At 38.4% G+C, this 222,246-nt stretch overlaps 13 protein-coding genes and 2 long non-coding RNA genes across 26 annotated transcripts; 7 read left to right on the top strand and 8 right to left on the bottom strand.

Annotated features, from left to right (window-relative positions):
* The first annotated feature begins 3,413 nt into the window (after positions 1-3,413).
* LOC144082821 (heterogeneous nuclear ribonucleoprotein U-like protein 2) lies at positions 3,414-10,964 on the top strand. Its single transcript, XM_077610251.1, has 12 exons — positions 3,414-3,700; positions 3,956-4,232; positions 4,344-4,420; positions 4,501-4,743; positions 4,832-4,944; positions 5,198-5,464; positions 6,312-6,434; positions 6,509-6,610; positions 7,191-7,359; positions 7,430-7,660; positions 8,398-8,429; positions 8,509-10,964. The coding sequence occupies exons 1-12, from the start codon at positions 3,520-3,522 to the stop codon at positions 8,563-8,565; spliced, it is 1,872 nt and encodes a 623-aa protein (XP_077466377.1). The 5' UTR covers positions 3,414-3,519; the 3' UTR covers positions 8,566-10,964.
* On the bottom strand, positions 8,686-12,947 carry LOC144082820 (uridine diphosphate glucose pyrophosphatase NUDT22-like). Its single transcript, XM_077610250.1, has 7 exons — positions 12,838-12,947; positions 11,842-11,956; positions 11,321-11,753; positions 10,446-10,559; positions 10,208-10,305; positions 8,970-9,063; positions 8,686-8,897 (listed from the first exon to the last, which is right to left on the bottom strand). The coding sequence occupies exons 2-7, from the start codon at positions 11,925-11,927 to the stop codon at positions 8,790-8,792; spliced, it is 933 nt and encodes a 310-aa protein (XP_077466376.1). The 5' UTR covers positions 11,928-11,956; positions 12,838-12,947; the 3' UTR covers positions 8,686-8,789.
* Positions 12,948-13,230: 283 nt separating this feature from the next.
* LOC144082499 (dnaJ homolog subfamily C member 4-like) lies at positions 13,231-20,347 on the top strand. Its single transcript, XM_077609714.1, has 9 exons — positions 13,231-13,437; positions 13,718-13,782; positions 14,021-14,148; positions 14,673-14,763; positions 15,078-15,265; positions 15,369-15,539; positions 16,082-16,168; positions 16,449-16,556; positions 19,308-20,347. Exons 3-8 carry the CDS (start codon positions 14,057-14,059, stop codon positions 16,540-16,542), a joined length of 723 nt encoding a protein of 240 aa, XP_077465840.1. The 5' UTR covers positions 13,231-13,437; positions 13,718-13,782; positions 14,021-14,056; the 3' UTR covers positions 16,543-16,556; positions 19,308-20,347.
* LOC144082498 (protein Wnt-8a-like) lies at positions 18,995-21,762 on the bottom strand. The gene is made up of 6 exons (XM_077609713.1): positions 21,677-21,762; positions 21,530-21,563; positions 21,324-21,453; positions 21,127-21,252; positions 20,458-20,600; positions 18,995-19,691 (listed from the first exon to the last, which is right to left on the bottom strand). The coding sequence occupies exons 1-6, from the start codon at positions 21,736-21,738 to the stop codon at positions 19,134-19,136; spliced, it is 1,053 nt and encodes a 350-aa protein (XP_077465839.1). The 5' UTR covers positions 21,739-21,762; the 3' UTR covers positions 18,995-19,133.
* Positions 21,763-22,143: 381 nt separating this feature from the next.
* LOC144082497 (protein Wnt-8a-like) lies at positions 22,144-23,903 on the bottom strand. Its single transcript, XM_077609712.1, has 6 exons — positions 23,813-23,903; positions 23,705-23,738; positions 23,479-23,617; positions 23,083-23,208; positions 22,838-22,980; positions 22,144-22,747 (listed from the first exon to the last, which is right to left on the bottom strand). The coding sequence occupies exons 1-6, from the start codon at positions 23,881-23,883 to the stop codon at positions 22,181-22,183; spliced, it is 1,080 nt and encodes a 359-aa protein (XP_077465838.1). The 5' UTR covers positions 23,884-23,903; the 3' UTR covers positions 22,144-22,180.
* A 2,252-nt stretch (positions 23,904-26,155) lies between these two features.
* LOC144082403 (thymosin beta-like) lies at positions 26,156-27,822 on the bottom strand. The gene is made up of 3 exons (XM_077609558.1): positions 27,706-27,822; positions 26,747-26,851; positions 26,156-26,591 (listed from the first exon to the last, which is right to left on the bottom strand). Exons 2-3 carry the CDS (start codon positions 26,844-26,846, stop codon positions 26,554-26,556), a joined length of 138 nt encoding a protein of 45 aa, XP_077465684.1. The 5' UTR covers positions 26,847-26,851; positions 27,706-27,822; the 3' UTR covers positions 26,156-26,553.
* A 3,837-nt stretch (positions 27,823-31,659) lies between these two features.
* On the top strand, positions 31,660-64,206 carry LOC144082955 (uncharacterized). Its single transcript, XR_013303413.1, has 3 exons — positions 31,660-31,896; positions 55,851-55,930; positions 63,783-64,206. It is a non-coding gene; the product is annotated as an uncharacterized LOC144082955 (long non-coding RNA).
* A 10,805-nt stretch (positions 64,207-75,011) lies between these two features.
* LOC144082816 (uncharacterized) lies at positions 75,012-77,005 on the bottom strand. The gene is made up of 3 exons (XR_013303358.1): positions 76,905-77,005; positions 76,620-76,720; positions 75,012-75,265 (listed from the first exon to the last, which is right to left on the bottom strand). It is a non-coding gene; the product is annotated as an uncharacterized LOC144082816 (long non-coding RNA).
* Positions 77,006-98,476: 21,471 nt separating this feature from the next.
* Positions 98,477-147,388, top strand: LOC144082086 (glutamate receptor 1-like). Of its 5 annotated transcripts, XM_077608921.1 has the most exons (17): positions 98,477-98,536; positions 98,656-98,888; positions 99,014-99,148; positions 113,912-114,151; positions 117,946-118,130; positions 120,869-120,922; positions 122,806-122,964; positions 123,400-123,567; positions 124,403-124,507; positions 125,006-125,116; positions 127,642-127,848; positions 128,142-128,587; positions 135,886-136,084; positions 136,255-136,502; positions 139,034-139,148; positions 141,914-142,048; positions 144,321-147,388. In XM_077608921.1, the coding sequence occupies exons 2-17, from the start codon at positions 98,801-98,803 to the stop codon at positions 144,486-144,488; spliced, it is 2,763 nt and encodes a 920-aa protein (XP_077465047.1). In that variant the 5' UTR covers positions 98,477-98,536; positions 98,656-98,800; the 3' UTR covers positions 144,489-147,388. The 5 variants fall into 5 exon arrangements, with proteins under 5 accessions (XP_077465047.1, XP_077465048.1, XP_077465050.1 ...); XM_077608922.1 differs by lacking the exon at positions 139,034-139,148 and adding an exon at positions 139,692-139,806 and having other exon boundaries at positions 98,519-98,888; XM_077608924.1 differs by lacking the exon at positions 139,034-139,148 and adding an exon at positions 139,692-139,806 and having other exon boundaries at positions 98,520-98,888; positions 141,914-142,203; positions 144,321-144,467.
* An 8,786-nt stretch (positions 147,389-156,174) lies between these two features.
* On the bottom strand, positions 156,175-163,763 carry LOC144082943 (LON peptidase N-terminal domain and RING finger protein 1-like). Its single transcript, XM_077610449.1, has 12 exons — positions 163,015-163,763; positions 161,646-161,764; positions 160,866-160,988; positions 160,455-160,655; positions 160,274-160,388; positions 159,671-159,734; positions 159,462-159,576; positions 159,214-159,335; positions 158,952-159,110; positions 158,697-158,859; positions 158,477-158,626; positions 156,175-157,950 (listed from the first exon to the last, which is right to left on the bottom strand). The coding sequence occupies exons 1-12, from the start codon at positions 163,373-163,375 to the stop codon at positions 157,801-157,803; spliced, it is 1,842 nt and encodes a 613-aa protein (XP_077466575.1). The 5' UTR covers positions 163,376-163,763; the 3' UTR covers positions 156,175-157,800.
* Positions 163,764-164,685: 922 nt separating this feature from the next.
* Positions 164,686-166,732, bottom strand: LOC144082411 (mediator of RNA polymerase II transcription subunit 7-like). Of its 4 annotated transcripts, XM_077609569.1 has the most exons (3): positions 166,548-166,620; positions 166,229-166,324; positions 164,686-165,717 (listed from the first exon to the last, which is right to left on the bottom strand). In XM_077609569.1, the coding sequence occupies exon 3, from the start codon at positions 165,706-165,708 to the stop codon at positions 164,947-164,949; it is 762 nt and encodes a 253-aa protein (XP_077465695.1). In that variant the 5' UTR covers positions 165,709-165,717; positions 166,229-166,324; positions 166,548-166,620; the 3' UTR covers positions 164,686-164,946. The 4 variants fall into 4 exon arrangements, with proteins under 4 accessions (XP_077465695.1, XP_077465696.1, XP_077465693.1 ...); XM_077609570.1 differs by lacking the exons at positions 166,229-166,324; positions 166,548-166,620 and adding an exon at positions 166,634-166,732; XM_077609567.1 differs by lacking the exon at positions 166,229-166,324 and having other exon boundaries at positions 166,548-166,651.
* Positions 166,733-167,573: 841 nt separating this feature from the next.
* Positions 167,574-172,490, top strand: LOC144082326 (tyrosine-protein kinase ITK/TSK-like). Of its 3 annotated transcripts, none has more exons than XM_077609396.1 (17): positions 167,574-167,754; positions 167,860-167,964; positions 168,059-168,140; positions 168,209-168,334; positions 168,610-168,647; positions 169,077-169,231; positions 169,304-169,369; positions 169,555-169,609; positions 170,068-170,147; positions 170,249-170,394; positions 170,533-170,607; positions 171,090-171,258; positions 171,331-171,547; positions 171,635-171,699; positions 171,777-171,895; positions 172,145-172,302; positions 172,378-172,490. In XM_077609396.1, the coding sequence occupies exons 1-17, from the start codon at positions 167,599-167,601 to the stop codon at positions 172,441-172,443; spliced, it is 1,878 nt and encodes a 625-aa protein (XP_077465522.1). In that variant the 5' UTR covers positions 167,574-167,598; the 3' UTR covers positions 172,444-172,490. The 3 variants fall into 3 exon arrangements, with proteins under 3 accessions (XP_077465522.1, XP_077465523.1, XP_077465524.1); XM_077609397.1 differs by having other exon boundaries at positions 170,252-170,394; XM_077609398.1 differs by lacking the exon at positions 168,209-168,334.
* Positions 172,491-173,455: 965 nt separating this feature from the next.
* Positions 173,456-187,068, top strand: LOC144082569 (cytoplasmic FMR1-interacting protein 2-like). Of its 2 annotated transcripts, XM_077609813.1 has the most exons (30): positions 173,456-173,610; positions 177,203-177,352; positions 177,441-177,530; positions 178,179-178,256; positions 178,327-178,428; positions 178,580-178,761; positions 179,343-179,439; positions 179,556-179,684; positions 179,765-179,869; positions 179,949-180,037; positions 180,132-180,369; positions 180,563-180,715; positions 180,887-181,026; positions 181,086-181,233; positions 181,658-181,811; positions 182,060-182,216; positions 182,294-182,390; positions 182,480-182,556; positions 182,636-182,744; positions 182,812-182,931; positions 183,018-183,217; positions 183,293-183,380; positions 183,486-183,629; positions 183,727-183,817; positions 184,642-184,772; positions 185,698-185,770; positions 185,868-185,962; positions 186,054-186,292; positions 186,629-186,776; positions 186,876-187,068. In XM_077609813.1, the coding sequence occupies exons 2-30, from the start codon at positions 177,236-177,238 to the stop codon at positions 187,041-187,043; spliced, it is 3,759 nt and encodes a 1,252-aa protein (XP_077465939.1). In that variant the 5' UTR covers positions 173,456-173,610; positions 177,203-177,235; the 3' UTR covers positions 187,044-187,068. The 2 variants fall into 2 exon arrangements, with proteins under 2 accessions (XP_077465939.1, XP_077465940.1); XM_077609814.1 differs by lacking the exons at positions 185,868-185,962; positions 186,054-186,292; positions 186,629-186,776; positions 186,876-187,068 and having other exon boundaries at positions 185,001-185,764.
* Positions 187,069-188,886: 1,818 nt separating this feature from the next.
* On the top strand, positions 188,887-198,550 carry LOC144082812 (uncharacterized). Its single transcript, XM_077610238.1, has 20 exons — positions 188,887-189,022; positions 189,537-189,635; positions 189,726-189,808; positions 190,178-190,255; positions 190,413-190,601; positions 190,705-190,791; positions 191,128-191,239; positions 191,335-191,400; positions 191,814-191,887; positions 191,964-192,034; positions 192,122-192,489; positions 192,569-192,717; positions 192,857-193,071; positions 194,930-195,046; positions 195,116-195,259; positions 195,338-196,051; positions 196,134-196,206; positions 196,432-196,608; positions 197,621-197,774; positions 197,869-198,550. Exons 1-20 carry the CDS (start codon positions 188,977-188,979, stop codon positions 197,895-197,897), a joined length of 3,045 nt encoding a protein of 1,014 aa, XP_077466364.1. The 5' UTR covers positions 188,887-188,976; the 3' UTR covers positions 197,898-198,550.
* On the bottom strand, positions 198,529-202,514 carry LOC144082813 (insulin-like). 2 transcript variants are annotated; one of them, XM_077610239.1, is made up of 4 exons: positions 202,298-202,514; positions 202,178-202,209; positions 199,611-199,811; positions 198,529-198,953 (listed from the first exon to the last, which is right to left on the bottom strand). In XM_077610239.1, the coding sequence occupies exons 1-4, from the start codon at positions 202,354-202,356 to the stop codon at positions 198,808-198,810; spliced, it is 438 nt and encodes a 145-aa protein (XP_077466365.1). In that variant the 5' UTR covers positions 202,357-202,514; the 3' UTR covers positions 198,529-198,807. The 2 variants fall into 2 exon arrangements, with proteins under 2 accessions (XP_077466365.1, XP_077466366.1); XM_077610240.1 differs by having other exon boundaries at positions 202,178-202,239; positions 202,424-202,489.
* Between the last annotated feature and the right edge of the window lie 19,732 nt (positions 202,515-222,246).

A 222,246-nucleotide genomic window follows, 5' to 3' on the forward strand; every position in this document is an offset into this window, starting at 1 on the left:
GCCTCCCTCGTTTGGGGGATGGACTTATGGCACATTCTCAATGGTCTTCCAACTGTGACCTGAGCAAGACATAGAGGAGGGGATGCGGGGGCTGTGTTTAAAAGAGGGAGGCAATACATTCACTTCTCACTGGCATGATTCCCAAAAAAAAAACGTTTGGCAAGCAATGTCACGCTGGGTGAAATCGTTTACTTGGTTAAGTTTTATTCAAAAGGCTGCATCAGGTCCATCCCCTCTTCATGATTGTTTGTCTCTCAACTGGATGTACCTGGTGATTGTGTGATAATCCATCTATGGGATTTTGTCCAGCCTTGAAGAGTGGGTTTATGCTCAAAACCACATTATCCAAGACCGTGACACGCTGAGACCAAAGACAAAGTTGTTACGTTTGTAGTGATTCACAGGGTTGGTGGTATTTAGTAACACTCACATTGAATGTCTTTTTCTTAAAACCACATTAATGAGGTGTAACCACTGGCCTTAACAAAAAAAAATCCTGCATCAACCTTATTGGCCACTCCGAGACTATCAGAACAAGACTTTTGAGGTCCAGACCAAGACAAGAATAAGACCCCCCTAAATGTTTCTCACCAAAAATAGATGAATAAAAACAAAAATGTAAATTAATCTTAGAATTTTGCACAATACCATATTGTTGGTGACTGCGGAGAATTATATGAACAACCCCTCATAATTCTTATCTGTGCTAAGCATTGCTGAGCAAATGGAAGTTCCTGAATTTGGACACAGTTTTAAAAGTGGATTGTTTTCACTTTTCATTCGTACAGTCAGCGACACAAAAGACTCTGTAGTTCCTGTAATTGTTTTCCTGAGAGATAACCCAGAAAGGAAGTAATTGTGTGAATCTGCAAGATTGTAGAAAACAAAACAAAATCTCAAACACAAGTTTTTCGAACAAAAAAAAAGAAAAAAAAAGAAAATCCCCTTCCTGGGATGGTTTAACAACCTTCATATAACCATGGCGGAATAAATAGCTTCTCTCTTCTTGTTACTTCAATGACCAAGACACCAGGCAATTGTGCCTGAATGCGGTCCCACGCTGTCTCCTTACTCAGTGGAATTTTTGTTTGACTCAAGAGGACAGGCAAAAGCATAGTACACACTAAAACGTTTTAATCTCCCAAGATCAAAAGGATGTTACCCCATGCTGCACTGTTCAGTGGCTCCTTATTGGATCAGAGCAGACTGAGCAGGACAGATTTGAAGGACCTTAAATGAAACCGGTGGTGACCCACTCACTCTTGCAAATTTGGGTAGAAAAACAAATCCAGAAAAATAAGGATATAAACGTCTAAATTATGCAACTACATGAATTATTGCTGTATTTTCCTTGCCCATTACATGAGCATCGTGCTGATTAGCTTTGTTTTATTGCACCCCCTGGCAAAGATAGGGAATGTAGTGGTCATCTGGCGACAGTTACACCTTTTCCTTCCAATTCTTTCCCGGTTCCTTTCACAATCCTTGCAGTCCTGCCCATTTCCGACTTGGCAGTCTATGCAAAGATAGCGAACAACTAGACACTTAATTTGCCCTGATATGTCATGGGGTCAAATGTTAAGTTCACAGCTCTAATAATCCTTCTGAATTTTCTAACAGCATTTAAAGGAATTCTCCAAACAGACTCAAATATATAAGTCCCACTTTCCGCTGTATTTCTGTGAATGAATGAATTACATAAACAGGATACCTGGAAAGGGAAAGAACTGGGTGGGAAACGATATGATTTGAAGTGTTGAATAAATAACTTTACAAAAGGAATAAGTTCATTATGTTCCCAGAGGTACTCTTTGATAATAAATGGACTTTGTTATGTCACAACATAGTTATAAAACAGAAAAAGTCGAAAAACAGCTCTGGGTCACTTACCATGAAACGGAACTTCTCAAAAAAGGCCTAATCCTTTATTGTGACACAGTCCGCCATTATGTAACTTAAGCCTCCATCAAAATGTTCTCACACAGTATGAAGACCGTATAAGTAATCACTTATGGCATGATCACTGTCAATCTGTTTAACGAATGGTCGCCATTAGTGCAATTCAAACACAGCCAGTTCCTTGCAGGTGGCAAGGGATTTTGGGACGATAGAGTGGCGTATCGTACTGAAAGCCCAATAAGAGGCTGATTTCGACTCTCGGGTGGTGACCTTCTTTCCGGACAAAAAATGTCCCTCACCATGACTGACTCATAAGGTAGGGCCTATTACGCAACCTGTGAGAAGAGAGGGGCAAGTGGGGGGAGTCTGGTCAGTGACGGATGATCTATTTTTCTGGATAAAAGGTTTTACAAAGTTGGTTTTCCCCCCCTCGCACAACACTCGTCCTATTTGCTCAGGGCCGGACACGGTTCAATGATTTTATGCTGTAACTGTCACTGATGAGGAAGGCCAACCATGATTGGCAGAAGGCGAGGCCTGCAAAGTGAAAGATTTTTCTATATCATTGCAATAACTTGTGTTGCATTGATACCCAACTGTGTGGTATCAATACTGTAAAAATATTTTTTTTATATGAAAAATATACTATTTACAGACGCTCCCCTACTTACGAACGAGTTAGGTTCCGAGCGATTGTTCATAAGTTGAATTTGTTTGTTTATTTACCGTTGTTCGTAAGTTGAATGTTCGTAAGTAGGGGAGCGTCTGTATTTTGTTTTAATATTATATGTGTGGTACATGTAAATTAAACTTGACAGTGCCACTTCCAAATTCCTATGGATTGGGCGTCTAAGAGTGATGAACCTATTGGTGGGATGGTGCGTCTTGGCCAGAGGAAGAACTTTTTTTTAGCACACTGGTTGCCATTGACACTGCTAGACGTCCAATTCATTGTAAATGTAAATACAATATTTCTAAGTAATATCTTTTTTTGCAATAGTCTCGGGATTACGGGTATAATTGACATTTGAGCAATGGAGGACCATCCTAAATAATCAAATTTAAATGATGAACATTAATAATTTTTCTTCACTGTTAAACGCCAAGAAAATTCAATTCTGTTGAGAGAATTTCAATGCATTAAACAAGAATATTCTCTTACACATGTTTTCCCTGCTTTCTTGAAGAGACAATATATCCCACTTTTTGTTGTAGGTTGGGTGACATCTTGTGGTCATTATTTAAAAGGCAGTTATTTGTTGACATCATGATTTTAAGGAAGTGTATTAGACTACATTCACACTACAGGTCAAAACCGATTTATTTGAACATAAGAGACATGTCTCTATTTTTTCATGCAATCCATTTCCCCCCACATTCTATGTCCATATAAATTGACGCCTTGATGTAGTTACTTATTTCGTCACAAGACGGCAGCATACGTGTAAACAGTGTTTGAATCTGGCAAGACGAGGAAGTAGAAGCTGCCTTCGCCAGCCAATCGGCAGCCGGGGCTCAATATTGAACCTTTGTTTTGGTGTGTTGGCTGCAACCACACACAAATACAGTTTGTTTTATGAAATTTAGTTTTAATAATTAATTTATTCATATATTTTTTATATGTTTACAATGAAGCTATCAGAAATTAAGAAGTTAAAAGTGGCCGAGCTTCGGTCGAGGCTTGACGAAGCCGGTTTGGACAGTCGGGGGCTGAAGGGAGACCTTGTGGAGCGCTTGTGGTCATTTCTGGATGACGGCTACCAGGGAAAGAACACACGAAAACGAGACACTAAGCGACAAGGTAGGAATGATGTGATGGCCTAACCACTGAGACTTACTGATTAGATTTTGGTATAAAGACCTGCGATTGCCTGGCCACCAACTCAGGCCATTCTTCTCTCACATTCCCAGGGGGTCTTTGACTGTTAATAAGATTTGGAAGGATGTCAAATCCAAGCCAGGATGTTAGGCTTCCCTGTAATAAATGATTAGTCTAAGATGTTCATAAAAGAGTGAAAAAACTAACACCGTTACTCCCCAAATGATAACATTACAGCAGATCCAATTCCACCCTCTTCCCCGCTGGTGCCAACAAATAACACCCAGACCCTGGAAGTGGAGGTGACGCCCCCTTCCTCCCTATCTCCATGCTCCCCCCTTGAGGAAGTATCCAGTGTGACACCACCGAGTGGACCGACGGACCGGGGCCAAGATTTCCACGACTCGGCCACTCAGACCGAGGCTGAAATCGTCCCTGATAAGAACGAGGTGGAGGTCGAGGAGGAGCGAGGTCGCGCCTTCTACGAGTTTAAAGAGGAAATTCGATATAAAAGGTAATATGACTGTGTTGTAGTTCTTTGATTTGGGGTTTGATTCAACAAAAAGGATTTTGAAAATATCTTTTTTCCAACACCAATTCCAACAAAAATGTTATTGTCCACCAGAGCTAAACCACCACAAGCTCCGCCAAAGAAAGAGGAGACGGAAGCAGATTATGAAGATGGAGTCAAACTGCATTCAGGTGAGTGCTTGGATGCATTTTTTTAATCACCCGACTTATTTCTGACTTGACCTGCATTATTGTATTGTATTTGCACTTAGATGACAGTCACCTACACTTTGATGTGGGCTCAGACGGCGCTTGCGGCCAGCCACGATTTTGGGACAGATTTCCCCTGCTATGGTCCGGAGGCAGACTCTCCCACGGGGTCTCACAAGGCAGAGTGGGCTTCCAGGTGAGGCTGGAGAAGAGGTTGTCGATCTCCAAGCCGGAGGCTTCCCAGACCGACCAGATTTACGGGATGAGGATTGGATGGTCGGCTGCCCAAACATCCCTGCTGCTAGGTAAACGTTCATCGTCAGCCATTTTGTTAGTTTCATTTTTACTTTTTGGCATGTCGTGTGTTTTATAATTTTTTCTTTGGACCTTAAGGAGAAGAAGAATTTTCATTCGCCTATGATAGACGTGCTAGAAAAGTGACGTGCGGGAGAGAAGAAGAGTATGGGGAACCATTTTGCGAAGGCGACATCATTGGATGTTATGCTGTGAGTGAACGTCTTCTTGAAACTCCACAAGTTACATGCCAGCAAACACAGTAAATCAATTTCTCTACAAAAAGTAACATCACTCTACATGAGGTAAACTGATTAGTTGCTTTTTGTTAAGTTTTATCTGTTTTCCACTGAAGACTCAATTTTTGCTAATATATATAATATATATATTTTTCCCACTCTAAAATGTATTGCCTGTAAACTTTGATTTTGTCAATCTTTAAGTCTAACTAATGTCATCCCGCAGGCTTTCTCCACAGAAGGTGACGTTCTGCTCTCTTTCCACAAAAATGGCCGTTCTCTTGGCTTGGCCTTTTCCCTAGAGGCGTCTGAGCTCCGAGGCCGTGCTCTGTTCCCTCACGTGCTGTGTAAGAGTTGCGTGGTCCGCTTCCTCTTGGACCCCACGGATCTTCCCTGGTATCCCGTTCCTCCAGGTTTCACCCAACTGGCGGCGCTCCCCCGCGAGCTGAGATGTCGCAACACATCCGCACCGAGCTCCCCAACGCAGTGTGAGGTGAGTTTCTGGTGTTGGGTCACAGCAAAACTTCTATCCATCTCCTGAAACTTTCATCATACAGTGAACCTGTGCAAATTCACAGTTCGCCGTTCCTAAGTGTTCCAATTTACAAACTTGAGATTTGACATCTGCACTCGAAAGAAATCGGTTGTATAATTAAACCGTCAAAAAAATCTCAAGAAGTCAACGCGCACAAAATGTGACATTTTTTGCAAAACATGTATGGTTCCACCGATATGTAAGAAATAATATTGACATTTCCAATGGCCCCATTTATTTCTAGTGGGGGAAAAATGATCCAAGATCAATGGAAAGTGACCAGAAAAAGACACCAAATCAGCAGGAAATGACCTAGAAATCTCCTAACGTGAGCAGGAAATAAAAAGGTATAGGAATTGATTCAAAATCAAGAAAAAGCAAGCCATAAGTACCCTAAAATGACTCAAAATTGACTGATTGCCCTCCATTTGTAAGGATAGACTTCCAAATCATTTAAACTGGGAGGACTAGGTGTGAATTCTCCTCTTTCGGTGCCATTGACCGTGCAAGACCAGTCAAAATAGATAGTCTAGAACAGGGGTGCCACTTACGTAGACCGCCAAGGAACTATTGGTAGATTGCCAAGGTACTATTGGTAGAGTGCACGACAATAACATTTTAATCCCTCCCCTCTGTCGATTTGCTTAGCTAACACAAGTTAACAAGGAAGTGACCTGAAAATGCCCCCAAATGAATCGGAAGTGCTGAAAAAAATATATAGAGAAGTAACATTGAGAGAGACAGAAAAACACCCCCATGCAATTTCACATTTTGTAGTTGAATGTGTTACTGTTTGTGTCCCTAGATGATATTAATGGTGGGCCTGCCCGGTTCCGGAAAGAGCCACTGGGCCAGAGCTCACATGCGGCAGCGTCCAGAGAAAAACTACAAGCTGCTGGGCACAGAAGTGCTACTCGCGTGCATGATGGTCAGTCACAAAGCATCCCATAGCAAATCCACCCACCCACTGGTCGTGTCATCCACATGACTCAACCCTTTCAGGGTGGGGGCACGAAGGAGCAGCGGCTCCAGCAAGCCGCCCAGTGTCTGACTGAACTCATCAAAATAGCCGCTCACACGCCAGGCAACTACATCCTGGACCAGGTAACTCTGGGAAATGACTACACTCAATATGTAATATCACAATGTGCTGAATTTTGTATTATAATAATAATAATAATAATAATCGGACATAGGCTTTGTCATCATCATTGACTCGACAAAAGCCTAATTGTCATCATACCCAGATAACTGCGTATGACGAAATTGGTAGTGCTTCTCCACAAGGTGCGCTTTCCCGGCAAAAGACCCAAATAATCGATAATTTCAGACTCGTTGGCATTCTGCCGTGATGGATACATCGCATCACCCCTCGAGCGCAACCAAATCTCGGCGACTGCAGAAAAAATTTGCCTCGCAGGTGCCAACAAAGAAAAAAAACGGATCACTTACCTCTCACTGTCTCCTCACTTACCTTCAGTCAGCCAGTAGGAGGCAGATCACCGCCCAACGTCTTTCATGTTACCTCGCCCCGAAGGTATTACACAGAAGGGATTGTGTGTCGTGCTACCGCAAGTTTAGAGTCCTGATGGATGTGGGAATAAAACTGTTCTTAAGCCTATTTGTCCGTACTTTGTGAAATTTATTTTAGTCAGATCACAACCATCTTTTATTTTTTTTCCAGTGCAACACCCACTTCTCTGCACAACAATACAAGCTGCAACTGTTCTCCGGCTTCGGGAGACGCACGGCTGTGGTGCTTTTCCCTTCAGCCGACGAGTGGAAAAGACGACTGTCGGAGCGACGGAAGGACGGCGAGATCGTCCCTGAGACCGCTCTGCTCAAACTCCAAGGTGGCGACCGATTCACCATTTTTTTTTGCCTAAGTTGCTTCTAGTAAATATGATTGCTCCTGCCTTCCAGTCAGCTGCAGTCTTCCTGAGCAGCTCGCTGACGTTTTGGACGAGGTGCGTTACGTGGAGCTGGCGCAGGAAGGGGCGCAGGCGCTGCTGCAGGCGTATAAAGACGAAGCCCGCCGGCTGCTGCCGCCTCTTGCCAAACCAGAGAAACCCAAGAAATATAAACCCAAGAAGAGACCGTATCCACATTGGCATCCATCACCTCATCATCCACACTTAGGGAGCCAATTCAACGGTAGATTTCATCAGCCTATTAATCATCACTTTACATATTGCACCAATAACTTTTTTTGACTCCTGGCTGTGTGGTATTGTACCAATACCATATATATATATATATATATATATATATATATATATATATATATATATATATATATATATATATATATATATATATATATATATATACATATATAAATATACATATATATACATATATATATATATATACATACATATATATACATATATATATATACATATATATATATATATACACATATACATATATATATATATATATATATATATATATATATATATATATATATATATATATATATATATATATATATATATAATTTTACGAGTAAGTTACTGCATGTTCAAAAAATGATAACATAATATCACGTCTTGGTCAGACAGCTTACTGCCTACGCTCAATCCATTTAAAGTGGGAGAGATATTAGAATAGTTTGATAACGGTTTGAAACTAGACCTCAAAAATACATATCTTACACAGTATGGGAACGTTATTTCTTAGTACTCCTCAATAACGATGCCATCATTTAAGTGACCTATAAGTACATACAACACTCTTTACTTTGATAAACATTTAATTTTGAGAAAGGCTAATTTATTAAATGACTGTTTTTATTTTTATTATTTGATTAAGCACTATTATAGGGGAATGTATTGCTTCAAATTGTGTGCTGTTTATGATTATTTACATTTTCTCCTCCCTTTAAGCCTGGAATAACATGCAGTGTTGGAGCCAGTATGTGAGTACAAAATAATTTCCCCACAACCAGATTTAAGAGAATCCCATTAGAACTGATTAAATGTTATTTTATGTTTCAGTGGAATGTACCTTATAACGAGCAACCCACGTACTACTGCGGCGGCTATGAGAGCTAACGACGAAGACACGGACGTGAGGAGTAAGGTTTGTGTTAAACAAGAAAAAATATGCTTGGCAATCACGGCTTTCAAAGATCCACCTGATCTTTACGGAAACTCCGTAGGAAAAAACTGCCATTTTGAAAGAACATTTTTATTTTAAATATTTCAAAGAGTAGTTTTTAGTGTTTGCAGTACAGTTTGGAATCATAGTGTGAGTGTCCCTGAGAAATCTGATTCTGTTAAAGTAAGACTTGAGGCTTCACAGTCTGGAAAAGCAGCACAGCTCCCTTAGCTGAGGGACACAGCTCCGACCAAAGTGAGCTGCTTACATTCAGGTGGGACAATTCCTGTTTGGAATTTTTAACATTTTCAAAATGCACTTTTTGTGCCCATTTTTAAATTGAGTGGGAATTTCTTACCGCGCAACTGAGAAACACGATGTCCGTCGACTCGCTGGCCTCCGCTCCTCCTTTCCAGTACAACTCTCGGACTTGGTCGGATGAAAGCGAACAACTCAAGACACAAAGACAAAATTGACACTTATAAAATGAAACGCAGAATGCAAAATAATTGCAGTTCCATGAACTTTCATGTGTATTCATACAATAATATATAGCGTGTCTTAAATCCCCCAGACACGTAAAAACTCAGGTACTATCTTGCATCTCATATTTGAGAGTGACTAACTGCCAAATCATTCACTTTTCTCGCTATAGAATCAATGTTCTTATTGTCATCCCCTTACACCACCATTTTTTTGACAGAGCAAGTGGTAATTGGATTGGATAACTTTATTCATCCCGTATTCGGGAAATTTCATTGTGACAGTAGCAAGAGGGTGATTAGACAGAACAACGATGTATGAAGATTAAATTAAAGGTACACAGTAATCCCTCGAATACCGTGGTGAATATAATAATAATAATAATAATAAATGGACATAGGCCCTGTCGTCATTATCAACAACAACAAAAAAGCCTACTTGTCATCACACCCAGAAACTGGGTGTGACGAAATTGGTGGTGATTCTCCATAAACTGCGTTTACTCAGCAACTTGTTTTTGTTTACAGTGCTGAGTCCTAGCAGCAAGAGTGGCTTCCGCTTACGAGTTTCAGCGTGGATTTTCACCTTTTTATGAACTTTACAAAAATGTATACATTTTTAAAAATAATTAATAGCGGAAAACAAATCGCAAAGTAGTGAATTTGTGATAAGTGAAGACGCAATAATCGAGGGATTACTGTAATTTTACCAAGCTAGCGCTGTGATCCGTCAACTAAGTCATGTAGATGCACCGATACCAATTCCAATAGCTGGACTAGTGGTATTAATGGTAACACTACAAATACCACATTTTAAAAAACGTTATTTTTAATACTAAATTACAAAATAGTTCAACTGGATTTCTTGTCTGATAGTGACAAAGTAATTAGTGGGAGGGTGCATCTATGCCAGAGGAAGAACACATTTTATTCTTACACACATTGACGGTGCAAGACATCCCATCCCTTTGAAATGGGAGGGAGGGCAGCCAATGAAGTTGAAATGGATTGGGTGTCTGCTTATGTTAAACCCATTTAAATTCACAGATAGTATTGAATACTGGTAACAATATTGGTGCAAGACTTGTAGAATTCTCAAACATGATCACTATACCTGATGTAAAACTCAGCACTTGGTCTTCCGGCACTGGTGTGATTCAATGCCATGCCCATGAGTATTGGCTCTCCCAGGGAACAAAGAGGAATGTTGACCTAAGGACAAAAGAGCAGTAGACAGTAGTAAGAAGAACAGGAAGTGGAAAAATAGCCCAAGCTGATGTTACAGGCTGCCGCAAATAGTCAACAGAGGGTTTGGAAAATTTGCTGAATAGAATGCTGGAAGAAAGACCCACCTCGTCTCTAATCTCAGCGCAAATTGATGAGAAAAGCTCGGCGACAATGGCCTCCGGGGTCTTCCGCAGCAGGTTCAGGTCAATTTTTGTTTCACCGAGACGCTCGCACACCACCTGATGACGACCGGAATGATTTTTAGGGTCACACAAATACTATTCCAACCACAACACCGTGGGAAAAAAAGGCTCAAACCCCCCTCTAGAACGGAATAATACATAGTGCGTTCATGTTATTATATTGTCTTTAATTTTTTTTTTTAAAGAGTATATAAAGTGTACTTAGGGAAATGAGATGCCAATGTACTTTTTATCTGTTTAGTCAGTTTCAGGATGTGTTTACCATGAGATGTTTTGTGTTTAAATGTGTTTACAATGTTTTAAAAAAATGTTTTATTAAATTTAAATATGTTTGAAGCAGGTGGAATCGTATTAGAGAAACTTACTGTGATAAACAAATGTTTAGAACAATTTCAGGGTGCTTGCGTCAAGCTGTCAAAAATAAAATTAGTTTTATTTAGATATATGTATATATTTGTTATATTATGTTGTTTTTTTTCACTGCCCATCAATATAGTATGGTTCAGCAACACGAATACTACAAATGGGTGTCAAACAAGGACTGCAAGTTCGAGACCCCTATCCAATATGACTGTAATAAGTGCATTTTAAAAGAAAAAAAGGTAATTTTTCCATGAAAGAGTTTATTAACCCTTAATATTTATTCGTGAGTAAAAAGAAAATCAACTTTTGAAGGGGCCGTTCTGGTAATTGTATTATACACAAAATTACGATACAGAGAGCAATTTCATAACAGTAGATTCCTGGGATCAGCGTATTTCACATTTTTGCAACTTAATGCACTAGCTTGCCCTCACCTTGGGTTCCGGGTGCCCTCCGGGAATGTCCAGCTTCCCCCCTGCCTCGGCCACCTCCCGACTCCTCCTGATGAACACCACCTGTCCGTCACCCGTGCACACGACGGCGCCGACTCCTAAAGGCTGGGCCAACAGCGCTTGGCTATTGCCCAACTCGGCTTCCCCGCGTCTGCGCAGCTCGGCCGCCCGGGACGACCAATTGGTACCCAGGTAGTCTTTGTAAGAAGTGATTCCCACCCTTAGCGTGAGCAGCGGCCTGGTCTCCTTATCATCTGTGCTTTGACTATGCATGGAGTCCGTGTTTTCAGGTGCAGCGTGAAAAGAATGCAGACGGAATTTGGCACCGTTGAAAAGCCACGGCTCCTTGGAAACCCGCGCTGTCCAAACTTCCTCGATGTGATGTTGGAGATCTACGTCCATCTGACGGTTATACCTGTGGGGTAACATTTTTTTACAAATACAATTCAATGTCCGAAGGCATATATACACAACCCCAATAAAGTAGTAATACGTGACCTTACTTTTCAGAGATTTCAACCTGCACTTGGGACTGTCGAAGGCCCCGCCAGGCTGCACAGTGCAGCAGCAAAGAAACCTCTGGATCCATCACCCAGTTCTTCTCTCGGCTATTTTCTCCTACGGTATAGTTATTACATTTCACTTTATTGAGAAAAAATAATAATGAAAGCCTTTGATTGTTATGATGAAGGATGCAAAATAAATTATCAGTGCCAGCCCAGGTAAAAGGATAAAAATACAAATACAAATATAATCCGTAAAACAAAAAAAGAACTAAAAGTAAATGAGGAGTAATAATTATAACAAGTAATAATGTTAATAATTACATTGTATTTATTTTTATTATTTATTATTGTATTATATTTTTAAACTATGAAAAGGTGCTTTTTACAGCCAATTCTTTTGATCCCAAATAGTCAATATTAATCATAGTTACTAATAATAAGCCCCCCAAAAATAAATAAAAATGCTGCAAATATTTCTGAACAAATAAATATAATATCATACCAAATATTTCTTTGAATATTATCACCAAATCACCAATAATACATTCAGTTTTCTGTCACACAAATAAAAGTCATTCTAAGGTTGGTTAAATATTTTACCACCATATAAAATGACCGTTGCACCTAATGAACCTATAGAAACCAGAAGTATGTTGCGTAACGATGACGTCATACTAGATGTTTTAAAATTCTCTTGTTGAAGTAAAATTGAAAGCACTAATTTCATACTGCTAAGAATAGTGCGATGTGATGGTTCGTGCAATTATGTCATTTGATGAAGTGAGTTCACTCTCTTTAGACAGGTACATAATATTATTAAATATTAAAGTATACGTATACTTCATTCTTCACCGCCTACCTAAACTGTGCCAAAGGCTGATCGACTGGATTTCCTTGGTCTGCCATATATAATTATTAAAAATTGGGGCGGGAGTGATTGAAATATTTAACTTTTTGAAACAAATTGTAGAAAAAAATGTATAATAAACTCACCAAATGTCAACTCTGCGTAAAGTTCCAATAGATATTAGTGCGTTATTCGCTGTGTTGTTGTCAACTGTTACGACAGTTGTAACCTGTTTACGGTGACTGTCAAAGGTACTTTGTCAGCTCATTGGCTGAGGGAAATACACGTGGCTAAAAGGTGGATATATGTATAAAACAATGTCAGGAATGTTATCAATAAAGATGAATAAATATATACACATTTTGCCTGACACAAGGTTATTAATAGGGAAAAAGCATACATAAAGGATACGGATATATATATTTTAACGTCTCCTTTGTGCGCCAAATCACCAATAATACATTCAGTTTTCTGTCACACAAATAAAAGTCATTCTAAGGTTGGTTAAAATGGTGACACTATATGTGGTTGAGGCAGTTAAACACTAATTTGGCGGTTTTGAGTAATATTTGCAATGCGTTGCATTTATATGCATGATCGTCAGATTGAGCTCGGAGTACGTTTAAACATTTATTTTACTTTGAAATTAACACGTTTCCTGTGCTGGTTTTACAATGTATACTTGACTGTGTTGTGCAACTCCATCCAAAAGTACATTGTGTTATGAACTTCACTCAGTCAATCTGGTAAGTCAGTTTTCTGATTCGCTTTATTAAAAGGTTAAAGCAATTTCTTCTCGTTTCCCATCCTTACTTACTATAACGCCACGTGGCATGACAGTTTTGAATGTTTTTTTTTTATCATGTTATGAACGTGAAGCTAATGCTAACTGGCTAGCAGTGTTGATTAGGGGCAAACAAAATATCGTGCTAATAAGACGGTAATAAAACTTTTAAATCTGTGTGCAATCATGTCCTTGTGAGTGAAACAGGCTAAGGTAATTGTTTCTTATTTTATGTTTATCAGAAGAGGGACACTTGGATAGTTGGCGACCTGATCCTTTTTGTGACCTTCTCATGTAACCAAACAAGGTAATTGGGCGTGGGAACAGATGCATGCATACCTCATTCAATATTATGACAACAAATATATTTAACTTTTATTAAGCACCTTGTGCTTCACCATATTAAAAAAAACATGAATATGTTCTTCACTATTTAGTTTTCTAGTATATTTCATACTAGCTCCACATCTTCAATTCAGTTTTTTCAACCATGAGTCCTGATAATCCCATGCTAATTGTGTATACTCATGTTTTCCCCTGTAAAGGAACGCCGGGTGGTGCCACCACGGCCATCTTCGGCCATGCAACTGGAAGCACAGCTGCGCCTCTGCCATAGTTGCCTTTGGTGCTACAAAAGTGGATTGCGCCTCTTGTCGTTGAGCGCTGCACAAAAGTAATATATATATATATAAATAATCCCTTGTCTCACCATATGGGTCAACACACTCTTTGTTTTGCTCACACGCAACTATGTAGCTAACGTGGACAGCCACAAAGATAAAAGGTCGTGCAGGCTCACGTAATCGCTTGGTGCACACATCACAATGCACGAACCCAATACTTGCATTCTTAACAGATTCTTTTGTGTTTGGCAATGTCACAAGCTTCCATTCACACTCACTCTCTTTTCGAGGGAAATTTTTTAGTCTTAAATGAAGAAAAGACATGCTATATTTTCCAAAGACATAAAGCACATTTACACAAGAACAATGTACAAACTTTACACAGGAAAACCAAGATTCAAAGCCAAGATTTCTTAACTGAGAGGAATATATGATAATCTATAGTCTGCCCTCTTGTCCAGAAGCCAATAACCAGATCTTTACTCTGCTGTCTTACCTAGTTCAGTGAATTTCTGTATTTCTGTTCATCACTTGTTTCTCTACAGTACTGTGCTCTCTGTTCTTTTCATATCAGGAGTGGTGTCAACTACTATGACCTACTGGGAATCAAGTCTGACGCCTCCTTAGATGAAATAAAAAATGCATTTTTTGACAAATCTAAAAAGGTAAGAAAAAAATCACTTGCAAATACACAACCTTTTTATCCCTTGAAATTCATCTCCACGCTCATAAAATTACATCCTAAGAGCTACAAAAGAACTACCACATATCCGAAATTCCTATAGACAGTACCTCAAAAATATGCATTAGCGTTTTTCATATCGACTGATGTGTTGAAAGTATCACACCGCTTGATGGCAGTGTTTCGCTACTTTGGACTAATTTCGGGTGCACGAGTAAAATCCAAATACTGTACATACTGTATCTGTCCTACCCACATTTGTAGTGTGTACTGTACTGACCCGTTGTTCATGCGCAGCTGCACCCAGACAGCGACCCCTCCAACCCGATGCTTCACAGCCAGTTTGTGGAGTTGAACGAGGCCTACCACGTGCTGAGCAAGAAGGCCAGTAGGAAGGAGTACGATTTCAAAATCAAACATCCCTATAGCGCAGGAGGTGGCCAGGCCTTCAGGTCGGCGTCCGGTCACGCCAGCTATGGAACCAGGTGATGCCCTTTAACTGATTGTAATTCTTTTTCTGAGGACTACATACGTATACCATATCATTTCAAGCAACCATTTTCTCCCTTGTCTTACTCTGCTTCACAGCGGGGCAACGGTACATGACAACATGCGTTACTGGGAGCAAATGTATCAATCCCACACCCAGGAGATGTCAAAAGAGGAGAAGGAGCGGCGGCGCAAGAGAAACTTCCGCCTAGTGGGCTACTGCTTCCTTACAATGGCGGTCAGCATAGGGGCGCACTTTGTCTTCTTCAGGTAACACTCGAGTCACACAGTTTCATTCCCGGACAAATATACTAATAGACAAATGCAGATATATGTACCGATTACTTAACCAGGACAGGTAGACATGTATAAGAAAGTTTAAAAATGCATAAATAATTATACCCATTTTGAATGTAAAAAAAAAAGGGGGGGGGGGGGGGGCTAAAACAGCAAATGCTGAACTTTTTATAGTCAGGGGCCAACACTTAATTGCTTAGCACTGCCTCCTACATTTAAGATAACAGAAATTGGGAGATGTATGTAAAGGATCAAGAGCTCCAAAATAGTCTCTTTGAGTGAAAATGAAGAAAACAGAATCATGCATTGCTTTCTACTAATTTACATTCACTATTTGACCCATTGACAATTAACCCCTATTTGAGCTGAGGAAACTCAAACTTTAAATGTTCTATCTAAATGTTGATGATGAAAAATTATCACAAGGTTTTCATTTCATCAAACCCCTTTGCTTTTGCTTTTCACTGTTTGACAAGTAAAACAGCTCAAATTCACTTTTTTTTTCATTATTGCAGGAAGCTAGAAGAGGTCCACAACAACTTCATGGACGAGAAAGATCGCGTCATTACAGAAATCTACAACGACTCCAAAGAGAAGGCCAGGTGGGTGACCCATCCATTTTATACTATGAATAATGCTGAAAATGTTGGCTGCGGTGATTATGTTGTGACTCGGGTAAAATTAGATGTGACTGGGTGTTGTCTTTGATTATGGATGTGTCAGATTGCCTTTTTTTAGCTGGAGAATGTCTGTTTCTTCCCTAAAAGCACTTAAAAAAAATAATAACACGCTACTGCTTGCTAAATGTTACATTTCACATGAACAAAATATTCATTATTGGTTCGAATTCATTTTTGTGTCATTGTGGCTGTTTATTTCCAGGGTCAACGGTTTCAAGAAACAGACGGAAATCCTACGGCAGAAACACGCTGAGTTTTTGGACAAGTACAAAATACGCAACGGTGATGATAAGTAGGAGACGTTACTCAGGTGGGAGTTAGTTTCAGACTTTTACTCAAGCTTGTTCTTTACTCAAAAGGCGTTTATCCTTGTAACGAGGAATGAGACAGAGACTTGAATCACCATCTTCTGTAATATTGATCACAAATGATGTCGCTAATTCGGAAATTTTCTGATGCCACTGAGATAACAGGAATATTTAAACAAGAATCAGGAGATTCAAGGGCACAATAGTAATATGAAAATAATAATAATAAAATAAAATATTGTAAGAACCTCTTAAGTGAGTCATTAAACCGGTTGCGTCCAGTTCAATGTGCGTCATGGGGCTTCTGGTAGCGACAAAGTGTGCCTTTAAAATCTACTTTTCTCGTGTGCGGTGTCATGTCAGGGGGGACCACTGATGGTCCCAGTTTTTGGCCTCAGAAGAGAGGCACTTTTGTGGCTGTGTATCTTCAGGAACCCCAGAGTTAAGGATCAATATCACACTAACACAAGGACCCCACATACGCCAATGTGACGGCAAGTTCCCAAATTCAAACATGTTGAAGTGCAAGTGCAAAAAAATCACAAGTTTATTGCGAAAAATGAACGTATTGATTGATGTTGCTGCGATCGGCTGGCTACCAATTCAGGGTGTCCCTCGCCTCTGGCACAAAGTCAGCTGGGATGGGCTTCAGCCTTCCCCGTGACCTTTTGTGAGGTTAAGCGGTTCAAAAAATGAATGAATGATTGGTTTTGAAAAACTAGACAAATATCAATATAATATTTTCAACAAAAGTAAGTTAATTTTCAACATGACAAACAACCCATTTGAACTGCGAAGATAGTAACAAATGAAACAATTATAGAGCTACTTAACGTCGTCTCCTGTAGTCTATAATCTCTTTGTAGGATTATATCTTTTTTATTTATTTATATATATATATATATATATATATATATAACTTTTTGACACAAAGTTTATAAAATTGGATGTCTACTACCACTCCGCGTGAAGAAAATCAGGAGAGGGTTATTATTAAACAATTAGGTTACAGTGTAGATGACATTATTTATTAAATAATATTACATTTAAGCAGTTATCCATTCTAGTGTTATCCATTCTAGTGTGAGATTAGCCTAAAGCTAAGACTTGTTTCCCGCCACGGCGAGACTTGTGTCTTCGTATCTCGCACCTGGGTGATAGAGGTGGGCAGCAAGCAGGGGGAATGATCAATCACGGTGTGATCCACCCCCAAGACCCTCAGGTCTGTCTGGGTGAATACATGAGTGCTCCTGGGGGGCCTTTGTGTTGGTCTTTCCTCCCCTTTACTGTTTTACTCCACTGTTCTGATATTGAAACGTACTCCTGGTGAAAGACAGGATCTTGTCACTGTAGAGTCAACATGCTGTATGATAATAGAGTAAGCGCTTTAATTAGGAAATGTCTAAGAAAAAGTAAGCGATACTGACTTAACCTTTTCAAGTGTATTATCACTCACTTGAATTGAAAAAAAGAAAGTGAGGAACAACAGGAGAAAAAAAAAAGTGTTTAGGTCAGAAGTTCTCCTTTCAGGGCCAATATGGAAGTAATCATGTATAGCCAGTGAAGATAAGAGATAAGAGGTGAATTGGTGGGGACCACCAGTGGGGTAAAGCCTTCATTAGTACACAGCAGGACAGCATGGGAAATAGAGGACATCCCTGGAAGCAAATGGGAATCATTCTGCCCCCAAAAGTCAATTTTTTGTTTGTACATTTTCTTTTTCTTAACATTCGTCATTATGTCTATTTAGCTATTACCTGAACGAGAAGCCTACTTTTTCGGTTTTATTAATTGTGAGGGTGCAGTTGGATTTGCTCCTTTCCTAGCCCAAATAGATCCCCCCGCCTCTATGATGGACCCCCCGATGAAGGGAATAGCCTTTCCATCTTTTATTTAACTGAGACAGTGGCAGATTTATGACATATCCAGCTGAGTGGAAGATTTTCAATCGATACAGTGGGTAAAAATGAATAAAAAGGATGCTCGTGACTCTTTACAGACATAAAATACAGAATTTAGAAACAAAGCCATTCATTTTTCATTATGGAAGAGGGAGGACAAGAATCACTTGGAGAAAGGCTTTCAACTTCAATGTATTGTAACTTCATTAGCATACCTTGACTGTGCAATGTGACAAATAGACTGAGTTTGACATCCTCTCAGTTTATTAAGACAAATGTCTGTGTTGGTGGAAATACTTCACTAATTTGTCTTTCAAAGCGCGGAAATCAATTCAATCCGCATCGGCATCAAAGTCCTGGTGGATCAACACCTTTATAGGTGTCATCTCCACCATGTTACCCATGTAATCCTCTATTTAGTGTATTCACACCTTTCTAATTCTAATGTCCACAACTTCCCTTACAGACTGTAATAAAATGCCCTTATTCCCAACTCTAAAATATGCTTTATTCATTTACCATGGAGAAACGACAACATGTTCTGAATCAGAAAGTAGTTTATTATAATGGCACAGGTTAATATCAATAAACACAAGACACACATCCTAAAAGTGCAAACATTAATGAAAATTCCCATTTTTTTAAATTTTATTTTGAAGATTATGGCAAAACTATATTTTATCTTGGTCCACGATATTTGCGTCTTAGGGGTTGACCTTCAGCCGCTTCCTTCCTCGCACAGACGTGTTTCACCTTGACTTGCGAACAGTCGTCACAGTTTACCTTGCAGCACCATTGGAACTTACAATTGCAACTGGTCACCACCTCTTTTTGCCTCTCCTCCACCCTCAGGCCGCACTCATGGCAGAGTCTTCGGCAACTCCTCCTCTCCCACTGTGTCAGTCCCTCGCCATGCTGCACGCACTCCCGGCCTTCTGTGCCATATAGACCGAGACTGATGTTTTTCCTGCAGTAGTCAGGCGAATCCTCCAGATAGATGAGTTCAGTTTGGGCGAGGCGGCCGAAGGAATCCACAAGGCCTCCCCGGCTCTCCGCGCTGTTACCTGCCCTTTTGCGCTTCTTGTCGATGTCCAATTTTCGGGCTTGATTGTACTTGGCCTTTAAATAATCACCTATTTCTCTGAAGTCCGACAACTGAGCCCAACACGTTTGGACAGTGCAACTTTCAGACATGCCATGACATCTGCAGATGCGCTTCATGGTGGCTTTCACGGCCTGTGGGAACATTTTGGAATTGTTTTTACTGCCCTGCCAAGTATACTGTGTATCAATGTTTCCCAACCAAATACCTGCCAAGAAGTCATACATTTTAATATTCCAAGAGAAACATTTTAATATAATGAGATAAGAATTGAAACATGAAGAGCAACAATTCTATATTGTAATGTTACAAGATTCAAATGGTCAGATTACAAGATTACAGTCATTTTGATGCTTATTTTTAACGTAATGTGAACTGGACATTGGTGGATTTCACAGGCATCAACTTTAGGTGATGTACTGTCTGTGTGACCACAAAATTGCTTTTAGCATAATATTAAGGGAGTTAAGTAATCTTAGGAGAAAAGGTTATTTTAATTACAAGAATAAAATTGCTACATCACTTACTTTTACATCACATCAACCGAAAGTTGTTCGGGGTCTACGGACTTCAACTTTTGGGAACGTAAGATCGGTGTGCAAATTAGACATTTAAATACTTTTTGTGTTTCTTTGTTTCCTGTTGATGGAACTATAGGCGACAGGGTTTTAGAAGATTTTCAGCTGGTCATGTGCCTTGAGATCTTTGCAATACAAAGTATGCCACAGCTCAAAATTGGTTGCACTTTAACTACTGTACATTCAAAACAATAAATATACTTTCAGTTTTACCCCCCAAATTTGATTTCATTATGCAGAATGATTGTTGTACAGTGCTAGGTGAGCAATCAAATCTACCTCGTTATTCAACCAGCCATCATGTGAAATTACATATACTTACAAGACGCCCAACTTCATTGTTGTGCAGGTTGACAGCAGCTCTAGAGTCCTGACCAGTCTCCTGTGCGTCCACATACTGTTTGGAAATATTCTCTCCAAATTCCACATTATCACTGCAGCCACCCCACAACCAGCCTTGGCCACCTAAGACAAAAAAAAACAGCTGAAGTGTAGTCGATTTTTGTAAAGAAAAATACAATAATTGTACAGCTAGATGGCAACATGCAAAAATATACCCAAACATTTCACTCCACTGGAATGATCTCATCTCATTTTCTGAACCGCTTTATCCTCATTCAGGTCGCGGGGGGTGCTGGAGCCTATCCCAGGTGACCCCGGGCCAGAGGCGGGGAACACCCTGAATCGGTGGCCACAAGGAGACGGACAACCATGCACACTCACCCATATCTAGGGGCAATTTAGAGTGTCCAATCAGCCTACCATGCATGTTTTTGGAATGTGGGAGGAAACCGGAGTACCCGGAGGAAACCCACGCAGGCGAGAACGTGCAAACTCCACACAGGTGACCTGGATTTGAACCCAGGACCCCAGAGCTGTGAGGCCGACACGTTAACCACTCGCTCCACCGGGCCGCTCCCATTGGAATTATAAACAAACAAAAAAAATGCACTGCTGAAGTAAAAGGTTTCATTTTGGAATCAAACCTTACCAATTTTGCCATTTTTGGAGACATCACAGCCACAGTTGTCAAGGTCTCCCATACTACAGTTCCTGGTCAGGATGTACATGACTCCTGCAGCACTGATGGCATGGACAAATGAGGTCTCTCTGGTGGCTGCAGACGCATCATATGGTTTGTTTTCATGTGAATGCATGTGCCCTCGATACAGTATGTGTTTTACCAACCATGTCTCAGTCCTTTGAGCTGGATGGCACTTTCCGGGCAGTTCCATCTGTCCCATGTGAACTGATGTTTGCACTCGTCAATGCCAATTTGCGTGCCAACCTGAACGCTCCTAGCGTAGGTAAGATAACCCTGGAGAAAAATCAAAGGCAGTCATTTATTATGTCCCCTAAATTATACTAAAACACCCATGTTGCAACTCGTTTACCTTAGATCCCGTCATCAAAAAGTTACCAGCAATCCTATGTAGAAAATAATATTAGATCTAGAGCGACACTTGTGAGAATAAGCGGTACGGAAAATGAATGAATGAGTCTAGTACTTTAACAACACACAGTAAAAGAGCTTTGCTTACCAAGCATGTCCTGGACAAAATGCGCACAGGAAAGACAGGAGAAGCCTCAGAAGGTGAACCATTTTGCCTGATTGTCGACCAGCAAAGTCATTATGAGGCAGTGGTGGAGAGTTAAAGCTTTTTATTTCAAGGAGGGACAAACGGAACCCCGTGCCGTATCCCCCAAGCGGGCAAAAAGCTGATTGGATAACGGATTTAGGAAACGCCTATATGCGCATTTCAAAAGCTGGTATTAATGTGATTGAGTTTGTTTTCCTTCCAAATCTGCATGCCAACACTACTATTCGCATTAGAAATCAGAGATATTCCTTTTATATAATAAAAAAATATATGTTTAATGATGTTTATTTAATAGATATCACATTTTGGAGTAGGGCAAACACCTGTTTTGCATGAACATTTGTTGTTGAATATATTTCTATTTGATTCTAGAAAAATAAACGGGTGTTACATGACGAAGTGCAGTTTTAAAGCATGCGAAATTGGGCTGCAAATGCATAATGATCAATGTGCACGCGCACGATGCTTTTGTTGTGATTTGTTGTGCGTTTTTTTGCCACCGCCTCTGCGCGCACAGTAATATTTCGTTACCACATTTGTGCATTTGTCACATTGAACCGTGCAGCACCAGTGGAACTTGCAATTGCAGCTGCTGACAACTTCCATATGCTTCTCCACTACTCGGAGGCCGCATTCATAGCAGAGCCTGCGGCAGCTCCTCCTCTCCCATCGCGACGTGCTCTTGTCCCCCTTCAGACACTCCCGTCCCTCGGTGCCCTTGTATCCAAGGCTCTGGTTCTGAATGCAGTAGTCCGGCGAGTCCTCGAAGAAAATCAGCTCCGTCCGGGGAATGTTGCGGAAAGCGTGCGTAATGGGGGCTCGGTTGTCTGCGCTGTTGCCGGCTCGGATCGACCTCTTGTCCACTTCCAGTTTCCTGGCTTGGAAATGTTTTCTTTTCAGATAGGTGCCCACCTCTCTGAAGTCGGCCAGCTGCATCCAACATGTTTGGATGCTGCAGCTTCCTGATACGCCGTGGCATTTGCAAGCTCTCCTCATGGTGGCTTTAATTGCCTTGAAACAAGGGGGAGGAAAAATTGAGGAAATTTGATTGAAAATATAAGTTGGGATATTTTTAGTGTTTTTTAAATATTTTATTCTTACTAGTCGTCCAGCCTCGTTATTATGCAGGTTAACAGCAGCACGCGCATCATGTCCATCTTCCAACGCATCCACAAATTGTTTGGAGATCTTTTCTCCAAACGCTACATTATCACTACAGCCTCCCCAAATCCATCCTTTCCCACCTGGAGATTAAACACAAAAGTTATTTTGTAACATCATTAAGAAAAAAAAACCTCCTAGTGAAATTGACTGGGTGATTAATCATTAAAAAGATGCCACTATACCTGTTTGCCCAATTCTGGAGTCGTCACACCCGCATTTGTCGAAGTCTCCCATGCTGCAGTTTTTAGTCAGAGTGTACATCACTCCTGCAGCACTGATGGCATGGACAAAAGATGTCTCTTTTGTAGCTAAAAAAAGAAAAAGAAAAAGAAAAAGTCACTTATACATCATTATATTGTCCCGCATATGCACCATTATAACAAAACGTGCATAAATACAATAAAATCTGGCGAAAGTGCCAAAATAAAATAAATAGTGCATTTTTACGCAACAATAGTTATGATTTTTTTATATTATTACACTAATGACTGCTTAGAAATAATTTAATGTGACTTTTTTTTGCGCACCCTGCTTGATGCGCAATTTGATTTTGCTTTCCATAAAGCATAATTTCTTACCAATACGATGTCCGTTATGCGTGGACAATGGAAGAGGATTGTGTGGACAGTTCCATCTGTCCCAAGCAAACTGGTGTTTGCACTCGTGAATCCCACTTTGCGCACCCACTTGCACGCTACTCGCATAAGTAAGAAAAGCCTGCGGGGTGGCAACATTATTCCATATGCGCAGCCATATGCAAGAACATTATTCATTTCCTAGTAAACTTAAACTCCTACTGCGCACCTTTGGTCCAGTCATGAGGAAATTATTCACCGTCCTGCGAAAAAAAACATTTAATCCAAAATCCAGCCAAGCACAATATTTAAATATAATCCATGCAAAAGGACTGACCAAGTGGATGAAGAATTTAAAATACAACTAGTGTAGAGGACCATCACAGTAAACTGTATTCTAGAGCCCATAATGCAGAGTTGCGGGCAAAATATGCCCAAATCGACTCCCAGATGTGAGTAGCAAATAAGAAAAGCGCACTAGTGAATGCTGATGATATATATGGTGCTTGCCCTTTGATTGACAGATTTGTCAAACAGCTAACGTTCCACTGTGAAAAAAGACGACATTGGTCGCCCCGACCTGGAGACAAATAGGAGCCGTCCGCGCATACGTGCACTTCAAAGAGAAAGAGAGAAAGAGGGTAACACTTCTATAGCCCCTAATTCATTCACCTGCATCGCACAGACCCTCGGACCCCATTCCCACCAAGTGACAACATGTAATGAATTTATAATCCCAGATTCAAACTGCATCCTGCCAAGGAATGCATCCTATTCTACATGTTTTGTGCACAATCTGATTGTTAATTTATTTTAAATAATGCATGACATCGCCTGCCTAAGTATGGATTTCTTTTTTAATTTTTTTTTAATGCTTGGGAAATGGCACCAGTGTCCCACAGGGCACACGGTGACGACAAAGCCATAAAAGTTTGCGGGAGTTGAGCCTATATAGTCATGCAAATACTACTTCACACATCGCCGACATTGGCATCGTGGTGATAATAGGATAATAGATGTTTCCTTCAGAAACAAACTGGTGTGAAAGCAGTCTGGAATTTACAAGGATATAAATCTATTGACGCGTTGATTTGGGTAGAAGCCTGCGTCAGTGACTTTATACAGTATTTTTACGGCTCTAAAATTATTTTAGATTTGGAATTGTCGGTCATTTAATCACTTTTACTTGCAGGATTATTTTGCTGATTTTTGCCTATATCATCACAGCCCTCATCAACATTAATTTCGTCAATTTCAGTCATTCCTCATCGTCATTCAGGCAACTCGTGAGTATTAAGTGATGAACGTTAGTTTGATACAAAGATCACCATGTTCGCAAAATCCCTCAAATAAACCACTCAAAATCCTGTAGAATCACAAATTCACTCAGTATTTAGAACAATGGACGGCCAAATGAGCGAGAATTTTAACAAGAGGGGAAAACGAGGTGAGGATAATCCTTATAATTAGACATGGTCCGCCATCGTGTAATATGACTGAAACCTTTATGTATAGCCAATCTGAATAATCCCTGCTAATTCGAATCCACCCTTCATGCGCCCCGTCTTTAAAAAGGGCTGGTGCTCTTTACAATTTTTAATGGGGTGTTAACGTGTAAACAGAGCTCTAAATACATGGGCGTGATACTGGGTGCCATCGAAACTATTACAGCCAAATCACGTGGGAAAATGTATATAATAATAATAATTTATATAAAAAATAATATATATATATATATATATATATATATATATATTATCTATGTATATATAAATATATATACTATGTATAGTATTTTTTTAAATAAATTATTATTTTTATATACATTTTCTCACGTGATTTGGCTGTATAAATATATATACTATATATATTTATATCTACATATATAGTATATATATACTATATATGTATGTGTATATATACATATATATGTATATACTATGTATAGTATTTATTTAAATAAATTATTATTTTTATATACATTTTCTCATGTGATTTGGCTGTATAAATATATATACTATATATATTTATATATTTATATATATAGTATATATATACTATATATATGTATTCGTATATATACATATATATGTATATACATATTATATATGTATGTATATATATACATATATATGTATATACACATATATATATATATATATATATATATATATATATATATATATATATATATATATATATATATACACACACCAGTCTTAGCAATATTGGTATACTGTTGTTGCTGAGTTGTAATTATATACAGTTTGTATAAGTAGTAGTTGGGATGCAAATGGATCCGAACAGTTAGATATTTTTTGTCATTATTTGTGTATTTTATTTTTGATTATTTTTTATTTCGAAAATAGCCACCGGATGGTGTAGTGGTTCTTTCGCCTGAATTCAAGTGCAGGCAGTGTGGGATCAGTTTAGTGGCTGTGTGATTGTGAGTGCAAATGATTGTCTTTATCTTTGTGTGGCCCACAGATGACTGGTGACCAGTCTAGGGTGTGGTCCACCTTTCGCTCAAAGTCAGCTGGGATCGGCTCCAGCACCCCGTGATCCTGACAAGGATAAGTGGTGTTGAAAATGATCCCCCCACATGCAGTCGTGTCCCAGTGCGAAAATGTTTTTTTCCCTCCCCATTTTCATTTAGAGGGGACCCCAAAAATGAGCATCATTAGGTTCCACATCTTGATATTTATTTCAAAATGAAAAGTAAAAAATTATTTAAGAAAACATCATCGATGGTTTGGCTTAAATGGCTTTCCTTTTTTTAAGGAAACCATCCTATTCAGCATTCCATAGTGTGGTTGCCTGCCTCCTGGTGTTACATCACAACACCACTGCCCAGTTTGGGAATATCAGCGAGCGGTTAGCTACACACTAACAGAGTGAGTCAGGCAACCAAGCTAATTATTTTTTCTGAAGTGGGAGAGAGACCCCCCCAAAACCCCATGGGAGCTCAAAATCACCCTTTGTCGAACAACAACAGTAGGATAGCAGAATAGTGTGATGATTAAAAGAAAGTGCATTTTGCTGTGGCATCCCATCTTCTTTTCTTCATGTGCTTATTAGTCAAGGTGTGGCATCCCCTTTCCTCTCTTGTTCAATAGCTGAAAAAGGGACAGAAGAAAAAGATCAGCATTGGACTATGTGATTAGACAGTTCATTCAGTTCATCATCTGTATCTGCTTTTAGCCTGGATTGGCTGCAGTGAACAGAAAGTATGTGTTTATCCCCCCATAGAATAATTGTTGGGGAAACTCACTCTCTTTGGTGGGCAGAGGATTTTTTTCTTTTGTCTCAGTCTTCTTCAGCTTTGTCTTGTCAAAACGGGAAATCTCAGTCATATCCGGCTTGTCAGACATTTTGACTGCAAAGAGAAATTAACATTTTAAAAAGCATTCCATTTTCATTTTTTTGTGTAAAAGTGTCCTTCAAATATTGAAATTATGTTTTATCTTCCAAACTACGATATTGGTTTTTGAAGGCTGTCACAAGAATGGTCAAATTGACAGGTAGTAAGTACTTAAGAATGATTTTCACCTGCCATGATTGCATGATAAGGGAGTGGCTTTGTGCAGCCAACGCATATCCACATGTTAGCCTGCGTAGAAGCCGCTTCCATCATGATGCTAATCTTTCCCAAGTCCTGCAAAATCTACTTTTTCTCATCTTTTTTTGTTTGTTCTGTTTTTAATCACAAAAGGAAAGACTGAAGTCTTTGTTCTGTCCCTCTGCATCCACCCTGCAGCCCTGTATTGCTGGACTGCAGTCATTTCCGTGACCTAGCCTCTGGTGAAACAACATATTCTAAGGCCCAGTCACGTTTCTTTTAACCCACTACCCTATGAAAATGCTCACTAAGGCTTTCATGCATTTCCACAATTTAGAAAGAGGGTTTAATAACAATATATCAGAAGTTTTAACCTTTACTGTCAAAACCAACTGGATCATGGCACTATTAATACCTACTCCTCTGCCAAGCCCCGACTAGAGCACATTTCCTAGTTCAATTAACTAATTACTTAAATACTAATCCCCATTGTTACTTCATCACTATGCTCACGGCCATTCTCTTGCACATCATCTGGCTGATATCAGCCGGCTTCCTCCGGTACTCCAGCCACACCCCACTCCTTTGTCTGACTCCCAGTGATAAGCAGTCAAAAAGATTCACACGGGCACACAAGCATGAGACATATGTCGGAAAATGAACGTTCTTACCGATGTTCCACACGAATGGCGGGCCAAATCCACAGGCAGAAAGGAAGGAGGAGTATCGTTACAGAGTGGGAGGCAGGAGCTTGAGTGTATCTGCTGGTGTGTGCACGCTTGCCTGTATCCAGGGTGTGGGTATAAAAGGGAGGGGGCTAAGTTACAGAGAAGGGAGAGAGAGAATGACTAAGAGCTTAGTCAGTCTTCGTCTTTGTCATCAATATTTATGGCATGCTTGGATATAGAGAAGCCGCATCGTGTGATGTTAAGGCCATATATGTATATGCCTTTATGCGATATATTTTGGACAATATAAAATGAGTTTTTCTTTCTTTACAATTGCTATTTCTGGTGTGTACAGTTTGTTTCTTTTCAGAAATAATGTGAATTGAACATGACGATTGTCCAAAAAATACTGTACATTCAAATTTATTAGATTTTTTTAAATGATCTACTAATAGTAATTGCTCCCCACTAATAATTTAAGAATCCCTTTATATACAAAAAAGTTCTTTATTGATCTGTATATTTTCGGCAGGGCATCTTTTGACATTTAGGGCAATGAACAAAGTAATGTTTTTTTTCCTGATGCAATCATAAAATCAATCATTCTCAGTATTTCTGACATTGGTAGTATAATATTGTTGAACCTGATCATGGAGGCTTACTTAGGAAACTCAAGCCACATCCTTGGTTTAGTGTCGATACATGTACTGAGGTATTGATATCATCGTACGTTAATAGAACCATGATTTTTAAAGCCTTGAATGTTTCTTCAGCTGACCTCATAGAATGTGGGACTTTCTCTTTTAATCTGGCTGGGGGGTCGATTACTTCCTCTAGCTGGAAGTTAGTGAGGGCACCTGCTGTGAATAGCAGTCTCATCTTACAATACTATAGGAGTGATGATGAGTCAACATGACTCTCAGCTTCTGAGGCAGTCCAGCATGTGCACTGCTATTCTGGCACCCACAACCCCTTGGCATTTTCTCTACAACAGCGCCTCGCTCTGGTCATATAAACTATGATTGATCCCTAACGAGTCTGCCTTGCCACCTCCTGGTCAAAGTGTGAAACTGACCCGTGTCCTTGCCCTTGCATTGAAGACTATAATGCTATTTTCACTTATAAATGGAACATCAACCCCAATTTACATGTGAACCAATCTCCACAACAACAAAAAAGCCCTCTAATATAGATGTAACATCACATATCAAGCAGCCAACAGTTTGAGTTGACAAATTAAGAACTGTTTTTTTTAAATCTTTAATTCTATTCAGAATTCTACAAGGGGAAACTCAACTCAAACTTTCCTGTATATTTTTTGATAAGCAACGCAGTGATAACATCCATGTAAATGATGTTGTGAATGCATCCTGTATCCATATCTATTGATTTAGGGGTGCAGTCTTCCATTCACCTGAGGTCAACTGGGATAGGCTCCAGCTCCCATAAATCAGAGGAGAATATGTAGTGTAATAGATTGATCAATATAAATATCCTTTTATGACCAAGCATATCGTATTTCTTATCCTTCTATTCTGGCTAATGGATGTGCTCAAGTGTATACCAGTTTACTTTTTCCAACTGGTAACATGCACGATGCATGTATTGGTCACTGGTTCATCACAGGAAATATATACCTATTGTTGACAAAATTTATTTGAATTCACATTTAAGTCGTATGAATAATTTAGAATCTTTTTGTCACACCTATAATGTATGCATATTTTGGAAAGTTCGAAGAATCCAGAGAAACTACAAACAAAAAAAGACACTGAAATTATGAAAGGCCAATAAAACTTCACACAAAGGTTTAAATTGAGATTTGAAGGCCGAACATAGATTAAAAACTCTAATGATCCATGCAGCCCGAGATGAGATTTCACGGCATTTCATACATAATCAAAAATAACATACAATAAAAATAAAATAGAGCCAATAGACAGTGGCTAATGTAAAGCCAAAAAGCATGTGAGGAAAACACAGTTCCGCCTTGTCTATCCCATCTCACCCCCAATGTCAGTTTGGATAGACTGTAACTCACCCACGACCTCAATTAGAACAATTGGTGTAAAAAATCAAAGGATAATTTGTTTTGATGACATTCAAGGCATCCAAAATGTAGTTCTGTTAGTTTCAAATCATAGAATATTGGCAAAATCCATGACCTTCTGAATGGATCCAACCTTTGTATTGACCTTTATATTTGAAATGCTAACATATGTGATATTTCCTGACAGATAAAGGTCAAAAAATGATCTGGCTTGTTGGTCTGACAGTTGTGAGTATCAAGTCTGTCTTGAAGCTGCCATTTTAAAATGTCAAGATGACTGTTGCATAGAAGTTGTGTACAAATTTCCAGAAGATGGCAGCATCATTCCTTTTGTAATATATAGCGTTTCAAACTCATCCAGTTCTCAGATGTAGACCAATTATACTGAAATACCTATATTTTGCAGTGATTCCCAACCTCTATTGGTCATTTAAAAAAAAAAAATCATATAACATATTTCTATTAACATTATAATGGTTTTTATCTCAATTCACTCACAAGCATGTTCATTTTATCAAGCACAACACAGTACTCACATGTGTTTGTGGCTTGTTTTGATGTAGGAATTGCACTTCCGATGATCTTTCATCGCACATTAGGTGTGCCAAAGTATGCCTATTATGCAATGTTGGTTTTATACAATTTGTTTGCTTTTGCCAAAAGCTATGAAATTATATATTAACATTTTCTGGTGTTGGAGCATTTTTTTAATAGTGTGAATCTCAATTCAGGCCTATTATTGTGAATTTCGGATGTTGACCCCCTTCTTTTCTTTTCTGGCTACCTCCCACTTTTCATAATTTTCATGTTATATTCAATGAAGACTTTAAATTTTCCATTTTGTAAGTGAAATTGATATTTGATTATAAATGCGCCCTGAAAATAGCTATTGGTCTTTGATGGGGTACCACAGTTCCCAGCCAATGTCACCTTGAATCAGCTCCTGCTCATCATAATGAGGCCAAGGACCAAAAAAAAGAAGTAGAGTCCAAATGAAGTCAACAAAATGTCAATATCATTAACATAAAGTTTCAAAACCCCTCATTTTATATTCTATATATTAAGTATTTGATATATTTTATATATCAAGTAAATGTATAATGTATTAAGTAAATGTATAATTTATAGCAGTGCTAACGTGACTAATTACACGTGCATCAATTTATAGCAGTGGTAACGTGACTAATTACACGTGCATCAAAAGCAGTCCACAACAGTTCACCGCTAACACAAATCAGATATGTCTTTGCACAGGTAAACATGAACAGAAGGCATCTCAGGGCAGCTGGCAGGCTGTGCAGGATGAGTTAGGGTAGCACTGCCTAAGTGTGAACAGATAAGAGCTCTGTCTCGCCTCATGAACTCTTGGACTAATGATGGCGCGTTTGATTCGTGGCCTGTGTTCCATCAGCTGGGCCTCCGAACAGAGTGTCTTGGTGTAGAGTTATCTCACCTAGCCAGCTGGAGCACCATGGCAGAGATCGAAAATGATGAGGGGCGACATTGAACAGGGACAAGAGCTGAGGGATGCTATGGACAAAACACATTTGTATTATAACTTATCAGTTTACAGAGTCACGACACTTTATTGCCCATACTTGCTGATGTGGAAAACATTGTTCTGGAAATGTAATGGCTTAAATATCCTCTACACTCTTATTTTTGAACATGTGAATTCAGGACATTCCACCAAGTAGTAATGCTATTTTTCCAACATAACATTGTTTTGATTATGGTAATAATAATTTAAGCTTAAATTAAAATGGTCACATTCTGTTGGGTTTTTGTGAGGAGGTGTGCCCGTGTTTTCCCCTTCTCTTGTAGCCAGCTGTGTCAGGTTTATTTGATTACACTTTTTTGGGGGGTATACAAGGAAAGTATTTGGTGTTGTCTTGCATGGGATTACTGTTACCATTACCTTGTGTGTCCCGTCCAGTAAATTATCATCTTTTAAAATTTATTTTATTAGTTTTTTTGTCTTTTGTCGGTTTGCATTTCTTGCTCTGTTTATTTTGTCACTTGGATATAGAGTTTTGGTCATTAAAAGCCAAAGTTTTGCACCAGCAATTTTCACCGCCTTATTTTTTTCCCTTCCATCCTGGGTTCAACTTCGCCGCAGTCGACCTGAAACATGACAAAAATAGGTAAGACCACATGCTGTTTGGACATGTTTTCTTAATGCGTATATGCTGGTGGGCACACATGCTGTGTTTGGATAGAATCATTCCATTCTTCCACATATGAATTATTTTTCTTATTATTCCTACTTTGGGAGTCCTATTATAGCAGTTTTTCATTATAATTCATCTAACCTTTTGGGTGACCTTTAGAGGATAGCCTTTTGTTTTGTTTTGTTTTGTAAATGTTGATATTCCTTGTTGTTTCCCTAATGCACTGGAGGCAATGTAAAAATACAAAGTTCTTCAGGTATTGTATTAGCTTTAATGTTGTTCTTGGCCTTGTATTTCAAATCATGAAATAAAGCCTTTGCTATCAAACATTTAACTAATCTTTCTCATCCAAAATATGGCTTTCTGTCTATTTTCAAGGACAGGTAGAAGCTTGGTGCTTCCGTTTTGCATCCTCACTGATTGGGGAAAAGTCCTAATGGTGACAAAATTCAAAATCACTGGCCCAGGCTGTCAAATTGGAAAAAACAAACAAGAAAAGCACTGTCAATTGTCTCTAATGGCAATTCTGGAACTAATCAGGTCCCCCAAAGTCTGATTTATCCGTCCCTCTCCACCCATTCACTTGGCAGCCAATGAGTCTATTAAGAGTTTAATCTCTAATTTGGCACTCTCTTGCACTTAGTGATAGATGAAAAATTGTGGTTCTGGGAAATACTTGATCATTTTCGTACAGTCAGCTTTGAGTTTGACTGAGCCAGGAAACACTCATGTAACTTGTCTATATTCAGCTGCAGTGAGCAAAAAATCACCACCATTATTTTTTTTGTTTTGATTTTGCAAGAGTGAAAAAAAAGCTAACATAGAAAACACTTTAATTTTTCATAACAAAGTTTGGGCTTTTAAAGCAGTGAGGAAAATGTTGTGGTCAGGAACACTTGTTCATTGACTTTTTGGGGGGGGGTTTGTGGATAGACAACCAAGTTAAAAACCACATCAAATTTTGATACATGCCCGAATGTTGGCTATTTTATCAAGGACAAGGGTGTTATAATTTAAATTTCAAGCACACATGAAAAGGTGGCCCGATAGTAATACTACTTAGAACAAATCAGTACTTGTTAATGTAGGATTAATATGAATTCATTTGAATTTCTATACATTAGTTTTATTCTTGTATGTTTTTCAGTTCTTCATTACTCTGAGCAATGTTGAAAATGGATGGATGGAAGTACAATAATACAAAGAGCTTTTTAATCATTAATAATGTAATTAACTACATCAAGGGTAAAACAGATTGAGGGTTTTTGTATTCATTTTAAAAATGGAAAAGGTGATTTTAGAATGATAATATTTTGAAGCAGTAGTGGACATAGAAAGTCAAAAAATAAACAAACCTCAAGACAAGATTTTATGTTACTGTACATGCGCCATAAGAGGTTTCTGTCTTTCTATGATAGTCAGCTAAAGATAAGATAGAAGTGAACCAAAATATTTAATTAATTCCATCTCTACATCTTTGAATTTGTAAATTGAGATGGCAAATGCCTTTGAAGCACTCCTTAACAGGGTCAATATCTTTGCAGAATATTTTGAAGCATAACTGGTTGAGTCAGGATAAAGTGAAGGAGGATTCCATCCTTGCGTTTCTTAGCATTTGAAAGAAGAGATAAATAAAGCGGTTGACGTGAGGTGCCGAGGTCAGCATTTAGATTGGCTGCAATAGTGAAAGAGCCTACCAGACTTCAGCAGAAGCGAGACCAAATCACATTTCCATTAGGAAATAAGACAGATGTCTCACAGCAAGACATGGGGCCACGGTTGTGCGCACACATGCATGAGTACACATACACATGCACACACAAATAGTCACATGCTGTGTATGGTTCTCCGAATCAGTTCGACAGGAACTGTGGACCACTGATGTGATGTCCTTGCTACTTGTCAGTATTTTAATGAAATGCTCTTTATTGTATATACTAAGGGTGTCAGGTTCGTGGGCCGCATTAACGTCAACTCAATTTCATGTGGGCCGGAGAATTTTAGATATAATATTTAGATATTTTTTTATAAATGGATGAAAAGAACTGGATTAAAAGCCCTGAATATTCCGTTTTTCATAGATCTAAAACAATGTTTATTTGAGCTTTTTTAAAATATATTTTTCGATTTTACAAAATGATTTTTGAACTAAAAACACAGAAAAAATGATTTAAAAAGTACAATTATTGATTTAAAAGGGGGTAAATCAGGAAATTTAATATACATCTATACTCTTCATTTTAATTTGATCCTAAAACAGAAAGTCGGCACTCATGATTTACCATCCCGGGCCACACAAAATGATGCGGCGGGCCAGATTTGGCCCCCGGGCCGCCACTTTGACGCATGTGGTATATACTATAGAAGGCTCAAGTGGACAATTGTCTCCATAGCTGCATTTCCATGACAGTTTTCAGGCAAGCAAAGTGAATGATATTTAAAAATATTGGTCATGTATAATTGTGACTTGAGCGTGTTTTCAATTAAACTATATATTTTAATATTGGCAGATGTTAAAAAAACTCCTCATGAAAGCTTATGCTTTTTTTCAATATTGGAGTCATGCCACCCCCTGTAAAATTCAGACCGTTCCATTGTCAGATTTTCAGAGCAAATTTTCAAATGTGTGAATTACTAGATATAATGCAAACAGTGAATTACTACAGATAATGAAAACACAGCTTTTGGCACTCTTGGACTACAAGACTTCCCATTCATATGAACTGGCAATGATTAATACTTTTTCAATAACATTGACCCAATAAGACATCTAAATATTAGTTTTTCAAGGGACTGGGGTTCTATTGCTGTAAAAATCATTTAATTAGTTAAATATTAAATAATGAATAAGATAATATATTTTATAAAATTGTGCAGGATTGTAAAGCCCTATCTATACCATCCTATTTGGGTGGCATGTGAACAATACCAGTGTGGTAGTTCCTGTTGCTACAATATGAGTAGACATCTATAGTACAATAAACCCCCATTAAAGGCTTTCTGAAATTGGGAGATTAACATGCTGCATGCTTTAAAATAACACGCATCTAACACTGTGTGTACATGTGTATGCACTTTTGACGGTGCATCATTCACATGATGTGGAAAAAAGTTATCTCCACACAGCCACCTGTTTATGCAAACAACAAATGCTCTATGAATTCCAATAAGCCTCACCCTCAGAGTACACTCTCTTACTGTTCTGTGCCATAATCTAAATCCCTCATTTCAAAAACGGTGTGCGTGTGTGTATGTAAAAGACACGAGAGGTGTGTGTGTGTGTCAACCAAGGAGATTAAAACTGTCATTTTTAAGTGGTCTTTAGGCTGACGTGCCAAGTGTGCGTTTGTCGAGAGTGACTTTTTGTATCAACACAGCATTGATCAAAGACTTCATTAGTGAGAGACTCTCTTATCAGGGCATATACAAAGTGAATATGAGCGACATCCATTCAAATTCAGCTGTTCCAAAACTTTAAATAGTTAAAAATTCACCTCGTCATTTTTGGCAAAGAAACAAAACTTCTAAAACGGGAAGTGTTTGGAATTAAAGCTGCTAATCCAGAGGATTAATACAATTGAGTTTGCTGGATTCCGGCAACAGCCTGTTTCCTAAGATTTACCCATTAGGCACCTGCTGCTGTCACAGTCCGCTTGCTCGACAGGAAATTGCCTGGTTTTAGAGGGCACGCCTGAAAGCAGAGAGCAACTTTCATGCTTGACGCACATACAACACACTTAGTAGACGATGTCGGGAAGGGAGATTGTGCACTTGTTTTTTTTTTTTTTAGCTTCATGGGTCCAATTAAGTAGCTCAGTGTGTTTTTTGTATTTTTTTAATTCCTTTTTCCGTGTGCAAATGGAATGCACTATTGCAAGCAGGTAGATCAGCAAAATCCTGACAGTCAGATTTCATGCACCAAAGACCGCGCTGGATGATTGGCCTAAGGCTTTTATCAGGACGCTTTCAGAAAGAGGATGATTTTGAAGCACCAATTCAAAGTCTGTTAGTGGCCTGTGATTGCCTCTATTACTTCCAACAAAGCTTCAAAGATTCAAGACAGCCCTTCTGATTAGGATTAACTGGGTTTTTTGGGGAAACCACAATGAAGGAATTATGTTTTGCTATTGCCATTGTTGCAATTATAATTTTGAAGTAATTTTTATGTAAAACTTGACAAGAATTGCATGGTTTTTTTAATGGAAAAAAAATTAAAACATTTTTTGGATTGCATAAAGTACAACATGCATTTCCTTCCACTTTAGAGATTCATTATCTTTCTGTGCTTTATGGAAAATGTAACACATTTCAATATTCCAAATTTTGAGTTAGTCATCATCCACACTAATGACTGTAATACAACAGTGCCAAATAATAAGCATTGCCCTCCACTGTCCGCTCTGTTTGATTTTTCAGTTTAATCAATCGAATGCACACGGGAAGTCTAGAAATTAAGCATTAATGTGCCAAATAAAAAGCTGGCAAGCGGATGGACAGAGAAATCTTCCTGTGGCATCTGCCACTTTCTCCTTTCAAGTCTGATACAACCCCCCACATCTTCATGTCCTTTCACACTTGCTCTTTGCTCATTTCTTTACAATTCAACGCTGCATATATAGGCCAGCGCATGCTGTTATGAATTGTATGTTTCTTTCACGAGTCCCATTTTGCTTTGCCATCAGAAATGACCCATCTCCTAATTCTATCACAGGGTAACCCCCAGTCGTGTGCGGTCAATTGGTCGCCGGTCTTTTGGTCGCGGTCTTTTGGTCGCCCCGACCGCGACAACGTGCGACCAAAAGACAGGCGACCAAAAGACCGGCGACCAAAAGACCGGCGACAAAACAAGGTAAAACAAGACGGTCTACGCATCAATAAAAGCCAACATTGGCCATGAGCAGTTTCACTGAGCCGACGTGTGTGTATGAGTTTGTATGTACATGCGTTGTCCCTTTAAGAAGCTACGTCAGTCAGGGTCTTAACAAGTTCTCCAACAAAAAACAATAAAAGTCTGAGAAATTTGGAGCTTTTCTTTAGCCTAATAATTACTAGGGCATTAAGTATGACTTAATAGTAATTTGCAATTTGTATTTAGGGAATTTGAGCAAAGATTTAAATGGTAATTATCACTTACCTTCCGGGCGACCAAAAGACCGGCGACCAAAAGATCGGCGACCAAAAGACCGGCGACCAATCGACCGTGTACCACCCCCAGTGATCCCATTTTCATTTATCCGCTTCCCGTGCTCAACACTATCCCCCCGTGCCTTTGGGAAGGAAAAGTACTAATTAGTATGCTGATGCATGAGTCTGTTGTGCTGCCATATCCAGTTAACCAGCTTTTTTTCACCACTTTGTGTAGAGTAGTACCTTGACCATTGTTGTGTATTAGTGTGTGATTGAAGAAACACAAGAGTAAGTCTTGTTCTTGTCACGGTAAAGGTATAACGACAGATGGTCTTACTATGCCGTGTAGCACTGAGTCACACCGTCTATCTGTCTGTCTTTCTGTCTTTTGATAAGTGCGTGGGGTTCTGTTGTTGCATAACGTTCCTCACACTGATTCCTGCTGGATGTGCGCTGTGTCAAGCGAGGGAGTGTTACCATGACAATGGTATTAGAAACCAATCCTACTTCAAACAATGCATGTATACTTATGTCTTTTCGTTACGCTTCTCATCTTTGTCCGTGCGGCTTCTGCACTTGATACGGTTTGCATTCAATCCGTAGCCGAAATATGGGCATCTATGGAAAATAAGCAGAAGGGCGCTTGATGATTAGATGGAGAATAGGTTATAGATTTGTCGATGGAGAGATGCAAGTTGAGGGAAGAGGCAGACGAGGTTAATTAAGGAGACGGCAGCACTTTTAGATCCAGATGTTTCCAAATAATCCAATGATAACATCCCTCCACCCCTTCCCACTGCATGCTCAATCTGTTACCTTGTCAGCACTCTTAGAAGGCTTAATACCATTTTGCCAAAGCTATGACCAAGATGTGTGTGGGATGGCAACCCGTAATTGCGCTTGCTTCTGAGTGTGACCATACTGTTGACCTGACCTATTCTGATCTCATTAGGCATGTTTTCTTCAACAAATGCTACAGGGGGTGAGGCCCATCTGACCCGCAGGAAAGGTCATTTCTGTTTGCCTTCCTTGTTTGTGCTCTCTGCCACAGTTACTCAGAAATCTGTCATCAAAATGATCTTGTCATGTATGAACTACATTTTGTTGGTATGAAACTAGTCAAGTGCATGCCACCTGTGACATCAAAACCTTTTATACAAAAAGCTAAGCCTGTTCATTATGCAATTCACTGTACAATGATGCCCCAACCTGGTGTCAGTTGAACATCATTCCTTCACCTTATATTATGACAGGGGTCGGGAACCTTTTTGAAAGAGAGAGCCATAAACAATTACTATTTTCAAATGTTATTCCCTGAGAGCCATACTCACAATTTAAAAGTCAAAATACGTGAAAATGTGCCACTTTTTTAGTCATTTTACCACTTTTAAAGTACAAAAAGTCTTTGAATTCTTTTGACAACATTGTTACGCTGTTGCTAATCAATGAATATCAATGATTATCAATGAGAGAATAGATGCAGAAGACTCTAATGAAAAAAAAAGTCAATGCCACAATCCTTCTCTTTTGTGACGTTCCTATTGTTGCATTTGGGACTCTGCTCTCTCACCACCGGTTTCCATATTTTAGCTCAGAGCCATATGCAACCATCAGAAGAGCCACATGTGGCTCCCGAGCCATAGGTTCCCTACCCCTGTATTATAGGAAAGATACATTTCCAAAACTACTAAGGTAAAGAACAATCATATGCTACAAAATAAAGGTTAGCACCTCCACTGGCACAAAAGGTGATAATAATAGCTGAATAATTTGCTTCTCAGAGTCAGAAGTGAATTTGGGGTCACATAGAAGCAATGTAAATTTACCAGATTCACATGACTGCATGCACAAATTAACCTGAATCCATCAGTGTAAATGTCAGGAAATTCTTATTCTACACACAGTATGTGAGGGGATGCCTATGTATAAATACTTTCTATCACAAGCGCAGAGGGAGAGAGATTTAGCGCATTAATGATTTATCCAGCCCATGTGGCCATTTTTCATTGCTAAGCTTTGTTACTCTTGCATCACTTTGCACTTAAGACGCATGTATCACTCCTCGAGGCTGTGTCATAGCAGCAAACACCCTCTCTTCGATGTCAAGTATAGGGCTAATGTTGATTCCCCATGATGACGAAAACTATCACTGCAAAGGAAGAGAAGCAAATTCATTTGGTATTTTAATTTTCTAACATAGAAACTGTTTTAGCATGCCTGCTTCCTGACAACCAGATGAAAACATAAAATGGATTGACAAGCAACTTGTAAATAGATTTGATGGAAACCATTTTGTGAATAGTTTAAAAAAAAGATACATCCATTTCTACACAGCAAATCATCTTTCATTCATGAGTGAGCTGAAGCACATCCCAGATTACTTTGGCCAAGGTTACACTTGCACTAGTCACTAATTAATCACAGTGCGCACGTAGACAAACAGCCATTGGACAATTTAGAGTGGTTGATTAACCTGACATGCATATTTTAGAAATGTGTGAGGAAGCCAGAGTCAACCCATTAATGCCTAACAGAAGTATGAAAATACTAAATTAAGCCAAGTCCTGAGGCATGATTCCAATGCACAACCCCATGATGCTTCAATTCATCACTGCCCCCTAAAAACTCACTTTTAAAGATCAAGTTTAATAGGAATCAGTAAAGAAAATTATATCTATTGCATAAATTTAACTACAAGTGAAGTTGTCTGACTTGATTTGCTTTATTATTGATGCCTTGGGTGCTAATCCACTAATCTATTGTTCTTAGTTCTAACATTTTCTTTTTACCTTTGAGGATGGCCATTCTTTTAAATTTAAAAAAAGACACAAAAACATAAATAAAAAGATAAAAGCCTGAGCTCAACAAGCAAAACAGTGCAAGATTATTTTATTTATTTATTTAAAATCTATTGGGCAGTTTTATGAGGAGTTTTTGACTGTGAATTAGATACAAAATATGAATCTTTCTTCTAACATCCAATATATTCCAGAATCACACGTGAGTGTAAATCTGTGATATGCAGATCATGTAAAAAAATAATAATAATAAAAAATAAAAAATAAAAAATAAATAAAAAGGTTACCTCTAACACACAACCGCATTTTAGTGAGGAACAGGAGTGCTCAAAAAATAACATTTACATAGCAGCCCACTTATGAAACCCAGTGTCTACTGATGTGTTTATAGAATATGTATGGTAATACAAGGTTTTCCTTTTTTCGGCACATTTACAGCTTACTGTGAAACGAATGCAAGTGACCCAAAGAGATGAGTTAAGAGAGTTGTCGTAAGATTGTAATAAAATAGAGGAAGGAGCGCTGGGAGAGAACGGGGTACATGTGAGGTCTGACAATGCTCAAACTGTCATTCAAGCTTTAGCCGTTTATCTTCGGAAGGATGGGGGGGCACTGGGCTTAGCTCACTTTGCTGTTGGGACCACATTTATATGTATGCATCCTTGCTGAGCCTGTGACAGCAGGTATACACAAGTGGGAAGAAATATGAGGCCATGTCATTATGTGCACAATATAAAATATTAAAATACTCCCTGAAATAAACACACATAAACATGGATAGGAGCAACGGGCTGTAAATGTAGATAGAACCGAGCAGGGATGCATTTGCTCGCCTTGCTTAGTTATCTCGGCTCTGTCAATGCACCATACGATGACTTCCAGAGAGGCTTGAAATTACAATCATGCTCGTGTGAACTGACAATATTTCTGAGCAGTGCATTCGTCAGCTCAACACTCCTTTTTGTGCTGACATATGCGATGTACACACAAAATACACACACACACCTGGAGTCCATATGTTTGCAACTGCATGAGTAAATCGTTTTGACATCTGAACACAGATTTTTGAGTCCCCAGGCTGTCTGCCCTGAGACCCAAAGGTGTCAAAAATGAAATAAAATCAACAGGTGGTGGAAGTGACAGCAGAAGTTAGAGTTGTGCAAAAACGAGCGAATAGAAATTGGTCTTAACATTTTAGAGATTGAGTCCTATCTCAAGGCCCACTGTCACCTAAGGAGGTACATTCCTGAATTTGATAGATTGGACATCACTGAGGACACAACTCATAGTCCTTTAATCTGTAAGAAAAATTAAAAATCTAATTTAAAAAAGAAAATTAAAACATAGTTTTAATTACATTTCGCTGTTGGCCAGGAAGCCACAACGTTGTAGTATTCGGTATTTCTATACAATATGTATTGCATAATATATTATTATAATCCTCCTCTTTTTAGCTAAATAAAATCAGATTTTCTAGTGTGCATCTCTTGTGTGTCATATTTACAGGAAAAAAAAGCTTGAACAGCGTGAAGCCAAGGATGTTACAATGCATGCAGGGAATATGTGGGCATGATTTGCATTATATTCTATTAATATTTATGTTCACTTCTGTGTGCGCTTATTTTTAGGTGTGGCATATCATCACGTAACCGAGACAACCGCAATGATGTGTCAAAAAGGCACAGGCCAATGTTATAGAGTCACTTTTCAAAATCAAATGGCCCTCAGAATAAAAATAGAATAGAAGTTAGGAATATTACTCTATCTTTCTGTGCTTAAGCGTTTTCTTTCAAATGCTATATGTATAGCTAGTGTAATGTTCTAAAAAGAACAAATTATTCATTCATTCGTTTTCTGAACTGCTTTATCCTCAATAGCAGCGGGGGGTGCTGGAGCCTATCCCAGCTGACTTCGGGCACGAGGAGACAGACAACCATTCACGCTCACACACATACCTAGGGGCAATTTAGAGCGTCCAACCAGCACGGACAAGTAGGCTTAAGGACAGTTTTTTCCCCACATCCATCAGACATCTAAACTCGCAGTAACATAACACACATTCCCTTCTGCGGTAATATAAAAAGAGGTTTTGGGTGGTGATCTGCCTCCTACTAGCTGACTGAAGTAAGGTAAGTGGAAGACAGTGAGAGGTAAGCGAGAGGTAAGCGACCTGTATCCACAATAGCAGAATGCCAATTACAAGTCCGTACTAGATTTAGGTCTTTTGCCGAGTAAACGTAGCTTATGGAGAAGCACCATCAATTTCGTCACACGCAGTTTCTGCGTGTGATGACAAGTAGGCTTTTTTTGTGTTGTGATAACTACAACAGGGGGCCTATGTCCGATTAAGATTAAGATACCATGTATGTCTTTGGAATGTGGGAGGAAACAGGAATACCTGGAGAAAACCTACGCAGGCCACAAACTCCACACAGATGAACCGACCTGGATTTGAACCCAGAACCCCAGAACTATGAGGCTGATGCGCTAACCACTCCACAAAGAGAATCATATGGTTAAAATTTGTTGACTTGGATTGAATTTTACAGTCCTTCTGCAGTTACAAGGGAAGATAGTGTCAATTTGTATCAAATTAATCTTGAATACATTTAAGCATTTTAGCAAACACACACAAAAAGCTGTCTCATCTTTTTCTGAAAGATTAATACAGTTCAGGTCAATGGTTGTCAGTGTGATGTTTTACCTGAAGACCTTCATCCCTCAATGACATTTACTTCTTTCCAAACTAAAGCAGTGATCACACTGAAGAAGTAGTTGGTTTACACATAAGCTACCTGAACAGTATATAACACATACCATACTTCTGAACAACCTGATTTCATTGTAGTCCTTGATTGTGGTACTTGAACAGCCAAATGTTTTTTAAGAGGTACTTTTATTAAAAAATAGTTTTGAAATTTATGTTTTAAATGATGACAGACTACAGATGGCATGTATCACGCTAGATGTAGAAGTGATTCCCCCCACACCCCTTTTTATTTGAATTTTTCGGTTAAGGTCATCCTGTTCCACCATCTGCTGTCAGTTTATCCACCTGTTCATTTGCAGGCCCCTTCAGCCGAGCGTCTAACATTTCATCGTTGTAGCGATCCCTTCTGCTTTAAGTGACCATCAGCTTTTTAACAAGACGTAGGAGGACAGGGAGGCAAGCATGGTTAAATGCTCTCTGCCCCTCTTCCCCCCAACTTGAGCTCAGTGGTGGAGTCTCATGTCTGGAAGCTTTATTTCCCCTGTGGCTACACTAGCATATTGTAGGGCATTTGTAGTGCTTAGATAGCAGAGAATGTGAGCAGATCTCAGGCTAAGCCTTGCACAGAGTGCCTCGGTTCGTTAGCACAGAACCAGAAAAGATGGAGGGCTTTCTATGAATGATTAGTAGGTTTTTTTGCCTTACTGTGTGAGCTTTAGGTTGCAAGGAGGCTGGCTAAAACTGTCATCAGCGAAAACATATTCTCCTCATCATATGAAATATAACTCACCAATTGTGATTTTCCTTCTTAGCACGCCAATGGACGCAAGTAGTACCTCCGCGCAGTACAATTTGTCTTAATTTGATTGTGCGATAGTTAGATTTTGTGTATCATGATCAGGGTTCTCTTTCTAGTCAAGCTGTCAATTTATATCTACTGTGCACTGATTTTTAAAAATACATATTTTTTTATAACTAAGTCACTGCCGTTACCAGTCAATAAACATACAATTTATTGACTGATCGCTACCAGCCTTCCAGTCAGATTGGATTGGGTGGTCTCTTGCTGTCATTGGCATCCAGTGTAATAATTCATATTTTTTTCTTAAGCAGTCAACTGGCAGCAGTTTGCCTAGCTGAACGTGAACAATGAAAGACTGCTGAGAATAACTGCAATTGTCATTTCAATGACTCATGCATGAGTTAAGTTTGAATAAGTGTTTATTATTTAAAAATGGCAACCTTCAAACATTTAATTTTAGAGAACAATGTGTGCAAGTGAGTCATTAGCAGTAAGTTAGTCTCTCTTGACTCAGTCAGCAGACATAGCCATGACTGGTAATAGCAATTTATAGTTGTTTTAAATTATAATGTAAATTCAATTATGCTTCTGTACATTTTATATTCATATACTGGAAATAGGGAGAAAAAAATTAGTAGAAAAAAATAGGGCTTGTCATTGCATATATAATTTTGTACCATGATAGAATTTTTAGGAAAATAATACTCTGAAATTCAATTCAATTCAATTCAATTTATTTGGCAAGAAAAAGCACCAGGCTAAGGGCCATGTAACAAGATACAAGAAATGTGCACAAAACGCAAAACGCGCAAAATAGATTGATACTGTATTTCACAGCAATGTGCCATTCAAACACTGCTTTCTTTTGCTGTGTTTTTGCTCTACGTGGAATGTGGATAGATTATTGTCAATTTTTCACCTGCGCGTGTAGAACTATGTGATTGGCCTTGGTATGTGTTTATGTGTTATGGGATGCTTTCATTAACGTAACAGAGACACGGAAGATAGCGTGTTTTGTCTCTAAGAGGCACCTGCTTTGTGAGACACTTAGCGTCAGCCTGTCCTCTGTGATTTCAGCAGCGCTCATTACATAGCCCAGAGCTGCCTCCACACTGATTTAGGGAACAACCTAAATGGAGGATAACGAGCCCCATTGTTTTCTCTCCTACCACACAACATGCTGTAGCTCACTAAAGGCACATACACTGTGCTGCAATATCTAACAATCCACTGAAAGGGAAAGAGAATAGAAAATGTCTGGTTCAAGTGCGATTCAGGAATTCTGGTTGTTTGAATGATGCAACCTATTTGCCTGAGGAGATTAAAGATCGAAAGCTTCTTGAAAATAAAGGCAAATTTAATCTGGCATCTGAGATCATTGAAATTCAAGTTCACAGGTGACAAAAAGATTAGGGCATTAATTCAAACAGTATAGTTTCCCGAACAACAGAATGACTAAATCCTTGCTTAAAAACTTGCCAGCTGATACGGGGCATTGCCCCTTAGAAGACATTATCTACACACAATATGGAACTGTCTGCAGTGGAAATTGGAAAATAATTCACTCTAACCCCGCTCTAAAAGGTGTGTAAACCATTTGAAAAGCCCAAGGACATGAGATTATTCCATTTCTCTACAGACCTGCAGTCTGTACACCCACTGCCTTCTCATTCAGCTTTTTCTTGATTGTGCAATGATTTAGTCTGCTTTCCACTAGCTGGGGATTCTAAACGTCACTACTTTCCCCTCTTGAATACTTCACGAAAAATCCTTCTGCTCCAACATCCTTGAGGAGAAAATATTGACTGATTGAGCTAGTCTGTGCACCCATTTCCCAGAAAAGATGAAATTTAAACATTCATTTTTTCATCATCCGTACCATGCATCCTCACAAGGGTGAGTTACTGGAGCATCAGTTGACTACAGGCGAAAGCCAGACTGCACCATAGACTGGTCGCCAGTCAGCTGTAGAGCACACTGAGAGACAGACAACCATTCACACTCAAAATCATACCGCCACCGAGCAGGAATCGATCCCACGCTTGCCCGCACTGACGTCAGGCGAGTGGACCCCTACACCATCGGGTCCATCCAGAATCTGGAGATCTACACAGAGGTGTAGACTATATAATAAGTCTTAATGTGTGTAAACCTAGTAAGCAACTAAAAACAAAAAGACTGCTCTGCTTGCCAACAAGTGTTTCACCACAGCAATAAATTATGTTTTGTTCGGGGGTCAAATAATCATTTCCCTCAATAAAATACAAACATTTATTTATTTTTCAGGTCATGGAGCTTTATCAAAATATTCTGTGTTAAATTCCTCTTTAAAAAGTTCACAATAAGGATCACACAGATGCTTGAGAAGTCTTAATAGGCAGTGAATTAAATATTTTAAAATTCGACCTTAATTGGAAACGAATGTTTTAAATATAATTTTTGAAAAGTCTTAAAATATGAATGCAGAGGTACTGAGTTTTTTTTTCCCCAAACAAACACAGTTTATCATGTCCAATTGGATTTCCATTGACCTACTTAAAAAGAAAAAAAAACTACTGTTTGAATTTATGTTTTTCAGATCCAAATATGTTGTCTTCTATTATTATTAGCTTCGGGAGAAGTGCAACAACAGAGGAATATCTCTAACCATTAAAACGGCTTTGAGGTTGGTATGCATTATCATTTAATAGACAAAATTGCTGAATGAGATTCAGCATAAAAAGATCTCAGAAACTGATGTGGACTGCAGTGTTGTGTGCACAGTAAAGAGTCAATTAGTTGATCCATTTGAATAATGTAACATCAGTCAGTGGCAGTGTAACATCTGCACTGAGTTTGCATTTGAAATAAAATGAGAAAGGAACAAAGATTTGAGAGACACTTCAGATGAAAAGGTCTTCTAAGTTTAAGTACTAGCCCAAGTCAAGAATTAGGAAGAGGAATAGAAGTATGGGAAATATCTAGGTAGTATGTTTATGGAGTTTTTGGTGTTTATTGTCTTAATTTAAAACATTATAGCAAAAAAAGAAAGGGAGACATGGCCAACAGTAGCTCTTGTGTGTTTGCCTTACTCTCATGGAAATAATGAGATTAAAGTCAACAACAATTCAATTTGGCCCTTTGAACTCGATCTCAAGCCCCCCAAATTTAACCACCTTTTCCGTTTCATATTGCAAACAGCCTGCAAATGTAATAAAAATATATTTATTCCTTCACGAACACCAACAAAGACAAACAAACAAGGAAGCAGACACATAGGCATACACAACTGAATATATATTCTCCGCCTCCATACATTATAATAATACATTTTATTCCTGATGCACTTTGCAAATAAAATTTCAATGTGCTATAAAAAGTTTCATGTTAAGTATGTTAAGCATATTCAGAAATGTACTTTTCAAGTCTTTTGCTGAACATCAGTCACGGCAAATTTTGAATTGAATCCTGTTCAGCAGGTCTTGGTAAAATGAATATATAGTACCTCTCTCTGTGGTGGGTAATCAGGAGAATTTGAAGCCAAGTATATACATAGATACTTTATATATAATGTGCACTTACTCTCAAGCTGTTTTCCATCAGAAATATCACTTTACTTTCATTGGCAATGCACTTGAAATCTACAGAACTTTTTCCAAGTGATATTTTCCAAAGGTTTGTTCTACATTACTCAACAAACAAGCTGAATCAATAAGCTTTTAGAAGCCGTATTGTTGTTTCATACAAAATGGACAGCGCCTAAAGTAGAACAATAAACCCGAGGAAATATAAATTGCATAAATGGGTATTCGTTTAGACATAGTTTAAAGTCAAAACTTTACATTAATTCTGTGTGTCTATGTAGTTTGACTATTTTCTGGAAAAATGGAGACAGGAAAACAAACTTTGACTGACAGATTTTCAATTTGTTAATGGAAGGGTTTATGCTCCGCACACACGTGTCCAATTTAGAAGATTTAATGGGAAATGGATGTATTTTGTGTAATGTGTGTGATTCCACTGCCTAACTACAATGATGCAAATCAGCCGACAGGCAGAAAAGCGACATACCTTGTTTGTTCTTTTCTGCTTGGTGGAAATAATGAATTGTTTGGCAGTAAACGACTGAGTAGATATAATTTAGTTAGGACTTTGGGGGGGGGGGGGGGGGGGGGGGTGTTCTGCTATACATTAATATGAATATTTTGTTTCTCAATTTTAGGACTATATTCAAACTGTCTGTAGCTGCAATATTTTTCTCAATACATGCCCATCAATCAAACTGAGACAACCAAACAAGTTGGAATAAAGCGGGATTAGATTGGATAACTTTATTCATCCCGTATTGGTGAAATTTCATTGTGACAGTAGCAAGAAGGGGGGAATGCAGATACAGAAAAAAACAAGTTAGACAGTACAGTTGCAAAGGCCACAGAACAACAAAGCAAAAGCACAAAGTACAAAGCAAATTAAAGTAAATGGTATCGTTAAGAATCACCAAATCAAATCAAATCATTAAGACAGAAAAGCAGCAAAAACACAAAACGAGCAAGAGGTGACAGAGCTACCGCCACCGGCTGCCACTTTGAACGGCGCCATCTTGGTTGCAGTAGCAAAAACGGATACAGACTCAAGAAAAAGACGTTGTAAAGTTGGATAAAACTGGAACCACACACAGGAAGTCCTCCACAAGATGGGGAACTTCTGCAGACTGGGACCGAGGTAGAGAATATTCAGAGTCACTCTTCCAAGCTTATCCGCACAGTTCCTCAGTAGTCTGGAGCTGAAGACAACAGTAGCAGAGAAGAGGCCCTCGACTCCGTTTCCGGCCTGGTAAGCGCCGACAGCTCTTCCATCTTATCCCATGATGGAATGGTTGGTCAGAAGCATTGCTTCTTCTCCCGGCACTTTTGTTCAGCTCCAAATTTCCAGCGGTATTGAGGTGTTGCTCCTTCTGCTGCGTATTTTAACAGCTAGTCCCATGTGTATGACAGCGTAGGCATTTGCTGAATGGTTCCAAAAAATAAGTAGCAGAAAGCAGAAAGAAGCCAGGATAACAGAACAAAGAAAGTTGTAATGATGATCGTTGAACTGACACCAGTAGTAAATGCATTTTAAGAGCAGGACACAGAGGTCACTTGTGTCTTTTTTAATTTTTTTTGAATGTTTTAAATCAAACTAACCAAACCAGGGAATTTGCATAAGATATTAAACAGACTTTTCTCTGATCACTGGCTGACAGGTGGATACTGTCGACACCACAGCCACTGAATTTTGATCACTCTCTCTTAGATTTGACAGTGACAGAAACCACTTTGAACAGACAGCTACTTAAATCTAACATAGTTTTGTTGCTCTCATTTAGAATAAGATGAAAGCACATGCATTCACAGAAAGATTTAAAAATAAGAGGATTAGACATGGTGAGTTGAATCGTGAGTGAAAATCGTCTTCTTACATCATTATTGGAAAGACAACCAAAAGATCACCTAACTATAGATTTCACAAATGATAAAATAATTATCATGTGATTAAAAATATAAATGGTTATGTAGCAGCTTTAGTATAAACAATGAAATTAAATTCTGGCGAATAAGACACATTATTTCATTATATTAATTAGACTATGTGCAATTCAGTTGGGAGAAAATGATATGTCACTAATCTCAGAAGCAGTTACAGAAGCCTCGTCACAGTTCCGAATACTCCAAAATCGGGAGAATAAATCAGCCATTAAACGTAGAATCATGGCATGCTATTAAATCTGAAGTGTCATGGCAATAAATTAATGAAATGAGATTTTTTCTATCAGATTTTTTTTTAAAAGTGGAGAAAAAACATTGATAGGTGGCTTACAATTAGGAGTCAGAGGGAGTTTGTTCCTCCCTCTGTTGAGTAAATTCTGTTCTGATGTAAACAAAGCTAAAATTATGCAGCAATACATTAAGTTTGGGCTCTCTATTTTTCTAAGATAGCTTTTTGTCTAAACATTTTCAATATAAGAGAAACAAAGCACAACATTTTAGAGCAAATATACTTTGTATCAGTTGTTTATTTGCATTGGAAATGAAAAGGTAGCCATAAGTAAAATCATAATCAATTTAAATACTGACATAAAATCCAGTGCAGTGCTGAATTTTGCACCAGAGTCCAATTTTAAGGTCTTGTTCTTTTCAAAATTGTATGAAAGTGTCACACAGTAGATTATTTTCCAACTAATCAAACCAGAATACATTTTCCGGCCCAAAATGAAAGACATGAAAGCGGTTAGCCAATTACTTGTTAACACCTGAGAGGAGATGATGAGCAGAGTGAAGTAGAGAGAGAGAGAGAACACAATGAAGTGCAGAAAACAGGACCGAATAGTAAAAGGCACTCATTGTACTCTTTGTCTTTTCCTCCAACAAATCCCCCTAATAATAACTCCCCAAACTTAAACTTACCAACAAATAAATAAAGAATGCAGTACAGCTTTAGGCATCAAAGCGTGAAAAATCCCTCTGTGGTGGGTTGAGCCCTGCATGCTGTCCGTTTCCCTCTTTGTATTATGACAGATTTTATAAATGAGGGGACATTTTTGTTGGCAAGATTACCCCGGCTTCGTGGAGGGCAATATTCATTAACTCCTGTTGACATCTCTCTGAGTGATCATGATCCCGCAGAGTTGTGGCAAATGTAGCATATGAGCCACAATAGATTTTTTTTTTGCCAATCACAGGCAATAAGAGAAAGGCTTCCATGTACTTGTTCCCCCCAAAAAAGCCAAAGGTTAATTAATGTAAGAAAGAATGCCTTTTCACCCGGCCACTAGAAAGGCCACTTATGCACTAAATAAGATTAGCCCAAGACCATGGACCTTGAACTGTAAAAAATATCTACAAGCATTGCTTTTCTTTACTATCGTAGTTCCTATTGAAGTATGAAAGTATTTGTGTGCTTCCACAACGTGTGAAAGAAATCACGACCTCGTTGAATATAGCTAAGAAGACTCATCTTTGCATGGTGGATTAGGAAAGTCCACCATTACACATAACAGTAACAGAGCAGCACAAATTGCTAAAAGAAAAAAAAAGCCTTTGGTTTTGGAAGGATTGTCAAATAATTACATGCTAATACATGCTAATCTGAATTACATTAGAAATCTTCCAAGCACTACATGGACTAGCACTATCGTACCTTAACCCTTTCGGGTAAAATACTACTTTTGTTGATCTAAAAAAAAATAATAATAATAATTTCAGTGTGAGTGGGGAAGGACAACCACTCAGACTCGTACCTAGGGACAGTTTAGAGTGCTCAACCAGACTACCTTGCATGTTTTTGGGATGCTGGAGGAAACCGTAGAAAAGCCACACAAGCTCGGGGAGAACATGCAATCTCCACACAGGGAGACTCACCTAGGATTGAACTCTCAACCCAGAAGTGTGAGGCCAACACGCTAACCACTATGCCATATAGTATTACTGAATATTATTATGAAGTAACACAATGTTCATAAAACAAAATGGAATGAAAACGAATAATGATCAGATAATAACACTGTCGTGGCATTTCCCAAACTTTTGTGTAAATATTTCATGGGTTAACATTTTTTTTGTTCATATTCAGGGCTGACTCAGATTTGTCCTGGCTCATCTCATCGTTATGCTGCCATGAGCCTGGGAAAGTTCCTTTGATGCCTCCATCTTCCTCTTTTCAAACATTCTTTTTTTTCTTACTATCAATGGAGCCGATGCCTCTTCACTATCCACTCTGTAAAAAATAAAATAATTGTTCTTGCTAACTAAAGATTTTAAGTAGACCTAACTCAAACTATAAAGTTTTCATAATTTAGGATGAATATAACTCTATGACATGACAAAATTTGTAGATTTTTTTGTTTTGTTTTTGTTTGTGGTTCATCCTGTAATGGTTGTAAAAGTAGAGCGAATACATCAATATATATATGAGAAGAAGAAAATTAACTAAAAATCCCTCAACATGTTCATTTAGCTAAACATAAATATTCTCAATTTCATCCAAAATCTTCATTTTGATTTAAATTAAATGACAACATTAAAAAACTATAACAAATAACACAGTCACCACTTTAGCTACAAACCAAAACTTTTTCTGTAAAGTTTTAAAAGGGTCACGTCACATACAAACTAATGTAATGTCAGTACTAAACAACATGTTTAAATGAGTCCAAAATTCATCTCCCACCTCAATGATTAAGCTCATTAAAACCTTTTTAATGGCGCAATCTCCTTCTAGTGATTGATATTTGGGGAGAGGGAGCACTGCTCCTCAGGGGTTAGTCTATACGGAGGTTATAAGAAGAATTTACAAAAAATGCTTGCAGTACAAACTGCTTAGAGCAGAAAATGAGGGAAATACAATTAGTATAGTCAAATAGGAATTTAAAAACATCAAGACTAAGTTTAAGCAATTAAAACAATCAAGGAAGTTCATTACTTGGATGAAAGAAGGCTACTATGTGTGATATGTCAGGTTTGGATTATTCTGGTTCATTTTAAATTTAACGACTCAAGGTGTGGCAGATGGGGGAAAAGAATCGAAAAATAAAAAGTGGGGAAATTCAACTGTCAATGCGATTGAGACGATAGGCAGTAGCAGTGCATGTCAAAACTATACATATGTAAAAAATGTTGTGTGTACTCAATTGAATGACATATATATCTATATGATATATATCATTTAATAAGGTAGTAACGTAAAAAAAGGACAAATACAGAACTTGAAACGGGGGTCCAGGTGACCGAGTGGTTAGCACATCCGCCTCACAGTTCAGAGATCGACGATTCAATCCCAGATGGGTTCTGACCGTCCTGTGTGGCTTTTCTCTGGGTACTCTAGTTTCATCCCACGTCCCAAGCATGCATGGTAGGCTGGTTGAACACTAAATTCCCCCTAGATTTGAGTATGAATGGTTGTTTGGCTCCAGCACCCCGCACGACCCTTGTGGAGGATAAGCAGTACGGAAAATGAATGAATGGAAACTGAAAGCCAACCTAACCAAAAACAATCTGCAGCACTTATGGGGAAAAATGACAAGAGGATTGGTCAAATTTACAACTGGTGGCATTATTGGGTAAATTAATTGCTTAGTCAAATCGGGCCATTTTAATTTGTTACCTAACAATTGATATCTCCTTGTCATTAACCTCTTTAGTATGTAGTATCTGTGTGTTAGATAATTGTTTATGCTCAAGGCTAGGGATTCACTTACATTCCCCATTGCTGAGGTCCCTCGCATCTCCTTTGAATGACTTGGCTATCAGCAGCATTTTTTTCCTGGAATATGCAACCTTACCACTGTGATCATCCATCATAGATGAGCTGTGCAGATTTGATGTTGGTGCAAGATTATATGCAAATTATTTATTATAGCGATTGCTCAAAGCGCATTGATTTTTAATTAGAGATAGTGCTTCTTCGTCTCATAGCAGAAGTGACCTAAAAGTTCAAGTGAAAGTTAATTTGACATTAATATGGCCTAATCATATTCATAGAATGGGAAATCATTAAACATACCTCAATTAGTCATGTTTAAAACAGTCATTAGGTTTTGTAGAGTGATATTTTGACTTGTTCTTGATTAATAAGCCCACATTTTTTATGCAATATTTAATCAAATAGACAAATGTGAGTGAAGCGACAAACAGATTGATGCACGAATGTTTTTTTTATATCAATCCAAATGTAAGGAGAGAGTCATTCTTAAACAATACTCATCTTGATGTCTCAATTCCAGGGTTTATTGTAAATGTGTGAGCATGCACTGCTGTTTATGGACTTTATTTCATTACAAGGCCCTCTTTTTCAATTAAAAAAACAATGGGACGCTGTTTGAGGAAATTCATACCATTTATTTTTTGTCACTAGTTATTATGGTCTCATTGTTGGATACTTAAGTGCTGGCTTTTATAATATGCAACAGTAGCACAGGTCCTGCTGTTATTCATGCCTTAATAATTAATCATAAACATAGATGAATTCTTTAGAATTCGTATATGGCAAATACAGTTGTGCATAGTGAATAAGAATAATTTGACATTGGCCTGTCCTGCAGGATTTTAATTATCTGAGTCCAAAAAATGACACAATAACAAATCTCCCCAGGTTCAGATTCTATTTAATTAGCATGGACATTATCAGTACTTATTGTAGTTTCCAAAAATGAGATGGAATCACTTATAAAAGCACCAACCAAAGGAGCAAGAGGGATGGGCAATACTCATGTTGTAAAAAAGATGTAACACCAGTCTTAAGCCTTAACAGATATATCACTTTTTTTGTGTCAAGGACTATTACCAAGGCAATTTCATCTATTAGAAGTGTGTGGAGATCAACTACTGATGTACTTATGCCAATGCATTTGTTTTACCTTTAGGAGGATGCATAAAGTCCCCAAGGTATAATCAGTATTTGGTGTGGAGAAGAGAGAGAGAACCATGTCCTACTTGGATAGGTGGAATAATGGGGCCATGAAAATGATTCCTCATGATTATTTCATGACATGATACTTTAGTAAATAATCTTTCCGCCAGTATTAACCACCCCCACATTTTGGTCTAGGCTAGCTTGTTTCTGCTCACTCCAAGAATCTAACCCCCGAAACACAGCTAAAAGCATTTTCAAGGATTAGTTATTTCCTATTTCATACTTATTTATTCTTGTTTGGTTCCCGCATTGGTGTTAGTCATCAAGCTTTTCAAACTTTCTCTATAGTTATTTGTATCGATTCATTCGCTCTCTTTCCCTCCTGCCTTTTCTTTTTGTAGCAGGCCAGGCTTCCATCCTCTTGTCTATTAAATGTGAAACCCTTAAACTTAGCGTTTTCTATTGCCTCTTAGCCTGTTAAAAACATTAAGGCAGTGACATTTGCATCTCCTAATGAGATAATTAATCTGAAAGGTTGATCACCTGCTCCCTGGTGCAGCCATTTGCAGTGATCGCAAAATAATCAGAGGGCGCTTTATCTCCATCATCCCACCCTTGCCTTGCCCTCGTCTGTTTGATGCGCTCTGCATATTTTTGCATTGCGCACTGCCACCGGCACTGGCTGAAAGTGGATCCACTCACAAAAGTGCTTTGATGTAGACCATTTAGTTGGTTCCCTGCCTAAAAACTTGAGTGTGCACATCCCACCACACTCTTACTTTTAACTTCCTGCGACATCAATAGTCGTCAAGCTACATGCAAGCATGAGGTTTATGGCTTTGCTGTAAACTAATATATTTCAGTGTTTATAAGCTGGAGGCCTACTGACTCCAGCTCCAGCTGACACTCTCCCGACAGTCTACCAGCAGCCTGTTGCCATGGTTACTTCAGCTCAGTGGCAACTTCATGCAGCATTGGAGTGTATGATCTATTGTATGTTCAGCCTCCCTTCACTAAAGAGTGCTGAGCTTGAGTTGCTGTGATTGGCCATTTCTTTAGTGCCTTGTCCCCATCCCAACAATTACCTTGCTTTTAGGTCTCCTATAGTATACTAAGTATTCTTTCAAGGTGTTGACTTCAAGTCTCTTGATCACTTATTCAAGTAGAAACATGCTTGAATTCTGTTATAGCAGCAAGACGGTAATGGGCTGTCTTCAAAAGCTTGGATTGAGTGGAAGATATCTGAGACTATGCCACACAGAAGATACTTCATAGATTTGGTCACACAGGGAGAGGTTGCAATTTGCAATGCATCTCAACTAGCTAAAACGTTTTAAAAAATTGCAATAATGGCGGGCCGGCGGCTGAGTAGTTTCGACCTCGAAGCTTCGATCTCAGGTGGGTCCTCACTGTGTGCATGGATTTTCTCTGGTGCCCGGTGCTCGTAGTTAGCTGGAATAGGCTCCAGTACCCCCCGCGATCCTTGTGAGGATAACCTGTTCGGTTAAAAAATTGAATAGATGAATGAATTTTTGCAGTAGATAGTGCGGCAACTTTAGGGGTGGAGTTCAATAATATGCCCTGGTGTTGTAACTTTTCAAATAAAACCCAGAGATATATATATAGTTCAACGCTAATCAAATTCTACTATCTGCTGGATGCGATCCGAGTCGAAAAGCAGATTAACATAGAAAGTAAGCAAACCTTTGTTCTATGTTTCTGCATAAATTGGTCATTAAATGTTAGTAGATGATAAATTCTTAAGTGGAGAATGAAGATTTATGCAAATCTATGACATAAAATACCGTATTTACTAAGATAGATACAACTATAGTTCTACTAAAATGTAGGGCAAGAAGGAAGAAGCTACTAAAGTTCAAAATGCAGCTAGATGATCCAACCAAAACCTCTTTCAAATGAATAAACAAAAACAAATTCTGTGGTTGGGAAGGAATACATGCAATGTGTGGGGAAAAAGGCATGGCATACCAACATTCAAACCTCTACCAAACTGTGAAGTATGGTAGAGATGACATCATTGCTTGAGACAGTTTCTCTACCTCGGGGCCTGATTGCTATCAAAAACAGAAAGATGAATTCTAAAGTTTATCAAAACCTCTTGCAGGAGAACTCAATGACTGCCTGTCTGCTGAAGGAAACTGTCCACAGAATAGGAAAAGCTACAGGACAGTCCCTAGAAGCCAGGTAAATCAATGCTCAAGTCTTAACAAATCGTACAGAATGTGTGATAAACACTATGTTGTGCTTTCCCACATCGTATATCCATTCACAGTTCTATAGTCTTAACCTTAAGGACACTGCAATGGTTCATTGGATCCAAAACTAACTTTTCCACCCTGACCAAACATTGCGCTATCTTCCCATTACTTACTGAATTGTTTTTCAGGTGTGAGTTGACCTATAGGTAATTTTCTTCAAGTGACATTACATGTTGCCATTTCAGAACCGTAATGGCATTCTCTGTTCAATAAAATGACGAAAATCCCTATTGATTTAAGTGCTGCAATAACTGCTTATACTGTAGAAAGTATTATTGAAAAGTGGATCTGCACAACAGTTTAAAAATGGATCAAATGAAACCAAAGTGGGAGTCTATCATATTTGAAATGTCAAAGTATATCTTGAACAAATAGAAAAGCTCTTCCATTTCACCCTGCGCAGTGAAGTAAAACTTTGTGTTATGACGTGGGCACAGACCCAGTCAATCAATGATTGCACATACAACCATTAACACCTAGATTGCAAGGCTTTAGCTTAAATCTCATTTATTTTTTTATTTTCTGTTTTCAAAGGTATGACATTTGGGCCAGAGTATGTTGTTTTTTCTGTTTTTCTTAACAGCCAATGGATTTTTTATAATATCTCAGTAGTTCCCTGGAATGAATGTGAGCGAAATGCCACCATGTCTGGCATTTGTGGCGAAGCTCCACACATGGCAATCGCTAGTCTATTTTTCATTCTATTTTCATCTCTGTCTTTTAAACTACATTCAGAGGCAAGGGGGGTGCCATGAAAACAATTTTATTAATCACATCAATCATCAGTAATACCATGGCAACTGTTGAGGGCTGTAATCTCTTTTCAGCAAGCTCACTATTTCTTTCTTTAGAGGCTCATGAAAATGGGTTTGTGTGTGTTTATTTATGTACCTACACTCTAAGTACTTCCCTCTGGAGGTGCCATTGCTCAAGCTTCCTCAATATTTTCTTTACAGGATTTTTTTTAAATTTTCAATCTTAACACCTTAAACTACTAGTACTAGGTAGTATAATTTGATGTCAAAGTCCTTTGCCCTCCACTGGGGGAAATTTATAACTTGCAAATTTCAGGTAAATTTTTAACTAGAAACTTAGTAGCGCGTTCAAAATATCAATGGGCAATTGGACTTTTGAGATTTGAGAGCGGGATTCTAATCATAAAGTCGATTACTGTAGACATTTGTCTTTTTCTCTTTTGAAGGTTGAATGAATTTGCATCTGCATGGTGGAAGGATAGTTACATAAGAATTTAATTTATTGTGCTCCTTTTTATAACCAAATGTAATAAAGTTTAACAATAGTAGATCGAGCAGCTCGGTACAGCACGTCCATCTTACAGTTCTGAGATTGTAATTTTATCACTTTCTTGTTTGACGTTTGCATGTTTCCCGTGTGGCTATGTGGGTTTTATCCAGGTTGAACACAGTAAATTTCCCTAAGGTGCGAGTTTGTACGTGAATGGTTGGCATTCTCCTCGTACCCTGCCATTGGCTGGCAACCAATTCAGGGCTGTCTCAGCAGTTCAAGACAAAACCAAAACTGTTGGCACTTGAGAACGAGACGAGACAAAGACTCTTAATATTTCATCTTGAGTGTGGAGAACAAGACCAATCTTGAATGTCACAACACTGGGTGAAACCACAAGGATAATGAGAATGGAGTCCCACCTTAAAATTACCCATGCAAAAAGTTCAAAGACCATAACTACCCAATTTTTTTGTTTTTCATAACTCGAGTGCAAATATTTTGGCTTCATAGCAAGTTGGTAAATGTAACCTTTGTGTTTATGCAGCTCTACGGCTCACATTTCACAGACGAAAGCAACATTTGCATATTACAGTTTTCGTTTGGATTGGTGTAATACCTTGGCAAGCACACAATGCCTCATTAATATGGGATAAAAAGAAAGGCATCCCTCTTGCCATGTTCAGACTCAGCAGGGCAGATGGTTCATGATTCGTTGATGGAGCCAAACACTTGGTATGGGATCAGCAGTCGCACAGAAGTAGAATTCGAGGTTGTTCTGGGACACTGCAACAAACATTGCACCATAGTTCCAAATGCATCTGTTTTTGACAAGGCTACAAAATTTGCAAGGTCTATGTGGCTTCACATTAGACTTCCATGCAAAGTTGAGAGTATTAGCTTCCAGTAAAAAATTACAAAAAAAACGCATTGTTGAGATTGACTCCAAAGGATGAAAGCTCAGTTAGATGAGATAAGTGGGAAAGGAACGAAAAGTTGTTAAAATTGCTTCAAGACACTTCTTTGTTTCTCTGCTCTGGGTGTTTTGCCTGCTGTCATACTGAGGACAAGCCAATTCAGAGACGCTATCAGATATTGTACTGGCTGTGCTCCTGGGGAAGCCTCAGCATGGATCAATTTGACTCATTTAAACATGCCTTACATTCTTAAAGACATTGTACATTTATTTCAATTATTTGTTTCTAAAACATTAGGTAGTTTTTAGGGTGCATGCTGAAAAACAGTGCAAGAAACATACAATTTTATTTTTTGTTGATTTGATTAGGACGTTGCACATTAATCAATGTGTCAGCCCAAAGCATCATTGTAAATATGCTGGAATTAAAATTCTTCATCATTCAGCTGGATCCTAACAAAAACTGCATGTTGTTCCATTTGCAGCTCTCAATACAGCCACTTAAAAATGATATCAACTGCACGCATGAAATAATCCCTTCTTATCAAACTGAGGGCAGCGAATAGAGACAAAACATCCAGTGGCAGGTAACGACGTGGTGTGGCAAACTGTGTTCACGTAGCTAACGATGACCCCCCGCATGCAGGAACGATGCCTTTATTGTCATAGCACATGTAAAAAGTATAGAACAACGAAATGTCATTTCCATTAAAACTCACAAGGAAGAATAGTAATAACCGACACGTACACAGGGAAAGGGCAGAGAGCCTGCTGCGTCAGCTATTGATGTGCCCCCATTTCTTGGAAGAAAACATGGGAAAACAAGACGGTGTAGGTTTAATACTGATGTAGTTTTTTGTTTGTTTGGTTGAACTGGAAATATTTATGCGGACAGCCAAAAATAAATAAATAAAGTCACCTAATGGTGTGGGGCACATGTGTCAAAGTGGCGGCCCGGGGGCCAAATCTGGCCCGCCGCATCATTTTGTGCGGCCCGGGAAAGTAAATTATGAGTGCCGACTTTCAGTTTTAGGATCAAGTTAAAATGAAGAGTATAGATGTATATTAAATTTCCTGATTTTCCCCCTTTTAAATCAATAATTGTAATTTTTTAATCATTTTTTTTGTGTTTTTAGTTCAAAAATCATTTAGTAAAATCTAAAAATATATAAAAAAAAGCTAAAATATTTTTTTCTATAAAAACTGAATATTCAGGGCTTTTAATCCAGTTCTTTTAATCCATTTATAAAAAAATCTAAATATTATATCTAAAATGGTCTGCCCCACATGAAATCGAGTTGACGTAAACGTGGCCCGTGAACCAACCCGAGTCTGACACCCTTGGTGTAGGGGTTCATTCGCTTGACTTCGATGCGGGCAAGGGCAGGATTGATTTCCATTTGGTGGTTCTCTGATTGGGCGAAGTGTTGTCTGTCTCTACGTGCCCTACGTCTAACGGGCGACCAGTCTAGGGTGTGGTAGCCTTTCGCCCCAGAACAATTTGCGAGACACGGGTACAAGATTCCTCAAAATAAGCAAATACACTTACACAATTGCAATTTAGGTATCATGACAACATAAAATATGCGTCCCAGCATTCTGTGGTTATTACTTTGCTTAACTACCTCACCCTTGTAGGTTATTATCACAGGCTTAACCTTTTTCATGCATCTCTTAACCCTGAGGGAATGGTAGATCAGAGTGGGTGTGTTTGGCTTAGTAGTGACAGCTCTCGTCCTGAGCGCTCGTCAAGGATTTTTCTAAGAGCCCCAAGCTATCAGCTTGTGAGACAAAGGCAATTTAACATGCTGTTTCTTCATCCTAAAAATGAAGAAATTCAAATATTTTCCTCTCACTACCAGAAGTGGCAAAGAAAAAAAGAAAACAAAGAAGGAAAGGAAAAACAAATCAAGTCGAGCTATGTTTCATTTGCTATTTCATGATGTTTCTTTATGGGAAAAGCAAGGGGGAAAACAGACTCATTCAAATCAATAGTGCATTACAGCCTACATAGGGCATCCCAGAACATAACACTTGACAATCACACAAGGGAACATAAAATGTGATGATCCTACAATAGTCTTTTAGAAATTAACTGCAACAATATATAAAAGATAATTACATTTTATTGCAGGGCATAATGTTGAAAACTGTGCCAGTGTTAAAGATTTTAATCAATAGTGGTATGATAGAACCTAAAATGCATACTGAACATTCATCTTCCATACCGCGCGTCCTCGTAAGGGTTGAGGCTGACTTGGGGCGAAAGGCAGAATACACCCTAGACTGGTCGCCTGTCAGCCATTCTCACTCACAATCATACTGCCGCCCGTGCCTGCCCTCCCGCCCTGAAGTCAGGCGAGTGATCCACTACAACATCAAACGGCAACACATACCAAACAGTCTCACAATAACCTTAAATGATTAAATACTCCAAAAATTCAGTGAAATTACGAAATGATGAACGGGTCATTTTTCCGCTCTTCATTGTGTATTCTTTGGCTGGTGCGACTTAAACTCAAGTGTAACTTATAGTCCGAAAAATATGGTTTTATGAACAAGTGGAATTGCTTCATGTAAGTGCACTTAAAGATGTCATGAATATATATGATGGTCATATAATATATTATGAGTAGCTGCAATGCTATAGTCTTTTAATCTCTACGTCTGAATGAAATAAAGAACATTTAAAAGACAAGTGGTGTTTATCCACACATTTTCCCCATACCTGAAATGTAGGTCCTTTTTAACCTAAGGACCATATTCATTCATTCATTCATCTTCCATACCGCCCATCCTCGAGCCGCCCATCCTCTCGAAAGGGTTGCGGAGGTTGCTGAAACCTAACCTAGCCGTCTTCGGGGAAAGGCAGACTACACCCTAGACTAGGGCACCTAAGGAACATAACATTATCAAAATATTTACACTATTGTTGATTTTCCCCAGACGTACCCACATATCAATGCACCGATTAAATTGTAGTCATTTGGGGTGATGAATGATCCCAGGATACCTCCGTTTGCGAGAGCTGTCCCAGTCGTAATACTGTAATGTCAACACTTCAATTTCGCTCTTCCTCAGCCTCAGGTCAGCTGTCTTCTTTTATTACTTGCATCACACTAGATTTCCTCGTGACAGAAAAATGTTCCACTGTTATGTAATTCACCTCAAAATTATCTCTTTAAATTCATAGCCACATCTTAAGGGGTCTTCCTCTGTATGACCAGGCATTAAACACCACTGTGTCAATTAATGGGCACTCATCAAATGAGTGTGGTCCTAAAGGTCTGTGGCCCATTAATTTTAATTAATTTTGGTGTGTTTACATGTGAGTTATGAACAGTTGATGAAAATAGAAACAAAATACACTTATTTTGTGATTTTCTTTTTTGTTTAATGCCAGCAAATGCCAGTGTTTGCTTTTTTTTTCTCCCCTTGTCTCTAATTTGGTACTCGTCCAGTGGTCGGATGTTTTAATTAGATGGGCTAACCAAATTTACTGATTCTTCAATGTGAAAGAACAATTCCCATTGCTGAACAATTGAACTCTGCTCGTCAAGCAAATTGATGATGAGGGTTTTATCACATTATTTTCAATCAATGTCTAACAATGACTATCTTTAAGCTTGCAAAAACTCCCCAACCGATTGCTTTCTTCCAGAAGCTGCATTATTAGATGACCCACATTTCCATTTTTGTTAGTGTTTCACATGGTTTTCACAGCTCCCTGAGACTACTGAAATAATGGAGTGGAAAATCAACCACTGCAAACTGAAGAAAATTGAGCTAAATACAGTATTGCTTGGCTTTGTGTTATGAAAGACCCAACAGACTACCAATGGCCCTTGACAAAGTCAATCTACCCCTTCCTTACAGTTCTGTTTTGAAGAATAGGAACTATGCCTTTCTGTTTTAACAATTCCTTTTGATTAAATCTTTAGGCACCATTTCCTTTAAAAACAACTACAAACTGCAAAGCATTTTTTTTTAGTCATACTAAAACTTTTTCTACCCAACATGCATCAGTCAAACCAATAATTGAAACGATACCCGACAAAATGTATGACCACTAATGGCTTTAGTATGGATAAGTTTCAAAAACCTTGTTAAAGAAAATGCTCTAAAATTCATTATGGAGTAATTGTGACAAAATACTTAACATCTGTTTCCCACCTCAGATGTTCTTCCTGGCATTAGCTGCTTGCACTAATTCTACTCCTTCCAACAGTCAAGAGTGTACCTGCCCACCTGCTACTGTGTAATTGACACTGACTGGATGTTTTCACCCAGCAAGGGAGCGTTAATGAACAAACTGCCATCGGGGCTGCTCTCTGCACTAAAAATACTCAGAGCTCAGAGTAGTAGGGGAAGACACTTCCATCCTTTAGCCCTTCCCGGGGTGGATGCCAGGCCTTTCATGCCTGCCTAGGCCCACTGCCAACAATAGTTAATAATTCACCACCTTCTGGATGGGGCCAGGCATAACATAGTCTTGTTTTGTGAGATAAATCAATGTCAGCATATAGCACATGTTCACTTTTTCATTTGGTTACAAAGGGAGTCATTGTATATCAAACAAAGCAGCGGAGAGGCTTCACGGTACCCTTGAGTACTTTGTTGAATTTCCCGGACGGTGCCACTAAAAGCAGATAGCAAGGATTCCTAGGAGATTGAGTGGAATGGAATTAGATTGTTTCTTTCTTTCTGATCTAAATTGAAGTTTCAAGAGCAGGTTTAGTAAAATCTTCCTCTATGATTAAATAGCCTATGACCCACTCAACACTTGCACAAAACCTATTTCCTTGATCTCTTTGTACACACTATCTTCAAAGCCTTATTATAGGTATTTATGCAGTGTGCGTTTGTGAGTGTCAGTGTGTGTTTGAGATATATTGTGAGATCACTAAGAGGGCTCTTGAAATTTCATTTTGTCTCAGAACTGAGCAGGAAGTTCAGCAATATTTTTTCATTCATTTGTTTTCTGTTCCGTTTATCCACACAAAGGTCGCAAGGGTGCAATCAGTGGTGGAATCCCTGTATCTAAAGAAGCAATAAAAAACTTTTGGTGGAAAAATGAGAAAACCTTGGGAAAGGACCACAGTAGGCAATGATCCCCCTTTCATTATGACCAGTCTGATGACTCAAATATTACATTAAATGCCAGAACAAAACAGTAAATATTACAATAAATGTCAGAGTAAGCCCGTAAACAAAGGCTCTAAAAATTGGCTTAGTTATTATACCATAAACTATGGTCAAGACAATGATACTCTGACCTATGTACAATATAAAATTTGACTACCAAATATGAAGAGGGGAAAATTACAGTAAAATCATATGCTTTAAACAGTGATGAAAATTGCATTTACATAGGAAAAAATGACAACATTCTATGTTTTTAATAATCATGTTTTTCTCTCCTACAATTTAATATGTTGTAAAAAGTCTATATTACAGATAACCAATTAAATTACCATGAGGGCCGAGGTTTGTTGAGATCTTTCCTCTCGTTTCAAAGCTTGTATTAACAGATTTGCAGATTCAGAGTGAACATAAGGTGCTGTCAGTTTACAGATATGTGACATCCTCAACCGGCTTCCTCCCAAATCTGCTGCAGGTGTACTGATTTAGTCAAGCAGAACCACGGACCGTTGCGAATGTTGCAGATGGGTTCCCTGAGGCTGAGGAAGAATAGACTTACACTTGGCTAAGTTGTCTGCAGAACAAGGACATTTATCTTAGGTATGTGATCAACATTATAAGCATGGCAAAAAGGAACCTCTTTGTGAAGAATAATGGAAGAAGAATGTAATTTCATTAGAGTTCATGCCTTAAGAAAAATGTAAACCTTGAGTATTATTTGTCACCAGTGCTTGTCTAAGAGTGAATCTAACCTTGTAGTATATTCGTATGGACTCGGGAAAAAAAGCTATGCTATTGTTTATTTTAAAAATGGTCTGAAAAGGAGAAATGTGTTTTTTGAGGACATTGGAAGGAGAATTACTAACCTTTAAAATATCTTCACTTGACAGTTCATACCAAGTTTGAAATAAAATAATCCGACAGATAGAAGTAATAATGCAAAAACGTCTGTAATTACCATTGTACTAAACCGTCTCTTTTTCGAACAAAACAAATTGACAGTTGAAATTGTCTCATTTTTAAACTATGAGTGATGAAGTGAGACAGAATATTGGCTGTGCAATCGGACAACACAATCAAACATAATCAGAAGAGTGAAATTGCTTGGTGATGGGGCCATCTTCAATCTCACTCCTTCAGCATCCTAACTTATGCGATGAATCATTTTAACACATGCCTCTAGTGTTCACTCAAGTTAAACTGGCCTCCTGCGAGGGTACTTATTGCATGGTGAAAGTGTATTAATATTCATACAAGTCCACCTTTCTGAATGGGGCCATATGTTCCAATGTGTGGGGAGAAGCACCAAGCATCTGCTGACACGCACTCGCCAGATAGGGCACTCGATGTATCCGATCATTCAGCCTTCTGCTCTGTCCAGTATACAAGTGTCTGCTCTCAAAGGTTAGAACATTACATTCATTTTATATGTTGCTTATCCTCAGGAGGGTCACAGGCGTGCTGGATCCTATCCCCGCTAACGACGGGCTGAATTGAGTGCCAGTCAATCGCAGGGCATATTGAGACAAACTCTCAATTCACGCACACAAAAACCTACAGACAATTACATATATAGTGAATTTGAATGATAAGATGTTGTTGGATTAAAAAAAAAACACACACAAAAAGTTACAAAAGTACTTGTAAAGGACTTTTTACTTTTAAGCCAGTCCTTCTCTATTTAATGTGGAGTTTGCTCGTGTGGCCATTTCAGCATTTTATTTCTTCTGTTGTAAAAAACCCTTGAGAATTTGTAACCTCTGATGTTGACAGAGGAGCGGTGCACACCACACAAAGATACATTACAGCGATGATAGTAGCAAAAGGTGGAAGAAAAAGCATCAAAATTGTGTAGATAATATAGGCTAATAGATTTATTTCAATTCCTCAGTTATCTAGTTAGTTTCCTTATCTTTTGCAGTAATTTTTGATTGAATTGTGAATTATGGGTTACTTTAACTGCAAAAAAAGGCGGTTCGCCTCCTGGCGTGGTGTCATTTTCCCTTAAATAGAAGCAACCGTGTGTACTCAAGGATTTCCAAAAATGACAAGGTAAGGTGTGGCCACTTCATGGACTTCATGGTGTAGAGCAGGGGTCCCCAAACCGGTCCTCGAGGCCCGGTGTGGGTGCAGGTTTTTGTTCCAACCGATCCAGCACAGACAGTTTGACCAATGAGATTTCAGCAATTTATTTTTCTTAAAAAACGACATGGTATAGTAAGGCTTTTTTTCCTAAAAAAACGACATAGTATAGTATGGCTTTTTCCCCCTAAAAAAACGACATAGTATAGCGTGGCTTTTTTTCTTGAAAAACGACATAGTAGAGGAAGGCTTTTTCCCTAAAAAACGACATAGTATAGTATGGCTTTTCCCCCTAAAAAACGACATAGTATAGTATGGCTTTTTTCCTTTAAAAACGACATAGTAGAGGAAGGCTTTTTCCCTAAAAAACGACATAGTATAGTATGGCTTTTTTCCTTTAAAAAACGACATAGTATAGTAAGGCTTTTTTTCCTAAAAAACGACATAGTATAGCATGGCTTTTTTTCTTGAAAAACGACATAGTAGAGGAAGCCTTTTTTTCTTAAAAAATGATATTGTATAGTAAGGCTTCTTTTCTTAAAAAACGACATAGTATAGTAAGGCTTTTTTTCTTTAAAAAATGACATAGCAAGTAAGGCTAAGAGAGTCGGAGAATAAATCTGACTTCTGATTCTTCACCTTCTAGTTGTTGCTGTGGTCCACTGGCAAAATCATTGGGTCAGAACATGAGGCGGGAATAGGGAGTGAGTTCAATTCCACTCGTTGCAATTCTCAAATTGTTTATTGAGGTAATGAAAAGGATAAATACAACTTCCAACTTTACTGTGGTGCAGTGGCAAAGACAATGGGTCAGAACTTCAGGTGGACTCAAGTTCAAATCAGAAGTGAGTTTGATTCCACTCTTTGCAATTCTCAAATTGTTTATTGAGGTAATGAAAAGGGTAAATATAACTTCCAATCACATCACATCATTTCAGAAGACACTGTGGTCCAGTGGCAAGAACAATGGGTTGAAATTGAAGTTGGACACAAGTTCAAATCTGGAGTGAGTTCAAGTCCACTCTTTGCAAATCTCAAATTGTTTATTGAGGTGATGAAAATGATAAATATAACTTCCAATCACCACATTTCAGAAGTCACTGTGGTCCAGTGGCAAGAACAATGGGTTGAAATTGAAGGTGGACACAAGTTCAAATCTGGAGTGAGTTCAAGTCCACTCTTTGCAAATCTCAAATTGTTTATTGAGGTGATGAAAATGATAAATATAACTTCCAATCTCCTCATTTCAGAAGTCACTGTGGTCCAGTGGCAAGAACAATGGGTTGAAATTGAAGTTGGACACAAGTTCAAATCTGGAGTGAGTTCAAGTCCACTCTTTGCAAATCTCAAATTGTTTATTGAGGTGATGAAAATGATAAATATAACTTCCAATCACCTCATTTCAGACGTCACTGTGGTCCAGTGGCAAGAACAATGGGTTGAAATTGAAGTTGGACACAAGTTCAAATCTGGAGTGAGTTCAGGTCTACTCTTTGCAAATCTCAAATTGTTTATTGAGGTGATGAAAATGATAAATATAACTTCCAATCACCTCATTTCAGAAGTCACTGTGGTCCAGTGGCAAGAACAATGGGTTGAAATTGAAGTTGGACACAAGTTCAAATCTGGAGTGAGTTCAAGTCCACTCTTTGCAAATCTCAAATTGTTTATTGAGGTGATGAAAATGATAAATATAACTTCCAATCACCTCATTTCAGAAGTCACTGTGGTCCAGTGGCAAAGACAATGGGTCAGACAGACCTCAAGTTAGTGGATTTGACTGCCACGTGGGAAACGGGGTTCGAATCCCGCTCTCGTTTGACTAATCACTACACTAGTAGTTCAGTAAATGGGTAATCCTTTTTTCATTCAAATAAAGACTTAGTCATTTTTTTCAGCAAAACAATATTGCCGGTCAGCCGAAGGCTGACCGGAAGACAGTTGGGAGGGGGGATACCTGGTGGTGTTCGACAGTCGGCCTTCGGCCGACTGCCGACACCATACAGTCGTTGACTGGCGACACCGGGACGTGAACCCTCGACACCCACGTCGCAGGCAGGTGACTTACCCACTACACCACGAGGCGGCCCGCCTATACATGATTGGAAGTTATATTTATCCTTTTCATTACCTAAATAAACAATTTGAGAATTGCAAAGAGTGGAATTGAACTCATTCCTGATTTGAACTTGAGTCCACCTGAAGTTCTGACCCATTGTCTTTGCCACTGGACCACAGTGACTTCTGAAATGATTTGGTTGGAAGTTATATCTATCCTTTTCATTACCTCAATAAACAATTTGAGAAATGCAAAGAGTGGAATTGAACTCATTCCTGATTTGAACTTCAGTCCACCTGAAGTTCTGACCCATTGTCTTTGCCACTGGACCACAGTGACTTCTGAAATGATGAGATTGGAAGTTATATCTATCCTTTTCATTACCTCAATAAACAATTTGAGAATTGCAAAGAGTGGAATTGAACTCACTCCTGATTTGAACTTGAGTCCACCAGAAGTTCTGACCGTTTGTCTTTGCAACTGGACCACAATGACTTCTGAAATGAAGTGATTGGAAGTTATATTTATCCTTTTCATTACCTCAATAAACAATTTGAGAATTGCAAAGAGTGGAATTGAACTCATTCCTGATTTGAACTTGAGTCCACCTGAAGTTCTGACCCATTGTCTTTGCCACTGGACCACAGTGACTTCTGAAATGATGTGATTGGAAGTTATATCTATCCTTTTCATTACCTAAATAAACAATTTGAGAATTGCGAAGAGTGGAATTGAACTCATTCCTGATTTGAACTTGAGTCCACCTGAAGTTCTGACCCATTGTCTTTGCCACTGGACCACAGTGACTTCTGAAATGATGTGGTTGGAAGTTATATCTATCCTTTTCATTACCTCAATAAACAATTTGAGAAAAGCCAAGAGTGGAATTGAACTCATTCCTGATTTGAACTTCAGTCCACCTGAAGTTCTGACCCATTGTCTTTGCCACTGGACCACAGTGACTTCTGAAAGGATGAGATTGGAAGTTATATCTATCCTTTTCATTACCTCAATAAACAATTTGAGAAATGCAAAGAGTGGAATTGAACTCACTCCTGATTTGAACTTGAGTCCACCAGAAGTTCTGACCGTTTGTCTTTGCAACTGGACCACAGTGACTTCTGAAATGAAGTGATTGGAAGTTATATCTATCCTTTTCATTACCTAAATAAACAATTTGAGAATTGCAAAGAGAGGAATTGAACTCATTCCTGATTTGAACTTGAGTCCACCTGAAGTTCTGACCCATTGTCTTTGCCACTGGACCACAGTGACTTCTGAAATGAAGTGATTGGAAGTTATATTTATCCTTTTCATTACCTCAATAAACAATTTGAGAATTACAAAGAGTGGAATTGAACTCACTCCTGATTTGAACTTGAGTCCACCAGAAGTTCTGACCGTTTGTCTTTGCAACTGGACCACAGTGACTTCTGAAATGAAGTGATTGGAAGTTATATTTATCCTTTTCATTACCTTAATAAACAATTTGTGAATTGCAAAGAGCGGAATTGAACTCACTCCTGATTCCCACCTCAAGTTCTGAACCAATATTTTTGCCACTGGACCACAGCAATAACTACGAGAAGAATCAGAAGTCAGATTTATTCTCCGACTTTCTTAGCCTTACTATACTATGTCGATTATTTAAAGAAAAAAGCCTTACTATATACAGACGCTCCCCTACTTACGAACATTCAACTTACGAACAACGGTACATACGAACATGTCTGCAAATTGCATTTAAGTCCAAAAATGTTCGCAAGTCCAATTTTGTATTTCGCGCCTTTTTCGGAGTAGTACTTCTTTCCGCCGCTAATACCGACGCCTGGCACTGTGAGAGCTTTCTCTTGCCTCCCACATGGCAGGCAGTTGACTGACCCACTACACCATGAGGCGGGCCGCCTAGACATGGTCATTTGGTGGATTTATTTAAGGAAAGACTGAATGACTTAGTCTTTTTTAATGGCAAAATGGTTCATCGTCTACCAAGACTCGAACCCACCTGCCCACATGGCAATCAAGTGAACAAACCTCTGCGCTATTGCAGTAGCCACACTTTACTTAGTGATTATTTGAAAGTCTTGACTACACATGGTTGTTTCTTTTTAAGGGAAAATGACTCACAACTGGGATTTGAACCACATCTGCCCACATGCCAGTCAAGTGAACAAACCCCTACGCCATGCAGTAGCCACACTTTACTTACTGATTATTTGAAAGTCTTGACTACACACAGTTGTTTCTTTTTAAGGGAAAGTGATTCACAACTGGGATTTGAACCACATCTGCCCACATCTGCCCACATGCCAGTCAAGTGAACAAACCCCTACGCCATGCAGTAGCCACACTTTACTTAGTGATTATTTGAAAGTCTTGACTACACACAGTTGTTTCTTTTTAAGGGAAAAATTATTCACAACTGAGATTTGAACCCCAGCTGCCCACATAGCAGTCCAGTGAACAAACCCCTACGCCATGCAGTGGCCACACTTAACACTGTCATTATTGGAAAGTCTTGACTACACATGGTTGTTTCTTTTTAAGGGAAAATGATTCACAACTGGGATTTGAACCACATCTGCCCACATGCCAGTCAAGTGAACAAACCTCTACGCCATGCAGTGGCCACACTTTACTTAGTGATTATTTGAAAGTCTTGACCACACACAGTTGTTTCTTTTTACGAGAAAAGTGATTCACAACTGAGATTTGAACCCCAGCTGCCCACATAGCAGTCCAGTGAACAAACCCCTACGCCATGCAGTGGCCACACTTAACACTGTCATTATTGGAAAGTCTTGACTACACACGGTTGTTTCTTTTTAAGGGAAAATGATTCACAACTGGGATTTGAACCACATCTGCCCACATGCCAGTCAAGTGAACAAACCCCTACGCCATGCAGTAGCCACACTTTACTTAGTGATTATTTGAAAGTCTTGACTACACACAGTTGTTTCTTTTTAAGGGAAAAATGATTCACAACTGAGATTTGAACCCCAGCTGCCCACATAGCAGTCCAGTGAACAAACCCCTACGCCATGCAGTGGCCACACTTAACACTGTCATTATTGGAAAGTCTTGACTACACATGGTTGTTTCTTTTTAAGGGAAAATGATTCACAACTGGGATTTGAACCACATCTGCCCACATGCCAGTCAAGTGAACAAACCTCTACGCCATGCAGTGGCCACACTTTACTTAGTGATTATTTGAAAGTCTTGACCACACACAGTTGTTTCTTTTTACGAGAAAAGTGATTCACAACTGAGATTTGAACCCCAGCTGCCCACATAGCAGTCCAGTGAACAAACCCCTACGCCATGCAGTGGCCACACTTAACACTGTCATTATTGGAAAGTCTTGACTACACACGGTTGTTTCTTTTTAAGGGAAAATGATTCACAACTGGGATTTGAACCACATCTGCCCACATGCCAGTCAAGTGAACAAACCCCTACGCCATGCAGTAGCCACACTTTACTTAGTGATTATTTGAAAGTCTTGACTACACACAGTTGTTTCTTTTTAAGGGAAAAATGATTCACAACTGAGATTTGAACCCCAGCTGCCCACATAGCAGTCCAGTGAACAAACCCCTATGCCATGCAGTGGCCACACTTAACACTGTCATTATTGGAAAGTCTTGACTACACACGGTTGTTTCTTTTTAAGGGAAAAATGATTCACAACTGAGATTTGAACCCCAGCTGCCCACATAGCAGTCCAGTGAACAAACCCCTACGCCATGCAGTGGCCACACTTAACACTGTCATTATTGGAAAGTCTTGACCAGTGTTCCCTCTAAGCTGCGCGCGTGCGCAATTGCGCACTACTCTCGTCTTCTCTGCGCAGCAGCAATCATATGGCGCGCAGTAAAAAAAAAAAAATCGTTTTTTTTTTTTTTTTTTTTTTTTTAATTTTTTTTTTTTTTTTTTTACCCCTTTCCCCATGATGGCGCCGTTTAAGCGGCAGCCAGTGGCAGTAGCTCTGTCCACTTATGTTTTTCGTGTTTTACAGCATGTTTTACATGAAAAATTAGAGGGAACATTGACATGCACCTGCTTGTGGCAGGTGTGATACTGGTGTGCCCATAGCGAGCAATGATGATGTCGTGACCGGATGATTTGCCTAAAGACGATTCGCCGACGGACGTTTGACAGACGGACAGGTCGCCGAATGGACGTTCCGCCGAACGTTCATTCGGCGACCTGCCCGTCTGTCAAACGTCCGTCGGCGAAACGTCTTTAGGCGAATCATCCGAGTACCGATGATGTCGCTCACACTGGTACTCGGTGCGCTCAGGAAGGTTGACCTTCTGCTCAGACCAACGAAAAATTAGAGGGAACATTGGTCTTGACTACACATGGTTGTTTCTATTTAAGGGAAAAATGATTCCTACCTCAGATTTGAACCCCACCTGCTCACATGGCACTCAAGTGAACAAACCTCTACACCATGCAGCAGCCACACTTTACTTAGTGATTATTTGAAAGTCTTGACTACACACATATGTTTCTTTTTAAGGGAAAAATTATTCCTACCTGGGATTTGAACCCCACCTGCCCACATGGCCGTCAAGTGAACAAACCTCTATGCCATGCAGTAGCCACACTTTACATAGTGATTATTGGAAAGTCTTGACTGCACACGGTTGTTTCTTTTTAAGGGAAAAATGATTCTTACCTGGGATTTGAACCCTAACCGCCAACATGGCAGTCAGGTGAAAAAACCTCTACACCATGAAGTAGCCACACTTTACCTTGGCATTATTGGAAAGTCTAGACTACACAAGGTTTTTTTCTATGTAAGGGAAAAATGATTCCCAACCGGGATTCGAACCACACCTGCCCTCCTTCCCAGTGGTCTTGGAGGAACAGGCTGGTTGATTTCTCTACTTCAGCCCTGCAAAATTGTCTCAACCAGGAGGTTGACGCCACACGTGCGGCATATGTATGTAGGCATACGTGTACGTATGTGTATGTATTGTATTTGCCCTCATGGTTTTCTCTTTTCCGCTAGGTTATTAATATCTATGGGGAATTGATTATGGACGCTTCCCAACATGAGCGAGGTAAGCCACAATATCTCCCGGACTGTAAGTTTTTATGTATGTATGTGTGTGTGCGTATACACATATATACACACCAGTGGTGGGCCGTCAGGGCCTTCAAGACCTTCTCTGCTGGCCTAAGAAATATCTGAATCACAGACTGATGTTAATTATATTTTGTCCATGAATACTTATTAAATAATTCCAAATTATCTGTTAGCTTCCTTTCATTGCTTTCCCCCCTGGTTGCACTGCTTCCAGATGTGTGTTTTCATATTGAAGCATTTAACCAATCACATTTAAGCCATTATTTTTTGCCAGGGTCAGAAAAAGGTGTAAAAGGTTGTTTTTCCATACTGTATATGTATGCCCTGCAAGTAACTGGAGACAAGGGCAGGGCTTATTCCACTCTCAACCCAAAGTCACTGAGAATGTTTATCTCCACAAAGATCTTGATAAGGATTTCCTCCAAATTCTGTCCTGCATATAGCCATTTTACTTGTATTGCATTTCAATTCAATCACATTTAAAAAAAAAACAGTTTGATGACCATAAAACTTATGTTTTGTGTTTTTATTCGATTCATTTTTCTGGTCAGTGTTATATGGTCATATATTTACATACCCGAGAGATTGCTTTCTGTTTTCGATCATTCAGTTTTTTTTTGCTGTGTGCTCCCATCATTCCTCGTCTTGGTGTCTTCTATTTTTCTCCTGTAATCAGACGCACAGATTCATCTTTGTCCCCCTCGGATGTCACCTACATCAATTTCATAGCATTTTCCCATCATTGAGAGCCAGCTTCAGCTGTGTCACCCTGCAGCTTGGGATGGTCCCCTACACAAGCTCCCACACAACTGTCTTTAGTTCACCCACAAATTCATTATAGTACCCACAAAGCACACACTTTTCCAAACATGATTCACTACATCACTGTTCGCAAATGTCTTACTTGCTTCATCTTAGAAACATCCATTCATCTTTGTCGACAGGTCCTAGCAGTCACATTTATCCATTATACTCTTATCCTCACTTCATCAGTCCATGTATTGCTGACCCCAACCTCCTATTCGATAGCTCAGTCTGTTCCGTAATGAGGTTGTTGCATAGCTGGGTAGTCATTCTACTAAAGGAGATATTTTAAGTTACCGTCTTCCTTTTTATTTTAACCTAGTATAATTAGTTGTATTAGGCCCATGAGCAGCTTTGATGGAACATGTTCTTGAAAAGCAAGATTGACCAGGCCTGTGAGCTAGAAAGCTTCTGAGGCCCCTTACTTTTCCATTCAATTTATTTCCATGTTCTTTTATACAGTTTCCATGAGTCACTGACAATTATAGTGGCGTTGACATCTTCAGAGGCAGCACAGATTCAGTTTCTACTCAGTGATGAGCATGAGTGTGGTTTCTCTGTATGTACTATGCCCTCTAATTGATCGGTGTCCATTCAAGTCGATTATTACAGGTTGAAGCTTCTCCACAATCATCCCCTGCAAAAAAATGGATAAAGAGATAAGTGTTCGTGAATAGATCCAGGATGCTATGTTAAGTCATTAAACTATTTGTTTTCTAATGGATTTAGGCGTTGATTGACCTTATTAACATAATGGTTAGGTAAGGTGTACCATGAGTGTAAATATAAATTACTAGCATGGTAGAATGCCGTTATTAAATCTATATACATGAGATTCTTGATCTCAAAGGAATTGGCCAGCCTTCAGGGAAAAAAATTAAAAAGGCAGGCTAATGAAATATGTGGTCATGCGCTTGTAGCTCATCAATCTCTTCCTGGTTCTCTGTTGTCAGTGCAAAACATACATTGAGTTGGGAGGACAAACACCTTCGTGGAGCGCGGTAAGCAAGCCACCATCTTTTCCCCATGCAATATGGCGGGACAATATGGGCGTGTTTGCACCTAATGTCGACATGTCCAGGTGATCTTCCTCGCAGATGACTCTGATCTCTGGAGAATGCTGGAAGGCTCATTTGTTTATTGTAGAATAAGTAAGTATTCATCCAAATTAAATAAAGCTTATAATCTTGTGTAACTCAATGACGTGAAATTTCACTGAACTTAAGTTGCAAGTCCCCCGCCCATATATAGGTGAAGTCCACAGTTTGGCTTGTAAAGTGAGAAGCCAGACTTTTAAGTTAAGGAGGATCTTATTTTTAAAGACTTCATTTAATATTGGCTTTTTTAAAAGATTTGAGTAGCATCTTTTGGTACAATTTTTTTCTTCAAAATATTTTAAGGTTTTTTTCTATTTTTTCTTTCTTTTGCTCTCTTTTAAAAAAAATATTTGGCCAGATTTAAGTGTGTGAGTAAATTTATAGATGTCTTGTCTTTGTCTGCAGGTGGAGAAAAGACTGGCCACACCAATCAACACTTTAATGTGATGCCAAATCCTAAGTGTGCAAGAGTTAAAATGTTTACCTGTTAATAAAAACTTTAAAATGTCATCTTACTTGCATTCTTTTGCTAGATAAATGTGAAGAATAAGACATATATACACTTGAAGAACATTTATTTTTCCACAAAAAAAGGGGTTATTGAGATATGTTCACGTAGGCCGTCCAGCATTTTAAAATGGAGTGGTACGATCATCCATCGGTAAATGGACGAAAAATTGTCTGAGGGGATGTTGGTGTTGGCTGCTGTTCTCCAACATCCCCATTTACCTGTGGCTCACTGTGTCACCCTTTTTGGGGATGTTTGTCTTGTCACCTTTCTTTATTGTTGATTTGGTAAGCTTGGGTGGACCCTGAAGAGAAAGAAGCAAGATACAAAATGAGTGGGTTTAGTACACATTACATGAAAATAGAAATTAAATAACCTGAACCACTTGGGTCCTATCTCAACCACAACTTCTGCCTTGACTTCTTTGGTCTTCTCATCGATCTTGACAGCTTTCACCTGCTTTGTGACCTCTTGTTATGATCACGCCGAGACACCGTGGCACGATCGGGGAGATTTGGACCCAGTAGCAGGGAAGCAGGATAGAACGAGACGGACTGTTCTCATGACAGTAGCTTTAATGACTCAAACGCTTTCCAAAATCACAAGGGCTTGTATATCCCAAAACTTAACAGAACCGGAGTATGGGGAATAATACCTTGTAGCGATGTATGCTGTGACATGTGTGTGTCACGCAGGAACAATCCGACAATGACTAACCATTTCCGTGGTACTTAAATACCCACATCAGGAAGTAATCAAGGATTGTTTGCAGCTGCTCTGACCTGACGGCAAGCCAGGAGGGACAAACGGGCCGCTCCTGACACCTCTTCCACCATCTCTGTGGCTGAAAAGGCTTATGTAATTGCTTGTTCAACCATTTTGATGCACAAATGACCCTCATTCATTTCCTGTTATTTCATCCTGGATGAGTTTTTCCAGTCAATCATTTCAAATACATTCATTTAAAAAAAAAATTCCAAACAGTCATCATTGCATATACACTGAGGAAAATGGTTGTTTAACCTTGAGTCAAAAATGACCCCTGCACTAGTATTGTTGAATGAATGTCTCACTTAGGTTTTGTCCAAACCACTTTTAAAACAAAAAATGAAAAGGTCTAAGCCCTGAGGTCTTCCTTTAAGAAAGTGAAGGGAAAACAACCTCAGGGTAAAAGGTATATATTCTACAAGCAGGGGGGACCAGCGCAGCATACAACAATTGTTGCGCTATTTAAAAAATAATCTATAAAAAAAAAATCTATTGAAAAATGGAGGTTTAAAAAATTAAAATCGAGTGTACACATTTGAAGGTGAAGAAATGCAATCACTTGTCTATTAGCTCCAACAGCCGTTTCTGACCACCATAATATTTCAACACTACGTTGCACAGTTTGGATTGGACAAACGTAGCGAGAGAATCTTAAAATACACACAAACATCCATAAATCTCGCTTTATAAGGATTATAGATAAGACAGGTTCTTGCTATTAAAAAGAATAAATAAATCAACACCAGACCAATTAATGTGTTTTCATTGAACATTGGAATGTATCATAAAAAAAGAAAAAAAACTAATTCAGCAAATACTTGAATGCTGTATGCTGACTTTTAGTTATTAGACAGATAGAGAAAATAGAAACTATTTAGAAAATGACTCACTTTGCTGACAAACAGCTCATTATGGCGTCGACAACCTGCTCCTTTTGGGCCGTTTTGGCCACATCCCTGATGTTTCCCAAAAGTCTGTGCTCGTTGAGGAACTGAAAAACACAATGGAATGATTTCTTTAGAAACATGAAGAGCTATAGGTAACGCAATGTAGCCAATTTGCAAACATTTTTCGGTTCCATCCACGTGCGGCTACAGCACGCGCTCAAAGCACGCTCGTCAAAAAGCACTCTTAAAATGAAAACTGGAGTTTGCAATTCCCAAATGACAACGTACCGAATGTGCTGCATTGTCCTGTAAGGGTTTTATCAGATCTTTCTTCGATAAGTCGTCACTTCTGAACTGCTCTGCAGTCCACCCACGAACTGGCTCCTGCCTCATCCGCCATTTTGAAGGTTGGCGGCGGTCATTTGAACTCTGACCTTGGTGATGTATCGCTATCATTAGCCAATCATATTTTTTAAAAAGCGATGACGTATATCTATCACTAGCCAATCATACTTTGTGAAAGCGATGACGTATCCCTACGCCTATGAGAAGGCCTTAGTGTCACTAACTCAAAATCTGAGATTATATATATATATATATATATATATATATATATATATATATATATATATACACATATATACGCATATATATATACATATATATATGTATATATATACACATATATATACACACACACATATATACACATATATATACACACATATATATAATACATAGAGAAATGTTTTTTATGTATTGCCACGCTGCTGCTTAGTGTTATCTGAAGCAAGTATGTCTGTTTTGTCTCTTGCCTCTCCAAGGTCCAAAGATAATAAATGTCTCACAAGTGATGCAATTTTATGTCAATGTTATGTTAATGCTGGATTTCTTCAGCTGCAACCCATCAGAATTCACTTCAGTTAGCTAGTGAGTCATCACTATGCTCTGACTGATATCTGACAAAAGAGCTTTTCAACTCGCACATGTCAAAAATACTCAACATGGAAATATTACAGTTGTGCATCATTCTGACAGCAGTGGCAATGTCAGAATGGACTAATGTCTTCCCAAGCACATATCTAACTTGCGAGGTAAATAAGATGTATCCCTTCTTTAGGGCGTTCCAAACATTATACATCTTCCAAAATAAATGGCAGGGGGAACACCTAACATATATTTGACCTCAGCGGAATGTCACACGTGGACTTCAAGATAGTAAAGAAACGGTTTGTCAATCAGCCTCCTTTCAGTGGATGGATACATTTTTGATTGAGTAATACCATAAATAGCTGGTAAAGATTAGAATACCCTAATAAATTGTTGCGATTTCTTCTATCACAGAGCTTTTATCAAAACAGGGCCAACTTTTTGTCTAAAAGAAAGACCTAGGTATTGCACTGAAAAACCTGCCTTATTTTTTGTAGTATTGTTTTGGAAACAAACTCTTTCTTAGTCAGGAGAAGAACAATTAAAAGTGTGTTGTTTACTGTTTGATAAGATCTATGAGTTCATACTTTTATTCAAGCAGCAGGTACTGATGATTTTATCACACAATAAGTAGATAGTTAATTATGCATCTGCTTCATTTCCTCTGGGGGATTGAACATTTCAAATAGTTGAGTCACACAATTAAAAGAAACAAACAAAAAATAAATAAAAAGATTGATTTCATGAGTTTGTCAAAAATGACTATCTTATTGACTCAGTAAAACTTTGAAAAAAAATATATCACCTGTATTTCAGCAAAAAAACAAAGGTCAGATACAAGACATTTCATGAATCCAATTTCCACGCTTCCTCTCAGCCAAAAGCAATTCATGTAAGCATTTGTGCTTGTTGTTTATAGTTGCAGGCCCCCAGGCTATTAGTGTATTTATTTTTCTGTGTACAGTGTCTGCTCTGTGGGAAGGAGTTAATCTCCATCTTTAAAATGGCAATTCTATGACAAAAACATTGCAGTTCCAACGCAGTCTGCTGAAGCCTTTCACACCATTGCATGTGCCGATACATATGATGTGCTATGAAATGTAACAAGTTGATGATAGATTTGAGCAATTCCCCACTACTACTTTTCAGTAGGACCAAACTAAATGTTTTACTCCCAGGAGAAATTTTTTAAAAAAGCAAATCAATAATAGTTTCCCTGAACACAAACTTTTTTTTCCACTCTTCAAGCTGCATAAAAGCATCCTCAGCTGATAGCAAGGACACAACAGAGTCAGCCATTCCCTTTTCCATATTACTTATAATGGTAAAGGTTGTGGCAAGCTGACTTATAGCAAAAAACAGACACTAGCCTGGATTGGATGTTGGTCAATGTGCTAGCCCTTCCTATAGCCATTAATAAAGTAATCACAAAAATGTATTCATTTCGAAATGGGACTAACAACTTTTCCAGCTCATTTCAAACTGTGAGATGACCTTGATGTAACACACTCACTATTTCCTTTCTTCAACGGCTGCGAGATCCTTAAAGTCAGAACCATTGCGTGGAATAAAAAGGTTCAGCATTTATCTTTGTTCCATGTTCCATGTTCATTATACTGCATGGCTATAGAAATTCATGGGTAATTTCACACACATAAAATTGCTAATATACAATGATAATAATGGAAATGAAGTCCCAGCATGATGAAATATCTTTCTTCTCAGCTTCCCATTCCTTAGTTGCCTAAAGCTTCAGCCTCTCCTTTTACCTACCAAGTCCCAGTCCCCTTTACCACATACAGGTCTCAGACAGCAGAGCCATGGATGAAATTGCATTTAGTTCTAGTTGAACCTTCCTAGCTCGGGCAGTACTTTAGGGCTTTCTAATACAGTCTTTTAGGTGGGATAAGTTTCAAATGTCGAGTTCACGCCATAAGGTCTGAGGGTTTGACGATGGGTTCAGTCCGACTCACTTCTGTAAGCATTCACTGGAATTAAGTAAATCAACTAGGTTATATGCAGGTTAACAGGGCTTTGTGGTAGAATACTCAACAAATGGGTCAAAAGAGCTATAAAAAAACAGCCCTCAGGGAAGTATTGACTTCCCACTACTCGCACTGGTACCTTCATTGCTTGAGACGTAACACAAGAATGGGAGCATTTCTGGTTTCGTAATCCAAATGTGTTAAGTTATTGTCATATCAGTCACAAAATCCACCCGTATAGTTGCTCATTGGTTGATTTGTCATTGTCAAAATGGCAACTCTCCAAAGACTAAGAAATGCAGTCCCTTTTTGGAGATGAACTCCAGTCACCAGTTTCGAGTTTTCTATTGTGCTCTGTTTTCTTTGGGCTCCTACTTATAGCTCAAATTTAAATTAATCTCCATCAGACTCAACATCTCAAAGTTTTACTATAGTCTTAATGTGCAAATCATCATTCAACGTTTACTTAAATCCACAAAGTCTACTAATAAAAAATAAAAAAAATATATATTGCATCTTACCCTGTGATTGGGTGGTCACCGATTCAGGGTATCCCCCGCCTGGTGCCCGTAGTTCGTAGTCTAGCACCGCCCGCCCACACGAGCCTTGTGAGGAAAAGCGGTTGTCTTTTACAGGGTTATTTTAGAATTGCAAAAGCAACAGATATATTTTGACATATGTATGATTTTTTTTTTAGCCAAATACATGATATATATGTGCATTAGTATGTTTTGCCAACACCACTTATCCGTGTCAGGGTCTTGGGGTGCTGGAGCAGACTCAGCAGACTTCAGGCAAAAGGCGGAATGCATCCTAGACAGGTCGCCTACTAGGCGAAGGGCACACATGAAGACAGACAACCATTCACACTCACAATCACCCCACCAGTGAGTTGGAATCAATCCCACATTGCTCGCACTGAAGTCAGTCAAAAGAGCCACTGCTCCATCAGGTAGCTCATGAATAACATAAATGATATATTTATAATATAGTTTGTACGTTGGGTGTGTGAGGGGGTGTGCGAGAGGGTTGTGCGCCTAGGAAACAAAATTATCCAGGACCGCCTCTGGCTATATGAACACCGTCCCTTTTTAAATTAATGGTGGAAAATTATATATTTTTTTCATTTATGATTCTATTAATCATATAATTAAACAACAGCCAGTCAGCATGATTATTAAAGGGGGAGGTAAGTAGACTCTGCACTCCAGACATTGTGTACCATAATATTAGTAAACCTAATATTCAAATTCAAAGAGAGACCCTGATAAGACAAAGCTAAGCCTTTCTCAAATGAGGGTCTACTTAAAAAGTCAATTCAGGTGAATAATCACCTATTGTCTCAGAAGATAATTGCATTTTTTGATGCAACCACAGTGTTCCTGTTGTTTTGCATGAATTTTGTTCACTTTAGTTGCAGTTGCCTTGACCTTTTGTTAGTGTGCCCGGTAGCTGTAGGTTAATGCTGCTACTTGTTGTGCCATTTAAGATGCTGTTTGTCTCTTCTGTAATTTGACCACTGCTAGAAACACTTGGATTGCAAATTACCTAATTTTTCAATTTGCAAACCAGGCATCTATGAAATAATACAAAGCTTGCTTATGAGAGTCTTGTTTATTTACAACATACACAGACTTTGGGGTTGACAAGTGGGAATCCGGATGAAGGGCAAGGAACAGTTTTGCATAATTGGCTACCGTTACAGGCAATTTAATTGCTTCAGTCAGTGAAGGTAACAAAGGCATTAAGTCTCTATTGATTCACTTTGTAAAGGTAAGTAAACCAAGGTGAACATCAACAGATACAACACTAATTTAAATTAACTCATTTCAAAATAATAACCATTACAGTGACACATACAGGTAAAGAATATATAAATGTATCATGTCTCCTATAAGAAAACGAATTAGCCTGTCACAGTCTTTATTGGTACTATATGTGTGCGCACATGTGTTTCAGTGTTTGTTTTCTTATTTATGCATGTGGGCGTCAAAGAGATGTGCAAAGTGCTGAAAGGGAGATTATAAAAAGACGTCTCCACACACACTGCCGAATTAATGCAACATAGCCTTGTGTCACAAAGCAGAACAACAGCATCATTTGGCTAAAACCAGACTTCTCAATTTCTCTTTGAAGATAAACAATGTTCCTCCATGGTTACATAGTAGATGGGTGAGCAGTGATGAATTAAGATGACATCTCTGGCAAGCCCTTTATGTAAATTAGTTCTGGAATTCCTAAAGTAAATAAAAATAATCTTCATAGCGAGCCGAGAAGCTGTTAACACAAGAGTACTAAGTAAAGGGTGCCTCATGGGAATGTTAGTAAATCCTAGTTTATGTGTTAAACATACAAATACCCACATGTGGTTCTTGGTATAATAGAACTTTATCATTCTTTGACCAATTTTGAGCAGCTTTACGTTTTTGCCAAAGACAGATAATGTACTAATCATGCAGAACATACAAAAACAAAAGGTGGCAAATAGTCTCACATATGAAAGAACAGTCCTTGTTACCTTGTAATGCACCATTGTGAGGGCTTTCCATTGCCAAATGGTTGGCAAAACTTCAAAAATACTATAGAACATCTGTTGTATCCGAAAGTTTAAAAAATATTGATAATTTAACTCTATTCAATAAATTGCTGTAAATGTACAGTGATTCATTGAAGTGAATCACATCAATAATCATCAAGGTGAAAGCTGATGGAGTAGTAAATAGAAATGTTTACCTACTCCTGCTTGAAACGCCGGTTGCCTCTGGAGGAGAGTCAAAGCTATGGTGGTAAGAAGGTGAGAAGTCTCCCATCATGACAGGAGTGTGGCCATTATCACGCAACAGCAATGGCTATTAAACTGAATTATTTCTGCCACTTCCAGCTGCCAGTTGGAGATAAGAGCTGTTTGGCTGAACCTGTGAACCCGTCAGCATCTTCTGGAAGCTGTCCTCATCTTAGTGTGAAGACACACTGTGGCAGGTCTGTACATTGGTATAATTTAAACGGACTAAAAATACAGTACTTAGTGCCAGTGCTTATGATGATAATACAGTATCATATTTTTCTTTCAGTCCGCCTACACATTGACAATTATTTTAATTTATGTGTTCAGATTTTCTTTTCTTCTCATCTCATCTCATGTTCTGAACCGCTTTATCCTCATTAGGGTCTCGGGGGGTGCTGGAGCCTATCCCAGCTTGTTTGTGTTTTTGGAATGTAGGAGGAACCCAGAGTACCCGGCGGAAACCCACGCAGGCCCAGGGAGAACATGCAAACTCCACACAGGTGGACGTGACTTGGATTTGAACCCAGGACCCCAGAGCTGTGAGGCCGATGCGCTAACCACTCGCGCCGCAGGGAAGCATTATGACTAAGTGGCTATAATGAACTATTATTTAAAGACCTTCTGCCCTGTGATTGGCTGTCAACTAATTCAGGTTGTAACCTGCCCACTGCTCGTTTCTGGCCTGGGATAGGCTCCAGCACCCATGCGACCAATGTGAGGATAAGCAGCTCAGATAATTATTGAATCAAAGGCCAACCGGTACAGCAAGTAGAGCAAACGTGGGCATTGCAAAATTCTTTAGTTTTATATTCACTTATACATTTTGAAAGTAATGAGTAAGAACTGATTTTTGGTTGTCAGAGGAATATTGTACTTAATGTTTAGGTCAACGCAGCTTTTTCACAGCAACTCAAGTGAAGGGTGCAGATTTGGTTGTGAGCATGCTTTACTCTGAAGTGAATGATTGTGGCCTGGCAATAGAGTGAAGACCTGGACATAATAGTCTAATGATCCCTCAGAGCCACAAACACAACCTACATTAAACTTACTTATGGCCTGTCATCGAATACATTTCAAGCCTTATTAAGCATCTCCAGTGAATTGTAGCCTATACACATTTCCTCATCTCTTTGGCACTTGGTTAATATGTCGATAAAATACCCCAAGTATTGCATTGCATGCCTTTAATCATGACCATCAAGCTGGCAGGCTACCTTTTGCTTAACAAATGGACCACGATCACATATTTGTCTAAGAGACTTTGACGCGGCGAGAGTGGGTTGAGTTCCCACTCGGTCTGAGTGTGAATGTTTTTCTCTGTCAAAATGTAACCTGGGACTGAACTAAGACAAGTAGAAAATATATCTCTAGTTCTTGGAAAGAAAATGGGCAGGAATCCTACCTGGCAGTGCAAACTCATTTGGGTAATTTCCCCAAGCAAAGCTGCCTTTGAGAGCAGTCTCAGTTTTGAGGAAAACATTTGTAGTACAGTTCAATTTTCTCTTCCAGCAAAGATGTCTCTAACTGTTGCTTTTACACATAAATGACTTAAGCAACAATGGTATATTTTTGTTAACCAAATGCGATACATATTTTTTAACCATAATTCTATGAAATTTAAGGGACCCAATGTGAAAATTGCATTGTCGGTGGTCTCCTGCAACATATAACCAATCATTTGACAGACAGATTTTAAGTCAAGATAAGGATAACTTAAAAGCAGAAGGGGCAGGTTTGTCTGTTCTTTTTAATTTTTTTCTTGATTAAATTGTATTGTGAACCTGAGAATTAAAATAGCTGAAATGAGAGGCAGGAATTTGATCAAATATACTAGTTTAAATTACATATTTCAAATTTCCCTGGTTCAAGCAATTCTTACATGGTTTCTATAAATATCTAAATTTGAAAACCATTATAAAACCTGTATTTTTGCGATCTTAACCATATTACCAAAATATATTTATATACATATATATATATATATATATATATATATATATATATATATATATATATATATATATATATATATATATATCGTATGGCGCATGAATGTATAAAATACCCAGATGAAATCCTTGTTTATTTATGATCTCAAGGATCTCTGTAAACAAAGCAAAGCTGTGCTCGAGTCCAATTATACAATGTATTACATCACTCACTATTCAGTGTTTATGTGAATGTAAGACAATGCACAGTTCTTACACTACTAACCAAATATCTAGCAACTGGATTACGATATGTTGCCTGTCCTCTGAGGAATAATAAAATAATGTGCATATAGTGTGTTGCATTTATCCAAAACCTCAAATGAAGCGGTGGCACCAACCCCCATGAGAAAAGGTGATGAAACAGCCCCCACTAAGCAGCTTAAAAGAAAAACGGCTGTTTCCATAGGAACTGATCTAAAAGCAATTAGGCGTGCTGTGAAAGAAGCTTGATGAGCTATCATTCAAGAATAATCCTCAAAATGCTATCTGGAATGTGCTCAAATCTTTTTGGGACTGTGTAATTATTTACCTTTCTTTCGACATTCCGTCTAACTAGCCCAACTGTCATTCCTACCACGGATGCTATAAAGTAGTTCGAGGCACACTTTCATCTTCACCTCATCTGGGGCCTACTCATCATGTAATCAGAGTATTTTTTGTGTGAATTCAACTGTACGCAAAGAAATGGAATATTCTTCCCTGGCCAAGTCTGTATTATGAGCCTGCTTTTCCCCTATTCATGTTAGGCAGCAAAAGAGGTGGAGGGTGGAGGGAGAGGTTATAGAGCAGTGGTTCTTAACCTGGGTTCGGATGATCACGTGACATTGCTTGGCCAATCAATACTACAAGGTATTTAACGCTCTCAGTTGTGATTCAATGTGTGAATGTCATCGTAGAAAGTCATGTAAACACTTTCTTCATATTTTAATCCATATTATGACAGTGTGATGGCATTCCCCAACCCCGGAATTCCCCACTCATTTAATCATCACCTATCCATTTGAGGCTTTGACTATCTCACTGTTTCTTAATAACCTCCCCTCACATTGTGTTTATCCGACACTTGGAAACAAGCGTCTCCTCTCATCCATGACTAATAAATAAGTACCTCCAGACATATAATTTGTTGGTAGAACCTAAAGCATTAGCACTTCCAACCTTGAGTCGTGTGGGTGGAGGGATACATGACAGCAACCAGAGCTGGTATCTCATCTAGGTTAATTGGGAGGCAATAGACAAGGGTGCACATACAGGGTAGCTTGACTCACCCATCTTTAATTAAAAATAATAATGTATGACTACTAATGATACTTTGCAATCATTAGCACCCACAGAGGAGTGCTCGGCGATCACGTACTTATGATTTGCAACAAGCATCAGGTTAATTAAGCTTTTCACATCAGTGAAGTAGAATTGCCGCTAGATGTCCCAACAGTTGCAAAGCAAGGGTGTGATAAACATAAGTCTGTGTAAATTAAATCCTGTAAATTAAAGAAACAGTCAATGGACTAGAAAGTAACATATTCAATAATATTATCATGCCAAATGATATTCATTCATTTTCTGAACACCTTGTCCTCACAAGGGTCACAGGGCCAAATACTAATATATATGCAGCCTGTTCCCCATCACATAACAATAATAAGAATAAAAGGAATAATATCTAGTTGAATCATTAGTCTTAGACACGCAGGTCTTTAGTGATGATTCCCATTAGCAAGGGGAGAAATGCACAATGGAAATATTTTGGTCATATTGATTGTATAGAACTCAGTAGAGAACAACAGATGATGCAATATGTCAGATGGGTGCTGACAAATGCAGGAAAACAATTGTGCTACAGCGAAAATAAAAAATAATCAATATTTGAGCACTGACCACTGGAAATCAAAGATCCCAGAGGAAGACAAATCAAAGTCTTGTCAAATAACATTTATCATCTTCTCCTCACCTCATGTACCCATCCCCCTTGTCCCCCACCCACACCTTGACTCAGAGAATAATGTCTGCTGGGGCAATAGATTTCAGTCTCAGCCTGCTTTCCACCACACACTCCTCCCTTGTTGAACCTCACTGATGTTGTCTGATCATCGCTCACACAAGCCGTTTGTTTTTACGTTTCTGCACATGTACTTGGTGCTGCTATTTAAGCTCCTGTGCAGCTCTGGTCTCTTTGCTCTCGTATCTTTCCTCACTCCTCCTCTCACTGACTCCCCAACTATCTGTGACAGCTGTTGTTGCTTTGCGGTGTTTGCAGCCTACGCATTATCTGGGCATGAATTCATTTATTGCCATTAGATGCCTCTGCGCAGACCATGCCCAGATCACACAAAGAAGGGAAACCATTTAAACAGCATAATTCATAATGCAGTACCGATGGCACGGTAATGTGCTTTAATGCTGTCAACTGTCAGTAGACAGTGCGGAAAGTGTGCATGCTCTCGTGTTATCATTTTCACAGGATGTTACGGTAAGCACTGCAGTTTTTACATCAAAAGTATTCATCCAGCAAAAATGACACATTCTATGGGATTTAGACTCCAATGTATGCTCCCGCTGCCTGCAAATGCAAATTCCTTCAGCTTTTAAACCTTTTTATCCAACTTCCCTTGATTCCCTGCCTCATGTTTGACATCAGCGTATTTCAGAAGTCAACGTACCAGCTTTCTGTTTTATTTACAGCCTCCTCCAATTTCTCCCATTTTATTCAACTCCCCACCCTATGTCCTTCCTCTTTTATTCAGTGTTAAGACCAGCAATAAATAGCCCATTGATATCTCCCAGCCAAGCCATCAGATAGTTATGTCACCTTGGTTAAGTCTTTATATGAGGTCTCACCCACATTTATACTCATACATATTAATTGGACATCAAACTGAATGGTCCTCTCACCGAGTTGTTAATTTTGGCAGAGGTTTAATGTAAAGTCATTCACCTAAGATGGATATTTTTGCAAAACATGAGAGTTGAAGAGTTAAATTAGGAACAGTTTCTAAAATGTGTTGATAATTCTGATGTGTGTGAAATGAGGAGGAAGTCAATCAGGTCAACAAAAGTACTTCCATGTAGAATGTGAAATATTTTAGTTGCACCTAGGTAGTTTATGTGTGTTTTTGTTTTGTTTTTAACAATAACATAGATATTCCTTTGCAATTCCATCCTCTCAAATTCATTTACTTGCCTAGGTTTCCCTAAAACCAAAATCCCACGCCGTTTTCCTTGAGGGAGGAATGAAAATGAAACCGTTATGACCCGTCCCTGGTTGTCATCGCTTCAAAATGCCTGGTCATTACTGCACCACAAGCAGCTTGGCTTAATGTCTTTTGACTTAACACTAATGACTAACTCTGCATCTGTCTCCGCAGGGAGACAAGCGGACCAACACACAATGAACGACAAGTCACGCAAATGCTTATTTGAAACAATTAAGGCAGCTATTCTCATTTCATCAGTTTTCCTAACGGCTTTCCACTCGGAGGTTTCCAGTTCCATATGGTCCATTTTTAAGACATCATGTCCCGTTAGATTACAAAGACTAGACAGCTCCCTATTCTTCTTCACATCCTCCCTTCTCTATTCTTCTTCTTCCGTTTCCTCCTCTACGCACAAAAATGCATCGCTCCTGCATATTTAAAATAGCTTCAAAGCTATGAACTTATTCATTAGAATTAACTGCTAATGAAAACATGCTGTGTGCTAATATCATCGCCATTCCAAGGATGTACTTTTGTATCATCAATTCCATTTTGCATGCTACTACACTTCTTCAGCATGTCCAACACCCCCACCTCCCACACCCCCGTCTTCTTATCTTTTTTTCCAGTGCACTCGGCACAATTACAGTAGAATAGCACATTTGAAACAAAAAGAAGAAACACAGGGGACACAGGTTTCTTGCACCTATTCTCACATCCATTCACGTGGCAAACATCCAAGGTACCACTTCATAGTATATCCTAGTCTCTCTTTGGTTATTGATTTATTCCTCTTTCTGCTTCTTCCAATCCCAAACCTAATGCTATAAAAGAGGTGTAAGGAGTTTTCATCGTTCATAAGAAATGTTGTTTATTTCCTCTGTGTCTCCTTCATGTTGTAATCCACTGAGCCTCCTGTTGGACACTCACAGACCAGACATGAAGTGGCCGGAAGCTTGGCAAAATGACCAGAATGCAGTGTTTTTTGGCTCAGTGTGTGAAAGAAGTGAGAAGTGGACGCCATTTCTTACAGCGATGAGAGCCAGATGGAGTGGAGCCTGTTGACTCAACACAATGTCCGAACAAAAACGATGATAGGACTTTTTCTGGCCATGCATCAAGTCTAAACTAATAAAATTGTTGGAAACTTAAAGTACAGTCATACTTCTATTTACAAATGCCTCGAGGTACGAAATTTTCAGGTTACTAATATTTTTATGCCAATGAGCGACTCAAGATACAAAAAAGATCCAATTTACGAAATTCCCCCCAAAATAAATGCATTTCCTTATCCATTATTTTATTTTAAAAATATTGTTGCGGATGCATTGATTCTCCCTCATTACCCTCTACTGGGCTCTCATTGGCTGTCTCACAGCAACCACTATCTGTGTTTCAAGATTTTCTCTTACATGGCTGTCTACCTCAGCTAAATGCTCCCCTTATTAATGATTGCAATTCCCCGACTAAAAACCGTACAAATGCAACAGGGCACATATTTTCACACACAGGCACACAGGCCACACGTAAAAGTCTAAAATGTACTACAAAGTGAACGGCTTTTGGCCCTGGTAGAACGGGATCTTGCCGCCATCTGGCGGACAAACATGAGTATTGTGTCTCCCGCGGAGAGAACAATTTCAGTGGCGCAGGGCACATTTTCACCGGGATTTTTGGCCATTATATTCATCTCGAGACATTGATAAATAATTTTCTTATAATTTTCTCTCATTTTTGCGTGTTTCTCACATCTTTCATACAAAATTGTGTAACTTTGACCAATTTTAAAGGGTTTAGTTGGCAGTCATGTGAGGACCGTGGAAGAATTCAAGAATTTACATACAAAGTACTGCTCTACTTACGAAATTTTCAAGTTACGAAAAAAGTTCTGCAACCAATAAATTTCGTAACTAGAGGTACGACTGTACTTGGTTTCTCACGCTTAAAGATTAATTGCCATCTCACAAAGATACAGTCGCCAATATGTATGACGCCTGATTGACAGTGAGCGGTAAGAAAGGGACTTGGGGTAATGGTGTAATGTTGTGAGGGAGTGGTTGAATGAGTGAGCAGACAGACACTGAAGATAGCGAGTGTTGTGTTTGGCAAAAATTGGGGTCTTTGATGAGAAAGTTAATCTGCAGAGGAGCAGATTGGCTACCCATTCCTTCAAAGTAAACCCAAAGTCAGCACTCACACACAAATGCATGCACACCCATTCATTTAAAAATCCACACTCAAAAATATAACATGTTGAATCGCCTTGCATATCTATATTAAATATAAATATGTTGGATGCACCCAACTTAATCAGCTGCTTTTCCATCTCAAAATACTTACTGTAATATTAATTCTGTTTTGCTCCTCTCTATTTTTGTCACCAACATACTTCAGATCCAAAGTCTTCAAACTGGTCCTCGAGGACCACTGTGGGTGAGATTTGTATTCCAACCGATCCAACACAAACAGGTTAACAAATGAGGTTTCTGCTGGAAAAAAGAAGCACCTGACTGCAATCAACTGATTGCACTTCTAGGATACGAGATTAGTTACAGGTTGGAGCAAAAACCACACCCACTGCAGCCCTTTCTGGAATAGTTTGAGGACCACTGCTTTAGATGATCAGAGTGTTGTCCACTTGAGATATATTTGTCAATAAGGCAGAAGGGATGATTTAACTTGAAAGGGAATTGATTTTTCAGGCAGGCTAAATGTGCTGTGACCTTCAACAAACAAGTAGACACTACTCTTGAGATTTTATGAGAATTGAGAAGTATTTGACCTGGTTGTTCCAGATAAGTACTGCTGCACACCCATCAGCATTCTACACTTATTCACTCAAAGGCCGAAAGGAAGGTTTTAGTTGGCTTTCTTGGGAAGGACTAATTGCATTTCTATGTATTCCAAGGCTCTTGGTAACGCTAACCTCAGTTTGCAAGGTTTTGATACTCGAAAAGAAGTCACAAAGCTCATTAGCCTCTTGAATCAAGGTTCTACTCTGCCATCTTATCTGCCCTAACCACCTGTCCCATTATGTGTGGTTGTACAATCGCTCTAACGTGATAGAACTACAAAAATGTAAGAATCTAACAATTTCTCTATACAGTGGTACCTCGTCATACGACCGTTCGTCATACGGAATGCTCGTCTTACGGGGGAAATTTCGATCGAATAATTCGCCCGTGATGCGGTCAAAATTTCATGATGCGACCAAGCCAGGTCGCCATGGCATTTTTTTGTTTTTGCATCTCTTTCGTGTAAAAAATATGTCTACGAGCACTGGTGGGCGGACTTTGCATTTCCACACCCGTTTTCCCCCCACTTGGTCTACATTTACATACCAGGTAAACAATACGTATTACAATGGATCGGCAAAGTTTTGCTAAGAAAAGGCGACCGTTGACAATGGACATGAAACGCGAAATAATTGAAAAACATGAGCGTGGGGTACGTGTTACCGAGCTCGCTCGGCAATACGAGAGGAATACGTCAACCATATCCTCTATCCTTAAGCAGAGGGACTATCTATCATTTCCCACCGGCGCAGTGACATTCACGACGAGATGGAGAACCTTCTTTTATTGTGGATAAAAGATAAACAATTAGCAGGAGATAGCCTGGCCGAGTCTACCATTTGTGAAAAAGCCAGCCTAATTTACATAGATTTGATATCAACGAAAGGAGAGCCTTCAACAACTTCACAAACATTTAAAGCGAGTCATGGCTGGTTCGAAAAATTTAAAAAACGATCTGGAATACACTCTGTAATCCGACACGGGGAAGCGGCGAGTTGCAATTCGAAAGCTGCGGTGGAATTTATTAAGACATTTGCCTTGATTATCGCCCAGGAAAATTACACCCCCCAGCAAGTTTTCAACTGCGATGAAACTGGTCTTTTTTGGAAAAAAATGCCCAGGCGGACAGGATTTAATCGACCTACAGGAGCGTGAACATTTGTTGCCGGAACTTAGTAGCGAGGAGGCGGTGGAAGAGGCGGCTACAAAAGATATCAAAAACATGCTCGCGAAGTGGCAAGAGGTTTCGGATTTTATTGAAAAGACTCACCCTGACAAACTGGCAAGTGGTCGCGCATCATCGTATTATGATGACATTTGTATTCGACATTATCGAAATATTTTGAAGGGTAGACAAAAACAAACAACGCTTGATGCGTTTGTTTTGAAGACTTCGGCGGAGCGGCCAGGTGGTGTCAACCCGTAGAACTAAGTAAGGTAAAAAAGATTACAACTAATTTAGAATTTAGTTTTGTTTGAAGTTACATTAAAGGTTGAGTGTCTGTTTTTTTAGTTATCCAAGTTAATTTAAATTTGTTTATTCGTTTAAGAGTGCAATGTTGCCGTGGAGAAAGTCACCCCGAACAGTCCCCCCCCCCCTCCGCCTCCGTGTGTGTTGTTCTCTCCCCTCCGCGAAATGTGTCTAATTTTACTCCTATTAAACACATTATTACTATCAAACCACTCGTTATTTATTACTTTGTTAATAGATGGTGAATTATAAGAAATAAAACATGTTTTCCAATCCAATATCCTGTTTTTGGTGTTTTCTTCAGATGGTTGGAACGAATTAATTTGTTTCCCATTCATTTCAATGGGAAACGTTCGTTCGAGTTACGAGAACCTCGTCATACGAGCTCAGTTCCGGAACGGATTAAGCTCGTATCTCGAGGTACCACTGTACTATGTAAGATCAACATAGTTCGATATCCCACCAGCGTTTTTGTGCAAAGGCAGATCTTTGTACTACTTGCTGAAATGATTATTAACAAATCATGTGCTCAACAAAGAGCGGTGGAAGTAACTAAATCTAAATACTATTAATATATAAAATGTATAATATCAATAAAAATGAAGTACATTTGCAAGTACCTTTAGTTGACTAGAGTAGCAAATAATCTAATTGATATCCTGCCGTCTTGTAACAGGGGAAAACACAGGAACAGCAGTGAAATAGAGGTAAGTCAACCGGAGTGCATCGACTATAATAATGCAGCATTGTGAAGAAATATTTCCTAGTATTATTTAAGGAAATCTATGGCTGTTACAATTTCAAAGAATATGTGGGGAAATGTGCATCTCATCTCATTTTCTGAACCGCTTTATCCTCACTAGGGTCGCGGAGGGTGCTGGAGCCAATCCCAGCTGACTTTGGGCCAGAGGCAGGGGACACACTGAATTGGTGGCCAGCCAATCGCAGGGCACAAGGAGACAAACATGCAGGTTGGGCCATCTGTGTGGAGTTTGCATGTTCTCCCCGGGCCTGCGTGAGTCTTCTCTGGGTACACCGGTTTCCTCCCACATTCCAAAAACATCCATAGTAGGCTGATTGGACACTCTAAATTGCCCCTAGGTATGGGAGTGAGTGTGCATGGTTGTCTGTCTCCTTGTGCCCCGCATCGGCTGGCCACCGATTCAGGGTGCCCCCGGCCTCTGGCCCGAACTCAGCTGGGATAGGCTCCAGTTTCTCCCGCGATCCTAGTGAGGATAAGTGATTCACAAAATGAAATAAACAACTGAAATAGCAACTTTAGAGGCCTTCAGCCTCTAAAATTGGATCCTTGAAACTGTGATTCTGTGGGCTGTTCCCTTTATTTTGTTGTCAATATAACATGTTACTACTGTTTCCTTATGTTCTTTTATTGTATTGTGAACGATAAATGTCAACCATGAGTCAATTAAACACCTCTTATTCGATGTGAGACATGCAAGGGTAAAAAAAGGCTGCTTTAAGTCATGGAAAAAAACATAGTTGCAGTTTTTGCTATTAGACTGTCCAAATTATTTTAGTTCCCTCGTTTTTCATTCGCTCTGTGTATCTGTATTGTGAAGCAATTGATGCATAAGGTTCTGTATGGTGTGTTTTGTTGAATGGCCGGATGCTATCTTTGGGCTCACTGGTAGTAACAATAGTTCCATTTTCCCGTCGGGAATCAATCTTGATCCCGGTCGCTGTAATTTTTTCCCCTGAAATTTGACATTTCTGTGTGTGGCGATGCTCAATGGTCAGGACTGCACAAGTATCGACTCCATCAATCAGTATTACCTCGGTAACATTGTAAGAGTTCCATTTCCCCGGCGGCTAGTGGAGGGGCAAGGCAATTATGCAGGAAGCATGTTAAAAAAGAACACCTGGAGAGCACTAAAAGGACAGTGAGGACAAAAATCATGTTCATTTCCTCACAATGGTGTTTCTCACTTCTTGGTATATTACTGCATATACGCCAGCTTGACTACTGACAAAAAAGGACTGACTATGTGCTCCAACAAGGAACAGTCTCTCTGGGAATATAATGCTGAATGCCAAATCAAATTGTTGTATGATTAGCATAAATTGTATATCCTGTGGGGAATTGTTTGGTACAATGAAAATTGTCAAATCCATGACTCATGATTATAATGTGGATATGAAAGGGAAAGTTTCAACGCTTGAATATTGAGAAATGTGTTTTTATGCTACCTGAATACTGAAAAATGACAAATAAAATTAATCGAGAACTCGAAACTCATGCATTTAACAATATGGAAATTCATCAATATTCTTCATAGTTATTTAATCTTGCCCAACTAAAAGAGTTGGATCTACCCTGGAAGAACTTCTCAATCTATTATAGGCATGCCTAATTACCGTAAGCTCCATGTCAATATCTCAACCCAATTAAGGTGCAGGACAGAAATCGGACATCCACTGAGTCCACGATGGTCTGCTCCTTATTGATTTTGTGGTAATGTATGGTATTTGTCCAAGTCTGGTGTATGCCCACAGTGCCTGTGGCTCAAGGAATGAATGCTTATGTCTCCAGATGAAGCAAGTTAACCAGTCCAAAACAGAATACATTGGATATGAAGATGCAATGCTTCCATGCAACTGTTACACAACAAAGCTCGAGACAATGATTAATTTGAAAGCATAAGTAATTTGTCTGATTAGACCCACTTTAGTGGAAATTTCATAGAATTACATTAAACAGGGAGATTTTTTGATCTATTTCTGTACTGCATGGGTCATGAGCTTTCACTTGCATGATAGTTTCTTACATCCTCTCCCCTATTCAGCAGGATTACCCTTATGTTTAATGGAAGACCTCAAAATCCACCAACATGCTTTTTGGAAATTTGAGCTGTTTTATCAGATTGCCCTTCAGCAGCCTGTGCTGGGCATATTTCATATTATATCTCTATTTGCACCTTTTCTTTAACCAGTCTTATATAGTATACTATTTTTGGTATCAAGACAACGATCAAAGTGCATACATTTCAACAGACATTGATCACACAAAAAGATTTGTTCTGGTAATGAGCACATCACCATTCCTAAATGTCTGGTTTCCAAAATCAGCAAAAAAATCCACCAAAGTCTACGAAAAATCACCACACATAAAAACATTTTTAAAAATTTGTTAAAGTATTATGATAGCTTGAATTTGGAGTAATTTCACCAATACACTTTCAAACCTTGTAAAATTGGAATGCATCTTTTATTATAACTACCCTCCCTAAACCCCACAAGGTAAGTAACAGGAAGTACTACTAAATTATACAGGAAATATTCCAACTCTGTGCCCCTCAACCCTTGCCCCTCAACATGTCTTAAATCAATGGGATATGAATATCAAGGCTTTATATGTATATATTGTGTCATAGTGTCCATCGGCCCCTTAACCCTTTTGAAGTCACCCAATTTTTTTTGTACTTTCTCCTCTCCCTTGTCCTTTATGATGTATTCATTGCACGAGCACGGTCCTACAGGCTCAACTAAAAGGAATAACATACTTCTGAGTTTGTCTTCCGCCCACTGGAGAAGAACCACAGGAGGGATTTTGACGGATTGGCCTCATTATTTGCTTAACATAGACTTCTATTAAAAACCTCCGACAGACACTCACCTTATGATCTTTGAGAAAGACGTATTTTGGTGCTTTCTTTCCTGTCAACCACAGATTTTCTTTATGTAAAATAACAACCAATTGCTTGTGTTCTACCTCGAAATAGTTGGCTATCACTGCAACTGCTATTCTAAGAGCTATTTGCATTCATCAGGCTTTAAAAAGTGGCTACATTGAGCGGGCACAATCTGAAATAAACTGTGAAACCAGGATGTTTACATATTTATTATGCAAGCTTACATACAAAGAACAAAGCTAAACCTTTGTTTTTACTAACCATTCTGCCACAATTCATAAAATAAAATACAGTGTATAAGCATATATCATTATAATGAGAATTTATGATGGGGAATTCAATTAAACATGCAATTGTATTTTTTTTCAGGTAGGTGTTTTTATACCTCGATAACAGTTGTGTAAGTAATTGGAATGATTGGGGAAAAAGTAAATGTTACCCTTCTTTGTCAAGTTAGGAACCTCTAACCCTGATTTTGTCAAAGTCAAAAATTAATACCTCATTTTCTAAATAAAGACCATGATAACACACTGCAGTACAGTTTGCAGTGAATCCCATGAGGTGTTGGCTCATTTTGCCATGTGTACAAATGCATGGGGCCATGCACTTTTTCGTTCTGAGGTAATTGGCTGTAGCTGTCTGTAAATACATGGTTTAAATCATAACCCCTCCTTATCAGCAGCTCACCAGTCCTGCTTACTGAACAAGGAAAGGGAGTGTTAGAGAAAAAGTCTGAATTTTAATGTTTCATTTAAAAAACACCAGTTTAAAGAGTGGAATCTTGAAATGTTCAATCAATTACCTCAGGGAATATTTTTGCCCCAGAAAACGTCTAAGCAGTTTTATTTGCCTTTCGAATCTTTCCAGCATCTAAAACTTGTTTCATTCTCCTGTCTACTGATTTATTGTCTTTATCCTGGAAACTAAACCTCGTCTCGATTTTTAATAGTGTCATTAATTGCTCTTTAATCATGCAACCACTCTCAAACCACTGAAACACTTAAAAAAATACATTCAAATAAAGTTAAGTCTTAACCGTATTTGGTACAGCATGCAAGCTCTGTACATATTATACACCACCAATCTAATTTTACTTGTTGGTGTCATATTTTTGGGATTCACATTAAATTAATAATTAAAAAGATGTGACCCATGTTGCCATAAGATGATTGACACATTACTCAGTCACACTGTGTTCCAACATCTTTGCCCTTTCTTGCATCACATTATATGCAGTTTTTTGTATACATTTTATGCTTACTGGTTTTTCCACCCTCTACAATAAATGAATTCCATTACTATGGATTATTTCCACTGGTCTGAAAATGTGGGTATAGAATCAACACTGAAAGGGCATTTATTGACAGCAGCAGCAAAACATACCTTGAAAAAGTTGAGTGGGAAGTACAAAAAAAGCACCGGGAGATCCCTACAATTGAGCACAATGCTAAGTATGAATGCAATACAGAATTCAATACTGTTACTGTGTGATGTCCGAATAGTAGCACGCGTAATGACAATTTTGACCAGTCAGTCAGTTCATTTGAGCATCCTCTTCTTAGTTAAGTACATTATGTTAAAACAACTTGTAAACAAAAAATACTTTAAAACATTAGATGTCAACCACTCTACTAATTACGTTCTTCAGAGCTGAAATATTTTAGCCTGCAAAATGCCAACTATAAATTATTTCTGTTCCTAAGAACCACACACTGATAATACCCCATTCTGTCACTTTACATGCATGTAATTGTTTAGAGAGTTTGAATTCAGAGTTTGAAATTTTGCAACTGTTTCGAGCAGGGGTGGGCAATCCTGTCCTTTAGGGCCGCTGTGGGTAATGATTTTTGTTCCAACCGATCCAACACAGATAGTTTCTGAAACAAGAAGCACCTGACTGCAATCCACTGATTGTATATCTAACATAGGAGATTGATGGAAAAGTTTCCTCTTATGGGTTGGAACGAAAACCCGCACCCACTGCAACCCTTTGTGGAATTATTTGCCCAACCCTGATTTAGAGAGTTTGAATACAGACTTTGAAATTTAGCAATTGTTTAGAGAGTTTGAATTCATATTTTGACATTTTTTAATCGTTTAGAGAGTTTGAATTCATATTTTGACATTTTTCAATCGTTTAGAGAGTTTGAATTCGGAGTTAGAGAATTTTGGAATTGTTTAGAGAGTTTGAATTCGGAGTTTGACATTTTTCCGTTGTGTAGAGTTTGAATTCAGAGTTTGAAATTTAGCAACTGTTTAGAGTTTGAATGCAGAGTTTGAAATTTTGCAATTGTTTAGAGTTTGAATTCAGAGTTTGAAATGTTGCAATTGTTTAGAGAGTTTGAATTCAGAGTTTGAAATTTTGCAATTGTTTAGAGGGTTTGAATTCAGAGTTTGAAATGTTTCAATCATTTAGAACAGGGGTGTCCGACTCGGATTGGTTCCCGGGCCGCTTTAACGTCAACTTGATTTCACGTGGGCCAGACCATTTTAGATATATTTAGATTTAAAAACAAAATGGATTAAAAGAACTGGATTGGAAGCCCTGAATATTCCGTTTTTATAGATCTAAAACAATATTTATTTTAGCTTTTTTAAATATATTTTTAGATTTTACAAAATGATTTTTGAAATAAAAACAGAAAAACAATAATTAAAAAATTACAATTATTGATTTAAAAGGGGGAAAATCAGGAAATGTAATATACATCTATACTCTTCATTTAAATTTGATCTTAAAACAGAAAGTCGGCACTCATGATTTACTTTCCCGGGCCACACAAAATGATGTGGCGGGCCAGATTTGGCCCCCGGGCCGCCACTTTGACACATGTAGTTTAGAGAGTTTGAATTCGGAGTTTGAGAATTTTGCAAACAGAGTTTGCAATGTTGCATGACACCATCCATCCCTTACGGGGAAAACAGTGAAGGAATTGTTGAAATGTTTACAAATTGGACTGAACAGTTTTTTCTTCGTCTCAATGTTTGTATTTATTTATTTATTTTCCTCCTGGGCGTGCACATTTTTGCAGCACGCCAAACGATGAAGACACATTCACCATCGATACGACAGCATCAGCAGCAGAAGCAGCAGATCGAGGGGGAGCAGGAGAGAGGAAGTAAGTTACCTCCTCTCGCCATCGCCATTAGCACCAGCACCTTCATCATCATCATCATCGTCGTCGTCTCTCTCTCTATCTTTCTCTCTCCCTCTTCCTCTCTCTCTCGCCCTTTGGAGTTCAATATCGGTGAAGATGATGTTGCACTAACCAGCAGCGGGAGGAGCGCTTGCGCAAGAGGTGTATTTGGAAGTTCAAGACGCTGAGGAGACCTATGTATGTTCGAATCCCGTCTCTTTCCCCTTCGCCAATGCAAAAGGAAATATGCAGCGAAGCGTTACCCTCCTGTACATCTGTTTACTGGGGATGTGCTTGGCTACGAGCGCAAGTTTCCCAAGTAACATCAATATAGGTAAGGATGGCACTCGCGCGCCTTTGTCTCCTTCCAAAAAAAATCACATCTCTATCGCGCTTTCCCTCTGGAGCCACTCTTATTATTTTCACCATCATTGACGATTTGCCTTTGTCGCTCAACAGGAGGATTGTTCCCCGCCGAATCCCACGAATATGAAGTGTTTCGCTTCGCCCTGTCACACAACCAGGACATCCCTAAACTGGTGCCGCAGGTCGACATGGTCAAGAAGGGAAATAGTTTTTCCATGACGTATGCCTGTGAGTATGAATGCATTTGGTCGCCAACTCTTCGCTCGTGGTTGCTCTTTCAAAACTCTTGGTGCAGAGCGAAAATGGCATCTAGGCCGTGCGGGGTGAGTGGGGGCTTGGAACTGTTGCGTGGGGACTTTTTTCCTTTTTTTCCTCCAACCCCTTGCTGCGTAAAACGCGGTGCGCTTTTTGCGCTCCTCTGAGGTCAACATCTGCAGCGTTATGTTTAAAAGCTTTGGGGGTGGTCCTACAGGCTGCCCCTTGATCTTTAAGGGGCTCAAATTGCAGCAAGAAGCAAAGGTTTTAAAATGCACTTGATCATCATCGTGGCACTGGAGCCTTATTTATATTACAGCCATGCTACACATGAAGTAATTTAACATTCTAGTGCGTTGAAAAGGAGAAAACTATCAGAGAGATTTGGGCTGTTGTCTAAAATTATGTGCAATTATTCCAGTGCTTTTTTAAAAAAAAAAAAAATCTAGATAATAGCAGGGCAGTCAGAGCAGTAGGGGACTGGGGATGCTATTCTCATGGGGCGGATAATGTGTGTCATAATGCCAGTCAGAGAACAAGTGCATGCCTCAGAGATACAAAGGAAATGTCACAGTAAATTGCTTCCTTGTTGTTATCCTACATTTAGCTACTCTTTCTATAATAGCAATTTTGTTTTGTATTTGAGTCTTTTTAACAGGGGATAAAATTCTGCCCCACTACAGTGTAAATGCAGCATTTTATTAAAGATGTTGCAGTTTGGAAAGTGAGATATTTTCCATGCATTGGTGGATGAACTGGAGTAATCTTTTTGATATTATCTTATGAAAGGTATTTGAATCTAATTTTCAATAGATAGGCGTGATGGGGATAGCTGTGTTACATGCACACATGGTAGTTCAAAATCATAAAATACTGGCACTGTCACTGAGAAATTCAACAAAAAGGGAATCAATGGTAAAAGATTGTAATGTCAATGGTAAAAAAAATATCTGAGCTTTTTAAACTTTCCTTTAAGGAATACCATCGTTTCTCATGGAACTGGGGCATGCGTGTGTAAATAAAGTAAACAAACAAAACAGGCCCCCATTGATGACTTTCTAGAGTGGAATGGAATTTTAATATTAAGGTCATGGAATAGAGGAATATCCACAAAGACGCTTATAAATCAAACATCATTTCATGTCTTTATTTGAGACTTGAGTTCATCTTCATTGTTGTTTAATAGCTGAATTATACAGGTAACATTCATCATTTTCATTTTCGTTGGTGATTTTTTGTGTGTGTGTGTGTGTAGCCAATACATTTGTGTTTGCAAATTGTTTACTGATGGTTGAGTAGGATGTCGCCTCATTTGAGTGAAGGCCACAGGGCTTCTGTTCCACCTAGTGATGGTGTGAATGTGAGTGTGACCGGTTGTCTCTGCCTACTCAATTTCCGACGGACTAGTGACCATCCTTGCGTTTGATGTCAGCTGGGATAGCCTCCACCACTCTGCAACCTTGCGAAAGATAAGCTTTAATGAAAATTTATATTTTGTTACACTCTCCACTGAAGTGATAGTAAAGAGACATTTATGTCTTCTACTATTTTGCTGAATCAATGCAGTTAAAAGACCCAATGGATTTCTGCATGCGTGTAGGGTTCCGAATTGGGCTCTTTATATTTGTTTGATGCAAAAAAGTGCCATACATAACTACTAAGAAAAAAAAACCTAGACTGCTCTTATAGAAAAGAGTGGTTCCATTTCATTTAATGCCAGCTATCAAATCCCAAACCCCCGAGACCACATTTTTGTTAGTGTTTCAAAAACCGATGTATCACATCGCTTTATCCATGAGTCCGAAAGAATGAGCCATCTTTCCTTCTAAAATCCTCTGTGCCAACCATCAAATCGAACACTTTTTTTTCATTTAGTGACACTTCAAGTGCAACACTATAGACCTGACCGCGCTAAGTATGTCATCGATAGCAAAACGATCACTTCTTCTCTAATAGAGCATTTCTCTGTCATTTCTATAGAAATGTGTTTGCGTCATGAGTCACAGAAGAAAAGCAGTCTATTCCTGGGTTTCTATTTAACATGCTTAAATAGATGAGCGTGCGTGCTAAAATCCCAGTGCCCATTCCGACATCTGTGTAGGATGTCGTGAGTGAGTGGCAGTTGATAGTGGGAAGGTGCCCAGGGGCTCTTGGGGTGCATAAGCGTGAAAAGCACTGGGTGAATGAACCCTTGTGCATAGGGCATGAATAGAAGCTCCGGATGAGGGTGATACTCATCAGCTGGCTCCGATGACTCGCCACTTCCTCGAGAGGCGATGCCTCCTAATGCATACACTCACACAGTTGCACACATACACACAATCGCTGGCACCTGCCCTGAGGAAAGTGCCTGGAGTAAATCCTAACGGTGTCAATATTTCGCAACTTCCGGTTGGCCACTACTCTGGTTCAATAAAATAGTGAAGCTTGACAACCTGCAATCCATTAATTGGAGCTCTGTCCATAACATGTAAAACCGTTTCGAAAGAATGGAACATAAAATAGCATGTTGAGTAAAAATAGTTCACATTCATTTCATTGATTTGATGCATTTGTTAACATAATTTACAAACATACACACTGTTAGTCCATATATACCAAAAACGAACAACTGCAACCCTAGCTATTTTCTTCATAATTGTTTAGGCTTCTCTGTTTAAATGATAGCGGCCCGGTCGCCATAGTTGGCTGGGACTGTACGGAAAATGAATGAATAAAATGTGTAAATAATATTGATAAAAGGATTAGGTTGCTTTTCCCTCAGTCCTTTCTGATCAAAATGTGGATTAGAAGCAGGTGTTGTTATGTGTAAAGGTGAAAATTATACTGCTGTCAGGCAAATTTCTGCTTTTAGTAGAAACAAAGGATGTTATGTATCTAATTACGTTTGAGAACAAACATATCTTATTTGGTTTTTCCTCAGACTTTATAATCTCAAACTTTGTCAACATTGGAGGGATAAAATAAGTGATTACCTCGCCATTTCGACTCTTCGTTCAAATATCCCTGCAGCTTTAGAAAGCTTGTAAAAAAAGACAATAATGCTAGACAAAACTCTCATTTAAGAAATTAGTCTGATATAAAAGTTTCATATAAGTGGTTTTCACAAGACGGTACTTACTTTAATTTTCGGTTCACACCAGCCAAGCCCATTGAACGTATTCTTTTCATGCACAGGTCTTGCTGTGTACCATTCCACACATAGATGACTCCATCAGAGATGTTAGTGTGACACATTAAAAGGGAATATGAGCAACTGCTCTGACTGGCGACAAAGACTTTTTAGATCCATAATGACCTTTATAAGGACACACGGTTGTGCTCATCTGCGAAATAAACCATCGAAAATGCATCTTCACCTATTGCCACAGCACTTTGAGGCAGATTTGCACCAGGCCCGAAAATAGAACCATATGTACCTGTCAAGTATTAACAGCAAAGCTATTATTACATTCTGTTTTGTTTTTCTTTTCCACATTCTCGGCACGACTGGATGCTCGAAGGTCTTTAGTCATTGCAATTGGAAAGCTTTCGTGGATGTGGTCATTTTACAGTCGGTAAAATCTCCTCTCAAGAAGCAATTGCTCTTGTTTTTCTGGACCTTCACTTTGAAATCCCAGTTTTTCGTTATTAGTGAAACGATCGTCTTTAAACTGGGTAGTTATATAGTATGTTCTAGTATCATTTGATCCTTGGATTTTAGTTTATTGTGTGTATTGGGTTGATTGATAAAATCCAGATTTATTGGTGCCTGTGTTTCCTGTATGTTACGCATTATACAGCATTCTCAATTTACAAATATGTATATCAATATAGACTAGGGAAAAGGCTTATACCAAAGATCTACTTCAGTGATTCAAAATAACTGCCAGGGTCGCTGCATGTACATGAGAATATTAGTCACTGTTCCCCTCAGTTAGGTATCACATTACCATAATCTGCTATTGACTTGGTTTATAATAAGGACAAACTGAGTCACAAGCCTCAAATCCTCTGCAGGCTCATGCTTTCATGATCAACTTTTCTCTTTGATATCTATGCGTGCACATGCATATGACAGGGACCGTGAGTGAGAGGAGGTGTGGAGGGATTAACACCACTCGTTAGCTATTTTAGGTAATAAGCCCTGCTTTTAAATGACAGGATATAGCACCAGGCGGCAATGTATAACGGCGCTATTTAAAACGTACATTTAGCTTCAGGGTTACTAATGTGCCTTTGATTTTGTGTCCAGTTCATTCATTGCGGAAATAAAGCTTTTGTATAGACTAATTAGTGTTCATAGAAAAGACTATTTGTACTGTTGCTGTGATGCAAGCAGCAGTGTGTCATTGTGTCTGTGAGGGAAGCTCAAAGGGAACTGTTAAAAGACCTATGAGACAGTCATGATCAATGATTCCTGCTAAGCTAATCAATATAGGATGAGGGGGAGGGTATGCCCCTCCTGAAATAAACCTATCAAACAGTGTTGTGGCAAGATTGGATGTATATAGGTCTTGTCAAGGAGAGACTGTGACGGCAGAGGTTAAAAGAGCTTGTCAAGAAGTGATCGTCAATAGATGGAAAATCACAGCAGTTGTGCTTTTTGTGTCTGAAGCAGAAGTTGTGAGCGCTGCACAGAATAACAGAAATTAATGTTGCATTGTTTCAATCACCACCATCCCCATAATAATATTACATTAAAAAATTATACCCATCTTGGAAAAACACTCAAATGTACACGTCAATCTGTCCATCCATCAATCCAGTCTTCTTACAATCCTTTCTCATTTCAGTTCAAAACAAATTCTGTCATTTTGCAACATAAAATGGACCAAATAAGTGAGTTTTGACTTTTTGTTTCTTTAATCTGCTTTTGTATTGACTAGATTAAATTGTGTTTAACCACACTATTTAAATTGCATAAATTTGTCCAGGCTTGTGGCCTGTTTAATTGAACAATGCCAGTTGTGCAGTTGTCATCATCTTTTCTGTTTGTTATGACTGAACAGCTGGAGTCATTGTTCAAAAACGAGCGATATATCATTGAGTACAATAAAAATGTCAAGTGAATACATTGTTCATTTCAAACATTTAAAAAGAAAAAAGAATATATATTTGACTAGACACATTATTAATAGTGCAGTTCAACAAGAACTCAACTTATTTTTTCTTTATCCTGCAGATTGGCACTAACAAGTTAATTACAATCTGTACAAGCATTTGTGTAAAGAATTCACCAGTCACACACATGTACACAACAACAATAGCTAACAAGAGATTGGCCAGATGTGTGTAATGTATTATTCAGTCCAACACATCCAAAGCAAACACTCAATGGAATTATGAATTTAAATATTCAACAATAAGCACCAAAACTATCACTATTAACAGCTGTAATGCATAATACTCATGTGGGCAGAAAGGAAAACAAAATAATTATCTCACTTTAACTTTTATTTGGATGTTTTTAGTGACACTATATGACATTTTTAACCCCACCTTCAGGGTTTAAAGCAAGCACTTACAACCTTAGTTTGGAAATACTGCAAGTGTTGAGAAGAAGGTTAAGCTGCATTTTTCTACGACCTGGTGGCTGTTCTGGGAGAGCCTTGGGGTGATGTACTATATTGTGTTGCTTGTCTGTCTGATAGTGAGGTGCAGCTTAGGTGAGTGACATCTGTAGTCCCTTCATGATCGGATGGATTACTTGGATGTGATATTGAAAAAGAATAGTGGGTTATTGTTCCAACGTGTTTGGTTGTTGAGGTGAAACAACAAAGAATTGAGTGATAAATTATAAAGTAAGCTGAAAACTATTCTCTCAGCAGCAAGATTCTGGCAGGTGCTGCTTCGATGAATAAGTATCCAACATAGGGGATCGTGAATGGCCCATAGCAATCAATGTAGATTTCCAGAAGTGCTCCCCAAGCAGCAAAGTGATGGAATGGGGAGCAGGCAGAAGACGCAGATTGTTCCTATGTGCTCTGTCTACTTTTGTTGCTTTACTTGAGAAGAGCAGAGAAATGTGAACATGGGGCACTCGACAGGGACGAAAGAGAAAGTTAGGTGGAAAAAACTCATGTTATTTCATTTTTGTCACAAACAGTACAAGTAAACCTTTTTAATGGAGAATAGTTTATTCTATCTAAACCTATGCTTCTCACGTAAAGTACCAACATACTGTCATTGGATACTGTGTATATTTTCAGCTCCAATTTGTACAATGGCATGGATGTTTTGATTGTCAAGTTAACTGTATCCAATGTTTTATGTTTGTAATTACTTTTATTCAATTTATTTATTCGCTTTTTTAAACTGTTGCCATCATTGAATGTTTTTTGGCCTGTGATTGCAGATACTTTTTTTGAAAACTATAGGACACGCTATAATGACACTAAAATTAACTGGTGGCCTCAAAACACATCTTGTCTTGTCTTTATTTTCAAAATTTTGGAAGTCTAGTGGATTATATTTTCTTGAACCTTTGGGTAATGTTCTTGTTCCGATCATCTGCTGTAGCCTATGTCAAGTCCCCTTATCGTGCGTTGATGCAGTCTCAATACTTGTGCTGTATTGTTGTATTTAAACACCCTCTCCAGTAGTTAAAAGAAATCTGTCATCTCTGGAGGTAATGGCAACCGGGATGAGGACGTCTGGCCTAGTGATGTGTTTTGTGGGCAATTAGAAAACAATGTGTTGGGGGCTGCAGAGTGAGCGCTCCATGATGGCAGCTGTCATGTTTTGGGTGGCAAAGACAGCAGTGAAGTTGTCCCTTTGTCACTGACTGTACATCTCGGGAGCCTTCGCACACTCTAATAAAGAGCAAAATCTACAAGTATATTAAGTAGTCTGATATGTTGCTGCTGCTTTCGCCCCACAGTGCTGTTGTCATCCGTAAGATGCCAACTCCTGTGTCATTGAGTTACACCCTTTTCGTGTCGTCAGAACTGAAAGACCTGAGGATTTTTAGAGTGCTTAAATATGCATCCCACACACAAATTCAGTCTTACACACACAAAATAATTTCTCTGAATAAGTGACAAAGACTCCCGTGACTAGTAATCATCCTAGCCCATAAGCACTGGCACATTTGTAATTTATTAAAGCTGATCGACTCACATAAAGCAAATGCTAAATGCCAAGCACACTATAATGATTTTTTAAAAACTTATTAGTGCTGTTGATTGTATAAAAACTACCTGTTGAAAAAACAGGTAGTTTTTAATACATTCGCATACCCATTTCATATCAGGAGATCGTGGACGCTCGAAAAATGAAATGTATTTTGTATATTTGTGCACGAAATGTTTAATTTCTTTGTCACGTGTTTCCCTTTACAATGATAAACTATTTTATTTTTACAAATTGACAGGTAGTAATTCCTCAACATAAAGGGTTCTCTCATTCTATAATTTATTAGCATGCAGCTTTTATTGTATCTCCCTGCTCCACATTTTAACCTCCATCACGTCTCCTGTCAGCGAAATGAAACTGTGAGCAAAATTTCCCCCCTGTGCTTACCGACAGCGATGCAGACTGGAGATAATTGCAAAAGCATGATTGTTAAGGAGATAATTGGTATTTCCATACCCCATGATGGGAAATGGCTTCGACTGGGGTTCTGACCTGCTGCCCAGGTATTTATTCAGCAGGTGGCAGGCCTGGGCTTGCACACCACGGGGAAAGATGAGGAGGAGAGACAATAGCCTAGTAGGGGCGGGCTATAAGAGAGGGGAGCGAAACACCCGATGCTGAGGCGTGTGTTCTTGCACCCTCGATTACCTGTCTAATGAGGCGATGCTGCACCATTGTTTTATTACTTAGAGGAAATAGAAGAAATCTAGATTTCACCCAGCAATCCCCATTTCCCACTGCTAGGCCCACATTTGTTTTCTCTCCCCGCTGGAGTCTTCCCCATTATCTGCTCTCACAAGCAATAATACATCTGTTTTTCCTTCCCTGCCCATCAGTTTTGCTCTGATCCTCTCGACACCTCATGTATTAAGGCATTCCTATTTATTATTAACAGCTCATAAGACAAGTTAACCCCTCATAGCGCTCTTCTTTAATCCATTGACTATCATTGACTCTGTAGACATCTTAACCGTTTTGGCTGGATTGGATTCAATCTTGGATGTCCACGCTGCCAATGGCAGATTCCCTGTCAGTTCTTACAGTTTAAATGAATTGGATATCTGTCCTTGTCAATGCCCCCAAAAAACTTCAGAGGGTTATTGGGTGCCATCACTCAAGTGTTTCTTTTTGTTTTAGATTTTATTAATTTATATTCATAACGTTTTATTTGGGCGCCCCGGAGGCTTAGTTGTTAGCGCGTCAGCCTCACAGCTGTGGGGTCCCAGGTTCATATCCAGGTCGGTTCACCTGTGTGGGGTTTGCATGTTCTCCCCGGGCCTGTGTGGGTTTCCAGCGTGCATGGTAGTCCGTCTCCTTGTGTCCTGCGATCGGCTGGCCACCGATTCAGGGTGTCCCCTACCTCTGGCCTGCAGTCAGCTGGGATAGGCTCCAGCACCCTCTGCAACCCTAGTGAGGATAAAGCGGTTCAGAAAATAAATGAATGAAAAACATTTTATTCATTTATAATTGTATTCATCAAAATGATGTATATGTATGCCAGCTTTTTACTTATTTCCCTTTTTAATTTACCAACAAAAGTCACTTGCCTAAACAACCATGACATTATGCTTGGACCTTATTGTTGCCTCTCTGAGGATTCATCAAATTTTTAAATTTATTTCATCTCACTTCAGGCACACAATCATTTTTCCTTCCACCCCTTCTCATTTCTAGTCTATCTTTATTGACAACCACATGCGAACACACACATCAAGAACATCACTGTCATAAACATTGGTTTATTGCTTTAGCATAAGCTTTAAATCTCTTTTGAGCTAAAGGAGCTAAAGCCGTTTTTATGGGAGAATAGCAAGCACAGCTCCCTGAAGCACAACTCTCCAGGGGGCATATGGGAACTTGAGAGAATTGTTAAAGGCCAAATAATCAGACTCTTCCCCCCAAAAAATAAGGAATGACAGCACAGCACAAATGCTTGGTTGCTATAATGTTTTTAGGCCACACAACCAGAGAGAAAACATGAATCATCTCTAAAAAAACACTCAAACTCATATTACCATCCACTCACTGATGGAGACATTCATGCAGAACCACGCTGGTTCTATGTCCATGTCTCTTAGGGACCAGTCGTGTGCACATGGGGAGATTGATTGCTCTGTGTGACTCACAGCAATTCTTCCCTCAACCGCCCATCACCTGAGGGTTTCTTCACAAGCTGCGTGTACAAAATGCTCTTTGAATAAGGTATTGGCATCCTTTGTTAGGCCACTCATTATTGTGGCTCATTATTCACCACAAGATGGATGGGACCAGAGGGGGTACAACATGCTCTGTTTTTATTATACACATCATCTGACAGTTATCAGCCAAAGGTGGCTGAGCGAAGCGCGATCACGTACATCTTCCCGTGTCGGATGTCAGATGTGTTTATCTTCCTTCCAAGTGCTCTGTGGTTGATTGAGGGACCCTTCACCCTTGTGGAGGTGGTGTGTTACCAATTGTTGTGACAGAAAATGCTCTACCCTTGTCATTGACCCCCTCCACACCACCCACCCACCCACCTTAACCCTCAAATAAAAATAAAAATATGGCATCAATATGACATGCAGCAAGGGCGGCACAGCAGGAGAGTGGCTATCACGTCTGCATCACAGTTCAGAGATCGAGGGTTCAATTTGGGCTCTGGCCTCTTGTGTGGCGCTTGCATCTTTTACCTGGGCTTACAAGGGCTTTTTCAGGGCACCCTGTTTTTCTCCCAAATCCCCAAAACATACATTTATTTGGCTGGTTGAACACTCTAAATTGCCCCGTGTATGAGCCTGAGCGTGAATGGTTGTCGCCTTGTGCCCAGCGATTGGCTGCCTACCAATTCACGGACTCCTCTGCTGGTTGCCTTTAGTTGACTGGGATAGGCTCCATCAACTCTGCAATCCTTGTGAATGAATGAAGGCCCTGTAGAAATGCACTGATTTGTTTGGACGCAAATTCATACATGATGATTTTGCATGCCCTCTATGTGGTTCAAAGAAACATGAGCTATGTTACATGAACATCCACTTTAAAAATGTATAATTAATAAGTGCAATGTTATATTCTAACATGAATATTTATTACACATTGTAAAAGAAACATTACATTGTTTTTCCTCATTTTTAAATGTATTTACCCACATTGTTGAGAAAACCTGCTATTACAATCAGTATGCCCTCTCTCTCTCTCTCTGTCTCTATTTCTTGCTCCCTCTTTTTTCAAGCATGGTCAAGATCACCTCAATATTGATATTGTAATCGATACCCATATTGCTTACCACACATTTCCTAATATTGTACAGATCTGGATCGAATAAAAAAATCTGAACTGTCTAGCCTACCACCATTTTCCAACATATATGGGGACAACAACAAAAAAGAAATACAGAAAAAAAATCTGTCATTTACATGCCCTGCTAGTCCAGCCGTCAGTGACACTTCTGTCATTTGACATTTGGCTCATGCTAAAGAGAGGGACAGCTGCAGGCTACAGACAACACCAAATAAGCAAGACCATAATTGTGTGGGTTGTTATTGACAGACCCTACTCCTGTGTCTCTTGAGGATTTAAGATTTTCTCTAATGTGACTTGGTTCTCAGCTTGGCCTCAGCTGTTGAAGATCGATCTGCTGTCTCCCACATTTCGTAAAGTTTCCCTTCATCTGTATGTGTAGGGCTGATATTTTGGGGTGATATTTGTTTGAAGTGTAAATACACATGTGATGCAGCAGAATTGTGAATCAAATCCTCCATTATTTCCAATATTCTCTCCGGATTTTGTGAAGCCAAGTCAGTTTGGCAGTTTCCCTAATTCTTGTAGAGGAATCCTAATTATGACAAAACACTCAATTTTCCCTCCAATTTCCATAGTTTTTCTTTTTTTACTTTTTTTTTACGCAGCTGTAATTCCTCATCATTCATAACAGGGAAGACAAGACGTCCCTGGACCCTCTGGTCTCTCCTCTTGCCTTTGTTCTTTTTACACAGCAGGGTTATCACTATGCTTCTTGAACTAGTCATATGCATGACTTTTTTAGGCGTTTTTTCACCCCTAATGAGGTTCAGTATTTGGATTGGATAACTTTATTCATCCCGTATTCGGGAAATTTCATTGTGACAGTAGCAAGAAAAGGCATAGTTATAAGTTAGACAGTACAGTCGCAAAGGCCGCAGAACAACAAAGCAAAAGCAAAAGCACAAAGTACAAAGCAAATCAAAGTCAATGGGATCATTATGAATCACCAACTCATTTAGACAGAAAAGCAGCAAAAACACAAAACGAGCATATCATGCTTGTAACCTTTTGACTGTTTTTGGAAAAATGAGCAAGAAGATTCAGAAAAAAGATAAATTGAAGGCTCAATAAATGCTGGTATCATTCATACTAAGTTCCAGTTAAACTTTTGTGCAGACTTTTTGAGGCAAATTCCACAAAGATATATCTTTCAGAATTCAGGATGTTAAAAACTGGAGGTCCCGCTGTACATTCTTTGGTATTCTTATCTCAGTTTAAGTATTTTCATAGTTTCACCTACCAGCTCTGAGTAGGTGATCAGTACCAAGTGGCTGATTCACAGACGACATGTTACGTAGAAATGTATCTAAATAAATTCAGTAAAAATAATAACTGATGATATCCTGTAATTTACACCAGTGTTTTATTTGTAAAGTATTACATGCCGGAACGCAAACTAAAAATGATAGCCCTGGGATGACGACTCAGACACACGTTCCGTTACACAGATTAGAAACCACAATTTCAGGTAATATCCATAGTAATTGTTGATGATGATAATTTAAAATTATTACAGCTCATTTAGTTTCAATGCTCACATCGCCAAGTGTAGATTGCGGTAGGATGTTAGACAGTCAATAATTAATTTCCAACAACAGACTTACCTTGTAAACCAAAATCAAAGATTACGGTAAACAACACAAACATATTTTTTTACATTTGTTGGACAATTAAACGTTTGACAGTGGGCTGTTAAGAAACAGTATGTTTGGTTTACTGCTGTTGCCACACTAACTTCTCTCTTCTGCATACACCCAACACATGTTGTTCGCTTATAGGCGGCAATTCATAAATATGACAGGATATAATGCTACATGCATCATATACAAAACAACACAACCCAGTGGTCACAGTTAAACATAAGTACTGTTAAATGTAATACTCGACATCTGTGCCCGAGTCTTCCAGTCATTCTCAACAGAGCTGGTGAATAAACAAGTAGATAGACCCCAATAATTCCTGGAACCAAGCGAGGCCAAAATAAAATTCTGCTCTAAATACTTCCATTATTCATTCATTCATTCATGTTCCATACCGCCCATCCTCGAAAGGGTTGCAGGGGTTGCTGGAGCCCAACCCAGCTGTCTTTGGGCAAAAGGCAGAGTAGAACCTAGACTGGTTGCCAGTCAGCTGTAGAGCACACAGAGGGACAAACGACCATCTGCACCCCCAATCATACCACCATCAACGGCATTTGAGCCCACGCCTGCCAGCACTGAAGTCAGGCGAGTGAACCTCTACACCACGAGTCGGCTACTTCCATTACGTGAGGTAAAAAACAAAAAACAAAACATAAAACATCATTGGTTAAAAGACCATTGTGTACAGTACTGTAATGGAACTTTATAAATAAATGGAAATAAATAGCAAGTTGTGCTTTACACACACTTCATCTAGGCTGATTATTTAGGCCACTGGAAATAATAACTTGAGAGAATTACTAGTGAATATACGTCATAAATACTATATCTCAGAATGTACATTTACAAACAAGCCATGAAGAAAAGTGTGGCTAGGTGCAAAATATTCTATTTCAGGGCTTGCTTTAAGTAGGGTGAGTCACTAGGTTTTTGGAGCACTCGAGGCTGCATATGTGTGTGTATGTATATGCGTGGACATGTATTTTCATGTGTATATTCCCTCACCCCTCCCCTTCACCCTCTGTCTTCGTCATAGGCGAGAACACACATTCGCCTGCCTGGAGGGTGCAGGTCTGTGACAGGTTAGGCGTTTTGGATACAGGCCATCTTCTCTGTCTTTTCCCCGGCTTCTGGTGGCGAGCTGGCCCTGGTGCAGGGCACAGGCAGCAATATCAATCTGTTTGGGTAAAACTGAGATAAAGGCCACCAATAACCATAGCAGAACTTGCTCAGACCAAAAACCGCACGTGTGACTCTTGTGAACTAGTCATGACGAGACAGTGAACATAAATGAGCTATTTTGGGATGGTAGGGTGTGAACAAAATCAGCTTGACAGACAGAAAATGAACAAAAAGAGAGAGACAGAGTGAGGGATAAATGCAAATGATAGATGGAAGCCGCCTACTGCTGCCAGTGAAATGTCAGTGGAACCCCGGGGATACATTGATTAACCTCTTTATTCCTAATCTGCCTTCAGCTCCTGCAGCTTTCACTGACAGTAAACAGACAAGCTGCTGGAAAACAAATGGGTAAGGTGTATATATGGTGTATGCATCCCAAATCTGAGCACCTGGTTGGGATGGATGTGTGTGACTGCAATAGGGCCTGTGATTGGCTGGCAACCAATTCAGGCTGTCCCCTGCCGACTGCCCAAAGTTGAAACTGTTTTGTTTTATTCCGTGTTTTACTTTGAAGGATCATTCATTGCAGGATGTCATTGTTTTGCGTCACTTTCGGACGGTAATTCCACTGTCCAAAATGATGCCTCTGTGAAAATTCTTCTTTTAAACACTAATTTTGGGTAAATCAGCCCAATTGCATTGTTCAGCATTGACAATTAATTATCACCGTAGAAAGAAACCTAATGTTAATTGCAGTGATCTTTCTAGGGGATAAAACGCTCCGCACATAAAACCAAATTCACAACTAACTCATGCAACTCTTGACAGCCATTAGACAGAATAAAAAATGCATCACAGTTTATCTCAGAAAATTAAAATTCAATCTCTGACGGTGGTTCTTAATCTTGGTTTGATCAAACACACGTTGTGTTTGTTTGTGCTGATTACCTTATATTATTGTATAAAACTTCAGAACAACAACAGTCTCAGCCTCTTGGCTTTCTGATGCTCAAACTCTTTGTGTAAACCAATAATTTAAGGGGTGGAAATATATGGAGAATATATTTAAACGTGTTAATTTATATAAATGTAATCATCTTCATCTCCTTATCTGAGGTAAGGTCACATTGGCAGTAGCTTCAGTAGGGAATCCCAGTCTTCTCATTCCCAATCCATTTCTTCCAGCTCTATTGGGTAGACTCCAAGATATTCCCAGGCAACCAGGGCCTCATAGTGTCTCTAGTGGGTCATTCCCGAGTCCTCTTCCCAGAGGGACATGCCCACACTACCTCACACCAGGCAGGCGCCCAGAAACCACCCCCAAGTCACTTCATCTCTCTCCTCTCTCCAGTATCTACTTACTAATACACTCAAAGATTCTGAATCATGTCCATGAGTACATCCTGTCCTATGCAACTTCAGCCCAGACTATGGTGTTTTTCTCTAATGTACACCTACAGTATATTTTATTTGGGCAGTTCTGCTTCTAACAAGACATTATTTAGATACATTTTAATTCCTATGCTTTTATTACTGCCATTTAATTGTGCATTTTCTCTCTTTTTCCTCCCTGCAGTCTGTTCCCAGTTCTCCAAGGGCGTCTACGCCATCATTGGATTGTATGACAGGAAGACGGTCAACATGCTCATGTCCTTCTGTGGCGCCCTCCATGTCTGCTTTGTTACACCATCCTTCCCGATTGAAACGGCTAACCAATTCGTTATCCAGCTGAGGCCTGAGTTACAGGATGCTCTTGTGGGCGTGATTGAATACTATGGATGGAACAAGTTTGTCTACATGTACAGTTCAGACTCTGGTACGTATGTATCTGTTTGTTATCCTGTCGGTCGCTCATTCACCATTTTAATTCATTTTTCAATAGTCTATCAATGTCTCTAACTGTGCAATTTAGATATATGAAGCAAGAATAGAAAGAACGATATATAAATACATCTGTACCAACAGAAAACAAATTGGTCATCTAACCTCCTTGGTGTTCATACATCAGGCATGACAATGAGGTGTATGAATGAGTAACTGTCAGGCCACCTTAAACTGTGAAATTGTTTTTATACTGGGGAAGAATACTGAAAAGAAAATTGCACTTGCACCGACTGGAAGATAAATCATACAAAAGAACCAAAGATTCAGCTTTTCATTGTGCTCATCTCAGCAGGAATTTCTGTTGCTTAAAAATACACAGACAGTACTGGAGAAGTCATCCTCATGTCTGCTTATCTTTTCCCCTGGAATGGAATCGGCGCTATGATCCCTATATGTTGCCACACCCTTTCTTAGCTCTCTTGAGGCATGGTCACAAATGAGGGGCAACCATGCACTATTTTCTGCTAAGGAAAAAATGCACGTATACACCACCTTACTATTCCTTTAAAGTTAATGTCTGAAGAAGCAAGAAATATGTAACACTTTATATCTAATATATACTATTTTAAGCTTAAAAACCTGGACTTCACAACACTAAGCTGCTATGCTTACTAATAGACAATGACAAAGTTGTCATCTTTTTCATTTGCCCTGTTGATACATGATAACCTTTTGTTACGCCTGTCTTTAATATTGTTTGAATTGTCCTGTGATCTCTTGGAGATCTAGCCACGAGGTGTTCATGTCTGTTTATACTGTATGAATACTGATGTATGCCCGTTTGACTGAGTGGAAGAATCGAGTCAATGAAATCCATTTAAGAAGACATTGGTTGCCTGGATACTATACTGAATCTCTTTTGTCCACAAGGTCAATTCAAGAATTTCAGGCAATATCTTATTTTTCTGGTTGTTGTTTGTGAGTTTGTATTTCATCACATCTAAACTGCTCAGTTATTTCTGTATGTATGTGGCTGTGTTAACTTCATACAATGTTGTCTTCAGGAAATAAGATTAAAATTTCATTATGAGCATTGAAAAGTTGCAATTTGACATGATGGTCTTGTTATCTTGACATGCAGTAGTTGTAAAAAAATCTACCTATGTTGTTTTCTCTTACAAAACCTAAGATTAGGAAAAATAGGACATTAAACCATCATAAATATCTCAGTGATATGGTTTCCTAAAGGGTTATTTTCTCTATTCTCAATTGCCTGGTGCCCAAGGGTGCATGTGGGAGCCAGATTCCATTAAGATATTATTCTCATTTCGGATGCCTTCAAAGGACCGTTTTACTTTGGCTAGTCCTGTGAGACCTCTTGTCATTCTCTTTCCAAATCATTGGGGTGCATCAAATTCTTGTCTTCATCTGAAATAGAATGTTCACTGAAGGAAATCAGAACAAAAATGGAGTGGAGGAAAAAAACTCACTGTAATTGGACAAACTACTCTAACATTATCAAAGACTTGAATAAAATGATTTCTTCACTATTTTTTATTGTATTTAGTTGAAAGATTTTACATTATTAGTGAGGTCTGACAAAAATAAATTATTATTTTTTTGTCAGACCTCAATATTCATCTAAAAATTATCCCATAAAAACACTTAGCTTCCCTTTATAATTATTGTTATTATGATAATTTTGTACAGAATCTAGTATATCCAGTCACATGAGTAATAGCAACAACAACAAAAATAATAACACTATAAGAATTTATTTTATTTTATTAATTAAGTTTTTTTCAGTTCCTCTAGGCAGGACAGTAGAGAATGGTGAGCACGTCTGCCTCACAACTATGAGATTAAAGGCTCAATCTCAGGCCTTCCTCTTTCAAATTTGCATGTTCTCTACATACCTGCGTAGGTTTTCCCAGGGTATTCCGGTTTCCTCCTACATTCCAAAAACATGCTGAAATTGGCTAGTAATAGATTTCAATTGTAGACCGCCTACCACTCTTGGTTAACTGGAATAGGCTCGTGCAACCCTTATGAGAATAATCGGCTCGGAAAAGTAACTAATAAATGAACCATTTGCTTTAAATATGGCTAAGACTATACTGAATGTTGCTCCTGTGATTGACTGGAAACCGGTGCAGGGTGTATGTACTATTCCTCTGAGCCACAGTGAAACTGGAATATGCCTTAGGGTCCCCTGATGAGGATATCAGTACAGATAATTGATGGCAAATCTGTATATTACTCCTTTGCGGCCGCTATTGCGTGATTTATTTCGCTGATCCAATTATGCGGTCACAAACCATCAGGGCTCTGCGGAAAGTCTAATAATTACAAATTAGTAATACATAAACAAGACTAAGCTCTCCCAATAAAGTATGAGAAACATTCATTTTGTGAAAATTAGTTTTTTTTTCTTTTTGCAATTTCACAGTAAGTTGGGAGGGCAAAATGTTTCTTCAGCCGGAACCTTGGACTTTCTTCACAAGCTTTGATTAATCACATCCTATGTCACCATTGCACACATCAGTTCCAGTGTTGGATCTGATAACCTTTGGCTCCATTAGGTTTCTCTGATTCAGTGTTCAACTTCTCCAACCAGAAGTGCATCACTTTTCATCTATGCCTTCTGCTTTCCTGCCAGTCTTATTTATTTACTCATATTGTGCTTATTTATGGAGGCCGAACGTCATCCATCCTTTTGTTAGTTAATGACTTGGCGTCAAATAGGTAGCATAGAGTGCCTGGAGAGCAGCTGGTGTGCATTCAAATATGGCCGAGGCATCATTTTCCAGAACCACTGACTGCATTTCTCATTTTTCTTTGCAGCAACTGTTGTTGTTGTTCTAGATGAGCTATTATTACACAAGGTAATAATATTTGAAACTCTTGAACAATCATGACCAAAAGAGCGTGTCAGTGTGCAAAAACATTGGCTGTCCGCCCAATAAACATTGATATATCCTTTTTTACATCTTATTTCTATTTTATCAGCATTTTTATTAGGGTAACAGCTGCACTGTGGCATGGTAACTGCATCACTCCTTGGAATGTTTCTCGTTTCCAGTTTGAATGGCTGACTTACTTTCAAGAGAAAAGGAGCAAACAGCAGAGTCAGAGCTTTGTGTGTTTTCTAATCACCTCTTATTTTTCCTGTTTTGCCAAGAGTTTTCTCTCATTGGTTGCTCTCGCTCTTTCTCCACGGTGTGCCTGTGTCCAAGGCAACAGTGTACTCTGGCAGTGTCACTTGTAATTGGTGCTTCGAGGATGTAAACCGGGTTGTGATGGTGTCTTTGGCTGTGATGCATGGGCTGAGTGTTTGTTGGTGTAGAAGTGGTCATTATTTAGGCCGGCCCACTTGGGAGTGCCAGTGTGTTGAATGGACTTGATCGCTCATTACACTTTATCCCTGAATCTACAGGGGATGGGTTTGGTTCCCTGCCCTTAGTTCTGCCCTATAGTGTTATTACTATGGGTAGGAACTGGCAGTGGAATGTACAATATGACTATACAGTAATAATTTTAGTTACGCCGACTTAGAATCTTAAGTTGGCATGATCAAAATTAAGTTTTACTTTTACAGTATAGGGACAAAAAGTGATAGAGGGACAGCTAACAAAATAGGTATTTTCCATGGTCGTTTTTTTTATAGTGTATGCAAACATCTCAAATGTCTCATCCTTTAGGCAACTTTTATCAATAGCTCTTGTCTCTTATGACACTTATTTAAATGTAGTCATATTTGTGTATGGTTCTTTTACCTCTGACTAGGCCTGTCAGTGCTCCAGAAAGTTTTGGACACAGCGGCAGAGAGGGACTGGCTGGTGACTTCTGTCAATGTGGAGACCATGACAGAAGCGTCTTTCTTGAAAGTCTTCCAGGATTTGGACAAGAGGAAGGAGGGTCAAATTATCATTGACTGTGAGACAGAGAGGCTCACTGGCATCCTAAAAAAGGTAAAAAGCTTTTCTTATTTTACTATTATACGATATTATGCTTTAACTATCTTAAAACCTCAAAGAAAAATAAACTCCATCTGTTTGGTTGTTTTCTTCTTTGGGCACATGGGATTTATTTTGAGCAATTATCTTCCTCAAAGGAGTTAGGGAAAAGTGGCTTTGTGTATTTGGCTTTGCATGGTTTAACAAGATGAAGAGAAGCGGTGATGCAGAACAGAAAAGGATATGCAGGTAGTGGCAGCATTAGTTCCTCTGCTGTTGTGTGCAGTCTCCAAGCATCTAAGACAAACCTGATAAATGGCACAGGTTATGCATTAAGATCCAGCAATTCTTCTCTGAAAAGATGAGCTCTCACCAAGATGGTGGTCAAACAAAAATGATTCAGAAATCCTAATTGACAGTTTAATAGAAACACTTTGAGTCTCCCTCCTCCCATTAGAATCAAACTGTTTTTTTGTCATCCACAAGGCAATCTTGGCTTTCAAAGGTATGTTTTTGTTATAAAAGAAAAAAATGATGCAATTAAAATAAATAACACCTATTATTCTAGACTGCATCTATTTGATTTATTTGACCATACAGCGTCTCCAAACTCCAACTTTAAACACAAAAGGCATTAGTTTGTGAAGCTGAGTAAGTTTAACTCGAAATGTTTGGACGTTCCACGGAGTTTCCCCCAGTGGTAAGTGCCGGGGTGCGTTTCTAGACAAACCCCACATATAGCAACATAAGTACGCCTTTTACACAACCCTTAGGTACCAGTAAAATCTGTTGAAAATATGTAGTACACGTAGAGCGTAATGGAATTATTCCATGATTGATAAATCCACGGGATAAGAATACAGTAGTATTTTTCAGCACAAAATATGTTTTAAATGTGTGCTTATTTGTTAGGATAACGTGCTCTTATTCTGTGCCTGAACCAATGTGAGGTTGTGCCGAGGCACATTTTAGACCATCTTTTTTGTAATGCCTCAACGTTCTAATGGCGGCTCTCCCTGCAACACCTAATGAATCATACTTTTGAACAAGCCGTCATACACATATGGTACAATATAGTCAATTTCAATGGGAATGTTATTGATAGCACGGTCAACAGTTAAGGTTATTGCATCAGTTCTCACTGCTATATAGCAACATGGATTGAAAAGTATTCTATTCATACAGCCACCATCAATCTTTTTCATCTGTTCCTCGCATCCATGGTACCCCGCTCCCGCATCCCCACAGTATCTCACACCCGTATACAGCTGCGCAACACATACACACAACTACAGGCCCATCTGGGTCTTCTGCCCTATAAACTGCAATGTTCATCTCATTCATCTCTAACAGTACACACAGATTCTCCGGCGATAATGTCACTGGCAGTATCCTAAGGGTGACTTTTCAGAGAAGCTAAATGTTAATGTAGTCTCCTTGGAGAACATCTGTGATGACAAAAGTGTAACAGGTGAAATATTACATGGATCTTTTTGTTTGTTTGTTTTTTATGCATAGAGATGATCCTTTCTTTTGGGGTCATAAATGGCACACATTTGCATATGTAATCAACAAACATTTGCACTTAGTAACCCACGGTGGCTGTTGTATGTGTAGCAGTGCGGGTCGCGTGTGCGGTTAGATTGTGGGTCACCGCCTTGCTTTCCCTCGCCCGGGGCTCGACCGCAGGGCCTGTCTTATGCTGGGGTCACTATTAATAAAAAATGTCACCTTCTGCTCTGACCTGCAGCGGTACTACGCGCTCACATGTACACACATAAAACAAATGCTCACCCCCCTAGGTGTAAATCCTGAGAGAATGAGAGACCTAATGTGTGATGACCTGCACACTAGCTGAGAATAGGCACATGAATGAGGTGCTTATCTTCCGTAACGCTATTTAATTGGATGGTTCATTAATTAAAACTACCTCTGCATGATCAGGCTTAATTTAAGTGACTTTTGAGCATGTTGTTGACACTCATGACATTCAGTTATTGAACACTGAAATACTGTCTTTTTTTAAGGCAAGACAGTTGCCTTGAGCGTGGCAATAGGGGTTGAGGGAAAGAGGGGGTCTATTTAAATGTCACTCAAAGCGAGGCTGGAAATAAATCTTTCCTTTGAACAAACTGATGCTGACACTTTACTCCACACTTCTATTTGTTACTCCATCCTGCCTGAACCCTAGGGTCGGGTTGACCGGTCAACAGTAAAGATAACAGTGTCATGCCTAGTAGTGTTTTGCCATTGTGTTGGGCAATGAATGAAATGATTTTTTTTCCTTAGTTGACACTGATGATGTTGTTATAGTGTTCCAGTATTTAGTGTCTGCCATTGAAATCACTTTAATCATGTAATATAAATCCTGGAAAAGGGCAGTGTCAAAGTCAAATTACAAATGAGTGTTGAGAGCTTGTTAGTTTTCCGTGACTCTCTATGGATAATCTCGAGAATGAAAAAAAAAAGTCAAATGTTGACCTCATTTTTTATTCCCTGCCATCACTCAAAATTGTATGGACCTACTTTCTTGACTGTCAAGAACACTTTTCTTGGTACAATCTACTGCATTGACAGTCTCAATCTTTTTCTCACCCAGCACACACGTACACACACGCAAACGCATACGCACGCACGCACGCACACACACACACACACACACACACACACACACACACACACACACACACACACACACACACACCACAATCTTCTGTCAAGGTCATTTAATCCTTTCTTTTTCTCCTCACCAGATTGTTGAGAAAGGCAAGAATGCAAAGAGTTACCACTACATCTTGGCTAACCTGGTAAGCATTATTTTAAATTACTTGCATTCCACTGAGTGTTTAATGCTGAATAACTGAAAAGGCTGCATTATGTCTCCATGAAACCCTTGAAAACATTTTAAAAAATGGAAGCAAAACCTAAAACTAAATAAAAACCTGAGGAGAAATGGCCTTTTAAATGATTTAGCCTGATCAAGTGACGTAACGAGCAGTGAAAAAAAATCCCAATGACAAAGGTCAGCCACTCAATGTACTGCAAGATTAGATCAGTTTGCTCAATTTGACTACTCCCATTTCCCACATGCATATTCAATGCTGACCACCCTGCAGCGTTCTTCATATCCACTCGTTGATGCACAAGGGGAAATTGACATTCTAGTAATAACGGCATTAATATGCTGCAGCTAGAACATTTTCTCGCGACTCTGATTATTAGAGCGACTCAATCTGGCTTGTCTGCCCCGAATGGATGAGTTCATTTTAGATGATAACACTTTTCACATTTCTTCAGGGGGTACACAAGGAGATGGCAGTTATTTTCAAAGACGAACATGAAAAAGTCCATATGCAATAACCTTTGTTCCCCCTTCCCAAAAAAATGTGATGGTCCAATCTCTGGTATTATAAAGACTTTAAACTAGCCTCCATATGGTGTAGAAGTGGTTTACTCGCGTGACTGCAGTGCAATCGTGGTCTTCAAATTTGCATCTTGGTTAAATTGAAAAATTGATCTTAATCAGATTTTGCTCTGACTGCGTGATATGTTCAATCATTATTTTAAAATCACTACTCTGTTTAAATATAATATACAAACGTGATCTCTCCAAAATACATTTTCTACTGGCTCTTTAGCTGAATATTTCCCCACTCTTTGTTAAAATGGTGGAAAAAGAACACCTGGAAGCATACTTTAGGGTGCAGGTGGTGACATTTGCTTCTCTTGAATCACTAGCTTTCATGGTACAGTTGTTGCCATGCCAACATTCACTCTACTTAAGGTTTCATTTAAAAAGCCACACATAAAGCTAGCTACTCAATCAGCCTGGCTTCAAGATAATGATCAATTGGAAATGACTGGAAAGTCTTGAAATCCAGTATGTAGCCATGTAACACACAGATCCAAGGAATTCAAAGCATTGAGGGAAAATGGAAGATTTTCTGCCAGACAATCCAGAGGAGCACCTTCACCTCTCATCAGTCAAAACTCTTCTCACATGCTCGGTCTGGACTTCCTACTCAATCACAACCGCATGCCTCCTCCTGACAGGCACACAGCCTTGCCTTTGTCCCTTTTGCTCAAAAGGCCTTCTTCACATAATAGGGAGGAAGTCTCTCTAGGACATAGGCCTGTCATGATAAGTTTTTCAGGATGATATATTTTTCCTGGAAATTATCGCAATAAGGGATTGTATCCATTTTTTCCCTCTCTCTCCTGCTGGCATAATATTTTGACAAAACGGTCATCTAAACAAATACATTTGAAGGTGAAAAAAATTGTTAGAGTTAGAGACTCAGTGAGACAATAGTGGCTCTTTAGTCACTAGAACAAAATAAATGCCAAAATATGCAGTATCATATGCCAATCTTCTCCACATTATCTGTGCTTATATATGTGAGTTCCATCCATCAGCTTTCATCTCAAGATCAAAAGAGGAGTGTTTCATTTTCGGGATGCTATAAATTATTAATAAATGGCTATTTCACAATGAGGAAATGCATTTCAGTATGTTTCTCTGCATTCTGTTTTACTGTTCTAGCTTTACAGGACAAATGACTAGCTTGGTTGCAATGCATTTGCCCTTTCTGAACATTTCATTATCCAGGGGCATCTAATATTGTGGCCAGTGAGCGTAGTCTCTTGCCTATGGCCCTCACTCTTCCTGTCTGTCCACTTCCCCTCACAGGGATTCCTGGACATTGACCTGACAGACCTGCGGAAGGGTGGAGCAAACATTACAGGCTTCCAGCTTGTTAACAACTCAGAGCCCAGTGTCAGTAGAGTTGTCCAACAATGGATGGAATTTGACAACAAAGATTCTAAAATGCCCAAGAGTGGACTCAAAGTAACTAGTTTTTTTTACAATCTTTCACTTGTTTCACCTTCTCTAATTGGAGTGCTGGTTTATTAAACTACATTGTTCACGAGTACTGACAGGATTATAGACTATATGATTGCACAGCAAGAATTTTTAGCTCCCTTATTGTTTGAAGCGGTTAACCAGGGGTCATGCAACTGGATGGCAGCATATTTTTCTCTGATTATATCACATTTCAATAATGAAAATAGTGCTGTGTTGCCATATAATTTCCTGATAAAAGATTTAACCAGCAAAGTAATGTGACAGTGTGAAGCAATTAACTCTAGATGTGAATAAAAAATTAAATGTGATATTAATCTTCTAGTTATCACACCATTCTACAAAAATATTTCTGTTCACCCACACATTACCTTCTAACATTGACTGTTTTGTACCTAATCATTATCCCTGTGTTTCCAGTACACTGGCGCTTTGACATATGATGGTGTGAAAGTCATGTCTACAGCATTCCAGAATTTAAGGAGACAAAGGATAGATATATCGCGCAGGGGCAATGCAGGGGAATGTCTTGCCAACCCACCAGCTCCATGGGGCCAAGGCATAGACATCCAAAGAGCCTTGCAGCAGGTCTGACCACATACAGAGACCCCTTGCATTCAAACCCACAAACATCAAATGTCATACAGCTACATTTAAGTGGCACATGCGCTAACAGCTCCCGAGTGGTGGCTGGCTGAGCAAATTAGGTTTTGTTCTGTCACCTAAAGTTCACATAAAGTTGAAGGAAAGTCCTCCGTATCAAAAGTGACATAGAGGCTGGTAAACAATGTCTGCAGGCACTCGCGCTCAGCTGTGATCATCATGGAATATGACATCAGCAGTTACGTTTAGAAATGTAATATTTGAAAGCAGAAGAAAGTGGTCTAGCTGTGAGATTTCTTGAAGCCATACTTAATTAGACACACACGTAAGCATTTGTTCTAGTAGAGTTGCAGAGACAATTCCTGACAACGAGTGACTAAACAGTGTCATTTCCAATTGTTAGTTTTAATTGTCTGTAAAACTAATTATAGACTTGATACCACATTAAATGAAATAGCATGCATGTACCCAAGCGGCCGGAGGCGCCGTCTGCAGAACGGCTGTGCAGAGGACCACTCAGTGTCAATCTAGCCATCTGCCTTCGGATAGACTGTGGAATGCAGCTGTGTTCGCTCAATTAACCCCATCACGCCGCCAAGACAAACACTCCACTGTAGACGAACATGCACCCCATATGTCATTTACCTCCGTAGGGAGCCAGATGCAGTCTCATACTTGTATAACATAGACACCAAAGCCTTGACATCAAGGGATGAACAAACGTTTGTGACAGTGAAAATGGCTTTTATATATTTCTGTTTCCATATATCTTACCCTGTCTCATTTTATTCCAATTACTTACTCGACATCTCAAACTCAGGTCCGTATTGATGGTCTAACTGGGCACATTCAATTCAATGAAAAAGGCCGCAGAATTAACTACACTGTTAGTGTCATGGAACTGGCCCCATCGGGACCCAAAAAGGTAAGGATGATGTTTTTGACCTTAGTTTACGCAATTATTTTTGATGCAAAAACAAAGATCCAACGTTTTTTTTTTAAACCAATTAGGTCAGCAGTGGCGAACAAGTTAGGCACAAAGAGCAAAAACCTTAAACTGTGATAGTCAAAGAGCCACACCACGCAGTGACCTACCAAAACAGACAGACATAAACACAAAAACCCCTTACGTCCATTATGTCAGAAACAGCATAAAAATATCCAATCTGCCAAATTATTTTTTAAATATAATGTATTATTAGTTTTTAATCTGATAAATTAGAGTGTGTTTTAAGACAGAATAAAAATAAGACAAACATGAAACGTGGCAAAGAGCCACAGTATATAAGTAGCAAAGAGCCACATTCATTTTGGCCGGGAGCCAAAACCCTAAACCGTGTTCACCACTCCTGATATAGATCATTTTAAGGACATAAGTTTCAATACTTTTAAAAAGCTATGTACTTCACCATCCTTTTCGTAGGTTGGCTACTGGAACGAAGATGAAAAATATGTGACCACCGCAACCTTTACAAGAGGCAGCAATGAGACATATGGCCTTCAAAACCGAACATATATCGTCACTACTATCTTGGTGAGTCTGTCTGAAATCTAAGCTTGAGAGCTTGGCTTGCTGTCACAATTCAATTCAAAATTCAAAAACCTTTATTGTCATCATACACAGCTGCGTATAACGAAATTGGTGGTGCTACTCCAAGAAGTGCGTTTTCCCAGTAAAAAAAATATAAATTACGTAATTAATGCAGCAACATCTTGGCAATTATTACACCTATGAACTCATGTATCAGGAATACTGTTGAACAACAAAAATGTAGGAAATTTGTCTGAATCCACCAGGAGCCAGAGATTTTATTGTATTTTTCGGACTATTAGTCGCTATTCCCCTCCTTTGAATCGTCTGGCTTTGAGAGCTAAGTAAATATGGACTATGGATTTTACGTGCTAACGGGCAACACCCTTGTTGCAAAGTAATGCTTTGCAAATGGCAGTGTCACAGAGACTTAGCTAATTTGAATATGTGCTCTTGAAGAAGTTCTTTAACACACCATTAGCTTTGTGTGTAAAATATTCCTGCAGCAACGTTCGTTAAAAGCCACGTTATGTACAGTTACCTGCTGTTGTATTGTCCGCACAAAAAAAGAAAGGCTCTTGGCGCTACCTGGAGGTACCTAATAAATATCTGAGTAAGTGTACAATCTGTCTGGGATATTAGTCTTGACATTCATGCTCTAATTCTTGATTTTTTTCTATTCATTTCATCTATATAGTTTTCATTGTCCTTCCCAATTGAAGAGATAAATCTGCAACTGGTCTAGTGTTTGTAGTTTTGACATTATTGCTATTATCTGTTACCGTGGTTATCTCTTGCATTCCTTCAATAAATAAGAGCATTGCTGAGAACACCTGGTTTATATACAGGAGATAACAAGGAAGATGTAATTCTATCCTTGCTGGCACAGGATGTTCTCGGGTTCTGCCGTGTGTGGAAAATTTGATATCAGAAAAGAAAATTGGTGTCCAAAGATGCCTGCAGCTCAGTTTCAGTTTACTGGCTCTATATCCCCTATAGTGTATTTCAAGTATTAATGTTTTTATGTTTTTTGGTTTTATTAGTGTTTTTTCTTTCATTTTGAATTTTTCCCTTTTTGGATGAGCTAATTTACATTTTACTCAGGTGTGCACAGCATAATTGCAGCAGATCTCTGGTGTTAAAGTTGATGGATTAAAGGATTTCCAAATAATTCACCTTAAGAGAAATTTGCCAGAATGATGTAGGTGTATGAATACACTGAAATTAACTGGAATGAGAATTGAATTCCAAATAGGCAATGTTGTTAGGCAGCATTTATTTGTACATTGGTTCTCGACCTAAAAACCTGAAGAAAAGTGTTTTTATTAATTATTATTATTATTATTATTATTAAAATAATAATACTTAAGACTAGGTGCTATTTCAATACATGCAGGTGTAACTGTGTGCTTGATTTCCGTGTGACTGCTTGAAGCCGGTAAAAAACTGGTTGTATGAGCAGAAGTTCTGGAGGTGGGAAGCAGACTGGCTTTAATGCAGTGCTTCTCAATTATTTTGAGTTATTTCTTTGTAATATATTTTGTTCTATAATATATGGCTTAAGGCACCCATAGATTTTGCTGTTTGGGGGACCAACGTTGTAAGCCTCTGTCTCTGACTAAAACTCTGACTGCATATGTTTTTATGGGTGCATTTGTAAAGGTTTAGTGTCTGTCATTCCGAATGCCCAAGACCATGCCTTCAAGTATAGATATATTACCAGTAGGGTAAAAAGGATTACTTCAAACATAAAGAACAGAAGAATCTTGACAATAAACCATAGAATAATAATTTCCTTCTTCTTGATTTATGACAGCAGCATATGTTCACCTCATAACCTGTGAAAATGGTATTCATTTTAGGCTTAATAAATAATTCTTATACCTGGGAATCTATGTGAAAGGCATTCAGAAGAAAGACAAAGTGGGTCCCCAGGTGTAAAAACAGCTGTAGTACCTAATCGCACCCAATCAATGTAGGGTGCACAAATACGGCTATGTCATTTGTCAAGAACAAAGGTCAGGCAGGGTACATGCACACACAAATCATTTTTTTTTCAAAGTCTATGTTCAATCATTCATATTGCATTCCATGTCCAGTTGTATGTAATGTCTTCCTCTGCTTTCTCATTGACCATATGCTGTTGCTGTCACTACTCATTAAAAAAAAAATGTAAATTACACACTTAACCTTCAAAAGATTATGTAATCCCATTTATTTAATGCCACCTTCTATCGTGGAAGCAGGATGAATGCATTTTCTTGTCAGGAACATGCTTTTCTTAACAACATGATTTTAGATAGATTACTGTATTGCATAAACTGCGGTGAGCTTTAATATGAACCATACATAATGCTTTTCCTCTTTTAATTTTCTTGATAAACTGACCTGCTCTACAGAGGTCTAGTCTGCTTACAGTAGCTTCGGCTATAGCCGTATATTTAAGCAATTTTGTATCAGTATGTTTTTCTTGTTATCATTGTCATCGCTGTCATATTTAATTACTTTTTATACTCTGTATTTTACAGGAATCACCATATGTGATGCTTAAGACAAACCATGAAAAGCTTGTTGGAAATGATAAATATGAGGGCTACATTGTCGAGCTGGCTGCAGAGATAGCCAAACATGTTGGCTATCAATACAAACTGAAGGTTGTTTCAGATGGCAAGTATGGAGCAAGAGACCCTGAGAGCAAAATGTGGAACGGCATGGTTGGAGAACTCGTATATGGGGTGAGTCTACTGCTTTGTACGGATGTCTTCTGTTTATATAAAAAAAGTCCCACAAAAAGCAATCTGTACAAATACTGTAAAATATGAGGTTTTCTTCTACCATCCACGACACAATATCAAACCACTCTTTGTCAGATACCTTTACCTTGTTTTCTTTGTATGCTTCTGCATCTGTCCGATGAGTGTTGCCCAAGATATGTATTTGTCAAATGTCACGAGGTTCAATTCAGCCACCATGTAATAATTCACCAAGTACAAAAAACGTTGTGCATTACATATTTTCTCTCCTTCAGAAAGCAGATGTGGCTGTGGCACCTTTGACCATCACCCTAGTCAGAGAGGAGGTCATCGACTTTTCCAAGCCGTTCATGTCGCTGGGCATCTCCATCATGATCAAGAAACCTACCAAATCCAAACCTGGAGTATTCTCCTTCCTCGACCCCCTGGCTTACGAGATCTGGATGTGCATAGTTTTTGCATACATTGGCGTGAGCGTCGTGCTGTTCCTTGTTAGTCGCTTCAGCCCATACGAGTGGCATGCTGACGACTACGAGGAAGGTGGCGAGCCTCAGAGCCCTAATCAGGCAGCGGCCTCCAATGGTTTGCAGCCGGGCCAGACCACAACTCAGCAAAACATGAACCAGCAAAATGCAGAACAGTCCAATGAGTTTGGTATTTTCAACTCCCTTTGGTTCTCACTTGGGGCGTTCATGCAGCAAGGCTGTGATATCTCACCACGGTAAGACCTCTCGTTTTGGTTAATGCATGTGTTAGCTTGATCCACTTCTGTCATTCAATCTAACTTATCAATGAGGATGTCACTTTACTGATGCTTTTTGAAAAGCGGCGAACATGAGGATGCCTAATGGGAATTGGATCTTCTGTCTAGGCCCATTAGAGCTCTCATATGCAGTGGCAAGAAACTATTCTCAAAAAGGTCACAAATTAAAAATCTCATTAAGTGTCTGAAATTAGAGACACAGAGGTCGACTTTCTGAGCTTTCCAGAGAGACTCGGTGGAGAAAAAGAGAGGATCAAGTTAGTACTATCACTGTTCTTGCAAATGTGGCCTTACAGATACAAGACAGGTCAAGGCCATCATGTCTCTTTAAACATACAAGTAAACAAACAAGCACGCACATTCTTCATAAATTAAAAATGGAATACATCTCTGCTGTGAGCAGAACATTATTCTACTCAGTTAACGCCTGTGATTTGTTTGGGACTTTTAAATTTAAAAAATGAAGTATTTGATAATACATTTCCTCCCAAAAATGCAAATCTTGTTTACACAAATGAAGTGATGTTATTAAATCTGACGGGATGTATCATTTAAAATGTGGATAGCGACAGGAAAAGTAAGATTTTTTTTCAAATCTAAAATCTTCTAGTTATATATAGAATCATTTGTTTTGAAACGTGTCGTTGGGAAACAGAAAAAAAGCTACTGTAATGATGTGTAACATTGTTATTGACTTTGATCTTGTGCTTCACTAGGCTTCTGCTGCACTCAAATATTATTGGGAGGGTGAAGCAGGGAATCGGTGTACCTGCACAATTGCCAAGAGGCTGCTGTTCTTCATGCTTGACGTGTCTTTTTGTCTGAGAGCTGCAAGTAAATGCATCAGAATTCGTTGCCATGCGTCATGTAGGGACAGTTCGTCTCCCAACCTTTCTCAGTCCCTGTCATTTCTTTTTACATGCACACAGTATGTATGTGACCTCAGACATTTATTTTTGGAAAGTGTGAGTGTGTCTTTGATGAACAGTGTTCAGAAACAAATATGTCATCCTTTGAACCACACTGAAATCTAGCAATCGTGTACAATGTAAAGAGGGGAGGAACTGGTGTGTTTGCGAGGAAATCAACACAGTGAATGTTTGACCCCACTCAGTCTTGCCTGAAGGGAATCACCCTCCACTTAAACATTTGGGTGACCCAGTTACTAAGTTAGTCTAGCTCTTATTCACACATAATGGAGAGCGTAGAGAAAATTAGGTTTCTTTCATGCTATATATTGTTTTCGTTTGTTCTGTACTTACATGGTCTCCCATCATAATTTCTCAAAACCTTTCCTCAACTCAGCAAGCAAGTGCGTGAATTAAAGGACTATGGCTATATACAATTTTCAATAGTTCAATCCCTGATCGGTCCTTACCACTTATACACACAAGGTTCGCGGGGGGTGCTGGAGCCTATCCCAGCTGACTTCAGGCACGAAGGGGGGGGGGACACCTTGAATTGGTGGCCAGTCAATCGCCGGTCACGAGGAGACAGACAGACATTCACGCTCACTCATACCTAGGGGCAATTTAGAGTGTTAAACCAGCCTAGCATGCATGTTTTTGGAATGTGGGAGGAAACCGGAGTACCCGGAGAATACCATCGTGAGTCCGGGGAGAACATGCAAACTCCATACAGGAGGACCGACCTGGGATCGAACCCAGGACCCCAGAACTGTGAGGCCGACGTACTAACCACTCATCTGTCAGGCTGCCCTGAATGAATTAGTGAATGAATAAATTATTGTCTCTATTATATAGTATGATGTACTGTATGTATTTATGAAGCTGTTTGTTATTTCTTCATTTGTGCATGTAGGTGTGCATATGTGTCCTCACATACTGTCCAAAGTGTGAGAGAATTTGCACATGCTTGTAGGCATTCAGTGTTACCTAGTCATACACTAAGGTGGTACATGAATGTGTACAGTCTATGTATGTACATGTTTGTTTATTGGACACACTGCAGCTTCTGCTATTTATTCTAAGACTACTTTGCTCTTTCTAAATGTCAGCACTGTCACTCAGGCCTCCCATAGGCCGCAGTCCACTCTGGTGGGCCCTCCTTCTGTTTATCTCCGCAGATGGTTGAACAATTTCCACAAATCCTGTAGCCATCAATCTGTCTTTTACACTTAATCTTCAGATCCATTTTTGTTTCATTCCCTCCAACCATTCATTCTTTGTCTGTTCCACCAGTTTTGCTTGTTTTTCATTTTCTTTAGGTCGTGATGTTCCCTTCTGACAATTTAAAACTGACTATCGCTTGAATTTAACTAGGATTTATCGACTATCTAATCAATTCTCATACGAGTCAACAACCTTTTTGATTGAACAATAATTGTTTAGAAACATTGTTTACCATACCATACAATGTCCAAATCCTCTTCTCTTAGCCTTTTAACATTAAATGTTGCCCAATCTTTGCTCTCCTTGATAAACACAAATTGTTATCTTTGTAATGAATGAAAATAGGATATTCAAGAACTTCTCCTTCCTACACAGTATCTTAATAGTCAAACTTTTCTCAGCGCCTATTTTTAGTAGGGGTTGCCCATTCCACATGTAGAGCTAGAATATAAAACCCAGACTAAGGTAAGCCGATTAGTTGAGTAATTGCGGAAATACTGGTGTTTTGTTGCCTGTCCAAATAATCGTTTGTGCCAGCAGTATCCAAAAGAAGTCAGGTCCCAGCTCAGAGTCCAGTATTTGAGTGTGTGTGTGTGCGCGTGCATGCATGCATGAATGTGCATGTCTGCAAAGGAGGCACACACTGCCCCATCAAGCTTTATTCCTCTTATATTGGCTACATTTCTCCACAATTATGAGATTAGACTTAAAATTTATAAGCCCTGTCACTCACACTCTTTCCTGGCAGTAAAGGATGTATCAAATGTAATATGGTAACGTGAGGATGGTGTGTGTGATCAGTGGGCAATTTTTATTTATTGTTTTAACCTACCTAGAACGAACAGGTTGAATGTTAAAAAAAAGTTCCTCACTTTCAACATTACTATATATATTACATTTTTTACTAACCCCATAATTATTCAAATGAGGACAAAGAAACAAAAAAATGATACATCATTAACTAGTAAGATCAACACAGTAACATAGTTGTGTTTGGACAAACTATTGACAGCAGGGAAGAACTAAAGAATTGCAGAAGCCAAGGACCTCATCAGAATGGCACATTAAAAATAAATAAATATAAAAAATGAAAGCCATATGATAATTTGTCCTCATCAGTCTATTTATTTATTCAAGTACTGAATTACTACAAAGCTGGAGAAAGTTTTTCTATTTAATATCTGCTTTTTCAAGTCTGTTTAATTCATAGACAGTATAAAAGAGGGCAAAAACACTTTAGAACGACTGATTCCTATACTTTAGAATGTATTGAACATAAGGAAAATTGCTTTTTGCCTTATTGAACTGCAACCAATCTGTTAGATGGTGTTACATTGTGTTGCATAATTGCGGCATTTTTTAGCTCCTGTCACAGCGATTGGGGGTTGGAATGATTTATTCATACAGCGAGTTCATTTTCGTTCATAGCATCGCTTGTGTTTTATTTATTGAAGAAAAAATCTCACATTCAACTTTTGATCATACATGCACGCACGCTCAGTACCACAAACCTGTGCATCACAGAAACAAGATGCTCAAACGCCATAGGGAATTTCTATTGAATTTTCACACTTTGTAGACAGGCAGAGATGTATACCGTGTCTAATCTGCATTTAAGCATTTAAATTACAGTCAGAGCCTTGTTTAGGGCAGCAGTGAGGATTGCAGCCATCAGCTTTGATGGCATGTTAATGTCTTATCAGTCAATCTTGCTTAGCCGCTGAATTAACAAGACACCTAATGAGGGTTATCCCTCCGTGGCGGCAATTCCATCCCATTATTGGACATGGGGAGAGGAAGCAAAAAAATTAGATCATAAAGACTCTCTCAGCTCAACAATACTGTTTGGAGTGCCGAATGTGCTACCATGGCAACTGTGGAAAGAGAGGTTCTTCTCAGAGGAGGGCAAGCTTTTCTCCAAGTCTATGAAAATAGAAAGGTTCACTTACCTGTCTTTTCATGATTATTGACAATAGTTAATGTAAAGTGAGCCTCTTAACAGGGTTGATTGTTGTTGTTCTGTAATATTTTGTCATGTATGTGCGCTCACTGCTTGTCAGTCCAAGGCTACAGTATATAAATGAGCCAAACAAGAAAAGTTAGACAAAATGAGTCAAACAGAAAAGTTAAAGATTCTTAATATATTAAACTAATCTCTTTTATCATTCAGGAACTTCATTTTTAAAAAGTGCATTCACCATTTTTGGTGCCTGCTAGTGGCCACATTTTTCATTTTCTGTTTTTCTATGCAACAACATGCTAATATTGACCTTTAAATGTCGAGAGGGTGGATTTTTATTAAATCATTTCTCTTACCAGCTCGAGTTTACAGATTAGTGTGGACTCAAAAGTAATGGTTCTTCGTTGGAATATCCTTAACATTTGAATGACCAAGAAATTAATGCATGGAGATCAAGTCCATTTCTATGGTGAAACAGCAGTTTGTCATTTGGGTTTCAAAATATTTCATGTACTCAGTAAATTTGAAACCTCTAAGCGTAGTTTGGACAATTTATGCAGCAAATAATTTCATTTCAATATATCGAATGCCTTCCAAGTGATTTATCAATTAATCTCTCCAGCCTTTATCGTGTACAAATTTGTTCATGTAAACAGCATTCAAGCTGCTTCCCCATTACAATTTCTTATTTTCATTAAATGAAAGAAAAAAAAGAGGGAGATTGAATGAATAATTGATTAATCTTAGTTGTACAAGACTAGGAAATTGCAGTCCTAGCTGGATACTTTCCCGTGTAATCATGAGACAGCTTAGATTTATCAAGGCTCTTAGGTAGGATGCTGCTGCACGAATGTTTGATGAGAGCAAGAGAGGCTCCGCAGAATGGGTTTGGGGACTCAACAAAAAGGAACAAACAGGTCTGGGCCTGCCAGGTGCTCTTTTCTTTAAGTGCAGAGGACTGCTGTCATACACACTCCATTACACACACACACTCACACACACTAAAGTGCGATTGAAATGGTGACCTGGTTGTTCTCTGGCAGTGACAAAACTTACTTACAAGCCCACTCCAACTGGGAGAGAGTGTGTGCACACTTGAATGCCTCTGTGTCTGTGCCAAGGTGTGGACCACAACAAAGCCCTGTCAGCCCCCAGCACACGAGCAGACATGGAGGGACGGGCAGAGCGGAAATTGTGGGTGGATGGAGGGAAGAGCACAAGAAAGAACAAGATAGAAAGAGGGCAATTGAAGAAGAAGGATTAGACAGCTGTTTACTGGCATCTCTAGAGCTCAGCAGCAGCAGGAGTTTACTTTTAATCTCTCTCATTTCTCCCTCAGTCTTCCTGTTGCTCAAGTGAGCCACCCACTCATTGGGTCTCTCTTCCCCAACTTGTTTTGTCACGCTCTTCATCTATTCACATATCTCAAAAAGTGTTGATCACTTTCTTTGCCTTAATCAGAAGAATCTGAACAATTCTTCAGCCTTCCTTTTTGTCTTTATTGTGGGAGGGAGTTTTTGGTATGAAAACTAATAATTGTGCTCCTCTACTTGTCTCATGATGCTTGAAGTGTCCTAGTTGGACATTAAACATTAAAGAGACTATTGAAAAATTAACAAATCGTTAGCCATTACACTTGACAACAGCTTTTTTGTCAGAGATTTTTATTTTTATACAATGCATTCATTTTGAGTCATTGGTTTTTAATAGTCACCTAACAACAACAACAAAAAATAGTTGTTGACTTTACACTGAACACCCAATTTTGACTCATAGAGGTGTTCTTTTATTAATATATTCATTATTTGTCTTTTTTTAAAGCTGATTTTCAGATTCTGCTGATTTAAAACACTATATATGCAAAATATAGAAAGAAGCATACAGAGATCTCAAACAGTAATTTTTATGTCTAATTAAGTGAGGTTGTGAAGTTAAATGTAATTTGAATCTACACTTAGATGTAAATTGGGAAAAAAGAGGTGGAGAGGGTTTTAAATACTACATTACAAAGAAAAATTGGGATTTTTATATTTTTTTGCAAAGGTCTAGAGAGGGAGACATCCTGCACGCAATCTTATACTCAGTGTGCAGATAGTTCTGTATTCTCCACACTGCAATTTTCAAAGCCCCGGCATACAATTCATATCTCCACCAGCAACTCTCTCATCTTGCCATCATCTAAAAAGCCTCTAAAATGGTTACATTTTAGCCTCTCACACTTTTACTACTTAATCTCGCCTTCGTGTTCACACTCAATTTACCCTGCCACAAAGGTACAATCATGAAAGCGGCCTTGTGTTTCAGATTTGTGTCATTTTTGTTTCACCAGCTATGATGGTCTGTGCTGTGGTGATTGACTTAGACTTAAGTGGAATGTGACACAATTTCAAGTGTTACTGTTTAAGATAAATTCCTAAGGAAATGCAAGGATTTCACTCGTGATTTTTGTAGAATATCATGTAAAAGTTCATTTGATTTTACAACAAAGTAATTACTCATTTTTTTTATAGTCTATTTTCTCTATCTACTAGTTTTGACCACTATCTTCCTTACTGTTGACTCATTGAAATTGACATCCAACTACAGGCACCAGGCAGAGACATCCTGAATTGGTGGTTAACCAATCGCCTGGTACAAGGAGACAGACAACCATTCACGCTCACACCTATAACTAGGGGCTGTTTAGAGTGTTGAACCATCCTACCCTGCATGTTTTGGGGATGTGGGAGGAAACTGGAGTACCCGGAGAAAACCCATGAAAGACTGAAGGGAACATGCAAACCCCACACAGGAAGATCCTAACCTGGAATCGAACCCTTGAGCTCAGAACTTTGAGGCAGAGGAGCTAACCAGTCGGCCACCACACTAAAAATGTTGTGATTTGTGAATTATTGGTCTTTTATTGTCACATTTACATTTTCATTTCAAATCCAAATGTGTCCAAAACACACACAAAAAGAATAATTGAGCTCATTGTAGGCAATAGAGGAAGCTCAGTGCGCTGTGTTGGATTTGTTATCTTGCTGTATGTACATCATTATAGGCCATATGTCATAAATGACGGCTTAGTTGAACCATTTGTGAAATATTCATGACAACAATATAAACACTTCCATCTCATTTAATTTAGACTTTTAACTTATTGTGCCTTCCTCTGGTTATAGCTCCCTGTCTGGTCGCATTGTTGGAGGTGTCTGGTGGTTCTTCACCCTCATCATTATATCATCCTATACTGCCAATTTGGCTGCTTTCCTGACAGTGGAGAGGATGGTGTCTCCTATCGAGAGTGCTGAAGATTTGGCCAAGCAAACAGAGATTGCGTATGGAACACTGGATGCTGGCTCAACAAAAGAGTTTTTCAGGGTGAGAACATTAAAACATACACTACAATATATATATAAACATACCACCCAAAATTGTGATAGAAATACAGAAACACATTATACATTAATTGTTACCAACATGACATATTTACTTCATTTAAGAGCAATTTATTTGATTGACAACAATTTAAAAAAAAATTATTTCCTCAGAGATCTAAAATCGCTGTGTTTGAGAAGATGTGGTCCTACATGAAGGCTGCCGATCCATCTGTGTTCGTCAAGACCACAGACGAGGGCGTCATAAGAGTTCGTAAATCTAAGGGCAAATATGCCTACCTGCTGGAATCAACCATGAATGAGTACATAGAGCAGAGGAAACCCTGTGACACTATGAAAGTAGGAGGCAATCTGGACTCTAAAGGTTATGGCATTGCCACTCCCAAGGGATCTCCTCTCAGGTAAAACCCAGTCATTACAGCAAAGCTGGATACAAGCTAAGAGATGCTTTCATGAATGTTTATGTATGCATGAACTAAATCATTTTCAGTTTTCCATAATTGTTAGTGTTAATTCCATTTTTATTTTGCATTATTACATCACCATTTTGCATGTGCTCAGTCTGAAAGTTTGCATAGAATGTTATTATTTTCCATAGCTGTATAATCACATTTTTTGTTTAGATATGATACATCACTTCTTTAAAACAGTTTGTTGTGATTTCATGAAATAGCGCACCTAACTTGGAAGGATCTGCTTGATTACACATTACTTTTGTATGAGCAGTTTTAGTGGCTGGTGGCTTTGAGACTTAATCCTGCTCTTCTTGTAAACACTTTCATTTAGTATATGGCATAAAATGGAACCATACTCAATGTACGGATGGAAACAGATCCTCTCATACAATCAATGTGTCAATCTCAATCTAAGAGGCCCTCAAAGCAGGGGGGCAGTCAATGGGATCAAATCCCACACAGCCACCTGCTCACTTCAGTCAGGGCTCACACTTGCGAGTGTTGAGTTAACCAAATTGAATATGTGCCCTATTAAGGTGCCGTAATTGATGTAACTAATGATAATGTATACTGAATGCTTTTCTGCCGCCAATGTCCAAGTGCAGCAGCTGCCATTTTGCATTACATCAACAACCATTCATGCTTCTGCTGCTGCAAAGAGGGAGAGCTGAAGCCGGCGGTATCTGAAGATTTTAATCCACAACTAATAAGGCTCATTCATTTTAATAAAAGGAGTCATATGGTGTGATTTTATTCAGAATTGCCTTGGATTCATTTGGGCTTCCACCTTGATTCATAGCCAAAGGTCAGATAACTTGCCAGAAATGCTTCCAGTTGTTCAATCACAGCGTCTTTTAAATGAGACTAAAATTCAATTCAATAGTGCACCCGAGTTTTAAAATTTTGCTCAATGTCATCAAGTCAACAGATTTAGGATGTCATTGTCAAGTAAAGATCTGCTGAGGACCACCCAAAGCTCTTCCTCTATGTGGTATTGAATAATTTTGCTTTCAAGGTGCCATTTACATATTTTTGATGCCACACTTAAATGACACATAAACAATGGGCATTATTTGAGTTTATTATTTATTTTAAAAATAGGGGGGTTGATGTTTTCCAAACAATGGACAATGAATGTTTTTTAATATTGTGGTGCATGTATCCTGTTCATCTGAACAATGGCACAAATAACTTCTTTCAGATGAAATGGAAACATTGAGATATATGCTTTACTTTGAGAAGTAGGGATGGACATAGAAATGAGTTCATTTTGAATGTTGTTGATTCATGCCATCTTGAATTTTTTTAATTTTTGAGTTTATTCATTGCAGAAAAAAAAGTCAAATGTCCACCTCTGTTGAAAAGGTACAGCATGTATTATTGCATCGATGCCCTGCTGACATAACTCTTTTTTTTTCAGAAGGAGCTGACTGCTTTTTTTTTCTTCAAAAGACATCATTTTATTTATTTTTGTCTTTAGATGTCCCTTTACCCGTTTTTCCCGTATACAATCTCCTGCCACCCGCATGCCTGCCTGTTAAGCCCATCTCACCTCCCTGTTTCGGCACCAGCTGGTTTTGAACCAAGTGACCGAACTAACTAACTTCCAGACATTCATACCCATGCACTTTGACTTCTTTCTTTTTGTCTGAGACCCAGACAGAGAAAGAATTCAAAGGTTTTACCAGCTCAGATGATAATGTACCTGTGTTCCCTAAAGCTGTTGTGTACTTTGGTTGCAAACAAAGTCTAGTTAGATCTTGTTAGAAGGGAAGAATGTTTAAAAAAATAAAAGAGAAACCGCATGGAAAGCTCATTTGACACCCAAATTATGGAATATCAGAGAAACATTCATGTCCTATTCAAATTCTGATTGCGGATTCTTCCTTTCTTTGATTGGGAGTCTTTGTCTGCAGCCATCAGCTATAGGAAATACACTTACTCATCAGAGAGAGCTACAGCCTCTTTGGAGATGATTTGGATGAGGATGACGATGGAGGTTCAGACCATGGTTTTCTTTCAGTGTTTTGTTTGTAGAGATAGAAACTAAAGATAGAACAAAGGATTCCAAATACATATGACTTTGCTGATGAATGATTCTACCTGAGTTTTAATTTACAAAGACGATGTCTTGGGTTGAATATTGATAAGTCAGTTACCATAGCGATCTGCATGCCGTCGCTGCTGAAAGGAAATTGCCGTCTGTTGTTAGACTTCCGCATCCAAACCATCTCCATCGATAGTGTGCTGTGTCTCCCTCTGAGGCCGCTGCTTGGTAAAATCTGACTTGATTGCTGTATTTCAGCCCATTGCTGATGTACAACTAACACATATCAAAGAAGGCTCCTGCTTTATATCAGTGGGTAAATGCAGGAGTTTCAATTCAACTCAGTGTTGTCATAATCACCACCACCATGATACTTACCTCATTATATCAGTCCCATATCTAATGGATATCGTTTTCTACTATATTCAAGAAACCCTGTAAACCTGGCAGTGTTAAAACTGAACGAGCAGGGCCTCTTGGACAAATTGAAAAACAAGTGGTGGTACGACAAGGGAGAGTGCGGCAGCGGGGGCGGGGACTCCAAGGTCAGAGCCAGTTTGATAAACCCTGCGGGTAACCTACCACCACTACTGGGTGTGTGGTGGGTGTTTGGAGGAAGGGGGTAACCGGCAGGCCCACTGCAATGCCAGTAAACAATAAAAGATAAAAAAGGGAAAAAGACACGGGGATGCATTTTGTAATTTAATCTAACATTTGCATTCAGGTACTTGCTGTTTTTGTATTTAATGAAAAGACATCTAAAGCATTATTATACAGGGTATGCAGTGTGCCGGTTCCCCCAAGTGATATAGTAATACACATCTACTGCCTTAGGGAGCAAGTACAACAAGTTAGATGGAGTATTAACGCATATCACTTTGATTCTAAAGTTCCTAATGATGCTTATGCCATCTGTAATTATTTGTGAGTGTGTGGGTGTGCACGTCTGATGTAATATTTTCTCCTTTTATTTACCAAAGCCCAGCTCAAGTTTTAATGTGTGAATGTAATTTGCTATGTTTATGATCCAATAACATAAAATAACATGGTATAATATGTTATTTATGTTATTTCTTTGTGGTTGGAAGAATCCCAGTAAACCTAGCGGTGTTGAAACTCAATGAGCAAGCCGTCTTAGACAAACTGAAAAACAAATGGTGGTACGATAAAGGGGAATGTGGCAACAAGGACTCTGGAAGAAAGGTTAGTCTCAATCCTGATTCTGTCACCTCACAGCACCTCTCAGCACAACCCTGCCCTGATAATAGCCAAAGTCCTGTATGTAATTTACAGCAGAGGGCAAAAGCCAAAACTTTACACAATTAACCTTGTAGACTTTGGAACAAAATCGTACATAAACTGTTGTCTGTAAGCTTAACCTTGTGCTTTCTCTGCACTTTGGTTTCCATCCAAACACTAATGCTATAATTTAGATGAGGCTCCTATTTAAAAAAAAAAAAGGAAGAAGAGAGTGACAGAGTGAGAGAGATTGCATTCAGCAAATTCAATAAAATACTGTACTTATTTATTTGTTTATACACATTTTTCTCTTATTTATTTCAAGAAAACATCCTGGAAATCAGCATACTGTTGAGAAATAAAACATTATTCTTGATACATACCCAGAACATTTATTTTTAAGATGCTTATGAGTATTGGGCTTCAGGGTTACACCTTTACAGGCTTGTAAAGGCCCATGAAGATGATTTGATGAGGATGAATTTTGCTTGACAGGAGGAATTAGACTTTTAAATCATCATACTGCTACAGTTTAAATGGATACCTTGCAGCCTGTCATGCCTTCACAACAGATTTGATGACCAACCTTCCAATATGAATCTTAACTACCTTATAGAATGCTTCCCATCCCAATGGTATTTAATCATAAAACATAAATATAGTTCAACAAAAATGCTAATCTACGTGGGATGTTTGAGACTAGAATTATGTGTTGATGGACAATTATAAGTATAAAGCTGTTCTGCTTTTTTCTACTTTTGCATTTATTTGATTTACATAAAAAGCAATTGTTATAAACATAGCTCCCACTATATGTATACCAATATTTGTATACATTTAGGTAATGATAAATATTTGCTTTGCGTGCCCGTCTACTATACGCATTTTGGTGGGGATTCACTTTAAGATTCCCACACATAGAATGTAGATAAGGAATATGAGTAATTTAAAAGATACATATTACATATTACTCTACATAAAGCTTTAAATGTGTGGCCTCTGTCATGACACTAGTTCAACATCTCTACTTTAGTTAAATATGTATGAATACAGATCTCAGAAAAATGATTAACAGCATACCAATGTAAGACAATCACTATGGCTAATGCAGTTATAAAGGGCAAATCCTGCCTTCAATATCCAGAATAAAGTATTGTTACAACAAGTTGCACTATTACATGCATCTTGTACTGATAGATAGCCCTTGGGTTCTGATAGCATTTACTGTCATTGATTGGGTATGTAATGGAAATACCCAGAGCAATGGAAATAACACGCCGCTGCATTGAGATGACTCAATAAGTTATCCAGTAAAATTCTTTGACTTTGTTTCGTGAGACAGGCCTTGTTCTTGGAAGTATTCTAGTGTTTGTTTATTTGTGTGTTTGTCGATCTGTGTGTGCATGGCTGCGTGTGTGAATTCTATTTAAATGTTTGGATTTTAAGATCATCTAAGTTTATCGTTTATCCCTGGATGAATGTATAAGTATACTAACACTGGTCAAAATATTAGGTAAACTGTAACATAAAGGTAACATCAATCAGCCATTTATTAAGTCTTGATTTTTCTTGTTTCATTTTTCGTGATAAAAGACTTAATGAATACACACATTATAACGATTGACATTTTTTCTGACGTGTCTAACGCAGCTGTACTGAGAATTTCAAGCTTGTATACAAGGTTAATGACAAGAAATATCCAACAGAAGATCACAAGCACCATTTATTTTTTCGATTCACACGTAATACGATATTCTTTGGACCTTGGAGATCAGTTAAAATAATCTAAATTAGCTGCAATAAAAGGGGTTATCCTTTTCAAATAATGGCTGGTATTGAATGAATTGATGTATTGCCCCTAATATTGTGGCCAGTGAGTTTATAGAAACATACAATTTTGTACATGGCTATGTGTCATGTAGAAAAGGTGTTTTTACACTTTTCTGCGTACCTCGTTATGTATGAATGGCAACGTCTTCTGTCAATTAATGTGTAAACATAAACATAGTCTTTGCTACGCTGCAAAATCTCCATTCACCGATTGGTACCCCCTACCTGTCACTTCTTCCAGGACAAGACAAGCGCTCTGAGCCTGAGCAACGTCGCCGGAGTCTTCTACATCCTGATCGGCGGCCTGGGGCTGGCCATGCTTGTGGCACTGGTGGAGTTCTGCTACAAATCCAGGACCGAGTCACGGCGAATGAAGGTCTCAACTGCACGAGCCGCTGCTGCCTCAGCTGCTCAGGCCTTTCACTGCTCAGCCTTAGACAGTGGTGCTAGCGCCCCCTACACAGAGCTGCAGAGCTACGGCCTGTACGCCAACAACACTGTTAAGATATAAGAGCAGAGCACAGCCACGGGGTAGGAAATGCTAAACCATAATAATAATGATGATGATGATGATGATGACATCCGCCTACTCATCCCCTGCCCATCTAACCGTCGCTACAGTAGGGCCTTTCACGGCTTCCACCGCAATGCAAACGCTCTCCTGTACCTTTCTCTCCTTCTCTTGCTACCTCGCTAAGTTTTCGTGTTAAAGAAGGCCTGCAGATGTGCTGAATTACTTGATTTGAAATTGTCCTTATACCTGCTCAGGTTTCACCACAAAACCTAAAGTACTTTCAAAGACAGCATTATTTATATCTTGGGTAATTTTTTAGTTTTGTATCAAACTGCCTAAACACAGTAAAATCCTGAACAAGGTTTATTGTATAAGGATAAATGTGTAGCCATTCATTACTGAATCAAACATCTCACAATCAGAAAGTCTTGTTAGAAAATACTCCTTGAGTAAACCCGTAATCCTGCAAGCTTTTTCTAAATTAATTCAAGAGTTGTATCCAATATTTTTGCCTAAAAGATAGATACCTGGCAATCAGAGTGCAGATGCCAAATCCACAGGCAGAACAATACAGATTTTGATTGCCAACAGAATAAAAATGACCTCTCTCTGTCTCTATGAATGAAATTTGATCTAGGGTTTTTTATTTGAAGTGATACGTTAGAGCTTCATAAGCGAATTTTAAACTCAGAAATGCAAATGTCTATCAAGGTTTTTTGCTTTTTAATTTGACAAAATATACTAGAACTTCACCTTTATCAGGCTTTGCATCTTAATGTTATGTTTTCCTTATGGCAGAATTAGCCACAAAAATGCACCATTCATTGCGTAGACACTGAACAAAGAAAATGAAATGGTAAATAGGACACACACACACACATTGACCAAAGCTCATATTAGAGGGCAGGTATAAAGGCAATTCAAATTACAGTGATGCATCTATCTACCTCTGTCACTCTGAATAAATCTTTCCCCTGCTCCTTCTCTTTTTTGCTAAATGTTTTGCAAAGCAGGGCCCATTGTGGTGAACATCCTTTATATATGTACTATACCATAAGGCAGGTCTGTATTCCATCACTGCTTTAGCGTAGAAGCTTCTATTTCTAATGATTGCATTTTCAGAGATATGGATTTGAAGTTCTCTATTATGCAGCTTACAATATTAGACATTTAATTCAAGGAACAAACAACAACTCGATTCGTCTTTCAACATGAATCACTTCTCTGGGCTGGCCGGTACTCTGACACTTTTAAACAGCAGCAACGACACAGCAGGGCCAACATTATAGGGGATGTTCTTCATGGGTTGTTTTATTCTATTCAACCGATTTTAATCAGTACACAAACAGTCACCTGATTTGTACGCTGATGAAATTGACAAGGAGTCGCGCTGCCTTTTTGCTGTTTGGCCTGAAAGGCACAAGGCTGTTCCAATTGACGTGATTCGTTAGTTGCAGCGCCACACTCAGAGGTTGCTCCAAATCATGTGTGCTTTGTCTAAAATGAATCAGTTTTTGAATTGTCAGCAGCAACTGACGGCATCTTGTTTTACTATCTTACTCTTTCTGTATGACGTCGCCCACAAGTGCAATTACAGCGAGAAATTGAGCCACAGCTTGCTTCCACAATTGTTTCTGCTCTGTTCCAACTGGACTTTGATTCCCAGCCAACATCAGAGGTTTTAACGCCCCAAAAACCAAACCGATAGACAGCCGCCATGTTTAAAAGCAATCAAAAAAAATCTCATCAAGGTCACACACAATTGATACTTGCCCAATGTGAATGAATAGCAGACAGTGTGAATCTATATATAATACCTCAACAAAAGAAAACAAAAAGAAATAGCTGTAAAGTATTTTAATTTGTATGAAAAAACAGACATTTACTTCCCTCATGGACCATTCTTTGTTACTTCTGAAGGTGTAAAACCTTTGACATCTAATAATTATAGAGGCCACTCTTCTAATTTCAATTGTTTCTTTGACAATGCCAGCACCACATTCAGAGAGACAAATATATACTGAATTTATACATTTATATTTAAAATAGATTGGATCATTTTTGTCACTTTTTAGTCCAAACGTGCAATGGTTAAAAATGAAAAGACTGATTTTAATATGTTATTGTCCAACAGCAATCCATCAATGATGCCATGCGCTGCGCCACCCTAACCAGGATGAGCGGTAATGAGAGCGGAGGAGAGAATGGCCGACTCCTCACCCATGATTTCCCCAAGACCATCCAAACTCTACCATGCATGAGCCACACTGCCAGCATGGGACTGGGTCCCTCAGGAATGTGATCATATCACAGTGGGAGCAAGAATGAGGGCAGGGTGGAACAGTAAGAGCACAAGACTCAGATGACCTCCAAAAAAAATAAACAAAAAAACATGGCTGTGTGGTTTGACCCATCTTTTTTTTTGCTGTGCCCGACTGGAACAAGATTTAACTTACTGCCAAAATGTACTCTTTAAATGCTCCCTACAAACTACAGACTCGTGACTTTTTTCATATGTGCATATTTGGGAAAACAAGAAGTGTGCTGCAATAAAGAATCTGGGTGTGTTTTTGCTATTTCTTTTTAACTGTGTTATTTTCTGTGATGCAAAAAAAAGTCTTAAGTGTGCCACCTGCCTTGTGCAATTGCAATGGAGTTGTTGACTATAGTCTGTATGTGCAATATTTTCACCTCCACTTCTGGCCCTACTACCTACATGATGCTTATTAGTGGCTAAGGTTGACTTTGCACTGAGGTAGAGATAAGGATAAATCACTACAATTATTATTTTAAGTATATGCCTCCACTCTTTCACACTTTCATTTAAAATAAATATTGGGAGGACCACTGTGACCAGTGTAGCATAGACAGTTTTTAGTATATGGTTTGCACTGGTGTAACATAATAAAGTTTAATTGTTTCACTTGCGATTAATGGCTGAGGCCAAGCAGAGAAAAAAAGAAAAGAAAGAAAACATGCGTTGCTGCTACACCTCATATCACACGTCATGCCTTGTCTTTGTGCCACAGCACCATTTTTTGTACACACAAAGTTTTTAATGTGCTTTGGGGAACTGCCCTTTTGAGAAGGCAATCTGGCACAATATAGTATATAATTTCTTAGCAGCACATGTTGAAAAGGAAAGAAATCTACTGGCAAAAATGTTCCTGAAATTAATAGTTATTCATGGTTTTGATGCATTTGATGGGTTTTAAAAAAAAAATATTTTCACTTATTTGGGCAATTTTTTGAAAAATAACACTAGCCAATATTCTAAAAAAAACCCACCTCTTCACACAATTTAACCATTTACAACCCAAACCAGAGCATCTAATTATAATTCTTTCGACTCCAAGCCTTTAATGGGCTTGCACAAGAAAAAGTTTCAAATATCATTTGTCATCAATGTGTATCATATTTGTATGATAAATTATTTTTGTTAGGGAAAAAATATCACATTACGCAAAAAGTTATGTATCAAAAATGATACAATATAGAGTTAATGATAAGTAAACTCAAGGTCATAAATTACAAAAGTTTTTTTGTAAATATTGCAGTTTCCTTCATTTTTAACACATTTGATTATTATGCAGTCAAAGAAAATTGTTATCCTATTTTCTATAACTATTGTTAGTAAGTTATGGTTTTTTTCTGAAGACTATGCTACTTGTAATATACTTCTCAAAGAAATAAAGTAAAAACTAAACAAAAATCTCACATGTTTAAGTGTATCTTAACATTTAAAGATTGTTTAGGTGTCCCCTTTATTTTCTGAGTAGTGTATTTGTTGTTGTTTGAATTGTTTAATAATAAATAGACCCATTCAAAACATACACAATGATGACACAATAAAATAGACTGTATTTAAAATTACATATAGTGTTATTGTATTAAATAGACCACAAAAGAACAAAATGGCTCACTTGTGGGGGGTACAAAATTTAAAGTTGTCAAGGTTTCAATTGCAGTCACATGTTTTACAATGACCACTTAAGTATTGTAAATGTACTGTATTGATAATGTCATGACCCAACATATTTTACATAAATACTTCAATCAGTTTGTCTGTAGAGAAGTTGAAATTGTTTCTAGGTGACACGTCGTATACTGTATGCTGTATAGCAGGCATTATTCTTTTCATTTTATTTTCTGGCAGATTGAAAATTTGATTATTTTCCACTTCCCTTCGCATGTCCTCTCTCCACTGGAATTGTTACCTCAGTGGAATGTCTGACAAAGTAGATGAAAGGAAAGGCGGGTACATGAAAACATGAAATTACAGTCATTCATCACTCACTATGAAATACCCCTGCATTGCAAATTGTTCATACCTCAAGCTGTGATTGTTACCTGAAGGTGACTGGAAGGTTGTGGCCATGCTTATTATTGAAAGTTTGCTGTGCTAGTTTCATACCATTGCTTCTTCCTCTGTCTATTGATTTGTTCCTTTTTTTTCTGCTTTAGAAACTATGGTACCAAATTTAATTCTTAACATCTCAAATTACTCTCTGTTCAAGATAATAGGCAGTTTACCAAAACCATACATATCAGCACATATTATGTACATAAAACAATTCCCTCTCTCAAATGCCTGTTTTACACTAATGCCTCTGTGTACCAGAAAGGCGTGCAAACTTTACTTCCATCTTGTTGTGCTGTTGTATTAACTAGGACAGAGCACCGGAAGCTTAACATTCAGAGAGATTTTATATGCGATAACAGATTTCTATATAAAAAATATATAATTTAAAAAAACACTCGATGTTTGTATTATAAAGGAGAGTTGGTTTGCCAGTGTTTTACATTTTTAATTGTGGAAAAAATAAAAATGGAAAAAAAACTTACGGATGTGGAAAATCTGTCAAAACTAATGTTTGAATCAAGTTTTGGTTGAATTTGCATTTTAATATCAATGTTCACAAATCATTTTCTTTTTGTATTTTTAAAGTGCCAGTAATTTAACGACATTTGATTTTAATCCATGTTGCTTTCATTTTTGACAGTATATTATGCTTAGAGTTCATTCTTATGATTTTTTTTACTATAGAATGGTGTCTTAAAATATAAAACTCAAACAGTAGTTAGTATGTTTTAATAAGGGGGCGGGGCAATTGAGAAATATTTTTTTCTAGCCAAAGTGTTCTGGAAGGAAGTCATTGTGCTTTTGTAACAAAATAAAGGAATAAACTATGTATATTTGTTCATTGAGGTGTGTTATTTCATTGAGCCTTTTGAATCGCTCTGCTTCAAGCAATAGAATGTTAGAATTTAGCCAGAGAGAGAAGAAAGAAATAAGGCAGGGAAATCATAGATTAGTATAATTGTCCCCATCACAGTAATTGAAATGAATAAATATAGCATACACTTAATTTCAGTTAGCTTTCATACAGATCTTCTATCAATTGCATGCAGAAAAACAGTGAATACTTTTTTTATTCTTCAATAAAGAAGTTGATTTGCCTCTCTTCTGTTTCCCATCTGTCCAACTTGGTGGTTGTTGACATGTAATGCCATGAGGGGAAGATGGATGGGGTTGTAAACACGGGCTGGAGACAGAACGAAGAAGGAAGAGGGAGTGGAGGAGAGATGTATGGCAGCCCACATCACCTCAGACAGAATGATAGATGAGGGGATTATAGAGCAGGGCCACTTTCAACAGTGATCAAAGTTAGAGACCTTCCCGCCACATTGCAGGCAGACTGGTGGACTTGCCAAAAACGGTAGAAAGGGATACACCCTCGACTTTGGGAAATTCATTTTTTACAGTAAGTTACCTATGTACAGTATTCTCCTCATTTCATCCCATTTTCTGGACCGCTTCATCCTCACTAGGGTCGCGGGGGGTGCTGGAGCCTATCCCTGCTGACTTCGGGCCAGAGGCGGGGGACACCCTGAATTGGTGGCCAGCCAATCACAGGGCACAAGGAGACAAACAACCATTCACGCTCACACTAATACCTCGGGGCAATTTAGAGTGTCCAATCAGCCTAAACTGCCTTTTTCATTTGCATAAGTTATCAGTCCCCTAAAATCCACTGACATTATAATAGAAGAATTAAAGCACCACTGCTTTGTCTATTCCTGAAAGCATATAATGCATATTTAGCAGGCACACAAATAAAATATGCCAAGTGGGGCAAGTTTCAATAAATAAATAAATAATTTCATTTAAGCAAAGACACATTTACCATAACTCATTTATCAAAGTCAGAATATAAAACATGAGCATCCTCGTTATCAGTCACCTAAAATTCAATGACATTGCAATAGAAACACTAAAACCCCACTGTTTATTCTATGCATTATTTTATTAGGCACAAAAATCAAATATATATGGGCATGGGCATCCACACTGCATATTCCGAATGTATGCATACGATAACATTTCAGGTATATGCATTTGTGTGTAAGGCATGTGGTGCTGTTGTAATGTCTGTAAACATATTTATTATTTAAAAGCTAAATTACGAATTCTCCCTTCGTAGGCCAACAGTATTTGGTGAACTCTAAGCTCTGCCCTGTGAAGTTTAATGTCAGAATACATGACAACGGAGAAACATAATCCTCTCCAGCCCAGTCAAGAGCTAGTTCTCCCTCTCACTCTATTTATCACGCGTTCGAGTCCTCTCTCTCCATTAAATAAACACAACACAGCAAAGCCTCTCAGATTAGTCCGACTGATTTAAACTGCATTTAATAATAAAGAGCTTTAAATAACGGATTGTCACCGTGCCTTGTGGGGTTTTGTCAATTTATCACAAGCTGGTTTCTTTGTGTTAAGGGCTGCATCTTGTATTTTGGTCTGTTTAACTGTCTTCGTTTGTGTGGCTTGTGTAGCCCCTTTGTCAATATTAATCACTTCGCTTGCCTAAAGGCAGCACCTTGAAGTACAAAAATACTGAGATTTTTGTATTATTAAATAAAAATCTTAAATCAACCTGCTTGTGCATGAAATGCCAGCTACATTTGTACAAATTTCGACATTTTCGGTTATGCAACAAAAAAAATGCTGTTTTGTTTATAATTCTTGTCTACTGATTAGGTTATAATTACCAGCCCCTTGATCAGAACATCCCTTTTACTGACTATTCATCTTCCCCCAAGCCATTCCAAGGCAGGTCTCCAACGGCATATTAGCTCTCTCTTTAGATGTCTCCATGCTAATGTGTTCTACTGTTTGTCAAAGTTTTGAAAACATATGATAAGGACAGTGTTATATCGTCTAGACCAGTGGTTCCCAAACTGGGGGGCGCGCCCCCCTAGGGAGGCGTAAAGAGAATTCAAGGGGGGCGTGAAGTCATCTGCTAAAAAAAATGTTTAAATAGATTATAAGAATAATAAAATCAGAGAATAAATATCTGCCATTAAATACATGCAAAATATGATTATAGCAGTAACTCCAACGGTCCGGGGGGGGGGGGGGGGGTGTGCGGGTCTACTGAAAGCAAGAAGGGGGCGTCAGGTAAGATAGTTTGGGAACCACTGGTCTAGACTCTAGACCAGCGGTCGGGAAGCTTTTTGACAAAGAGAGCCATAAACAATTCATATTTTCAAACATTATTCCTTGAGAGCCATACTCAGAATTTAAAAGTAAAAATACATGAAAATGTGTGCATTTATTAGTCATTTCACCACTTTGAAAGTAAAAAAAGGCTCTGAATTCCTTTGAGAACATTTTTTCACTGTTGCTAATCAACGAGTATCAATGAGAGTATGCATGCAGAAGAGTCTAATGAAGAACAATTATAATTAAAAAGGAGCTAGAGATAGTGTCGGCGACACAGTGCCCGCATGACGCTCCCATTGGTGCGTTTAGGACTTAGGTCTCTCACCAGCGTTTCCCATATTTTACCGAGCAATATACACCCATCAAAAGAGCCACATATGGCTCCCGAGCCATAGGTTCCCTACCCCTGCTCTAGACCATAAAAGGTGCGGGCAAGAGCTGGTGAAATTAAAAGGCTAATGATAAAGATAAGATACACCAAGGAACTACAACACCCAAATCACTAATCCTGACAGCAACTCAGTCGACATATTATCATAGACATTTGCTAAAAGGATGGGAATGGCAGTACGTCATTGCGTCATTATCATGACTTAGCATGGATGTAGTTATTGAATATTCTTCATTATGCATCTCTATCTTAGTGATCTCTGGCCTCACTCTTTGTCAGATCATTTGTACTTTGGGTCCAACTTCCAACATCTTCACATTTATTTCGTCACTCTGATCTATAAAACTAAACAATTGCTTCACTGCAAGTTGATGGAAGGAAATTTCAAATTTCTCAGCCAACAATCGACCATCAAAATAGAATGTCAATTAACTCACTCAGGTTCAAAGTTGATTTGGTGGAGGGAAAATCACAGGAGCAGCCGTGGCCTATTGTGTGTGTTTTTTAAAGATACAAAGTTTTTTTTTTGATGATTATTCTAATCCCACCGAGGACTTCTCACACCAAAGTGGGTTTCTTATCTCACGGCCACAGTCATTTTCTCATTAAAACACAATCACAGGCCACCAACTCAAATGAACCTCCAACTTGTTCTTTGAAAAGGGACATCAGTATTGGGAGAAGCTGGGGCTGGTTAAAATGTAAATTACAGCTGGTCTGTCTGTCCGCGATGGCACACACGGATGCTGCCAGTAAAACGCTTCTAAAAAGAACTGCTTTTAATGACTTTTCAAACCCACGTCAAAGAGGCGTTACTATCAAACAAATGTGTGGAAATGAAATCAGACATTCTGGGATTTAAATTACAAGCACGTAATTTTCATAGCACCAACAAATCAAAGCATTGTATGAATTCACAAGTTAAACACATTGCAGTAATGTTCTTTTACATTATCCAGATATGACAAAAAAAAAGCTGTGTATTAATGGAAATGTGTGGACCGTCAAATATCAAATCAAATTCTCTCTTGCCTGCCCTCACTGAAGTCAGACGAGTGAACCACTACACCATGAGGCGAAACCTCTATTCTTTCAATGCTAGCGTAATATTTGCATATACTGTATAACACTACAACACAACAATATGTGTTCCATGATAGGCAAAACCCTCTAAAACAGATGACGCTCTAAAAACTCTTTGTTAGAATAATGATTCAAACCTTTTAAATCATTATTAGTAATATTTAATTAAAAAAGGAAAAACATCTCTCAACATTTCTGGTTACACTTGCAAGGAAAATGCCATGTGACGTCGTCTTAGCCCCCAGTGCATTCTGACGAGCGGCATACTCTTCTGTCCATTTAGCGGCACATAACCAAAACATTCAAAGGTAATCTGATTTAAACAATTGCCATTGAGAGAAAAACACCTGCGTAAGAATTTGCAGTATAAGCATAATAATTTCTTTATAAGGTAAACTGCCGGTGTCCCAGACAAAACAATTTATGAGTCCTTCGTAGATCATTGCGAACTTGCATCCGGGTGGCTGGGTTGCGAGGTCTATCTCCCAGTAAACAGTCCTTGGAGGGTGAGGTGTTATGTCAACAAGCTGGAGCCAGCAGGGTGACCTCGAGTTTGTCCCAGTCTCAAATTAAAGACACTCTTATACAAAAGTAATTAAAATGCCTTATTACTTATTAAAAATGCTTACCAAAACATATAGAAACACCCCATAATAATTCTATCACTCTTTTTTAGAAAATGACAGAGAGTGTTTAATATAGCTTCACAATTTATTCCTAGACTTGTCTTTGCAGGCTTTGAGATTTAAAAGACATTAAAGAGATCCTATGTAGTGTATAAAGAAACAAATATAAAAAATAACCTACCAAAGTGTCAAAATGTCTAATCTTTTATCTTATTTTGCTGTATGTACTCTATGATAATGTTCTGTTCCTTGAAAAATAAAATATTCAAAAATTGCTGGCACTCTAAAAGCTGGCTTTTTATAAAATAAGTTTGGGGGAACAATTCTGGTTGTAAACCACTGAGGAAATGACAGTGCTTAGTACATATGAGAGCTGATTTCTGCCATGATACCAAAAATGCGAACTTGGGCTTGGTTTTAGCCATGTCAAATAAATCTAGACAATATAGTTTGTTATAGATCCACAATTTGTTCCTGAATTAAAACCAATTTTATTCGCACAAAACAGTTACCTAAAAATCACATTATGGATTTTTAAATTAATTAGAAGGCTATACTTTGTTATTTCATAGAGTGTAAATGCATATTGTCAGTCTGATATTGTCACCAATCGACAGCAGGCAAAAGGTCAATTTCACAAACAATCTAGTAACCCTTCTGAGGGAAATGTCGAGCTTTTTGGATGGTATTTTGGATTGGATTTTTTTTTAGGAGAAAATTGCGCATTTTAATTAAACTGATAATGTGTAGTGTATCCTTTACTTAGTACAAATTATATCTATAATCATTTCTGTTGTTGTATGTTTGTTTATTGGATTTGTTATGGTTCTGTTTTAGAAAATTACCAGGCGATAGAAATTCCAACAGCCAGGTGTGTGTCACCGCAGGCGCATACCTACTCCTTTAGCCACTAAACTGGCTGCATGACATTATGCATGACAGTGCCCTACTGCTTCCTGTTCCCCTTCACTTGCTCTCGCCACAGTCTGTCTTCAATCACCACATTTATTTTGTGTTTAAACCCGGATAAATACAAACTTTTTTAATCCCCTTAGCCTGCCTAACCTGAGTCAATGTTTCCACAATGATTTATTTTGTAAATCAAATAGGCAAATAGTTACACAGTTCACATTACCATAGAAACATACAAAACTTCAAATGTCGCACAGAAAAGCTAGAGTTGAACCATCATCATGAATCATGTTTAATGTCAAATGATCAATTCTCATAATAAAACTGTTTACTGGGCAGCTCACGAGATCTACTGTACTAGCTGCCCAGTATAATATCAGCAATTATATACTGGAAATTAAATATCAATCTTATGACAAAATAGCCACGTTACAAACTAAATGGATTCTGAATTGCTGTGTATTACACTAAAAACATGTGATATATTTGCTACTTTGTACACAAAGAGCAATATAGAATATGCTACCTGCCAACATGTTGGCATGATATTTTTTGATATATTTTTTAACAAATTCAGGATTTTTTAGCTTACAAACAAACATGCTGAGACTCTCCCCCTTTCATAATGAACATATTGTACAGCTAATTAAACAAGCTGCCTTCTCTGCTCTGAAAGGGCAAAATAATCCTCAGTTTAAAATTCAAAGTTTGCGAATTATAAAACCACACTTGACATTCAGCATTTAGACCTAGGGTGTGTTCCTGTGACAACAGTATTATTTTTTTCCTCCTTGTGCCATTTTGCTCTCACGCTGTTAACCAAAAAGCATGCTCATCAATTTCTATACACAGAGACCCGAGTGAGTTGTGCCAAAAATAATGGAACACTAATATTTGCCAGCTCTTTGCATTTCAGGAGCACTATTACAAACAACGTCCTGTGATCCTCATCCTGACATTTAACTAATGCAATTCTACCACCAATAAATTCCATCCAGACAGGATCTAGGATCAGGGGCTCAGCCGTGAGGTTGCAGATTAGGGACGAGTGAGTACATCACTATCTGTGTTTGAACCTGTATCCAACCATCTAAATCAGGGGTGTCAAACTCATTTTTTGTCGCGGGCCACATGGTGGTTTCGATTACATCCGGAGGGCCGTTATGTCTTCCAACTAGGCTGCCAAAATTAATCGATTAATAAATTGACAGCTTTCTCGATCGTGCTAATCGATAGATCATTTTTGGACATTCAAATTAGTACAAATTTTTGCAATTATTGATTTAAAATGAGGAAACACAGGAAATAATCTACAATCTTCATTTGAATTTCAACATAAAACAGAAAGTTGGCACTCATCCTTTACTTTCTCGGGCCACACAAAATGATGCGGCGGGCCAGATTTGGCCCCCGGGCCACCACTTTGACACATGTGATCTAAATGATCTGTATCTGTATCTTTACTCGGAGGGTGCGGTGCCTAGACCAGATGTGCGTCTGGTTCGCTGGAAACGTGTGTGGCTTACATCAGCACCACTTCATCATTGGCTGGCTTACACATACTTGGATAGTCCAAAAAACATGCATAAAGATAGTCACAGGCAGTCCCCCTTGCTTTTCAATCACTCCTACAAAACGCCTGTCATCCTTAGTCATACCATACACAATCAGGGAGTCTGCACAGGCCGATAGATCAAAGCGGTGGCTTTCCTTGAATGTAATGGTCTTTGATGTTGACACTAAGCTGCTTTGCAGCCTCATTGAACCAGTGACACCTCTTTGTCATTTGCCTGCTTTCTATGCAAAGGATGTTGGCTGGGAACACTTGTGCACTACCTTGTTTCAGTGTGGATAATGCACACTTTCTACGCATTTCCTTTGTGCACTTGATGACAATTGTGACTAATACTATTACAAATAAATTAAATAACGAAATCACATATTCTACATTTATAGGTAAATTAAAGACTATTATATTCTACTCAAAAATAATAATAATACATAGCTCGGAAAATCGGTATCTTGATATGAACATAGGTGGTTTCTCTTTATTACACGTGATTGATGTACATACACTGGGCGTTCAACATTCATTCACAGCTACAGAGCAGACCCTGGCGGCAGGATTGCTTAAAGACATTTTAGTAAAAATTGCAAGAAGCTGTGGATTTTGGTTAGCAAAATAAGTAAATAAAATCTGATAAACAATAAATTCTGAATTTGAACTGTTTGCTTAAGTACACTAAATGTGTCTTTGGATTTAAAGGTTTGAACATCCATTCCACAACTATTGTACTGTCTCTCATGTTATTTTCTGAACCACTTTATCCTCACTAGGGTCGCAGGGGGTGCCGGAGCCCATCCCAGCTGACTTCGGCCCACAGGTGGGGGACACCCTGAATTTGCGGCCAGCCAATGACAGGGCACAAGGAGACAAACAACAGTTCACGCCCATACCTAGGGGCAATTTAGAGTGTCCAATCAACCTACCATGCATGTCTTTCGAATGTGGGAGGAACCCGGAGTACCTGGAGAAAACCCAAGCAGGCCCAGTGAGAAAATGCAAACGGCACACAGGTGAACCGACCTGGATTTGAACTCAGGTCTCCCACTGTGAGGCCGACGTGCTAACCACTCATCCGCCGGGCCGTCCCTCCTGAACTGTATGATCCAATAATTGCATACATATAGACTAACCATGAAATAGGGTATAAAAAAAATATATAGATACAAATGCAAGTGGCTCCACAGTTTAGCGGAAACCCTAACTAAACTGCATTAAAGAGTCAAAATATAATTTTCGGACATGTTAACTCAGCACATATTTATACATCAGATAGAACCTTCCTCCGTTTGAATGACAGACATTCTAATCATGCTCATTAAGATTTCAGCCACTGATTAAATTCTATTTTTTTCTCTTCTTTATCAACACAACTTCCCAATTCTCCCAATAACGGTTTCCATGGTGATTTTTGAAAAGGCCTTTTTCGCTTCCATCAGTGCTCAGTGTAACTAAATGATTTTAACTGTGTTGCCATTTGGCTTGTGATAAGGGGCATTCTTCAGCTGCAGTAAAAACTGGTAGTACAGTATGTACATATGAATTATTTAAGAGAATGTATATAATGCTGAAAAGCTGAGACATTTTGTGGGGGAAACATATCTCACAAAACTGTGATACTAGATAAAACCACCACAGATTTCCATTTGCACTAAAATTGGTTTTGCAGCAACAAGGTGAGTTTAATAGAGAAGGCTTTAAGAAGTTTGCTTTACCTGCATCAATAAAAAAGGTACATTTTGCCAGTGCAGCAAAAGAAAAAAAAAAGAAAAAGTGGTTCATCACTTAAAAGGGTAAGTGGTCAAGTCATGATTTACTATTTAGTGTGGGTATAAACATGTTACACTTGCCCATTTATTGCAGTGTACTAAGTGCATCTGCAAGTGTGATTCACCATACAAAAGGCAGTATTTGAAATTGTCATTTTAATTCAAACCTTAATCTTACAAAACACACATAAAACCAGTATTTCAACAAATCACAGAATGCATGGCACATTTCAAGATAAAAATTATCACACAAAGCAAATAAGAGTTATCTAGTTATACCAAGTAATGCATGTTGTGAATTAACAATGTCAAACATGCAGCTTTGGCAATCAATGGAATGTAGCACTTGATCCCTATCAAAAGATGCCAGAAAGACACTGTATGCTGTAATTACGTTGTGACGTAGAACTTGTGCTGCTGTAAGACCTGCTGACTTTTTTTCACACTCCAAGGCACTCCAAGCAATATGACTGACGACAGGAAGAAGGTCCCTACAAACATGCTTCGATACTGGGCCACGGATACAGTGGAAGAGGATTTCATCCTACTTACACAATTACCCTCAACTTTACAAATCCAGCAATTGACAATGGATTTAGAGTATGAATGCCCCTAAATGTAGCTGCGGTGTGGCCATACTATAGGGGGAAAAAATGAAGAAAATAAAATGAGCCATACCAAATGTCTCCCATTGCCAAAGAATATAAGCATGGGGTAACCATGACATGACAATGAATTGGCAAAGCGAAAAATAATAAGCAATGAATATACTTTTCTTTGAAAACTTAATTTGCATAGTCCCGGAGAAATTACACCTTTGCATGTATCACTGATTTCCATGCTTATTTCAGTGGCAATTTAAAAGCAATTCCTGATATTGGAACACCCACTTGTAAATAGCCATATGAAAACAATGACAACTAATGTTGTGTTGTCTACTCCTAGTGTGCAGAGTCTGAGCCCCCGAATGTTTGTTCGTTTGTCATTTGTAAGTCCATTCATTCATCTTCTGTACAGCGCATCCTTGGAAGGGTTCCGGGGGCTGCCAGGGTCTATCCCAGCTGATTTCGGGCGAAAGGCACACCCTAGACGCACCTGCCCACACCGAGGTCCGGTGAGTGAACCTCTACACTACCAGGTGGCTCCTTTGCAAGTTTTAGCTGGAAATTATCCATATATACATATATACAACACATACATATACACACATATATATATATGTATATATATTTATATATATACACACATATATATATATGTATGTATATATATTTATATATATACACACACATATATATATATGTATGTATATTTATGTATATACATATATATATGTATATATATATATATATATATATATATACACACATATATATATGTATATATATTTATATATATACACACATATATATATATATATATACATACATACACATATATACATACATATACATATACATATATATATATATATATATACACATATATATACATATACACACACACACACATATATATATATACAATTAGCAAGACACCAAACCAAGCTTTACATACCTTCTTCAGGTTTTATTACCCATAAAATCATATTTCGTTTTTGACAATATGACTTTAACTGTCCCTTTTGTATTTCAGAGTAGTTTCGCCCAAAAAAATGTGATGTATATGTGAAGTCAGAATGTTTTTGCTTCATTCAAAAATTCCATTATGTACATAATAACCTTCAGCCTTTTAGATCAGTAATCCCACCATTATGCTGCGTTCAATTTTGAGAGAAGTACTCAAGAATGAGGCGAAGGTGACCTAAACGGTCTTTTAGTGAGGAGAGAGAAAGGACCGTGGTTTGATAGGAAGGGTCTAACTGGAGGACTGAGAGTAGCCACCAGCACCAAGCTGGACCATTTGATGACGCCTGGGAGAAAAATAATAATAATAAAAACTGTGCATAAACTGAAATGAAGAGATGAAAGCTCAAAAGTCAATAACTAAACATGGGCCATACACAAAACACACATATATATGTAGCACTTACAATTACACCTCATTAACTTTTTATTTTGGCAGTAGCAGCAAAAAGCTATTCTTAAATTGAGACATTTACTGTCATAATTATTCATGGCCTGAGTCATAGTCATATAATAAAATTATTGCTTCTTCATGGTCATTCATATTGAACAATTTTAAGAAAAACACACTTTACCATCATTGCAAGAAAGTCAAAATGTAAAAAATTCTAATCTTAATTTAGAATACAACCCTTTGGTCAAATTATTGAAAATCTCATTCCTTTGTCACTTTCTATATACTACAAAAATAGCAATTTTAAAAAATGTAGTTTAACTCACAAGAAATGAACAATTTTGAGTAGTTCATATGTATTGGATTGATTGTATTTTACAGAGTGAATGTGAAATTCAAGTAATGTCAAATGTCTCTACCTGGATATTCTCCTCAATACTAGGCATGGTGCCATATTGCCTGTTTATCTGGTCTCTCATGCGGCTGCCAAGGCGCTGATACCAGTCCTGAGCTTGTTGATAGACACTGTCATGGAGACTCTGCAGTAGTTCCAATTCACTTCCTTCAACCTGTAGGTAGAAGTAATTTAGTTTATCCAAAAATAATCAACAGACCAGACACTCTTCAAACACTTGATACCTTGATATCTTCCAGATATTCAATATCAGCTGTGTGGTAGCCATCCCTTAGACCTCTTTTTAAGACTCTGAACCTGTTGCTACCCAGACTGTCCACATAAGACCGGCCATCTGGTAGCAGCTCGAGGCTAAGGATCTCCAGCATGCAGCCATAATCTGCAAATCTTAGAAAAAGTGAAGGAGAGACTGTGACTACACTAGAATAGTGATGTTAAATTTTTAATATATATATAGTGAATATAAGTGTCGCGCAAACCCTTTGCTATGTTCGTAGCTGCACATGCCAAACTTCTTAGTTCCTGTCTCCATACAGCGACGCATCATCAGTCGGTATCGAGGTTCAAAGATGTGCAGGGGGCACGCTACACCTGGGTATGCCACAGTGCAAACAAAAATCGGGATGTCCTTTGTGAGGCTGTAGAGGGGTAGAGAAAACTGAATTTAAGAACTGAATTTCTATCCAGAATCCATTTAAAATAGATTGCATGACGGTAAAGGTTTTATTTAATTGCACCTACTTTGAAAGTTCAGCCATTTCAGCTTCATGGATTTCTTTCCTTTCAGCCAACTGTGCAGGGAAAAGGCCGTCCATGATATCCAGAATCACACCAGTGATGTTATACTTTCTATTTTTCAAGTACTGGGAAAAAAAGAAGAAGAGAAGACCCAAGAATTATTTTGACCGAGTAGTTGCACAGCATTGTTCTTAAAGCATCAGGAATACAAGTGAAATAAAATGTGAGGACACATGGAACACTATTGTTACCTCTTGTAGGGGCTGCTTACACAGTGGACAGCGGAGGTTGTGGTCTAGACTCCTTTCTATGCAGTTTTTACAGAAAGTGTGGCCACATGGAGTTGTAACTGGCTCATGAAACAACCTGTAAATTACATAAAATCATCCCAAATGGCCGTCTATAGGGAGAAACTGCATAATCATCTGCATGACAACTATGGAGAGAAAATGATCCTAACCTGATGCAGAGAGGGCATTCAAAGTCTGACGCAGTGAGTACGTGAAGAGTTTTATCACCGGGACCTGAAATAACATCAGAATTTTCTAAATGTAATATGCCAACAAAATGAAAACAATTTATGATATTTATTTTATAATAATTATAAATATCTATTGCCATTTAGAATCATAAAATCATATTTCGTAGTGGGTAGAGAGAATTTTCAGATTTTGCGACATCTTTGTTAGTATCAGCTAGCACACGTTGCTTTAAACAAATGATGAGAACACGTCATTGAAAAGGAAGTGAGCACGCCTCTTAACTTTCAAGATATTTGAATGTTTTGACAAGGTACAAAATGCAGAACATATTTAGAACATGACGTTGTGTTTCAAAATAAATCATTATGCTAAGTTAAAATGGCGAGCCAAAAACCAAAACTTTCAAAATTTTAATTTTTTTCATGTATAAATGTCTGGAAAAAAACATTGCTTTTTTAAAATTTAATTTTCATAGTTTTGATCAAAAATGCATATTTAGTAGTTTGGTAAAGACTGGCGTAGTAAACTACGGAAGATTCATAGCATTTGGCAACTGTTTGTCACTGTACTGCTGCCATTACCATCCTCCTTTCTTGTCATCGTCTCCTCATCATCTTCACTAGCGGGCAGGAAGGAGACAGCTTGGCAAAGGCTCAAGCAACATTCTGTGCTATTGTCGTGCTTCGGGTTTGAGCTCTAAAGAAACACAATTTCGAGATTTCAGAAGAACACCTCCTACGATGCAAACATTCATCTACTCACCGCGTCTGCAGCACGCAACTGGTATGCGTCTCTCTTATTGTTGCTCACTACATTTCCATGTGGATGTTTGAGGTCATCAGGATGGGTTACCAGGGTGCCACTAAGGCTTGTAATCGGGTAGGAAGCTTTCAAGTATTCACCTAAAAGCTGGATAATGCAAGCCGCTTCCTCGGGCACTGAGATTCCTTCTGCTTCTAGAATCTGCCAATTTAAGCCATATAGTATTAGAAATTAATAAATAACCTATTTTTATTATAAACATGTGTGATAAAAAGTGTTATATATAACACTTTTTATCACACATGTTTATATGTATATATATATATATATATATATATATATATATATATATATATATATATATATATATATATATATTCAAGATTACACTATAAAAGGTGAGTAATAAACCTTCTTGATGTGATTCTTAGCAGGAACAAAGTCAGCTTGAAGTTTGAGGCAATGATGAAACTGGATGAGGGATTCTGTCTTCTGAGCCATTTCTAGCAGTATGTTCCCTTTACGAAAAAAGCCCTGTGTACACGGAAGATAATAATCAGTGGTGTACTATATGACAGGCTTTCTCACTGTCAGTAGTGGATAACTAGTTTGGGATGTGGCCATAAGATAATTAAATATTATATAGCACAGAAACAAAAATAGGGATTATACAAATCATCTAACCACACTGCCAAGTTTATGACATGACGTTCTGTAGGAATATTTTTGGCATGCCAGTAACACAAAGAAACAATGGACTGAGAAACTTAAAATTAAATATATAAGAGAGCCTAATGTCCTCAAAACGTCACAAATGCCCAAAACATATCTTTATAATTTGGATGCCTCTACAAGCATCATTAAAACTTTTATCATTGTGACATTTACGGTGGCCGCACAGCATCATATGAGAGACATTTTTTTACTCTAGCTACCTCAACTAGCTACGTGAGAGGTGTATATCTAGTGTTGACGCACATCGACGCTGTAAATAGCAGGCAAAATAATAAAGCTTGACCTTCGAACTAATGATGTACCATTCTGACCTTTTTGAATAAAAACAGAGCAATATCATATTTATAATGGCAGATTTTAAAAAAATATATTTCAACTCTAAATTTTGCAGGTACTGGTCACACACATGGCTTTGTATGAAAATTTTGTATGATTATTATCCCTAATGTATCTCACCTCAATCCATAATGGCCTAAGAGAACAGAGGTAATCAAGGTCTGCCAGAGCATCAGAGAAACGCAGCAGGCCACAGCATGCTTCAGCTCTGTATAGCTTTAGACTGGGGTCTTCAGGAACTAAATATGAAAAAGTGACAAATAAAATCACATATTAGAATGTGTAAACATGGAATCATGACATGGTTTGACCCTGCAGTTACACGTGTCAAATAACTAACCCCATGTAATATTGTTTTATTCTTATCTGAAAAACACAATGAGGTTACTAATACATTTTTAAAGATGAAACTTGTTTCCCAACATTTTACATATGAACACAATAATTCTGGTGTAATATGTTGATATACAGGTTAGCTTTATAGTGCCAAACAAGCAATCTCCTCTAATCCAAAACATTTACAAAACAATTAAGGGTTATTTCATAAAAAGTGAAAATTCCAGAAGACCTACGCCAACATAATGAGTCTCATTGCAGAGTATTATAGCTGTAACTTAAGGGCCGCCATTCCAGTCATGTGGGTATTACTCAATGTTCCACAGAATGCTGATTGTTGTAGGACTGCCCATGCTTTAACATTTACATCCCAGACACCGTACTTATGAAACTGAATTCAGAATTACAAAAGAGTAAAAAAATGTATTACATATTCAACAGATTACATGATTCTACTGTGCCTGAACCAAGGGCCAAGTTTTTTTTGTTATGACAAGTAGTCATTAACATGATTTAAATAGACTTACAAAACCTATTTAGGTGGCCTGGTGTACAAGTGGTTAGCGCATCTGCCTCACAGCTCTGGGGTCCTGGGTTCAAATCCCAGGGTCGGTCCACCTGTGTGGAGTTTGCATGCTCTCCCCGGGCCTGTATGGGTTTCCTCCCACATTCCAAAAACAAGAAAGGTAGGCTGATTGGACACTCTAAATTGCCCCTAGGTATGGGTGTCAGCGTGCATGGCTTTCCATCTCCTTGTTCCCTGCGATCAGCTGGCCACTGATTCAGGGTGTGCCCTGCCTCAGCTGGGATAGGCTACAGCACCCCCCGCAGCCCTAATGAGGATAACGCAGTTCAGAAAATGAGATGAGAAGAGAAAACCTATTTACTGATTGACAATTTAAGAGTGAAAGGTGGAATGATGAGAGAATAGAATATGTCCCCATATTTTTAGTATATGAAAACAGGAAGTAGAAAGATTTCCTTGAACACAAAATAATGTCTGAAAGATGTCAATTTAGGACTTTTGCACCATTCCCATGTTTGTGGGATGTTATGATCTGACTTTGACTTGACTATGTTTTGACTTATCAACTAAACTTTTCCTCTATTTTAATGTGTGTACTATGTGTCCTTCTTGCATAATATACCTTACCTTGATGTATCCCGTCGTTGGCAACAAGTAAAGCCTCTTGGTACTGTTTGGCTCGTAGCTTCTCCTGCAAGTGCCGCTTGATCTTTGCATCCTGGGGCCAGCACTTCTCAATGACACGGATAAGTAAAACATTGTTCTTCGCGTTCCTCATTTCCCTCTGTTTTAACCTCTCTTTGCAGATCGGACATTTAGAGGGGATGTAGGCCACTACACACCTTCTGCAGAAGGTGTGACCGCAAGGTATGGTCACCGGTTCCCAAATGGGAAATAGGCAAAGTCGGCACTCCAAAAGCTCCATGGATGTGGTCTTCTTGCAGTATTCGGCGACAATTATTGCTCTTTGAAGAACACGTTCTGACATGAACGCATTTGCTCAACTTTGCTCAATTTAGCCACTGTTAACGCCCACTGAACACAATGTCTTCGCTTATTTAACGCAGTTGTTCCGAGCCGCCCTACCGACCGACATTACATATAATATGAGAGTCTTTGGCAACCGTGACGCGTTTTCTTCTCCATCAGGGAAAGACGAAACTGGTTGAGCGCGTCGCTTCTCCCAAAATCCAAAACGCAGCCGTCACGTCCATGAACTCAGACGGAATATGTTGAAATTTCTCGTGAGTGCCGATAATCCCCGTTTGCTAGGAACTCCGCACACGGGCACGATTCCAGGTTACTGTTACAACATTACGTTACATAAATAAAAACCACGTGACAGCACCCAACGTGCTGATTGGCTAGGAAGCTCGCCGTCAGCCCTGTTGTGAAACCCGGAGCTTCTGAGTTTCATAACACAATTTATGGGATGATTTAAAAATAATAATGAAACGAGTGTTCAAAACAAATTATATTACATCCGCATGCTTTTTTTCCAAGTGCTGGTGAAAGCTATTCCATTTGCCACTCATCATATTGTACGTACGACACAATAGATGGGATTCCCAAATGGAGATAAACGAGGGGGCAAGTGATAGATTGAAGCCACATGAAAACCTGATTACCGAATAGGTTTGGCTGCGCAATAACAGTCTGCTTTGAGTTTAAATAACGTATCTAAAGCAATTTCATGATTGGAAATATCAAAAACTTGTTCGATGAAAATATATATTTTTTGACAAGCTTGTTTAGGTCACGATTAGCAGATTAAATGTTTTGTTTTATTAAATAATATTGATAGATCATATTCCTTTTATTTCAAACACCATGTCACTTTAACATAAAGATGAACAAAAAAGTATCTATCAAATCAGCTTTTTTTTTTCATGGCAGAAAAAAAAAACATTAAACCAAAGGGGTTTAAATGCATGCTTGTTTACCTCATTAGGGTCTAGAAAGGTTCATCGTAGTAACTGAGTTGCATCAAACAAAGTCATTTGGGATCGCCAATCTAGCATCCCACCTAATTAGCTTAGGAGATTCTGTGGACTCTCTCTCTCTCTCACATTTCTTTTTTTTAAATGCATCCTGAAGTCAACTGTTTTCAACTGTAGATCATTGACGTGAAGTGTCCGCAATCCCACAAAAAGCACCGAAATTTGAGAGCAGTAGAATCATTCTGACAATAGCAAGACTTTTCCATTGCTCATGAGAACTATTTGCAGACCAAAAGATGCCCCTACCCTTCCCAAAGCAAACATATTCCATGTGACATTTACGGTTCAGAAACAAATGTTCTCTTGGCTGAAAATATCTTTATTAGATGACAAAAAAAGGAAAGTTAACTACCCAATTCCTGTTATTTTCAATTTAATGGTCTATAGATAAATGTCTTTCCTGAGGTAAAAAAACAACAACAACAAAAAACACAAACCTTTGAAATCAACTTAATCCAAACAAGTTGGGCTTTTGTCAACATTGCAACAAAACCAACCTCTTTACACACACACAAAAAAATTTAAGCATCTGCGGTAATCCGTAGGTAGTAAGCAGATACTAGGCAATTTTGTCAATGATACTGCACATGGCAGCATCTTTGTCCCACATTTTGTCCTTTTTTATTATAGGTGTGCTCTTGTTCTGTGGACCTGCCGCCATACAGCTTGCTCCTGCTTCCTCTACATCCATAGGTTCCGATTTCAGCCGGGGAGCCTGCCCAGAAGAGCCCACACAGCTCCCTGTGAGCACAGTTCTTGATTCCTCACTAGCAGTGTCAGGACCCTCCATTTGTGGTAAGTCATCAGGCAGGGATGCAAGACACCCCTGGATCATTTCAACTACTCGTTCTAAGTGCTTTTGGAACCTCTCTGCTGTATCTAGTCTCTGTCGTTTCTGAACCTCCATCATCACTCGCAAAGTCTCCCGAGCTTGATGTGGCCGATACTCATTTATCAGGTGGTGCAGGTGAACAAACAGAAGTTTCAAGTCCTCTAGCTTTTCTTCTCGCTTTATACTGCCAGGACTCTTGATGAGGATGTCTAGAAGATCCAGAAAATTCACCAGGATAGACATGTTCAGCTTCTTGAGCTCACGTTTGTGATCAAACTGCACAGGATGGAGTCTCTCAATGCCTTGGGTCTCCAGGGGCCGGATGATTAAGTCATCACATTGAAAATGATTACCAAACATCATATAGCTGTCCCTGATGGGTGGTGGTGGTTTGGGAGCAAAACCATGGCTGATATTTTCATCTGTATACTCTTTGATGTACTGCATAGGTGGGGGAGGCAGGGCGCTAACCTGCTGTGGTTCACCCATGATGGTGGTCTGAAAAAATAAGAACAGATAATTGGCATTTTCAATTAGTAAAAATATGAATAATTAAGTCTGGTAAAAACTAAATAAAACAGAACAACCACATACCTTTTAAATTCACTATTTATACTCCCCCATGGACTTGAAGAACAAATTACGTTTAAAAATTTGGTTCTCATAGATAAACCTAGATTATTTTTCAAAAAAAGGCCAAAGGGATAAAGTGAGCTCTCTTGATTGCAATTTTCTAGACTTTTATACTTTTTCTCCTGCAGAATTTGTATCAATTTAGTGTCTAATCAGTCTACCATGCATGTCTTTGGAATGTGGGAGGAAACCAGAGTACCCAGAGAAAACCTACACAGGCCCCGGGAGAACATGCAAACTCCACACAGGTGGACCGACCTGGATTTGAACGCAGGTCCCCCACTGTGAGAAATTAATCAATACAAATTAGATTGCATCCAATTAATTTAAGATTGAGTCAAATATAATACCAACAGTGAAAATAATCACATCTTACATAGGAAACCGGTTAATGGCTCGCCCAGCTCTCCCGATGAGGTGTCCCTTATTTCAGCGAGTTGGCAGCCCTAGTAATAAGGCCAACTAAATTCCTCTGAAATATGTAATGCGTATATTAAAGTGGCAAGAAAGTTATCGGTTATTCAATCTACTTAGAAACCGGACCTATCTAACCGCTACAATATTTGAAGGTACCCGGCAAAGAAAACGCACTTAGCTTTAGCAGCTAGAAAAAGCATCGACTACAAATTCATTCTTTGACCATAAAATTCATGGAAAAGCTCATGCAATAAAAATGGTTGGTCAGTGATAATTACCTTAAAGTGGCCCTTTAGGAGCCGATAAATGTGACGGTATAATTAAATGAAGGATATGATTATATGACAGTACGGATACCACGTACCTTCCTTAAGATACCGCGGACATGGGAACCGAGTGTTTTCCGATTTCATTGGTTTAAACATACTCGTGACTCGGTTCGTCGTTCGGATTGGTCAAGTTCGTACGTCCCCATTGGTACCACGGGTATCATATATAAGCCTAGATGTATGATACGCGCTGTAAGACAATGATAACAAGCTCCGTCACTTATTTCCCATTTCGCGTCGGGTTCTCTCGCTAAAAAGGCAGACTGTAATTACCATTCCAACAACAACAACAACAACAACAAAAATCTCTATGCACAAAGTTAAAAAGATAATCACAAAAAGATATTGTATAATGGATAAAAATTCTACTCACCAAATCACTTTTTCCTTGTAAACTATAAGTACTCTAAATGTCGCCATCTAGTGGAAAAGCTTTTGGTTGTCAGAGCACAGTGGCTGCAATCATTTAAGCACAGTCATTCGAAACATTATTGTATGCAAATGTTACAAAATTGTTCTCGTGCTAATTTGTTTGATGAATATTCGTCCACCAGTATCCCATTTTAGTGGCTCCAAAACGAATGGTAACTCACACATTTTCCACACAGCAGCCACAAAGTAGGGGACTGAGTGTGAGTGAATGTGGGTTCATTTTTTTGGTGAAAGTGTTCATGGAAAACTTCACATAGGACCTATTGACAATTCCTTATAAACTCCATTCAGTAAAAGTGCTTAAAATGTACTATGTTATGATTTCATGCAATTGAAGCTCATGTGAATACACAAAATGGGCTAACCTCTACCTAAAAGTTATAATAAATTGTTATTGTAACTGTTAAATACAATTACATAGTAATACATTCTGAGACTTTCTATGTATTTATGTTTTCCTGTGTGTACTCAGTTACCAATTTATGGGCTCAGGATGTGGTTGAATAAGCTCAGCAGCCGGAAACTTCCTGGTGTATTTTTTTTACTGTTACCGTCTCACTCTGTGTCTATGAGTGTTAATGTTACTATGTCTTCTACAGTAATTCTGGATGGAATAATGATAAAAATGTCTCAGCAAAAGAAAAGAATATCTACATGCAACTACAAGGAGAGATTTTTCGTGTTGGACACACAGGAATTGAAGTATTCTGAGTGTCGTCCTGGAGTAAGTATTCATTCAGACTATCCTTATTCATATTTCTAGCATGAATAGTCAATAGAGCAAATATTTTATTATTTTAATGAATTTCCTTTTTCCCTCTTTAACCAGAGAAAGCCAATACTCAAAGGTTGCATAAAGCTGTACAGCATTAAGTGTGTAGATATGGTCTTTACTTATCTCCCCGTTCCATGTGAATTCAAATACCCCTTCCAGGTAAGTTTCACTTTATCACAGCTTCAAAATATCACGTAAAGCTGCAAAATAATTTTGAAATGAACCACTTTATTCTCAAACCAAACATCTACAGGTGTTTCATGGCAAGCATTTCCTTTACATTTTTGCCCCAGACAAAGATTGTCGTCTGAGATGGGTCCATGCTCTTAAAGAAGGTGAGCATGGTCTTATGCAATACAGATCATCTATACACTTTTTAAAATCTACTTTGTAATTCATGCAGAGACAAAGAATAACAATTTGGTTGAAAAATATCACCCACAACTCCGGATGAATGGAAAATGGAGATGTTGCAAACAGTCAGAGAAACTGGCAAAGGGTTGTGTTGTATATGATCCTGTTGATTGTGGTTTGTATGACACTTTTATGAACCAATACTAAATTTATGGCTTAATATGCCATCTATACTCATACCTAATATTTAATAAAAATATACATTGAGGTTTAAACAATACAATTAATGCAAAGTTGGGTCAATGCCTTTGCATCCTTGTTTTAGTGATTAAACATTTCCTACTAGTAATTGAAAATTTAACTATATGCATTAAAATTGGGTAAAATACCCTTCACATGATAATACAGCAAGTAAATATTGTAAATATTGTGTTTTTCCTTTTCCCATAGGTTCTAAAAAAACACTTCCCGCTATCCCAGATTTAGAGGTAATATTATTTTAACCAAAGCAAATGCAGTTAGAATTATATCAAACGGTGGTAAAATATTAGCACCTCAAAATTATTAATTTATTTTCATATATTTATGCATATTTTGTAAGTATGAGTTGTTTTTGTAACAACTTAAAGTAATGGAGAATAGTTATTCATTACTTTGTATATTATAAGTAATATTATTTCTATTGAGGAGAGATGTTGCCTTAACATTGATTTTATATTCTTATAACATATATATCTTATATTTTAACATTATTTCTTTTGTATCAATTGTAGAGACTGATATGTGAGCAAACAACTTGCTGACTAGATATACTGCAATTGTGTTTTGTGCAATTGCTGTTGACCTCCAAATATGCAGTGAGTTATATCGTACCCTCTGAAGCTCATAATGAAATGTGTCATAATATATTTCATTAGATTGAACGTTTAAGTGACGGAGTGCATCGGATAGCTATTGCATTGCAGAACTACTCTCCACTTGGAGATAGAGAGCTGGCACTTCGGAAAGACGAGGAGTACACCCTGACAGACAGTTCCCACCCTGACTGGTGTTATGTTCGAGATGAAAGGGGGTAGGCAATGATGTCTATATTTGTTTGTTTCAAATGATTTCACCTATTAAAAGAATATTCTTGTCATCACAGCAATACGGGGTTTGTGCCCAGGATACACCTATCAGAAATATCAGGGAAGAACTTTGAGAGATTTGAGTAAGTTAGCATTAAATCCCATAAAAGAGTAAAATTTGATTGATTTTATTTATTTTTAATCTTGCATTTATTTTATTTTCTTTTTAGCGTGAGCATATCAATTGTTTTCTGTATTGCATATTTTTCACTGGACTATGTTAATGTATTTAATTATTTCCATATGGAAACTTTTACCACTTTCAAAGATGGTACAGCAAGAACATTTCCAGAGGGGAAGCAGAAAATGTGTTATTCAAAGAGGTAAAATTATCATTAATTTCTTTTATTGGATAATGCCTGTGAATATTCTCAACCACTCAAGTTATTTCTTTGTCTGGACATGGAACCAATCCAAACTGGACTATTCTGGTTGTCTTGTTTCTCCTCATCCCTCATCTGATGATGCTACAACAGTTCAGGCAAATGTTAAGTTAGGACAGCACGAGCCTAAGGTTTTGTGTGGAAACTGATGTTTATGCTTCAGGTTAGAGGCACACTGTCAAAAAACAAAATGTTATCACTCTTTTGAAATAAAAACTATTCGCTCAGATGCCTTGCGGAGAGGCGACTCTCTGCCAACAAAATGTTGGCTAGAAACTTCCTCATTGGTATTTTATGTGACAAAACAATTCCACTCACAATGTTTGGAAAATAAGTATGGGATACACTTGAATTACACATACCATAATTGTGTTTTTGTGTGTGTCGTACATATTAAGGGAAAGGAGGGTGCATTTGTGGTTCGAAATTCAAGACAGACAGGGGTCTACACTGTGTCAGTCTTCACCAAAGCACCTGGGTAATTTCACTGTTTGTGTAACTGTATAATCATTTTTACAACATTACTACGCTAAAATATTGTATTCTTAAATTCAATAAATATTTTTAACATATCACCAGCAGGTCCACTGGGGAGAAACAACCGTGTGTAAAACATTACCAAATCAGGCGAACAGAAACAGGAGAGTCTTCATTTTACTTGGCAGAGAAGTATCTGTTTCGCACCATTCCTGAACTGATTCATTACCACCAACACAATGCTGCAGGTATTTGTTTTTTTACCTGTTAAGCAGAATATGGAATGCTGTTTATTCTATTTATATTCTGACAAGAATCAATTTTTTTCTAAGAGGTATTTCCATGTGTGTGTGTGTGCGTGTGCATGCTTGTATGTTAACTGGCAGGTCTGATAACACGTCTCAGACACCCTGTCACTCAAAAAGGTTGCTGTTCCCAGATAATTGCTCATGGATCCAAAGGTAATAGTACATTATTTTTCTGTGGAGAATAATTATTTCCAGGGCAATTATCATCATGATCACCCATTTTATTTGAGCATGAATGTAGTATTACACTGGATAAACTTTGAAATTATTCATATAGTTGCCATTGAGTGGGGTGTTTTAATTACATTATTGTTTATTATTGCTTCAGACTGTATATTTGAAATCAGGCATGTGTACCCTAATGTTGTGGCTTGTGTAAATAGGCTGAACAGAACTATGGTCAATGCCACTGCATCTTGTCAAAGAGGTCATTGACAGTATAAAACTGCAGTATCTGCAAAGTGATGGGACTTCTTGTTTGTAAACAAATGTCACTTGTGCAATGTCTGGCTTAGTTTGTTGTCTATATTTTACAGTTGTCTCAATAAGGAAATTGTTTCACAGTTCTGGCTAGGTAATATTAGATAGGGTACTATAAAATTATAGATACAAATCATTAATATGTCTCTCAACAGATGAGAGGGAGGTGGACCCTGATGAACTCACTTTTGGCCAAGAATTAGGCAGGGGACAGTTTGGGAGGGTGTTGTGGGGGGAATGGAGGGAGAAGAAAGTAGCATTGAAGTTGATTAAAGAAGACTGCATGTCAAATGAAGACTTGAAAGAAGAAGCAAAAATCATGATGTAAGTAAACATCTTGATTTGTCATTTTAGGTTGCAATAAACTGATGTTATTCGCAATTCTGTATGTTTTAGAAAATTCAACCACTCGAAGCTTGTTCAGCTCTATGGTGTATGCACCCAGCGTTCTCCCATGTGTTTGGTTTTGGAGTTTATGGAGAACGGCTGTCTATCAGATTACCTGCGGGCAAAAATGGGGCATTTATCCCAGGACACAATGTTGGGGATGTGTCTGGATGTCACTGAAGGGATGGCTTACTTGGAGACGTCTAACTTCATACACAGGGATCTGGTAAAAATAATCGAAAAGCATACAAGGGTGATTGTTTTTCAGTGGTTTGAATTGATGTCTCCCCACCGTTTGTCTTTTCAATCATAGGCTGCCAGGAACTGCCTAGTTTCAAAGAGCAATGTAGTTAAATTGTCTGATTTTGGCATGACCAGGTACTGATACACACCATCTCCGTCTTACAGCAACAGTGCATTATTGTTACAGATTATTCCTGATTTGTGCCTTGTAGATATGTTCTTGATGATCAGTACACAAGCTCCATGTGCTCCAAGTTTCCTGTCAAGTGGTCGGCACCAGAAGTTGTCAAATATTGCAAATTCAGCAGCAAATCTGATGTCTGGTCCTTTGGTATGATTCAGTTTCCCATTGTTTCTTTCTTTTTATTTATTTTCTATTGTATTTTATACTTATATTTTTTTGTATATATATATTTTTTAAACGAATGGTTCCCAAAACTGTGCATGCTATCTGCATACTTTAATGGGAGATAAACATAGGGCCAGTGGCATGCAACCATTTAACGACCCTGCTTATGCCCAAATGTTTTCATGACACTAGTTTATCATCACCTACTCAGGAATATGTTTACCTATCCAGGTGTTCTCATGTGGGAAGTCTATACGGAAGGCCGGCGACCTTATGAGAACCAATCAAATGCACAGGTGGTAGAGTCTCTGAATGCTGGCATGAGACTGCTTAAGCCAAGGCTGGCACCAGAGGCTGTATATCTGCTGATGGACTGGTGCTGGAAAGAGGTGGGCAAATTAATTTAGTGTAGGAAAACACAAAAACAATGTGTCTTGTCCTTTAACCCATGTTTTCATTCTCAGAGACCAGTGGACCGTCCATCCTTTGCATTGTTGCTCCATGAGCTTTCTGAACTTACAGAATGTTGAACAAAATATATGCTTGGTGCTGCCAAAAATAAACTAAACTGTATTTATTTATTGTTCCAAGTTTGATATTTATTTTCCCTGTGTTCTGGGTTCGAATCCAGGTCGGTCCACCTGTGTGGAGTTTGCATGTTCTCCCTGAGCCTTCGTGGGTTTTCTCTGGGTACTCCAGTTTCCTCCCACATTCCAAAAATCTGCATGGTAGGCTGATTGGACACTCTAAATTGCCCCTAGGTATGAGTGTGAGAGTGAATTGTTGCCCAATTGTTGCTGTCCGTGACCGGACGTTTGGTCGCCGGACGTTTGGTTGCCAGACGTTTGGTCGCCCGGACGTTTGGTCGCCCGGACGTTTGGTCGCCGGACGTTTGGTAGAACGGACTTTTGGTAGAACGGACTTTTGGTAGAACGGACGTTTGGTAGAACAGGTTCAAATTATGACAGAGAGTTTACTGTTGAAACCAGCTCTCAAAATTTTAATCATGGGGGAGAGTGAGTTTAATATCTAAATATCTACTGTTGACAGAGAGTTTACTGTTCTCAAAATTGTAATCATGAGGGAGAGTGAGTTTAATATCTAAATATCTAATATCAAAATATCAATAAGAGCACTCATTTAACACACATTATTATTTTATTAAACAAATAAAAGTGGGGATGTTTGGATTAAATGTCTCCACCGGACATCCGGACAAACGTCCGAGTACCGTTGCTGTCAGACCCCCCGGGCCCAAGTCAGCTGGGATAGGCCCCAGCACCCCCCGGGACCCTAATGAGGATACATTTGGATTAGCTAAATTTTCACTTTTTGTGCCTGTGGACGTGTACAGTTATTTGAAAAGAACAAATAAATATTTATACACATATTTATTGTATATGCATATCTTGTTGAAACATTGTAAAATGAACAAAGTGAGAATAAACGGTCCAAAATATGAATGGTTGTGGACATCACGTCGACAACCAGTGTGACTGTCCCTTTAAGAAACTGCACTTGCAGCCATTTTCTGCTCTTTGTGTGGGGTGGATTAAAGCGGGGTAGGTGCTGGGGCAAAACTAGAGCATCAGTTCACTCGCAAGACGCACCAACGCCGCAAAAGAACGGAACGCCTTCGCAGACGGCGCGACTGTCCGCACGCCTCCCATACCGTCGGGCAGGCGTGAGATTTGCAGGTACGTGGCCGTTCTAGCGACGGATGGAGCCTCGAGGATGAACGTGGTCTGGATTGATGATGTGAGCCGTGTAGTGAAGATGGCTTGAGCGAGAGAGAGAGAGAGAGAGTTCTCTTTTTTTCTGCCCCATTTCCTTGCATGTGCATCATTTTCTGAATTCATTAATGTTTACATTTAGTACATCAAAGGTCGTTGGGCCGTGTTGCTGAGCGACTGTTCCGAGCGAAGCGGTTCTCTGTGTTATCCCCACACACGGGATTCCCGTTAGCTTCCAGCGGCATCGTAGCTCCCACGGAGATGAGATGGGTGGGGTGAGGAGAGCGTAGCAAGTGCAGCGATCAGTGATGGAGGCCAGACGATTTCCTTCATCAAGTGAAAGAAAAGATGAAAATGTGGTTTCCTACACAAATCGTTTGATATACGACTTCCCATTCGTCTCGTAGGTTTACTAGTGTAGACACGAGTGTGAGCGAGGTGTCAACATCGACGTCGAGGCTACACCGATCTCATGGTGACGCGCCTGCAGGCCTGTGACCGATGCATAAATGACACACATTATTTGCCTACTTTCTATTCACGTCCAAATGTACCATTTTCAATAAACTCACGCATTGCAAGCGCTCAACATTGGATATTCCGTGCCCTCTGCGCGCTTAATGTGTTGTAAATGTGTAATAATGCAGCTCCTCACCCAAAGCCATGATGACACCCTTTGTAGATGATCACACGCTACACCAAATTTTCTTCAAGACTGAGAATGTACCCCAATTGAATTCATTTCATTATTAATTATATACCGCCAGAGCACATCATTGGCGACGTCTGCAAAATATAATATAGTAATCATTTTTTTTGATACTCTAAGAGAGTCAGTGGATTAGACATACAAAATTAGATAAACATTATTATTGTGATGGGCGTGGTAGTCTGTAATAAATTTGGATAACAGAACATCATCTGATGTGTTTCTATTATTGCAATGACCAAACGAGATGGATAATCAGACACCCTCAGTCTTTTCAAATTAAATGGCATACTGCAGTTTTTGACACATTAAAATGGAATATCTTGAATTTTTTGACACCTTAAACCAGACAGGGTATTATTATTAGTATTAGTATTTTTATCATTATTATTAGTATTTTCATTATTATTAGTAGTATTTTTATCATTATTGTTAGTAGTATTTTTATCATTATTATTTTTTTTTTAATCATTATTATTATTAGTATTTTTATTATTATTAGTATTTTTATTATTATTATTACTATTATTATATTATTATTATTATTATCATTACTACTACTACTTCTACTACTACTACTACTACTACTACTACTATTATTATTATTGAATACATGTATTCATGCATGGTGTATATAAAATTGCCTTACTAGAAATTCAAAACTGAAAATTGGTTGAAAAGAAAAAAAACATTATTGTATCACACGTGGAAACATTTGTAATATTTAGCTCCTCTTGTGTAGCAAATGGAAAGAATCACTAGTATCCCAAAAACAGCTCTCCAAAACCGCAAAAGGCAAAACTTCGAAACAGCTCACCCTAAGCATATAAAGGCAAAAAACAAGCACGTTCTCAGTTTTATGGTCAATGTTTGATATAATTTACCGTCATGTATACTGCTAGAAATTTGATTTGTTTTGCCCTTACCCCTTCCCTACTTGTCAAGCTTTGTCATATGATCTAGTGTTGTTTATGCATGAGCTTGTGGTGTCTTTTTTCACTGACAAATCAATGATTGGGCTAGGTGATACTAGCCAATGTCATATACTGTACACTGCACAGACACTGCTGGAACATGTGTTTGGAAAGTCTCGATTGGTTGTGTTTGGTGAGTATGAATTAATGTAACAAAGAAACCCTGGGGCAGGGGATTCCATTCAGCAGTGCGACTGTGGACTTGACACAGTTTCACTCAGTGTGTGTTTCCTGTGACAAGCATCTGATAACAGACATTGGCCACCGTTTTCCACAACAGAATAATAATTACAAAAAAAACAAAAAACATTTGTCGTCATTAAAATACTGCTTTTGGTCACATTCAGTGTTCCCTCTAAGCTGCGCGCGTGCGCAATTGCGCACTACTCTCGTCTTCTCTGCGCAGCAGCAATCATATGGCGCGCAGTGAACCAAAAAAAAAATCGGATTTTTTTTTTTTTTTTTTTTTTTTTTTTTTTTTTTTTTTTTTTTTTTTTTTTTTTTTTTACCCCTTTCCCCATGATGGCGCCGTTTAAGCGGCAGCCAGTGGCAGTAGCTCTGTCCACTTATGTTTTTCGTGTTTTACAGCATGTTTTACATGAAAAATTAGAGGGAACATTGACATGCACCTGCTTGTGGCAGGTGTGATACTGGTGTGCCCATAGCGAGCAATGATGATGTCGTGACCGGATGATTCGCCTAAAGACGTTTCGCCGACGGACGTTTGACAGACGGACAGGTCGCCGAATGGACGTTCCGCCGAACGTTCATTCGGCGACCTGCCCGTCTGTCAAACGTAGGTCGGCGAAACGTCTTTAGGCGAATCATCCGAGTACCGATGATGTCGCTCACACTGGTACTCGGTGCGCTCAGGGAGGTTGACTTTCTGCTCAGACCAACGAAAAATTAGAGGGAACATTGGTCACATTGTCAGCAAAGGTATTTATTCAACTCAATGTTTATTAGTGTTTGCAAAATGTCTCATACATGTATTTCTATTGTCCATGCTATCAAGTTTCATATTTGTCACTCTTTCCCTTTGCTTGGAAATCTTCAAGAGGGCCAAATTGTAATACATGAGAGTCTTTGTTTCATGCTTTTTGCTTTGATAAAATAATTTGTGATTTGTGTTCCTATTTCTCTACTGTATTATCAATAACTATACAATTATAAAATAGGGAACTTTAATTTTTACGGTTTGTACGCACAAGGGCACACGAATGCAATGAAATTGCAAAAAAATATATTAAAAGTCTCACATACCTATTGAGGATTGTTATATGTAGAAGTTTGCCGAGGTTAATCATTTTAATCCGTTTTTAAATGAAGTTGTAACACAAAATATGGAACAAGTGAAGTGCTGTAAAGTACTGTTGCACATTTAGAAACTTGCAGTCGGAGGTGAGTCACACCTAATGGTTTATTCTGGCTCATTATTTTTTTTACATTCATCTTCTCATTTCTGACCATGCATATTAAACCAATTATTGGCCCTGTCAACTTTGTCTGCTCTGTCAAATGTAAACACACCTTTGTTCTCCCCGGACCTGCATGGGTTTCCTCCGGGTACTCTGGTTTCCTCCCAGATTCCAAAAACATCCATGGTAGGCTGATTCAAATCTCTAAATTGCCCCAAGGTATGGGTGTGAGTGTGCATGGTTGTCTGTCTCATTCTGCCCTGCGATGGGCTGGCCACCGATTCAGGGTGTCCCTGGCCTCTGCCTCTGGCCCGTAGTCAGCTGGGATAGGCTCCAGCACCCCCCGTGCCCCTAATGAGGATAAAGCAGTTTATAAAATGAGATGAGATGTACTCTGCCATCATGAATCTGCTTCTTCTATTACGACTGTTTATCTTACCTACATTTTCTTTCAGACTTTGGTGAGGTGTGTGTAAGGCTTTGTAACCATGACTACACATGTGACCCTCGAGGATGCCCTGTCCAACGTGGACTTGCTGGAAGAGCTGCCCCTCCCAGACCAGCAGCCATGCATTGAACCCCCTCCCTCCTCCATTATGTACCAGGTACAAACTCAACCACTTTGTCACCTGCCTAGCCAGTGTCAGTGTACATTATCTTAATCTGCTCACTAATCTTTCCCGTCTTATGTAGGCCAATTTTGACACCAACTTTGAAGATAGGAATGCCTTTGTTACTGGTATAGCTCGTTATATTGAGCAAGCTACAGTCCACTCCAGCATGGTGAGGCCTATTTTTCTTTTTAAAAAGATGTGCGGAAAAAAAGTGCTCAAAATTCAAGTTGCATGTTCACACCACACGTGATTCAACCGGCCAAAGTTCCACTCCACCTCCTTTTCCATGTATGCCGTGAGGTGACCAGTGTGACTTGAATTACAAATAGCTGTGCTTATTCATGCCTATTTTACTAGGAAGTCCCACTTGGTCTATTTGAGGATACTATATGTAAGGGGATGGGAAAATGTCTCTCACCTATTTCTGAATGGGGAAACATTTATCTCCTGAAATATTAATAATGTACCCATTCATTATGGAACATGTTACCCATCTGAGAGGAATGGATTTGCTATGCCTTGAAGATATCCTAACTGTAAAACAAACTGAACGTAAATATCTTCTCATTCCCCCAAAAAATGTTTGGTTTATCCAGTGCAGTATATTACACATTGTTATTTAAACTCAATATTTGTACTTTGTAGAAATAGTGTGTTTAGAAAGTAAGCATGTTTGATACTGCAAGGGTCCTTACCTATTTTAAAGTTTACATTTTTTATTAGTGTTACCTTAATTGATATTTGTGTGACTGCCATTTTTATTATATGAACTCTGTACATATTGTTGACCTAATGCATCTTTTTCACTTTTTTTTAGAATGAAATGTTAGAGGAAGGACATGAGTATGCTGTGATGCTTTATACTTGGAGAAGCTGCTCTAGAGCTATTCCGCAGGTAATATACAGATATGCACATCAACGTTATGATGGCATGATATGTAATGGTGTCCTCCTGTGTTTAATAGGTAAAATGCAATGAGCAACCCAACAGAGTTGAGATCTACGAAAAAACAGTGGAGGTGTTGGAGCCTGAAGTCACCAAGCTCATGAAGTTTATGTACTTCCAAGTAAGACATACTTTATTTTAATTTATTAATTTGAGATCGTGTGTTGGTATAAAGTGTGTACTCATGGTACAATATATAAAAAAGTGTATTTAGTGGTCTTCATAAAAACAAATAATTATGTAATGAGTTAAAATGTATTTTTCTTCTATAGAGGAAGGCCATAGAACGTTTTTGTAGCGAAGTGAAGCGTCTCTGCCATGCTGAGAGGAGGAAAGATTTTGTTTCCGAAGCCTATCTGCTTACTCTGGGCAAATTTATCAACATGTTTGCTGTACTGGACGAATTGAAAAACATGAAGTGTAGCGTAAAGAACGATCATTCAGCTTACAAAAGGTATTGTTGATAATACAGTGGTACCTCTACTTATGAAATTCGTTCTAGAAGTGGTTTCTAATTTGGATTTCTCATAAGTAGAAATATATTTTACATTGAAACGCGGTAATTCGTTCCATCCTCTTCTAAGATTTGCAATACTCTCCCTGAAACCCTTTAAAATTGTTAAAAGCATACCAATTCGTACCAAATATGTGGAGAATATAAAAACAGATTTTTGTTTGTTTGTTAAATAATTTATTGAACCATTAAAATTAATAAAGCATGGAAAGACATTTTCCATTGGGGTGGATGGGTGACGGTGGAGGAAAAACCAAACATTTGGTCAGGGCAACACTATCACGGCAATAAAAAACAGGATAATAAGATCATTTTTGAGTTTTTTAGAATCTGCGTTTCGTAACTTGGAATTTCTTCTATATCTAGAGACAAAATTTTTCAATGAGGCTTTTCGTTACCTGAATAGTTTGTATGTACATACATTCTTAAGTAGAGGTACCACTATACAACTTTACTCCTTAATTCATAAGGTTTTTCCAAAAGACAAATTGCTAAACACGCCAGTCTGTCTTTGTCTTTAGGGCTGCTCAGTTTTTGAGGAAGATGGCTGACCCTCAGTCCATTCAGGAGTCTCAGAATCTTTCAATGTTCCTAGCCAACCATAACAGGATCACACAGGTTTGTTTACTGTTACCGTTTCACTTTTGCCTTTTCACAATATACTGTACTTGTAAAACAACCATTACCCATCTTTGAATCCTGTTTCTTATCTCGTTTGTGATTTATTTTCACAGTGCCTGCACCAACAGCTGGAAGTGATTCCAGGTTACGAGGAGCTTTTGGCAGATATTGTCAACATCTGCGTAGATTATTATGAGAACAAAATGTATTTGACTCCAAGTGAGAAACACATGCTACTTAAGGTAAACATATGTTTTTTTATTTACTTTTATTCTGTACTTTAGCTGTTCTTATTAAAATTACATCTATGTCCATGTGTCAGGTGATGGGGTTTGGGCTGTACTTAATGGATGGTAATGTGAGTAATATCTACAAACTAGATGCCAAAAAGAGAATTAACCTCAGCAAGATTGACAAGTTCTTTAAAGTAAGGCTTTATCCTTTTCAGTAACTCTTTTTCCGAAAATGAAATGAATAAGAACATACTTTTTTTCTGTGCTTGGAAGCTTCAAGTTGTGCCACTGTTTGGAGATATGCAGATAGAATTATCCCGCTACATTGAAACAAGTGCTCACTATGAGGAAAACAAGTCCAAGTACGAAACCCATTGTTACACTCTTACAGTTATACAATTCCCTATTCTTTTTGTCACATATGAATCCCCTCCATCAATTGATTTTTCAACACAGGTGGACGTGCATGCAGAGCAGCGTTTCACCACAATACAACCTGTGTGAGCAGATGGTGCAGATCAGGGAAGACCACATTCGATTCATCTCAGAGTTGGCACGCTATAGCAACAGTGAAGTGGTAACGGGCTCTGGCCTCGACAGTCAAAAGTCAGATGAGGAATACAGAGAGCTTTTTGACCTCTCACTGAGGGGTCTGCAGTTGTTATCCAAGTGGAGTACACATGTCATGGAAGTTGTGAGTATTAATTGTAGAATGTTTATGAAAAGCTTATTGAGTGCACAATAAAAGCGTAATCTTAATAAACTGGTTTTATAGTAGCTCATCAGATTGGATAGTTGTGTACATGATGTGTTAAAAGCTGCTGGTGAGCGCATGTGCGTTCTGAAAGGCACCATCAAAATTCATTTAATTTTTCTAACCCTTTCAGTACTCGTGGAAGTTGGTCCATCCTACAGATAAATTTTGTAATAAGGATTGTCCAGGCACAGCAGAGGAGTATGAGCGAGCCACACGTTATAATTACACTAGTGAGGAGAAATTTGCTCTGGTGGAAGTGATTGCCATGATCAAAGGACTTCAGGTACAGAAACACCTCAAGGCTTTGGGGTCATCTATGTTTTTATGTATGTCTCACCTAGATTCTCACAAAATGATTTTTTTGTCTTTTGCTAAAGCACTGTATGTTCAAAAATGTTTTAATACTAGTGTGATTCTCAGCATTCAGTAATTGTTTCAATGTTGTGTCATTCAGGTCCTTATGGGAAGAATGGAGTCTGTATTTAATCAGGCCATTCGGAATACCATCTACGCAGCACTTCAGGACTTTGCCCAGATGACCCTCAGGGAGCCTCTTCGCCAGGCTGTGCGCAAGAAGAAGAATGTCCTCATCAGGTAACCACACACTGTGTCATTGAAATTATTGTCTTGTGTGACTGTTTTTATTATTTCAGTGTGCTTCAAGCCATTCGAAAGACTGTTTGCGATTGGGAGGGGGCGAGGGAACCTCCAAATGATCCGTGTTTGAGGGGGGAAAAGGATCCTAAAGGAGGTTTTGATATCAAGGTGCCCCGGAGAGCTGTTGGACCTTCTAGCACACAAGTATGTTTTACTCTTTAAAGCTTGAACCACTAAATAATTGATGGCAAATTAAAATTCCTTAATTGTCCCTCTGAACAATAAGACTAGAAATTCAATTTTTTTTAATCATATTTATATGATACATCAGTTTTTATCGGGAAAAATATTACATTGCTCAAAATTCATGTATACAATATGATATGTTTGGCCGTACGTGTATAGGGTTCATTTAATTTACTAGCAACACACGGACAGAGATGATTACACTAATGTGTAATAAGATAAGATAAGATAAGATGGTACCCATTGGACTTGTATAGAGCTAAAGTTTACAATTCTACATGCAGTATTTACTATAGAGTCATCTTGTATTCTATCTTAAAGTTCCTAGTGTGGGTGTAGAGTCTCTTTATTCTTCACGGTTCCTTTTTTGTTCTCCCTGCAGCTGTACATGGTGCGCACTATGCTGGAGTCATTGATTGCAGACAAGAGTGGTTCCAAAAAGACTCTGCGCAGCAGTCTTGATGGACCGATTGTGGTGGCCATAGAAGACTTCCACAAACAATCTTTCTTCTTCACACACCTGCTCAATTTTAGTGGTGAGGAGACATTTTTGCACTGATAATGACTCACCTCATTAACTTAGGCAGTTAGTGACTTAGTCTTGATTAATTGATCGGTCAATCCAGAGTTTCCAATACTTCCTTATGCTCTCTGAATCTCAATTATTCATATATCTAAGCATATATGCTTTGTAGATACTTAAAAGGAGCGTTATGTGAAATTTTGGCTTATGAATATGTATTTGAATGACAACCTCCATTTATTATATTATTTCATTATCCAGAGGCTCTGCAGCAGTGTTGTGACCTGTCCCAGCTCTGGTTTAGGGAATTCTTCCTCGAGCTGACCATGGGTCGCAGAATCCAGTTCCCTATTGAGATGTCAATGCCGTGGATCCTCACTGACCACATCCTAGAGACTAAGGAACCGTCAATGATGGAGTGAGCCAGACGTCCTTAAAATTCAAATTTGATCTAGGTGAAATGCTTTGTATTTAATATTTTCCTCATTCACCTAGGTATGTGCTGTATCCACTAGATTTGTACAATGACAGTGGCTACTATGCTCTCACTAAGTTCAAGAAACAGTTCCTTTATGATGAAATCGAAGCTGAGGTACTCTTTAATTCGTGGTTAATTTCAGATACCCTGACGTTTTTTTTATGTCTCTGCCTTGAAACCAAAGTTTTGCTCTTTGTTCACAGGTTAACCTATGCTTTGATCAATTTGTATACAAGTTGGCTGATCAAATATTTGCTTACTATAAAGCAATGTCTGGAAGGTAGGAGGGGTAAATTTGTCTACTAATTGTTTTTTTTCTTGCCACACTATTTTGAACCTATCTATTATATGTTCCACAGTGTCCTGCTCGATAAGCGCTTCCGTGCTGAGTGTAAAAACTATGGGGTAATCATACCGTATCCCCCCTCAAACCGCTATGAGACATTACTTAAGCAGCGGCATGTGCAGGTACTAAAAAATAACTTGTTTATCACTGTGCAGTTAACTTATTTTTCTTCTATGTTTTGTTCTACAGCTTCTGGGTCGCTCAATTGATCTGAACCGTCTTATCACCCAGAGGATCTCTGCTGCCATGTATAAGTCTCTCGACCATGCCATCAGCCGCTTTGAAAGCGAAGATCTGACTTCTATCGTGGTAAAGATCACATACCTCGGTCCAATGAATTAGCTAAATTTCCAATACTGATTCCAAACACAAAACTTTGTTTCACAATTTTTTAGGAGTTGGAGTGGCTTTTGGAAATAAATAGACTCACCCACCGGCTTTTGTCCAAGCACATGACCTTGGATAGTTTTGATGCCATGTTCCGTGAGGCCAATCACAACGTCTCAGCTCCCTACGGCCGAATTACACTTCATGTCTTTTGGGAACTGAATTTTGATTTCCTCCCTAATTATTGCTACAACGGCTCCACGAACCGGTCTGTCTGTGCATGCATATACACATTTTCAAAATTCATAATCATTTTACTGTTATAAATGTTTGTTGTTTACAGATTTGTACGTACAGCCATTCCCTTTACCCAGGAGCCTCAGAGAGACAAGCCAGCCAACGTGCAGCCTTACTACCTGTATGGGTCCAAGGTGTGCCACATTCTTTGAATAATTGTTTTTAAGAAAACTTGTTCAACTACAACTGGTTTCTTTTATGAGCTGAGCCTGAAGAACTGTCTCTTCTTTTCTTCCCAGCCTTTGAACATCGCTTACTCTCACATATACAGCTCCTACAGGAACTTTGTTGGCCCGCCTCACTTCAAGACTATTTGCTGTCTCCTTGGTTACCAAGGCATTGCTGTTGTGATGGAGGAACTGCTTAAGATAGTCAAGAGCTTGGTATTCATCTTTATTCTCCCTTTAGCATTCCGGAACATGTCTATTTGTTTTAGGTCATCTTAACATTAATTTATGGTTCATCTTTGTGCCTTCTCAGTTACAAGGCACTATTCTGCAGTATGTAAAAACCCTTATTGAGGTCATGCCCAAAATCTGCCGCCTACCCCGTCATGAATATGGCTCCCCAGGTAAACATTTGGCCACTCCGTGCACATAATTTATTTGTCTGGAGAGTTTGGTTTCAAGTTTGTGCAGAGTTGTGTAATCATTTTTTCCCTCCAGATTTTTTTCAACACTGATTACTTACTCTTGCCTATCCCAGGTGACTTTGGGCAAAACCTACTCGGCTACACGCTAAACTCGGGAATCATTTTTCCATTTATTTATTTTGCGACAGTGCATGTTTGGGCACAATACACCGTTGGTCAAAAGTTTTGAAAGTTTTGAAAAACTTCCTCTGTTGTCATGGTGATAAGAACCAGCGTGTTTTCAGAGGAAGCTCTCGGTGAGGGAGCTCAGATGTGATGCAAGCGATGCACTCACTGACACCACCACGGACGTGCCTCCATTTCTCTGCGTGTGCCCTTTTGCTCATTTGCACATTTGAGATGACAATTTTTTTCTCTTCATATTTATTCAACTTGGCAGCAAACTGTATAACTGACTTCCTATCAATGCTCTGTGCATGAAGAAAACAGCCCATTGGAGGTCCTCATGGTGCTCACAAGCTAAGCTTTGTCGGTGGCCCGGGAAAATTGGCTCCTTGAAAAGTAGATCTTTGAACGAAAAAGTTTAAGCACCCCTAAATTATCATCCCATTCAATCCTACAGGGGTGTGCTGCTCAATGCGGGTCAACAAGCCATCTGATATTAGTTTAAATTGCTCACTCATTTCACTAATCTCACTTTATTAGTAATATAGGAACAAAATGTTATTTTCTGTTATTCTCCACTTTATCATATCCACTGTAGAAAGTATACGCCAAGACTGTACGTACTCCTTTCATTGCAGGGATCTTAGAGTTCTTCCACCATCAGCTAAAGGATATTATTGAGTATGCTGAACTCAAGACAGATGTCTTCCAGAGTTTAAGGGAGGTGGGGAACGCAATCCTCTTCTGCCTACTCATCGAGCAAGCTCTGGTAAGACCACTAGTCTGCTTCTTACATGAAGAATCACGCCCACCCCTGCATTGCAAATGTGTTGTGAGGTTCTTGTTCGAGTCTGATGTTTTCTGCTTGATTCAAGATGCTGATATCCCCTAAATTAGCTATTACAGAATATTTCAGGCCCCCAGTCTGAGTACCACAGCAAGTTTAATCATGAAACTATGATTCTATGTTTCCATTACACGCTGGCATCAACCACAGGTGGTAAGGATATGGGTTTTGTTCATTGCTATCAAAATAACACTGAGATGCTTTCTTTCTTTCGGGTTCCCTCATTTTGGTTTTGTTTGTGCTTCTTTTATTTACCTTTTTCTCTACTTGGATTGCATGACACAGTTTTGTAATGCATCAGCCTTAGAAAAACTTTGTGTGATGTGAACAGCAAAATCAAAAAGTACTAGGTTACTGAACAACAATGTAGTTTTATCCATCTGAGGAACGCCTATCACATTTTCTTTAGAGGTGCTTTTGCAGTTGTGAACTTGTATACATTTATTCAAATTTTTGGTGCATGTTTCCTGTTTGTAACCACATCCCTTTCCTTCAAGCATTAACCTTTTGTTTATATATATATGACTGTGCACATATTAGTTTCAACTTTCATATATGCACGTGTCCTGCTTCTATTATTGCATGGCTCCTCTCAAAAACCTTGTATTTAGTTCTTATTATCATAATTGGACATGACAATGGAACTGTTTTCCTTGAATTTAGTTAATTAGTTGACACAGACTTTAGAATTCAAAGGAAGTATGGTGTGTGGATAACAAATTAACTTCACTTCATGACTACCTGCATGTTGTAGAAAGGATTCTGTAGGAAACATGGAGAATTACAATTAATTTACCTTGTTGTTGTTTTTTTTATTTTTTTTATTTTTTATTTTTTTATTTTTTAGTCCCAGGAGGAAGTGTGCGACCTTCTTCATGCTGCCCCTTTTCAAAACATTTTGCCAAGAGTGTACATCAAAGGTATATTTGGTTGGAAATAATTCAAAATAAGGAGATGTTTATTTGAAATTTTTGTACACTGATCACACTGACCAGATATTGTTAATTTTAAATATAGAGGGAGAGCGCCTAGAGGTGAGGATGAAAAGGCTCGAAGCTAAATATGCCCCTCTCCACCTTGTGCCTCTGATTGAGAGGTTGGGAACGCCTCAAGTATGTTTGCACCAACATGATCACAGTTTTATTTTATACTTTCAAGTTAAAGGTATTAACATTTTACTGTTTTTTTTTTTCTTCCTGGTAGCAAATTGCCATTGCACGTGAGGGAGACTTGCTGACCAAAGAGCGTCTCTGTTGCGGCCTTTCGATGTTTGAGGTCATTCTGACACGCATCCGCAGCTTCCTGCAAGATGGGGTGTGGCGTGGACCTCCTCCCACCAATGGTGTCATGCATGTGGATGAGTGCATGGAGTTCCATCGCCTCTGGAGTGCAATGCAATTTGTGTATTGCATCCCGGTGGGCACTCATGAGTTCACAGCAGAGTGAGTATGAGTTTGTATGCTCTTCCCGGACTTACCTGGGTTTTCTTTGGGTACTCCAGTTTCCTCCCACATGCAAAAAACATGCAAGGTAGGCTGATTGAACACTTGGAATTGCCCCTAAGCATGAGGATTGTGAGGATAAGCGGTACAGAAAATGAATGAATGTTTCATAATAACATGAGTGTGTGACTTGGAGTGATTAACAATTGCTTTTGCACACCAAACCTCTCGGCAAATGCGCAGATTAGAAATCGGTGGTGGTGTGATATATTGTTTCAAATCAAAATAAATCAAAATACAGAAATAGTGTAGCATGATGTGTGCTTTCCGCTGTAGGCAATGCTTTGGGGATGGTCTGAACTGGGCCGGCTGTGCCGTTATTGTGCTTTTGGGACAGCAGCGTCGTTTCGATCTCTTTGACTTCTGCTACCACCTGCTCAAAGTCCAAAGACAAGATGGCAAGGATGAGATCATAAAAAACGTGGTGGGTATTATTTACTGCACTAAAAATGAAGTGTCAAACACATTTGTATTATTGAAATAATAACCGCAATTGACAATTTCACAATTGCCTTTTTGTCAGCCACTAAAGAAGATGGCAGACCGCATCAGGAAGTACCAGATCCTTAATAATGAAATCTTTGCTATTCTAAACAAGTACATGAAGGCTGTGGAGACAGACAGTTCCACTGTGGAGCATGTTCGCTGTTTCCAGCCTCCTATACACCAGTCGCTGGCTACCACTTGTTGAAAATAAATACACACACTGAACACAACCATTGCCCAGAGATGTGATTCTATGCACGCTCATTTCTGGTCTCACAGCTGTGAGTTTCTTTCTGTAATTCCTCCTTATACTAATGTTTTTAAAAGACAAATAGTCTTAAAGTGTTACTTCTCTTGGAATTTCTGTGAATGCTTGCAATACTGGAATCGGAGAGACCAGAAGTGGAAGTATACTTTCACATCTTCACTTTTTGTTTTAGTAAATACACATGACTTGCGGTTCAAATCATGCATGCCCTCTCTCATTCCTTCAACAGCACACCAGATTGAGTTAATCATACATATTTCTAAAAAGATGAATATTGATATTTCAAATGTTTGAGTCTATGTTATGTTATCAAAGACTAAGAGTAAGGAACAATAAGAAGGTTAATAAATTTTCTTACTGGTTAAATAAATCCTAATCATATTATGTTAAAACATTTGAGCAACAAAACTTTGAGCACATAATCTCATTGCCATAAGGTCATTTTTTTTCTTTTTTGCGCAATTATCTGGTGTGCCTATGATAGGACTTCAGTCTATCATAATACATTTTTTTTTCACAATCGGCTTACTTTCAAGCTAAATAGGTTACTCGGCTGGTCTGAATTGCTTTTGGATTTTCTTGATGCATTTTTATTCAACGCAAGTTTCAATGTACATTTTTAAACTAAATGACGTGGTCGATGTCGTAATTGTTCTTGTTTTATTATGGATATTTTTATTTGCCCATCATTGGTATAATTGTCTGCCACTAACTGGAAATGTCTTTTTTTGAAATTCTGTCTCTTAGAAAGATTTTTATATCATGTCCAGGAATACAATAATGGTATTTTTAATTTAGAACAAAAAAAAAACAGATATGTTGTGATTGCCCAGAGTTGGCTGGGATAGGCTTTAGCACCTCGCTGCCCTCATGAGCATAAGCGGTGTGGAAGATGAATGAATGAATGTGTTTTGATTTTGCAAAGTTTAAACTAACATCAACAAGGTGAGACAATACCTGTGGGTGTATGGTGACAGTAGATGAACCTGTTTTGAGTGTGTGGATGATTATGTCCAGTAGATGTGGAAAATAAAACCATGATACTAAAAGCCACGTATGTTTAAATGAGTGTTTTCTTGGATTTAATCAGTATTAATTCTTGATGGACTTTTGCTTTAACAGTGTTACAAAGACATACTAAATTAGCCCCTATTTTCTAACAAGGAAAAAAGACTTATTCATCCTCTACCAGTGATCTTTTACAGTATCATTTTTATTTATGTAGTGTTATTTTGTAACTACTATTTTTTTTAAATTCCGCTTTGGTCTATTCATTTCCAAGTTTATCTAGTAAAAACAAAAAGGCACAAATGTATCAGTGCGAAACCTTAGCATGGAAGTGTAACTTATTGTCATCATTGGCTCCATTTGTGACATGAGGCTATGTTTATGTAATTGTATAAGTGGCCATGTTTTTAAGTACTAAAAAATGGAGTAATGATTATATAATGTACAACAATGGTCCTGCATTGGATTTGAAATGATGTTGTATTTCCATGAAATAAAACATGTTTAACTGAAAATAGTAATCATAGTTGATTTGAGTTTATTTTGACTTGATTGTTGTGTGTATGGGATGAATAATTACATTATGAATGGGAAGTGGGCTGTGATCCATCACTTGTCATCATTGATCATGTTTTGCAACAATAGAATAGAATTTAAGATAAATCATGCATGCTCGGCTCTCCAATGGCATTACCCCGACTTGTCAGAGTGACGTCAAGAAACAAATGACGCTGAATGGTCCAACATACGGAAGTGAGTGCATGACATAAATTTGAAATTTCCCCGCTGAAACGCCTATTCTAGTTGTCTCACTGTAAGGCTGAACGACAACAGGCAGGAGGTAAAGACTAAGTGTTTTGAGATGTCTTTTTCAAGAGCGCCTTTAAAAAGGTTCAACGAAGCGGTCGGTAAGTCAATAAAACCGCCTGTTTGAATAGCTGGAAAGATGTTGATGTTTGTTAATTAAAAGAAAAAATATATGTAGTATATGTTTACCTGACCCACCAGAAAGTGTCATGGTTGATACACAGACGCTTGATGAAAAACATCACAAAACTTTGAATTCATAAATGACAAAATGGCCGTGTAAACATGAATGTGAATGTTGAAAATCTACAACTTCTGCCCCCTAAAAGTATTGTTTTGATCTCTTAGCTGTTGTGCTAAATACTCGATAGTGTGTCATGGGGTCGCGTTGCTTTAAACGTGATACTAAAGGCGTTCATTTCAAGTTATTTCACAGATTGTAAATTAAATAATATTTAAACTGTCCGTTAATAGGAATCGATATCCTTTTTTCTTTGAAAGTTTTTGGCACATCATACTGACGCAGGCAGGCCTTGCCAAACTCTGCAGTTCGGTGCGAAAATTCCTTCCACTTGTAGAATGATTGTTTTTGGATTATGAACATTTTTACCAAAGGTTGTACTCCTGCACCGGGCATCTATAACATCAAAGCTGAAGAACCCAAAGGACTTGTATCCTTTGAGAGATCTGATCGGTTTAAAGAGTCTAAAGCAGGTTGGTAACATTATTTCACTGATAGGCACATGTCTCCAGAACTAATATAATGGCGCACATGTAATATATTTATATATATTTTTAAATCAGGTGTATGTTTAGTGCCTCCATCATCCCCCTGCGGGGTCGCTCTAATGTCTCCAGTCAGAAGAACAATGTCATTTGATGGTCTGGTAAGTTGCAGTTTACATTAGAATACAGTTTAATAATATATCGTATATAACAGGGATGTCCTCGATCTGATCACATCATAGCAAATTAGGGTCAATCACAAAATTTTCTAAGGATTGGAATCGGCTGAAAAAGTTTGACAATGTATTTATTGTTTTGTTTAAATTGTGTGCTAAATAGCAGCAAAATATTCCAAATGTACAAGGAAAAAATTCCATTCTCTGTTATAAATATGATATTATTATTTTATTACTTGATACTGAATCGGATTGGGACTCTGCATCGGCAGGTCCTCAAAATCAGGTGACTCGAATTCGGGTCCAATTGTGTCTCCAACTGCACAGATATTTACCCAACTATGTATGTTATAGGTTGATGGGTCAACTACAAGAAAGAAAGAACCTTCCATGACCTTGAAAATGAAACAACATCAACTATTGGAAAAAGAGGTGCACCCACATAAGTAAATTTGGAAAAGGAAATCCAGAATTCAAAATGACTTGGATATGATAAATGTTTCAAAAGAATGCTACAAGTGTTGCAACTCCTGGTAGCTGGTTTTTATTGTCTATATATTTTATAATAAAATAGATTTTCCCCTTGCAGATCCGCCTACTCGTGCAGCAGCGAGGGGAGCAGGATCGTCGGTTGTTCTCTCTTGAAGAGGACCTAAAAAAGATGGAAGCCAAACTTTTGGCGGCAGTTAGGGAAAAGACCAGCCTATCTGCCAACATCACCTCCCTTGAAAGACAGAAGGCGGAACTAAAGAAAGTCAATGAGCTCTTAAAAAATAAGGTGTGTTTAACATAGCGGCTCGTTTCCAAATTGTCACGAGAAGATATGTCATGGAGGTTATTTGTGCTGCCTCTACATTGTTACGAAGCATGTTTCTTCCCAGGTTTCAGCTGACACGACAAAAAAGAAGATCAATTCACTGACAATGGAGTTAATGGACGCCAGGAACAAATTGGACTCCAAAAATAAGGTGTCATTTAGCTATATCCATTCCCCTCATTACAAAAGTTTTCATAACCATCCTTATTTGAAAAACAACTGAATGTAAGCCACTGACATGATTCATTTGTCTGATCCATTCTCACTCGTTTTGATGTGAATGTGAGTGCAAATGGTTATCTGTGTTTGTAGGAGCTCTGTGACTGACTGGTGATTAATTTTAGATATAGTAAGTCTTATGATCCCGGCCACGATATGTGCTTTTGAAAATAGATGGATAGCAACATAATGTTAGATCATTTGTGATGAGCAAATATTCATTTGCCAAATATTCAGTTGTGTATGAAAATGTACTGTATGAGTGCAGGAGCTGAATATTCTGCAGCTCAACGCTGATGCTCACCTCAAGGTGTTAGAAATGGATCTAACTGCTAACAAGGATACTGTCAAATCTCTAACAGACAGAAACAATGACTATGGTAAGCAAGTACTACAGCAACAGATCACCTAAGCATGTTTTCATCCAATGTAAGATATTTTTGTTAATTGTATTTCATATTTATGTGTCATGCAGAGGGCCTCCATCAAATGCTGAAAGCCCAAAATGAGGAGTTGGAGCAGCAGATTGAAAGATTACTCGGTGAGGTGACCCCTCACGGAGGCACCAAACTTCTCTTCTTCACTGAAATTGATTTTTTTTTAAATTTTAATTTCTGCACTAACGGAACCCCGGTGCACTAAACGTTACGTTTACCGACTTAAGCATAATGCACAGTTTGTAAACTACACAATTTATAGGTTCACATGATCATTGCTAATGACTCTGGTAACTTTTACGATTGAAAGGCAACATTGGTATGATTCTCCATTGCAAAGAGCTTCTCTGGCAACCAAAGGTGGAAGAGTTGTTTTCTGTTTTAACATTTTGATCCTGTTTGGAGTGCCATATTCGGACACCAGGCTTACATTTTACTCCTTTAGTTTATTCATTTTTGATCAACATATTGGATTACATTAAATTGAACAAACGTTTCCCTTGCAATATTGTTCCAGGTGAGATAATGGAACTCAAAGCAGAAGTCAAGGTGGTGCAAGGATATCTGGATTCAGCGAATGATCAGATTCAGGTAGGCATTAAATGAAAAATTAGTATGTTGGTCCATTATAGGCATAATTTAACAATTGTGTTTTTTTTTTTGGAAGGATCTCCGCTTAAAGTTGCAAGAGAAAGCACAGCAGGACATTCTCTGTAATATTGAGCAGCAGAACACAAAGTAAATGAGCAATTGTTCCCTGTATTGATATAGATTTTTGTATTTTAACACTATACTGTAACTAAATATCTTTTTCTTGTTCTGCAGGCACCTAGAAGACAAGCTAGACCAATGCAGCATAAAGCTTGAACGTACAGAGGTTGCTCTTAGGCAAAAAGAGGAGGAAGTGCTGAAATATCAGCACGAGATGCAGTCCTCAAAAGATAATTATTTAGAAGCAGAGAAAAACTTGAAAAGCCAAGAGTTAGAGCTTAAGGCTTCGCAAAAATCAGTGAGTGAATTGGAGATGCAACTAAAATTCACGAACCAAGAAGTCCAAGACTCCCAAGCAACAGTTAGTCAGCAGTTGACTGAGTTGGCTCTGCTACAGGAAGCCCTCCAAAACATGGAGAGAGAGATGGATGAAAAAGTTGTGAATCTTGAACACAGGTTTATGATTTCAACAGAGGAGAAAAGTATGCCGACCCACCGATATCAGTAAAAATAGCAAAACAAATTAATACATTTCTATGTATTTGTATTATTATTTATTAGCCAAAATTCAAGAGGAGAGCTCCAAGACAATAGAAGAATTGACAACTGAGCTCAAATTGCTGAAAGATGCTAATCGAGATGAAGCTGAGAGACTGATTCGGTTCCAGAAAGAACATGCTTCAGTCATTGAGGAACTGATGAAAGAAAGGGTCATTATTATTAACATTATTTTTCCCTTGCTTTACTTGTATGACATATTTTCCCCTTTTGATTTGATTCCCTTTATTTGTGATGTGGCACATGCCTTTCCAGAAGCTAATTTTGCCCCCTTTGATTTTAACTTCTCAGGCTCTGGTAAATTCTCTGACTGTACTGGTAGAGCAACGGCGACAAGAATCGGAGGAGTGTCGAAATAAATTAAATGAGGAGCTGGAGGAGATGTTGGGAGAACTCGCTCTCATGGAGGAACAGGAGCGAAGACAAGATGAAGTGAAAGATCAGTGTCAGCAGGAAATTATTGTGCTGGAGAGACAACTGAGTGAAACCAGGGAACTATTTGAGCGGTGAGTAGTAATCAAAGTTCTAATCAGCTTCTCAATTTAGTAGATGGTGTCATTCTGTACATTTTTGTTTTATTTGAATGAACATTTTAAAGTACACTGAATGACATCTGATAATACAACCTGCAGCTTCCCGTATAATTGCAAGATTATATAGGTATAGATACAAGATAAGTCGCCCATTGAATTTATTCAATATCCTTGTAAATAAAAACAAATGGTATGTGCATTTTCGTTTTATGAAATTAACTTGCAAAAGCATTTATCTTGGCCATATAGTAGTATCTAAAAATAGGGAAAAATGTTGCTTTGAAAAAGTAAAAACATGTTTTCAAATGCTTTACTCTTATGAAACACATAAAATCACTTTGCTTACAACAGAAATATAAGAATATTTCCTCCTAAAATCTTTAGATTTTGAGATTCGGGACCATTAAAAGCTAAGGTTTCTAAATTACTAGTTTGTCAATACAGTTGACTAATTTGATAATCCATTAGTTGTTCGTTAAATAATTTCATCTATTGACAAATGTGATTGATGGCTTACTCATTTTGGTCTGCAGTAACATTTTGCTAAAAATACAAATCACCTGCTTCACATAGTTTCAAGTGACTAGCACTCTATTACAATTCATGTCAGTAAATAAACTGCATTTTTCATCTCAGCATGGGTTTAAATTCCTGGAATGCAGCATTTTTGACATTCGCTGCCGCAGACACCGCTGCTTCCAGCTGAGTAGCACATCTGTTATACAGGATAAATAACAACATTAGCGTCCCACGGGCTGGCTCATCCTTTCTCTCTCCTAATCTCCTTAATGAAGACAAATGTTCAGGAAATATTCTTGACACGCTGTAGAAAACTGATTAGAAAGTGAATGCGTAGTTTCATCAATGACGAGACTAGTATCTAACTAGTAAGTAAAAATTATTCTCACTAAAACATTTGAATGTATAGTTGTTTTTTTAGCGTGGATAATTCTGATAATGCTTACGTCTATATTGGATCATTGAAATATTTACTAACATAATAGGAAACCCACATAATTGTTATATTCCCTCTGCTCAAATTTTTTAAACAAGAATATTTCGTCTTTTTTATTATTGTGTTTAATAAATATGTTAATCTGAAGCATAAATTACAGTTCATACATATTTTTCAGCATTTTTATTCCCAAAATGTTTCATCCCAAATTTTCTTGAAAATTGTAAAACGTCAACCCCAATTTATACTAATCCAAAGGCTTTAAATGCCGATTATTCTTTTAAAAGGACATAGAAACAAAAAAAGGCCCCCAAAAACTTTATAGCATAATGTCTACTGCAGGGGCGCTCACACTTTTTTGCTCCATGATCTACTTTTCAATGAGCCAACGTCCCGCGATCTACTTTGTTAGGGTTAGAATTCAGGGATGGGCAAAGTGGTCCTAGAGGGCCGCTGCGAGTGGGTATAGTACAGGTTTTTGTTCCACAGACACTTAATCCAACTGGGGTTGTGCTGAAATGGGAAGCACCTGACTCCAATCCACTGATTGCACTTCTAACATACCACATTAGTGGAAAGGTATCACACAGCACTTATTGCAGGGGTGTTCAAACTTTTTTTGCTCCAAGGTCTACTTTTCAGGGAGTTAAATTTTCACAATCTATCTTTTTTACAGGTCACTGACAAACCTCAGCAATTATATAATTATATACCTCGCATTAGACTATCAACATGTATGGGAGCGGCAAGGAATGGGGGTGAAAATCCACTCTCCGTTCACTCTAAAGCTTACTAGCTAAGGAAATCGGCAGAGGGGAGGAATCAAAATGTTATTGTGTACGATCTACCAATAGTACCAAAGCATGTCCTTTGCAGTAAGACCAAAGAACTTTCATTGTTGAAAGAGGAGCATCTGTCAGCCTTGAAAGAACTCCAAGAAGCATACGCAAGCTCCCTGGAAAAAAATGAAGAGATGTCTATAGAACTAGAAAGGTTGGTTTATCTATCATATGCCTTATTTTGCAGTGTTCTGTTAGTTTAAGATTCTGTTGTCCTATGAAGTACTAAAGAGGCTGTGAAGGAAGCAGACAAAAGCCAGAAGAAAATGAAAGAAGAGCTGCAAAAATTGACCCAGCAGATGGAGGAGAGGGACAAAGTGATTCAACAAAAAAATCAGGAGGAACAAATGACCTTGGAGAATGCAAGGTTTGCTCCTTACCTTGGTCACAAAACATTTTTACCCTCGCCTTTTGTTTAATTTTTTTGTATTATGTCTGACTTTAGACTGTTGCAGGAGACACAGGCTTGCCTCGCTCAAAAGGATCAGCAGATGCAGATTATGGAAGAGAGCCATGCTATGAAAATCTCTTTGTTGGAGCAGGAGCTACAGCGAGAGGCAAAAGACAATGAAAATGCATTGAGGCTAGTCAAAGAGGAGAAGGAGGCGCAGCTTCACTATAGGGAACAAATGGCCCAGAAACAGCTCGAGGAAGTCGGCCAAGAAAAGGAAAATGTAATGGAACAATTGCTGCAAGAAAAAGAGGAGAAAATTAAATATCAAACAGCGCTTAAAGTAGAAAGAGCTGCCCTGCAGGCTGGAACTCACGACATTCAAATGCTTAGGTCAGAGGTTCTCAGACTACAGACTGAGCTCAATAGATTGACTGAGGAAAGAAGTCAGCTCCAGTCTCAAGTTGAACACTCACACCAATCAGACCTGGCATATCAGCATCAAGTGGAGGTGGCAGATACAGAGAAGAAACAGGTTCAGTCTCATCTCGATGAACTTCAGTCCAAGTATGTTAACCTTCAGGCACATACGGCCCTCATGGAGGAGAAGGTGGAGGGTCTGCTGAACCAAATAGAAGACCAAGAACAAGAGCGGTGCTCACTGCAGCACCATGTCGACACACTGACTCAAGAGAAAGTCACACTTCAGTGGGAGATGGACGAGCAGCAAAAGAAACTCCAGAAACAAATTGAAACACAGGATGAGAGGTGAGACACTTAATATACCATTTATGAAAAGCGCTGCTGCCAAACATATTTCCACAGTACAAAACATGTTCTTTCTTTAAAGTTCCCTAAGTTCCGAGACAGAACACTGGAGGGCACTGTATGAGGAGCTACATGCTAAAATAAAACCTTTTGAGGTCAGTCCTTTCCGAACAAGTTAAACAAAACACAGTTTTTAAATTGATACACGACAAATGAACTGTAACTTGTTAGAGGTATTTTGCATTTTGATGATTATTTAAGATAATTAAATATGATTATGTTACTGAGAATTGGTAGCTAAAAGTTGCATATCCATCTACCTAATAATTTCACTCTCAATTATGCACTTTTAAATTGACCTTTTTTTCTGCTGCCTACAGGAGCAGTTGAATAACTTTGCTGCTGAGCGAAATGCACTCCTTAATCTAAATGGAGCGAACCAGGAGGAGCTAAATAAACTGTCAGATGCTTACGCCCATCTCCTGGGGCATCAGAACCAGAAGCAGAAGATTAAACACGTGATAAAGCTGAAAGATGAAAATTTTAACCTGAAACAGGTAACACACCACACCACATCAAATGAATGGCGATAAAATGTAGTCCCAAATTATAATGATTATTATTTTTAACTATGGCTAATGATGATAGGAGCCAATGTTCCCTCTAATTTTTCGTTGGTCTGAGCAGAAAGTCAACCTCCCTGAGCGCACTGAGTACCAGTGTGAGCGACATCATCGGTACTCGGATGATTCGCCTAAAAGACGTTTCGCCGACGGACGTTTGACAGACGGGCAGGTCGCCGAATGAACGTTCGGCGGAACGTCCATTCGGCGACCTGTCCATTTTTCATGTAAAACATGCTGTAAAACACGAAAAACATAAGTGGACAGAGCTACTGCCTCTTGCTGCCGCTTAAACGGCGCCATCATGGGGAAAGGGGTAAAAAAAAAAAAAAAAAAAAAAAAAAAAAAAAAAAAAAAAAAAAAAAAAAAAAAAAATCCGATTTATTTTTTATTTTTTTTACTGCGCGCCATATGATTGCTGCTGCGCAGCGAGGACGAGAGTAGTGCGCAATTGCGCACGCGCGCAGCTTAGAGGGAACACTGATAGGAGCTAATCTATACTTCACATTTCAAATCAATTTTATGAAATTTTAAACATTCCTCACTAGAAGCAGTCACAACAATGGACAGTATTAAAATGATAAAATACCTTTCAGGCAATATGTTTACATAAAAAAAAGAAAATTCACAGTTAAGGTAGACAAAAGCTATTGAAGCCAAATATGAAAATGTGATTTCCTGGATAAATGATCAACCTACGTTAATCGGCAGAATTCCATTGGATAACGGGCAGTGTTCTATTGCACATTTGGGCTTTAAATACTCCAGGAACTGTAAAGGCCTGCCTGGTAAATAAGCAAGCTGTCATGCATTTGAAGCCCTGAGCTCTAAACAGGAGCGTGACAGATCGGTTTCCCCTAATGTTAACTTGCAACATTGACCAATATAAATGTTCAGAAAATTACCATTTCAACACACTTTTTTCACTTTTCTTGACTCTGTGTAGGAGGTGATGAAGCTTCGCTCACAGTTAAACGGCCAGAAGACTGATCTAAAATCAAAGTTTAAGGATGATTCTCAGCGCAGATTTGATCCCAGTAAAGCATTCCAACATAATAAAGAGAACAGACACACTGAGTCAGCAACACCTCTGAAACAAGGTGAGGGGTCAATATCTTGTTTTCTACTACTTTTCTAAAGATTAAATTCAAGTAGGATATTTATTGATTTTGTTGGGAACCTTTTATTTTGCAGAAAATCCCACAGCAAAGAGATTATTTTAGACCACAACATCAATGGTGAAGATTCTTGTTTTTTACATTAGGTTTGATGTTTTAGGTATCCAAGCCCAAACCATAGAAAAAGTTGATTTTTTTAAGAAATACCCTGCAGCATGTGGACAGCGCCTAAATCTTGAAGAATACATTTTGTGTAGAATTGACGCATTACTTTTTAGTATTAGTCAGTATAGTCTGCATTCTAATACTGTGTCTCGGCCTCTTTGGATATAAGTGTCCCACAAGGTTTTTTTCTTTAAGAAAATAACGATCAACTTTTCTTCCTTCTTTTTTTTAATGAATCTATTCAAAAATAGATTATGCCTGTCACATTTGAGTGACTGAATGAGGAAATGTTTAAATTTGGCTGCTTCCTCGCACAGGTAGATGTATGAATGCATTCAATATTTGAGTGTGGGACAAATACTACATTTGAGTAAACAATACTAAATCAATACACAGCATACATACACATTCAAAACTGAACAAAAGGTTTTGACAAATTTGGTAAAGTTTCTTTTTCTGAGAGGCCTACTGTTGTGTTGTCACCTTTTATCTCTAGTTATAGTATAGTCTGTGTCTGAAAGACAGAAATTTTGTCTAATGTATTTGGGTGCACATCTTTCTGTATTTTAAATAAAGGAGTCTTTCAACTCTTATGTGGCCGTCATATCATTTTTCGTTCTACTGTATATTATAGTTTCTCACCAGCAGAGAGCACTGTTGGATTTTGGGCTTTGGTAGAAATGCTGCAAGAAATTCATGTCGTTGCATTATATTCTAACAAAATTACATCTTTGTAAAGAAGAGCCTTAGTTTATGGTTCATGAAGCTTTATTTCCCATCTTTCTAACATAGCCAAACATGGAATTCAATATCTTTTTCCACAAGTGGCTCTGAATGTTGAGTTAGTGTGTCAGTTGCAGTAGGCTTCTAGGTGGTAAATACCACATGGCTTATGACAGCACTGCTCCACAATGCCTCTCTTCACCTTGGAATCCTTGCCTCCAGAAAAATGTCTCCACATCTGCTGCTCTTTTCTGACCCTTGTAGACGTGAACCCTGAGAGGTGAAAGTTTACAAAGCCAAGTTAAGTCTGCCTGCTGTGCAAACTTCTTCTATGAGCATTAAGGCTCATCACACTTCAATGGAGCCTTAATGGTTGGCTAAGTAATCTGATTGCTTCAATCCTTTTAGTCATCATAGGCCCTCTTTCGTGGAGAGGTGGGGTATGGTTGCCCTCCAATAGCTTCTAACATGGCTATTTTTTTCCAATGGCTCCTGCCACCAAGCACTTACAATACTTAAAAAGTTCTTTCAATTGCTGGGACTATAATTTCATATGTTTATATTCAAGTTCTCTTGGCAACTGATGTGACTGTGAATGCTCATATTACAGCTCACATAATCTGGCAGATTTGTGAGTATATTTCAAAGTGACCTTATAAAGAATTTTTGCGAGGAGATACACTGAGCACAAATAATTGAATTGGCTGAGTGAGTGTGCCTTGTGATTGGCTGCCAACCAGCCCAGTGTGTATTCTATCTCTTAAAGTCACCTGAGATCAACTCCACCTCTCCCACAGAGTCTAATAAGACTGAAGAAATGCCAAAGTAGTAGTCTGAGATGCTACTTTTTATCTCTAACTAAAACATTAAAGGTGAAAAATCCACACATATCCAAGACTTCCACAAAAGAGGATTTTTGAATAGCCTTACGGAGCAAGTTTTCCAGATCCCGCTTGTGAATTCGTTTCGGGCTGTGGAAAAAACCCCTCTCTCCACATACAAAGTACAGAGCGTCCACAAGGTGAGAGCCACAGAGGTGTTGGGTGGGTACAGGGGAGACCCATGGAACAGGGAACACCAGTAGAAACAGGATGCACAACACCCATGATGTGTTGGCCATAGAATGGGGACCTGATGAAGAAAATACTGCATGTGAGAACTTCTCTGTTAGATGCCTCTGGGGAATTCTGCTTGACTGGTCACTTATGGTTTAATAATGTATCTATAAATTTGAAAATTAAGACACTATCATAAAGATCAGAGGTGTGAGACTCGGGTTGGTTCGTGAGCCGCTTTAACGTCAACTTTATTTCACGTGGGCCGGACCATTTTAGATATAATATTTATTATAATATACTTATTTTTGGTAAATGGATTAAAATAACTGGATTAAAATCCCTGAATATTAAGTTTTTATAGATCTAAAGCAATGTTTATTTTAGTTTTTTTAATATATATTTAGATTTTACAAAAGGATTTTTGAACTAAAAACAGAAAAAATGATTACAAAATTACAATTATTGATTTAAAAGGGGGAAAATCAGGACATTTAATATAAATCTATACTCTTCATTTTAATTTGATCCTAAAACAATAAGTCGGCACTCATGATTTACTTTCCCGGGCCACACCAAATGATGCGGCGGGCCAGATTTGTCCCCTGGGCCGCCACTTTGACATAAGTGATATAGATGGATACTAAAAGGAAGTTTTAAAATAACTTATTCAGCTAAAATAACTTTTTACACCTCGTTTCTTGACCTTGTTTCTTCGTTGGTAAAGAAAAAAATCTCAATTGAATTAACAGTCTAGTCATAGGCCTCTTATTTTTAAGAAGTAAACTTTTTTACCAAAGTGTATTTCAAACGTTTAAAATACCTTTGACCTCAAACCTTTCACAAATGAGACAAAGATAGAATATGTCAAAACATGATCCAGACAGACTCAACCGGACTGGATTACAGTGGTACTCTGTTAAAGTCTATTTTAGAGCCTGTCTACATTGACACTGCAGGGCAGTTCAGATTTCTTTTGCTCAATATGACATGAAACTAATTTTTTAAATGCAATGTTAATGGTCAACAATTATTACAAATGTACGACCCAAGCTTTGCAGGGATGTGCATTTAAATAACTGCTGTAAGATCACATGCTCATCTGACCTATGTATGTCTTTAAAAGGCAACTTTTACAATTGACAAAATATACGGGTGAAAAGGAATGGTAAAGAAACAACCTAAAAACAATCAGTGGTAACAATAAGATGTTTTCAAACTGATAAATTAATAAACAGAGCAGTCACGGGTTCATTTGTCTTACGGTAGGAAGAACTACAGTATATGAAAATGATTACATTTGACATAAAATCTAGTTTGGGCATTAGACCCTGCAGCGTGAACATAGTCAAAGATGCAAATTGTAATTTACAAGAACGCAAGGCTCCTGCCAAACGAAATGAGAAAGAAAACGCCTAAAAGTTCAGCTCCAATTGGCTACTACCTTGTTTCAGGATAATACTTGGGAATGATCCAACATGCTTAACATTTCTCTACCTTGGTATGAACCCTCGAGACAGGTCGACCGGTTCAGGATTACTGGCTCTTATCAGAGTTGAATTTAGCATATTGAACCTGCTTTCAGGTGGAAAAGGTCATTACACATTCAAACAATGGAGACTACAATCCATTTTAAATCACATTTTGTCAATATCTTTCACATTTATATCACTTCTCTCCAAATGTTTGACAACATGTATATTGAATTAGGTCATTCTTGGAATCCACAAAGGAAATTAAAATTTGACTGATAAAAAGCTTTCTAACATATGACTGAGTACTGTGCATGAGCGATGAACATTATATAAAAACAAAAAGGTATAATAATTATTTTGAGGACCCAAGATTTCTGATGGACGTTTAATTAATTATGTCTGTAAACAGGAAATTAACTGTAGTATTGATTAAATGGGCTTTATCTTAAATTTTGAGTTGGACTGATGATAAATGAAGGGAAGGCCTGTGCTCCAAAATCATTGAAGATTGTGTCAGTATATTCTCAAGGTCAATCCCTACCTTGGTGCTTTGCTGAGATTCCCATTGATGCAGAATTGTTATCAGTGTCATTAATTAAACCATTTTTGTAATGAATATTACACTTTTCAAGTAGCAGCTTCTCTTTCAAGGTGAACACATTTAGCAGTTATTTGAAAACTATGCAAGGCTTTTGTGGCGGTTTTATTCTGTACTGCAGATTATTGGCTTGGACATGAATCATTATAACAGTAATCTTTAACAATGCACCAGTGCCAGGCATTACGACATTTAGCTCTATCTGGCCTACCAGTTCTCTGTCCACGGCTGGCTGTATGCCAGGGTCTTGGCACAGTGGACGGCCCGAATAATAGATCTGCCTGCGCTGCTCATTAATTTCATTCGGATTATTTTTTACATGGTTATTTTCTAAGTTAAAGTCTTTAGGGAGCACAAAAAAATGCTTACCTCTGTTTGAGGCCTCAGTTGTTGCAGAGCAGCTGGTCGTTGCAGATGAAATGGGAGTAGAGCTATTGGGTTATACAAGTACAGAGAACATCTCTACTTGGCTACATTTCCAAGACATACAGTATCAATACGTGCACCTGCCCTTTGTCATCATGGGTGTGATACTCCAGCCCTCTCATTTACACCTTGACCTTTAAATATCCTGATCTACCTTTGAGTAACACTAAGTCATTTACTCTATATTACCATAGCACAGCAGTCAGACAAAGTTGAAGACATTCTGAGAGAGAATCTGCACACCTGCTGCGTGATAGTCTGATAGGTAGAGTTCACTGGGTGACAGACAAACACCATATGTCACGTTCGCTGATGACGTTGGGTAGTAGATTAAAGGATTTCCTGGATGAGTAGTGACCACTAGTGGTATAGATAGTTTGTCTATGTATGGAGAAAAAAAAAAACATGATAATGAGAATTAAAACCAAAAGTTTGCATCTGATAGTTAATCTCAAATCATTATGGTAGTATGGTAGATATACTGTACCTCACAAAACCAGCTGATCACATATTTATTTGCAGATGTTATTTGTCAGAGATAACCTTTTGTAGCCTGTAAGATACTGACAGCGAAAACTCTGTTGCCATTTGAATATATTTAATGCGCTACCAGGCATCAAGTCCAATGTGTGGTTGCTATGATGACCGGGAATTTGTCATACATTTGGTGTCACACTGTCATCAAGACAAATCATGAGGCAATCGAAAAGACTATTTCCACAAAACATCCCTAAATGTCTCGATTTTTATAGCTTGGCCAATCACAACAATATTACAATATCATTTTTGTCTTTCCTCCAACCTTTTAGCTGGTGTCCCTTGTATTGTAAGGTACAAATCCTCATAAACATTGTCCAAAATGGCGTATAAATCTAGTTTCAACCACATATGGTACGTGATTATTTAGTATCAGTAATGAGCGATTCTTATCATTTGTGGTCTCTTAAACCAACTGTAGATAATAAAAATACATGGTATATCTGATGTGTGCTGAATAGCCATGATCAGATATATTATGCGTTTCTTCTATAAAAGTTATTAATGACTTAGAATCTGTCTCTTGTCATGTGTAGCAGCTGTTTTCTTTAATTTCAGAGTGCTTTTCTGAGGGTTGGCCAGATTTAAATGAGAGGTCACACATAATATAATTTTATATCAGAGGATGACTCAGTAGTTGGATACATTACTGCTTACAATCACTTCTTTCCATCTTTTTATATGAGCATTTTTACCTTGGTTGCTAGTAATATGCCTTGTAAAACAACATCTGCAATTGAATTAGATAAGATACAGGTCATTAAAACAAGTGGACAATATCAATGATTAATAGACAATGGAATATAATTACTTCAAGTTCTCATTAATTTGATTTATTGTGGTAAGTGAAATTCTAAATGAAAATTTTGTTATGCAGTATGGCCTATCTTGAGTTAAAGATGCCCTGATTCCAGACATACTAAAAAAATAAAACCTCCTTGGATACATTTATAAACATCTGCAAAATATCACCTAACATTTCTAGTCACCACAAATGATGCAATTGTATTGAAGTATATAGTAGACACTGCATTTCTTATAAAAATATGCTTATTTCATGACCACTATGTTTCCACTTTATAGTACTTAACCAGATGTTGCAAGTTTGCAAATATCACTTGAAATATTTTTGGTGATACAGTACATCCCTCATATGGGATAGTGTAATTATATTTTTTAATTGATTATGTCGCCACAATGATGTGGAGAACTCACTATTGATTATTTAAAAGAAGAAGAAAAAAGGTATTATGTTTCAAGTTCCATTCCTGGGACTCCCATTAGTCTTTTTCCTAGTGTTTTGCTTCAGGAAATAGATTTGCATGTTGAGCATTGGCTCAACTGTCCCAGATCAGATGGAATAATGTAGCTTCTATAAATGTGCTTCACTCCCTTTAGCTCTTTATAACAGATGAAGGTTATATGTATTCACCAGCTGTACATTCACCTTTAGAAGTTAACATCAGTTCTTTGAATGGTTAAATTTCTTTTTACTTCTACATTACAACAACAACAACAAATGGAGATCAGCTAAAATGACAATTGCCATTTTTTGGTCAACAGAAAAAGCATAAAGGGCCATTTGCAGTCAGAAATCATGTTATATGTGCAATACATTTAAAATTCTATAATTCTTCTCAAGTAGTCAAGATTCTGTAGAAGCACTGAATTAACTTGCATTGTGAATCACTGATGTCAAAATCCACACTATCTTCATTTGACAATTGCCCATTTGTTGCTGAAGATCATAATTTTAGGCTAATACTTGATCTTTACCCATCACAGGCACAGAAAATAATAGCAACATTTAAAACAAAATATCCCATATGCCATGTCTGCATTTGGGTGATGGAAGCTTTTTGCTGTGTACACAAGCCGGAGGACAACTCACAGCTGCCTGGGGCAAACACTCTATTTTCCTTCAACATGAGCACCTGAATTAATTCACTATATTGCTATTGCGACACTTATATCTCCTTCTCTTCAGTAAATGCACAGTGATTTAATTTAATGTACTAATACTACAAAGAGAACATGTATAAATAGGCTGTTTATATATTCTTTTTATTCTTATGTATGCATCTGAAAGAGATTGAGAATGCTCATGAGTCATGGACGGGTGGAATTTATACAATACTAGGAAATAATTGATATGATTACCACTTGAACTAATAAAGAAAAGCACACGGTACATATTGTAGTAATTAGGCATTCTTTGAGACTAGGTGATGAATAACAGTAAAGAGAGGGCAGGTATGTCAAATTATCACAAATAAATGTTGGGTCCTTTGGGCATTGGTAAAAGTAAAAGCTTGGAAGCTATCCGTCACTTTGGCACTGCGCTTTAAAAAGGTGTTAAATGCGAATCCAGGAAAGGTCGAACTTTGCCATGCTTTGAAGCTCCTTCCTCGAGGGAGAGCAGCTGAGCACTGCGAGCTGTGAACAACAGCCGCTTCCTCCTTGCCCCTGCCGTAGCGTCGGCTTCAAACACGCACATCAAAAAGCCACATTTTCTAGCCTCAGACGGCCCAGACACGAGGCAGAGGCAAAGTTGGGCAGAAAGTCGGCTGGGTCCCCGAGGTGGAAGTTACATAACTTGCCTTCTCTTCTTGTGCATTTAAAGGGAATGAAGAGTTCAGCTTCCGGATAGGTTGTTAATCAGCTTTTACAGCCTTTTTATTTTTGCCGTAATTATCCACGACACTCGGAGGGAGAAAACTGAAAAGACTTTGAACATGAGAAAAAAAAGAAAGAAAAAAAATGAATCACTGAGTGACGTGGCACCCAACAGCTTGGATCACTACTTTTTTATTGGAATGACTGAACCATGAGAGGGGAAAAGTAATTAGAGTTTTCTGCTCCAAGAACTGGATTGCTCCATAAAGATTCATTCTTAATCAGTGCTATTAAAAGAACTTAATCAAAAATTGAACAAAAATGATGAACTTGTGTTAAAAGAGAAGGGCAAAGAGTTTTGGAATCTGCCAGGTCAAGTGTCCTGATTTATGCAAACGTTGTCCCATGCATGTGGGAGCGAACAAGCAAAAGACAGCTTGGACGCTTCTGTCTGTTCCAGACATTGCCCTTTATGTGAGTCATGGCCTGCTGGCTTCTATCCATGACGGAACGTCACCAATTCCACAAAGCACCTGTGTGTGATTGTGAATGAGTGGGGGAGCGCTGCCAAGATTCTTTGCTCTCTCGTCCTGGCAGTGACAGTCACTAACGCAGTACAAACCTCTGCCATGACCCACTTTGTACACATCTGACGGGACCCTTGCAGAGCACATGCGCAAATACAATACTCACATGCAACTATCAGTAATGAACATTTTAAATTAAATGAAATCACAGAACGACGTGCAAACAGATAGGAATTTGACAGGTAATGTCAAAGAGCAGAGCTCGGAAAGAGCACATCTTGACAGGTGAGAACATGACTACATGCTAAAATTGTGACTATCTCCCGTGAGGAAGGAAGCGCATGACTGAATGACAGCATGTGCGGTCGATTGGTCGCCGGTCTTTTGGTCGCCGGTCTTTTGGTCGCGGTCTTTTGGTCGCCCCGACCGTGACTACGGGCGACCAAAACACCGGCGACCAAAAGACCGACGACCAAAAGACCGGCGACAAAACAAGGTAAAACAACACGGTCTACGCATCAATAAAAGCCAACAATGGCCATGAGCAGTTTCACTGAGCCGATGTCTGAGTGTATAAGAGTTTGTATGTACATGCGTTGTCCCTTTAAGAAGCTACGTCAGTCAGGGTCTTAACAAGTTCTCCAACAAAAAACAATAAAAGTCCGGGAAATTTTGAGCTTTTCTTTAGCCTAATAATTAATAGGGCATTAAGTATGACTAAATAGTAATTCGCAGTTTGTATTTAGGGAATTTGAGCAACAATTTAAATGGTAATTATCACTTACCTTCCGGGCGACCAAAAGACCGGCGACCAAAAGATCGGCGACCAAAAGTCCGGCGACCAATCGACCGTGTACCGAATGACAGAGACAAGTTGGATTTTAATAAGCTTGAAAATACTGTAAAACTAGAAGTAGATCTGCTGCATCACCACAAAAAAAAGTTAATTGCTGGCTTTGAGCCCTGTTTAAAGTTTCTCTTTGAGTTTGTGTCTTCTTTGAGATTGACAGCTCATCAGTAAGAGGAGCTACCTCGCTTCTTGGCATTATTCAGATTTTCAATAGAATACAGTGTTGCAAGCATGGATAGAATAATGACTGGGACTCATTCATATTCTCAAAAGTTAACTAATCAGACTTGAGGCCTCCCCTGTTATTTATTTATTCGTCAATAAAAAGCTGTGTAAAGAACTTGAATGTTGTTGAACAATTTGGTACGAGTGGACTTCTGGGGAAAGAAGATTTGTCTTTCCACATCCTGCCCACTTGTGTGTGTATTTGTGCTTTTTTTTAATCAATCGATGGGGTGGCGAGTCTGCCTCTTCCGCCTAATGATTGAGTATCGAGAAAGTAGATTGACAGGCAGACATATGAGTAAGATTAACCGGAGGTGCTTGTTAAAGAGGAGAAGGGAGGCTGTTACATGGAGATTGTGCAGAGCAGCTACAGTCAAAGAAAGGTCAGAATCAATCAACTAAGCTTAAATTGCATAGTGACTTGGTGTAGTGGCCTAATCCTAAAAAAGCAAAGTAGATGCATGGTGCAACTTCGCTGGAAAACGGTTTTGCCCAATTTGTAGCTACTATCCAAAGTATTGCATATTATATAGTATAACATCTTATAGGGTGAAATTTTAACTTGTTCCCGCCCCTATTTTTTTTAAATTACTGAACGTTGCTGAATAAATGTTGTTATTGTTTTCTTTGATCAAATTTAAATGAATGTTATTCTTATGATTTAGTACATTAAATGAATATATATTGTAGGTTAGCAGGTTTGATGGTGATGGTGCTATCACTGTGTACTCCACCACCTGATTGAACATGGCTTTTACTATAGAAGCTCAGCGTGCTGACTGCTGAGCTAATAACACTTGGATAGCAGATAAGCAAAATCTTTTGAAAACATGAGGGGGTAAGATTTTCCTCATGCACTGCATTCAATTCAATATGTTATGATAACATTGGATTTAATTGAGTTTAGAAGAAATCATTGTATCTTTAATTGTACCTCCTTTTTTGCTATTAAAGGAGAAATGCGTTTAAGCTTTGGTAGAGGTCTACCAAGGCTCTTTTCATGGTCCTCCCTACTCCAATTTTGAAATATGAGCTTGTAAAAGCTTGTTCATTTTAGAATTAAGGACATGTGTCTGGGGAACTCTGTGCCCCGTTGTTCGTTGATTCCTTCAACAATCCTAGTTTAAACATTTCAAGGGCAATGCAGGATACCGAAATTACAAATTTAAAGAGAAGACTTTAAATTGTATAAAGTGATGGTGTTTTTCATTAAGCATAATCCAATTTATCATTGCTGCGCCTCAACACAAAACACTTTGTAGTTGTACTCCCCTGAACAACAAAATGTTTTTGACGCTCATTTAGAAGCGATATTAACCGTTAATGCATGTAGATGTATTTTGTGCACTGTTGAAGTAAATGAAAGGAGACATCAATTCTTTGCATGACTTTGCTTTTAAGTTGCCACATGAAAAGGATGAAGAAAGTGTTGAATAAAACCGAGGACTAAATGTTTATGGGGAAAAAATAAGACATTTGTTTATTGAAATCGGCCTTGATCTCTTAATTAATTTAATTCGATACAGAACTAAATGATGTTATTCATTGATAATGGAAGAACATAACGAGAAGGCTGGATTATAATTTGTTCAGAATGTGCATTTTGTTTGATCGTGTAATTTCAAGATGCACACATCTATCCATTTTCCATGCTGCGTATCCTTACCAGGATCTATGGTGAGTTTAAGCCTACCTGGGAATACCCAGGACAGGGTTCTTTTTTGATTTTTTATTCTTTGTTTAAACAGATACGGCAATAGAAAAGGACACTTTGATAGCAGACAGTGTGAATGGGAATTCAAGCCACCAACCACTTTGATAGCAGAAAGGGTGAATGGGAATTTAATAAAGCCACCGACCCTTTGGCCACTGAACAGCCTGCTCTACCAATTGAGCACATATGTATGTGTTTCGTCTTAATGTCTTTATGCAAATGAAATTGGCCGGCGACATAGTTAGCTGGATAGGGTCCAGCAACCCCCACAACCCTTGTGAGGATAAGCAGTATGGAAAATGAATGAAAACTGAGAACAATTTAACGCAACCAAGCTGAGGGTTCACACAGCCAATCCTTCTGATAGAGCTAACACATTTATCACTTTGACTATCCACAATAGAGACTGTAATGGGCTTTATTCATATTTTTATTTTATGAAACATGGTGAAAGAGGTCATGATGGCCATTAAGGCGATTAATGTTACGTGTTGGGTAAAGAAGATGTAATAAAGCGTAGAAAGCTAAAGCTGCCATATGAGGACTGCTGTCTTGATTGAGTGGGAGGGTCCACTGGGAACTAATAGATATAATTCAGCAAGGTAATGTCGTCTCACTGGGAGCAAGATGAATATCACTTGGCAGCGTTATTGGGTGTGTCACGGTGTGCCGGCACATTTATGCAAGTTATTTATGCTCCTTAATGAAGGGCATAATGAAAATTGGACACAACGATAAATATGAGAAGGAAAAGCATAATGTGGAGAGATAATCATTGATGCAATTAAGGTGTCATACACATGCAGTGTGAGCCTGGCCTCCCTGACTTCCTCACTTTCCTTTCATAAGGGCTGTATTTTATTCCAAAAGAGTACATTTAATCAGCACTGTGGGTGTCAGTGTAAATCAACAAGTGTTACACAAAGCAGTTGGCATTTTGAAAATGTTAATGTCAATAAAATAAAGTCTCTGGTTAAACTATTGCTGAGGGCATTGATAGCTAAAACTACAAAGGATGTTAGTGGTGTTCTTTTCTTCAGTGGTTCTGATGTGTGAGACCATGAGAAATGTTAGCACTGGGTTTGCCAAGAGCATTTTTTATATCTAATTTGGGCTGATATATTGCATTGTTAGACCCATGACAGTTTATCCAGTCCACAACGAAATTCATTTTTTTATGGTATAATCTAAATCTGTTTAAAGGTAGCAGCATGTCATTGCTGTCAAGTGGACAAATATTTACCGAAAAAGTTGCTTTGTTCTTATATTATAACGCGCGGTGCAAAATGCCTTACATAGTTGCGGTGTTAGAGCCTTTGAGCAACAGATATTTGAACACAAACAGTAATGGCAACATAGCCAGGCAGACAACAGCGAGCAGATACATGTCTTTAAAGCCAATAATATTATTGACACTTTTTGTATCGGTTTGCTGTTCATTTGTGTCTCAATGTCTATTTTTTTAACTAATTTACAACTGTACCGAGTAAAGTACATGAAAAAAAAGTGAAAGTGTGACTGAAAGTCTGTCCTGTTAGGAAATAAAGCAAGCCAGAGAGTCGATGTAAACATAGCCAAGGTTTGAAGTGCAGATGTGTAGATACTATTTTATTCGAGCTAAGTCTCATAGCATTATTGAAGGAGAGAAGAAAAAGCTGGACGAGGATATGAGATAAAAAAATAAAATGGTGACAGACAAACAAGCGAGTCTATGACCCCATGGACCCAATGCCGAAACACGGCCATTGTTAAGATTTCTGTCAATGTCAGTAGCCATTATGTCGTCTTACTCTTAGACTTTTTTTTTTTTACAAACCACTTTGCTCTTTCTTGCATTTGGTAGCAGCTAATGGAAACTGTCAATATGAGGTCGAAAAAGATGTCAAAGAAAATGGAAGGAGGAAGAGTAAAGCATCTTTTTCCAGCACTGTCACTTTTTAATGCAGTATGTGTACCACTTCATCTCTTGATAATATTATGTACAGCATAAGGTGTGAATGACAAGAAAATCGACAAATATGCTCTTAAATTTTATATACGTACAGTACATATTGAACACATTTGTTCTGTGGACTTCACAAGAGCTGTGCCCACATATAGAAGTGTTTTGATCGAGACTCGCAAAAGTATTACAAACACTAGCAGGATTGAGCTATAACCACAACAATATATATTTTGTTACATTGATACTTACTCATAGAGTCAATCAAAATTTAGTATGATATTTTCTGAATATTTTCATGGATACAGCTGATAACCAGTGTTTTTTAAGGACACGGAAAGCAGGAATCCTTACATGCTTTGTTGAGATAGAGCTTGATCTGTTTAGCATCACCTTTTTTTCCAAAAGAAATACATGTTAAACTTCAATTCCGCTCCTGTTAGACACTGGTTTCGTTCTTACCTTAAGAATGCATATAGCACTCTCCAACGTCCTGAAAATTGACAAAATTCCCTTCCCGCCACTAAGTTTGAGTTGGGACGCTCTCCATGGTCCTGCAAAGCGCACTGCAGGGTTCTATGGAAGTGGAGGGAAATTTACATGTTGATTTTTTTTAAATTCTCGTATTTCAGTGTGATTATAACATGAATTCGAATCCCAACATCCAGAAACATAAAGGAGGAAAACTGTTAGGTTGGTGCTTATCCAAATTAGGAGTGTTTGCCTTGGGCACAAGTCTGTTGAGCAACATTTTAATTTGTGTCCCTTTTAACATTTGCTTTTTGTTGTTGTTGCTCAGCCCAAGATGCTTGAATATGGTGCTGAATGTTAAATAAAATATCAAAACTACATTTGAAGACGATGCTGATGTTTGATGTCCAGAGCGACTCTGGATGACGGTGATGCCAGACACGAGCTCAGCGAGGCCCTCGGGATCCATTAAAGCCATTTTCTCCAGTGAACTTCAAAGAATGTACACAGAACCCAGTTCGGACATTTCTTAAAACAGTTTTCAACCATCCCAATGGAAATAAAAATTGTCTGAGGTGTGTCTTGGGCAGAATATGGCACAAAATATACAGAATGTTATAATCACTTGTCTTACCCTCAAATTGTCAGGCAAGAGACAAAGCGAGTGGACAAAATAACAAAGTAATTTCATATGTCCACGTGTTGACAAAACACATGATTGGAAGATTTTCTCTAATTTGTAAAAAATCCATGCAATAATGGTTGTGACATTACATTTCTTTTACAAGACCGCAACAACAATGGGAATCATTTAGACACTGCAGGTCACAGTCACACTTTTATTTATAGTGTGCCATCTTTTCAATTAAAATTTCAAATTGAGAGTAGTTAACTCTTATGAACACTGTTTGTTCTAAGTTAATTTACTCATTCATTCATTTTCCGGTCCACTTATCCCAACAAGGTCGCAGGCGAGCTGGAGCCTATCTCAGCCAACTATGAGCAATATGCAGGAGACACCATGAATTGGTTACCAGCCAATCACGTGGCATAAGGAGATGAACAAACATTTGTGATCACACTCATAACCAGAGACAATTTAGTGTTCCACCAGGCTACTGTTGAGTTTATTATCATCATATGTATGATTTATCAGTGTTATCCTACATTTGCTACCATATGTGGATGTTTTAATAGCACTGAAGTACGCATAAAGTATCATTTTGCTTGCAATGAACTCTTTGCGAGGACGATGAACTTTGGGTGACTTCAACAACAAGGCTGGAGAAGAGATTTCAACATTCTTGAATCGAGGAGAAGCGATTCCGGCAAATGATGTGATCTCAATGATTGTTTACGCCAAAAAGACTGAGACTGTTTAATGGAAACCAGATGCTCTGATTTGGAGACACATACACACACATGATTTTTCTGTAATGGACACACCTATTCTTTCATAATAAAAGCTGACTCACCGCGTAAGCATTTGGAAAAAAAGGAAGACGGAGCAACGCTGTTTTTTACCTAACAGAACATGAGTTTGCGTCATCTTTTCCTATGCTTTTACAAAATGTCAAATTGGAAAATTTGACAGCTACCATGCCTGTTTTTGGGATGTGCAAGGAAACCAGAAAGAATACCTGGAGAAAAGCCATGTTGGTCAGAGATGAACATGGAAAATCCACAACGGAAGATAGAAAGCCATTGATGCTTGAATCTTTGATGTCAGAACTGTGATGCGGATATGCTAACCACTTGTCGCATTAAGATTACTTATATGTAGTAATTTCTCAAAGCCATCAATATCATATTGATTTTTTATGCACACAAGCTTGATCAAGATACAAGGTTGAGATTAAAAGTGGACTTAAATTTATAAATTAAATTCCTGACTTGGATTACCCTTCTGTATTAAGCAGACTACAAATTAGTTATGAGAACTATGCACAGTCATCACTAGCAAGAATATTACAGTACAGTATGTTACTATCTAACAATGCTTTGTGGAGACAGGTGCGCGTGCAAGAACAACACTTTGCCTTCCCCCAAGCAATCAAGTTGAGTTATGGAGTCTAGATACAGTGTCAGATGCTGAAAAGAAACAGTGCCTTATAGAGCTTTTGTGCAGGATGTGACTCATCTGGTTGAACACAGTGGCACACTGTGCACTTGACAATGAGAACAAGACTGTCTACACAATATATAGTGAACATAATAGTCGATTGAAACAACAAAAGGCATGAATGATGGTGACTGCCATGCTGTGTTGTCAGAAAATAGTAAAGAATTGCTGGAAGGCCATCCTCAGCAGGTGGAAAAGCTGCAAATTTTAAAAGCTTATAGAATTGCTTTGGACAAGCTGTAAATCATCTTAAATGTTGAGAGAGTGATGTACAGTTTCATTATGATTTTGTCTATAACCTTATCAGCATTTGGATTTGGAATAAAACAGTCAAGATGTGATTAGTGTTCTAAAAACCTTACTTGGCAAGGGCAGAAATTTATTTGATTTGCTGTTGATGTATTCTGTATTTTCCTGCATCAGAACACATGCACGCTTCATAACGTCAGACATTGATGACTTAATACTTTTCCTTAAAATGTTCTTGTAAAAAGTAGAATCCATTGACATATCAATTACAACATGTCAGCCAAGACGATTGGAACTGAAATCTATTCAGATTGGAGCTCACGTCATGTGACACTCACACCATTGTGCTCCCACATCAACAAAGACACAACATGATATTCGATCACTATCTTAGTAATTAAATATGACTATGGAAACCGTGGTGCTGTTAGCCGCTTAGGACCGACATACATACTCTTGCATGTGTTTAATTTTGATTGAGCCGTTGTGATTTTAATTCTGATTGACAGCAGGGAGTGGCACTGCCACATGTCGGCCTGAAATGGGTTGAAAAAAGTACCTATTTATTTTTTTTAATACCTAAATTTGACATAACTCAGACTGACATGTTTTGATGTGTGGCTGTACATACATCACATTCTAGTTTCCCCTTTAAGGTGTTTTTAGTGAGTGTTCAACCCTCCGATAGTAATCTTGTTGATGATGTCCCTGGTTTTAATGACTAGATCGCAACCACTAAAGTAAATGTGAGAATCTCAAAGGTCTTTCGTGATGACTATATGGCAAAGCTGAGGGAGAGTGGGAGGCCGCAATGAGTATTTTGGTCACCTTTAGGCAATGATATGAGACAGGACATTTATACATCCCTTACTTACCAGAGCCTCCAGTCAGAGAAAATGGAGGGTACGCACTTGCCATCATTCATGTGCAGAAGGTTGTGTCTCCCCACAGGGAAGTGATATGATTATTACTATAAGTTAACGACAAGAAGAAGGTGCTCCAAGTTTATCTATTTGCACAGCAAGCAGAATTGAAAAGTCATTGACAGCTGGTGAGTCCTTGACTTTGGGAGTTAACCCTTTCATCTGGCTGTACAGAGAACATTTCTACAGCGACAAGCATATGCCTGGAAAAGTACAATCACCTTGACGTGCAATAATTATCTCTTTGGAGTCTGGAGATGTCAATGACGGTGTAGTGCAAGGGTGTCAGACTCGGGTTGGTTCGCGGGCCGCATTAACGTCAACTCGATTTTATGTGGGCCGGACCATTTTAGATATAATATTTAGATTTATTTATAAATGGATTAAAATAACTGGATTAAAAGCCCTGAATAGTCAGTTTTTTATAGATCTAAAACAATGTTTATTTTAGCTTTTTTTACAAAATGATTTTTGAACTAAAAACACAGAAAAAATGATTAACAAATTACAATTATTGATTTAAAAGGGGTAAAATCAGGAAATTTAATATACATCTATACTCTTCATTTTAATTTGATCCTAAAACAGAAAGTCGGCACTCATGATTTACTTTCTCGGGCCGCACAAAATGATGCGGCGGGCCAGATTTGGCCCCCGGGCCGCCACTTTGACACCTGTGGTGTAGTGTTCTAACTGACTTAAAGTGAATATCTGAGTTTCTTATAAAAATGCATACAGTGAATGACTAAGGATGTTAGTACCTTGCTGTTCTATGCGCAGCCTTGTCAGATTTATAGAAGTGAAGCATAAGATGAAAGAGGCAGAGATGTGGCTCACAATAATAATAACCCTCACTGGTGTTTTGGGATATTAGGTATCACTAAAACACCCGAAAGGCTACTCAATGTTGTGGCTGAAAAATAAGTATAGGCAGAAAAGAAAATTTTGGGAACAAGTCTAGTTTGTGCAATACACTTATATAATACAGCCTCTACTTAACATGTGCTGTGTAGTAAAACATTTAAGTAGGATGAGCATCTTTGCAGTTAAATCACTGTTTACAACATCAATTGCATCCATTAAGTATTACTCGGTTAGGGCAGAATGAACAGATGCCAAGACTGGAGATAAGCTCAATATATCTTACTGGTTTGAGTGTATTATGATGACTCACCCATGTAAACATCCAAAAGGCTTCGAGGATTTGGAGGTAATCGCATTATTGTTGTTGATTAAGATGTATGACGTGTTGTTGACATTTACCTAAGCTAACATCAATGAAATAGACTTTGGCCATTTTAAAATCAACTTACCATACAATTGTCCAGGGTCCACGTCACGGATAAGCTCTCATGGTCTACAAACATCACGGCAGTGGTGAAGAAGGCTCAGAAACGACTCCATTTCCTCAGGGTACTTGGGAAGAACAACTTGGGCACCAAGCTTCTGATAACCTTCTATAAAACCACTGTAGAGAGCATCCTGGCGTACTGCATCACAGTGTGGTACGCTGGAAGCACGGCGGCTGACAAAAAGGCCATGCAGAAAGTGATTAACACTGCCCAGAGGATTGTCGGCTGCTCTCTGCCCTCACTGGAAGACATTGCCAGCCCTCGTTACCTCAGCAGAGCCAGGAACATCATAGGGGACCCTTACCACCCTGGTCACAATCTGCGACCTGTATCCATAACAGCAGAATGCCAAATTACAAGATTCCGTAACTATCACTTATTTAGGTCTTTTGCCGAGTAAACGCAGCTTATGGAGAAGCACCACCAATTTCGTCACACGCAGTTTCTGGGTGTGATGACAAGTAGGCTTTTTTGTTGTTGATAATGACGACAGGGCCTATGTCCGATTATTATTATTATTAAATCAAACCTAGAGAGGTTGGTCTGCATTTCATCACTTATTCTACAAAAACCATTCCAAATGAGACATATTTGCTTTGTAAATTAAAAAAATTGGATGATGTAATCAGCGCTGCACACATAATTTTGTTCATCTAATTTTCAAAGAATATTTGATTGTTTTGTCCACAAGCTTTGAAGAGAAAAATGTACGCATCCCATTGGATGAACTAAGACAGGAATACATGATTAACTTACAAAAAGAAAATGTAAAATGACCTATAACACTGAGTGCCACATTATAAAATTAAGCATGGAAGTACTGAAATGTAGTTTTAGATGCAGGACATTAGTATAATCATGTAAGTAAGAATTCATAATAATTTTATAATAATGTATGGTAGGTTGATTGAACACCAACGGGCACAAGTGGCAAATTAAATGGGTGGATGGACATTTTGAGCATGGAAATCAATTCACTGCCATTTTAAAATCTAAAGTTGCCATCATCACTCTTCTGATTGCTCAGTTTTTGTTTTTTGACAAAGAGTTGATGTATTGGATCTATTCCTCCACTTGGATGTGGGTCCTGTTTCCTGTTCTGAACTTAATTAACCAGATGTGCCAAAGACACGATAGGCAGGACATGAACTGCTATTGTCTCCTTGCAGGCAACATTTATTCTATGGCTCAAGATATATATTCTTCAGTTGTGCAATTCCTTTCATAATTTCATTTTGTTAATAAGATTTGAGCAGACTAACTACAACGACTACTTCCAAGAGCCAGATATAATTGAATCATCAATATGATGACATTGTTTTAGAAAACAGTGGAGTTTACTGGTGAAGAAAAGGCATTCTTAACAAGGCAAAACTAATGCCATTTGTATACAAGCAGTCAGGCAGAGACAGAATTGAATATTACTAATCATATTTTGTCAAGGCAGTGAAAATAGGAACAGCGTTATGTAAAGGTTAACTCGAAAATATGTAACTGAGTTATGAGAAAAATTCTCCTCAATCTGCCAGCAGATTGCTATTATAGCTCACACATTCACCTTGAGAGCTGGTTAAGGGGAAAAAATCTTTATCAAATCTCTGAGTTCTACTTATCATTGCCAGTGTGACATGCTAAAGTGTTTAATTTATTAACGATCACATGTTGGGGATGTGCAACTAGTTTGGATTGGATATATATCGGTATTCGATTATTGATGCCTTGATGCGTCTACTTTGACCCCAGCACAGGAGATCTTCTTCATATCATTAAAGTTGGATTGAGGAAGCAACAACAAATCACTATTGTGATTATTTTTCCCTGTGTTTCAAGGTATGCTGGTTGTTATAGAGGCTGGTTGAGTTTGTGGTTTGCAATATACACTGTTTAGCATGTGAGAGAGAAGATAAAGTTTAGTAATGTTTATTTACTTTTCAAGTATGAGCGTGAATGTGCGAGTCCCGGGTCATGCACATGTATGTAACATTCAGTACGCTACCTTCGGCCGCCATTACCCTGTAGAGTGTCGATGACGGTCATAGCAAGGAATTTAGGTTACTGATCTTTCATTGTTTTCCCTGTTGAATAGTTGAGAAGGACTTCTCGAAGTTGTAAAAAGAAAAGATAAAACAAGTTATGTCCGTATATTGAACGGGTGTAATTGTACATTATGTTTTGGGTTCTAACGTGTTGCTATGTGTAATTGTATATTATGGGTTTTTGTGTTGATAAAGATATTTTAAAAGTTGGATTGAGGAAGCAACAACAAATCACTATAGTGATTATTTCTCCCTGTGTTTCAAGCGAAAATGCAGGGTGCAACACCAGCTTGCCCAAAAATCCTGGTTACCGTCAACATATGCGCATTTCCCTGAGCAACACAACAGCTGAATTTGTGGGTGTCTCTCTTAACCGGAAAACACAATATGACAGTGTTTAGCAAGGCCAGTTGCCTCCTGCTAAAATTTGATGCTGAGATGTCAAAGTCTGTCAACAGGTCAGAGAACAGCAGCAGTAGGTGGCACTGCTGCTCTTCTAGAGGTCTTGGGATTTTTTTTTTGCTAACTCCCCCAGTTCCATCCGCCATTGATTCACTAGTTGAGAAAATGTGCACACTAGTGTGTCAGCCCTTGTCCGCTTCGGCTCGGCACCCTTTGTTCAGACAGATTACTGGATAAATGGATAACCATTGTCTATATTAACATGTGGGACAGTGGAAATCGATACATCTTGCCAAGTAATTGTATTAAGGGATGCTTCTTTTCTTATTCATTGCAAGGATTTAAGTCCCAAAGAGTCAAATGAAAATATTCTTTGGAAAATAAATAACCGAAGAGCAAAGAGAAATTAACTACTGAATAAAAATGGATTTTTCAAAAGCATAATTGCTTTTGATGAAGAGAGGATTATGCAAACTAATCATGCGGTGCTTGGTAAAGGTGGGGATATGGTGTGTAAAAATGAATCAGTTTTTACTTTTGACACACTCAGCTGTTTAGAAATGCAGGATGTATACATTAGTATTTGTTCTCCACGGGGTTTGTTTTACGAGGGGAAAAAATGAAGAACACTATAGAGTTGAAGAGTTAAAGTTCACCGAAATTTTGTGGTAAAGAATTTTTTTGACAGAATTCAAATGTTTTTCTGCTCAATAATTGCTAATGGGTGATGTAATTTGGCTTTCACATGTGATGATATTTTACAAAGCTTTTTCAATAGAGCATTGAATAGTTCCTTCATAAATGGTGCTTGGCAAAAAATGAATAAATACAAAATACAACAACAAGAGGTTTAAATAATCCAAAGTCCACCCATCCATTCTTGATATACTTTAATGACATCACCGTCCTCTATTTGCAGCTCTTTATGTGTAAGTGTTTTCTGACCTTTACCAGGCTAAAGCACACTTTTTGCAAAAAAAGGAAAAAAGAAAAACATTTTAGCACATACTGCCAATCAAAACTGTTTCAATATCAATTAGCAAAATGTTGAGCCCTTTAAAAGGGTCAATGGCCAAACCTAACCCTTTTATAAATTCAAATGAATATAAATTAGAAGGAAAAAAAATCAAATTTGCTTAGGTTAACCAACTTTTAATACCTACTAAACTCACCACCATAAATTTAAAACATGTTGAAAGTGAGACTGGACTCGAATGAATAATTTTCATGCTTAAAATACAGCACCAAATTATCAGTGCATTCCTACTGGGAAATGGACGTGAAAAATCTCCTTTTCTTAATGAATTAATTGCGTTTCCAGTTAACAAAATTAATTACATACCTTAATTGGTCTTATTAAAAAAGACAAATAAGTAATACACTTGGTAATTTTGCAGGGTTGGAATGTGAATGGAAAATTCAATGAAACATTCATTAATTAGTGGAAACAATTGGGAGTAGTTAAAGCCTGCATTAAAGGATCTTGGTAAGTGATTATAACTCGAGGTGACAAAGTTTTCTTTCTCAAATCAAAGAATAATGCTTTAATCATGTAGGTCTTTTCATACTTCATATATCACCCCTAATTTTATTCATTTAAGCGTACTGAAAATGCAAATTAAAGTATCTGCAGAGATTCAAAGGCAATCTCAAATATTGACTTTTGTCAAATAAAATTAGGCTACCATGCATGTTGTTTGTATATATATATATTTGTACTATATATTGTATTCAAGATGCAAAAATAAAAAACAAAGAAATCAAAACTAGTGATTGTGGCTGTAATCACATCAAGTGATATTTTTAATTCCTCAGTGGGATTCAACGTTCATTGTGTGAATTTTAATCCTAATTACAAAATTAGAGATCAGAGAATCCTTTATTTTTTTGGGCTGTTAATCCTGAGGGGGCTTTGGCCAAGAAACTGGAGGATGTTAAACAGTAACAGCTTAATTATTTTTATCCGGACTAATATAAAAAAAAATAAACTGTGATTTATGGAGTAATATGGGGTGTAATATTTTCCTCATTGTGAGGTAAATATGCATCTTGTGTGGAAAATTACTTTTTTTTGAGAACATGTTTGACAAATAGCAGATTCTCTCTAGTTTCTTTTTTTCTTTTTTTTATCGGATGAGATCGTTTCTCTTGGCTGGATTGAAAGGTTCCGAGGTTGAGAGTCACCGAGGAATTGGAATCAGGTCTCGCTGCAACTTTAATTAATTACAGCCAAGAGGGCAAGACATCACGGCGAGAGCATGCTCACTGAATCCCTCAGATTCACAAAGGAACATCATGTCTTTGAGGAAGCAAGAAATAACAATGTTTGAATGTGAATTGAGATACTAACTTATTTTACATACTGTGTCTTCTTGCAAAAAGTAATAACATTTTACTATGTTAGCTAACATGACTTTTTACACCGCCCATCTCAAAATGTCCCTCACATAGTTCTTCTTCTTCCTGTTCTTCTTTAAGTTGACACTGAATGAGAAGAAAATGTGGTAGGAATATTCTATATATGTATGTTTATCAATCTTCAGGGCCTATTATTATTGTTTTTATTCCATAAGGCCCAATGAATTACAATATTTGCGAAAAGAAAATATTTGTGGTTGTATCAAATAAAAAATCAGTACGTATATTCTACGCAGATATATTGACATACGTATATGTTCTAAGCATGTCTGAGCAACAGACTTTGAGTCCTATTTTGTATTTCTCTTTGTCTCAGGGCTGATTAATTATGGACTTATTGTTGCCTTTAGGTATGAGTTATCCAGTAATTGGAGCAGGGCATTTGTAGTTCAATGTAATAAGTTCATGATCCAAATAAGGATGATGCGACATTTTTAATGCAAATTTAAATGTATCATCTTTACACCTTACGACTATATGGCTTGATATAGATGGATCATGAGCCCATGGAAGCATAAATAAATTGCTTTTTGTCTTGTTACCGACCTGAAACTAAATCTATCTATTTTGAAAAAGCATCAACTGCCTCCAACATAGTTCCTCAGGTCACAATGGGAACGCACCCTCTTCCACCACCTTAAGGAAGTGAAGGGCGCCCAGGCATCTATTTTAGAATCCTCCCAAACGCCGCCCAGACACTCACCTACCTCCCACTCGTTTCACACTCCTGCTTTCATAACGGCATGGAAACACATTTCTTCAGAACGGTGTGCGCCTTGCCAAGACAATTCGTTAGAGCTTATTATCAAAAAGCTATTTTGTGCACACTTTATGTGCATATTTTAAAATTGGGCTCATGAGTTTGGGCTTGAGAAAGAGCGATATAGGAGCTGTGATTGGCTGCAGAGAGGGCACCTAGAGGCTTCCAGGGCAGCTGTGTTTGCAAACAGTTGGAGAAGTAAGACTAAGCCAAACGAGGAACTTGCTAGTCTCAGTGTATGCATACATAATAGTATGGCTGTCAATTAGGCATTGATGAGTAAAACTTTGCTGACCTAAAACTGGAGGTCAGAGTCTTGAATCATCATTTGCTGTAGCACATCATGATCTTTGACAACCTCAAGATCAAGAAAGACTGACACGAAATGTCTGATTATAAATGATTGACTAACAAAAAGGATGACCAAAATGAATATGTTAACCTTGAGTAGCGTGTTTTTCCCAATGTGCTGAGCAGGGGATAAAGACTTACTTGACTTCAATAGCACTGAGTTCTCAAACTCATACTGATGCAGAGTACATATTTTCCTAATCGATTGGGGTGCAAATCCTCAGCTGAAGGCAAACAGGATTTAAGTATTCATGGGGGCACGCGAGTGTCTCTCTATGTTAATAATGCTGTCTTCGGACAGTCTCAGACCATAATGAGGATTCACAGATTCATGCCACAATCTACATATTTCAAAGCCATCAATATCCCGCAGCATGAGCGATACATATTTCATGTCACCTCTGACAAGCATTAATTTTTTGACCCCGCGCACCTCAACAAGGAAGCTTTGAAGTTAGCACTGATCCCATAACCTAATGACAAGGTCTTGACTGACCTTTGCCTTCAGATTCAAACA

This window comes from Stigmatopora argus, chromosome 9 (assembly GCF_051989625.1).
Source record: "Stigmatopora argus isolate UIUO_Sarg chromosome 9, RoL_Sarg_1.0, whole genome shotgun sequence".
Classification (NCBI taxonomy): domain Eukaryota; kingdom Metazoa; phylum Chordata; class Actinopteri; order Syngnathiformes; family Syngnathidae; genus Stigmatopora; species Stigmatopora argus.

Bases quoted from the DNA above. Each gene is read 5' to 3' on its own strand.
- LOC144082821 (XM_077610251.1), top strand. From the start codon at position 3,520: ATGTTTACAATGAAGCTATCAGAAATTAAGAAGTTAAAAGTGGCCGAG. The intron at 5,465-6,311 runs GTGAGTTTCTGG...TTGTGTCCCTAG, and splicing joins GCTCCCCAACGCAGTGTGAG to ATGATATTAATGGTGGGCCT. The intron at 7,360-7,429 runs GTGGCGACCGAT...CCTGCCTTCCAG, and splicing joins CGCTCTGCTCAAACTCCAAG to TCAGCTGCAGTCTTCCTGAG.
- LOC144082820 (XM_077610250.1), bottom strand. From the start codon at position 11,927: ATGGATCCAGAGGTTTCTTTGCTGCTGCACTGTGCAGCCTGGCGGGGC. The intron at 11,754-11,841 runs GTAAGGTCACGT...GTTACCCCACAG, and splicing joins CAGGTTGAAATCTCTGAAAA to GTATAACCGTCAGATGGACG. The intron at 10,560-11,320 runs GTGAGGGCAAGC...GGTCGTCATCAG, and splicing joins GAGGGCACCCGGAACCCAAG to GTGGTGTGCGAGCGTCTCGG.
- LOC144082499 (XM_077609714.1), top strand. From the start codon at position 14,057: ATGCAACTGGAAGCACAGCTGCGCCTCTGCCATAGTTGCCTTTGGTGC. The intron at 14,149-14,672 runs GTAATATATATA...TTTTCATATCAG, and splicing joins TCGTTGAGCGCTGCACAAAA to GAGTGGTGTCAACTACTATG. The intron at 16,169-16,448 runs GTGGGTGACCCA...GTTTATTTCCAG, and splicing joins GACTCCAAAGAGAAGGCCAG to GGTCAACGGTTTCAAGAAAC.
- LOC144082498 (XM_077609713.1), bottom strand. From the start codon at position 21,738: ATGGTTCACCTTCTGAGGCTTCTCCTGTCTTTCCTGTGCGCATTTTGT. The intron at 21,454-21,529 runs GTAAACGAGTTG...ATTTTTCTCCAG, and splicing joins TTTTGATGACGGGATCTAAG to GGTTATCTTACCTACGCTAG. The intron at 19,692-20,457 runs GTAAGTATATGT...ATGTTCCCACAG, and splicing joins ACAATGAAGTTGGGCGTCTT to GCCGTGAAAGCCACCATGAA.
- LOC144082497 (XM_077609712.1), bottom strand. From the start codon at position 23,883: ATGGGCTCTAGAATACAGTTTACTGTGATGGTCCTCTACACTAGTTGT. The intron at 23,739-23,812 runs GTCAGTCCTTTT...TTTTTTTCGCAG, and splicing joins TTAAATTCTTCATCCACTTG to GACGGTGAATAATTTCCTCA. The intron at 22,981-23,082 runs GTATAGTGGCAT...TTTAATCTCCAG, and splicing joins CTCCAGAATTGGGCAAACAG to GTGGGAAAGGATGGATTTGG.
- LOC144082403 (XM_077609558.1), bottom strand. From the start codon at position 26,846: ATGTCTGACAAGCCGGATATGACTGAGATTTCCCGTTTTGACAAGACA. The intron at 26,592-26,746 runs GTGAGTTTCCCC...TCCCTTTTTCAG, and splicing joins TCCTCTGCCCACCAAAGAGA to CTATTGAACAAGAGAGGAAA.
- LOC144082086 (XM_077608921.1), top strand. From the start codon at position 98,801: ATGCAGCGAAGCGTTACCCTCCTGTACATCTGTTTACTGGGGATGTGC. The intron at 98,889-99,013 runs GTAAGGATGGCA...GTCGCTCAACAG, and splicing joins CCCAAGTAACATCAATATAG to GAGGATTGTTCCCCGCCGAA. The intron at 139,149-141,913 runs GTCAGAGCCAGT...CACTTCTTCCAG, and splicing joins GCGGGGGCGGGGACTCCAAG to GACAAGACAAGCGCTCTGAG.
- LOC144082943 (XM_077610449.1), bottom strand. From the start codon at position 163,375: ATGTCAGAACGTGTTCTTCAAAGAGCAATAATTGTCGCCGAATACTGC. The intron at 159,577-159,670 runs GTTAGGATCATT...TGTAATTTACAG, and splicing joins GAATGCCCTCTCTGCATCAG to GTTGTTTCATGAGCCAGTTA. The intron at 157,951-158,476 runs GTAGAGACATTT...TTTTTCTCCCAG, and splicing joins GTATTGAGGAGAATATCCAG to GCGTCATCAAATGGTCCAGC.
- LOC144082411 (XM_077609570.1), bottom strand. From the start codon at position 165,708: ATGGGTGAACCACAGCAGGTTAGCGCCCTGCCTCCCCCACCTATGCAG.
- LOC144082326 (XM_077609396.1), top strand. From the start codon at position 167,599: ATGAGTGTTAATGTTACTATGTCTTCTACAGTAATTCTGGATGGAATA. The intron at 170,148-170,248 runs GTAATTTCACTG...ACATATCACCAG, and splicing joins GTCTTCACCAAAGCACCTGG to CAGGTCCACTGGGGAGAAAC. The intron at 171,548-171,634 runs GTAAAAATAATC...TTTCAATCATAG, and splicing joins ACTTCATACACAGGGATCTG to GCTGCCAGGAACTGCCTAGT.
- LOC144082569 (XM_077609813.1), top strand. From the start codon at position 177,236: ATGACTACACATGTGACCCTCGAGGATGCCCTGTCCAACGTGGACTTG. The intron at 179,685-179,764 runs GTAAACATATGT...TCCATGTGTCAG, and splicing joins AGAAACACATGCTACTTAAG to GTGATGGGGTTTGGGCTGTA. The intron at 182,745-182,811 runs GTACTAAAAAAT...TTTGTTCTACAG, and splicing joins TTAAGCAGCGGCATGTGCAG to CTTCTGGGTCGCTCAATTGA.
- LOC144082812 (XM_077610238.1), top strand. From the start codon at position 188,977: ATGTCTTTTTCAAGAGCGCCTTTAAAAAGGTTCAACGAAGCGGTCG. The intron at 189,809-190,177 runs GTAAGTTGCAGT...TGTATGTTATAG, and splicing joins CAATGTCATTTGATGGTCTG to GTTGATGGGTCAACTACAAG. The intron at 195,260-195,337 runs GTTTGCTCCTTA...GTCTGACTTTAG, and splicing joins ATGACCTTGGAGAATGCAAG to ACTGTTGCAGGAGACACAGG.
- LOC144082813 (XM_077610239.1), bottom strand. From the start codon at position 202,356: ATGAGAGGGCTGGAGTATCACACCCATGATGACAAAGGGCAGGTGCAC. The intron at 202,210-202,297 runs GTATGTCTTGGA...TGCAACGACCAG, and splicing joins CAGGTGCACGTATTGATACT to CTGCTCTGCAACAACTGAGG. The intron at 198,954-199,610 runs GTAAGGCTATTC...TTCACCTCTCAG, and splicing joins GGATCTGGAAAACTTGCTCC to GGTTCACGTCTACAAGGGTC.